Source organism: Onychostoma macrolepis, chromosome 17 (assembly GCF_012432095.1).
Source record: "Onychostoma macrolepis isolate SWU-2019 chromosome 17, ASM1243209v1, whole genome shotgun sequence".
Lineage (NCBI taxonomy): Eukaryota > Metazoa > Chordata > Actinopteri > Cypriniformes > Cyprinidae > Onychostoma > Onychostoma macrolepis.
Window position 1 is genome coordinate 12,806,931 of NC_081171.1, and position 242,673 is coordinate 13,049,603.

A 242,673-nucleotide genomic window follows, 5' to 3' on the forward strand; every position below is an offset into this window, starting at 1 on the left:
CATGCTACAAATCCCTAGAAATCCCTCTTTGTATTCAAACCACTTCTGTTTCCAGTACAATAAAAAAAGAAAATGATTCCACATAAACCAGACGGAATAACAGAACTCTTCTTGTTTTGTAAAGTACAATCCTGAAATTTCATCCAGTAACAAGCTACACTGTCGCCTCCTAGTGACAAAATATAAAAACAGAGCAAATGCGCTATTACACAAGTGTGCACTGAATGCGCTCAGCATAGCACACATATGAACTACACCTGCGGCCAGGACCGTAGCTGGGGTTCGCGGGGCCCCAGTGCAGGTTGTACCAGTGGGCCCTGTTTGAAATTGTTTAATTTGTATGTTTGTTCTATTTATTTATTTGTGCTATTTACACAATGCTTAAGTTTTTAACAACCTGCGCAGCTCTGGTGAATTCCATGCCCAGGAGGATTAAGGCAGTGCTAGATAACAATGGTGCCCCTACAAAATATTGACACTTTGGACACAGTTTTGACATGTTCACTTAAGGTGTACTCATTTTTGTTGCCAGTTATTTGGATAATAATGGCTATATGTTGAGTTATATTTAGAGGACAGTAAATTTATACTTCTATAGAAGCTGCACATTGACTACTCTAAAATATATCTAAGTTTCATTTGTGTAGTATTGTCCCTTGAGAAGATGTACTAAAATTCTTGCTGAAATGTGAGGCGTGTACTCACTTTTGTGAGATACTGTATATATATATACATGACTGATGAGAATTCAGCGCTGCATCACAGAAATAATTTATATTTCAAAATATATTAAAATAGGAAACCAATATTAGAAACTGCAATAATATTTTACAAAATTACAGGGTTTTTTTTTTATCAGATAGATACAGCCTTGATGAGCATAAGAAACTTCTTTAAAAAACATTAAAAATCTTACTGATCCCAAACATTTGAACTGCAGTATATTGCAGTATATTATATAGTCTCAGAAAAAAAAAAGTACAAAACTTGTCACTGGAGAAGTATCTTTTCAAAAGGTACACTTTAGAACCTTAGTACTAATATGTGCACTTTAGCCTACTAATATTACCTTTAAGGTAGCATATGGACCCTTTAGGTACAAAGGTACTACCCCAGTGGCAGCTTTTGTACCTTTATTTCTGAGACTATATATATATATATAAACAATTATTTTATAAAATCGTAATTGACAACCCACGTGTTGGCCCTGTAGTACGGAAACACATAAGTTACAAAACTAGTTGGTTGTGTAAGTGTCCTCCTTCCTCCTATAGGGGGCAGCCAATACAAATTCGCGTGCATCTTGTTTTCGTAAGAAGTCATGGCTGCTGTGGCGTTGGTGCAGGGCGCGAGTAGAGGTCTGGGCTTTGAGTTCTGCAGATATCTACTCTTAAACAAATCTCCAACAGCCGTGATCGCCACATGCAGAAACCCGGACGCCGCACAACATCTGGCAGCCCTGAGCGCGCAGCACGCGGACAGACTGACTGTCCTGAAACTGGACGTCTGCAGGGAAGATGACATTAAGAGGGCAGCAGAAAGTGTCAGCGATGCCTTTGGGAAAGTGGATTTGATCATTAATTCTTCAGCTATGCTTCATCCGTCTGGTAAAGGAGAAACAAGTTTACGAGAAGTGTCCGCTCAGGTGACCAATTTACCTTTTTTACCAATACGGAAATTATACTTTTTAGGGGGCATATTCAAATGTGTTTGACAGGTTACTTTTTTTTTTTTTTTCTAACACTTTGGCGTTCCTGTCCCCCACCCCACCCCCTCTTTCAGGGAGTAATTTCCACTTTGACCACTAATACAGTGGGTCCACTGGTGATGGCCAAGTATTTTGCCCCCCTGCTTCAGAAGGGAACAGGGGCGTTTGGCCAACAGTCCCCAAAGAAAGAGAAACAGCACAGTGGCATCATTGTGAACATGACTGCTAGAGTGGGATCTATAGGAGACAATGGTTGGTATCTAAGCATACGTCAAGAGCAAGTTTTTCTCCATTTATGTAGAAAATGAGGTTTGAACACGGTATGGCTTCAGGGGGAGTCAATAACCATAAGCAACAACTTTATGAAAGAATTACTCCGCTGTGAAGCAACAGATGAGCTCATGTGGAAAACTGAGGAACCGGCTGCCTTCTGTCTGACATGAAATTTGTGCTGCACTCTTTAAGCGTATGTTAAAAAATAGTTTAATTGACTATTTAAATGCGTCTTCATTTACAATAGATGAAACATTAAAAATAAGTTACCACTAGTGGGTCTTGTTGAGTTGATGCAGATCACACCACCTCTAGAGTCCGGGAAATTCACACGAGAGGCAAAATCGCTAGTTGTTTGCCATTGACCACATACTGTGTAAAATACACATTGACTGTCTACAGATTAGAACAAGATATTTTGAAATTCTCTAACATCAAATACAGTAAGTTATTTGACTTCCAAACATCAAAAATATCCCAAAAAGCTGAGGAGCAACCTTGCTTGTGAGAGAAATAAGTGATGTACGCAGCAATGTGATTGGATGATAATTAAAACTATTTTGTTGGACAATTACAGTTTTTCATTTTTGTTTTAACACAACAAAATGACACACAGTTTAAATAGTCATAAAATAAAAAATGTGTTATTCATTACCTATTTAAGAGCATACGAATCAGGCAGCCATCCAGGACCCACAAATATGACAATACCAAAACAAATTGAACGTTTATCTTATCTTATCTTTTTTTTTTTTTTGCATAGTAATGCAAAGAAACTCATACACACATTTTCCGCAATTTTTATCCTGATTCAAGTCAGCTTCCCAAAATATATCAGTTTGAATATGTTACTTTTCTGAGCAAGGCACAAATAATTAACACCTACTAATATACAATTATAGCAATATGCTGTGAGCCCAGGTTTAAAAAAAGTAGCTACAATTCCATAATGTACTTAAAGTGCTCTATTTTCACGCACTAATTTTGTACTTAATATACTAAAAATGATTCTTTAGTGCTTTTTAAGAAACTTAAGATCATCTAAGTGTACTCAATTTTGCTATTTTGGGATACTGAATATGAACTAAAATGCGCTTTTAACATACTATCTCTATTTAAAAAATGTATTTAGTCACCACTTGAGTGTACTAGTGTAGGAAAGATGGGTTCAAGTGTCCTACAAGTTTGAATATCATGTTACTTTTTACTTTTACTTACGTCACTCATTTCTCTCAGAAGCAAGGTCACGCCTCAGCTTTTTGGGATATTTTTGATGTTTGGAAGTCACATAATTTACTATATTTGATGTTAGAGAATTTCAAAATGTCTTTTGCCAAGTTCTATGTAATCTGTAGAAAGTCAATGTGTATTTTACACAGTATGTGGTCAACAGCAAACTGCTATGGAAGTGTACTTTTTTTTTTTTTTTAACCTGGGAGTGGCCACAGATGACGTTAACTAGAATTGTCTATTGCTGCATCTGGTCTGTTTCTGTCTCAACGACCCAAAGCTCACATTTCTGTTGGTTTATTTTTCTTTCTTCAGCTCTTGGAGGCTGGTACAGCTATAGGATGTCTAAAGCTGCCTTAAACATGGCCACCAGAAACCTGTCCATTGAGCTGGGACGAGGGCGCTCTAAAATTGTGTGTGTATCCCTGCATCCTGGAACTGTGAATACAGATTTGTCTCGGGCCTACCATCGCAACGTACCCAAGGACAAGCTGTTCAGCACAGAGTACTCAGTCCAATGCCTTATGAACATTATAGATACTCTAAATATAGACAAAACTGGTAAAGCCTATGCATGGGACAGTACTGAAATACCTTGGTAAACTTTGTGTGTTTGTGTGTACCCCATTTTAAAATAAAGGTGGAAGAGAAAAAATGACAAATCATGCTGGAACAAATTAAGCGAAGTCTTGTACAGAAAATGAATGTTTGCATATTAAGGAAACATTGGATTTCAAAATTACTGTTGTTTTATAAAAAGCCTTTGAAACATACAAATACATTCCAGAAACACTTGAAACTGTCCTTGTTTCTTTTTCATTTTGATTAAGAATGGCACAGTCTGTCTGTTCTGCTGTGCTCAAAACATAGAACTACCACATCAGATAAGAAGAGCTTATCACAAATTTTAGTATGAAAGATGTCATACTTGAATTTGTGTTAATGATATGTAAAATCATTTTAGTACTATTGTTAAAGTGATATGCATGGTAAAATATATATAACATTTTATTGAATCCATGAAAGCCTTAAATTTCATTTTTAACAACTTTTTCAGTAGTTATTTGCTCCTTTGATGGAATCCAATAAAGCTTTTATTTTTTTGTATTTGTTTCATAGATTAAAAACAACATTTTCAGTTGCCATTTGCCCTCATTAAACAGTTCTCTTCTGGCTTCCAAGTAGTTGAGGTCCCTGATGTCACATTCGCTGCAGTTTCCTGAATGATTTGGCCCCTCTCAGTCCTGTAGCTATTTTAACACGTATCTATTCTGAAAAGTACCGCCCACAGTACTTTCCAGAAATGTACATAGTGAATGAAATGACATTTGATGATGCAATTATTCACTCTTTAGTATTTGTCAGATATACTCTTCTGAAGCTAACTAAAACGACTGACCGATGTTAGTTACCGTTGAAGTGATTGGAGACTTACTAGTGATTTGCCTCTGGTTAATGTGGTATTTACTTGTCTCTGCCACTCGGTCTTACTTGTCAGTTACTCTTTTTCCCCATTAGATGGCCAAGCCAGTTGAGAGCAATCACAAAGAAAAAAACTAAATATATTTTCATCTTAATTTAAAAACCTAAATCAAATTCTCAATCATTTATAATTTCTACAAAACAAAACATGATTGAAAATAAAGAATATATATACATGCATTTAGTTTTCTTCATTAACCCTATTTTATTTATTGCAGAATTGTTAGATTTGTTATTATAAGTGGATAAGGTGGGAAGAGTCTTTTTTTTCTGCCATTCAAAAACTGTAGTTTGCATAAGGTGTGTAGGTTTGTCATTTAGAAATGTCTGTACTTGTTTAATTCAGCCCGAAGACACAGAGATTTAAAACTAATTGATTTCAAATGATTTATACAATTAGCCCGCATTTCTTACATAAATGTTATTTTGGTTAATAGCTCACTAATTGGAACCCTCCTTCATCTCTCTCTTCCTAATGTCCTCCTTACCTCCTGATACTTGATACCCGAGAATCACTAAACTGAAACAACCCCGTTGACCTCATTCACCCCACACATTAATGCAGAGAAATCGCTTTCAATTGCTACTCATTAACATAATTCATTTTAAACGATAGATAGATAGAGTTATCGACAACACACGACAAGAGTGGAGCAGGCGAACATTCCGTACACCCTTATACCGCGCTGACAAAAGGGAGATATTTAAAGACATTCTCGATTGACTTGTGAGGAAAGATCGTTCTGTACTCTGATCTATTGTTAGCGACAGGCGATGGTTGTGTGAGTGCGCGCGCTGGGCTGTGAAACCGGTTCGTGGAGCCATTCTTCTGACGTCACGAGCCGGGTGTTTGACGGGGTGGCTGCCGCAGAGCCAGGACTGTAGAGTGGAAACATGACCGACAATGACCTCGACCACAGCGCGTGCTAGTGTTTTACTCTCGTTGTTTAGGATTCGACACTCGTGAACACGCGATTTTATCATCGCTGCTGCCGTTTTCAGATTAAATCCGTGCATTTGGCGTAGGTCATTAGCCACGAACCTTGTCTTATCTCGAGAGCACGACACATCCAGCCCCTGTCTGTGTGTTTTGAGGCTCGCCTCTAAACCTTATTAACGTTACCCGAGCCGTGCACTGTAGGCTTTTGCTGTGCATTGAAATATGGATAAGGCCAAATCAGTGATGGATCAGAAAGTATCGGGTCCTTGCAGCACAAACGGCATGCACAAGCCGCTCCGGCGACAGCTGAGCAATGGGAGCCGTAGCCCGTTCAGTCCGACGGACGATAATCACCTCCATCTTCACCACGACCCTCAAACCAACGGGGCCCCGGCGAAGAGGTGTCGGCTGCGGAGGCGAATGGAATCAGCGAAGAAAAACCGACCGCGTAAGTTTATCAGTTCATCAGATAATATTTGTACGTTTGATATCAACAGTGTCTTATAAGCAGTAATGCCCTAAGATGTCAGTGTTTAACTCATGATTGCGAGAGTAATGGTTTACACTGACCGTTTTGTTAGGATTCAAATTTTTTTGCCAGTAATGGCACAGTAACGTTATATTAGTTGCCCTCATTTTTTGAGACCGTGACCGGCATTGAAAGAATATATATGTGTGATTTCAAGGTATTTACAGATGTCTTATCGACTTCAGACCTCACAAATTTACCTCAGGTAACGTTAACGGCAATAACGGTTTTTGAACCAGAGTCCAAAGGAGTTTATCGATTTTTAAATTTAGTAGGCTTGTTTTGAGTAGAAAGAATTGAACATTTGATTTAATTTACTGCCTTCAAAAGCATGTTGCCAAAATTGAGATAATTACAAATTTCCAGAGAACACGTATAAAGTTCATGTAAAAGGAGTTGACAGATTTTTAGATAAAACACTGTAACGTTATTTGGATCATAATGATCTGCTGTTCATTAATTTAGGTAAATCAGTAACTCTTATGATTGATTCATAAGTGTTTTGTTTCACTAAAAAGAACCGATTCATTAGTCATTTGTCCGGGAATCGGACTACACTGGACGCACAGTATGTTTTTGCTTCAATAAAAAGAACCGACTCATAAGAGTCATTGGTTCGGGAATCGGACTACACCGGTTTCGTTTGTTTTACGCTGTTAGATTCAGTAGCAAACCCTGTCAGATTGGTTTAATACGGCGTTCCGTCCCGTATCAGCAAAGGATGACATTCGAGTTTTTATCACTTCTCAAACGTTCATGAAAATTATTCACCTCTGGTTTAAAAATGCTTCTCATTCCCAATCCTAGTACATAGTTGTATTTATTCCGAGGAGGAGTGTCTCTTGTTTTTGAGGAAAGCGTTGAGACCGTTCTTCTCGCTCTCTGATTGGTCGTTGTGAAGTCAGGAGGTGTGCTGAAACCGCTCCTGATGGAAAGGCTCGACGCGTTTCGACCAATCAGCGCTTGACTTTTGTCTTCGCGTGGCTGTTTTAAAGGGCTAGACAGAAACGCCCCCACCCTCCACTATACAGAATTTCTCCGTTTTTTCTCACTTTTGCAAAGTGACGCTAAGAATTCAGCTTTGAGAGTGTAGTTATAATGCATTACAAGTCAAACTAGACTATTAATTGCGTTTTGCCTGTGGGCTCTCCTGCTTGTTTGGGCGTTTTTGTTTGCACCTGAATATATTAGCACTACCAGCAGGATGAAGTTGAAGTGTTCAAGGAAGCCAGGTAAGACATCATCTCATCCATGTGTGATGTTGTAAAACATCTACTTCCTTGGAATTGCTCTCATAGTAATTTTATTTCCTTGCAACATGCTCTGGTGACACTGTAAATGGATTTGATTTTTTTTTTCTTAGGTATTTACTAAAGTGCAAAAATGTTGTAAAACAAAGTGGCTTCATGTCAGTTTTAGTTTGTATTGCCAAAGGTAAGGGCAGCAGAAAAATGAATGCTTAATATAGCATTCACACAGTTGAGTGAGTCTTTAGTTGTGTCAGACTGCATGCCAGGCCAGCTTGTCAACATTCCTCAGCTCCAGCCATGTTTTGTGTGTGTGGTAACACCTTTGTAGCAGCATTTTTATTGTTCTTTTATCTATGCTCAACCCATGTATGTAGTGTTGAAATGTATTTTTATCTCCACATAAACAATATTTTAGAGTAGTGTATTAACCATAGATTTTTAAAACATATTTCTATCTCTGTAGTGTGAAAGGCTTGTCTGACCTGACAGTTTACATTTATTCATTTAGCAGACACCTTTATCCAAAATGACAAATGAAAAATACAAGCAGCAATTTATTCTAAGGAGGCAATAACACAAGAAGTACTGACAACCCAAAGTTTCAAACATTGTCCAGAATAGCACCAGCTAGAAGGAGGGATGTAAGAATTAGGGGAGCAACAGATCGTAGATGATCCGTGATCCGTACGGACCAGACCCCACGGTTACGCACGCATGTGATTCGCTGGTTAACTGTTAAGTTTAACTATCATAGAGTGAAGAGCACTATTGTGTTATTTTACAATTAATTATTACCTTTCTGCTCCTGAATACTAGTGTTACTGACTTTATTAGTAACTTTATATTGTATTCATCTATACTTGTCATTTGTGTAATTTTTATTGTTTTATTACTGACTTTATTAGTTCAGCTAGTAGTTTTTGCTGAGGTATAGAAGTACTTAAAGTAAGCTTTCAGTAATTAATAAAAATCAAATCTTGTTTGTTTGTTTGTTTTTTGCTGATCCGAAAAATGATCTGATCCATGACTCAAAATCTGTAGTATGATCCGAACCGTGAGTTTTGTGATCTGTTGCACCACTAGTAAAATCATGGAAAAAGAAGTGTGAATTATTTCATCAAAACAGCAAGATGTAGTTAAGTGCAAAGTTTTGGACTGTCACAGGGTTTTGTTCTTTTAAGTTCTTATTAGTGGTTTTGTTCAGATTCACACACCACAAGCACACAAAGTGGATCGGCATTAAATATTTGTGAATATATATATATATAACTATTATTATATTAGATTAGATTATTATATTTAAATTGATGTATATTTTGACTGCTTTTGCAGTACGTTATACTGAGTGATTGTAGGTCTGACATTAATGTTGAATTTGATGATGGAAAAGTTTCTTTTGTTCTAGGTTGATGGGTGTTTCAGATACTCAGTGGTCTTCATTCTTGCTCTTTTGCACCCTCCTTCTCTTTCACATGGACACTCACTTGCCTGCCAGTTTCTCTCTGTCAGCCCCTCTCCTTCTCGTTGGTCACATTCTCTCTCGCCACTTCTTTGCCTTTCCCAGCCCCTCACATGGACACGCTTGCCTGCCAATTTTCTCTCTCTCTCTCTTAGTCTCTCTCCCTCTTCATGCCTCGGCTGACTGGGGGAAGTAAACAGACCTTTCACCCACATGGGCTGTTTGATGTCATTATGTCACACCACTGTCACACCCCCTGTTCACCTGCTGCTTGTGGCTCAGGTCATTCAGGTCAATGAAGAAGCAACATTGTTTCATTCCTGGCTAGGATGTTCTTCTGCATTTTTCACTTCAAATAATATTCTTTTTCACTGTTTTTTAAAACTATGGAAGTAAAGCACATGCATATTCATTTAGATGGGCTTTCGTCTACTTGATTTGCATTCTCTGAAATGAGAGTGACATCCAAAATAACCCTCCCAGCATACGCCAACATCTATATTAGTGGGGGAAAAAAGCGTGAGGGTCATTTGAGATGACGTTGTAGCAGAGAGCGTTCTGGTTGCAGACAAGTCACCTGTGCAGCACCAGCTGACAGTGTTTTTACACCTGGAAGGTCAGATTGATCTGCGTGTACAAGGCTATTCAAGTTCAGATCTGTGTCCCTGACCTGCCCTAATTCTTCCAGTTTTCTCTGGGGTCAGTCCAGTGAATGTCTTACTTAAGAGTCATATCAGTAATGATGTACCAATTATTTGGTAAGACTTTGCCCCTGCTGCTTGTGAGACACTGATCTGTAATTCAGGTCAAATTCGACATTTCTGTGAATTGATATGTATTTAATTTTAGAAACAGACCTGTGCATCTGTGTGAACGTTTGTACTGGTTCTGCTGTCTTGGTGTGTATCTGTCTTGTTTCTCACCTGGTAAGCATCCTAGAACAGCCATTTGCAGCCTTGTGGCTGTTGCCATGGTAACTGCCTGACTCTTCATTAGATGCTGCAGTGTTGCTTGGGGCAAGCAAGTCACTGCCTCTCTTTGGCTGACCTGCTTGCAATGTTTGAATTAGCTTACTTGTTTTTAAAAGTTTGTCGGTGAGTTTTTTTTTTTTTTTTTTTTTTTTTTTTGGATTAGTGGCTTTGAAAGAAGTCTCTTATGCCCACCAAGTAGGGGTGTGCAATATGACGATTTTTGATTGTGGACAATAAAAATGTTTCCACATGAAATGCCTTTAACTGAAAATTGAGTGTTTAATCTTATCATTATACATTACTGACACTCTATCCTCCAATTTGATACTATTAAGTGCATTGACACAATCTGTATTGTTAAAAGCGCTATATAAATAAAAGTGACTTGACTTGACTTGACATCAGTGTTAACTCAGCGGTAGAGTTACACTCACAAAACACTGCACTTCTTCGCAATCACAAAAGTACATTATGTGTGTGTTTTAAAGCCTTGCCGCTTAAGCTTTTCATTCGCGCACTAAATTTGCACTAAAAAAAGCCTGTCTAACAGCGCCTGATTACTCAACTAATTTATCTTTTGAGCTAATACTGTCAAAACACACAAGGTTTACATATTGACTATGACTATGTTTAGACATATCAATTGACCCGCCGGATAGCCACGAACACTGAGAAGTCTGACTGCGCGCACTGTGCAGACCTGCTGATGCGCGTGCTGAGGACTCGCCGGAATGTGGTCCGTGGCCTCCTTGGGGTGAGTCCCACTGCCGCCAGCAAGCCGCTGGTGGGCCCCCCTCCCCCACCCGAAGGTGGAAGCGACGATTTGGCGCGAAGCCACCGTTCTCAACGGTCGCCTCGATCGACAGTCACCTTCTCCGATGATTGTTTCCGTCCCCCTCCGTCCATCGTGGACTTTGTTTCCTTCGGTCAGGAAGGCGTGGAGGACTCTATGTCCATTTCCGCCTCGGAGGAGGACTGGGCTGAATCGGAGCGGGATCGCTCTGACAGTGAAGGACCCCTGTAATTGACCCGCGGACATCCAAGAGGAGCTCATAAGGGTCATGAATAAGGTTAAGGAGTTGGATCTGTCTTGGAATCCTCCACAGGAGCCGGCCAAGAGCAAGGTAGATTCCTGGTACTTCAAGTCCAGCCACCGCCAAGTGGACTCGAGAACGTCGGTGCCGTTCTTTCTCGATGTCCACGATCAGCTCGTCAAGATGTGGTCTGCTCCCCAATCGGCACGCGTCCAGTCAGCGATGCAGGCTATGTTCTCTCACGTGGATGGGGCAGAAGCCCACGGGTATATGCGCATGCCCCCCGTCGAGCCATAACTGCATCGGCCAAAATCCTGGGCTCGGATATCAGCCTGCCCTCCAAGCCATGCAGGATGACAGCCCATCTGGCCAGCAATGCAGAGGCGCTTGTTCCAGCCACCATCCCGTTACAGATCATCGTCAGCGCCCCCGCCCAACCCAGAGGAGGGAGGAAAGACCCGCAGCAGCTGCCGCAGCCCCTAGGTGGAAACCGGACGCGAGCAGGAAGGTGTGGCCAGGTCCACGGAAAAGGTGCCAGGGACAGCAGAGGAGCCCACGACGTGACTCCGGCCAGCCAGCAGCCGTCTTCCTGAGGGTGTTGTGAGGAGGGAGGAGCGAAACGGAGGCCCAGCTCCCAAGTTACGCAGAATGTTGCGCGGTGCTCTCGAGTGCGGCATTCACAATGTTTGTGTTCTTGCATGTTTTTCAATAAAAATGCATACATGCTCACAAAAAGAGCTCGCTCTTCTTCACTCAGTCAATGCGGTGCAGCTCGCCCCGCCTCAGAGCAGTGCAGAGCCGCCACCCACACAGGTTATAGTCTCGCATCACTCACCGGCGCATCCGACGATCAAGCTGCTAAAGCTGCTATGTCAGTTCGTGAACGCGTGGGAAGTTATTCTGGGGATAAATCCGCCCGATTCTACATCTCCGACCCATCAACAAGGCGCTTTGCAAGCGTCCGTACAGGATGATAACACTGAAACAGATCCTGGTGCAAATTTGCCCCCGGGACTGGTTTGCGTCCGTGGATTTAAAGAACGCATACTTTCACATTCAGATAGCACTGCATCACAGACGCTTTCTGAGATTTGCTTTCGAGTGCACCGCGTACCAATACTCTGTTCTCCCATTCAGGCTGGCTTTGGCGCCACGCACTTTCTCGAAGTGCATGGATGCAGCACGTTCCACCCTCAGAGCGAGCGGGATGCACGTTCTCATCGATCTGGATGATTGGCTGATTTTGGCTCAGCCCCAGGACACGCTAAGTGTCCCTAAGGCTATGTGTCAACACGCAGAAGAGCATTCTTGCACCGAGTCAGTCTATAACATATCTGGCAGTGTGCTTCGACTCTGTGGAGATGCGAGCTCATCTCTCTCGGGAGCGCTCGGCGGCCATTTTGTCTTCCCTGCGCCATTTCAGACTATGCAGCTCTGTTCTCTTGAAGGTTTTTCAGAGACTGCTGGGACTCATGGCGTCTGCTTCAGCGGTATGTCATCTGGGCTTACTACACATGCGCCCGCTGCAGTTATGGCTGAAATCTCGAGTCCCTTGGACGGCGTGGACTTCGGGCCGTCTGAGCATAGCGGTCTCCCGCGGCTGCATAGAAGTTCTGAGGCCACGGCGCAATCCAGATCTCTTCAGCTGGGGGTTCCCCTGGGCTTGGTAACGCCGTGTGTTGTGGTCACGACGGATGCATCGACTCGTGGCTGTGGAGCAGTGTGCGAGGGCATGCCGGCTTCGGGGCTGTGGTCAGAACTTCAGAGCCGGTGGCACATAAACCACTCGGAGTTGGAAGCAGTGTTCTTAGCTCTAAAGGATTTTCGGCCGCAGCTGGAACAGCGGCATGTACTGATTCGCACCGACAACATGTTCATGGTCTCGTACATAAATCACCAAGGAGGCGTACGCTCCAGGGCTCTGTACAAGCAAGCAGCGAATCTCCTGCTATGGGCGAACCGTCACTTTCTCTCCATCAGAGCAGCGCACATCCCCGGTCTCCTGAACCATGGGGCGGACATGCTTTTGAGGAAGGGGATTCCTCAAGGAGAGTGGAGGTTGCACCCCGAGTCGGTTTGGATGATTTGGACCCACTACGGGAGAGTGGAGGTGGATCTGTTCGCCACGAGCAAGAATGCGCACTCTCCCTGTCTCACTACCCGCTGGAATGGAACGCTCTGACATCGCACTGGCCAGCAGCCAGGCTGTATGCGTTTCCTCCGATCAAGATATTGCCACTGGTGTTATGCAAGATCAGGGAGGAGGGGGGCTTCGGTGATGCTCATCACCCCGAACTGGCCGAACCAGCCTTGGTTCCCGGACTTGACAGAGCTGCTGGTGGCGCCGCCCTGGCCGATCCCCATCAGAAAGGATCTATCTCAGGTGAATGGCTCGGAGTTGTGGAGCCTTCATGTGTGGCTGCTTCGGGGATCAGAGGAGCTGAGCGCCCTGCATTCTCGTGTGCTCGACGCGTTCTCGGAGGCGCGGGCACCCTCTACGAGGCGCTTGTATGCTCTAAAATGGGGAGTGTTTGTGAAATGGTGCTGTGATGTTCATATTGACCCGGCTACTTGAACCGTGTCGGATGTTCTGCTTTTTCTACAGTACAGACTGGATTGTGGATCTCTACCATCAACACTGAAAGTCTATGTGGCCGCTATTGCCTCGTTCTGTTCCCCACTGGGCGGGCAATCGATCGGTAGGCACGCGCTGGTGGTGAGTTTTCTTAAGTGAGCAAGGAGATTGCATCCCCACGCGTCCGCCTTCAGTCCCGCCCTGGGACCTAGAGGTGGTGTTAAGAGCTCTTTCACAGCCACCATTCGAGTCTTTAGCATCTGTTGATTTGAAGGAGCTATCTCTCAAAACTGCACTTCTTCTTGCCCTCGCTTCGGCTAAGCGTGATTTACACGCATTTTCTGTGGACAGTGACTGTATTCATTTCGGACCCAGTGATTGCAGCGTCACTCTCCGGCTAAGACCAGGCTACGTGCCTAAATCACTATCTACCCCCTTCAGAACGCAAACTGTTTCGTTGCCTGCCCTGTCTTCTGAGTCATCGACCGCACGTGATGTAGACGCTCAGACTTTGGTGTGCCCTGTCAGGGCTTTGAGGATTTACATTGACCGTTCGGCCAGCTTTCTGCAATCTGACCAGCTTTTCGTGTGCTATGGTGGTTTTGTGAAGGGCCGGGCTATGTCAAAACAGAGACTTTCCTACTGGATTGTGGACGCTATCACGCTTATACCAGCCAAGGTTTGGAATGCCCTTTGCATATTAGGGCTCACTCAACAAGGGCTATCGCCTCCTCCTGGGCATGGTGGAGCGGTATGTCTATTCAGGATATATGCTTTGCAGCCGGCTGGTCTTCTCAGAATACCTTCACCAGGTTTTACAAGCTGGACGTTCAGTCCTTAGCCTCCCAGGCACTGTCAGTGAGTGACTGATTCATGTTTTGCTACCTCTATTCAAATCTGTGTTGCTGTCTCGCACAGTAATTACTCTGCACAGCCCTCTATGCTATTGTCGTTGTCTGCCCTGTACTCAGTGCAGGGCAGTTCATGTCTTCCTGTTATTCATGTCTGATTCACTTCGTGCTACCATTATAATGTTATGTTTTATGCTGCTAAACACCGTTATCTCTGTGCACCCCTTACAGTACTGGCGTTGCTTCTGTTCTCAGCACAGCCTACATTGCTACAGACCAGATACGCAAATTTCGTATACCTGGGGTTTAGACGCTTATTTGGCTTATCTCCACCTATCAGCTGCGAGCCCGCCCAACGAGCGTCGCTATTGGTGGGAATTGTGTGTGTGTGTTCTATCTTCGCTGAGTATGTAACTTGAACAGGCTGCTCGTAGCCTCTCTCACGGTGGGATTGAATATCGTTCCCATAACGGAGAAATGTCTTGTGATAGCTCGAGAGGGAACGTCTCCGTTACTATCCGTTACCTCGGTTCTCTGAGAGTGGGAACGAGACATCACGGAGGTCGCCGTGTTCGCTGCTCGACCAGCTAAGCGGCGTTCAGTATCAGATTCTGACGTAATTGTTGCGGGCACCGCGTTTTATACTGCCTCTCGAGCTCGTCAGTATTTGCATGCGATTTGCATACGTCGCGACAATTGGCCAGTCATTTGAACTGGCGTGAGCCAATAGGACTTCAGGAAAGGTTGAAGGGAAGGTGTTCCCATAACGGAGAAATGTCTCCGTGATGTCTCGTTCCCGCTCTCAGGGAACCAAGGTTACAATAGTAACCGGAGACGTTTTCCACGTTCTTCAAAATGGCATGTATGTTCAAGCAGAAGAAAGAAACTCATTCGGGCTTAAAACTAATTTTGAGTAAATGATGGTATAAATATAAAACACTGACAGAATCGACAGACAGATGATAGAATTTTTATTCTTTAATGTTAAAACAACAAAACACAAAGAGAAAAAAAATTACTCTTTACTGGAAAAAAAAATAATACAGTTGCTTTAATATGAATCAGTCTATATAATGTTTTATTTTCATATTTGTTCATTTAATTTCTTGAATGCTCCTGCTAAATATGCCTATTGTGCCTGAAAATAAAGCACTGTTTGTTTTATTTGTATATTATGTGATTTGTAATGTGTATCTTTGGTCTTATTTTTTAACTGCAAATATAAAATACTGACAAAGATTTTTATCTTCGCCCACTTTGGCATAAATATCCACCGTTCTTTTTTATATTTTGTTACCTTGAAAGGCTTTGTCTTTATAATAGGGAAATTAGTTTGGCTGTACTGCTCAGACAAAATAGTAAAACCAACATGACAAAGAATTGTGATAAAATTTTGATATTTCTATAAAAAAATCGTGATATGATATTTTTGCCATATCGCCCACCCCTACCACCAAGGCTAAATTTATTTGTTCAAAAATACAATAAAAACGGTAATATTGTGAAATATTTCTACAATTTAAAATAAGTGTTTTCTATTTGAATATATTTTTAAATGTAATTTATTCCTGTAATGCAAAGCTGAATTTTTTTTTTTAGCATCCATTACTCCAGTCTTGAGTGTCATATGATCTTTCAGAAATCACTCTAATATGCTGCTTATGAAATATTTCTTTTAAATATCAATGTTGTGGAAGCCATGGTGCCTTTTTTTCAGGATTCTTTGCTGAACAGAAAGTACAAAAGAACATCATTCTTTGTGAGAAAAAAATCTTTTGACACACACTACAAAAATATGGTCAAGTTGTTGTTCTTATGTTTTAACTTGCCTTTCATTATTTATTGCGTACTTGAGGGTTCTTTAGAAGATTTGATTTGCCAATTCAGTTTTATCTCCTGTCTTATCTTTGGAACACAACTTGTACAATCATGTTGATCAGACTCCATATCTCTTTCTAGCCTTTCCATGGTTTGGAATGGACATCGGTGGTACTTTAGTAAAGCTTGTTTACTTCGAGCCAAAAGACATCACTGCAGAAGAGGAGCAGGAGGAGGTGGAGAATCTGAAGAGCATACGCAGATACCTCACCTCCAACACGGCCTATGGCAAAACCGGTGTCCGTGATGTACACCTGGAGCTACGCAACCTGACAATCTGCGGTCGCACAGGGAACCTGCACTTCATCCGCTTCCCCACCATTGCCATGCACAGATTCATCCAGATGGGCAGAGATAAGCACTTCTCCAGCCTGCATACCACACTGTGCGCCACTGGTGGCGGGGCGTACAAGTTTGAGAATGATTTTAGAACGGTAAGGAGATGTACCACAGCATGGCTTTCCAACTGGTTTGACGGTAAAATAAAATGGTTAATATACAGCTGTGTGGAGTAGTATTTTGGACCAGTGAGATTTCACAGAGGGGTTACATTACGTCACTATAAAGAAGTAGAAATGTGTGTGTGTGTGTGTGTGTGTATATACTAAATACTATTCAATTTTTATTTATTTAGAATTAAATAGCCTACTGTTTGAATGTTTGTGGTTTTGTAAGACTTTTAATACTATTGAAAGCAGACCCTTGTGCTCACCAAGGCTGCATTTGCTTAATCCAAAATACAGTAAAAACAGTAATAATGTGAAATTATTACATTTAAAAAATAAAGGTTTTCTGTATTTTAGAAAATATTTGTAAAATTCAAAACATTTATTTATTACATTTTATTAATTATTATTTTTTTTTTAATTTAATTTATTAAATGTGATGGCAAAGCTAAATTTTCAAAAGTCATTACTCCAGTCTTCAAAGTCACATGATCCTTCAGAAATCTATAAGATATGCTGATTTAGCGATTAATATTACTTAATGTAACTGAAAACAGTAATATTTTTGTGAAAGCCATGATAAATATATTTTCAAAAGAACAGCATTTATTTGAAATTGAAATCTTTTGTAAAAATGCAGAAGTATATAATGCCGTTTTATTAAGTATTAATTAATTAATTTCATTAAAATCTTACTTACACCAACATCTTCAACTTTAGTATATATTTTATATCTTGTTTATTTTTAAATCAAGACAAATTTATTATTGTGTTTAGGACACAGTGTTACTTTTAAACTGACCTGTAAAAAATAGGTCTTGGTTTGGTAATAAAGTTCAAACTGCTCAATGGAAAGGCTAAGCATCACATTTCTTTCATTAATAAAAGTATTTTCAAGAAACAAATCTGGAAATATGTTTAAGGGAATGAAATGTGTACATTCAGAGCAATGAGTAGTCATGAATCATTCTCTTTTTTTTTTCTTTGTAGATGGCAGACCTAGAGCTGCTGAAGTTGGATGAGCTTGATTGCTTAATCCAGGGGCTGCTGTACATAGACTCTGTCGGTTTTAACGGTCATCCTGAGTGCTATTACTTTGAGAACCCCTCCGACACACAGAACTGCATCAAGAGACCCTGTTGTCTTGACAACCTTTTTCCCATGTTGCTGGTCAACATTGGCTCGGGCGTCAGCATTCTGGCAGTCTATGCAAAAGATGATTACAAAAGAGTGACAGGCACCAGGTCAGCACAGCTGAGCAACATGCACCATATAGAAGAAACCTACAAATAGGAGTGTCTGTAACATGGCCAGACTTTGTCCAGGCCCCTTTTAAACTAGTTGATTAACGTTTACATTGATTTGGCAGATTCTAAAGCAATTTCAAGTGCATTAAACTCTCAATAACTACAGTATGTGATAAAATTAGGGATGTTTTAATGTTGATAATTGCAAAAAAAAAAAAAAAACATAAGCTAAAAATTCAAAGTACTGGTTGTAATTTACAGTTATTCTCCTGAGAAAAAACCTATTTGCTTATTTTGTATTTTCTGAGAAACTTTTGAGATCCATCCATGCCATGGAGCTTTTATCTTAAAATTTCCCTCTCCAGCATGAAATATGAGTTAACATTTGCCATTTGCTAACCACGTGATCTTGATTGTTTCCTCGTCTCTCATGGACACTGAATCAGAAGCCTGTTAGAAGCACAGGAACACACAATCACCTCCTGCTGTGTTCATTTTTCCTTTTGAAACATGAGATTGAGTCATCTTTAGATGATAACAAATGTGATTGACAACAGAGTAGGTTGTGAAGTTCACTGTCAGTTGACAGATGAGCGTTTTAAATGTGCTTGTGCCAGAATGGAACAGCTGTTCTGCTGTGATTGACAGATAGGAGGAGATTTGTCAGCAGTAGTCAAAGCTGATGTGCAAATCTGTCACACTTGCAGGAGGATCAGGAACTATTACTCACATTTTACAAACCTGTGTGTATTTCCCTGTCAATTTGATCCCGTTCAGTTTTGTCAATTCTACCACATTAATTTACACTACATGTCAGAAGTTTGGAATAATTCAGATGATTTAATGTTTTTACGCTCACCAAAGCTGCATTTGTTTGATTAAAATACTGTAAAATCAGTAATAATGTGAAATATTGTTACAATATTGTTTTTTTTTTTTTAACACTTTATTTTTTATTTTAATATATTTTAAAATGTAATTTAGTCCTTTGACAGCACTGAATTTTCAGCAGCCATTAGCTCAGTCTTCAGTGTCACATGACCCATGATGATGATTCTTCTTATCAATATTGAAAACAGATTTTGCTGCTTTGATCTTTTTTTTTTTTTTTTTCAAAAGAACAGCATTTATTTGAAATGGGATTTTTTTGTAACAATGTAAATCTCTTTACTGTAACTTCAGATCTTTACTGTAACTTAATACGTCCTTGCTGAATAAAAATATTATTACTTACCCCAAACTTTTGAAGTGTAGTTCACAGCTTCCAAACAAATATTCAGCACAACTGTTTAAAATATTGATAATAAGAAATGTATCTTGAGCATCAAATCAGCTTATAGAATGATTTCTGAAGGATCATGTTACACTGAAGGAATAAATTGCATTTTAAAATATATAAAAATAGAAAACTATTATTTTTAATTGTAATATTTCACAATATTACTATTTTACTGTATTTTTAATCAAATAAAGCATTGGTGAGAATAAGAGACTTCTTTCAAAAACATAAAATCTTAATTATTCAAAACTTTTGGTAGAGCATATGTAATATAAGATGTGATGTAGACATTGCTTTGTGTTGCAGTGACCCCAACACTTGTTACTTGTCTCCTTTTGTAAGCTGTAAGTTTGCGACCTTGGCCATAGGCACGTAGTTTAAGTTGTGGTCACAAGGTCAAATTGTATGCATGTATGAATGCACATGTTCACTTCAGATGTGGCCTGTAACCATGTTTTGACACTAAATGTTTCTTTCTCGTATTTTTGCCCTCTTTAGTCTTGGTGGAGGGACGTTTTTGGGGCTCTGCTGCCTGTTGACGGGTTGTGAGACATTTGAAGAGGCCCTTGAAATGGCCAGCAAAGGGGACAGCACCAACGTGGACAAACTGGTGAAGGACATCTATGGAGGGGACTACCAGCGCTTTGGCCTACAAGGGTCTGCGGTGGCTTCAAGGTACAAAAGACACTCGGTGTTTGTGTGCGTGGTGTCAGATGACAGAGATCCACAAATGAAATGTGATGCTGCTGAGCTGTACTTATGGGGTCTTGCGTGTAGGCTTGTCTGTTTCATGTGACACGAACGCATTAGATCGGATCGGGTGGGGGGTGGGGTTAATACTTTTATTCAGCACAGATGTATTTACTTGATTTATTTAGGACACTAGACACATTTATAACCTTATAAATGATTGTATGTATTTATACATTTTAATCTATATTTATTCTGCACTGTTATTTGTTCTACACTTCTACATCTACACTGATTTAGATGCATAGTCTATAGTAATTGTACAGTAAATTATAGGAGTGCCATGGGACTGTTGCATTATCCAGCCCTGTGTTGTTATGCAACAAAACAAACTGGTCTTTTTCTGAGTGTCTGATAGGTACATAATAAATATGTGCTTGTGTTTTTTGTTATAGCTTTGGGCACATGATGAGCAAAGAGAAGAGGGAGAGTATTTCTAAAGAGGACTTGGCCCGAGCCACGCTCGTAACCATTACAAACAACATTGGCTCCATCGCACGCATGTGTGCAGTTAATGAGGTGTGTGTGTGTGTGTGTGTGTGTGTTTGTGAGCGCGTGTCTGCGTGCAGTCAGCAGCAGCTGTGAGCGTCTGTCTGGCCACTCTGGGCTTCTCTACAGTGTTGCCTTGTAGCCTGGTGATCAAGCAGCATTGTACAGGGCTTTCAGGGTGTACAGAACATCATCAGAGCAGAAGCTCCCCATAATATGCAGAGAATACCTGATTTTATCACATTAGCTGCTATCTATGACAAGATGATGATGATGGCAAATGCTTTGAATTTTACTAAAAACACCAATTAAAAAAAAGCACCTCCTATAAAAAATCCATAAAATGAATTGCTTATGCTGGTACTCCCCCTGCTGGTGCTTCAGGAAACAACCTAATTTAGAATTATAAACGGACCCACATGAAATATATGCCTGCAGCAAGAATGTAGTACTCAGCACTCAGTTTAACTAATTAAATAGTGTTTAAATCTGTTCCACAGAATTGTGTAGATTATCTTCCAAAATGAGTGCGGAAAATGTGAAAAACATCCACACATTCTATCTGGGCCTGGTCATGCTGAGTGATATTTCTGTTTTGTCCTGTAGAAAATCGAACGGGTTGTTTTTGTGGGGAACTTTCTGCGTATAAACACAGTGTCGACAAAGCTTCTTGCCTATGCTATGGATTTCTGGTCCAAGGGCCAGCTGAGGGCCCTTTTCCTGGAACATGAGGTAATTCTCTCTGTGTGTTAATAATTTATTGTTGCGTTTATTTTCTCAATGAAATTCACTATATTTAAAAAGATTGAGGTCAGTAAAATGTGTTAATGTTTTTCATTAAAAACATCCCACAAAGTCTCTTATGCTCACCCAGGCTGCATTTATTTCACTTTTCTATTTTAATGCATTTTAAAATGTAATTTATTTGTGTGATGGCAAAGTAAAATTTTCAGTAATCATTATTCCAGTTCCCAGTATCATTCTAATATGTCGATTTAGAAATATTTTTTATTATTATTATTGTTGAATAAAAAAATACTGGACCCAAACTTTTGAAGTAGTGTATAACAGTGAAGATTCTCAGAATAATTGATCTTATATAGTGGTAGTTTAATGAAAACATGTATGTTTATGTGTGTGTGTTTCAGGGATACTTTGGAGCTGTCGGTGCTTTTCTAGAACTGCTGAAGTCGTCTGATGATGCATAAAGGAAAGAAACCATCATCTCTGATGATCCAGAAGCTGCTTTAAGACTTCCACACAGAAGCTCCAACAGGAAAACTGGAATACTGGGAACACTGGGAAATTTAAAAGAAGCCATTATAGTAATTAACCTGTAAATAACCCTTAAAATAAGAGTCTAAATGATATTTTTATGAGCAACTTAGTCTCCCTCAGACTGTTGACTGTAACCTTGTTGCTAATTTTTCTGGTTGTTTATGTTGTTGTTATTCATTTTGCAATGTTTGTAAATATCATTGTGTATTAAACAGGGAGAGTTTATTGATGGCCAAAACCTGCTCTGTTAAAGTTTTGCTGTTCTTGTCATGCCCACCAGGTGAGAGCGTATCCACCGTTAACTGCTTTCTGTTTTTAGGCCTGGTTAAATGATGGACCTGTTGCGTTAAACTGCTGTTCAGACCCAAAATGATGTTTGACACACAATTCTAGTTAATTTTTAACCCTCAGGTGCTATGTTAAATATGTGCCGACTGACAGGGATCCTCGTAGTAAAGAAAAGACACTGGTCTGTATTACAGCATAGAGCAACCTTTTTCCAGTTGCCTCTCCTTTCGCTCTTCCTTTTCACTACAGTTAAGAGTTCTTCATGTGTTTATGCATGAAAGTAAACCGGAATAAGTTCACTCTTGGAATTATATCAGAATAGTTTAACTTTTTAAAGCTATATTTACGCTGATTCACATGAAGCCTTTACTTAAAAGGATACACAGAAAGCTCAGGGTGTCACTTTTATTTTTGAAAGGGAATTCTGTGGGACCAAGTGGCAAATTAGACAGGAACTTCAGATAGAAAGCTCCCCTAACGTCCCATATTTTTTACCTCTTTGTCCAGCGTTGCCTCTTTTTCATCCTGCCTTTTCCCATTCTTTTTCCTATTTAAACCAAAGCTACATCTGCCATCTTTTTCTGGATGCACACAGTTATATGCACATACCTCCTCTTTGGTTGCCTTCCTCTTATCTAGAATGGTACTAGAGTACTCGAAGTAGCCGTGTGATGAAAAAAACGAAAGATTAAGTCAGTATGACAGCAGTTACCCTCAACCCCCCAGTATTCAAATATCAAACATGTTTAGACAGTTCTAAGACTCAGCCATTGTGTTTCCATTGTAGTGCCAAAGTGAGACTGGGAGGAGTCAAACCAGACAGCCTGCCAATGCCAGCATTCCTGCTTTGCCAGGCCATGTACCACATTACTTCTCCCAAAAGTTGCCTAGCATTAGAGTATTTCTAAGATCCTATATTTCTAAGTCCAATATCATATGTCATTAAAAATAAAAACACCACTCCCTTACTAGTTAACTCTATTGTTCAATTCTCCTTGCTGTCTTTCTTGCCTTCTATGTGATTGATCTGTTCTTATGGCTCTGTGGCTGTTTTAAGGGTGTATTTTTATTTTTATTTTTATTTATTTTTTATTTCAAATCTGAATTAGATTTTGGGGACCTCACATGTCAACCACAATATTTTTCTTTTTCCAGAAAAAAATAATAATTTTTGTTTGTTTGTTTTTATATAAATTTTCTTTTCTTTTTTTCTTAAAATGAAACAAAAAAAATTGTGTGGTTAAAAATGTTGTATACCTTTATAGTATATAATTATGGCTTTGGTTGGCCTTGTATATTTTGCATTAAATTATTTAACAGCATATTTTGGGTACAAAATCTGATGGTCATTATGTGATTTGATTTTAATTTTGTTATTATTATTTTGTTTTTGTCATTAGTTTTTTTTTATTTATTTTTTTAATGAAAATTATCCGGTTTTAAACCCCTCGTTCTAGATTAGGATGATCTTTTTGTTTGTATACCAAACAATATGAAGCTGAATGCTGTATGGATGATTAACATCGATGAAGATTGTACATTTATGGTATTGACAAATTGTTTTTGCCACACAATGTTAGTAAGATGCAAATACGAGCATGTTTTCAAGTGTTCAAGCCTGTGTAATTGCACTGCACAATTCTATGCTATACTTAAAGCTGTCATTCATTGTGCATTAGACTTGAATCCACAAAATACAGCTACGTGTTTTGCAAACAGTGGTATGGTTTGAAGTAACTTTTGTTGTGAAACCAGTAAGCAGCAAAACCAGCTGCCAGTTACAGCAGTTTTGTTTAGTAAAGAAACAACGCACAGACGTTGAGAAGGTGTATTAGTCTATATCATAGACGGTTGTACTAATACAAATCCTTAGAGATCATTTTAATGTATATGGTTCTCTTCCTCTGAAAGGTGACCTTTCACTCCTCTTGCTATGCAGTAAAGCCAGTTGCGCTGAATGTTGTTTGCTAAAAGCAGCTTGGTTGAGAGAGTTAGAAACTAGCTGCTCGTTTGCCACTTATAAAGAGTGAAAAGGGGCTTTTGACACATCATTGTTCTTTTTCTGTATCTGGGTGTTTTCTTTTAATTCCTACTGACATTTTAAAACAAATTATACTTTGAGTTGCTTGTTTGATATCTTCTTTAATGGATACTTTGTGCTGTTCGATTGTACAAACATGTAAATATTTTTGTCTTTGTTTTTCACCTCTCAGATGACATTAAAGCCACACTGTGTTGAAATTTGTGGCTTTATTAAGAAAATATGAGAGATTTGATGTCTGTTTCACTGGGTTTAATTGGATACTATTATGCATAGATTTAAGAAAGGACATTTTAAAGAATAATAAAGTTTAAAAAAAAAAATTGTGTTGGGTTTTTGTTTTTTCAATTATTGTCACCCATTTTAAAATGCTTACACTTAACAATAAAAAGAAGTACACAGGTTTGTGCAAATCTTAAAACATCGTTTTTTGGTTTTTTTTGTACTATTTTGTCTTAACATGTTGATAATGCAAATGTAGAGTTAGGGCCTACATACTAAACTAAGCTGAACGTGAGAAAGGGAACCAGGACAAAAATATCAGGTACAATTGAGCCATTGGTCCCACTTTATATTAGGTGGCCTTAACTACTATGTACTTACATTTAAATTAATCATTTGGTACAATGCACTTATTGTGTACATACATATTTTTACATTGTACTAATATTTTTTAAAATACATATATGTAATTGTATCTGTAATTAATTTCTGTAATTACATTTATAATTACACTGTTGACCCATCCCTTACACCTTAACCCACCCTTAAACCTACCCATACCACCAAACCTGTCCCTAACCTTACCCATATCCCACCTCAATAGCAGCAGAGGTGTTTTGCAATACAATTTGACCACAATAAGTACATTGTGCTTATTTTTTGATGTAAGTACATAGTAGTTAAGGCCACTTAATATAAAGTGTGACCGAACCATTCATTACCTTCTAAAACCTTACTAGATAAATGCTTTTCTAAAGCAAATGAGTGGCTCACCTTGCCCCCAAGGGTAATATGCATGAGCAACCCGCTGTTCTCCTGTTATCTCCTGACTGGCCTTAATAAAGCTATAGCTTGAACCCTAAGAACTCAAAACAAAAGGTGGGGGCAGGGTCTTAAAAGTACATATTCTTTTTACGTATCAATATGTCTCGGTTTTGAATTTTCAAACACTTAAATAATCACAAAACTTAGTTTACAAGACATTTTGGGCTTGTATTTTCACCGACGATAAACAGTCGCGGACATAGGCTAAATTACCTTCGCCGAGGAGTACTTTTTAGGGTCATCATCGGACAAAGCTAAAACTAGTACTGATTTAGATAGGTTTTACATTTTAAATATGCCTTAAGGAACTTCAGTGTAGATATAAAATTATTTGTAAGTTGACAGCTAACTGTGGGCTACAGAGTTTGACCAAAAGAGAGCTTGGGTTGCTCGAGACGAACCTCAACAGCCTGTGTCCTGAAAACGTCCTATTGAAATTCTATTAAAATAGTCGACCCCCCTTAAAGTCATTGTATAACATGCACACAGGGTGGGGTGAGAGGGAAAACATGGCAAATATCCGACCCAGGACTGCAGTTAACGGTAGTTTAGACCGCTGACTTGAAAGCAAGTAAGAGGTCCCTTGTACTTCCACCCGTTGGCTGCTTGTTTTCCGTCCTGTTGATCTGTCCAAGCGCGCACGCCGCGCAGTGATGCAGAGCCATGTGCGCCAATGTGTACCACCACACTTTGGAGGAGAGCAGCGGTTGTTTTTGTTCCTCGTCTGCTCTAGATTCTGTACACTGGGAAGTATGTTTCAGAGTAAGTTTGATTCTCTTTGACCTCTTCAAACGTTCAGTCATGTGTTTTTTGTTTGTGTGTTGTCCAGAAAACTCCCCAAGGGATTGTACACAACTGTTATGACTCTTCTCATCTGCTAATTCATAATTATTTGTCTAGCTAATGTTTTTAAAGACAGCACATTTTATGCTTGTACCTGCATTGATCCAGAAAGATGATTTTACATTCACTCTTCTGACCTCTCCTGGTTACAACTATTCAATGATTATTCAACTATTCAGCTGGTTGCAAGTATTCAATACTACATGTCTGTTTTTGGCTCTATGTTTATGAAGTGTTTATCACTTACAGGATATGCTATGCATAGTACATTCCTTTGGTTATTGATATATATTAGTATTTCTTGTTATTATCACTGTTGACAACAGTTGTGCTGCTTATTTTTGTGGAAACTGGTACATTTTTCAGAAGTTTTTGGTGAATAGAAAGTTAAAAAGAAACGCATTTATTTGAAATAGAAGTCTATTGTAATATTGTAGTGTCTTTGCATTAATTGCTTAAAAAATACATTAACAAAACATCTTACTGACTGGTAAAAAAATCTCATTTTTCAAGTTTCAGATGTACGGCGGTCTGTTGAGTCTTTAATTTGAAGACTGAAAGTCATCGCATAAATTCTGACTGGTTTAACGGACACAGATTGAGGTGACTCTATACCAATCAAGCCCACCACAAAGTTGTTTTTTCCATGTCTGATCATTTTTGCAGTAAAGTAATTGCTTTTGCCCCATGAAGTAGTTTTTGGCCCTCTCTCTTGGAATTAATGAAGACACACTGTGTTCCTTGCCTCCCTTTGGACCAGACTAGTGTGTGTGTGTGTGTGTGTGTGTGTGTGTGTAGTAACTTGGTCACACTCTGTATCATGGAGTGTTTATGTGGCAGACTCAGACAGGCTCTATTTTCTTTATTTTGCTCTTACTCACTAACCATAGCATTCACACGTTCATGAGGGTGAGCAAATGATGACAAGAATATTAATTTTCTGGCTGAAATATCCCTTTTATCTCAGAGACATAAGTGATACATTTTAGTATTTAATCAAAAGCACCACAATGTCATTTGAGGTAAGTTCACCATAAAAATAAGACTTTTTTTTCACACAGACTGATGTAGATTAGACTTACATTTTGAGAAGAAGGCTAAAGTTAAAAAAAAATGTTGTTTCTCCTGCAGATTTTGCTTGATGGCATTTAGAAGCTCATTATAGATGAAAGCAAGAGAAAAACAGCAAGTAAATTCGTCCCAAGCAGAGCCAGAGAGAGCAAAACCAGCTGGAACTGGACAGAAAAGGAAACAAGAGGCTGAAAGGAGTGAGAGAGTGAGGGAGAGGATGAAGAGAGGAAGCATCTTGTCCAGCAGAAGTCTAGAGATGAGTGAAAAGACTCCACATTCAGCGGCCGCTCCTGATGGTGGATGGGGCTGGATGATCGTGGCCGGATGTTTCCTCACCACTGTTTGTACACGTGCAGTCACTAGGTTAGTTTATGACTCCCCCAGGATTTTTTTTTAACTTACCTTACCAGGAATTAAGGTGATACCCTCATGCCACTTCAGTTTTTGCAAGTTTAATGTGAGCCTAAATTAAACTAAAAGCTGCAGAAATGGCCTTTAAACTCAATCAAGATTCTTATGTTCTCTTTATGTTTTTAATTTCTGAGCCCCTACCCAAGACTGAATTACTCATGTATTCTAATATTAAATCATTAAATAAGTAGAACAACTACCCCTGGAAAAATACCCAGTTTTAGATGCTGTGCTTAAAAGGAATAAAATGATTGTTGCTCTAAGTACCTTTATCATATTGCTTCCTCAAATCTGCACTTTCTCATGCTGGTTGCAGGTGTGTTTCCATCTTTTTTGTGGAATTCCAGTCATACTTTTCCAGAGATTATTCTGCAACTGCGTGGATACACTCTCTGTTGGACTGCACCACAATGTTGTGTGGTAAGACTCATGCCAAAATAAAAAAAAATTCCCCAGTGTTCTCTCTATACAAAAACTCTTTGACTCTAAGGTGGCAGCTCAAACTGTATAAAACTATATTGATTTTAGGAGAACTTTGTTTTCAAAAAAAAAAAAGTCTCTGTTGACAGGTTTACAGTGCATAGTCCACTCTAAACCAGATTTATCTTGCTGCTGGTGAGAAAGAATGTTCACAGAAACACATTTCCATATTTGTGACCCTGGACCACAAAACCGCTGGGGTATATTTGTAGCAATAGCCAAAAATACATTGTATGGGTCAAAATTATCGATTTTTCTTTTATGCTAAAAATCATTAGGATATTAAGTAAAGATCATGTTCCATAAAGATATTTTGTAAATTTCTTACTGTAAATATATAAAAACTTCATTTTTGATTAGTAATATGCATTGCTAAGAACTTCATTTGGACAACTTTAAAGGCGATTTTCTCAGTATTTTGATTTTTTTTTTGCACCCTCAAATTCCAGATTTTCAAATAGTTGTATCTCGGCCAAATATTGTCAGATCATAACAAACCATACATCAATGGAAAGCTTATTTATTCAGCTTTCAGATGATGTATAAATCTCAATTTCCAAAAACTGACACTTAAGGTTTTGTGGTCCAGGGTCACATTTATGTAAGGGCCTTGGTTATATCTTATGGTATCTGTTTTTCACCATTCTTTTACTTAGTTTAAGCAGTTAGATATCATAGTATTTGTCAAATGTTTGAGATTACATACACATTATTTATTAATAAATATATCATAAAGATAAACATACTCTTAAAAGCACTGTAGAGGTTAATATGCAGATGTCACCTTAAGGAGCTATTTCCACCTGATCTAAGACTGGTAATCTAACTCAAGCTTTTCCAGTGCAATTTAATAGATGTCTTGTTACCACATGAAGCACGCTTTTTAGGCTGATTTTTTTTTTAGAATAAATGGTTTTAGAGAGCAGTGTAATATTATAATAATATAATATTCTTTTATTTATTGGTATAAGTTGATATTGTATATTTATAAGTTAATATTCAATATTTGTCATGCTATCCACCACTTTCTTGCCATTCTTTTTCTCATTCTCTTTATAGCTCCATTGGGTAGTTATATAGGGAACCGCCTCTCTTCTCGTATAGCTATCATGATTGGTGGGCTTCTTTCCTCTGCCGGCCTGCTGCTCAGCTCACTGGCCACCAGCGTGGAGTTCCTGTATCTCACATTGGGTGTTCTTACAGGTTTGATTCAGATTTGCATACATACACCAGCATACAAGCTTTTATTTCAACTGCACTGATAATCATAATTTAGGGAAGCTATTGTAGTCACCTTGCCTTGCAATTATTACATCAATTTGTAACAAACTAGGCAGGCATATCCATAGTATACTCACCTTCCCGATTCTCTGCACAGGTGTGGGATTTGCTCTCAGCTACACTCCTGCAATTGCCATGGTGGGTTCTTACTTCAACGAGAGAAAAGCGCTGGCTTATGGGATCGCCATGTCAGGCAGTGGCATCGGAACCTTCATACTAGCACCCACTGTCCAACTCCTCATTGAGTTGTTCTCCTGGAGGGGTGCGCTGCTCATTCTGGGGGGTTTGGTGTCCCACCTGTGTGTCTGTGGAGCACTTATGAGGCCTTTGGAAGGTCAAAGCAGGAGACAGAAAGAGATGGACTTGGAGGGTGGCAAAAAGGTTGACTTCCTAAATGTGAAACTTGCTGATGCAGGGCACAATATGGAAGTGAGTGCACTGGAACAGAGATCGGTGGAGGTAAAACTTACGGATATGGAAATGAGAGGGGAAAATGAACATGCTGAGAATATGAAGAGTGATGGAAAAAAACGGATGGAGTCAAAGCCTTCTGATGCAAAGCAAACACACTCCAATGTGGAAATAAACCTTAGACAGGAAGACTCGGAGGACTCAGAGACTGTGACCAGAAGCACAGATGAATGGGACAAAGAATCAAAGCCAAAGTGCTCAGGTACAGACATCTCAGTCCCAGCTTTAGTACAATCAGGTGACTTGCCTTTGGACTGTTTGCCCACCAACCAGGAGGATACAACTATCCCAGAATCAAACACTAACCACAATACTTTGGTACAGTCAAAAGTGGCAAACACAAACTTACTAAAGGAGTCCAGGGACAATGTATGGTCTATCATAAGGAAAACAGTATTGAGAGAATATTCCTTCCTGTTGATACCAGACTTCTTATTGCTGTTGGTGTCCTTCCTGTTCCTTGCATATGGTTGCAGTGTGCCATTTGTTTATCTCGTGCCATATTCCCTGAGTGCAGGCGTCAGCCTTCAACAAGCAGCATTACTCATGTCCATACTTGGAGTGTCAGGGATTGTCGGTACCATCACTTTTGGATGGATTGCAGATAGAAAGTAAGAGTTTGTTGTGATTTATTTATTTTTCTAATTCTCCCATAAATTACAATATTATAGACATTTAAAGGGATAGTTCACCCAAACATGAAAATTCTGTCATTAATTACTCACCCTCATGTTGTTCCAAACTGTAAGACCTTCAGCACAAATTAAGTTATTTTTGATCAAATCTGAGAAACGTAATAAGGACATCGTTAAAATAGTCCATGTGACATCAGTGGCTCCACTGTAATTTTCCGAGGCAATGAGAATACTTTTTGTGTGCAAAGAAATAAAAAATAATGAAAATATCTTAATTTGTGTTCTGAAGATGAACAAAGGTCTTTCAGGTTTGGAACAACATGAGGGTGAGTAATTAATGACAGAATTTTCTTTTTTTGGGTGAACTATCCCTTTAAGAGCTACATCTACACTAGATGCCTGTTAACTTTATAAAACCTGTGGAGGTAGGCATAAAAAAATGTGATATTGTAATCTGTTTTTAAATTCATATTCATGTCTTCTAATGTAGATGAAGTCTATACATTCAGTACGATTAGGAATCAACCCTATCCGTTTGTTAAGTCTTATGTCACATGTCACCTTTTTCTGGGTCCAAACGCTCGATCAGCAAAAGCAAAAAGCAAACAACAAACAGTACTAATACACACTCACAGTGTGCCCCGTTATCTCCATGCTGAAATCTTACCTGGCCACACAGTAATTCATATGTTCCGAATCATTAAAATATTGGTGTCTGGGACAGCAGGAGACTTTAGTGCACACTGGGAGTTTTTAAAAGCTTGACTAAAAGGTTTGCTATTAATAGTTCTCACAAATGACTACTGAGATAAAATTCTCACTCGAAACAGAGTAGAGATTCCTGCACTACTTATTCAATGATACTGCACCACTGCTATAGTAATTCTTCACAATTCCTGTCTTTCACTCTGTGGTTTGATCTGTGTCTTTGTGCGTTGTGTTCAGGTGTTTGAGGCCATATAGGGTGGTGAGTTACATGCTGGCTGTGGGGTCAGAGGGGCTGAGTTGTCTGTTTCTGCCTCTGCTGAATGGTTTTTTCCTGCTCGTCCCCTTTTCTCTCATCTACGGCTACTTTGATGGAGCTTACGTGGCACTTATTCCTGTGGTGACCTCTGACACCGTCAGCTCCACCCACTTGACCTCAGCTCTGGGAGTTGTTTACTTTCTTCACGCCATCCCCTACCTCATCAGCCCACCTATTGGAGGTCAGCAAATTTTCCACTCTCTATTGAACTGAACGATATGTAAATTAAATGAAACAGACTATTTAACTAAATGAGTGTTTTATGAAATCTCTCTCTTAGGTTGGCTAGTGGATCAGACAGACTCCTACACAGCTACATTCTTCCTCAGTGGAGTCGCTCTGATCTGCAGTGCTGTGATTCTGGCTGCTGTGAGAGTTATCATCCGTTGCACTAGAGGGAGCTCTTACTTAAACTGACTCACAACCAGGAGATTTCTAAAGCAGCAGAAAAATACTGCAATATTGATGTCAAGAAACATGAAAGTGCCCCTCCGGAGTTAAAAAGGGTTTTTATGTGTTCCTGATCTGAAGCTCTCATCAGTCAGATTGATGGCCACAAATACAAGCTCTTTTATAGCATTAATGAACACAGAACTGACCAAAAGAACACACTGCTCTACTGCTCAAATACAGGAATCATGTTCCAATTGGTTAAAAGCATTTGGCGAATTAAAAGTGAATGTACAATTTCTTGAATTTAAAGTGCTAGTGAGTTGCTAGTCAAATGCTCTAAATATTTTAATGTGTTTGCTACAAGGGAAACTTGTTTTGTATTTGATACTTTGTTATTTTAATGTGTCGCTCTCAGCTGATATGTGATTGGCTAGTCAGAGAAATGAACAGACGTGCTTTGCCCAATAGTTACATGCACGCTGCTTCATTCACAGCTCAGTGTTTTTATAATGTACACTACCATTCATAAGTTTGGGGTCTTTAAGATTTTAATGATTTTTTAAAAAGTCTCTTACGCTCATCAAGGCTGCATTTATTTGATCAAAATACAATAAAAAAGCAATATTATTACATTTGAATTTTTATTTTAATATATTGTAAAATGTAATTTATTCTTGTGATGGAATAATTTGCTGAATAATAGTTTTAATTTCCTTCAAAACTCCAAACTTTTGAGAAGACGTATATACGGCTACATACACTACTGTTAACTTCACTGTCCTAAAAACATTCTGATCAAATGCCATCCTTTTTAATGTCATAAATGTACATTTTTTTTATGTTAAATGTTTTCAATTGTACGTTTTTAAATATGGCAAAAATAATTATGGATCATTCTACAAAGCTTTCTTTGTACTTGGAAATTCTGTGCGAGCCATTCAGAGAATGCCTTGGTGAATAGATTTTATGGATGGAAAAAATGGCTAAATGTCAGGGAAACAAGAATAATATGAGATGCTATATGTAAACAGTATCAGATAACCTGTATTTCATATAAAGGTCATGGACAATATTCTCTCTTTGAAAAGAATTATGGGTATTTGACAAGAAGAGAAACAAATGAAAGTACATCAAATACCTTGTGACTCTGAACAATACACATTTATTTGTACGTGACCTTGTTTTGTGCTGGAACACTGTAACAATAGATCATTTTCAGTTTGTCACAATGTATCTTCAGTCTCTCCATTGGCAAGTTCTTTGGAAAATGTGAAAAGAAAACACAATTCTAATGTTTGAAAATCACTCATCTGTGAGAAAAGATTTTTAATTAGCATATTATTGCAAACAGAAAACACAAAGTTTCAAAATCAATATAGCAGGCAGATCTGATCAATTAGAATTAGTGTTTTATAAGAAATGTTTATTCTATTTGAAACAGAAGCACATGTAAGCAACACATCTGTATATCCACATTTCAGGAATGAAGATCTCAAAGCAAAGCAGTTATAAAAGTGTTTTCTATTCATATGTGAACAGTAGTTATAATTAAATGCAATAAGCACATGATCCAGCTCCAAGAAGTTATTTTCTGTTGTTGTTTTTAGACATCAATGGAACTGGTGCTGGAAGTTACATCTATTAATACAACAAAACATAGCGTTGAATTCTAATATAGACTATTGGGAATTTTTTTTCTTCACCACCATTTCTTCATTACGTTTCCTAGAGTGAAATGTAAAGAGAACCATAATGATTTTTTTCAAAGGTTGTTGTATGATGTTGGGACAGTGTTTATAACTTGTCTGTAACATTAGAGTACATTTGAAGTCTCCATTCCTTCAAGAAAATGCTGAATTTGAAACTATTTTTATACTCTTTCGTTTGCGATCTGTCATTTCTGGGATTTCTGCTGCTTTCATGTAATAGAAGACTGAATCTCTGGACTGTCTAGAATAATGTAAATGGCAGGCATAACTATAAAATAAGTGAAGTTGTCCATTAAGAGAGAGATCATCTTTCTTTGACAGGAGCTGCTTAAAAATCTCCTCCGCTTTCTCAGTGTTGTGTGCATAACAGTGCAGTGACGCAAGGGATAACTTTACTTGGAGACGATCAGGATAATGTCTGACAACCTCCTCTAACAGCTCAATGGATTTCCTAGCCAAAGTCTCCCTTTCCTCACTGTCATCTTTCATCAAGAAAACCTTCCATTTGTATAAATTAGCCACGATTCTAAGAACTTTAGTAGAGGTGGGAAAATTTTCTCGAACCCTTTCTCCTTCTTGAAAACCCCTCTTTGTGGAATATTTTCTGTAATACTGAAAAATACCTGGCAGTCCCTCCAAGTTTTTGATTTCAATGGTTCTCTCTAGTAAAATTTGTATTTCTTCATCATTGTTTTTTGCTTGCACCTCAGACTTTTTCAGTATATAAAGGGCATATTTTATAATGAAGAACAAATCATTTGGGCCTATCACTATTGCCTTTTTCAACTGCTCTAGAATTTCAGCATTCAGCTCTGGAGTGAATTCAGATTTTCTGTAACCCTTGCTCATTGCTTTGGCAAGACCTTTGTGCCATTCCTTCCTTTCTGGTTCTGCTTTTAACGCCATCTTAAAATAATCAGTCTCCTGGTGATTCTTGGACTTGTTGTGTCCGACTGTATTTCTGATTGGCTGTTCAGACGGTTGAGGAGATTTGCATATTCACCATATTATAATGAATATTTGTGCTAGTGTTTACAAAGTCAATCTGCCTTTAAAAATTATTTTGTTGGTTCCACCTGTTTTTGCTGTTAGATATCTTCATAAGGCGATTTCAGATTCAGTGTGTATTCAAAATCAATTCGCCATTCAGAAATAGGAGATGAAGTCATTATAAACAATAAAGATTTTTAATTTTTCTTAAGTTCCATTCAACAAGTGATTTTTTACGAGATGGAAAATTACTGCAGAGTTTATGTCCTTAAATAAAGACTTAAGAAATGTCCGCTTGTCATTCTGGAAATTAATTATACAGAGAAAAACTATATATACATATATATATATATATATATATATATATATATATATATATTTATTTATTTATTTATTACATTGTCCTGGGTTAAATGTTCTTACATTGACATTCTTTTAAAATAGAACACAGTGCCATTAAACAGGTAAAGACCTCCACAGAGATAAAAAGAGAGAAATATTAAATACATATTTTTAATACAAGTTCAACAAGTTCTAATTTTCTGTTCAATTTATTCATTATAGTTTGTCCATCAGGTAAAACAGAGAACATCATCCGTAGTGATTTTTGAGGGTTGTTACATTTTAATCGTCAATATGAATTCTTTCCAGAAAATTCCAAATTTCCTCACAGCGAGGATTTCTGCCATTCATCCCAGTTTTTTTAAGAATCTTAATGCTCTTCTGTTTGTCAATCGTATTATCTGGGATTTCTGCCACTTTCATGTGATGGTTGATTGACTCTTCTAACCGTCTGCACATGTATAGATGGCAGGCATAACTATAGTAAATATACTGTTTGCTGTGAGGAGGGAAATCATCCATCTGTAACAGGAATTGCTGGTAAATCTCATCTGCTCTCTCACTGTTGCCTGCGTAATCGTGCATTGACGCAAGGGCTATCTTTTCTCTGAGTGAGTCAGGATAATGTTTGACAACCTCCTCAAACAGCTCAGTGGATTCCCTAGCCAATGTCCTCCTTTCCATGTTGTCTTCCTTCATATTGAAAACCTTCCATTTTTTGCAAATTGCCAGATATTTCAACACTCTGTTTGAGGTGGGGAACTTTTTTCGAGCTCTCTCTGCTTCATCAATAGCTTTATCTACAGAAATGGTTCTAAAATACCTGAAAATAGTACCCAAACACTCCAGGTCTCCAGTTTCAATAGCTTTCTCTAGTAAATCTTGCATCTGTCTTTCATTGTCTTCTCGATGCACCTCAGACCGTTTTTCTAAATAAAGAGCATGAAAAAACAAACTGTTTGGTTCCTGCTCATGTGCAGTTTTCAGCTGCTTTACAATCTCTGCCTTAAGCTGTGGCGGGCAATTATAAATTGTATATGTCTTGCTCATGGCCATGGCAAGACCTTTGTGCCATTCCTTCCTTGCAGGTTCTGCTTTTAAAGCCATCTTTAAGTAATCAATCGCCTGCCGCTTCTTGGACTTGTTGAACTTCACCAGCGTCCAGCCCTTTTCTCCACTGACTTCAGGGTGTAGAGCACATCCAGGTGGAGCAGGATGCATTTGCTGAAGCATCTTCACCTCTTCCAGGTATTTTTTGCTCTCATCCATCTTTCCCATTAGGAAGTAGACCCAAGCCAGGTTAGCCTTGTTAACCTGCAGCCGGACTCCAGCTTCTTCTGTTCCCTGCTCCTGCATCACACTTTCTGCTTTGCACAGGTACATCAGAGCCTCTGTGTTGGAGCCAAGAGCCTGTTGGATGTAGCCCAGGAGGTTATAATAGTGAATCAGCCAAGTGCATCTTTCCTGGCTCACATCATTCAAGTTACTCAGTAATATCAGGAGTTCATTTTTACTGCTTCCCAGTTCCCAGGTGAAGTGACACTCCAGCTTCTGAAGGTGCTGTTCCAGGCTGGAGATACAGAATCATTTAGAAGGGGAAAAAAGATGCTGTGTTTTTGTTTACATAAAAATATAGAATAGCAGGCATTGAACAGATAATCAATATTTTTAATAGACTACAACATTTTTACACAATCCCATATACAGTATAAAAATATGTCATGCATTTTTGCATATTTGAGTGGTAAACAACTTACTCCATAATAATGGTCAGTGGTGGTCCGGTTTGAGAGATTTTTCTTCTAGCAGTGTTGATTTGTTCTTTATGTGAGTACCTGAGAGATCATGCTATATTTATAATGGTCAAGCTCATAAAACCACTTGCTTATCTACCTGAACAAAGTCATTAAACACGTCAGCTCAGGATTCTTCTCTTGGAAATTTCTATTCCGGCTTAGGTTTCGTTACTTCAGTAAAGGGCATTTTGCCTAATCACAGTGATAAAGTTTAAAGCCTGCCTTCTTCCTCAAGCATAAACTCCTAAGGTGCAGATTTTACAGCACAACATGTCCATGATTCACTGTACTTTGTACTCTGGTCCAAAGTGATACTGATAATATTATGTGGGCAAGACCAACTGTCTTGCTGTTCTGGCTGGCTATTCAAATGTTTAAAGTAATTTGCATATTTACCATATTATATTTAAAAAATTGTAATACTTGTAACTAGGGCCTAAAATTAACACCCGCCAAGCGCCAAATGCGAGTAAAAATCGACGTTGGCGAGTACATGTAACAGTGTCAGTCGCTAGTTGGCGGGTACAACTCTTACGAAATAAAACAATGCAATGTAGTGAAAACAACAGCCAGTTTTTAAAGAGATTAGCTGTTTCTGACGTAAGCGAGTAAAATAATATTTTCCAGAGATAAGATAATTGTGGTTAGCTGTTCTGTCATAAGCGACAAGAGCGAATCAAATAATAGGATACAAACGGGCTGATAAGGTCAGAGCAGTGTGATGGCCAGCTTGTCCCTAGACACGGTTCTAATAACTTTTACCTGAGACGATTTTGCTGATTCATTTCGGAAGATTAATTTTTACCTTCTTTATTCTTCATAACCCGAAAATGTGGCGACACATACCTGGGGTTACGCCGCAGAAACAGTGCAGTGAAGTTCGAAAGGCTGCGCGTTCGGCTGTACACACACACACCGAGACACTTCAACGGACGAAAACACACACAATTGTGTAAAAATGCGCGGTTTTGGCGAGTTACCTCATAAACGTAGTCTTAAATGAGTAATAAAGTCTTAAATGACCGAAAAGAGTTTGGAGAAAATCGGATTTGTCAGATCCGCGTCATGTGCATCAGGTTTTAAAGAGACAGCGCTGATTTTAAAGTGAAACCTGCTGAAATCTGTCATTGATGTAAATCAAAGAACAAAAGAAAAAGAGAAATCATTGGACTGCTCTAGTCGCTGATTAACTTTTGTAGCCTGAATAAAGATTAATCTGTATAGTTTATGCATATACAATTTATAGTTTATGTGAAGATTGTTTTAAAATCACTTAAATTAAAAGTTATATATTTCAGAGCCTATTAAATGTAAACAAATATTGGATTTCAATTATACTGTAATGTTGAATAGCTATAATTAATAGGTCAAATTGAGGAAAAATGCATTTGATAGAGACACCAGTAGCAGGACAAATTAAAAACATTGTAAATATGTTTAGTCATTGTAGTAGCAATAACTGCCTGTTTTTGCAAAAAGAGTTTCATGGCCGGTAAATTCTATCACATCACCAGCCATTGGCAGGTGTGGCAAAAGTTAGTTTTAGGCCCTGCTTGTAACAATGCACTATATATATATATATATATATATATATATATATATATGTATATATATATATATATATATATATATATATATATATATATATATATATATATATATATATATATATATATATATGTGTGTGTGTGTGTGTTTGTGTGTATACAGTGGGGCAAAAAAGTATTTAGTCAGCCACCAATTGTGCAAGTTCTCCCACTTAAAAAGATGAGAGAGGCCTGTTATTTTCATCATATGTATACCTCAACTATGAGAGACAAAATGAGAAAAAAAAATCCAGAAAATCACATTGTAGGATTTTTTAAAGAATTAATTGGTAAATTCCTCGGTAAAATAAGTATTTGGTCACCTACAAACAAGCAAGATTTCTGGCTCTCACAGACCTGTAACTTCTTCTTTAAGAGGCTCCTCTGTCCTCCACTCGTTACCTGTATTAATGGCATCTGTTTGAACTCGTTATCAGTATAAAAGAGACCTGTCCACAACCTCAAACAGTCCAACTCCAAACTCCACCATGGCCAAGACCAAAGAGCTGTCAAAGGACACCAGAAACAAAATTGTAGACCTGCACCAGGCTGGGAAGACTGAATCTGCAATAGGTAAGCAGCTTGGTGTGAAGAAATCAACTGTGCGATCTGGGGCTCCACGCAAGATCTCACCCCGTGGGGTCAAAATGATCACAAGAACTGTGAGCAAAAATCCCAGAACCACACGGGGGGACCTAGTGAATGACCTGCAGAGAGCTGGGACCAAAGTAACAAAGGCTACCATCAGTAACACACTGCGCCGCCAGGGACTCAAATCCTGCAGTGCCAGGCGTGTCCCCTGCTTAAGCCAGTACATGTCCGGACCCGTCTGAAGTTTGCTAGAGAGCATTTGGATGATCCAGAAGAGGATTGGGAGAATGTCATATGGTCAGATGAAACCAAAATATAACTTTTTGGTAAAAACTCAACTTGTCGTGTTTGGAGGAGAAAGAATGCTGAGTTGCATCCAAAGAACACCATACCTACTGTGAAGCATGGGGGTGGAAACATCATGCTTTGGGGCTGTTTTTCTGCAAAGGGACCAGGACGACTGATCCGTGTAAACGAAAGAATGAATGGGGCCATGTATCGTGAGATTTTGAGTGAAAACCTCCTTCCATCAGCAAGGGCATTGAAGATGAAAGCGTGGCTGGGTCTTTCAGCATGACAATGATCCCAAACACACCGCCTGGGCAACGAAGGAGTGGCTTCGTAAGAAGCATTTCAAGGTCCTGGAGTGGCCTAGCCAGTCTCCAGATCTCAACCCCATCGAAAATCTTTGAGGAGTTGAAAGTCCGTGTTGCCCAGCGACAGCCCCAAAACATTACTGCTCTAGAGGAGATCTGCATGGAGGAATGGGCCAAAATACCAGCAACAGTGTGTGAAAACCTTGTGAAGACTTACAGAAAACGTTTGACCTCTGTCATTGCCAACAAAGTGTATATAACAAAGTATTGAGATGACATTTTGTTATTGACCAAATACTTATTTTCCACCATAATTTGCAAATAAATTCTTTAAAAATCCTACAATGTGATTTTCTGGATTTTTTTTTCTCATTTTGTCTCTCATAGTTGAGGTATACCTATGATGAAAATTACAGGCCTCTCTCATCTTTTTAAGTGGGAGAACTTGCACAATTGGTGGCTGACTAAATACTTTTTTGCCCCACTGTATATATATATATAAAATACAGTATTTATTCATCTTTGTTAACATTAGTTTACAGTAAAAATACAGCTGTCAATTTTAGTTCATGTTAGCTCAGTTCCATTAAATATTAACATGCAATGTTGATATTAACTAACTTTGATAAGTGAATGCTTTAAAAGTATTTTATTGTTAATGTTAACTAATGTAATTAACTAATGTTTAAAAATGCAACCTTATAAAGTGTTACCAAACATTTATACTCAGCTCCACTCTCAGTATGAGCTACTATTTACAAAGTCAAACTCTTTTAAACATTTGTTTTGTTGTATGCAGCTGGTTTTGCTGCTAGATCTCTCTATTCATCAGATTAATTGTGTTTAAAGTCAATCAAATCTTTTCCATATCAACAGAAACAGGAAATGAAGTCACAAGCAAAAAACAGATTTAATGAGTTCCATACAACAATTGATTTTATTACAGATCATGAGATGGAAAATTTCTGCATTTTCAAAGTGTCATCATCACACCTTCACACTTATTTATTCACTTTGGAAGAATAAGTGAAATAAAGAGAATATTTACTCATTATTAAGAACTCTCTTTAGAAATTGTGAAATCTCCTCACAGCGAGAGTTTATGCCATTCTCCACAGTTTGTTCAAGAATCATTATGCTTTTCTGTTTGTCCTCTGAAATGTTTTGGATTTCTGCTGCTTTCATGAGAAAGTTGATTGATTTGTCTCTGGACTGTCTGCTCTGATGTAGATGGCACGCATAACTATAGTACAGAAACTGTTGTGTATGAGGAGGGAGATCATCTTTCTCTGACAGGAGCTGCTGGTAAATCTCATTGGCTCTCTTAGTGTTGTGTGCATAACGGTGCAGTGTTGCAAGGGCTAACCATCCTCTGACACAGTCTGGGTAATCTATGACAACCTTCTCAAACATCTTTATGCATTTCTGAGACAAGATCTTCCTTTCCTGGCTGTTTTCCTTCATAGCGAACACTTTCCATTTGTATAAATTTGACAGGATTCTAAAAACTTTAGGGGAAGTGGAAAACGTTTCATGAACCCTTTGTCCCTCTTGAATCGCTCTCTCAATGGAAATGTTCTTAAAATATTGAAGAATATAACCCAAACCCTCCAAGTTTCCTGTGTTAATGGATCTCTCTACTAAACTTTGTACCTCCTCATCATTTTTTTCTGCCTGCACCTCAAACTTTTTTAGTGTATAGAGGGATTGAAGGAACAAATCATTTGGGTCCATATCTGCTGCCGTTTTCACTTTCTGTAGTATTTCATCCTCCAGCTCTGGAGTGAATTCTGACATTATATATGCCCTGCTCATGGCTACGGCAAGACCTTTGTGCCATTCCTTCCTTTCTGGTTCTGCTTTTAAAGCCATCTTAAAATAATCAATTGCCTGACGCTTCTTGGACTTGTTAAACTTCAACAGCGTCCAGCCCTTTTCTCCACTGACTTCAGGGTGTAGAGCACATCCAGGTGGAGCAGGATGCATACGCTGAAGCCTCTCCACCTCTTCTACGTATCCTTTGCTCTTATCCATCTCTCCCATAAGGAAGTAGACCCAAGCCAGGTTAGCTTTGTTGACCTGCAGCCGGACTCCAGCTTCTTCTGTTCCCTGCTCCTGCATCACACTTTCTGCTTTGTGCAGGTACTTCAACGCCTCTGTGTTGAAGCCGAGAGCTTGTTGGATGTAGCCCAGCAGGTCGTAATGGTGGATCAGTCTGATGGACGCCTGCTGCTCCCCATCTTGCATTTTCCTCCTCAACCCCTGGAGCTCATTTCGATATTGCCCCAGATCCCAGGTGAAGTGGCACTCCAGCCTCTTGAGGTTGCTTTTCAGTGGGGAACTGGAGTTACAGAGAAATTAGTCTTATGAGGACATTCACTGCTGACACAACATTTGGATCAGAGGACATTGAGAAATTAATTTGAATGTTGTACAATTAAAAGAAAAAAAAAACAATAAATCCTCAATTAAAGAGAAGTAATCTAGTGATGGTAAATAATCTTAAAAATAAAAGAATTAGGTCTAGAAATTACAGCATAAAATGATTTAAATAAAAAAAAATAAAACATAATATTTGATGGTATCATTGATTAAAATTAAAATTTCCACATTATGAGATTTTGTTCATAAATTAATAAAAAAAAAAAAAAAAACACTCACTCCATCACGATGGGCAGCAGTGATCTGGTTTGGTAGATGTGTTTCTCCAGCAGTAGTGATTTGCACTTTGTATGAGCTCTCTTATGTATTTATAAATGGCAACATTATCTCCAAAACAAGGCCATTTAACACATGGGGTCAAGTTTCTGTTTTTCGCAAGGTTTTGTTTTCATGCAATATCCATGGAACATTTCAGGGTAATTACATGCAATATATATGACTAAGGATGAAACTATTTATGACATGCATTGTTATCATTATAGCTATGTTGTATAGTTATTCTGGTGCAGCTTCACACAATCAACAGGGTTCATGGAAGGAGAAGTCAAAAGTATTTAAAAACAAAACCAGCAACACTTGTGTAGTGGAGAAATCAAACTATACAGAGAATGGAATTGAAAAAATTACTATTTATTTTGCCAACGCTTTTCAGCACACAGGCCTTCATCAGGGCTAATAAATAAATATATTTTATTTAAAAAAATACTTTTGTTATCATTATAGGACAGAAGGTTAATGAGATCTACTAAATGTATAAACACGATCGATATTAGCGTATCAGAAAGCTGAAATAACACTACAGTTGTAAAATTGGAAAATTATTTTGCACTATATGATGGACTAATTAGGAGAATTTGAATCAATTTGGTTGAGTTTGAGCCATTGTGGCTTTGCCACATTTAAAGCCTTAACCAGATAATTTTATTTTGTACAGCAGATGTCCTCAGCAAACAGGGCTGCGATTACTTGAAACATCATCTTTCATTGTTTCAAGTTAAGTGACCCAGCACTTACAACAAAGTTACAATACATTCTGAAAACCTACCTGTGATGAACAGGGTAACATTGTAAGTCATTAAAAATAATATTAAATTACAAGTAAATAAAGTCAGGGTGGAGAGAAAAATATACTGAGAGAAAAGGAAATTTGATGCTTAAATGAGACTGAATAACACTGATTGATTTATTTTGTTTATAGATCAGTCTAAAATGACCCATTTGTTGTTATCATTCTGCCAGCTGTCAGTGAACAAATCTGTGATAGTTTTATCATAAAGCTGAAAAAAAATCACTACATTTGTGAAATTGGATTTTGCACTATATGCTGGACTTGAAGGAATTTGATCGAGTTTGGACCGTTGTGGCTCTGAAAATGTCACAATTCAAAGTCTGACCACATTTTATGTTGTACAGAATTTTATTTGGTAACACTTTATAATAACTGCACGCTATTAATCATTAGTTAATCATTAGTAAATAGTCAATTCATCATTTATAAAGCATTGTTCCAACATTAATAGGCATTAGTAAGCAGTTTATAAATACAGCTATAAATGTTTTGTTCTTGAGCATATCTATAATGTTTAATAATTGTATTTTCATACTTTATTAATGATCAGTTTATAATTTCTAAATTATTACGTTATTTACAAACCAGTTATTTAGGAGTCGTCAGTGGTTCATAAGATTATTTAGAAAGTGTAAGTAAATGATTAATAAACTATTTAAATGTACATTTATGAATCTTTTTATTTAGATACATGATAATAGTTGCTCAGTGGGTTAATAAATGCTTTATTAACACATGTTCCTGCTGTAATTCATGATTAAGTCAGGTAGTTATAAAACATTTAGTAGTTGCCAGCCATCTATTTTTGTGAGCTCATCTAAAGTGAGGACTATTCATACCTCGTAAAGCATTTACAAAGGAGATTTAAAGGCTCATTTATCTTCCAAACAGACAAGTTAAACAAAACACAGAGGGATACAGAACACAGAAATATTTTTTCATGATGCAAAAAGGAAACTGTACAACTGTAAAAGAAAAATTTAAGTGTACAGTTGGACAGTTAAATTTATTTATTTTTTTCATCTTGAAATAAATATTTCTGAGTTCTGTATCCCTCTGTGTTGTTTATTTTTTTCTGTTAGGAAGATAAATGAGCCTTTAAATCTCCTTTGTAATAGATGTTCTTGATTTATACAGTAAGCATAAGGCATTTATAGCTGTATTTATAAACTGCTTACTAATGACTATTAATGTTGGAACAATGCTTTATAAAGGATGAACTGACTATTTACTAATGCTTACCTAATGATTCATAGCGTGCAGTTATTATAAAGTGTTACCTTTTATTTTATTTTGTACAGAAACAGGGCTGCAATTACTTGAAACATTTATTGTTCCAAGTGAAGCGACCCAGCACTTACAGATGGCATTGTAAACAATGATACAATTCATTCTGAAATCCTAAGCAGGATAACATCATAGTAAGAAGACTAAAATTAACATTAAACTAATAACATTAAAGTCAGGATGGAGGTATACTGAGAGAAAAGGAAATTTGACAAAAATAAGATGGAATGATTCTGATTATTTGACTTTGTTTACAGATCAGTCTAAAATTACTTATTTTTAGCTATCATGCTTCCAGCTGTAAATGACCAAATATAGCAAACAATTCATATCTAGAATTTTTGGTTTTGACTGATCAACATCTTTTAGGCAGGTTAAGAAATTCAAATTCTGCTCTTGGTATTTTCAACATATTTTCAAACTCTCTTTGCAGGTCTTCCAGCTAGTTCTATCAAATGTCAGCAGCTAATCCAGAATGTAGTTTTTAACAAGCCGAAAAGAGCGCATGCTACACCTCTGTTCATCAATTTGCACTGGCTACCAATAGCTGCTCACATACATTTCAAGACATTGATGTTTGCCTACAAAATGACCATTGGCTCTGTACCCATTTACCTAAATTCACTAGCCTACTTCAAACTTATGTGCCCTCCAGAAACTGGCATTTTGCAAGTGAATGGCGCATTGTAGTGCAATCCCAAGGAGGCACAAAATCATTTTAACGGACTTTCACCTTAACTGTTCTCTGCTGGTGGAATGACCTGCCCAACTCAATCCGAGCAGCTTCAAGAAACGGCTAAAGACACATCTCTTCCATCTACACTTGATCCTCTAATACCAGAACTCTCCATTCTATCGACTTGTTTTCTTTGTGTGTGCGTATAGGGTTATTTATATTTTTATATATATATATATATATATAAAAAAACTTAACACAAAAATCATTCAGTCTATGGCAGAGCTTTAGGTTGTTTCTCAACAATTTTCTGGATCTCATCTGCTGTTCTTCTTTCCTTCATGTGACGAAGAGTTTTGATGAGAGCTGGGTAGGCTCCATGTAAACCTTGTCTCTGGGACCAAGCTCGCAGAAGTGCGAAGGTCTGTTCCTTTACATCATTACGGTGATTAAGCTCATGTTCCTCAATATCAGTTATACTCATGTCACTGCGCTGGGCAACACGTTTCATCATTTTCCAGCCCAGAATATCAACAATTTCTGATAGGTGAGGATTCAGGTCTATATCTACACAGAAAAGGAAGATAGCACTGATATAAGCTTCTTATCCTGCTATTATTTAAGCACTGGTCTAATGTCCGTATTTTCTCCAGACACTTTCTATCAATAGGGCACAAAATAAGGCATGCATTTATTTTATTTTAAATTGTAGTTCATTTACCAACAAAAAACAGTGCAAAGAGGTGCTAATATTACATATGACATTGTTGGTAATTAGTGAATGAACTGAACATGAATTCAACAAATATTTGACGCAAATAAAAAAAAAAACATTTTAAGGGAGGATACCAACATTTGATTTATTTAAAAAATACTAATATATCAAATATTTCTTACAAGCAAACATACCTTTCAGGGGAAGGTCTTCCTGTATGGGAAAAAGCAAGACAATCCTTAAGTCAAAAGTTTTACAATGCAAAAAAAAAATATTAACATGCAGTTCCACTGTAACACCACAAGGGTGCAATGAAAGCTTAGAACAAGAGAAATTACCTCAGGATTCCCTCCGTTCTTTCTGTCCTTAAAACAAAACTTTTGTTTTCTCCATAGATAATACACCACCACACCAGCCACAAGTATGACTGACACCAAAACAGCTGCAATGATCCCTGAAATAAGCAATCATATTAGTCCACTACCATTACCCGTAGTGTGCTTTGTTTATACTGCACAGGCTTTAGACAACTTTTCTTTCAGTTATTGCTTATTCTGTGTTTGTACACAGAAGTGCTACACAGGCATTTTGACATGTACTGAAATCAGTGATAAAGCAGCCCTTGTGGATAAACGTACCAGCAGGCCCTTTGGGATCATGGCACACAGTGTTGGTGGTTTTTGTGCATGGTTGTTTCACTCCATGTTGCTCACACCTGTTGGGTAAACAATAGGTAAGCAGACAGAAGACGGAATAATACACTGAAAGCCAATATATTACATACTGCATTATAATCACAAATCAGTAGTCTATTTCGTATCCATTTATTTATTTATTTGGTAGGTATCCATGTAATATGATGGATAATGAGTTACCATAAAAATACTGAAACAAACTATTTTGAAATAACAGTTAGCAAACCTGTTTTAAGGGAAATGCTTTGGTCACAAATACTCCATGGAAAAAAAATCTAATATTTAGACCAACTCTAGCAGGGTTATAGTTATTTATTGTTATGTAAAGCAAAAGCATTGCTGTTGTTTCTATTTTGTCTTTTTATCAGAGAGAGAGAGAGAGAGACAAAAAAAAAAACAACTAAAGATAATTTATTTCAAGATCATCTGAAAATCCCCCCCCCCAAACTGAGCCTGCCTTCTGCATAGATTTTATTTGGTTTGAATGGGAGCAACATTAGACGTGCATGCACACAGCTTTTTACAGTAATCTTCATTATAACTTCATAAGCACACAGACATCTGTCATTCTTTCCAGAGAGAAAAGGGCCTTTGACTGACTACATACGTGTCACAGGGATAACACGCCTTGCACAGGTCACCCTTGTCACAGTAATGATTCTCCTTGCACGTGCAGACAGTGTTGTGAAATGATGAACATCTCACCATCGTCTCCATGTTTGCTATTGGAAGGAGAGAATGCAAAAATTGACTTTTAAAAATTAGTTTTGCCTATGCTTCCAATTTAAAACAGTTAAGAATAGAAAATGATTATACATAAAATACAGTGCAATCAGTTCGAACGCAGCACAGTGCTCATTCAACAAATCCACAGCTAAACAGACAAGTTTTGAGTCTAGATTTAAATGTGGCTAATGTTTTAGCACATCTGACCTCTTTTGGAAGCTGGTTCCAACTGCGGGCGGCATAATAGTTAAAAGTGGACTCTCCTTGTTTTGTGTAAACCCTTGGTAATTCTAACTGACTCGATCCTAATGATCTGTTAGGTTTATATTCAGTGAGCATATCTGCAATGCATTTAGGTCCTAGGCCATTGAGTGATTTATAAACGAGTAAAAGTACGGTACTTTAAAGTCAATCCTAAATGTAACTGGAAGCCAGTGTAAGGAGCTGAGGACTGGTGTGATATGCTCAGATTTTCTGGTTCTAGTCAGAATCCTGGCAGCAGCGTTCTGGATGAGGAGATCATTACAATAATCCACCCTGCTTGGTGGCATGAACAAGTTTCTCCAAGTCTGGAATGGAAACAAAACATCTAATTCTTCCAATGTTTTTGAGATTATAGTATGCTGATTTAGTTACTGCTTTGACATGACTACTAAAACTAAGGTCTGTCTCCAGAATCACCCAAAGATGACCCCCAGAGTCAAGGTATGCATTCACATTGAGAACTTCATCTTTGTTTCCAAATGCAATGACTTCAGTTTTCTCCTTGTTTAACTGAAGAAAGTTCTGGCACATCCAACGGTTTATTTCATCAATGCATTGGCAGAGAGAGTCAATGGGGCTATAGTCATTTGGAGATAAGCCTAGGTAAATCTGGGTATCATCAGCATAGCTGTGATAGGCAATTTGGTTCTCTCTCATTATTTGACTTAGTGGGAGCATATACATCCAGTGGTGCAAGAATTGAGCCTTGTGGGATTCCGCATGTCATGGACATCCACTTAAACTTATACTCTCCTATACTCACATAATAACCTCTCCCTTCTAAATATGACCTGAACCATTTGAGTACCATCCTAGAAAGTTTTCCAGTCTAGAAAGTTTCCCAGTCTCTCTAGAAGTATGTTATGATCGACAGTGTCAATTTGTAATACAATTAATTGTAGAATAACCAATTAATAGTTTCCCGCATTTTATATTGTTGTTCGACAATGTTTTTTTGCTTTCCCCCGAAATGCAACAAGTTTTCGGATGGAAGAAGCTCGTTTTATCGCTTTCCTACTGACACGGAGACTCTGGGTTCGGACCATAAGGTAAGCTCGTATGATTATTTCATGTAAACACCACATTTACCGGTTTTACGTGGTTAAAGTGAAACTTTAATGATGTATAGTGCTTAAAGCCACATTAAAATGAAATGTTTGCGGCCACATGAAGCTGTTAGAAAGCATATAGATTGAGGATTTCCTAGAAGCAAGGATAAAATAACATTTTGTGTACCCACCCTAACAAAATTATAGCTGAAATGTGGTACTTTATTCACAAAAATAAGTTTAATTTTACCATATCCCAAAACTCGCTAACTCTGCTGTTATTGAAATGCACTAGAATTTAATTGAATAGTACGTGGGGATACATTTTTAATTATAATATTCATATTAATCAAGAATTTATTGACTTTTAATCACCTTATTTCGAAATGTACAGAAATACGTGCTTTCAAATGTCCTTTAGTTATGATTATTTCATTTATTCACTATACTATTTATTACTAATGTCTCATTTCAGTTTTAGTTTGGCTCTAATTCTGTATTTATTCCAGTTTATATGAAAAGGTTCGTGTAGCGTGGATTAAAATTCATATACAGAGTAAATCCTTTTCACTGAACATGTTAAAAATAAGTTTGAGAAAGTTGTCAGGAGCGTGCTGGTGATGACGTTGAAGGTGAGTGATCGTGGTGGTGTAGTTCGTTTATAGCCTAAGTTTAGCTTTTAAGTTCTGGCGCTTTTATTTAGGCTTCAAAATTCATCAAAGTTATATTATATTGTGAAGATTATCTTGAAAACGTGTAAGTTTCATGAACTGTGATTGAACACAGAGCTTATTTTTTTGCGATAATCCAAAAGACTATGGAAAAATCCTATTGGCTTTTTGTCAAGGGAACCAGCGCGATGCTAACAGCCGATACGCCTACAAAGTGACGTCATTGTTCCCCCACTCTATTGCGGTCGAATCTGTCTGATCTCTGCATAACTAGAAGATGTGCCAATCGTCTTTCTGATATTACTGATCTTCTTAGAAAAGGAGGAAGCAAACTCAATGCATTTGCTGTCGGAAAGCATTTCACTGGGAATCTGACTTGGGGGGTTTGTCAGTCTCTCAACAGTAGCAAAAAGAGTGCGAGTGTTGTTTAAGTTACTGTTTATAAGGTTTAAGAAGAAGGTCTGTCTAGCTGTGGCTACTTCCACATTGAAAGCATTAAGGCTGTCTTTATAGATGCTATAGTGAATTTCGAGTTTTGTCTTCCGCCACATCCGCTCAGATTTTCTGCATTGTCTTTTCGTTCTCTGAACTGCTGTTGATTTTCTCCATGGTGATTTTTGTCTGCCATTCTTCTTGCAGACCCTTGTCGGAGCAATATCATCAATAACATTCTTAACTTTTGAGTTAAAGGAATCAAGGAGAAGATCAACACAGTCTGCAGAAATGCTTGGTGTTAAAGATATAGCCTCCATAAATAGTACACTATTGTTTTCGTTAATGCATCGCTTTCAATATATCAAAAAAAAAAGTGATCAGATAGTGCTACATCCTTAATAACAATGGATGAAATGTTTAGACCTCTACTGATGAGTAAATCTAGAGTGTGTCCATGACTGTGTGTGGGTCCATGCACATGCTGGATCAGGTCAAAAGTGTTTAAAACCGTTATAATTTCTTTTGTAGTTTTGATTTCTGCATTATCTATGTGAATATTAAAATCCCCTGCAATAGCAAAACAGTCAAACTCTGAGGAAATCATTGATAACAGTTCTGTGAACTCTTCAACAAAGGCTGGAGAGTATTTTGGAGGCCTGTAAATAATGATAAACAGAATGCATGGAGCACCTTTCAGCACAATACCTAGATATTCAAAAGACAAGTACTGACCAAATGACACTTGTTTGCATTGATAGACATCTTTAAATAGAGCAGCTACACCTCCACCTCTCTTAACAGTCCTGCAGACACTTGTAAAATTAAAGTTAAGAGGGGCTGTTTCATTGAGGACTGTTGCACTGCAGCTGACTTCTAGCCATGTTTCATTTAGAAACATAAAATCCAGGTTGTTAAAATAAATAAATAAATAATTTATTTTTTAGTGAGCGAGTCTATAAGATAGTATAACAAAAACAAAACAAAAAAACATTGATTTGCAGAAAATCACAATTTAACTGACAAAACTAACAAGGTTCAGATGTTAAGACCTACTATTGGAATCGCAGATTTGACAAGGCTGGCAATTGTGATCGTTGGTCGGGTGATCCATATAGGTGCTATCCTCACACCTCTCACAATGGGTTTCATTTTTGTCTGTGCAGTCATTTGTGACCCGGTAACCTATAACACACAAATACACACATATACCCTCCAGAGCATCCTTTGGTTTCTTCTAAATTAAGATAATTATTGTTGTCTGAAATACTTGATCCTTTTTTGTCACTGAGCATTGAAAAATCTACTGGGTGCCCAACGTTTCTCCGTTTACCCAACACACTGATGAAACGTTACATTCGTGTCTCATATCACTCTGCAGGAATATACAATTTTGAAAAACAAAAATCATGTAGAATAATGTGAAAGAAGCTAAAACACTTCTGTACCAAAATATATTAGGCTATCTAAGTGATCCATAGAAATAACTCGGATTGCAATTACATTAAGTTCATCTGGTTCTAAACCAATAGCCTATTATTTATTTATTTAGGCCTATTTGTTAGGTAGCACGTAATAAGAGGGATCTCCAACCAGAAAAATAAAGCCTGAAAGTAAACCTACCCAAACCCTAACGTTACACTTTTTATGTGAAATAAGAAACGAAGTCCACCTCGCTAACAATACATACTGTGTATGTGTGTATATATTAGATCTTACCTGTCTGACAAAAGCAGCAAATTTTTCCTTCATGCTGGTAAGTCCCTTCCTCACAGGCGCCGCGTCTCGTGCCTTCTTTCAGTCCTGCAGTTAACAGCTGAAACACGGAAAACTGAACTTAACAGATAAAATATGAAATTAAAGTTATGCTTTCTTGTTGCAATTCTGTGAAGCATGCTTTCTCAACCGCAAGATAGGTAAACCGACCATAAACCGCGTCAGAATGTTAAGCGACAAAATGAAATCGAAAGTGAAACGTCTATTTACAAGAAATGTTTAGTAGCCTATGTTTATACCATTTTACACTAAATTGTTTTGAATTCTTTTTAAAATAGCAATCAACAAATATAGTACAATTCCATACATTTCTGTATTCCTGTAGTGATTGTTGTCGATGTAGGCGTTTTCGATATTATATACAGTGTACAGTATTATATACAGTATAACAACAAGGTTTTACTTACCACACAGCACAGAAATACGACGAGATTGTAGGCATACATGTCTGAAGAGTAACAGGTACAAAGACAAGGTTTAGTAGTGATAAGTCCCCAAAACCACCTCGTTAGATTTTCAACAACATTTGGAAGGAAACGGAAGTAAGTTAGGTTGTTAGCTACTTTTGAACCGAATCTTATCAACCGGTCAAACCAAAACCGGTCAATTTTGGTCCAAGCTGTTCTTGAGACAGTAACAGTTCACATACTCATTGAACGGAGTATATAATAGTTGGTTTTAATAAGTAGTATTTATTGTATAGACCTCAAGGAGCGCGTGATTGGCTAAATACGGTATTATGTAGATGAATCAAACGAACCGGTTCACTGAAAACAAACTGTTCAAAAAATACAAAAAGGGCGGACTTTCCCTCGGTGCTACTTCTTAAAGGGATAAGTCACCCAAAAATGAAAATTCTGTCATCAAGTAATTCCAAACCTGTATGAATGTCTTTGTTCTCAAAGGAAGATATTCTGAAGAATGTGGGAAACAGAGCAGTTCTGGGGCACCATTGACTTCCATAGTATTTTTTTTTTCTTACTATGGAAGTCAATGGTGCCCCAAAACAGCCTGGTTACAAACTTTATTCAAAATATCTTCCTTTGTGTTCGGCAGAACAAAGAAATTCATACAGGTTTGGAACTACTTGAGGGTGAGTAAATGACGACAGAATTTTCATTTTTAGGTGAACTATCCCTTTAACACAGCTGTGGTAGTCTAGGGAAATTTATAAAAGGAACCCCTGTGATTGAGCTGTATTAAAATTTTAAAATTTCAAGCAGCATCTGACATGAAAATATGCCATCTTTTCTTAGCCTATTGTTTTTACATCGCGAACGCCAGCAGGGATAATGCTCCGAATGATTGTGAATTAAACATCTCCGATGAAGTTCATTGCAATGGATTTTATCGACTTACAAGAAAGGGAAGGAAAAGGATTTAATTGCGAACAGTTATTGATTTGATGTGATACGCAGTCACGGCATTTGAGTCCTCACGTATAGAAGTGTGCAGCCCCAGACTGATAGCAGTCACTGAGTGAATGATCTGCATTATAAAAAGAAAAGAAAAAAACTTTACGATTAATTATTGTTGCCAAGTTATCTAATCGTTGCTTGCTTACAGTGCTTTGTTATATGGAGCAGTTTGTTAGATCGCGATCTAATTTGTTTGTCTAATGAAGTGCCCACAGATGTATAAAAGTACACAAGTCACACCGTAATTTAAACGCGGCAGACTTTAATGGACAGTAAAACAAAGGCAGAATACTGTATAACTCCAGGCTGGCACAGTATTGACGAACGAATGCAAACAAATGCAGAGAACCGTAACTTAATTTGAGCGTTCAAAAACTAAATCAAAGAGCGGTAACTGATCTGATCCACCTTTTTCTTGTCGTAAAAATAGGCGTGGCCATTTGTAAATTCTATGGGTCTAGCTTCCGGTCTCATCCGCCTCCAGCTATTTTTAGCTGTACAAAACAGTTAATTTTGCTGCTTGATATTGAAAATTTGAGTGTCTTACGATATTATTTTAATGTATTATTTTAATTATGAACACACTGGTAGTGTAAACAGTTTTACCGTTTACTGCACGTTGTTATTCTTCTCGTTATTTATCTATAACCAGTGTTTGGGGTAACGCAATACAAGTAACGCGAGTTAAGTAATCAGATTACTTTTTTTCAAGTAACGCATTACTTTTTCAACTTACAATTTCAAAAAAAGTGACGCCAGTTACTTTGTTTTCCCATTTATTGACTGACAAGTCTCCTGTCCCAATGTTGAGAGAAATTGGAAGCACAGAGGCATTGTATGTGAACATGATGCTACTGAAGTTCTAGACTAAATGTGAACGTGCATTACTTCATCTCACTGACAAAAAAAACAGATTCAGTATTCATCAAAATGAATTAAAACAGTGAAATGCAAACTCAGAATATGACCTGCAATAATTAAATATGTTAAATAACACAAACGTATCTAATCTCATTTTATTAACCAATGTCTTTGCTGCTGACCTTTGATGATCCAGTTCAACCTAATAAGCAAAAATGACATTAGATAAACTAACAATTGTGCTTCATTGTTTTTTTTTAGAGTTGAAGAGTTTTGAACCTTCTTCTCCTGCATTCTGTACAGACGTTAATTTACTTTTCCTTCAGTTTATTTCCTTCGGTTTATTCATTACGGTGTGAAAGGGCTTTTACATTTGCTACAAATAAATATAGAACTTTTTATATTAAAAACAAACAATCAAGCCCTGCTCATATTTAAAAAGTAATGGGAAAGTAACGCAAAAGTAACGTAACACATTACTTTCCATAAAAAGTAACTAAGTAACGTAATTAGTTCCTTTCGCGTCGTGCCTAACAACGCCCCTTAGCTGTTATAAATTCACTGTAAACCATGGCTTGTTGGGGCTTATTGTTTTAATTGACATCTGCAGGTTAAACACAAGCAGTTTTAGTGAACATTATCTTGCCTTCAATACTATAATTATACTTAAGTATAATCTGAGGTTGTGTGGCTTTCTCTAAAACAATCCACCTGCCTTTAAACCTGTATGGCAGACGAAATTTTGGGTACCTGGTAGCTACCAACCTTTTTTGGTCGTTCTATGCAGAAACTGCACACGAGTGAGTGCACACTCTCTGTTTGGGTGTTACCACAATGTTGCATCATATTTTTTTTTCTGAAACACACAGGAAGGTGACATTTATTGGGTACGGGGCTTGGCGGGCCAGATGGCCATTTCAGATCAACCCTTTCATACCTGAACAACGAAAATAAGTTTCTTAGTATCCAGGAAGTCTGATTTTGAGACGCTGTGTGCTGATGTTCTTACGTAACACTGCGGTCACACACATTCTTTCATAGACTGACCTAGTTTCTGTGATTTTCTTATTGGTTGAGCTCCTGCTGTGAATTATGGGATGTTTTACTTCTGCTTTATTACTGGCAGATGGCACCAGAGGACAATATACACACACTTCTCACTGATAAATATCACTGAGGCTCATACCCTACATGAACATATGAAAATTACTACATTTAAAGTATGGTGTACACAGTTTTTGGTTCTGTGGTTCCATTAAGAACTTTTTTTTTTTTCATAACGAAAAAAAAAAAAAAAAAAAAAATTAGATTAGATTTTAGATTAAAAAAAAAAGGATTATTTCAGGAACTGTTGACTTTAAGGTATAACACAAATTCTGGAAATGTTGGGACATTTTTTAAATTCGAATAAAATGAAAACAAACCTTTTATAGCTAATCATGTTACAGACCTGATGTCAATTAACTTAATTAGTTGCTAGATGTTCTCCCAGCTGAATCTTTTCAAAATTTCTTTTTGCCCTTTGTTGCCCCAGTGCCAACTTTTTTGAGACCTGTAACAGGCATCAAATTTGAAATAAGCTCATTTAGTGGATAAAAGTGTAAAATTTCTCAGTTTAAACATTTAGGTTCTCTATATTCTATTGTGAATAAAATATTGGCTCATGTGATTTGAAAGTCTTTTAGTTTTCATTTTATTCAAATTTTAAAAAACGTTCCAACATTTCCGGAATTCGGGTTGTACTTACATTTACATTTACATTTATGCATTTAGCAGACGCTTTTATCCAAAGCGACTTACATTGCATTCAAGTTACAGTTTTTTTTTTACATTTTTATCAGCTCTTGCTTTCCCTGGGAATCGAACCCATGATCTTAGCGTTGCTAGCGCCATGCTCTACTATTTGAGCTACAGGAAACCAAATGGTTCTTATATTGCAACAGTAATAAAAAAATAAAATAAAAAAAAACCTTTGGAACCGTAGTGCAAAAGAGAATTATTTTGATTAAAGCACTAGTATCACATCAACACACCTTTCTCTTACACAATACCAATCTAGCACTTCTGTAGGCTATAAAACTGACACATTCATTGATTTCACACCCCTTTACTCATGTGACAACACAGTGACATGGAAACCACAAAACCTTAAGTCTTGACTTTCGAGTCTTTCTGTCACGTTTCTTCTGTCATTGCCAGCTGTAGGAGTGGAGAACTGTCAGGTGAAGCTTTTTCCTACGTGACAAGCATTGCTAGAGAAAACTGAAAAAAATTGAGGTCTAGTATTTACATTAGAAATCTTATCTTAATTTGCAGCTTTATTGGTCCTGTGATTTGTTGTTTAATGACAACCTGTTTCCTATGCAGCCATAATAACTCAATAAATTCCTGTTTTTATGCTTTGTGTGTCTTCATGATCAGTTCTCTAGCTATTGGCTCCTATAGATGTTTTTGTGGCCTTAAAAACCTATAAGCTGGGAACAACTGCACATTCACACGTTATCTTTATCCCTGTGTGTGTTTGCCGTTGGGTATTAGCTCGTGTGTGCGTTTATATCATGACATGTTAATGTGTCACATCAACAAAGACTGAGAAGGTTTCTGAGGTTTTCATAATCTGGGGTCGACTCGAAGCCATTTCAGACCTCTTTATGATCGCCTTTGTGCACATATGAGATGTGTGACAGTAAGCCGGGTTCATGGAGAGGACACACTCTTCGGCGCTGATATGAGAAGTGTTGGTGTCTGTTATCTGAGCCCCATATTAATTTGGCTGTGACGGATGTTAGCCTGGTCTAGCGTGGCCGATCGTCTCTGGGGAAAACACGCCATAATCCTCTAATCCTTTCCCCTTGGGATTCTGTCTAATCAAGCGCTCTTTAAAATGAAAGAGCGCACACACTCTGAATACTAACGCCCATACATTGCAAATTTTTGTCACTCTATATCTGCCGCAGCTCTTCTGTAAGTACAGTGCTGAGCTTTTCCTTCAGAGACTTTGAGACATCAGTTCAGCGTCTGCATTTATACAGGTAACCTACTGGATTTAATCATAGAAACTTGAATGGGTGGTGTTTATTTGTTGATAAGTGTGTGCTGTCCACAAACATAAAACCATAATGTTTGAGCATGACAGACCTTAAAGGATTATTTCTGGTTCAACACAAGTTAAGCTCAATTGACAGCACTTATGGCGTAATGTTGATTTCCACTAAAACTAATTTCAACTTGTCTATCCTTTTCTTTATAAGGCAAAAATCAGAGTTAATTACAGTGAGGTACTCGCAAGTGAAAGTGAATGAGGCCAGTATATAAATGTTGAAATATTAAATGTTTGAATAGTATAGGCAAGAATAAACAACATCAGTGTTGAAAGTTGTGGTAATAAGGAAGTAGCGATATCTTTTCTCTCGTATTGTAACATGCAAATGATTACGGAAAGATTATGGAAAAATAAAAATAAAAAACTGGGGGGGAAAATTCTCACCAAAGAGAAATGTGTTTTCACCAGATCATCAAGTTATGACGTTCCAATTAAAAACTATGGAATATTTAAAAATAATAATAAGTAAATAAATGGATAAATCACTCATAAGATCATTAAGATGCTTTTACAAAAAGGGCTCATCATTAACTTAATGTGAATTTTAAAGCTCAAATAATGCATAAAGTTCTAACAGAATTATTCAAGTGCCATCTCATTTCTGCTTTTGAATCTTTGAACATTGGCCTAATTTACTTACATTAAAAGTGCTTCACTGTAACCTCAATATTTGTTTGGTAATAAACATTACGCCACAAATGCTGTTAATTGGGCTACATTTATTAAATACACTACAGAATTTTCCTTTAGGTCAACAGAAGTAATTAGTTTAATTCTGAAACTAGCCTACATTTTATGATTTTATCTCAGACCACAGCTATATTTACTAAAAAGAAGAAAAAAAAAAATAATAATAATCTATATTATATATATACAGTATATATATACAGTATATATATATATATATATATATATATATATATATATATATATATATATATATATATATATATATATATATATATATATATATATATATATATACACACACACATACAGGTGCTGGTCATATAATTAGTATATCATCAAAAGTTGATTTATTTCACTAATTCCATTCAAAAGTGAAACTTGTATATTATATTCATTCATTACACACAGACTGATATATTTCAAATGTTTATTTCTTTTAATTTTGATGATTAGAGCTTACAGCTCATGAAAGTCAAAAATCAGTATCTCAAAATATTAGAATATTACTTAAGACCAATACAAAGAAAGGATTTTTAGAAATCTTGGCCAACTGAAAAGTATGAACATGAAAAGTATGAGCATGTACAGCACTCGATACTTAGTTGGGGCTCCTTTTGCCTGAATTACTGCAGCAATGCGGCGTGGCATGGAGTCGATCAGTCTGTGGCACTGCTCAGGTATTATGAGAGCCCAGGTTGCTCTGATAGTGGTCTTCAGCTCTTCTGCATTGTTGAGTCTGGTGTCTCTCATCTTCCTCTTGACAATACCCCATAGATTCTCTATGGGGTTCAGGTCAGGCGAGTTTGCTGGCCAATCAAGCACAGTAACACTATGGTCACTGAACCAGCTTTTGGTACCTTTGGCAGTGTGGGCAGGTGCCAAGTCCTGCTGGAAAATGAAATCAGCATCTCCATAAAGCTTGTCAACAGAAGGAAGCATGAAGTGCTCTAAAATTTCCTGGTAGATGGCTGCGTTGACTGTGGACATCAGAAAACACAGTGGACCAACACCAGCAGATGACATGGCAGCCCAAATCATCACTGACTGTGGAAACTTCACACTGGACTTCAAGCAACATGGATTCTGTGCCTCTCCTCTTTTCCTCCAGACTCTGGGACCTTGATTTCCAAATGAAATGTAAAATTTACTGTCATCTGAAAAGAGGACTTTGGACCACTGAGCAACAGTCCAGTTCTTTTTCTCCACAGCCCAGGTAAGATGCTTCTGACGTTGTGTCTGGTTCAGAAGTGGCTTGGTAGCCCTTTTCCTGAAGACGTCTGAGCGTGGTGACTCTTGATGCACTGACTCCAGCTTCAGTTCTCTCCTTGTGAAGCTCTCACAAGTGTTTGAATCGGCTTTGCTTGACTGTATTCTCAAGCTTGCGGTCATTCCTGTTGCTTGTGCACCTTTTCCTACCCAAATTCTTCCTTCCAGTCAACTTTGCATTTAATATGCTTTGATACAGCACTCTGTAAACAGCCACACCTTTCAGTAATGACCTTCTGTGACTTACCCTCTTTGTGGAGGGCGTCAATGTTCGTCTTCTGGATCATTGCCAAGTCAGCAGTATTCCCCATTATTGTGGTTTCAAAGAACAAGAGATACCCAGAATTTATACTGTAGGGATGGTCATTTATTCAAACTCAAATGTAAATATTCTAATATTTTGAGATACTGATTTTTGACTTTCATGAGCTGTAAGCTCTAATCATCAAAATTAAAAGAAATAAACATTTGAAATATATCAGTCTGTGTGTAATGAATGAATATAATATACAAGTTTCACTTTTTGAATGGAATTAGTGAAATAAATAAACTTTTTGATGATATTCTAATTATATGACCAGCACCTGTATATATATATTGCAGCCCCCATACTTCTCTCAGGGCTGTTTATCTCTTTTTAAGAAATGCAGAACCTGCCACCCAGGCCAGTTAATCCTCACTTCCTGTTTCATTCTGGGTCTAATCCAAACATAGCACAGCTGTGCTCTAACAGCAAGTTTTTGCCAGATTAGTTTCATACTGTCCAACAGTGTAGATGAAGGGTTGCCAGGTTGAGCAAATACTTCCCAAACAGAGAAAGAAAACGAGAAAAACGTGGACATGCTAATGCTGCAATTAGATGAAATACTGAATAACTTAATTGAGTCAACGCTAAGGGATTTCCAAACTCTAATCAAATCGCACTGCTGTATAAAGCTGCTCTTAAAATCCCCAAAACTGTGTATAAGAGGGCATAGTGGTTGCCAGATTGTCGTGGCATTGCATCAGCGACAAGTTCTAAGATGTAAACTGGAGGCGCAGCCGTTCTTGGTGACTGAACCTCTTCCTGATGAAAGAAGCTGTGCTTGCCGACAGAGGAGGGCAATCACCTCATTGGTCATTCAGGGCTGGTTTCTATGACTCCCCGTTGGGCAACCAATTACAGTGGAGCGGAACAGTTCCCGTCTCCATCATTAGCTGGTGTGAGTCTAGTTTGATGTTTTTATTAACATCGGAAGAGATATAACAGGATGACATGAACAGACAAAAGGGGGGTAAAACTGACTGAGAGGCAAATCAAAAGCAATGGGGAAGACAGAGCGATGAGAAGGACGGATTATATAGCCATGTCCTCTCCTCTTTGTTATGAGATTAATATTTTCCTCCATGTCTATGCGCTCTAATCTAATGACCGCAGAAAGCTACAGATATGCAGAGACAGCATTACGACGGACAATTATATGGATAGACTACTCCGATTACTGATTCCCACAGTAACTATCAAGATTTTTTATCATCGTAATTATAAGAATTTTCACTACTTACTAAGCACTAAGCCCTAAATAGCTGCCTGAACCAACATCTGCTTCAGACTACTGAAGTGCGGTGCCTAAACCCATCAGATGGATTTGCATCATTTATGTCTAAAAATATCCTCATCAACCTAGAAATCCAATAGAACCCCCCCAATTTCATATATGTATACATGTGCTCTGCATTTAACCCATCCAAGTGCGCACACACACAGTAGTGGACACACATACACCATGAGAAGTTGGGGGTCCGGTGCCTTGCTCAAGGGTCTCACCTCAGTCTTGGTATTGAGGTGGAGAGAGCACTGGACATTCACTCCCCCCACCTACAATCCCTGCCGGACCTGAGACTCAAACCCGCGACCTTCGGGTTACAAGTCTGACTCTCTATCCATTAGGCCACGACTGCCCCATGACATACTTGTAATAGTAATAATATAGTGAAATGCATTCTACATTCCCAACTTAAAGTTTAACAGCACAAATAGGAAGCCAGGAGAGAGCAAGCATCCAGCAATGACCTTGTTTGAAAAGGAAGCTTTGATTTAAGAAAAGACTCAAAAAGATGAAGCCCTCATAAAATGACAAATAAATACTTAAGGAAAAAGAGAGAGGAAAGAAAAGGATCATTGTTTAAAATTCTGCCCAATTCCTCAAAAGCAAAAATATTTCATGTTAACTAACAAATGGGCAATATTAAAAATCTATATTTAATACAGTTCAAATATTTGGGGTCAGTAATTATTATTATTTTTTTTTTAAGAAATTAACACTTTTATTCAACAAGGATGCATTAAATTGATCAAAAGTGACAGCAAAGACTTCTACATTGCTACAAAATCACATTTCAAATAAATGCTGTTCTTTTGAACTTTGTTCATCAAAAAAAATCTAGAAAAAATCAATTTACATAATATTAAGCAACACAACTGTTTTCAACATGATCATAAAAATGTTAGAATGATTTCTGAAGGATCATGTGACATGGAAGACTGGAATAATGCCTGCAGAAAATTCAGCTTTGCCATGACAGCATCAAACTACTATATTAAAATATATTAACATAGAAAATAGTTACTTTAAACAGTAATATTTCACAGTATTTCTGTTTTACTGTATTTTTGATCAAATAAACGCAGCCTTGGTGAGAGTAATGTTCAAAAACATCTTACCAACCCCAAATTATAGTGCACTTTTTTTAATCACTGGGGGAAAAAAAACTAATTTTAAAATCGGCAATTTAGGCATAACATTATAATGTACAATATGAAAAATGTAATCTTCAGCAAATAAAATTAACATCTAAGTATTGTTAGCTTTTTAAGGCTCAACTTGTCAGATAAAGGCTCAGTTAACAGTGTAAAATAAGGGAAGTGAGCATTAACTAAATATAACACTGATAAATTAAAATATATTGGCCAATGTGGTGTCTATACTGTATGCATGTATGTGTTTGTATATGCATGTGTGTATATATACACACACACACACACACACACAGTGGGTACGGAAAGTATTCAGACCCCTTTAAATTTTTCACTCTGTTATATTGCAGCCATTTGCTAAAATCATTTAAGTTCATTTTTTTCCCCCTCAATGTACACACAGCACCCCATATTGACAGAAAAACACAGAATTGACATTTTTGCAGATTTATTAAAAAAGAAAAACTGAAATATCACATGGGCCTAAGTATTCAGACCCTTTGCTGTGACACTCATATATTTAACTCCGGTGCCGTCCATTTCTTCTGATCATTCTTGAGATGGTTCTACACCTTCATTTGAGTCCAGCTGTGTTTGATTATACTGATTGGACTTGATTAGGAAAGCCACACACCTGTCTATATAAGACCTTACAGCTCACAGTGCATGTCAGAGCAAATGAGAATCATGAGGTCAAAGGAACTGCCTGAAGAGCTCAGAGACAGAATTGTGGCAAGGCACAGATCTGGCCAAAGTTACAAAAACATTTCTGCTGCACTTAAGGTTCCTAAGAGCACAGTGGCCTCCATAATCCTTAAATGGAAGACGTTTGGGACGACCAGAACCCTTACTAGAGCTGGTCGTCCGGCCAAACTGAGCTATCGGGGGAGAAGAGCCTTGGTGAGAGAGGTAAAGAACAACCCAAAGATCACTGTGGCTGAGCTCCAGAGATGCAGTCGGGAGATGGGAGAAAGTTGTAGAAAGTCAACCATCACTGCAGCCCTCCACCAGTCGGGGCTTTATGGTAGAGTGGCCCGACGGAAGCCTCTCCTCAGTGCAAGACACATGAAAGCCCGCATGGGTTTGCTAAAAAACACCTGAATAAGATTCTCTGGTCTGATGAGACCAAGATAGAACTTTTTGGCCTTAATTCTAAGGTATGTGTGGAGAAAACCAGGCACTGCTCATCACCGGTCCAATACAGTCCCAACAGTGAAGCATGGTGGTGGCAGCATCATGCTGTGGGGGTGTTTTTCAGCTGCAGGGACAGGACGACTGGTTGCAATCGAGGGAAAGATGAATGCGGCCAAGTACAGGGATATCCTGGACAAAAACCTTCTCCAGAGTGCTCAGGACCTCAGACTGGGCCGAAGGTTTACCTTCCAACAAGACAATGACCCTAAGCACACAGCTAAAATAACGAAGGAGTGGCTTCACAACAACTCCGTGACTGTTCTTGAATGGCCCAGCCAGAGCCCTGACTTAAACCCAATTGAGCATCTCTGGAGAGACCTAAAATGGCTGTCCACCAACGCTTTACCATCCAACCTGACAGAACTGGAGAGGATCTGCAAGGAGGAATGGCAGAGGATCCCCAAATCCAGGTGTGAAAAACTTGTTGCATCATTCCCAAAAAGACTCATGGCTGTATTAGATCAAAAGGGTGCTTCTACTAAATAATGAGCAAAGGGTCTGAATACTTAGGACCATGTGATATTTCAGTTTTCTTTTTAATAAATCTGCAAAATGTCAACAATTCTGTGTTTTTCTGTCAATATGGGGTGCTGTGTGTACATTGAGGAAAAAAAATGAACTTAAATGATTTTAGCAAATGGCTGCAATATAACAGTGTGAAAAATTTAAGGGGGTCTGAATACTTTCCGTACCCACTGTATACACACACACACATACATATATACAGGCGCTGGTCATATAATTAGAATATCATCAAAAAGTTGATTTATTTCACTAATTCCATTCAAAAAGTTAAACTTGTATATTATATTCATTCATTACACACAGACTGATATATTTCAAATGTTTATTTCTTTTAATTTTGATGATTAGAGCTTACAGCTCATGAAAGTCAAAAATCAGTATCTCAAAATATTAGAATATTACTTAAGACCAATACTAAGAAAGGATTTTTAGAAATCTTGGCCAACTGAAAAGTATGAAAATGAAAAGTATGAGCATGTACAGCACTCGATACTTAGTTGGGGCTCCATTTGCCTGAATTACTGCAGCAATGCGGCGTGGCATGGAGTCGATCAGTCTGTGGCACTGCTCAGGTGTTATGAGAGCCCAGGTTGCTCTGATAGTGATCTTCAGCTCTTCTGCATTGTTGAGTCTGGTGTCTCTCATCTTCCTCTTGACAATACCCCATAGATTCTCTATGGGGTTCAGGTCAGGCGAGTTTGCTGGCCAATCAAGCACAGTAACACCATGGTCATTGAACCAGCTTTTGGTACCTTTGGCAGTGTGGGCAGGTGCCAAGTCCTGCTGGAAAATGAAATCAGCATCTCCATAAAGCTTGTCAACAGAAGGAAGCATGAAGTGCTCTAAAATCTCCTGGTAGATGGCTGCGTTGACTGTGGACATCAGAAAACACAGTGGACCAACACCAGCAGATGACATGGCAGCCCAAATCATCACTGACTGTGGAAACTTCACACTGGACTTCAAGCAACATGGATTCTGTGCCTCTCCACTCTTCCTCCAGACTCTGGGACCTTGACTTCCAAATGAAATGTAAAATTTACTGTCATCTCAAAAGAGGACTTTGGACCACTGAGCAACAGTCCAGTTCTTTTTCTCCACAGCCCAGGTAAGATGCTTCTGACGTTGTCTCTGGTTCAGAAGTGGCTTGGTAGCCCTTTTCCTGAAGACGTCTGAGCGTGGTGACTCTTGATGCACTGACTCCAGCTTCAGTTCTCTCCTTGTGAAGCTCTCACAAGTGTTTGAATCGGCTTTGCTTGACTGTATTCTCAAGCTTGCGGTCATTCCTGTTGCTTGTGCACCTTTTCCTACCCAAATTCTTCCTTCCAGTCAACTTTGCATTTAATATGCTTTGATACAGCACTCTGTAAACAGCCACACCTTTCAGTAATGACCTTCTGTGACTTACCCTCTTTGTGGAGGGTGTCAATGTTCGTCTTCTGGATCATTGTCAAGTCAGCAGTCTTCCCCATTATTGTGGTTTCAAAGAACAAGAGATACCCAGAATTTATACTGTAGGGATGGTCATTTATTCAAACTCAAATGTAAATATTCTAATATTTTGAGATACTGTTTTTTGACTTTCATGAGCTGTAAGCTCTAATCATCAAAATTAAAAGAAATAAACATTCGAGAAATATCAGTCTGTGTGTAATGAATGAATATAATATACAAGTTTCACTTTTTGAATGGAATTAGTGAAATAAATAAACTTTTTGATGATATTCTAATTATATGACCAGCACCTGTGTCTGTGTCTGTGTCTGTCTGTGTGTGTGTGTGTGTGTATATATATATATATATATATATATATATATATATATATATATATATATATATATAGTGCAATACAAACAATTACAGCTTGAAGTCTTGATACCGATTTACCTTTGTGAATTGATCTCAGACAACCGTTTAAGAGAGTTCTGACACTTCTGTTTTAATAAAAACACATCATATAGCATTTATTAAACATGGACACTGACTCCAATGACATGCACACCAATTTGTCCTTTAAATGTTGAGTGTTAACATTATTGCAAACACTGGTTCCCTGCGCTTTTATGTATTATATTTTTTATTATCTTAGGATAAAAAAGAAAGAAAAGTAAAGAAAAAAACACCGACAATTACATGGGATGTCGTGTTTTTCTGCATAATTTATCGTTATACACAGTGGGGTGGGGGCGGGTAGGTTGTGAGGCTAGGAAAAGGAACGCTGGCACACCGTAGTCTTTGTACAACAGCCTGAAGGACTACGTACACCAGCACACACCGCGCAGGAAGGGGTCAAAGGTCTTAGCGCCTGCGGACAGCACGAGAAGCATTCACAGTAAGGAGGGGAAGAGCGAGGGAGAGGGGGAGAGGGTGATTGCAGCACTGGCCTGGGTGAAGACAGGGAGAAGGAGAGATGTGTGGACTGCTCTACCTCTCCTCCCCTCCCCTCCCCTCTCCTCGCCTGATTGCCTAGATTTGTAACGTCTTTGACACAAAAAAGGGATTTTATATACACAGAATAGCTACAGGACCCTCCCTCCCACCTCAGGCAACGGTGTTGTTATCCACACACGAAATTCATCGATCAAAATGAAGTAAAATAACATATTGGTCAGGATATTTTCTTCATCCGTGATCGATGGCGTTCGACACGACTGTCCTCGAGCTGTTGGAGGGGTAGGGGAGGAAGGGTCCTTTTCTCTTCAGTTTATTTTCAAGTTTTCTCCTTTTTTTATTTCACTGGTGTTGGTTGGTTTTTCTTGTTTTTGTCCGGCATGTATTTGTTTGTGTGTATGTGTGTGTCTGTGTGTGTGTAGATGCCAAAAAGTGTTCAGACTTTTGTAATCTGTGCGTGCTGTTCCTCATCAAAAGGTTCATTTTCTGGGTCGGAATCAGTGGTGTCTGAATAGCGGTAGTGATCGGGTTCATTATCACTCACATCCGGAGTGACAGAAGTTGAAGTGCTCGCTTCTGAGTTTGAGGGCTCCTCCACAGTCTTGGTGAAGTACAGCTTCACCTGACAGAGGCAAAAGACAGAAGGTAGCATAAATATGAGTGCTTTGCAGAGCACAAAATTAAACCGATTCTTAAATGTACGAGTCAGCATTTTTTTTTTTTTTTTTTTTTAAATCTACTGCTGTGCATTTCTTGTGTAAGGCAATATCTATTTGATCAAATGCAGAAACTTTTTTTTTTTAATTTTGTGAAATTACTGCAATTTAACATAACATATATCATCTATTTTAATATACTTTATATAATTTTCAAATACTTCATTTATTCCTGAAATAGTCCAGTGTCACATGATCCTTCAGAAATCACTCTAATATGCTGATTTATAATCAATGTTGGAAACAGTTGTGCTGCTTAATATTTTACAGACAGACAGATAGATGCATTTGTTTGATCCAATTCAGTAAAATCAAAAATTCTGTAAAATATAAAAATTTTACATTTGTTTTCGGTTTAAACGTATTCAAAAATGTCAATTAATTCCTGAATTTTTTTCTAATATGCTGATCTCATGCCAGATTTTTTTTTTCTTTGCATCCATGCTGAAAACTGTTATGCTGCTTAAAATTTTCTTGAAACCATAACAACAAATTTTCAGGATCTTTAGATGAATAGAAAGTAAACATTTTTATAACAATGTAAATGTCTTAACGGTCACATTCATCAATTTAATGCAGCCTTGCTACTAATATATTATTTTTCTCTAAGGAGTGTTATTGACCCCATACCTTTGACACCATCAAACCATAGTAGTGTGTATATATATATACACACATATACCACAGTCAACCATGAGTCATTTAGAGAAAAATAAGATAGTGTGATAGAGTAATATTTGGCCAGTGGTGTGAGCAACACCCTAAACCAAAGAGGATAAATAAAACATGACTGTAAGTGTACATCAGTTAAAAGAAAAATACTGATGCTGCACGATTTAAATCAAAAACATATTCAATTACATTGACAAACATTGCGATTTGAATTGTGATTTAAACGTTTAAAAACCCACAATGCTGAGGTCTCATACTGCTGCAATATTCAAGCAATCTTGCCTCCTGTCTCCAAATTAAATCATGTTTTGCTGCCAGTACAACGGGTTATTAACTTATTCATAAATATATGGAATATTAGAAGAGTACAATACAATAGTAATACATTTCTGTCATAATGTATTCACTTCCACACAACCCTTAAGCAGTTATAATCTTTGAACCCTTATTTTGGCAGAAAACTAAAGGTACAACTTTGAGTTCAGTGCGCAATTGACAATATTTTATTTAATACGTTCTTCATTCAAAAACTGTCATTTCCTTTTCTGAGACTTGGTTTCACATTATTAAAGGGGTGGTTGATTGCGATTTCACTTTTTTAACGATAGTTAGTGTTAGGGGTGTGCGATATATATTGTCTGCGATAATATCGTAACTGTTGTTTTAACCATATGTAATTTGACATCGAGTATTTTGCAAAAACCAAACAAAACACCTACAGAGTGCACACTTACATTACGTGATGAAGCCTAGGGTCTAGACTAGAGCACGTGCGCATTTAGAGTGTGTTCTTTCACTGCATGATTCAGTCTAATAAAATGCACTAAGAATGATCAAAAAATTCAAGATACGGGGCAAAAAAAAAATAATAATTTTTTATATATATATATAAAAAATTTTTTATTTCTTTCATATAGTTATTACACGAGTGCCGATTTTTCTTCAAAAATAAACATGATTACAAATGTGATATTGATTTTATACAACAGTTCAATAAACAATAAGTTAATTTTAAGAGACTTGCGTTTTAGACACCACATTGCCTGTTTTCGCTCCATTTCGCCAACAAAAAAAAAAAAAAAGATTCCAAACAGCTACAGCACTGTTTTGTGTCTCTGAGCAACATGACGATATGTTTCGTTCCTGAACGAATCAACCGTTTAAATGATTCGGTTCAGTGGCAATGACTCACTTATTAACAGTGACTTGCTGCTGGCGGTTTTAATTTCACATAAGCATCTTTTCATTTTAAAATAATTTCAAATATCAGTATTCAATGTTTTGTTTAAAATATCAAAACATTATGCATTTGTAACTGCAGGTTAAAGCACTCCATGTTCCTCTGAGCTGCATTAAACAGTGTGTCTAAACAGTCTAAATGCCACTTCAGATGCAACTTCTGCAAAGATTAATTTTGCCGATACTGGTTTTATTTGTTTGGTAACAGCCTAAATGTCTTATTATTCTAACTGACTGATTAAATGTAACAATTTGACTCAAAAGATGCACACTTTTAGAAAAAAAATGGCTTTATTAAAAGGTAAAATTGCCTATAAAAGGTAAAAATTAATTTAAACTTATATGAAAAGATTAATTTCTATCACTGATGTGAACTGACCACACAGAATATGAAGAATATCAAAAACTGCAGCCGTCCACGGTAGTCAGAAATCAGCACAATAACACACTCAGCAAAATATCGTCTGATTATCGTTATTGAAAAAAAAAAAAATTAATAAATAACCGAGATATAATTTTTTTTTTCAATATCGCACACCCTTAGTGTGTAATGTTGCTGTTTGAGCATAAACAATATCTGCAAAGTTACGGCGCTGAAAGTTCAATGCAAACAGAGATATCGTCTTTTAAAATTATGGCAGTTTAATGCCAACAAAAACGAGTTACTTTCCGGGTTCGTGATGTAACAAACCCAGATAAACCCCGCCCTCGGGAACATGTAACGAAGGAGGCGAGGTCATGATGCGCTGCTTTAGAGAAGAGGAAGAGAAAACTAGGGGTGCACGTAAAAATCTATTCATATATGAAATGCGATTCTGTCTTCTAACGATTCTAATGGAGTCACAAGTTTCCAAATCAATGTTCTAAAGCAGCGGTTCTTAATACTGTTCTTCGAGTCGCCCTGCTCTGCATCTCTCTCTCTCGAACAATGAAATGTTCCGATTATACACGTATTTTCACACAGCTATGAGAAGCGTTATACATGGACGAGTGCGGTTGCCGTACTGTATTAAAGTTTTAATCATTATAAAACCGTATATTAAAAGCTACCAGAAGCAGTAGCATTCACAAATAACAGCGTATCTTAAAGTATGAGACAACAAACAAACAAACATAACCATTAAGAGCCGTGCTTGCACAGGTTCTGTGCGATCCTCTTCACTAATATCCTCAATCGGGCTAAAATTGATAGGGAATATTGACGACGCCACTGTTTACAACACAACCGGAGCACATGCTGCTGAGAGCTGAGGGGCAGGATGTTTAGAGCACTAGAGACGGTTTAGCCAATCAGAACACACTGGGCCAACTGACCAATTTCAGCCCATTGCATATTTCTGAGGGAGGGGCTTCATAAAAGCAGGAAATGATCAGTGAGTTTATCACAGTAGGGACAGAGCGGTGTAGAATAAAGGTAAATTCTGTGAAATATAATGCGTTTTTAAAAAAAACCTAAAAGGATGAACACGTTAGACTGCACCCCATAAACACAATCAAGCCTAGAAAAAAAACAGTCAGCCACCCCTTTAAATTTGTATAACCTGTAGTCACCAAATATGTTTGAAATTATGCATATGTAAAAAAAAATATAGTGAACCTGGAGTATTTGCATATTTGCTATAAAAAGCCAATCAAGCTACTTTGATCAATCCATTGTTCAGTGTTCAATGGTGTGCCCTCACCTTGAAGTTGGGTGAGAAGTATCGGTTAGCTTTGTCCTTATTAGCCTTATCCAAGTCGTTCTTCGTTAAGGTCAGAATCAAGTAGTCTTTATCTGCATCCGCTACTCCCGCTCGCTCTCCTCCCCTTTCTGCCCCCTTTTCTCTTTCAAGTCCTCCCGCTGTGATCCCTCTCTCTTTCTCTCTCTCCCTCTCTGCCGGAGAGCTCTGGCTCTGAGAGGAGAGGCTGTCCACGTCGTTGACCACCGACCCATTCTCCACTTTCTCCCCAGCTTCCTCGGGACCCGGGATGAAGAACGTGTTTATCCAGAAATGGAACATTTTATCCTGCGAACACACGAGCACACAGCAAAGGTTTACATTTGGGCATCGGATAGCCATAAATAGCAAGTGTTTACAAACACAAATACACATTCCAACAACTGCACTTATAAACACATTTATATAAAGCAGAAACACAAACACACACACACACAGGAGAGAGATGCTCTTTTGGGAGAAGCAAAAATAAAAATGAGGAAACAAACATATTTAGAACACACGCAAAAACACGTAGTAGCTGCACGTAAAAGCAAAGACGTAAAACAATAGGAAAACCACAAACCACCAAAAGGCGACAACTCCCTGCAGCCTTGGTAACGGGGTCAAGATCCTGTGATAGTGTACCAACAAGATTATGGGTCATAGGTCAAAGTTTACACAATAACTTACCTTCTTCATCATCTTGCTCTGTTTGTGGAAGAATTCCACTTTGATGTCGCCACAAACCGGAAGAGGCTGAGGGAACTCAAAGATCATGTGCTTCTCTTCCCTCCGTGTGTGAGCTGGGTTTGATGTGTGGATCTTTACCTTCAACTGATACACGACAAACTGAGGGTCTGTTTGATAGAAGAGAGATGGAGAGAGTGAGAAAGGGAGAGAGACAGGGAGGAAGAGGAGAATGGTGGGAATAAATTTAAAAAGAGAAAGAGAAAACAAAAGCTAAGCAAAAGCATTGTATTGAGCAAAGAGGAAATAAAGAAAGGTTGGAGGGAGGTGTTAATTATCAAGGAGCCCACACTGAGTCAATTAACTCCACCCCCGGCTCTGACATCATCAGTCAAGGCAATGTCAGTGATTAGGAACGGGCTTGATGCAAAGGAAGAGATGCATCCAAAAACAAGCACCCGGCCGCCCAACCCCTGCATGCACCCAGCACAGTCAGCATGTAACACAGGGAGGTTCTTCGTTTAAATAAGTACACTAAGTGTGCGGTATGATAGTACCGTCAACCTATAGATTTTTACTGTATAAACACACACACACTACTGTTCAAAAATTAAAAGAGAGAAAGGAAATAAATTATTTTTTGTTATTTAGCAAATATGCATTACATTGATTAGGTAAAGAGTTTCACACAGTCACAAAAAATCTATTTCAAATAGATATTTCATTTGAACTATTCTTTAAAGAATCACACACAAAAAAAATGCATCTTGGTTTCCACAAAAATATTAAGCAGAACAACTGTTTTCAACATAAACAAGATAAGCATTTTAGAATGATTTCTGAAGGATCATATGAGACTGGAGTAATGGTTGCTGAAAATTGCAGCTATATAATTCAAAATATAATACAATAGAAAAAAGTTATTTGAAAAGTTGTAATTTTTCACAATATTACCGTTTTTACTGCATTGTTGATTAAATAAATGCAGTCTTGGTGAGTGTCTTCTTATAAAAACATTACAAATGTTTTACCACACAAACTTTTAACTAGGTAACTAACCAATAGTATATACATAACATTGTAAAAAATGTAATATAATTAGTAGCAATAACAAGAATGTAATAATAGTATATTTGATCATTTTAACGTAATTCATACCATGATGTGAAATTTAGGTCATACAGTCTACTTGATGCACAGCAAATTTATTAACTTAATTCATTTAGAATTCTATCATTATAATTATTAAACTGCTATTTTTTGTTCTTGATGAAAACAGAACATCTCAAAGGGATTTAGAGCAGATCAAATATTTAAGACTTCTTTCTACTTCATGTTTCTGGGCTCCTGCCTGAAAGAGACTAGAGCATCAAAAGCTGTACTGAACTGTACAGAATGCAGTACAGGGCAGGGCCTTTCTAACATTTGAAGACAATTCCCTTAACAGTAGTAGTAGTAGTAGTAGTAGTAGTAATGTAATGCCATTTTACCCCAGTGCCAGTTGCCTTTCTTGAAGCCCTGGGGATTCACCTCACTCCTGTTTTTAACAGTACTGTCCCCTTAGAGAGAGAGAAGGAAGTTAAACACCACCACCATCAGCCTGGCCAAAAGCTCGGCTGCACCGCACTGGCCCTGGCATGACAGCCATCTCACACACACACACACACACACACACACACACACACACACACACACACACGGACTGGAACTCTGGAGTCTACCTTTGAATCATGGGAGTTCTGAGACTGACTCTGCACTTTTAGTTCCAATTTCGATATACATGAAGAACTTCCCAAAAATGGGAGTGATGTAGGGTGCAGTTCGGTTTGGCGTTCAGCCTGGCTGTAGCGCACAGATCCACAAACGTGAACAAAACATGAACTAGCACACTATGTACGAATGGGGGGAGGGGAGGACATCTGAGGGCGAGATCTGTGATGTCATTATACACGAGACTGTGTTTAGGGCTGCAGGAGCTGATATGTCAGAACAGAGTCCTCAAGAGAAATTTTTAAAGAAAAGAAAACAGGAACAGAGAAACACAGCGTACCCATGAGTGTTAGAGTGTTAGGGACACAGCCGAAAGATGTGGTACATGGTTTAAATGACAAACACAACGGCAGCTCCTTGTAAGTGTGACCACAACCCCACATGACAGCATTATAAAATAATACACTTTCAAAACATCTCAGGCTTTTGTATGTACAACATATATACAAACATGCTTTCTTTACACACAATCATTCCAAAAAGCTGAATTGCGACACATTTTCATGTTTAAGACAAGGTTAAAAAACAGTAAGACTTACTGCAGGTGCCCCCACTGAACATGGGCAGAGTCTGGAAAACCATTTTATGGAAGAGGAGAGCAACGGGTTTATATTCCAGCTTGTTCTTCAGCAGGTAGCTGTAGTAATACACATACCTGCGCTGGCTGGGAATGGTGACCCCCTGAAAAAGAAAAAAGAAAATGGCTTAGCAACTTACACAGAAAAACTTGGCAATGCTAATAATCAAATAAAATGCAGAACCAAACCATCGTACCTTTTTATCTCTGGTCCTGACTTCCCCATAAAAGTCCAGTGCCTCTTGTGCCTCTGAGAACTTCCTGCGATGCAACAGGTAGGCGCATATCATGACCCCCGTGCGGCCTTTGCCTGCCTTGCAGTGGATAGCCGCCACGTGGTTCTCGTCTTCGGACAACCACTGGTCGAGATCCTCGCAGAAGGGCTTTATTAGTTCCAACTGTGGCGGGTTATGGTCCTCGAAGGGATATTGAGCCACTAAAGGCAAAAAGAGTTAAGATTCAGTACTCAGGGGATTTTAGAAATCACCTTTATAGTCTTTCAGAATAGGACTGAGAGTGAGAACGTTATGATCGAGATTACACCGGTACTGATATCATGTTAATACTACACGTATGATAACACGGTAAATAATCTAGTTGACACTCAAACAAAGTAGGTAGCAAAACTGGACTCTAATGCAAGCTTCCACCTGTCATGAAATGGAAAAGACAACGACGCAACACGTAGCTACTTCTGACACACAAAATCATGTCGGAAGAGATGACGAAACCAAGACACTCTACTGACATCGGAAAAGATTTTGCTCTACGATGTGGGAGTTTTTTGGATCTTGAATAAAAACGAGATGCTAGAAAACTTGTTCTGAAGGAAGTGTTAATAAGCAGTCATTTTGTATGCTTTTTGTAGCCTCGCTTCAGTCATACTTTGAGGACAATTCATAGGCAAGAGGAGAGGGGAAAAAAAAAAAAAAAAAGAGAAAATGTTATATTTAATACCATTATTGTGAATTCTTTTGGCCACAATAATCATGTAATAAAAATGTGATACTGTGAATAGTCACCAACTAAAACAGACAATCAAACAAGTTGCTTTTTCTGTTTTTAATAAACAACGGAAAATCCTCTGCAAATCAAATTTCAAAATAAGCAAATTAATTTTTAACAGTTTCATGTTAGGAAAGACTTGACACCAAGTGTTATTGCTTGTCACTGCATGTGATTAGCACAAAAATCTTTACTTAACTTCCCATCAATAATCATCAATACCAAACTCTCATCGAACAACTGAAGCAGACACTCAAATCAATTGTGTATGATCAGTTCTATATAATGTGCGAACTTAAGAAAAGAAAACATGAATGTTAATGTGCCACCCCTCATCACTTTCTAAAATCCTGTATCATAGTCTGAATCTACAAAAAATTCTGTGCTTTACCATACACAAGGCGATTTTTAGTCGATTCTGACCACACAAAATCTGTAGACTGGCTATGACTTTCTGCAACTAGTGCTGACTCCTCCAGACTGCAAATCTGGGCAAAACTTGTGTATTGTATTTCAGCTTTAAAAAGTTTCATGTCAGCTAAAAGAAGAGTGCTTATATCTTTCATTCAGGTGTAATTAAAGAGACACTGCGGTGAAGTGTCATCACTACTTTCCAGACAAAAAAAAACAAAAACCCTAAAAGCTCCAGTTTAAAAATTAAAATGTAATACTGTAAAAAACTAGATGTACTCACCCCTACAATTGAATTTGGATGCATCGTAGTGTCGTTCAGCACATCTGGAAGGTAAAGCACAGCTCTGAGCACCCAATATTCTTAAAATAATCACTTATATTGTGTAAGTATTCAAATATAACAAATACTTACAGATTATAAATTTTATAATGGTTTTTATGTTTTGAATCTAAAAATCTGGGAAGAAAACAACAGCATATGAGAAAGACTGAAATGACAGTATTTTCTTTTGGAGACTGTGATTAATTCTAATTTACGAAAACATTTTATTGTCAAATATGAAGTGGGATGAACTAAAAGAGACAGGACGCTTTTCCAACTGAACTTACCGAACAACATCATCAATGTTATTCCTGTAGACTCCCTCCAACCTTTCAGCAGGGAAGCCCATTGCAATTATATTAGGGTATATGTCTGATATGCTTGTTAAGGAAAATAAGGTGACTGTACAACATTTCACAAGACTTACAAGTTAAAGGAGTAGTTCACCCAAAAGTGACAATAAAAAAGACAAACACAGAGAAACATAAACAAGGAACAATACTGGATATTTGGACAGAGATCCCAAGAATATGTCATTACAGGTCAGGAAAAATTTTTGTAATAAAGCAGTCAGTAGTTTAGATAGCTTGTAACTTATCCAAGACTTCAAAATCAACAAGGAGAAAAAGGCAAAACTTGTGATACAGAAATTCAGCTGTCTGTCAAGTATAAATGTCACACTCTCATCATCATCATTATGCATTGACCTTTTAGCAAAGCGTCAGACCGTAGGCACAGGAGTGTCTGCACTTTCTACCTACGCAAACCAGGTCAAACCGCTTTACAAACCTTACCCTTACACCAACCAGGGCAAAGGTCACCAAGCAGCCACTGTGCTCAAATGCAGCTCACACTTAATCATGCAGCTTTTTGACAAGGCAAGACAATGCCTCATTCTCATCCATTCTTTCGCTTCTCACTTCCCCTGCTCGCTGTGCATCTGCCGGCGTTTCTACTGTACGCTCTCGCTACCATGTTGAGTGCAGACTCTGGGGGAGGTTCACACCTCGACCACAACACAGTGGAGAAAAAGGGAGAGAAACAGGGCTTCTCTGTTCTGTTCATTTCCCGTCGTACACTGTCAGAATAGAAAGCCAGAAGCTTTTTAATTGGATGAGTCACGCTTATTTTTAGCCCAATTCCTTTAAAACGGTTAGCGACTCGTACATCATAACTAGTGTTAAAGAAATCTAAAGCACTAAAATAGCAGGTGTTCAAAACTACCATACCCTCAACAAACCACAACAGACCAGAAAAAAGAAAGGAAAAGGTGTGTGAATTGTATTGTACATGTACAAGGTAAGTTGGTTTGTACACGGAAAGGAAAATGTCACCTCAATGACACCTCAAAACAAGACAAAGACTCAGCGGGACAATTCAAGCCCTTCTGACAACAAATTCAATAATCAAACTTGTTGCAAACAACCTAATTGTCTAATCTGTAACTGCAACAGATTCCCATGTTTAATAGGCCTTGAAAACACTTAAAGGCGAAATCCACAGTACTGACTAGTTTCTTGTGCACATTTTATGTATATAAATATGGAACGTCAATGTAAATAAAATATACAATCAATCCAGGCAAGTTCTTCACATGCTAGTAACATGCACCACAGACAACAGAACAAGGCATCTGCATTGCATCCCTCTCTTTCATCAGCTGCTAAGCAATATCTCAATGTCAGCCGAGCAATGTACACACAGTCACACTGAAGGAGCCAGCGGTTTTAACATGTAAACCATTTCCACCCAGAATGCTAAAACACCCTCCACCCTTCTGAACATAGCTGCATGAAAGTATACTGAAATGACACTTTAACCACACACAGTCTAAAAAAAAAATCTCAGAAATCAAGAAAAGGCGAAAGAAAGTAAAGCTGCGACTTTTGAAAGCACAAATGTAACACGAGCAACAGAGAATACGGTCATTTAAATAAATATTTCTGATGAAGAACTGAGGCATTCAAAATCTGCAGCTCTGACAGCTTGTATGACATTTGACCTTTCCCAGCATGCTCAGTACGCCAGTGGTGTAGCTTTGCAAAACCAGAGGTGAGATTCACTGCATATTGTGGACAACCATGATCATCACAGAGCTTAACAATGACCAGCAAGAGTATCGACTGTTTCGAAAACCCCCAGAAGTTAGGATTTTCTGACCTCACTTACGAATCAGATAGATTACTCTTATGCTTGACATCTCGTCCCGTTTAAACATGCTTGCCTAAGACAACAGTAGGCCATTTACTGTCAAACACCTGACCTGCCACACTTCCTCAAATCTACAAGGCTTAGCAGCAGTAACGTTGAACCGCTTGCTGGTGCAAAAACTGCACAAGAACAATCACATCTGCTTCATTCTCCAAATCGTGAAAGTTAGAAAGACCTCACATCTTACCTACATCCCCCTGCACTAACAGTGTTTGCACACAAGAGCCAAATTGTTAAAACAAAAGGCCAGATGAAAATGAGGAAGAAGTCTACATGCTGAGAGCAAACAAAGATCTATAATTCCTTCAATAGTCACGATGAGTTCATAATAAAAAGGGAATTTCCACCAAACTTCTGTTTTTCGGTGCACGTAAATGCGTATTAACTATGAAGTATTCCTTTTGTTTTATGGAATAATACATCAATATCTAGGCCAAGATGATTAATCAGCTGTCATTTGGACATTTTGAGAGTCCGTTTAGTTATGTCAGATTCTAATTCAACTGACAGCTTTGGCAATTGTTATTAAAGTCCATTAAAACTGAAATGATTTGGAAGTTGACGAGTTTAGCGTTTTTCAATACCTGATATCGGTCAACCACTATTATAAATACAATAAATAAAATGTTTATCTTTTGGACATCAGAGTCATTACTATAATTTATCACTTGCCCACAGCATTTGGACTTGATGACAAAGCAGGTCACATGCTGACCTAGACACATGACTGATTAATTACCTTTTTGATAGGCTAAAGATGCTTGATATTTTCTTGTAATACAGATGAAGTTGGACCTTCTACCGAGTCACAGGGCATCCTGGCCAACTCGACTTCTCTTCACATGCATGTTAGGAAATCAATTGATTCAAAGATTTCTAAGAATAGCCAGGTTAGAACACGCTCCACACTGCATTATCAATTAAGTTCACTGAATAGACCTCATGTCTTTACATGATCAATAGTGCTGTCATTAGCTAGAAGAAGAAATCACGGATTTGTCAATACACACTGATTTGCTCAATCTCTTCAGCAAACTGCTGTCATTGTTGTGCTAAGCTCATACAGAAGCTGTCAAGCACACACTGATGTTCAACAAATTGAAAGGGCATCTCGTACTGTATGTAAAATTGGCAGTCTGGAAAGAGACTGTCTGCCATTACAGCCATGTAGCTGTCAAACCAGATATCTGCATCCTACAAGAGAGGTTAAAAAAGATATTTCATTATTAAGACAGTAAGAGCGTCATGACTAAGCATTTTAAAAAGGTTTTGCCTAACATATACAAAGACATTAAAAGGAAGCCATGTTGAGAAAGCATACCATAATTCTCACAAAGCCCTGTCGTTTACAAGATGTGACACACACACACACATTATATATACCATAAAATAAAATAGAGTAGAAAGTAGCTCAGTCAGTAAACATGAGTAAGGATACAAGTTAAGTCCAAATCGAACCCATCCTCTTGATATCGCCTCTTATTCCGACTGACTATTTCTTTAATTTTTGCAGTCATTGCCATGACAGCAGTTCAAAACACTTCAGTTTTATTCCGGTTTTTTTGTTAGAAAGGGGGTTGTGTTTGCTCGGAATGGCTCTGCGCCTCTCTCACCCTTGAGTGTGTGTGTGTGTATGTGTGTATGTATGTATGTGTGTATGTATGTATGTATGTGTGTATGTGTGTATGTGTGTATGTGTGTATGTGGCCCGGTGGGTCTCGCGCAGCGGGCCGTATTACAGCTTCTCGCAGACGGGCCTCTATCCGCTCCGGCGCAGCAGGCCCGACTCTCCCGGTCCCGATCGCTCAGTCCTCCGAGCTGCTGAAAAGGTCCTCCGATCCCGCGGCCCGGTCAAACCGGAACGCATCCGATATAATAACAACAATAGTAAGGCAGAAGTCTGTGTGTCCGGCGCGCGCGCCGTGATCAGGTCCAAAGAGAGGAGCGAATCCTCTCCATCTCCGCGCGAAGAAGAAAACACACAGGCGATCCTTTCCCGACTAGCATCGCCCGCTAGCCACCGCTGCTAAACCCCCCCTCAAAACCCTCCTAACGAATGATCATCGTCGTCGCTGGATGGCCAAGTTGGTTCCGTGAAAAATGACAACTGACAGTCTCCACCTGAACTGTGTGTTAGAAATACGACGGTAGCCTTTGGAGAAGCGTGACGGTGTGCTGTTTATCGGCGGGACTCATCTCTCCTCAGGGCGCTCCGCAGCTCCGCTCTCAAACTGCCATCATGGCTTCCCACGGAGGAAAAAAGAACGTAAATCCGGCACGTTTACCCAGAGAGAAAAAAAACATATATTGCCGCCACGAACAAAAATAGTGCGCGGACGCGTACCGTTTAGTGTTTAAAAAAGCGATAAGAGCAGTCGTTTTTAAAGATATCAGCCGACGAAAAAAAATAAACCTCTACAACAAGCTGTGTACAAAGGAAATGAGGCGAGTTCCTAAGCGCGATGGTATTAAAGCGACATTCGTGTTGAAGGGCGGAAGGATATGATGAATGTGAGGATGTGCGCAGTGCTTCTCCCTGTCAGAGCGGTCACGTGCGCGCACGGTGTCGGTACATTGTTTCGTTCCGTGCAGAGCACTGGTCTCTCCCCCACATACATCCAATAGAGTGAGTAACCTATATTTTCGTAGATGATTTTACCGCGGAGTCTGTGGGCCTCGCGGGCCCCTGATGGTTCTCTGGGGGTCCACGGAGAAGATATTTAAAACATATCATTTTCTTGCATTCTGGTTGGATTTATAACTATGAACTAATTTCTAACTTTATAACTAATGCAGTGATTCTCATCCATTTTGACTCCATTGTCCACAACAGAGCCCCCTTAGTGAGGATGTGGATTTTTAAAATAAATATGTTTTATTCACATTTATACACAATACAATATGGTGTAAAATACATTCATTATAAAATTCACTATAAAATGTCCATGTACATGAATATTTAGATGTTTTTATTGGTATAGAAATCACACTTAAAACGCGAATGAACAATATGAATCACAATTAAATGTGAATTATTTTAAAAGATCTTAAGGCCTCTTGGAAGTTTGCTGAGGCCCCCCACCCTCCCCGGCCACTGAATTGATGACCTGTTAAGCAATCATTGCTATATGATAATTATTTATATTGTTAAGTAACTTTAAAAAAAAATAATATAAATGTTTATTAAAAATCATTATTTAGAAAATAATCTACTGCATTTATACGTTGTTGTTTTTTTAGTGTATTAAAGTTAGTAGGCCTACTTAAAAAACTACCACATGAAACATCTTAAAAATTTAGGTATAGGCCAACACACATCTAAAAACAAATTTAACATTAAACCTCTGTTGTTTTAGATGTGTGTTGGCCTATTGTAATATTAGACTTCTAGTATGTATGAGTATATTTATAGTTTCCAATTAAACATTTTTTTTCTGATGGCACATGTAAGGCCATATAAAAGCTGGTTAAAGCATTGACACTGTAATAATTGACCTTGCGCCACCTATAGTGCATTACACTACAGTATAGCTTGCTGTTTAATTAATAAAGGCACCTATTCACTTATTCTCCTTTCATATGTATTATGAAAAGAGGCTGAGCAAAATCTGAGCACCTTGAAGGATAAAGGAATTAAAAAGGTAATTTGACGTGTTAAATGAAATTAATATCACAGTTTTGACTGTGTGTATTAGTATTAATGTTATGTATAGTGCATGCCTAAATGCTGACAAAATTCAGTTTTAGCACAGTAACTGAACTATTATCGTTAAAAGGAAATTATTAAAATGATTTTTAATTGAAATAAAGCTTAAATAAATAAAATATAAATATAAATATTAGATGAAAAACTTTAAATAAAAATTTTAATGTTGCCCTGGCACTGAACTGAAATAAGTTTAAGTTGAAACACTTATTAGAAAAAATACTAACGGGAAATAAATAAAAACTTAAATAAAAATAAATTAAACCTAAATAGTATATTTAAAAAAAAAAACTATAAAAATAAAAGCTAATTAAATTAGTAATAGAGATTATAAATGTATACAAATAATACTAAGATAACACTGATATATAGATGTGGCAGTTTCAACATGAAATAAGTGATGCTTGGGGTCTTTAAACCCATTCAGCATTTAGTATGATGCTAAAAACCCTTTGTTCACAATCTTGTTTCTAGAACACATATCTAAACTCCTTAATTGAACACACCCAATTCAACTTGTTAGTACTTCATGACTTAAAATAGTAAAGGAAGACATCCAAAATATGTTGGGGGGTGGGGTGGGGGGGGGGGGTTGGGAAACACTGTATACTGTATTAAAGGCACTAGATTTAGGGAAATGGGTGAGTATGTCCTGTCCTTAACCCAAAGTAGGTCTCCGTGCCTCCAGCAGCTTATTTTATAGATGCTTGTTCCCTGGGAAAATCCATGCCACACATCCTGTACATACTCACTGTAACCTTTTCAGAATTGCACAGCACTGCAACTGCAGTTAGCAGATTTAAATAGGGTTACCTAGAACATATTGGATCTAATGCTCTCATCCGCACTAAGTCTAATTGGGAATCCCCTAAATCCGTTTGGGAATACCTAGGGTCTAGCGGAGCACAGTCACAGCCCTGCTCCCTAAATCCATCCATCCATCATCTTAGGAGTTATTCACCCGTAACAGATTTTGGGACTATGTTCTAGGGCACATTATGCCTGCGTTCGGGCCATGACCTCTTATAAACCGATTATAAACGGCTTTTTGCATCATACGGGAATGAAAAGTTCCACAAAACAGTTTGCTTATGTACTGTAACTGTTAGCTGAAGTTATATTTGCATAATCAGCTGTTTTTCCCATGGTGCTATGTGGTTTCTGTACACTGGTGACCGACCACCAGATGGCAGTAGAGGGTCAATATTTCTGTGGATGGCGTAACTATTCAATTTAACTTTTGCCCTTGTTTCAGAGAACAGAAAGCAAGCCTTACATATAGTCACACACCATTAACATCTAAAAGCAGTCACATGGTCACAATTATGTAATCACAGTAAAAAGATTTAATTAAAAGAGATAAGATATACACATATTCAGATGACATTATATTGCATTCGCTGTTAAACCTTTAATAAAACGGTGTTAATCATTATTGTCTTTAAAATAAATATTTTCCCTAGTATGCTTTCCCCAATATGGTCCCCAGATAACGGCCCCTTTCTTGGGGTTAAAAAAATTGTCATATGTAAACAAAATTATTCTGACTGCATTTGCAGCTGCATGAACACTGCTTTGATTTACACATCAACAAAAAGTTTGGGGTCAGTAAGTTTTTTTTTTTTAAAGAAAATAATACTTATATTAAGCAAGATACATTAATCAACACTGACAGAAAAGATATTTGTATTATTACAGAAAATTTAATCGCAGAATCCTGTAAAAAGTTTCACAGTTTCCACAAAAATTTTCAGCAGCACTGTTTTTTTCAGCAATGATAATAAGAAATGTTTCTTGAGCACCAAATCAGCATATTAAAATGATTTCTAAAGGATCATGTGACACTGATGACTGGAGTAATGGCTGCTTAAATTCAGCTTTGCCATCACAGCAAAAAATTTGATTTTAAAATATATTAAAACAGTTACTTTAAACTGTAAAGTAATTCAAATTAATGCAGCTTTGTTGATCGTTAGAGACTTAAAAAACATTTAAAAATTCTTACCAACCCCAAACTTTTGAACAGTAGAGTAATTGCTTCATTTAGATTACAATTGATATACTTTTTCTTTTAAAGGCCTGCTAAAGCATACAAAATACATTCCAAAATACAATTGAAGATCTCATAATCTCTTTGGGACCGACAATCTGTTAATCAAGGCACATCAGTTTAAATTTCACAGTTGAAAAAGCATGTTCATAATTCAATTTAAAAACAATGCTGTAGTAAAATAATTCCTCACAGGAAATCTTGACCACCTTTGCTACCAGCTTGTTGTAAATATGCGCCTTCATTTTTCGATGCCTTGAATTAGTTTACTGAATCATTCTCAGTGAGGACCACGTTCGCTGTGATCTGAGGTTTTCTATGTTGGAATGTCTTGTATGTGTCATCACTGGTCTTTCTGTAGAGAGGTGTAATACTCTGTGAGGACCTTCCAGGCTTTAGGGGCCATGAAGCCATCGGGAGGGTTCTCTCCACTGCGGGCCAGCTTGCGCATCTTGGTCCCAGAGATGAACTCAAAATCAGCATGTCTGCATTGTTTGAAAACAAGAGGTAAAAGCAGCCTGTCTTTCATGCTTCAGAATCACTAAAGCAACCACTTTTACATACAAATAAGGTTTGCTTAAGTTTCCCGTTTTTGGAAAAAGACATTTACATACATCACTGCTATTGGAATTCTCCTGAATCGGCATATTTTAAATAGTCTAAGAGAGATGCACATTCACCTCTTCCTGTTAATTTCTTGTGAAATACTGGAATTTCTCTGCAATTCAGTCTCACCTGTCTTTGTCATAGAAGTCCATAGCCTTCTTGGGCTTATTGTATGCAGCCACTCTGAAGGGGATAATTTCCACAGAGGTGAGTCCAGGGGCCATGGACAGAACTTTACCTCCATGAGATGGATCATACAGGTCCTGTCCTGTCTCTGGATGGGGCATCCCAGCAGGATCACGACCCACAATGTAGAAATTAGAACCTGCTACCATCCTTGCACGACAGTGCCACTGGACCTGAAAGACACAGGAACAAGGTTCGCCCATTTGTAAGGGTGTCATTTATATGTTATGGGTGAAATGAGAGGAGTTCATAGGAATCTTTGGCTGCATCCGAAATCACTTCCCAACAACATGGCGATGCATTCATACTACACACATATCGATTTTAATGATCGCAAAGTTAATTATTAATTATTCAAAAGAAGTACCTACTCAGAGAGTATGTGATTTTGGAAGCCTTGGACTATGGGTTTTAAGAAAGTATTACTTTTTTACACTACCCTACATTTAGGGTTAAGTTAAAGGTCCCATGACATGCTGCTTTTTGGATGCTTTTATATAGGCCTAAGTGGTCCCTAGTACTGTATCTGAAGTCTCTTTCCCGAAATTCAGCCTTGGTGCAGAATTTCAGCCACTACAAGCCAGTCCCACAATGAGCTTTCCTTAGGACGTGCCATTTCTGTGTCTGTAGCTTTAAATGCTAATGAGGAGGAGAGAGGTGGGGCAAGGTGGAGGGTGGGTGTGTGGCCTTAACCAGCTTGCCCTACCATGCGCTAATGTTGACAGTGGATGTATCGCAATGGCTCGTAGACACACAGTCATTCAAGCTTTTCAGTTTGACCCAGAATCTGATCCGGATGGAGAAGCACCGGATGAAGAAGTTGCAACTCAGCAGCTACAGAAGGACATCTACGAATGGTTAGTTTAAAATATTGTGTCTGGATACGGTACTTTAGTTGGTTTGTTTATGTATGCTGTTACAGTTATTATCATGTAGCTAATGCTAGCCATAGACTCAGATGAAGGAACTAAAAAATTACTTCGGTGTTCATTTGTACATCCAAACACTGAGCAACTGTCATGCTTCGCTCGTTTGCAAGCCATGATGTCTCTCGAGGAAAAAAAAATATTGCGCTCGCCTTGCACGGTAGTAGCTCATTTTCTCATGGGCGGGCAAAGCAGAGAAAGGGGAGGTAACCTTTCCCCGTATGACGACATAAAGGGAAGATTCCAGATTGGGCATCTGAGTTTTCATTTTCTCAAAGACGAAGCAGGATACACAGGGCTCAGTTTACACCTATGGCCATTTCTAGCCACTGGGGGACCATAGGCAGGCTAGGGGAACTCACATTAATGTTAAAAAACCTCATAAAGTGAAATTTTCATGCCATGGGACCTTTAAGTCATTTATGCTCACCTAAACAGTAAAAAAAAAAAAAAAGTTAAAAAGTTAACTTAAAATTTTAAGGCAACCAGCTTCAGCAGATTTTTGAGTTTTCTCAACTTGTCGTTTTAAGTGTATACAACAAAAAAATGGGAATCTCCCACAAAAATAAGTTGAGCAAACTCAAAAATCTGCTGAACTTTTTTTTTTTTTTACAGTGTAGGCAGCATTTATTTTAATCACAGCACAGTAAAAACAGTAACATTGTGGTATATTATTTCAATTTAAAATAACTGTTTTCTATTTAAATATATATTCAAATGTCATTTATTCCTGTGATGGCAAAGATTTTCAGCAGCCATTACTCCAGTCGTCAGTGTCACATTATCCTTCAGAAATCACTCTAATATGCTGATTTGGTGCTCAAGAAACATTTATTATTATTATCAACGTTGAAAACAGTTGTGTTGCCTGTTGTTTTTGTGAAAACTGTGATGCAGTTTTTTCAGATTCTTTGATAAATAGAAGGTTCAAAAGAACAGCATTTATTTGAAATAAAAAACTTTATTTGTACATTATAAATGTCTTTACTGACACTTTTGATCAATAAAATGATTCATTTCTTTCATGTGTATATATATATATATATATATATATATACACACACACACACACACACACACACACATATACAGTATATTGAACAAAATTATAAAACGCAACACTTTTGTTTTTGCCCCCATTTTTCATGAGCTGAACTCAAAGATCTAAGATTTTTTCTATGTACACAAAAGGCCTATTTCTCTCAAATATTGTTCACAAATCTGTGTTAGTGAGCACTTCTCCTTTGCCGAGATACTCCATCCACCTCACAGGTGTGGCATATCAAGATGCTGATTAGACAGCATGATTATTGCACAGGTGTGCCTTAGGCTGGCCACAACAAAAGGCCACTCTAAAATGTGCAGTTTTATCACACAGCACAATGCCACAGATGTCGCAAGTTTTGAGGGAGCGTGCAATTGGCATGCTGACTGCAGGAATGTCCACCAGAGCTGTTGCCCGTGAATTGAATGTTCATTTCTCTACCATAAACCATCTCCAAAGGCATTCAGAGAATTTGGCAGTACATCCAACCGGCCTCACAACCGCAGACCACGTGTAACCACACCAGCCCAGGACCTCCACATCCAGCATCTTCACCTCCAAGATCGTCTGAGACCATCCACCCGGACAGCTGCTACAACAATCGGTTTGCATAACCAAAGAATTTCTGCACAATCTGTCAGAAACCGTCTCAGGGAAGCTCATCTGCATGCTCGTCGTCCTCATCGGGGTCTCGACCTGACTGTAGTTTGTCGTCGTAACTGACTTGAGTGGGTAAATGCTCACATTCGAAGGAGTCTGGCACTTTGGAGAGGTGTTCTCTTCACGGATGAATCCTGATTTTCACTGTACGTGTATGGCGTCGTGTGGGTGAGCAGATTTGTTGATGTCAACGTTGTGGATCAAGTGGCCCATGGTGGCGGTGGGGTTATGGTATGGGCAGGCGTATGTTATGGACAACGAACACAGGTGCATTTTATTGATGGCATTTTGAATGCACAGAGATACCGTGATGAGATCCTGAGGCCCATTGTTGTGCCATTCATCCACGACCTTCACCTCATGTTACAGCATGATAATGCACGGCCCCATGTTGCAAGGATCTGTACACAATTCCTGGAAGCTGAAAATATCCCAGTTCTTGCATGGCCAGCATACTCACCGGACATGTCACTCATTGAGTATTTTTGGGATGCTCTGGATCGGCGTATACAGCAGCGTGTTCCAGTTCCTGCCAATATCCAGCAACTTCGCACAGCCATTGAAGAGGAGTGGACCAATATTCCACAGGCCACAGGCCACAATCAACAATCAACTCTATGCAAAGGAGATGTGTTGCACTGCGTGAGGCAAATGATGGTCACACCAGATACTGACTGGTTTTCGCCAGTCCCCCCCCGGACAACCATCTACATACCTCTGTAGGCCCAGCGTACATCATAGGGGAGGGAAAGATGGCCACAATGGTGGATTGTGGGTCTAGAATGCCATCCTCCAGCACGGCCGCATGCTGTTTCATCCTCCAGTCCAGAGGCACGTCATCATCTTTGGTCCAGCCACCCAAAGGATGCAAAAGTAGGACTGGCCTTCGATACCCGCGTTCCTCCAGTCGTCGACGTGTGTCGGTCATAAGCAGGGCATGGCCATTATGCACCGGGTTCCTGAGTTGAAAAGCAAACACTGCGTCTGGGAAAACAATGGAATGGTCAATTCTAGTGCTTTAATTAGTTCTTGCATAACCATGGTGAAGTTCAGAGTATCATTAGTTTCTCTAGAGGGCGCTAAGAACCTACAAAGCCGGAAATCCAAGACACTCATGTGGTGTACCAAATTAACAATGTCCATTTCTTATTTGACTTTTTCGAATTGACACCAGCCAATGAATACCTGATATGTGGTAAACATGTGACTTATTTTAGCCAAACCCTATAACATTATTTTTCAAACCAAAAAAGTGCCAGCTGTGGCTTTTAATGTGGGTTTTAAATCCCAGTTTTACTGTTTATTACATTTTTAACATTATGCCCTACATGAGTGCTTTGGATTCTTCATATAAAGCTAACACCCCTGATGTAATATCTTGCTGCCATATTTTTGCCTGCCAAGAACCTGTTTTGACAACATGATTTTACAAAATCACATCCTAGATCCAGAATGACAGTGGTTTTCATTGATGCATGGGTACTGAGAAGCTTAATTAAGATTAAAGGATTAGTTCACTTCCAGAATAAAAAATTCCTGATAATTTACTCACCCCCATGTCATCCAAGATGTTCATGTCTTTCTTTCTTCAGTCGCAAAGAAATTTAAGTTTTTTTTTTTGAGGAAAACATTCCAGGATTTTTCTCCATATAGTGGACTTCAATGGCAGCCAATGGGTTGAAGGTCCAAATTGCAGTTTCAATGTAGCTTCAAAGGGCTCTACACAATCCCAGCTGAGGAATAAGGGTCTTATCTAGCGAAACGATTGGTCATTTTCTAAAAAAAATTTTTTTTAAAAAGTTTTTACACTTTAACCACATATGCTCGTCTTGCTCTAGCTATGCCATGCACATGCAAAGTTCTTCGTCTGTGTACTACGGTTCAAATTGGTAGGGTAGGGCAAAAAACACCATCTCATTTTCTCTTCCAACTTCAAAATCATCCAACATTGTTGTTTTACATTTTTTTGTAAAGGCCATTTGACTTTCTTTGCACATTCGCTTTGTAAACACTGGGTCAGTACTTCCACCTACATCATGCGTGACCTTTCCAACGTGATTATGTAATGTGTGAATTTCGATGCAAGATTGTCATGTTTATGTTCCTGTTTTTCCTTATTTGGTAAGTTTCCTGTGTTCCTTCATTAGTTCATTCTGTTCACCTGTGATTGATTTATTATCTCATTTGTATCAGTCCTTTTAAGCTCTGTGTTCTCCGTAGTTTCTTTGTCTTGGATTGATGTTTGAAATGGGAGATGTGCGTTGATGTTTCCCCAGGTTATTCTCCTGTCCTTTGTTTAAACTGGAAGTCTATTTTTGGTTTGGATGGCTAATAGTTTCACTAAATAAGACCCTTATTCCTTGGCTAGAACTGTGTAGACCCCTTTGAAGCTGCATTGAACCAGCAATTTGGACCTTCAACCCATTGGCTCCCCACTATATGGAGAAAAATCCTGGAATGTTTTCCTCAAAAACCTTAATTTCTTTTCAAATGAAAAAGAAAGACATTAACATTTTGGATGACATGGGAGTGAATAAATTATCAGGAATTTTTTAGTCAGGAAATGCACTAATCTTTTAAAGTGTCTCCAGAAGATTACCCTGTACATGCAGTTACTTGTTAACTCATAATCGTCCTCTTTAGCCCATTTGCTTTTACCTGCTTTCATCTGTTTAAATCTCTCCTTTAGCTCTCGGGGAGTGAGACGGTACTGATCCAGCCCATCGTTCCATCTGATTCGCTCCAATACCTCTAGCTCACCTCCTACCAGCCAATCACCGCTTTCCAAAACCATCTGTTCACAGGTAAACAGTTCAAGCATGTCATTTTAGTGCGTTTGTAAGTTATTATACTTTGGTGATTTGTTATACATTAATTATCAATTACTATTTATTAATACCTTTATATAAGGGTGTTTGGGGCAGGTTGTCCCCCATTGGTGTGCACATCGCTCTTCCTTTCGATGCTCATAGAACTCTGGGTTGCTTAAGATGGCGACACGTTTTCCCTGGTACTCCAGAGCCACAGCAACACTGCCTTGTAGACGTTCTTTAACCTCCGTGGCAACAGGAAGGACAATGGGTATTGAGAGGTTGATGGTACCACCTGTATTTAGAAATAGGTTAATTTGCATATATTAGAAATAATTTTAAAGAGATGACTGGAATCACAGAAACTATTTCTTTATAATTATTATTTTTTTAATTATAGGAAAAAACTACCCAAATACCCCTTAACACATTACATCTAAAGTCAATATGGATCATTGGATGCCTGCTCCATTAAATGCCACTAACAATGTATATTAGAACACTTTGAATGTTATTTGTTTGCATGCAATTGCAACTACTATTAAAAAATACAGCCTCCTCCCCTGATCGATGTTCACTGACCAACCCAATTAAACCAAACCATGTGAGTTGCACAGGAAGCCAGATTATTGCATCATTCTGTCTCCTGGAAGCAGCTTCAGCTCTGGCAACTGTTATTTTATGCATGAAACATCTTCTAAATAACAGTGCAGAGCTTAGATCAGCCTTCTGCTGCTGGTATAAGTACCATCGCCAGCATAAAGATGATAAACCTGACTAAGTCTGATTGATAAAAAACGAGTAGCACTAATAAAAGAAGGGAGGTGTCTGGTACGGCAACAAGAGTGTGCTTGTATGTTACCATCAAGTAAGGTGTTGAAGTGAATGACTTGTAGGTATTCTCTCTCCCTCATGAAACCCTTTAGAGGACTAGCCCATCCTTCAGCCAACACCTGCACCCACTGTAAGTCCAGCTACACACACAAAGAGAGAGCTGCTTTTACAAACAGAAGTTAGCTAATATCATATTTGTCCAAATGTCTGTTCTGATTGATTGTTTGTGAGATTATATAACATCATGGAATAATAGATGAGAATAAGTTTAAGGAACAGCATTCAAATTGTTATTGTTGTGGTTTCTGGAATAAATTTGCATTGAGAATTAGGGAACAGCACACTGTTCACGGGCTGATAAAGCAGCTGTTTGTCATCCTGTCAATAATTCACTCATATTTATGAACACATGAACCTGAGCGGTCCCTGGTCTTGAGGACGAATGCTGCTGGTTACCTTGGTGATGCTGATAGAGGGCAGGGTGCTGGCGTCTGTCTGTGCCAGCTTCAGTCTGTTCTCAGGCACAAAGAGTTCATTAATCTCCTCTATAACTCCACTGGGAACGATGCTCTGAGAAAGAGAAATCATCAAAGGGTTGAATGAAAAATAGAAGAAGAACTGTATTTTCCATAATGGCATGTGCAGCTGTTACTCTAAGAAGCTATTTTTATCTGCTCTGACCCTTAAAAATGACTTTCATTGCTGTAATTGCAATGTTGTCAGGTTTGTTGAATTATAGTATATTCCCTGATGTGAATAAATTATCAACATGGCTTCAGAAGACTTGGAATATAACTCCTGGCTGCTAGGCTGCTTTTTCTTTATAGAAAAAGTAATATTGTGAAATAAAATTGTGTATAATTACAGTTTAAAATAACTTATAAGTTATTTTAAACTGTAATTATATATATATATATATATATATATATATATATATATATATATATATATATATATATATATATATATAATTTTATTTTTCTATTTTAATATATTTTTAAAAGGTGAATTTTGAACATCTATTACACCAGTCTTCAGTGACACATGATCGCTTCAGAAATCATTCTAATATGCTAATTTGGTGATCAAAAAACATTTCTTAATATTAATAGTGTTGAACACAGTGCTGCTTAATATTATTGTATTTTTGCTGCATACTTTTTTTTTTTTTTTTATGAATCTTGCTAAATGGAATTTGTCTGATAAGCTTAATCTTAAACTTAATAATCTTTCCTGAATACAAGTATTCATTTCTATATTCATGAAAATATTCTGACCCCAAACCTTTTCTAATGTATTTTTGTGTTCCACAGAAAAAATGACCAAACATGGGTTTTGGAACAACATGAGGATGAGTACATAATGTAACACACAAGTAAACTGGAGTAAAATATCTTGCCCTGTCTACTAAGGTCGTGTCCTTCAGACAGAGGCTTTTGCTTTGGTTTCAACCTTGGACTTTAGACCAAAGATAAAGTTAAGTGCACCAGTTGGGAAATTGCAAATGAAAGGTATTCTCCTGACTAACCTGCTCCTTCAAAAGGTCCACCAGCTGCTGAATGCATTCATTCACTGTGAGCTCTCCGGTCTTCAGAATCAGCACAGGATCCTCTGGACACTCGTACTCAGAATCTATACCGGTGAAGCCTGAGTGAGAAAAGAAGGAAGGCAAATAAATGTTTGGTTTTTAAAAAATGTTTTTTTTTTTTTACATACCTTTGGGAAATGCACAGTTTTTTTATATCACCTTTAATCTGTCCAGCTCTTGCTTTTTTGTAGAGTCCTTTAACGTCTCTGCTCTCGCACACATCCAGAGGAGCGTTCACAAACACCTCAAAAAATGGCAAACCTGCTTTCTCATGGATCCTCCGGGCCTCTGCACGGTCCTGCAGAGGCAAGATGGTCGTTTATACTGCATTTAAACCTAATTTAACCAATTTCACAGTATAAATGATAAAGTAAACCCAGATGTTGGTTAGATAGCTCACTTTGGTAAACGGCGAGATGAAACTTGTAATGCAAACAAGCCCAGCATCTGCAAACAGTTTGGCCACTTCAGCAATACGCCGAATATTCTCCTCTCGATCCTCAGAAGTAAAGCCCAGGTTCTTATTCAGGCCATGACGGATGTTATCACCATCCAAAGAGTAGCAGGGAATGGCGTGAGAGACCAGATACTCCTCTAAAGCAAATCCCACTGTTGTCTTACCAGCCCCTGACAGACCTGCGTACACACACAAAGTAATTCCAATAAAATCTTTTCATTAAAGAATCTTGAAAGAAATGTTTCATGGCTACCACAAAAAATACTAAGCAAGACAACATTCAACATTGATCATTATAAGAAATGTTTCTTGTGCACCAATTTAGCATATTAGAATGATTTCTAAAAGATCATGTGACACCGAAGAAGTATTTTTCATAAAATAAATGCAGCCTTGGTGAGCATAAAGAGGAAAATCTTAGCAACCCCAAACTTTTAAACAGTACTATATAAAACATTTTTAAAAATTGGATATAATTACAAATTGTGATTAATTCATGATCATGACAATCAAGATTTTTTTTCACTTTCTTAGCAAGGAAAGAAAACAAAAAATGTGCTCAAGTTATCAGTAACAAGGAACATGTTTCTGGTTCATGTTCATGAAAAACTGTTTTGAAAACCTAGTGTGCTGAAAAACCTTATAGTCAGCGCCTGGGGTTTCAAGTTCAGCTCAACTTGCTGGACAGGTGTCACAGGTTGGTAAAATTATTTCCCCATTTCAGTCTGCTTAGTCTGACATAGTCATTGCGGTTTTTAAACAGAAGCATGTTTTGGATTTCAATCTTGCATTATGAATTTGTTTTAACCGTGTGTGTGTGTCCATGCATTACCTGTGAGCCAGACTGTACATCCTCTGAAACCTCCTCTGGTTCCCACAATCTGCCCTCTCTTGCTGCGGCTGACATGATGGGCCTGGTAAACCACATTTGTGGACTTTTGCAGATCCTACAAACACACATGCATACCAACGTTTGTAAATTTTAGTAGAGTATTAGAATTTGATATATCTGAGCACAGGAATACACAATGGGCTTTGACACTCCATTTACATTTTCCATTTAAGTTATATTTATACATTTGGTATACACTTTTGTACACTTATTTGTATATATATATATACAAATAAATGAAAATATTTATCAAGAATGCATTAAATTAATCAAAAGTGATGGAACATTTATTTTAGTAAGTTTAGTACGTTTTTTTTTTTCAAATAAATGCTGTTCTTTTCATCTTTCTATTCATCAAAGAATACTGAAAATTTATCAAGGTTTCCACAAAAATATTAAGCAACTGTTTTCAATATTGATAATAATAAGACATGTTTCTTAAATGCCAAATCAGCCTATTAGAATGATTTCTGAAGGGTCATGTGACACTAAAGACTGGGGAAATGGCTGCTGAAAATTCATCTTCCATCACAGTGTAGCATTTGGACCAATCAGACACACATTTAGTCATTATATTTAATGAATAATCCAGGAAACCCTCTCATTCAACAAACAAACTGCGCGGGTCTATGGACCCTTCTCCTGAAAGAGCACCCTAAAGGGCTCCGTTACCAGGGAAACCATCTGGTAAGACTGTTTTATTGCTCAAAAGTATGTGAAATGCGAAGGGCAGTAAGAACAGACCTTTCTGAAACCCATGCATTGCCCATAAAACAGAACTTTCCTCCTTTTCATTTATAGACAAACCTTTCTACGAATAAACATGCATCCCAGGACTTTGTGTGTATGATTTTAACTGTCTTGTATGATGTATGCATTGTATTTTGTTGTATGCATGCTTTATGAGTGAAGTACTAATTAATGTAACCCCACCTATATCGTGTCTCCTACCAAATTAATGCTCATTTGATGACGGATACTTTGGTGTACACCACCTCCTCATAGAATGCCATGTGTGTTTGTAATTTAATCAAAGTATAGACTGCCAGAGCCATTCGAACCATGCTCTCAGACAAAGGGTCATAAACCCCCCCCCCAATATTTCCAGCCTCCGGCTTGGAAAGTCCGCCTTTCTCATTGGTCAAGCCCATCCTGAAAGGTGTGACTCTTCCCTGACTTTAAAGGGCTCACGCACAGGTCCGTCCCTCTCTTCTGCTAAATCTTCTGATTGCTGCCCGTGTGCTTGGACTCACGGAGCGCCTGAGCCGGTGTGGGCGCGCCCGGCAGGCCCCAACATATAGAGCCGTGTGCGATCTCCCTAGCCTGGGGAGATGGCTCTTGACCACAAAGAGTCAGACTAATACCACTGGAGTTCATCTTCACTCGACCCTGGAATTCACCATCATGGAAATGCCCTCTTTCAGACATTTCTCTCTCCCCGCTCCTGGCAGTCTCTGCATCTTCATCTCTGGATTGCGGCCTGCAGTTCCACTGGGGCCCACAAGGCCAGCAGGCCCCATTTTACACCCAGCCATGTGCTTACTTAGGAGAGAGGACTCTCTCAACCCTTCAGAGTCAAGAACAACCTCGGAGTTTCAAGAGATTGCAACTTCGGCCATCGAACAGAACCATCCAGACATTCTTCAGAGGCTTCACGAGACTCTGGTTCCACAGCCAAGTCAAATGCAAGTATCGTTCCTTTCACCACACAGAGGTTTGTTGTAAGCTATCGTATACTGTGCTTTGAATTAGAGACTGATGGTTCTTTCAGATGGTCAACTCAGCCTCATTTCCCCTGTTTCTGTCTGGTTTCATTCATCCAGTCTCACTTACCCTTCCCATGTACCATGTATGTGTGATTTGTGTGTGTGTGTGTATGTATATATGTGTTTGTTTAGTCTAGTTACGTGTTTTTGATTTAGTTAATAAAACTTTGTGCACAATACATATGAGTATTTGTTTCTGATTCCCTGCTTGCAACAAAGTCAATTTAACGATTTTGATCCTGTTACAGGCTCTGAGTAGTACTGTACCTTAAAAAGGGTATTTCTCTTATTCTGGAAATTAAGATTTCTTTGAATTCATAAATAATCAATACTGAGCGTTCACTAGACGACCTGGTCAATTGATTGTACTGTAAATTCTGCTTTATTAAGCTAATTGCATTAACTTATCCAAATATTATAATTAATTAGAAAGAGTTATGATTAATTATTAATATTCCCCCTTAGAGCTAATTTACTACAACAGAAAGAAATTACATTTTAAAATATATTAAAATAGAAAATAGCTATTTTAAATTGTTATAGTATTTCACAATACTGCTGTTTTACTGCATTTTTGATCAAATAAATGCAGCCTTGGTGAACATAAGAGACTTCTTTCAAAAACATCTTACCGGAATGTTTTCAATGGGGGGGAAGACATCAAAGCAATGGACACATTTTACTATCTCTTTATCAGAGTTTCTCTTTTCCTGATTTGGAAAATTCATAGTGTGCTTTTAAGAATTAACTGTCACTCTATGAAATTTACAAACGATTTAGTGTATGAAAGAATAAGTACTTAATATATCAGTGTGTGTTACAGCTATTGGTCAGACTGGGTGTCATTAATACAATGTGGTCAGTGTGCAGCCGTTGTAGCTGTAATGATGTGGCTTATTCACATCTCTCTCTCTCTTTCACACACACACTCATACGCTGTATTCAGCCTCAGTTCCCTGCAGAGCTCTTCACTGAGAACCAAGGTGGAAAAATACTGGGTTTGTGTGGGACGAGCTGCAGGAAAACCAACACTGCTTTATAAACAGACCATTATGTTCATTAACTAGGAATGCATCACCTTTGAACAGGACACATACCCTCACACATGATATTCCTGCTGACTGTTACATGTCGGATAAAAAATGGATAAATCATGCATTTACAACTCAGTTGATGACGTAATTTAGCTATACACTCACACACACAGCCTTTTTTTCATACCCACGTCTCAAATTTACTTGTGGAGTGCTTGAAAAACAAATAGAGTCATTCATTACACACCCTACTGACTTCCAGTGAATCCCACTGACAGACCCACTCTCTTAAATGCGTGCTTTTCCCCTTTAATTTTCTCTGTTAAACCAGGCATGCAGTGCCAGTATAGCCTTTTATGAATTAAAACTGTAGTAGTCAAAGATAACAGCCTGAATATGAATGACTGGCATTAAATCAGCTAAATAAACTCTTAAACAGGGTCTTACAGACTCTGAATCTTTGTATGCCTGTCTTACTGGCTGCAGGTGTCATATTTCTGTGTTTTCTAAGACAACAGATCAGCGTAGATAAGTCTTGTAATGTCTTTGTGGGTTTGTCTTATAAGTTGTTGTTTTTTAACTGACATCTGTCTATCCATAACCAAAAGGACTGTGGAGGGGCTACTTTGTCCTGTTGAGTAATAAGTGACAAAGAAGTCAACCATTTTAGAAGCTTGATTCCTGCTGTTTTTATCACTAAACTCACAGTGCTTCAGGTTAGTGTTATTAATTTAGTCATCATTTGAAAGGATTTTAAAAAAAATTGTAATTATATTTTAAAAATGTTTTGAAGATGTATTGGAAGAAACCCTCCCTGGTGTTTAAATCTTATCTTTGAAAATGACTTTTTATATAAAGGTTAATATAAAGTTAAATATTTAAGTGTTTATAGACTCTATATAAGAGTATACAGCTTACATACATGAAAATACCCAAACAACCAGGTGAAACAGCAGTGTGCCTCAACTGAACTCTGATCTCTGACTTGGATTACCTGACATGAACTTTAAAACAACAGCAAGCATAAAGTCTTTTATATTTTAGAGATGTAACTGTGTTATATTTCTAAATATTACAATAAATTATTCTCATGATATGTGTATAGTTCTTGCTGGTTGCCATATTTCTTGTATGTGTATATATACAAAAATGTCTTTCTTTTTTGTTTGTTTGTTTTTTTCACCTAGCAGTGATTTTGTTGGCTTCAAATCTATTTCATATCTTTCTTAAACTTTTTACTGTGAATTTTGTACTTAAAACTATATTATAATATTTTAGTGATACAGCAGTTGAATGAAAAGTGAACAACCAAACCATACTTGCATACATTAAGACACAAATCAACTATATAATAAAGGCAGATTTAACAAAAATTTGAAAGTTGACAAATATATTTTTCATAAATGTCACAACATCACAAATTGTCACAACTTTTAAATTGTATAAATGTATAGCTAAAATTATGAATTTCATTACTGATGCAGAAATATCAAACCATTATTTTGTTCAATATTACATTTTCATTCATTAATTAAAACATTTATGAAGGAATGCAAAGAACAATTCATGAAAAATGTTTAAAACAAGACCTAGTTTAATGGCAAGTTTCCATTGTGACAATTGTGCAACAAGGACAGCATGTGTTCAATGAACTGTAGCTAACTCAATTAGGTTCAGTAGTGTAGTAGAACTTTAGTAGTGAAAACTATACACAAAATGTAGTCATATTTTTTATTTAGTAGGCCTTCTTCATAATAGTTTATTAGTTTTCGTATTTCAGTGTTATACCCTCTTAATGAACTACTTTTTATGATTTTTTTAAAGCCAGTAGTAGCCTATGTCTAGCCTTACACTGACTTGCAGCAGAGCGCTTGCCTCCCTGAATGATCGCAGAGTTACATAACACATGAAAAAAAAAAAAAAAGTTATCTGACATTTCGAAGAACCCCAACTTCCATGCATCTCAGACAACCAACGCAAAACACACCGAATGCCTGAAGAACGCCAAAGAAAATACAGCAATAAACAATCCACTACAGAGAAGTTTTGCCACCGGCTTTCTGTCTAATCTCACCGGTTTTGGTGTTGCGTTTCCAGGCATCTCGCTCCGGTGAAGTGCGCTCGGGTTTGGACCTTCGCTCGGAGGCGGGGCGGACTAAACTCTCAGGTGAACTTCTTGAAGGTGATTTGTGGAGACGCGGAAAGAGAAGTGTTTTTAAGAGTGTCGTGAGACACGTCGCAGTACAACGGCCCTGCCCTCGTCCCACCTCCCGGGACCCACAATCTGCATACGGCTGAATGGAGAGCAGTGTACCGGTATGAGACTAAGGAACTGTGGAGGAGGGATCATGAGCTACGGGACAGAGAGGGCGGGGAGAAGTATGTGAGGAGAAAAAGAACCCCTTGTTCTGCGTTCATGTGTAAAATTAAAATGATTTTTGGGCAGAGTGCAAATCTATCTATATATCTATCTAAAGAAACTTTCAACTTGGACACAAGTTTGCTCCCGAGGTCCAGTCTATTGTACTTGTATAACAAACTGACAAATCATGCAACATATAAAATCATTTCAAGGTTTCCATACCTTTTGTCCTTTGAGTTTTTTATTTCCAGCTCTTCCTGATTAACGGATAAAAATGAATGTAATTTTTGACATTCACAGAGTAATTCTAGATATTTGAGAACTGAGCATAATTACAAAAAGCATATACACTACAGACATTTTCATGACTTGATTTTATTAATGTATTAATTAATTTATTAATGTTCATATATCCAATGTGTGCTGTGATGTTTAAAGTAAAATGTATATGGTAGCCTACATTTTTTAACCTTCATTCATTTCGTGAGAACAGAATTGCATGGAAATTCAATCTGCTGAATTAAAAAAAAAAAAAAATTATATATATATATATATATATATATATATATATATATATATATAATAAATGTGTGGTCTTCGAATAAAATAAAATTAGATATTATATTATATTATATATTGGGTATATAAAATAATCTTTGGTCTGAATAGAAGATATACATGTGACTAAAACATTAACAGAAATACTGTATAAGCAAGCAACAGAGGCCTCAGTACTCTCAACCAAAACCAGCAATATACAATTCAATCACGTAAACAAAGTACAATTGCTGGTTCATTGCTTAAAAATACAGCAGCAATTTTTTTTATAATAAAAAAAATAAAATTAAAATAAAGACCTTTTCTAAATGACACTAAGTATTTTGCATGTGAAATGTCAAATGTGGTTATTTGATTTGATGGTTGGTCAGAGCTGGAATTTTTGGAATTTTAGCTCTTAATGGTCCATAACATTCAAGTAATACTGTGGGTTTAAATTTGGATACATTTACATAAAATGAATATATAAAATCTTTTTCTTTCATTTACTGTCTTATCAACAGTGAAATGTTGTATAACCTACTTAAAAAAAAACAAACAAAAAACCATTGTTTTCTTTTTGCTGGTTGTTGCTTCTATGAAAATGTCAGTCTGCTGGCCTTTGTGATGTGTTGCACTTTTATGTTCATGATTTGTTAATTGTACACACAGTCTCTTGGTCGCAACCCTCTAGCAGAGCACGGTAGCGTTTCTTCACATCCTCATACATTGGGACAGGGTCGGTGAGTCCAGGCAAGGTCAAAGATTTCTCATTGAGTCGCACACCCATTCTAATCCCCTCCGGGCATTTATACAGCACTACCAGCAGGTTGGCAGCGTACGGCACAATCTTCCCACTTCGAAATATTCTGTTGTGCTGGGTTGCAAAGTTAGTTGAGCTGAGAGGGATGTCATCCTTGAACAGATCCAGCAGGGTGAGGAGGGGTAACAGTGTCTCAGCATGGCCGACCTGCACTGTCACAGCCTCCGACACAATGCCATCCGAGCTGAGAGAAAGAGAGAGAGGACAAACTATAATACAGGATTAAATAGAGAAAAGAGAGAACACCTTGAACCCCTGTATTAGGCTTAAAAAAAATGTACTGTACTTGGATTCAATACAATTCAGCAAAAATCACTCTGAAAAATAAATAGTTCTGAATGCATGTTCTTGAAGTTTGATTCAGTGTTATCTCACATTGCACTTGGCCTTTCATTACAAAGCCCAGAAGACTTGAATTACAAATCACTGTTTGGATTTTTCTAGAGTGCCTAGGTAAGTCTACGTCACTGTGGACTTCTCCCTCCCTACTGTTTGCAACCACTGATTGTGGAGGAGTGATCCTTAACCTTTGAACATGAACAAAGGTAATCTTTGAAAAGAAAAAAATATATACACGTATATTCACATCAATGTCCTTATACTGGGAACAATGAAACAAACTCAAAGGGAATGTGAACGGGGAGTAAAACTGAACATAATGCAGAGGAGAACCAGCAATACACACTACCTGCTGTGCAATCATTCATAAAACACACTGATCATAAATGGGCCTGTGCAGTGTTTTCTGAATGGGTAAGGCAAAGTTATCACCTCATAAACATTTGGCAGAGCCAATTAAAAGCTGATGAATGCTAAATAATCAAAAACTTTCACTGCAAACATGTTGACCAAGTCAACACTAGCAGAGGGAGGTAGATTTGTTAGAGGTGATGCCAGTACAAAGTAGTATTATGAAGAGTTTCAGGAAGTTTTAAATATACGCTAGACAGACATGTTTGACCTATTTTAAAAAACATTAAGCTAAAGTAAATGTAGTTTTACTTTTAGACAACATTCTTTTTGTGTTTATGTCCATTCCTCTGCCCAAAAAAGCTGCATAAACACACTCAGTGCATCACACCTTGATGTACTTTGAGAATTCTGAGTGTTTAAAAATTACTTAACAATTGAGCATCATTTTTAATGTGTCCAACAAAATATAACATATGACTGTTTTAAAGTTTTCTTTTTACAAAACCATCTGTAAATCAAATGTTTCAACAGAGAGATATCTAGGCTAAAAGCTTGCTAAGTTATCACAGATAGGATGTCTCAAAAATGAACAGTTGTAGAATATACTCACTTGATCTAATACTGCAACAACATCATTCTGACTTCAAACAGTGAGTTTTTAAATAACCGATACCCTGGACAATGATAGATGCTAATTTTACATACATGGTAACAACTAAACCACTTGCAACCACTTTGTTTTTCATCTTAAAATGACTGACCATAATCAAAAATACTAGACAGCACCAGTCCAAATTTCATAGCCAAGAATTTAGATATGTCAGGGACGTCCATATCAAATCAGTCTACAGTATTTGACCAACTAATGGATTATAATTGTCTTATTTGCTTCTTGTCTGATGCTATTAGTTACTTTAAGATTTGAAAAGGAAAGGAAGAAGTAAAAAAAAAAAAAAAAAAAAAAAAGTCATATAATTATCAAGAAATTAATGCAAAACCGGTATGGTTGGATTTCTGGAAATGGCTAGAAGAATAGTTGACTAAATTACTTCATTTGAATATCCATCATTTACTTACTGTCATGCTGTTCAAAACCTGTATGGCCATCTTTTCACCGTCAAACACAAACAAAGAAATGTAACCGCAATGTTCAAGCTGCTCTTCAGCTACATTCAGAATTATGGCGAAAGTATCTCAGCAAATAAAATTACATTTATAAAGTAAATGAGTAAATGATTTTTCTTAAAGCTGCAGTCCGTATGTTTTGCCTCTTTGTCGCCATCTCGGTTTGAAAATCTGGAATTGCAAGCTGCTTGCAGAATTATCTCGCTTGCGTGGGTTGTGATTTGGCACGGCTTCAGTGTGGATGAATCTAATGTTTTAAGGTGAATGTGTAGCTGTCAGTCACCGCACCGGTGTGGATGATTATTGTACTTTGCAATCACAGATTCTAGCCTATGTCTTGGAATATATGACCCAAATAAGAATTTTCACCGTATATTGTCATCTGAACAAGTGTGAACAAGTCTGCCACGCTTGTTCTGACCAACTGAGGAAAAAAGCATTACAATAAATCGCGCTACCGATGGTGATTTAATCTAAAGATCAGTTAGCTCATATCACATCAAACGGTGCAAAGTATTAATATTGTTATACTTTATCAAATTATTAATGATAACAACATCAGCATTGTGTGACTATGAGTATAGTGTGTAGATTTCAATTTCTGCACAGTCTGATATCTAATTGTTATACCATTCGAATTAAATTCTTTTAACCCAAAAAGCAAACCATGCTCCCTTCGAACTGGTTTTCTTTAAAATAAAAATTTTGTGTAATCCCAGGCTATCTGTAATCAGAAGCACATTTAAAACTGGAATATAATTTAATTTTATTCACATGTGTTTCATAAACACATAATTCTTTCTGGATTACAATCCGCCATCAAAATGGTACATTTAATTATTTTAGCTGCTGTGAGAAAAGGCTATAAACGATCCGCCTCCTGCAGGATCCTCACATGCGATAGCCTAGTAGCCGGGACAACTTCTTTATGTTTACAGACGTGACGTAATGATGCAGTGCCATGCTTGAAGTTCCCGTGGAAACCTAACCGTACCACTCAAATTTGAAAACATTATTATAAGCTAACCATTGTGAATCGGGCTAAAGTAAGGCGATACTTTTGAACACTGGCTGGTTATGTACTTGCTCAAATATTGATTTCGGATCATTTTTAACCAAAAAAAGTTACGGACTGCAGCTTTAAACAGAAGAGAATGGCGCTAGCAATGACAAAGAACACAGGTTTGACTCCCAATGATTGGCCAAATATTTACATGTAAATATAAGGACACGTATACTTATTTGTGGATACCCTCAACCATCTAGTTTCATGACACACATCTGCCCCACACCCAAGTTTGCTTAACTTTCAGTACATTCAAACACAGAAAAGGATGATTAACAGACCCAAGGGAATGATGAATAGAAGGATTGCTGATTATTACACAAGAGAATTATATCACTCTAGTTCCGGTTCAGATCCTGTGTATCCTGTGTAATGTGGCATGCTGGGGCTCTGTGTGTGAAGTGGGTAGTGGGTATGAGGCTGTATTTGTGGTATGACGCTAGTCAGTAAGAAAAATAGTTGTTATGCATGCTCGACTGCTCTCAAATAGAGATATTACTGGTTAGACAAACTAACCACGTTTTGGCTACGTTCACACATAGCATTTGGGATTGTCAACAATGTTTGCTGCAAGGTTTAACGTTCAGTAGCAAACAGGAGTGGATCAATCAATGAGCAGGTAACCAAAGTCAATGCCCTTCGATAACCTTGAGTAATCCCTGAAATTAGAGTGACAGATAATGATAGCAAATATTTTCGTCTTAGCTTTCTCTGGTTGTATTAGTTGTATTTTTTCTTTCTTCTCATCTCAAACACTTATTCGATCACACAATGTCCAATAACAAATAACCAAAGAATGTGTCTGATGTTATACACTACCATTCAAAAAACTGGGGTTGGAATGATTCCCATTTCAAACAAATGTTATTTTTTTGAACTTTCTATTTATCAAGAAATCTTGAAAAACATGTATAACAATTTCTCACATGCATTCTGAACTAATTGCAAACGTGAAATAGTGGTCTGGCAGGACTCCACATACAATACATTGCAATAGTCCAGACGAGACAACACAAAGGCATTGATAACCTTTTCTTTTCTTGACAGAATAGGCTTTAATCGAGCAATAGACCTAATCTGGAAAAAACAACTCTTTACTACAGCATTTATCTGCTTGTCAAATTTCAGCTCTGGGTCAAACACCACACCTAAGTTCCTTATTTGGTCATGGCAATAATCAGACCATGAACCCAAATATGTGGACATATCTGAACAACCTCTGACAGAGCCAAAAAACATAATCTCAGTTTTGCTCTGGTTCAACTGAAGCAGATTTTGAGACAACCAGCTCTTAACCTCCTCTAAACATGCAAAAAGCAAATTCGAGCCATTTTTCTCTCCCATTGTCATAGGTAAATAGATCTGTGTATCATCCGCATACAAATGGTACGACATGCCGTATTTTTTAAAAATTGAGCCCAGGGGCAACATATACAATGAAAATAAAATAGGGCCAATAACAGAACCCTGGGGAACACCACAAATAACAGGCACTGTCGTTGAAACAAAGTTACCATACTTTACAGAGGATGATCTATGTGACAAAGACTTAAACCACTCTAAAACCGTCTCACGAATTCCAACTAAATGGGATAACCGCTTTATAAGAATAACATGGTCTATTGTGTCAAAAGCTGCACTTAAGTCCAACAAAATCAAAGCTGCCACATTACCTGCATCTCTGATTATGCGAAGGTCATTAACAACCCTTAAAAGTGCAGACTCAGTGCTGTGACCTACTCTAAAACCGGACTGAAATTTGTCTAATATCTCATTCCTACTTAAAAATGACATTAACTGGGAATAAACCACCTTCTCTAAAATCTTTGCTAGGCATGGGAGTTTTGAGATGGGCCGATAATTCTTCAAATCTAGAGGGTCTAAATTAGGTTTTTTAAGAAGAGGCTGAATAACCGCCTGTTTAAGGCCAGCAGGAACAACTCCATTATGAAGACTACTATTGACAATAGACGTGATACTCGGCCCAACAACATCAACCATCTCCTTAAGAAGACGTAAAGGGACCACATCACAACTACCAGATGTAGGCTTCAAACGCACAATAATATCCCTAACTCGCGCCAGAGACACCTGCTCAAAGAGCTCCAAACTCCTTACACACACCGGTAGCATCACAGACTCAGCTGAGAATGTAGGCAGACAAAATCTAATCTTTTCTATTTTTTCCACAAAAAATGTCCGAAACATTTCACATACCTCCAAAGAGGGGGTCAAAGTAGAACATCCAATCGGATTGAGAAGTCTATTAATTATTGAAAAAAGGGCTGCAGGGGCATTGTAATTCTGTGCAATGACCTTCGAGAAATCATTTTGCCTTGCAGTTCTCACAGCAGCCTGGTAATCTGAAAAACACTGCCTCATAAATTGTAGTGAAACCTGCAGCTTATCCTTTCTCCATTTCCGTTCAGCCTTTCTGCATTCCTGCCTCAGAAAACAAGTATTGTTATTAAGCCATGGAGTAGGATTAAGTTTAGGTTTAGGTTTCCTAACCTTATATGGGGCCACTACATCTAAGATATCAGAGCAAACAGAATTGAACAATATCAGCAGCTCGTCTGGGCCCACAGAAGGAGAGGGAGACTCAAACACATTCACAAATGATGAGGAGTTATATACCTCAGAAAATTCTACCGCCGTGGATGACGTAATAAGACGAGAACAAAGCACACCTAACTGTGGCAACACTGGTTTGCATGGCATAGTAACATTAAAAATTACGGGCATGTGATCAGACAGACCACAGTTTAAGACATCAACATTAGAAATAGGAAGACCCAGAGATAAGACCAAGTCCAAGATATGGCCTTGCTCAGGGGTTGGATTTGAAATAAATTGTGTAAAATTAAAAGAGTCCACCAGCTGTAAAAACTCAGAAACCATTGGCTTATTTGGACAACACACATGAATATTGAAGTCCCCAAGAATTAGAACGTAATCACAACTTGGCACAATATGTGATAAAAATTCAGAGAACTGCTGAATGAAATCCTTATTATATTTTGGTGGTCTGTAGACCAACACACATTACAGATTTCCAGTCATACATCATCACTTGAGCCTCAAAGCTCTGATAGTTCATCTCTGACAAAAGACGGCATTTAAATCCCTTCTTAAAAACACATGCAAGCCCGCCACCCCGGCCAGTAGTTCTAGGGGTGCTAAAAAATGTACAGTCATATGGAGAAAGCTCAATCAGGGCGTGTCTCGCCAACATTAAGCCATGTTTCAGAAATAAACAAAAAATCCAAATCATGTTGTGTAAAAAAGTCATTTAAAATAAACGTTTTGTTTAAGAGTGATCTTGCGTTAACCAGAGCCATATTTACTATACTTTCAGACTCCCGCGTAGACGATGACGCTCCAACCGAGACCACAGCCGACTCCATATAACGCAAATTGTTAGTATTTACTCCTCTCTAAACTTTGTGTCGCTGAGTCACAGCCCGCGGAGATGGTATACAAAAGTCCGGACAAACTGAACGCAAGCAGGAGAGTCTCTCATTCGAACAGTCTCCCGAAGACAGCAGGCGACTCTCCGACATCCATGATGCTCTAGCTTTCACAGCGAAACCCGCCCGTCTGCCCCGCTTCCGACGGCGATTGCTCCGAATCCGCCGTGATCGCCGGTGCCCACACTCTAGGCCGAGCCAGGGTTCCACTGGCATAGAAGGCATGAATCGCGGGTAAAAACAACACTTTCCACTACGAGAGAGATCGTCCATCACTACACGAATGTGAAGCAAAGTATTGCAGTCATAAGTCCAGAGAGAGTAATTAGGGTTGATAAAACATACAAATAAAACAAAAGACATTAAAATAGACAGAACGGAACGACGGCCAGCCAACACACACGGCGCCATCTTGGATCCCATTTCAAGCCCATAATGATACAAAAATAAAAGGTTTTAGCTGAAGAAACAACAGCACAATGGCAAATAAATGTAGATAGATTTGCAATAAAATGGAAATTGTATAACATTTTCCTTATATGCATTTTATAAAGATAAGAGAGACTGCTCAGGGATCTTACTTGATCTGGGATACAACTCGGTCAAGACGATAGAAAAGATCATGGAAGAGAATGCAGCTTGACTTGCTGTTGATATCATGCCCGTGGCTCCGCTTCCAGTACTGCTTCAGGTCACCAGCATACTCCATTACCTTAAGAGACACAACACAGACACGCCTTCAAACACTTACAGGTACATCTCACATCTCACCAGTGTGCAATAACATTCAGATGTATTTGTTATCATTAGACTAACACTGTGAATTATAAATCTCCGCTGGCCTGCAAATAAAAGTTTTATCTTAAAAGATACACTACCAAAAAAGTTTAAAGGGATTAGTAAGGTTTATAAAATATTTTTGAGTGTAGTCTCTTATGCTTACTAGGGATGATTTGTTTGCTCAAAAAAATGACCTCTAAAGTAAACAGTAATAATATGAAATATGATTACAATTTAAATGAGCTGTTTTGTATTGTAACATATTGTGAAAATGTATTTTAATCCAGTGATGACAGCAGCCATTACTCCAGTCTTCAGTGTCAAATGATCCTTAAATTATTCTAATATGTGACCCTGGACTACAAAACTAGTCGTAAGTAGCACGGGTATATTCGTAGCAATAGCCAACAATACATTGTATGGGTCAAAATTATCAATTTTTCTTTTATGCCAAAAATTATTAGGATATTAAGTAAAAATCATGTTCCATGAAGATATTTTGTAAATTTCCTACCAGAAATATATCACAAATTAATTTTTGATTAGTAATATGCATTTTGCACCCTCAGATTCAAGATTTTCAAATAGTTGCATCTCAGCCAAATATTGTCCTATCCTGACAAACCATACATCAATGGAAAGCTTATTTCAGATTATGTATAAATCTCAATTTAAAAAAATTGGCCCTTATGACTAGTTTTGTGGTCCAGGGTCACATACGATGATTTGATGCATAAGAAACTTTTCTTATTATTATCATCAATATTGAAAACCATTCTGCTGCATAAGATTTTTGTTGCAAACTGTGAGAAAGTTCAAAAGCATTAATTTGAAATAGGATTTTTAAAAATATACTATACATGTAAAAGTCTTTTGAACAATTCATGCATTCTTGCTAGATAAAAGTATTCATTTCTGTATAAACATTTTTTTTTTTTATTTCAGTGATAATAAGCTTTCCATTGATGTATTTTTTTGTTAGGATAGGACGATATTTAGCCGAGATACAAATATTTGAAAATCTGAGGGTGCAAAATATCAAAATATTGAGAAAATCACCTTTAAAGCTGTCCAAATGAAGTCCTTAGCAATGCATTTTACTAATCAAAAGTTAAGTTTTGATATATTTATGGTAGGAAATTTACAAAATATCTTCATGGAACATGGTCTTTACTTAATATCCTAATAATTTTTGGCATAAAAGAAAAATCAGTCATTTTAACCCATACAATGTATTTTTGGCTATTGCTACAAATATACCCCAGCGACTTAAGACTGGTTTTGTGGTCCAGGGTCACATATATAAAATTACCTGTTTCTTAAATAAAACCTCCCAGGAAGAGGAAACAGGCAAACAGAAAAACTGCTCTGTTCCAGTACCTGTGCATCCACCTCGTCAAACAACTGGCACCAGGGTGAGTTCAGCTCCTGGATAGCAAACTCGTATGCACACAGGAAGAAACCTGCTTCCACTGAATCTGTGAAGCAGAATAAATATTAAGACAATGTGTCATTTGCTAACCCATCAGACAGTAGACCAAATTAGACTGTAAATTGTAGATTTCTATATGTTACTTCTTTGTAAAATCTGGATAATTGATAAAAGCATGTGTTGGTGTACATGGCAATCTGATATTTTAGCACTTTCTTTCTGCTGTTGGGGCCAAAAAACACAACACTGCCATCTAATGGTCATACTAACTGCAGTAGCTACAATACAAAATTCTTTCCCTCTCTCACTCTCTGTTTGTGCTTTGATATACAACTGCTGACTGCAGCAAATCAAGTGAGCAGCCCTGACCTCTAAACTCTCTAAGTAAATCCTGCTTCATCAACTGTGGAATGGTGTTCTTGCTTTTGTGGTTCTCATTCCCAACTGTTCCCATCTTAATTCTGTTCTCCAGAGAAAAAGCTACAGCATATTGTCACTTATCGAATTCTTCTACAGTGTTTCATATGGAAACTCGAGTGCTTCAAATCTATTCCACCAAAATAAACTGAAATGGTATGGATACCGCCCCACCATTTTTGAATTCAAAGTAAAAATAAATAAATAAATGGACAAAGTATTTTAACCTAATTAACATACATATTTCAATGGCTCAAACAGAAATTCAAAATTCTTTAAAAATGTTCAAATAAATGTGCTGAAAATTCAAATTTTGCATGCAGATTTTCATGTAACATATGGGACATTAATGCTGTGGTTGCAATTCATATGTAAAATTTTCAAATTTGGAAGCCCAGCCCTGCCAACCAATTTGAGTTATCGACTTGGAATCTCTTAATTTTCAAAAGTTCCAACCATTTTCATTTTTAGTTTTTTTTAATAGAAATTTTAAATAATCTCAATGATTTCTAATCTAATTTGCATGATGCTTTTACATGCACGCTCACTGCAGATAAATATTTGAAAAGTCAAACAATGTTTGTCAAATTATGTTTCTGTCTTTAGGTTAAACGTTTATTTTGCACATCAGTCTGACATGAAATCGAGAAGGAAGTGTGTGTAATAATACACTGATGTGCAAAACTTTGTAGTTGTGGTTGCAAGAGCACAACATTTAGAGTGAACTGAATTTGCCACATATATTATGAAATTGGCCTTGATTCAAACAGGGGCCCATTTCAGAAAGGAGGTTAAGTGAAAACTCAGAGTATGTTAACCCTGAAATGAAGGAAACTCTGGGTTTTCAGTTTCAAAATGAGAGGTTTGTCAAACCCAAGAAAGCAGGGTAAGTCAAGCCCGTTTCTGAAAGAGAGGTAACTTATACTCAGAGTCAGTTACCAACCTAACCTGGTCAGGGGCAGGTTCTCTTCGGTAAACCCGGAGTTTCTTTCGGTCTCCTCCCCCTTTTTATAGTATTAGCGAAGTTTAAATACCTTATTCATTCATTCACGCTGCAAAATTGCTTTTCTTACTGAGTATTTTTGTCTTATTATCTAAAAATTCTAAAGATATTTAGTCTAGTTTCCTGGGGGATTTTCTTTTTAAGTGCATTTTACGTAAAACAAGTAAAATTGTCCGCCATAGGGTAAGAAAAATAATCTTAATGCAAACTGAAACAAGAATATTTTTCATTTCTTACCCCATTGAGAAACAATTTGCAAAAAAAGAAAAATGCACTTTAAAACACCGGAGATGCAGATCACATTATAAGTCCGCTGTATGCAGATTTTAAGGAAAGTGTGCATCCCTCTCACACTCATTCTGAGAATTTTTTTTGGGCACAAATCCGTCAAAGAGGGGTTTCACAGGACTGTAGGTCAGTGGTGTAAAAATTGGTTTAAATGAAGCTAATCTGGTAAATGACATTCACTTGATAACATCTTTCTGTGACGTCTGGAAGTAACCCAATAATCAGAATTTCCTTCAAGATTTCCAGCGTGGTTGGATGCATTGATGACAAGCATATTTCCACCATTGCACCCTCTGAAAATGAAAATAATTACTGTATGGAATGGAATGCAGAGGAGGAGTAGCTACGAGACGCCGTAACCACATAACCACAAACACAAATTATTCACAATTTTTGAGGTCATCTTTTATTTCCAAGTTTATAGCAAAAGTTACTCTTTTTACTTTTGGATTTTAGAATTCTTCCAATATTTGACCATCTTAAGTTAAGTTAAATTGTGACGTATTGTCATACTCGAAATTGGTGCTCTGCATTTAACCCATCCAAGTGCACACACACACACAGCAGTGAGCAGTGAACAAATGTGCACACACACATACACACACACACACACACACACACACACACACACACACGTAGCCAGAGGTGTCGAAGTGGAAAGAGTGCTGTTCATTCACAATCCCCACCTTCAATTTCTACAAGCCCGACTCCCTAACCATTAGGCCACGACTACCCCCACTATCTTCATCTGTCAGTTATGCTGGTGCAGGTTCTCCCCTCTTTTTGGGAGCCTCTGCCTTCTTGCTGTCGACAAGTCAGTAGTTAATTTTATTACTCTAATTAAGAAATGTAACAGGTTGGAGATTAGAGATCATTTAATTATGTGAAAAGAGTGTTAGACTATGTGGAAAAAGCTGCAGCGCATTGAAATAGACACTGAATGATATTTAATGTCAAATGTTTGTAAAGTCATTTAGCCTACAACCATGAACCTTTCATGCTTAAAGCTTTACCTTGATTGAATTGTTTTTTTATACTTCATTTTTAGCTGCTGTCACGTTCTTGTTTCTTTTTTCTGTCTTTTTCCTTCCTTCCTTTTTTTTTTTTGGCCATGGGATACCATTAAAATGAATATTAGTTCAATAATTTACAGTTTTCACCTCTGATATTATAACAGTTATTAACTTATTGACAGTTATTAAGAATCAAAGTTATGCATTGACTCGGAAGTACGTGAACGTCTTTTTGGCAGGAGCTGTTGCCATGGTGAATCGTAATTTTCGAGCTCCACTGACTCATGACTTTTCATAGCCGTGGTGCAACCTACTCAGAGTTGAATAAACTACCACAATTCAGCGTTGGTTGAACCTCCTTATTGAAACGGGCCCCAGCTCTTCCCATAAAACAAAACAAAACAAACATATCATATTTAAAAATCATTATCAATCTTCTAAACTATGCAGTAACATTTTGGACACTGCTTTATTTCAGCATTTGTGACTTGTGTAATAGGGTCATGATCGTATTATGCCATCACTGACCATCAGTGATGCTGGCGTAAGGGACCTGCAGCCTGTCAGCCATTTTCTCCATTACTCTTTTCATCTCAGGGCCTTCATTGAAGTGTTTCACTTCCTCCAAGGCGCTCTTGTTGTTCTCCACTTCTTTCACAAACCGTTCGCACTGGTCAAAGAAACGCATCAAAGCGTCGTTCACAGCAAGTTCCAACTCAGCTGAAAGAAACATATACATTTAAAACATAAAAAATGATGGCATAAAACATGACGATAATCAACATTTTGACATCCGTATGACTTTAAATGCAGAAATGAAAAGTGCAAGTCTCCATTTTCTCTCCAACGAATCTCGCTGCTGTTGAGAGGAAACAAGTGAGCCATATCTTGTAGGCAGACCCTAGATTACAGACTAAAGCTAAATTAAGCACATGTTCATGATGGAAAACAATGATTTTAACAGTAAGGCATGCAGATGATTCAGTTCTTGCGGTAACTACAGGGCTGGGTCCTCATGCATTACCTTCTATGCTGAGTGCTTTCATTAGTCCCTCTCTGAAAGCGATGGTGCTGTTCACACACCTGTGCTTGGAGCTGGTGATCAGTTTCACGCGTCCGTGACGCACGTTTTCCTCGGTCAGCAAAGAAGGGAACCATTTGATGAGTCTCTGCGCCAGGTGCCTGTGATCCTTACGGCCCTTGTCCACCAGTCGCCCGTCCATATCATCCGTGTACCACATCTTCCACTGCGACTTTATCTCTGACAAACAGTTCAAGTTACCGGTCGCATCACCCACGACGAGATCATAAAATTCGCGCATCTTCTGAATGTTTTTAATGGTCGGGTACCTCGTTCCGTGCCGGATTATAGCTGTCAAATGAATTTCGCTGCATTTCGAAGGCGGCAGCGTCACGAGGGAGTTGTTTGTGGCCAAAATATCGTCCATTAAGTACGTGTTGACCTCTTCATAGCGACCTTTGGTGCCAAAATACCTGGCGATCGTTGGTATGATGATTTTTGTGGATGAATGGATGCTACAAGAGGACATAAACGCCCAGTAACTTATAATGCAATGAAAAAGAACAAAACATATCGTTGTTACCACTTGTTTGGCCATGTTTGTGTTTTGGGTTGGTTGCTCGGCGTCGCTTCTCCTTTTGCGCAACTGAAAAGTGACTCATTTCGATGAGACCTTACTCGCAGGCTGATGATCGCTAATGTTTACACCGACAACACTGGGAATGTTGGCCAAATAGTAGCTTTCCCTGTGGATCTGCTTTCTCTGTCCCTGCATTTGTAGCCACTGGTTATTCTTGACCTGACAAATAGTAAAAAATATCTTGGTAAATTAAATTATGGTAAATACTTGGTCAAATAAATTAAATAAATGGTTATTATACCGGATTTAACAGAATTTTAAGTGTTATTTCTAAGTCTAGACAGGTCATGGAAATCCATATCTATTCTATGCTCTGAATACATTAGGAAATTAAAAATCTACTCAATCTACTAAATTCAATCTACTAAAATTGAATCTTTCAGTGACGTAACATTGGTACCAAAGAGACACTTTCAACCACAGATGTAGAAAGACAAGATAAAACAACGAAAAAAACATAAAATCAAGTAGAAATCCCATAAATTATTTCACAATATTATTAAATGCTAAAATGTGTCTGTACTCTGTATGGGTTTGGGTGTAGTAGGCTTAAATAAGTAATGTATGTTAAGTATGATTAATTACTGTGTCATAAAATAATATCCAGTTAATTCACTTTACATTTATTCAGTAAGAAAACACACGTTTAACACATGAATTAGCCTGTATGTTTAACAAGCACTAGCACACCTGAGTATTTTAGATGTCGCTCTGAAACAGCACACTATACAAATTACTGTGGATAGTATTAGCCAAGGTGTTTTAACCACATGCATCCTCAGTATCCTTCATACCAATGTCATCATGGTCAAGCAGTCCACTTTTACCTAAATTACACATATTATGTTAGCTATTCAATCTGTAGAGCAACCAAACCCCTATATTTAATATGTAGACATATCATTTTATACACAGATAAATCCAGTGTTACATTCTGGTTGGACCTCGAAGAGGAGGCGGGGCGTTGAGTACTACGTCACGGGCAGGGGGACAAGACGGGATCCCCCTCCCATCCCTTTCTTCTTCTTCACTCAGGAGCCGCTTTAAATCCGCCCACTGACGCGCACGTCTCCAGCTGCAATACGCGGCCAAAACCACCAACAACATCACCACACAGTTACACTCTGACGGGAATATTTTACTCGACAGCGGGCTTGTCAGGAGAGGCGTGTTGTTTTGGCCTGGATCGGGATCGCGTCGGATCGGACGAGCTACAAGTCTTCTTTGGAGAAAATAACAGCACGGTGAGTTGGACTCAACGGAGCTGTTGATCTTCACTTCCCAGGGCCTCTTTAAGAACACGTTTCTCGTATTTTGACGTCCACTAGTCCTCTGTGGGTCTCTTCTAACCGCCCACTGTGGACTAGGGGAATTTATTTTCCACTAGGATCGAGTGATCCTTTGCTGTGTAATCTCTCTTTAATCGCTTGCCTAATCATCAGCTCTGTCGTTTCTAAAGGTAAAGAGCCGTTATGACACACCGGGAGAGAATGGCAGCTTTTGCCACGTATTAATGGAAAGCATTTGTCGTAATAGCGCGTGATCACGATGGCCGTAATAAAGTGTAACGCTTTTCTCGCGTCAGTTGACGAAAGCCGTAACAATTTATCTCACTCATAGCGCTCAGTGACAACCTGATGAGTCTAGCGTGAAAAAGTGGGTGATACATTTAGAGGCTGAGTGGCCCACATGTTGCTTTCTGGGGTTGTTAACGTAGCATGTCCTATTTTAAATTGTTGACAAATATGCCACCGAGCGATTAAAGGGATCGTTCACCCCAAAATTAGAATTCTCTGTGAGAAATATGCAAGAATTTGAAGTGGTCACTTAAAATTATTGCTGTTTGTAATACAGTATTCAGCGCATGAATGAAACCGGTTTTCGATCAAGTCAAATTGTAGTTTGGCGTCTCTGTTTCAGTTATCGCTATCCATTATAAAGACGTTTTATACTAAACAATTTTCGTGATATATTGTGAAGTGTAAGTGTGCAATAAAGCGATAAATTAAGACAGCACTCACTATTTGCCAATGGCTCGCGATCTAGCAGCTGTTGCCATGGTTACCTCCTAAAGCAAATGCGATTTCTGTTCGCGAGCGTAGCGTACTCGGACTGTTATCTAATTTTTCTGTTTACCAAAATGTTGTTGGAAAATTGGTAGCTGAAATGTATACAGAGATACTTGTATTTAAAAACAGTATTTTGTTTGTTAGACCGCCCCCCCCCCCCCAAACACACACTCATTAGGTGGTTTTAGTCGTATGACTATGTAATGTGATGTAACGTTAGTCGTATGTAACAACTAAAAAGACAAAGTATTCATTTTGAGGTGAACTATTCCTTTAAACTTCAAGGTCTGTTGAAACAGTGTCAGGAAAAATATTTTGTACCCGACTTCCAGTGAATTTTTTGCACTCTGAATCCAGATACAGTTAAGTCCTTATCACTCTCCCATAACCTTCTCTAGATATTTATTACTGAATGATTAAAATTTGTCCACTGGAGCTGCAAAACTATTGCTGTGTCTTCACAGTTCATACTTAAATTACTGCCAGCAGCGAGGACTTTGACCTTGTACTCTCTGTTTTATCCTCTCTGAGGATATCTGGAAGAGAATAATTGACCCGTCAAAACGCTGTAAAACCACATAGCTTTGATAGGAGAGTTAAAACAGTTGGTCTTAAGCCTCAGACAATTTATTGATCTTTTTGACGGCATGGAGAGAACAAAATCTGGACTCAGATGTTTACTGTGTTGTTGTGTTGGCCACGATTCTGTAGTTTGAGACCCAAGGTTAGAGTTTGTTTCTGTCTAAAGAAGCACAAGAGTGCTAAACCACTTTTTTTTCTTTGGAATGACTTGAAACTGGGCCACATCATGGAAGCCATAGTGAGAAAATGTGTTTCTAATTACTGGAAAGGAGAGCAGGAAAGAGGGAGATAACAACATACTCACATTTCACCTATAGACTTAAGCATGAAGGAATATTTAAATCTTTGATCTCTCTGGTGAGACATGTTACTCTACGTATCTGTGTAATCCTAAATATTCAGGTGATTTTTTTATTTTTTTTTTACTTAGATGTGATGTAAGATTAAAACCGGTGATTCATGTGGTTTTGCAATGAATGTATGAGGATGTTCAGTTTCTTTCACACTCCACCCTTCTCTGTCAAAGTCTCTAGTGGTTTCTCTTTCTTTCTATCTCTCTGTTTTTCTTTTTTTACTCAGACACACATCCTCTTGTCCCTGTTTTTTTCCTATCATACAATTTGTCCTACTTAAAGTGAAATGTCATATATTATGGTCTAATTATAGGAAGAGGTCTGTATTTTTATCATCAATATCCCAGGGAGGTTAATAACAACATTCACAAGCAGTGCCTTAAATTCATAGAACCCAGGATTTTTTTATTTTATTTTTTTTAATGAGCAGACACTATATCATAGAAGACATTAGTAGGTCCCCCTTGTTGTGAAAGACCACAAGAGAAAGTGTTTGTTTGGGGAAAGTTTCGGTACTTTTCAGGTACGTTGTCTTGGTTCTGTCTTCTGGTCATCTGTTTGTTTCACTTTTCCATCTGTTATAGACTCTTCTAAAGCAATGCAAACAAACTGCAACTATATCTTGCAACCGTGTTTGTATGAATGTTAGTCAAGCTTCTGTTAGTGCATTTAGATGGCAGGTGGTGTTTTGATGTGGTTTTAGGTGCAAGACTCTGGAGTATTCCAGCAGTGTTTTCAACCAGTTAATGCACTGATTACACACTTCACTTCATCACATGCATAAAAATACATGATTGCTGTTCTCAGTGCGTATTAAGGAGGTTAAATATCAGAATTTAATCTTATTAACAACATGTGCAGACTAAAGTACCGGCACAGGGTGAATGAGTATAATGAGGTAATAACAACCTTAAAGTATATGTTTTGGGAGACCTGATCAGCCCTCAAATATCTTTTAAAATCTGCCCTTGACTGAATAAATCACCCAAACGCTCTCAATACCCCTCTGTTTGTGGCACAGAAGACTATTTGTTCTTGTATTTTGAATTACAAAGATTACATTTGAATTGCAAAGACGTTTTACTTTTTACACACTAATGACAGCTTGGTTTCGGGGTGTGCCAGTGTTTATGGATGTGTCTGTTTTTTGTGTTCGGTGGTTCAGTATACTTTGGGCAAAGAATGCAAAGTAAATAGTGTAAGCCAAAGCAAATGTTTACAAAAAACTGTCAAGGGTTTACTCTATATTACCGTTACTGGTTGTATGTTTATTCAAATGAATTGTGTATTGCAAGTTAAATTAAGAGAAACCAAATGCAGGAGGAAAAAGTGGAATAGAAAAGAGAATAAGGAAGAGAAATTTGGAAATGTGTGGCAAGCAATGAATTCAAGGAAGTGCTTTGTGGTTGAGTTATTAAATTGTGAATGTTGGGCCTGCGGAGAGGAGTTGGCTTTCTGGGACAAAGTGTCTAAAGTTATGTAGAGGTCAGATAGTTCCAGCTTAGGGGATGGTTATGAGAACATGCATACTAATAAGGTTAATTAATAAAAATGTTTAAAATGCAGAGGTAAAACAGGCAGAGGCAAGGTTATGGGAGTTCATTCTTGGTGTCGCAGGTGTTTAGAGGAGCTGAGTTGAAAGAGGAACTTGTCAAGGTCGTACTAAAGGAGGAGTATATGTTTTGCATAACAACAGTTAAATTGTATTTCATTTCCAGGTTGGGGAAATTAAAGTACTGTATTTTGGTGATAAGAGTATCAGCTGATACTTTTTATTATCCACGTACACAGGGCGGGTGTGGAAACCACAAGACCTTCAACAGACTTGCGCAACAACTTTCATAAAATAAATTTTTTTCTTTAAGATGTGTGTATGCATAGTCCACAGATATTGCTGGTCAGGAGTAATTCATTCTTAAATGGATAGTTGCCCAAAAAATTAATTCATAGTTTATGTATATTATTTATATTTTATTTTTATTCACCCCCATGTCTTTTCAAATCTGTAGGACAGGGATTTCCAAACTTCCAAACTGCCTTTTGACCAAAAATATTTACTTAAAATACCCCTGAGAAGGTAATATTTAAATAATTTAATAACACATATTCGTGGTTCTGTAATGTAAGATGTCACATGACATGCAGTAAACAATCAAAATATGTAATCTTTATTAAGTATTTAATTTAATTGCATTTTTTAAAAATAAAAATTATTTTATATTTTTGTGACTTAATTGATTATTAGCTTTTCATCAACTCCCTGTAGTTCTCTTAAGAAACCCCATTGGTTCCCAAACATCAATTTGGGAAACCCTGCTGTAGGATATTCTTTCTTCTATGTAAATGTCTCAGTGTTTCATTTATTCATTTATTATTTATTTATTTTTCCATACAATAAAAGTCAGTGGAGTTCAGTGTTGTTTTCATTGTATTGACAAAGACAGTTGAAACATTCTTCCCAAATTATTCCTCCACAGAAAGAAAGTGATAGAGGTTTGGAACGACTCAAGGGTGAGTAAATGATGAGGAAATATCCATTTCTGGGTGAACTATCTTTCTCTATCTGTTTATATAAATAGAAAACAAAAATCCCACTGGCATCAGCTGTTTAAGCTGCGTTCCTGTATCTGGTAGAGCAACGCTAAGGCCATGGGTTTGATTCCAAGGGAACACGCATATTGTAAACCTATACTGTAAGTCACATTGGATAAAAGTGTCTGCCTAATGCATAAATGAAAATAAACACAACAAAAATAGCATCAGTGGTGGATTGAGGCTCACAGTGCTATGTAAATGTACACGTCTGTGAGGAGGATGCAGGCTGTAGATGTAGGCCAGGATAGCAAGGAGAGCACCAAAACAGTGTTGATGTCTTAGTCTTGGAAGCGCTGATGAATTAATCTGTGCCGTGACTTGCTTCTGTAGTCTGTAATTTCCTCATGCAGGGCTGGTAGAGCAAAAATGATTTATTTCATCTCTGAATCACAGAGACGGACACTGAAAACATCTCCTAATGGAAAAATCCACACACACTTGCAGAGCACAGTTGGAGATTCTAGTTGGTTTGCATTCCTCCTCTAAAGAAACATTTGCTTTTCCACAACCTGCTAAAAAACTAGCTTGGGAAAATAGTGAAACTGAAGCTCTCAAGGAGAATCCCATTGGGCTTTACTGTTCTCTCTTGCAAAATCAGAAGATAAGTTACAAAGAGGACATAAAATGCTTATGTTATGTTATCTGTTAATTTAGAATTTTTAAATGTTGTCATTTTGATTTTAGTTTTCAGATAACAAGTAAAAATGTAAAAACACATCACATACTTCTTGAAGTAATTTTGGCATTTGACATTAATGGCATGCTACATTTAAGCTTCATTACATTTGTCTGTGTAATAATGCATCTAAATGCCACTTCAGCTGCTTCACTTTATTCTGCAGTGGAAAGATCTGTTTTGTTGATTCTGATTTCATTCAGTTGGTAACAGTCCTATAGTGTCTTATCATACTAACTAATTATTAGTCAAATTTAACTATTTGATATGAAAAATTATGCATACATTTAATAAGGTTAGTAAAAAGATTGTATTTTATATAGGCAAAAATGACCTGGAAATCAATTTAAGTAAATTTTAGTATGCAGTCGTGAACTTTAATCATATAAAATGTAATTTCCCAGCAATAAAATTATGGCCAGTGAAAACCACTAGCCACATTGGCAGGTGAGCAAAAACGTTAATGTCAAGCCCTGGTTATAACTGCAGGTCCACTTCAGCAATTTTATGAAATGGTGGTTAGAACTCAACTTACGCAAACCTTACGCAACTAACAGTTTTTGGGCAAGTTATAAACTTTGAGTCATTATTGACTTAAATTATATCATTTGAACTAACCCAAAGCCAAAACGTATGATGCCACACATGTAAAACTATGTATTCCAATTCTATAATTCTGAAATGACAATGATTTAGAAATAATGTAATGCAAAATGGCTTTTACTGTAATGTGCGTGATGCATTTAACTGCCTGTAAAATTTAAATATTAATCAGAATATCCAGTTGTAAGCAAATCCAACTAGTGTGCTTTATCTGAGTAAAGGTAAATAAGCTATTTATTCCTGCCATGACTTTAAAGAGAACTGCGGCTTTACTGCCAGTACACACAGTGTGATAATTAGAAACTAAGAGAGAGAGTGCTTAGCTGTCCTATATGCGTATTGACCTGCACAAGTGTGTGTGTGTGTGTGTGTGTGTGCGCTGTTGCATGACTAACTGGATTTAGCAAAGACATCAATGTGTGCTGTTTGGCCATACGTCGGTCTTTATGTAATATTGGTCTTCTTTTGTGGTAGCAGGTGTGTTTTTCATGAATTTCATATGTGTAATCTGTTAAACAAAAGTTTAACCAATGACACACATGACTGTTTCCACCTTTCCATCATTTGGACTGTCTGCTAAAGAATGGACAATATTATTGACGTGGACTTCAATGGTCAGATGACTCTTCTATTCACATTGCTAGCTTGCATTGATCTCTTTTTTTTTTTTTTTGCTTGCATGCACATGTGTCTAGGAGTTGTGTCCTTGTATATGTGTGCTCTGTAAATATTTGCCACCTTTTGTGAATAGGAACTGAGCCAGGTGTGTTAAGAGGCTATGTTTGTTTTAAGATGTAAAATGAGAGGTAATCAAAACTCACTGAGAGCAGCTACGTTAATATAACTCTTGCATATACAGCATTACATTTCATTTCATACAATGTTCATGTAGTTTGAGTCATGCAAAAATGTTGTTTTGGGGCAAAAAAATATTCATTTGGCCAATACACTGTAATCTAATCTGCAGCTGTCATATTGTAACTATTTATGGTTTTGCGAATAATTAAATTTTTCTGTCCCAGATTATTTAAAAGGATAGGAATCTTTAAATACTTTTTAATAGCAATACTCAATTCTGACAAAAATCATAATCATGATTATTTTGGTCAATACTGTAAGTAATCACGAATATTTAACACGATTACAAGTTGGCCATGTGACCAAAACTTTGTATGAATGATTTATTTAAAGATAGTGATATATATATATATATATAATATCAAATATATTTTCTGTAAATAAGGTTGCTATGACATCTACATTTTAGAGACCAGCGAAATATCACAATTCTCAATACCACAGCAAAATTCTAGAGTAACCAAAATTAGTCAAAAACAAAAAAAAAAGTTTTCAAAACTATTGAAAATAATTAAACGGTCAGTAATAAAAAAGCAGAGGACAAATACATTAGAAAAAAGATACAAATGAAACAAACTGTGCTTTTGTCATGCAAGTCTAAAGTATTCAATTAACCGCCTTCTACAGAAATTGAATAATCTAATGTAAAATAAAACAGCATAGTCTTTACTGTAAGAATTTGACTTTATTTGTTTCTTATTAAAGCTACAAAAGTCGTTCAGTCAAGAGCAGCGAGTGATTAATTGCACAGCCCTACTTTTAAATATACTACATTTTAAAGGATAATGGTAAGTATATTAGTTAAATCTTTTGTGATGTGCCTTTAAAACGCACTCCATTTTGGGCTTGTCAAACCCAGACTTTTAATACCAATTTATAATAAATGCCATATAATAAATTTTATGTTTTGGAATTGAATGTTATGAGATTTCTCAGAATTCTATGGAATGTTATAGACCTTTTTCTGAACGCGGAAGTCTCCCCCGATTAGAACGGTGCTTTACATTTCTGGTTTCTAGTCACATTTACATATTTTCAGAGGCGATAATATAATGTGAAACCTATAAAAGTCATTTTTAAAAGTCATGTGGCGCCATTGTTTCATCACTTTACAGTGTCGCAATGCCTGTCTTTTTGCAGTAAAGAACCAGTTATTGTTCAATGAGTGGGAAGATGACATGAAGCGACACGAGGTTAAGCTGCATTGAAAACAGATGAGTGCACATACAACTCCCGATCGGGACGAAGTTCACAGGATTTTGTACACAGAATGATAAGAGCATACATTATTTTAACATATATTATTATTTCACAGTCAGTATTTTAACTTAAGTGCTGCAAGCCGTATACAGTGCCTGACAAGACAGATTTTCTAATATGCAAAACAAGTACTTTAAAGGAATTCCTTAGCTTACTGTCGTTACTGAGGCAGCCAACAACAGCACAGCAACCCTCTGCACATTTTTATATGTAGTTATATTGAAAAAGTTTAAATTCAGTCTATCTTTTTTTTACCCCGTTTTAATGGATTTCTATGGAGACCGGAACACGAGAGCACCCAAAAGGAAGTTAGAGTCCATCATGGCGCTGCTCATCGGTTATTCAGGAAAAAGGTCTATAGTATGGTACAAAATATGTCATGAGATTACTTGGCATTCCATGAAGATGTATGGCATTCAGTTCCATCAGTTTTCATGGTTCTTTGATGCAGTAATTATCAAGCAGTAAAATTGGGAGATCAAGGCTATGATCAGATCTTTAATATAGTTTCATTTTTGAGATTACAAGAAGTCAGGTGTTTTGAAGTATCACCATCTGCTGAAATATGACTGACAACCTTGGAAAAATTAGTAAAATGCTAAAACAGTGTTACAATATGTTGAATACAATATATGAATGTAAGGAGTTTTCTGATGAGAATAAGCAAAGGAATGCATCTGATGTCTGATAAAAGAGAGGAAGAAATAAAAACCTTGTGTTTATGAAGGGATTGTTTTTATTTTTTTATATTGTGTTCATCAGTCATGCTGGTTTTTATTGTACTGTCAGCTGTGTATGCTGAAGTCTGTGTTTATCCACATGGGTGTTCTTGCACAACATCTGCTTGTTTTTTTCTGTATCAAATGCTGTCGCTTTTTCATTCATAGCTTTTTTGGACGTCACACTTTCGGGAAGAAATGCTGTGCTTTCACTTTGTGTACAAAAAGTATCAGCAGTAGTGTTAAATGAGGATTTTTTGAAAATTTGATTGAGTAGGCTAAGATAAGATTTGTTTGTTCATGTTATGAGTTTGTCATTAATGTAGATAACTTACTGGAAAAACTGGTACAAACTGTAATGATGCACACATAATTAACATCTGAACACTCATTGTAAATGATTACGTGTATTAAATGAAAATGCATTGTTTTAGGACTATTACATTTAAAATGTCAAGTAGAGAGGCTCTAAAGATATTTACAAGATTAATGTTGGCTAATGTGTATTGCAGAGTGAGTTGACAAAACCGAATGAGCTGTGTCCTGAATTTTAAGAATGTTTATATAACAGAATTGAACTTTCTCATGTGGCCCGTTTTCTAACTTCTGAATGTTCAAAAAATGTCTACCAAGATTCAGAGGCCATGGACTGCAACTTGAGTCTTGACCTCTTGTTGTTTAACAGAATCATGTTGAATGTTAACCAACTTCAACTTTTCCACTTTTAAAATGCAAAAAAGATATGTCAAGGAAGGAAATGTTTCACGGCTGTTGATTTCCATCATAAATACTTGTATTTCTTGTATTTTCTATAAACACAATCATATGTAACAGGATAACTTCTAACAACAAATAAGGAAACAGCATGAGCAGATGAATTTGTCAGATCCTCCTGTGAGCCAAAAATGAAACCGGTTTAGTGATGTCATAGGGTTAAGGCCTGACCAAAAATAGTAGAATAAATCAAAAATAAATATTGTGGGAAACTAAACTGTTTCTTACCCACAGGTCATTTCTCTAAGAGCAACACAGATCTGCTAAAAGGATGACAGCTAATGGTTGGCTGGTCATCTGACATATGGCCTATGGTTATTTGGCATCATTTCCAAGTTTCTATTTACTTGTTGTTGTTTCTTGTGCTTGCTGGTTTTGCTTTGTGTGTGTGTACATGTGTGTGAGTGAATTTCCCCCCTTAAGCTGATTTAACAACCAAAGGTCTTCTAAATATAGTGTTGAGTCAGAGTCTTTTAATCTTTCTCTCTCTCTCTCTCTCTCTGTCAAAGTTTGCTCTTTGTATTCTGATGTATGCTCAATTACACACACATACAAGCTACAGCTTGGCAGGTAGAAGTCATAATCCACATTTCAGAACATTTAGATGTGTGTGGCGTAACAATTACGTAACACGTAATATTGTCTATATGTCTATGTAGGGCTGCAACTAACGATTATTTTAATAATCGATTAATCTGTCGATTATTTTTTCGATTAATCGATGAATCAGATTTTTTTTTTTTAAAAAGCATTCATTTCCAACCCTTTATTCAAAAACAGAACTAAAATCTTTAGAAAGTGCACAAACATGTTGCTCCTTGAACATCCCTGAGCTGTTATAATAATAATAAAATAAAATAAAATGGACTAACACAAAAACATACACATGTATGCTTTACATCTGCCAAATATATAGACTTTTGGGTGGGGGGGGGGGGGGGGTGCAAAAATTAAATAATTTAACAACACTGCGTCGTTAGCGTTGGTATTGTATCAGAAACCTGCACTTAACATTATATGAAAATCAAGCTCAAATGGAGTTAATAATGTTTTTGACCAGAGAATGACGGAGATGGAGTGTTTTGTCTGTCGTTAGAACGGCTGTAACTGTTATGCAGTGCATAAGTGCATTAAGTGCATTATGCTTTCATCAACTTTACAGGTTATATAACTTTGATTGTAGCTATATGGGCGCTTAGTTTTTCTTGTTGTTTAATACACTTGGCCAAAATCTCAAATTAAGCGCTTATGCACATAATGCACAGGATATTTAAAACGATATAGACAGCAAATAACTAATTCTTCTCCACTCTTCAAACACACAAAAACATTATCCTTTACTGACATAGTGTTTGAGTAAAGAAAACGCTGTACTATTCAAACACCAATTATTTATTCACCCTTGCATTGCGAAAAGCAGAGATCTCATCTTCTCCAGGCTGTGCGCGCGTCAATCTGAACGGAGGCGGGTGAAGTTACGAGGTCTCGCTGAGAGCTCGATGATCCAATGGCGTTAAGTTTTACTGACAAGTTATTTTAATGCTTATAATTGGTTTACTATTTTTAAAACTCTCTGATTTAAAATAATAAAACGAATTATAAGCGACTCAAGTTTGGATAATTTTTCACAGCACCTGACTGGGCTAGGGTATGGCAACTGCCATACTCTGCCATACGCAAACGCCGCCCCTGCTCCCACACCTTGGATGACTTGGGTCGCACGGATTTCTCTGCCTCCGCCATGTATCTTTCCTCTACCTCCGCTCGTTTTTTTTTTTTTTTTTTTACTTTTTGTTTTTATTTATGAGGCGCCAAACTCTGCTAGCATCCGTGCGCGAGAGAGACCGAGTGTGTTCACTCGCTCCGCGCTCAACTAAAGTTTTTATTTTTTTTAATAATCAAACGCGTCTCGCGTCGCGACACAACGAATCGATTATGAAATTCGTTGCCAACGCTTTTAGTAATCGATTTTTATCGATTTAATCGATTCGTTGTTGCAGCCCTATGTCTATGTATGTCCTGATTCGACATACATAGTCAAAGCTGGAAGCATTGACTTTTAAATAAAGTTTGTACAGCTCTACAGTGAACCAGACTTTATGGGCCTAACAATATAACATAGCAGTGACCTCCCACTGTTGCTTCAGGAGGTATTTTTCCCATTCATGTTTGTACTTTTATGAAATAATATATTTTATGATTCATCCCTTGAATCATTATGAACTATTGTTCATAATGTTGTTCATATTTTTATAAAAAAAATTGTAAAGTTTATTCGCGTATACACAAGTTTGGCTCAATAAGATTTAAAAAAAGCAAAATAATACTTTAATTCTGCAAAGGAAACCGTAAACAGGGATAGTAAAGACATTTGTAATGTTACAAAAAGTTTCTATTTCTGCTCTTTTGAACTTTCTGTTCCTCAAAGAATCCTAAAGGATTCTAAAGGATCATGTGACACTGGAGTAGTGACTGCTGAAAATTCAGTAGATTTTAAATTATATGAAAATAGGAACATTATTCTAAATTAAGAACAATTTACACTATCAAATAACTGTAGCCTTGGTGAACATAAGCGACTTCTTTCAAAAATATTTAATAATGTTATTTACATTGTTCAAACTTTTGAATAGTGTATATAGTGTAAGAGAAGATTGCATCTTCTTTCCATTTCATTTTAAATTAATGTTGTTATATTCATTATAATTAAAGCTGCAGTCCGTACGTTTTGCCTCTTTGTCGCCATCTCTGTTTGAAAACCTGCAATTGCAGCTGTGTGCGGAATTATCTTCCTTGCGTGGGATGTGCTCCGGCACGGCTCCAGTGCGGATGAATCTAATGTTTTGAGGAGTGTGTGTGGCAGTCAGTCATCGCGCTGGTGTGGATATTTACTGTACTTCGCAATCACAGATTCTTGCCTATGTCTTGTAATATATGACGCAAATAAGAATTTTCACCATATATTGTCATCTGAACAAGTGTGAACAAGTCTGCCACGCTTGTTCTGACCAACTGAGGAAAAAAGCATTACAATAAATCGCGCTACCGATGGTGATTTAATCTAAAGATCGGTTAGCTCATATCACATCAAACCGTGCAAATTATTATTATTGTTATACTTTATTCTCAAATTATTAATGTTAACAACATCAGCATTGTGTGACTATGAGTATAGTGTGTATTAGCGTGTAGATTTCAATTTCTGTACAGTCTAATATCTGTTTGTCATACCATTCGAATTTCATATTAAGAAATTTTTAACCCAAAAAGCAACCTATGCTCCCTTCGAACTGTTTTTCTTTAAAATACAAATCTTGTAATGCCATGCTATCTGTAATCAGAAGCACATTTAAAACTGGAATATAATTTAATTTCATTCACATATGTTTCATAAACATTACAATCCACCATCAAAATGGTACATTTAATTATTTTAGCTGCTGTGAGAAAAGGCTATAAACGATCCGCCTCCTGCAGGATCCTCACATGCGATAGCCTAGTAGCCGGGACAACTTCTTTATGTTTACAGACGTGACGTGATGCGGCAGCATGCTCGAATTTCACATGAAAACCTACCACTCAAATTAGAAAACATTATTATAAATTAACCGTTTTGAATCAGGCTTATCAAGTAAGGTAATAGTTTTGAACACTGGCTGGTTATGTACTTGCTCAAATATTGATTTTGGATAATTTTTAACCAAAAAAAGTTATAGACTGCAGCTTTAAGTTATATTCACATTGACTTGCAGTAGTACTGACTTCTGGAGAAGCAAATGTGCTCTTTTTCTACTGAAATATTTCTGAAGAATGACTGTAGATTAAAATGGTGATTCGGACCAAAGTGTAGCTTGGAATTTCTTCTTTTTTTTTTTTTTTACACAGACAGCTAAACTACAGTTGCTATGGTTGGGAAACACTAACAAACAAAATGAATGTTAATTATATGTTCCTTTGACACACTCAAACAAAGTGCCTGTTGTGCTCACAGTTACTGTCGTTGGGCCACACTGTCGAACAGGATGTATGCTCGTGACACCTCTGTATGACTGTCAGCAAAAATGTGTTGTTTTCTAGGGTATATGATTATTTACTTTTTCTGCTATAACAAATCTCGATCTGTTAGCTAACTTGTATGTTCTTTTCTTTTTCAGGGCCATACATTGGTGCACAAAAATACTCAGATTTTGCCATTACTCAATTTAACAACAGAGGAGGAGGAGGGGTGAAAAATTGGACCTCCCAACTACTCTCGTCCAATGTCCCAGAGACACTATGACTATCGGGGCACCAAACTGCTGAGTGAAAACCCCTGAAACAGCCCTCCTACTTACTCTTATCCAGACATGAAGGAGGTGAGGCTGTGGACAGCCAGTGACGTCTCTGATTGGCTGACCGACGAAGGCTTGCAGGAGTACACAGATGCATTGCGGAACGTGGATGGCCCTGCCCTCTTGAAACTCTCTGAGGAAGACTTTAAGGCCTCGCCTTTGTCCCTGGTCACAGGGGACAGTGGTCGACAGCTTTTGGAACGCATAGAGACTTTGCGCTTCACCAGCCACATGAAGGCGCACAAGAGCAACAACCATGAAAACAGCCACCACGTCAATGGTCACGCTGGCATTGCTCTTGCCAACGGCAGTGTGAGCAATGGCAAGGTCAACAACGGCATTCCAAAGAATGGCTTGCACTCGAAGCCGGTTCGCATCTTGATTCCGTCGCTGCCTGAGCAGGAGCGCACACCGTATCCCACGGAGTGGTTCAAAACAGGTGTGGCCTTCCTTTACGCTCTGTTCTGCTTCCTCACTACAACAGTTGTGATTTCAGTGGTGCACGAACGTGTCCCACCCAAGGAAGATTCTCCGCCCCTGCCGGATAAATTCTTTGATCTGTTTGATCGTGTGGAGTGGGCGTTTTCCATCTGTGAGATCAACGGCATGCTGCTTGTGGGACTGTGGTTTACGCAGTGGCTTCTGCTTAAACACAGGTCAGTTCCTTAATCATTTTTTCGAATGGTTTTAATCTATGAACTCTCCTAGTTTCTGTACATTTAAAGGGATAGTTTACCCATTTTCTCATTTACTCCCCCTCATGTCGTTCCAAACCTGTATGAGTTTCTTTCTCATGTTGAGCATAAAAGATATTTTGAAGAATGCTGGTAATCAAACAGTTGATGGTATTTCTTTCCCTACTATGACCTACTAGTCAGTGGGGACCAACAACTCTTTGTTTCTTTAAAATTCTTCAAAATATCATCTTTTGTGTTCAACATAAGAAAGAAAATTGATGTGTGTGTGTGTGTATATATATATATGTATATGTACACGCACACACGCATCTGGTTTGCTATCCTTGTGGGGACTCTCCATAGACTCTCCAAATGCTTTTTCTACTGTACAGACCATATATTATATTGCCCTACACCAACCTACCCCTTACAGGAAACTTCTCTGCATTTTTAGATTTAAAAAAAAACTTCATTCTGTGTGATTTATTAGCTTGTTTACCCGTGGGGACCTCAATGTAGGTCCCCACTGTGACACGAGTCCCCATGAGTTTGTGTGTATTCAGGTTTAAGTCCCCACCTGAATAGAAAAACAGGTACACACACACATATATACATATATGTATGTATATGTATATATGTATATATATGTGTACACTGATCGCGCTGTGATGCGCCTACAGACTTAACATCAGATCGAGCATCCAAGACTTCAACAATCCTTATATATATATTATATATATATATATAATACTCCTTAAAAACATTACAAGTATTCACATTTCACACTGGTGAATCGTAACCAGGTTGTAAGTACTACTTCAAAATGCCAAAAGAAGAAACAGGAGCAAGAGAAAAAATTATATATATATATATATATATATTAGGCAATTTAATGAAAACTGCTTTTAAACTCAAACAGGCTGTTCATCAGCTGATCAAAAGTTTAAATCTGCTCCATAATATGGCTTTCATGTCATTGTCCTTAAAGCAATCACACTGTCATGACCTCCTGATGGCAAAGGCAAAAAGTCTTTGTCTTTGAACGTGGCGGGATTGTTGATTTGCACAAGCAAGTGCACACGCAACGCGCCATCGCTGCCAAGGTTGGACGCAGTAAGACAGACATTTTACATTTCTTAAAAGATCCTGAGAGTTATGGGACAAAAAAGTCAAGTGGTGAATCTGACGGGCTGTCCGTGAAGACACAGGCCGATCCTCAACCCAAATTAAGGCCCTTACTGATGCTGACTGCAGCCTAATAACCATAAGACGGCATCTGCGAGAGAAGGGCTTAAAGAACAAAAACCGTCTTCAAAAACCACGTCACCTCCCACGCCACAAACTTGCCCGTTTGGAATTTGCAAGGGAGCACCAAACATGGGACATTGAAAGGTGGAAGAAAGTTGTATTCCCTGAAAATGTAAAAAATTTTACCTGGATGGTCCTGATGGCTTCCAACGTTACTGCCATGACAAGGAGATGTTTTCTATGGAGCTTCAGGTTGCGCAGGGGCGTCAAACGGTGGCTGGCTATGTGGACATGTTGCAGCGGGCATCACTCTTGACTGAGGGCCCTCGTCTGTGTGGTAACGACTGGGTCTTTCAACAGGACAACTCTGCAGTTCACAACAACCGCCTGACGAAGGACTTCTTCCAGGACAATAACGTCGCTCTTTTGGACCATCCTGCGTGTAACCCTAATCTCTTTTTGGGTCTACCACTTGACTTTTTTTGTCCCATAACTCTCAGGATCTTTTAAGAAATGTGAAATGACTGTCTTACTGCGTCCAACCTTGGCAATGATGGCGTTTTGCATGCGCACTTGCTTGTGCGGCTCAACAATCCCGCCACGTTCAAAGACAGAAAGACTTTTTGCCTTTGCCATCAGGAGGTCATGACAGTGTGACTGCCTGAAGGACAATGACACGAAAGCCATATTTTGGAGCAGATTTGAACTTTAAGGCTATGGTCTTAAACTTTTGATCAGATGATGAACAGCCTGTTTTGAGTTTAAATGCAGTTTTCATTAAATTGCCTATTCTCTATTTTTTTTCTCTTGCTCCTGTTTCTTCTTTTGGCATTATAAAGCAAAACGTACAACCTGGTTACGATTCACGACATGCGAATACTTGTAATGTTTCCTCCGGTCTTAAGATTTTGTTCAGAAGTGAGTGTGTGTGTGTGTGTGTGTGTGTGTGTATGTATATATGTATATGTTATTTTAAGTCATCTTGAGCTCCTCCTTGACAGTTTGCAAAGGCCCTCTAGCGGGCCCCGGCCCCCAGGTTGAGAACCACTGCATTATCCACCAACTAAAGCACATCCCAGCTTGTTAAATTTATTTCATGACACAATCTCCTAAACAGCTGAATCACAACTTAAATCATCTCCTGTCGTGACTCATAAACAGTCCAGAATGCTTTCTTCAGCGTTGCGATCCATAAACTATGACCTATTGTATGATCTGGCAATTTTTTTGACTGATTTTTCTCCGTTTGCAGGTCCATAATCGGCCGCCGGTTCTTTTTTATTGTGGGAACTCTGTATTTGTACAGATGCGTGACCATGTACGTTACGACATTACCTGTGCCAGGCATGCACTTCAAGTGTTCTCCAAAGGTAACTGTTTAAGGACGAGAATACTTGTAACTTGTCACTGAAACTAGACCTTTATGCAGGTTAATGCTGGTCTAGAATAGGCATACTACTTGAAGTGAATAGTGTTACAGGTGTAAACAGGGTCAAGTGCTCAAACCACATTTGGTGGTAGGTGAAAACACGTGACATCAAAAAATCCTGAACTCTGCCATAGTTTCAGATGTCGTTTATGCTTCTAAATATGAATATGAAACTGATGTTTAAGAGCTACAGCAGAAATTATCTGTGACTAATGACCTATACTTCTGGTCTTCTCTTCACACAAAGCTATAGGTCACACTTGGTGAAGCATATAAGCTGTATGCACCACTTCTGTAAATAGCTTCTTTTTTTTTTGCTGAACATGTGGTTTCTGGTTTCATAGTGTAAGAGAATTTACATTAACCATACTCTAGAAAAGTGAAGGCAGAATATTTATTTTTACTATTGTAATTTATAGTAAATACTATTGTGTTTTTGAACCATACTATAGTAAAGTACTTGAATTAATTGGTTGTGGTAATTCTATAGTAATATAAACAAATTACTTTTCTACAACTATAGGGTATATTATACTACAATACACTACAGTTTACTGTAGTAAAAACTAAAGTGTACTGCAGTATTTATTACAGTTTATCAGTTCACTATAGTTAATACAACAGTATGCTGTAGCATTCATTAACGAAGTGTTGTAAATACTGTAATATATGCAGTATAATAAACTTTACTATAGTATGGTTCAAAAACACTATAGTATTTACTATAAATTACAATATTATTTTTTCATGTGGGTTGAATCAAAGTTTGTGAGAGAGCATAAAGTAATAAAGATAATGCAATGAAGAAATGAAAATAACATGTTAGTTGTTTGTCGATCTTTAAATGATTTTGTGCTTGTAAATGCTTATGTGTGTTTGTGTGTGTCTTCCAGCTCTTCGGTGACTGGGAGGCACAGTCACGGCGGGTAATGAAAATGATGGCTGGTGGTGGTCTGTCAATCACTGGTTCTCACTCTTTGTGTGGAGATTACTTGTACAGTGGACACACAGTGATGCTGACACTAACATACCTCTTTATTAAAGAGTGTGAGTACACATTTATGAACAATCATGTCGAAATATGCTTTTAAAAATTGATTTTTACCCTCTATATCAGGGATCTCCAACCCTGCTCCTGGAGAGCTACCGTCCTGCAGATTTCAGTTCCAACACACCTGTCTGCAATTAACAAGTAGCCTTGAAGATCTTGATTAGCTGGTTCAGGTGTGTTTGATTGGGGTTGGAGCTGAAATCTGTAGGAAGGTAGCTCTCCAGGAGCAGGGTTGGAGACCCCTGCTCTATATGATGTCGTGATTGGCTGATATCGCCTTCTAGTGGACATGATGGGCAATAACACAAATATTAAAACATGTTATACAATGCACAAAAATACTTAAAACCATTGATAACATATGTGAGTTCGGTATGTCTGCCTGCACTTTGAAACTATTATACAATTTAAAAAAATATATATTTTTAATATATATATATATATATTATTATTTTTTTTTTTTACAGATTCTCCACGGAGGTTCTGGTGGTATCACTGGATCTGCTGGTGCCTGAGTGCCATCGGCATCTTCTGCATCCTGTTGGCTCATGATCACTACACCATCGACGTGGTGGTGGCCTACTTCATGACCACACGCCTCTTCTGGTGGTACCATACAATGGCCAATCAGCAGGTACATTTGTAGTTTAAAACTAGGAAATTTACTGGATTTAAGCATCTTGTGCTTACTTAATAATTCATACAAGATATATTTTTAAAAATCATGCTGTAACTGTGTGTCTCAAATATGATAGAGCAGGCATCAGAGGTATATTCATTGCAGTCTAAATTAGATTTTTATTTATGTACTAAATTAAATAAATTATAAATTGACCATTTTTTTAAGATATATTTAAAGTGGTAATCAATATTTATATGCATTTCTTATTTAGGCAGCTTACAGCATGACAAGACAAATCAATGGAATTCAATAGAACTGCAATGAAAGACATTTTTGTTGTAATTAATAAATTTATTATTTGTGTGTGTGTGAGATATATAAATTACATTACACTTGCACAAATGTTCAAAGAATCCGATTCGGTTTTTCAATTTGAAATTCTTTATTTCTATGATTATGTCTATATAAAATTACAATATTTACAATACGATAATAATACATATATTATTATGCACATTATACAAAGAATTATACATAAATCAAGTAGTGACTAGAAAAAGATTATACAATATCACTAACATTTTTTTTGTGTAATTAAAAGAAGTAATTAAAAATAAGATTTAAAAATCAAGAACAGGATAATATATAAAGTATATAAAGTATGTGGTGTTCCTGTGGTTCAGTGGTAGAGCATTGCGTTAGCAGCACGAAAGGTCATGGGTTCAATTCCCAGGGAACACACATACTGATTAAAAAAAATGTATAGCCTGAATGCACTGTAAGGCGCTTTTAAGCGTCTGCTAAATGCATAAATGTAAATATAAAATGAATATTTATCAAGATATGAAGAAATAAATACGTTCATATATATATTAGTATTGATGACCTTTTGATCAAGCCAGTAGTTGGTTTCTGAGGGTGTGCAGCTAAAAAAAAGTTTCGCTACAGTTGATGGGTCTTCACCCAGTAACATCTGCATTTGAACTATTTCTGTGGCATTGCATTTTTTGTCTATTAAGTCTCCTAACTTAATCTCCTCTGCTGTTCTTTAGGCTCTAAAGGAAATTTCCACTGGCAACCTGTTCTCTCGTGTGTGGTGGTTCAGCCCATTCCAATACTTTGAGAGTAACGTCCGTGGCATTGTGCCTCGAAACTACCAGCTGCCATTCTTGTTACAAACAATGACGAGCGCCCGGGTTAAGTACAGTAAGCTGGACTCCCGTGAGTCATGACCCATGGCTCCTGATTGGCTGGAGCTCTGTGAGACTCTAAAAGAGAAACTACTCTTCCCATCAAGCCCTGCAAAACTGGTTGAGCACTGTGACGCATATGCACAGATCATTTTGTAGTATTTGAAGTATTTCAATGTCCCTAGCAGGTATGTATATGTAGAGCAGAGCATCTAACAACTGGATTTGATTTGCTGCTCTTTATAGTAGTTAAAAATGGCCAGGCCTTGGTCTAATAGAGAACTAAGCCTTTTTGCTGTCTTCTCAATGGACTTGGTCTGGCGGAATATGTCATTAAAGTTAATTTACCTGCCAAAACTGTATTGAATAAACTGGAAACCTTATAAAAAAAAAAAAAAAACAGATTTTCTTTTTAAAAAGCATCTTTTTGTAATAATTTTATTAATTCTGGAGTAAGACTTTTTCTAAATATTTCGCAGGTTTATTTTCCAAAAAAGTATCGTCCAAATAGAATATCTTTTTTAGATTTGTACCTTCCTGAAAGCTGGGACCCATACAGCTTCAGTGTTTTCTAGTGCCTTTCTTCCATACGCAGATTCAACATACAAATGTAATATATACACACACACATCAATACATTCACCTTGTAGATGCTTTAAACGTTTATATAATGTGTTAACCCGCAATGTTGTCTGTCTGAATGTCTAAATGTTTCGTTTGGCCTGTGATCATTCAGAGAGGCAGTGTTTTTATAGAAGTTCTGCCTTTCACATTACAACAATCCTTCAAATCAAACCCTGAGCACACACACTTCCTAGTGTTTAAAACTGGATGATTGTGTTCAATTATTCATTACTGAAGATTTACTTTTTCTTTTCAGTATCATCCATTGGTCTAGCAAACAGAATACAGATGAAATATAGGAGGATTGGCGTTTTTCGTTCAGGATATACTGTTCATTTGACAAAACACTGCTCAAATTTTGTCACGACTGAAGGGCTGTTCATGCAGGACATGTTTTTGCTTTCAAAAAAGGTATGCGTAGTGGAAGGAAACGAAACGTTTTTTAACTTGCAAAACGCAGTGATTGTGGTCAGAGATGTCTGTGTGAGGTATGTTTACATAGCCAAACAACTAAAAGTGGTGCAGATGTGTGCCAGAACACATCTCGTGTGACTGGCCTCAACGTGTGTTTCGTTAACTCATTTAATGCACCAAAGTTTTTATCACGAGGTTAGATCAGTCTCTTACTGCAAAATAGTTTTCATAAAGAATCAAAGCTAAGCTTTGGAAACCATCCTAATATTAAGGAAAGTCAGAAAAGATTTATTTATACAGACTGAATGTTTACAATATTACACTAATGATGTAAGTGTGTGTAGATGGGGTAATCTGTACATTAAATAACATGTAATATTGTTGTATACTGTACAACATAACATGTTCATCTGTCAAAGTAAATTACCCTTATATGTGTAGTTTTAAACTATTAAAAGTTTGGTAAAAGAAGGTAGTCGAGGGCTTCTTCTTTAATGTGAAGTGTGTCTGCTCAAAATGTGCTTCTACTAGCCAAAGGGAATCATCACGTCTCTTGCTAAATAGCCGGAAGTTTTGTAAATGTTCTGGAGCAAGAACCAAATAGAAACTGGTGTTATTTGTGACAGGTAGACTGAATGACAGGCCTGTAAAACGACTGAATGAATCTCTGAAGTGTGAATGGACAATCAGTGACTGTACACAGTTTAGAACTGGAAGGATAATCAGAAGCACTTTAAAATGATTCCCAGCCACACGCTTCTCCAACACACTGCACTTCAGTGACCTGACCGCTAATAAACCCGGAGGGCAAAAACACTGTTTTATTATTCCTCCAAGTAACAGCCTGAATGATGATGGGTTAATGCTGTGTCCTTCAAATGAAACTGACAGTGGAATCAGACCTGTGAATGTGCGACACGTACCAATATTCAGCCGAAATGTAACATTTAGTGTGGATATGGATGGCTGCTATATGCCACAGAATTATATTTGTTAGGTTTTTTTTTTTGGAGACCATGGAAAAGTCATAAAAACCAGTGTTGGGTTATAGACGATATTAAGTTCTAAATAATAAATTGTTTATTTAATTGGGAAATCCAGATTGTTAAGCTGTTAATTTAGCTTTGTGTTACACTGCCAACTGATTGACTTGAGAAGTGAACACAGTGTTGGCTTATGACTGTAAATGCATGTTGTTGTTTTTTTGTTGTTGTTTTGTTTCCTTTTCATTGTCAATCATAAATCCAGCATTGTCAAATTACTTTGTCTAATGTAAACCTGTGCTAAACAATCTCTTAATGTGAGGCACGGAGTGGGGCAGATACTGAATAAAAATTTTAATATTCTGTATTGTTGTCTAAATTTCCATTATTTTTTTCCCATTACTGTATTCCAAGAGTCAATTAGATGACTGCTGTTCTTCATCAGCTCTTACTGTCTGACAATGACTTTTTAGATGTAGATGGTTTAGATCTAATCATAGCATCCCTCATCCTGAGAGTATATTGAGTGGATGCTGACTATTCCACAATAGCAAGTATACTTGCTATTGTGGAATAGTCAGCATCCACTCAATATACTGTAAAAAATGATTGCGCCAATTAGTTATCATAACTTAACATTTTGAGTTAAGTTAACTTATCTGGATTGAACTTGTTGAGATAACTCAAATATCAACGTTTTTCTTGGCTGAACTAATCAGACTTAAAAGAATGAGTCAACTGAACTCCGATAAATCAGTTAACATAACTGCTTCAAACATTTGAGCTTTAAATAGCCTAGTACAAATATGTGCAAATGGAAACTAATAAATATTTTATATCAATACATTTTAAAATTGTATTTGCATGTAATCAACTATTTTTTAATTTTATGTATTTTATATATTTTTATGCATGCCATTTATAAAGTAATGTACATGAACTGCAAAAATGTAAATATCAGTGTAATGTTAAAGCTATATTATGATATGTTGTAGGAATTTCTATAATTTTCGGATGACGTCAGAGGATGAACGTCCTTCTGCAGCACCACCACCATTTTCTCACTTTAATGATGCGGTGTTCTCGCCTGAGGTTCTCCTCTAAAACCTGCCTCTTTATGAGTTACAATTGTGTAGATGGGTAATGCTCAATTGGTGATTGCATGCCGCCAATAAAAAATGAATAAGAAGTTTTTGCAGACAGCTGCAACCTGTTTTGTTTTGTTGTTGTTGTTTTAATTAAACTACCGAGGGTCATCTTGATTAATTTAAGGTAGGAATGCCAAGTATCTGTCAATTTATGTAAAATGTTTAACCGAATAGATTTGAATCTCATATTGATCCACAACATTAATATTCAGAATGTTTGTGTAGCCACTCCTAATATATAATTTTAACAACCACCGCCTTAATTCAGTTTCGCGCGCAAAAATCATGTGACCATTGTAAGCCAAATATTGCAAGTTTCATATTTAAAATGTTATAAAATGAAATACTGTATGGGCAAATTAGATAAAATTGATTGTACTATTGATTAGATAAAAAAAAAAGAAGTAAGAAATTAGATTTTTTTTTCTTAATGACGCCAGAAGAGTCTTTCTGTAGCACCGCCATTTTCTCACTTTAACGTTGTGATGTTCTTGCTGGAGTTTCTCCTCAAATACCTGCGTCGGTTATCTTTCAAATTTGTTTTGGCAGACAGTACAAACCAGCTCTTCATCGTGTTAATTGAGCCGTGGACCTTCATCTTAGTCAGTTTAAGGTGAGTAATGCAAAATCTGTTTAATGTCTATCATCTCTGATAATGCCATTGTGAATATCAGAAAAGTATACGCTACGTGAAATAACTTTACTTAAAAGATAGATTTTAATCTCTAATTGAGTCACGACATTTATTATTTGGAGTGCTTCTGTACTCACTTCTAAGATATTGTTTTAATACATTCAATTTTGTCAACTAACGTTAATTGTAGTATAAACCAGGCCAACGCCTTAAACCAGTTTCGCGTTCAAAAATTACTTGAACTTTGTAAGCAAAGTCATGTAATGCTTTTCATATTGAAAACTGAATACTCGGTGGGAAAATAATTCGCTTTAAACAATCCCATCATTAGAAATTTAATTTACTGATTTTTTTTTTCTTTCTACATGACTTAAGACGATGAATGTCTGTTTGCAACCACCGCCATTTTCTCACTTTTACGCTACCATGTGCTTGCTCCAGTCTTGAGTTTTTCCTCAAATGTCAGCGTCGTTTATCTGTTAAATGAGTCTTTTAGGGTTAGCAGAAACCTGTTTTTAAATGTGTTAACTGAGCCTTCGAGCTTCATCCTGGTCAGTTTTGGGTGAGTAGGCCAACTATAGTCCTAACGTTACACATTTGAATGAAAATTATTTGTAAGCCATTTAACGCCTTTCATATTGCAATCGGTACTTTGGGGGAACGATTTTTTTTCCGCTTAAATAAGTTGTATTGATTAGAGACAAATGATTTAACGTTAGATAATGTATTTTTATAGACGATGAACTGAAAATACACCTGCAACCTCTGATATTTTCTCAATTTAACGCTGCAACCTCGCCATGTTTGTTAGTAATTCATGTGTGCTTGTTTTGGCTCTGAGGATTGTTTATCTGTTAAATGTAATAGATTTCTGCAATCTGCCTTGCTTTTATTTTTATTAACATGTGAGTTCTGTAATTCTTGTCTTTTTGTTATTTGCAGAATTACACCTGATCTTCCTGTTTCTGTCCTGACTAAGAGGATCCAGTACACTTGATCGGTAAGGTTTGTTTGTATATAACTGTAGTTTGTTGAGCAGTATTTTTATTAACGTGTGTTCTGTAATTCTTTTGTTATTTGCAGAATTACACCTGATCTTCCTGTTTCTGTCCTGACTAAGAGGATCCAGTAGACTCGATAGGTAAGGTTTGTTTGTATATAACTGTAGTTTGTTGAGCAGTATTTTTACTAACATGTGTGTTCTGTAATTCTTTTGTTATTTGCAGAATTACACCTGATCTTCCTGTTTCTGTCCTGACTAAGAGGATCCAGTAGACTCGATAGGTAAGGTTTGTTTGTATATAACTGTAGTTTGTTGAGCAGTATTTTTACTAACATGTGTGTTCTGTAATTCTTTTGTTATTTGCAGAATTACACCTGATCTTCCTGTTTCTGTCCTGACTAAGAGGATCCAGTAGACTCGATAGGTAAGGTTTGTTTGTATATAACTGTAGTTTGTTGAGAATATTTTCATAGAATCTTACATTATGTAGGATGATTTAATGTAGAATTATCTCAGATAAGGGTCTCAGAATTAAGATACTTTCACTACATATTGTGACGGATCAGTGGCCCTCCCCCTCATTATCATCACCACCCCGTCCCTTATTCGCCGCCCTTCACCAGGCTCCCGACTGGAGTGGGTGGATGAGAGGAGGCGTGGGATCAACGCGGCTGGCGGCGTGTGATGAGGCACAGCTGGACTGAATGAAGCCTCATCACCGCCGCTGTTAAATGCCCAGCGCCTCCTCGAGACCGGTCTCTTCCCCGTGCATGCACGCTGGTGTCCTCGTGGGTCCAGGAAGGGTGCGAGGGACATCGCGCCACCGAAGACGTGAGCTGCCGAACCCGCGGTCCGGACGAAGCCGCACCCGTATTACGGCCGCCGGACCAGGATGTCGGGCCGTACAAGTCCTACCAAAGGCCGTGGACGACGTGTAAGAGCCGCCGCTGTGATGAAGCCGCCGCCCTCGCGCCCCGGACCAGAGTGGGAGCGCGTGCGGCCGCCGGACTCCGCCCCTTCCCTGGACCCTTCCCCTTTTGGAACACTGCCCTCCTGCACAAGCCCCGCAGCACGACGAGGACACCAGACCCCCTGTTTATTTTGGACACTTCTTCCCCTGGACACTTTATTTTGTTAATAAAAGCCTCTCCGAGGCCTGACGCCACACCCACTGTGTCTGTCGTTGGCTCCTCCCGTCAAAATATATTTCTGCTAAAAACTGTTATACACTTTCAATAAAATAACTGACATTGAGTAAATATTTTGATAATACACTTACTGTAGGAAACCGACATTGAAGACCATGTGACGGCAGGAATGGATGTGGGCATTCTCATAATTCCTGATGGAGATGATGCCCTTGACTACTACGTGGTGCTGGAGGAACAGATTGCCCTGAGAGATGCCATAGACCTCCCTCATGCTGCCGCTCTACTAGTCGGGCTGATTTTTGCGCTTAATATTGATTATCCCAAAAAACTACGCTACACATTTGAGGTCATTCAAAAGATTTTCATTGACCTTGGAGGTGATCAGTGTTCTGGTGCATGGACTGAAAAATAGACTACTTCGCAAAACTGTGTAGTGTCCTAACTGAAAGGTATATGATGTGTGCCTTTTTGTTCATGATTTAGCCTGGTGAATTTCTGGTTGTTTTAAAACGATGAATGTTCAATTCTTGACGTGGTACTTTATGCAGTGCTAATATATGTAACTCAATATAAAAATATCTTGTTTGATTTTTAGACACTTGTTTTCTGTTTATACAGTGTTATTGTTAATGTACATTAAGTCAAGTCACCTTTATTTATATAGCGCTTTTAACAATACAGATTGTGTCAAAGCACTTAACAGTATCAAATTGGAGGATAGAGTGTCAGTAATGTATAAGATTAAACACTCAATTTTCAGTTAAAGTCATTTCATTATTGAGTTCAGAGATGTCATTGTGTAGCTCAGTTTAGTTTAAATAGTATCTGTGCAATGAAATCGGCAATAATCGCTAGAAATTAAGTGTCCCCAACTGAGCAAGCCAGAGGCGTTACTTTATGTTTGTACAGTATTGTTCATGCAGTGCATTTGTTTTATGCAGTACAGCACTGTATGCTTTATTCAGTATTGTTCATGCAGAACATTACTCTGTATTTTATGCTGTTTTGTTTATGCAGTACATTACTGTATGTTTAAAGTATCAGTTAATGAACTGGTTTTAGTGGAAAAATAAAATCCAGATGATTTATGCTCAGTTAAGACAAGTTGTCATTTTAGTTAAGACAACTTAACAATTTAAGTTCACAAAACTTAAATGTTTATTGTACTTGTTTTATAAAGTCCTATCAACTTCATTCTTAGTTGAGACAACTTCACAATTTAAGTTCACAAAACTTAAATGATGTTTATTGCACTTGTTTTTGTAAGTCCTGTCAACTTTATTGTCAGTTAAGACAACTTCACAATTTAAGTTCACATAACTTGACATTTTAAGGCAGCACGAACACTTACTTTTTTAAGTTGAAACAACAAAATTTTTTACAGTGTATAGTGTTTTTGAAATATTCATGAAGTAAGTCGTAGTCAGACACATTTGATGATTCTTTATATTTATATTTTTTATCATGTTTGTCACCTTTTTATTTTGCTGGCAGATTTACTAACCACTTGCACCAGCACAAAACTCTTTTGGCAATAAAAACAGGATTTGCTAAAGATACGCAATGAAAAGGCGTGGACAGTTATTTTTGCGATTTTTGTGTACTATTTCAATACTGTTTGAGACTAAATTGGCCCACTTTCTATTATATAAGTTTACTTTAAGTATAACAGTAAACTTTGAGTACACAACTAGTTTACATCAATGTTTTTAGCTTGTACTGCAACTATACTAAAAGTGAACATGTATACTGATAGTTTACATTTACATTTTACATTTAATCGTTTAGCAGACGCTTTTATCCAAAACGACTTACAATATGAGAACAGTAGAAGCAATGAGACCATCGAGAGTGCAGCAGTATACAAGTGCCATGAAAAGTTTCAGTTAGCCCAGCACAGTACACGTAGCTAGGGTTTTTTTTTTTTTTTTTAAATAGATAGAATAGGTAAGTGTTAGTATTAGTTGGTCAGGTGCTGGCGAAAAAGATGCGTCTTTAGATGTTTTTTGAAAATGGATAAAGATTCAGCTGTTCGAATTGTGATTGGGAGGTCATTCCACCAGCTGGGCACAGTCCAGGAAAAGGTCAGAGAGAGGGATTTGGTACCTCTTTGTGATGGCACCACAAGGCGTCGTTCACTTGCATTCTGGAAGCTTCTGGAAGGTGCATAAGTTTGAACTAGTGAGTTTAGATATATTGGTGCAGTGCTAGTTGTCGTCTTGTAGGCAAACATCAGTACCTTGAATTTGATGCGAGCGGCTATTGGTAGCCAGTGTAACCTGATGAAGAGAGGGGTAACGTGAGCTTTCTTTGGTTCATTAAAGACCACTCTGGCTGCTGCATTCTGGATCAGTTGCAGAGGCTTGATAGTGCATGTGGGAAGGCCCGCCAAGAGAGCATTACAATAGTCCAGTCTGGAGAGAACAAGAACTTGGACGAGGAGTTGTGCGGCATGCTCCGACAGGAAGGGTCTAATCTTCCTAATGTTGTATAAGGCGAATCTGCAGAAACGGGCCATTGTAGCAATATGGTCTGTGAAGCTTAACTGATCATCGATCACAACTCCAAGGTTCCTGGCCGTCCTGGAAGGAGTTATGGTTGACGAACCCAGCTGTATAGAGAAGTTGTGGTGAAGTAATGGATTGGCTGAGACCACGAGCAGTTCTGTCTTGGCAAGGTTGAGCTGAAGGTGATGGTCTTTCATCCATTTAGAAATGTCACTCAAACAGGCTGCAATGCAAGCAGCTACCGTCGGATCATCTAGTTTACTAATTAAATACTTGTAGTAGCATTTTTAGTACACTTTGAAGTATAGTCTCAGTAAACTACTAGTTTGGTAGTTTTATACTGCAAGTATACTCGTAAGTTTTCTTTAAGTGAACTTTACATCATACTTTAAGTATAACACTATGTCCCTATTTACAGGTGCATCTCAATAAATTAGAATGTCGTGAAAAAATTTTTAAGTCACAGAAGGTCATTACTGAAAGGTGTGGCTGTTTACAGAGTGCTGTATCAAAGCATATTAAATGCAAAGTTGACTGGAAGGAAGAATTTGGGTAGGAAAAGGTGCACAAGCAACAGGAATGACCGCAAGCTTGAGAATACAGTCAAGCAAAGCTGATTCAAACACTTGGGAGAGCTTCACAAGGAGTGGACTGAAGCTGGAGTCAGTGCATCAAGAGTCACCACGCTCAGACATCTTCAGGAAAAGGGCTACCAAGCCACTTCTGAACCAGAGACAACGTCAGAAGCGTCTTACCTGGGCTGTGGAGAAAAAGAACTGAACTGTTGCTCAGTGGTCCAAAGTCCTCTTTTCAGATGAAAGTAAATTTTGCATTTCATTTGGAAATCAAGGTCCCAGAGTCTGGAGGAAGAGTGGAGAGGCACAGAATCCATGTTGCTTGAAGTCCAGTGTGAAGTTTCCACAGTCAGTGATGATTTGGGCTGCCATGTCATCTGCTGGTGTTGGTCCACTGTGTTTTCTGAAGTCCACAGTCAACGCAGCCATCTACCAGGAGATTTTAGAGCACTTCATGCTTCCTTCTGCTGACAAGCTTTATGGAGATGCTGATTTCATTTTCCAGCAGGACTTGGCACCTGCCCACACTGCCAAAAGCTGGTTCAATGACCATGGTGTTATTGTGCTTGATTGGCCGGCAAACTCACCAGACCTGAACCGCATAGAGAATCTATGGGGTATTGTCAAGAGGAAGATGAGAGACACCAGACCCAACAATGCAGATGAGCTGAAGGCCACTGTCAAAGAAACCTGGGCTTCCATACCACCTCAGCAGTGCCACAAACTGATCACCTCCATGCCATGCTGAATTGAGGCAGTAATTAAAGCAAAAGGAGCCCCTACCAAATATTGAGTACATATACAGTAAATGAACATACTTTCCAGAAGGCCAACAATTCACTAAAAATGTATTTTTTATTGGTTTTATGAAGTATTCTAATTTGTTGAGATAGTGAATTGGTGGGTTTTTGTTAAATGTGAGTCAAAATCATCACAATTAAAAGAACCAAAGACTTAAACTACTTCAGTCTGTGTGCATTGAATTTATTTAATACACGAGTTTCACAATTTGAGTTGAATTACTGAAATAAATGAACTTTTCCACGACATTCTAATTTATTGAGATGCACCTGTAGGTATTAATTTCTATATATTTTGTTACATGAATATCTGAACATACAAAACATCAAAAGAAAGAACAGGGTATCTGCCTTTAAACAAAAACATTTTATTCTAGTTTCATGCATTCTTTTTTTTAAACACTTGAATGTGGGTAAGTTTCATAAATAAATAAAAATAAAGAAATAAACAACATTTTGAACAAAAAGCTGAAAAAAAGACTATGAATTGGATTCAGAATGATAATCAAAACATAGATGGAGTCGATCAACACCCCAGAGCTTGACAGTCATTATTACCTCTTCATTCCCAGATAGCAAATAGTAATTGAAACGATGTTAAATCAACATCCCGCTGTCAACGATAAAATCATTGAATCAACGTCGAACTCTGATGTTGATTCTTCATCATGTTGCACCCTCTATTATCATTGAAACAACGTTTAAATCATACCTAGAGATCAACAGAATTTCAATGGTATTTCGATTACAATGGATATTGAAACAATGTTGAAATCCCAGCATATCAACAAAACTTCAATGGTGTTTTAGTATACCACAGGTTTAATCTGAAGGTCTGTAATTTTAATATAATATTAAAAACATTATTATTAGGCTATAATCCTGCTTTATCGACAGCCAGGATGGGCTAGCAAAATATAGAAAATAGAAACTATACCTTTAGGCTATAACCTAGACTAGCACAAATGACACCCCACGCATTCTTTAAAAATTAAACAATCATTTTTATTGTATTATTTCTTTTTTTTTTTTTTTCTTTTAAAGTGCCAACTCCTGCTGCGTCTGTCTTCCAGCTCCTCCCGCTCAGTCTGGGGCGTAGCGCAGCCACTTCAGATGAGGCTTATTATACTAAAGACTTGCTTACTTGAAAAACGATGTGGATTAATGATCTGAAAAAAAGGACAAAAAGTAAATCACAGTGTCAGTAAACAGCAATTTAATTCAGAATCATCCACTGCCCTGAGTATTTCCCCACAAAGCAGATGATAACATGTTCTTTTAAACTGGGCTAGCAAAGGTTTTTCTAAAGACTGAACAATTTTTATTCATGAATAATGGACTCCGTTCACTATATTTAAGTACAAGATACCTATATCACGTCACATCACGTAATTTTCTGTCACATGTGCTATAATGTCTGAATGGAACATCCGTGACTGGTCGAGTGGCAGCTCCACCTGCCACGCAAAGATTTTACCCCCTCTCTCATCTTGCCATCTCATAGTTAGGTAAATCATTTTATATTTCTGGGTAGAAACGCATTTTTGTCGAGGCTGTGTAAGACGGACTACATTCAAAGCACTTTTAAAAACTGCCCAATATGTTCATGGATGTATTCGAATTAAAGGGAGGCAAAGGATTAGCTTGCAGTGCATAAGGATAGGGCTGTCGCGGTTAAGGAATTTCCCTTGCGGTAATTTTGAGTGGCTCAATAGCGCGGTGTGCGGTATTACCGCGCATATTACGATGTAAGGAGGTCATATTCAGAAACCAATAAAACCGAAACTAAATCGCGTTGAAACAGGAAGTGAAGTAAACAGAAGAGAATGACAAAATAACGGTCCACATAACTAAACTTAAACCTGACAATAAGATCATTAGTATATTGTTAGCCTATATATATATATATATATATAACAGTTAGTTCTGATCCTCGAATCTGACTGACAAGATACTTTTTCTGTTGATATTTCACCTGCGTGTTCTAGACGTCAGTGCAGCTTCATTGTTTTGCCTCAAGGTGGCGTCAAGAGACTGTCTTTGAGTGAGCCTTTAATCCGTTCATTCAACTACACGTTCAAAAGCGCTGATTCATTCAGAGATTTGTAATGAAACACGCTGTTTAAATCATTTTAACTTTGAGCGCCACTTTTAAAGGCTCAGCTGACCAGCAGAGCGTTGATGCTATTTCACTTTCCTTGGACATGACAACCTGTTTTCACAAATGACTCGGCCTGAAGGACAGACGCAGGTAATCGCACGCGATCAGTCAATCTCTCTCTCTCATTCGCTGTCTGTTTAGGCTTAAGTGCAAATCAGCATGATACACATTGTTATCATTAGTAATATTCAGTACACATGCACGAAGTGTAAAACAAGAAGGGCACAACCTTACAAAAAAGAAAACACTGAAATATCGCGGTTGCTGCGGTTGTTGCATTCCTCTGCGGTTATGCTCATCAATAGCGCGGTATTGCAATATTGCGGTTATCGCGACAGCCCTACATAAGGACAATTTATGAGGCCAAGTGACTCTAAAAAAAAAAAATCATGTTTATTATTTTATTAAATCAGAACTAATTGTTAACTCAACAAATTAAATATAAATAACTGGATACTTATAACTAATTAAATAGTAAATGTATTGATTAGAGTTACCATAGACGAACGATTTTTCTGGTTGACTAAATTGCACATTAATTTCTGCTTAAATACTGGGTGCATGGAGGAATATGCATAAATCTCACCGCAAAAACAGGCTAATAAATTAACGAGGCATTTTAATTGTTTCTAAATGAAGTATGTGGGGCTAAGACGCCAGGCCCGGTTGTCAGGCGCTGTATAACAGCGCTTCCCCGCGCTCAGAAAAGGTGCAGAAGATCATCAAAAATCGTGATATCGCATAAGCACTAGTATAAAACGACTGTTATCATTTCTGAAAACAAACACAATGGAGTTACAAAACTGTATCGCACATCGCAGCCCTGCTCGAGGATTATTCATATTTTGGATTTGTAGGCTATTACGAGATGGTCTAATCGGCATTTCCAGTTAACGTTACAACTCGAGACAGTTCTGCATTGAATAAAGTAAAGGTAAACCATGTCTTTTGTGTAATTCTGGCCCGCCGCTGCTGTGGGTAGAGCACTATGCTAGCGTTGGTTCCGCCGGTGTTCTCCGGCGGTCAGAAGAAATAGCGGTGCTGTGTTAATAGATTTCACGACACTAGCAATGGGTACAGACATGTATTTTGAGCTAGCTGTCACAAAAATAGACTGGACCAATGAGGTTTTGCTAACTTTATAACCTAGAAGAGATCAAGTACTTTTGGCAGATTTGTGACACATTAAAACAAAAATCTATTTCAGTGACTGCAGCACTGCGTCGGTTACTACATTAACCATCATGTTAACGATCAACCTAACAGTATTTGATTTGGTACAATTCATATCGAACATTAAGCAAGCTTACCTGTACGCTTGTGCCAAGGTCCAGAAATGAGCTGTGTCCGGTGCAGTACGTTGTTGATCTCCCGGTCAACCAAAAATCGATGGATTTTCAATCATATTTCCCGGTCAACTATATGCCGATGACTCTTCAACAACAGCGTCGTTTCCCGGTCAACTATAAATCAATGACTTTTCAACACATTCAGCGATCGCCCGGTAAACCAAATATCAATGCTTAATCAATCATAAAGATAACTATAGATCAATGTTGTTCCAATATTGTTGCCATCAACATTAATAACATCAGGTTTTCATCGATATGGTAATGGTGATTCAACATTTATTTTGCATTGAAATTTCAACATCAACCATAATGATGATTCAGATGGAAAAACAATGTTTTTCAATGTTGGCTTGCTGTCTGGGTTGGTTGACATTTTATTCCATAACAACGTTACACAGTTTCGATGATGTCAGATGATGGTGTTAGATTACATGTAGAAGTATTTTAGCTGTGTCTGAAATCGGTCACTCGTTCACTCATTCACTAATCCCTATATAGTGTAAGGCAGTTGAGTGCACTATATTAGAAAGGAGTGAACGAAATGAAGTGAACGGATTCGGACGGTTACGTGTCTGCGCGTGAGACTTGACTGTTGCAAAAACATCTTCGATGTACTTTTATATTTCATGTACCTCATTTTAGAAAATAATAGCAATAACACTTAAAATGACTATTGTAATCAGCTTTGTGGTTTCATTGATGGTATATTATTCATTTGTTCTGTAATATGGTCATAATCATTAAATACTATTAAAATATTGTCAACAAAAATAAACTCACATTAGCACACATTAATAATTGTATGTATTTATTGTTTGAAGTATCTTAAAACTCTCCCGAGCAGCGTTTTTGCACTCAAATAAGATGGCCGTAGAGCGCCCTCAGACGACCGTTAATTTGACATCAGAATGAATACACTACCAACGAACATTTTTAAAAATCCACCAAAATCATCATTTTTGCAAATTAAACGGAATCTCTCGTTCAAACTCGCTCGCTCCCGCTCTCTCTAACAGCTCGTCGGTTCTCCGCATTGGATTGTGGGAAATAGTGCTTCAGCGAGTGTACATCGGTTGTACACTCGAAATCAGAATGCATTGTGGGTAAAAAGTAGTGAACGAATGTAGGGAATGAAGCCGTTCGGACAGCACTACAAAATGGCTGACACCCGATATAGTGCACTATATAGTGGATAGGGAGCGGTTTCAGACACAGCTCTTGTTTCGGTTTCTTCTTCACTTGTGTTTTTTGGAAATTCTGTACAGAAGATGTGTACTAGCGCCCCCTACCATATAACAATGAAAATACGGATTGTAGGAGCACAAGTTTAGCTCAAATACTGTATATTTAGACTTTTTCTAAGTATAAGTCAAGTATACATAAATGTCATTTTAAGTATATTTCTGAGAAGTACATAAAAAGTAAACTAAAAGTATACTTTCCTATTTTTAGTTTAAAAGAACACGCAAGAGCTAGAGGATGTGTAAATCTTCCCTATGAGTTCACCCGTGATGGGCAACACTCAAACACAAGTCTCAGACTGAGGAATGCCATTGTTTATATGGGATTGCTTACAGATCAACAAAATGACATAATTTTCCACAATGGTCAAAAGCTGCGTCTGCCCAGTAGCTGATCTGGAATCTGTGGGTGGCAAACACTATGGCTTTCTGCATAAATATTTAGTCATTTAGAACATTAACCAGACAAAGGTGCTGTCAAAGCTTCTGACAGCATTCCAAAGCCAGGTATATACAAAGAATGGTTTTCTTTATATGGGTTGTAAAGGGCAGTCACACTGCTTCTGTTTTAAGATTCAGTTTGATGTGAAGTGAAAGTGAGACCAGAAGTGTGCTGACACAGATAGTCATGATATGTGTGTATAGCAGAATGGTTTCAGTGAGACTTTATTTCCCCATAAGTGCATCACTTGCGAGTTAATAAGCTATAAGTGACTCATCAAGTGCATCTTCAACATCCATTGCAGTTTTTGCATAACCGAAACACTAAAGATGCACAAGAGTAAGATGTAAGTGCGTGGCAGTATGGTCATAAATAATTCAAACATGTGAAGATACTAGTAAAAGGCCACACCTAAAATGCACAGGTACTGAAATCAATGACCAGATTCTCACAGCTAACAAAATCATTTTGATGTGTGATGAGCATTGTAATATTTTAATATGCAAGTTTAATAAAATTTTTATATATCTGGATATAGCTATATGTCTGTACGTCCATCCATCCATCCATCCATCCATCCATCCATCCATCATCTATCTATCTATCTATCATCTATCTATCTGTCTATCTATCTATCTATCTATCTATCTATCTATCTATCTATCTATCTATCTATCTATCCCAGTCAGAAGTTTGGACACACCTTGTCCTTCAGTGGGTTTTCTTTATTTGTATTATTTTCAACACTGTATGTTAATACTGAACACTCTCATCAGCGATGCCATAGAAGAACCATCTCTTTCTTACCTTTTTATAATCTGAAGAACCTTCTTTCGTCACAAAGAACCTTTTGTGAAACAGAAAGGTTCTTCAGATGTTACAGGTTTCATTTAGACAAAGGTTCTTCTATGGCATTGTGAAGCACCTTTATTTCTAAGAGTGAAGACATTAAAATTGTAGCAGAACAAATATGGAATTATGTAGCCTAGTCAACAAAAACTTGTTAAATAAGACTGAATATGTTTTATATTTTCGATTCTTCAAAGTAGCCACCTGTTACTTTGATGACAGTCTTGGCGTTCTCTCACTCAGCCTCCTGAGTCACCTGGAATGGTTTTCCAACAATCTTAAAGGAGTTTCCAGAGGTGTTGAGTAGGCTACTTGTTGGCTGCTTTTCCTTCACATAAGAACTTTTAACCACAAAGATAGAATACAACTTTGTCATGGCCAAAAATGTTTGCACCCTTGGTAAATCAAAGAAGGCTGTGAAAATTAATCTGCATTGTTAATCCTTTTGATCTTTTATTTAAAAAACTAAAATCTAGCCTTTCATTGGATAATAAGATTTTTAAATGGGGGGAAATATCATTATGAAATAAATGTTTTTCTCAAATACACGATGGACACAATTATTGGCACCCCTAGAAATTCTTATGAGTAAAATATCTCTGAAGTATATTCCCATTCATATTCACAATTTTGAGCACTCCAGGGTGATTATGAACATGAAATTATAAAGATAATTGAGCTTCACAAATTAGTGAAGTGGCTTTAAGAAAAGAGCTAGAGCGGTGAAAATTCCCATTTCCACCATCAGGGCAATAATTAGGAATTTCCAATCAACATAAAATGTTACGAAACTGCCTGGAAGAGGACATGTGTCTATAGCGTCCTAATGCACGGTGAAAAGGAGTGGCTAAAGACTCTCCAAGGACCACAGCTGGAGAATTGCAGAAAATAGTTGAGTCTCGAGGTCAGAAAACCTTAAAAAAAAATTGTCAAACAGCCCCTACATCACCACATGTTGTTTGGGAGGGTTTCAAGAAAAATTCTCCTAGCTCATCCAAAAACAAATTCCAGCATATTCAGTTATCAGACACGACTGGAACTTCAAACGGGACTGGCTTCTATGGTCAGATGAAACTAAAAAATGAGCTTTTTAGCAACAAACACTCAAGATAGGTTTGATGAACACAGGGATAAAAAGTACCCCATGTGTACAATGAAATATACTGCTGTATTTTTGATGTTGTGGGCCTATATTTCTGCTGGAGGTCCTGGACATCTTGTTTAGACACATGGCATCATGGATTCTATCAAATACCAACAGATAAAAAATCAAGTGACTGACTGTTAGAAATCTTATAATAGGCCATGCAACCGTACAATAATCCAAACACAAACTTCAAAAACAACACAAATATGGGTCACTGAGCACAAAACCAAGCTTCTTCTGGCCAATCCAGTCCTCTGACCTGAACCCTATAGAAAATGAGTGGGTGAACTGAAGAGGAGAAGCACCAACATGGAGCTGGGAATCTAAAGGGTCTGGAGTGATTCTGGATGAAGGAATGGTCTCTGATCTCTTGTCAGGTGTTCTCTAACCTCATCGGGCGTTATACGAGAAAATTTAGAGCTGTTAAACTGGCAAATGGAGGTTTAAAAAAGCATTGAATAAAAGGGTGCCGTTAATTGTGGCCAATGTGTATTAGAAAAAAAACATTTAATAATGATATTTCCCCCCATTTTAAATTCTTATTATCCAATGAAAGGTTAGACTTTTGTGAATTTTTTAAATAAAAGATCAAAAGGATTAACAATGCAGATAAATCTTCACAGCCTTCTTTGATCATATTTACCAAGGGTGCCGATATTTTTGGCCATGACTGTATTTATATTTAATACACGCAAACGAACAGATATTAGCCTATAAAGTAACCATAGAAAACGTTCGCCTCTCAAACGCTTTGCATTATAACGTAAACATCACAAGTGACCTACTGTCATCCCTGCTGAAAAAAACAATAAAACACTGCCCAAAACACAATAGAAAATGTAATGGATTTAATGGTTATAATGGGAATTGTAATTGGTTTTAATGGAAACTATAATGGTGTCTACTGGTATGTGATGGATTCTATTGGTGGGATGTTAAATCCTATTGAAAGAATGCCCAAAACACACTACAAAAAGGAATGGTTTTACTGGAAAAAGCTAATGGTATTTTAATGGAAACCATTGGAATTTCTGTGATGGTTTCTATTGGGATTCTATTGTTTTTTTTTTAGCAGGGATATTCAACACTAAACTATAGATTTAGCTACACATAATTTCACAACTGTTAACACAAAAACAATGTTTGCGCACGTTCATGTGGACACAAAAAGGCACGCTTTTTTGGGAACGACAAATGTCCAGTCAGGGTGCACACTGGGTGCAAATATCTGCACCTGTCGCTCCCAATGCGTTCACAATGGACTTCCCAGCTGAGATACACTGCTTGTAGTCTCTTCGTAAAATAGGCTATTTCTTAACCAGTTGTGTGTTGAAACGCTACAAGAGTTTAAAGAGGTATTTTGTGGGCGTACAGCTGTGACTCCGGTGAGGTAATTGTTTAAGATATTAAATATTACAGTTGAACAGGCAGTTTATGTCTGTGGTTTGTTTCTGGAGCGGGGTGGTGTTCATCCGGCTCTTAACCATACTGCCATGAGAACACTGTCTCATCTCCTCAGACATTATCGCTTCTCTGAATGACTGAGAGATGTCCGTGGAGGTAGAAGAGGGACGAAAGTCAGACTCAAAACGAAGATGTGCGAGACTGTTTTGGCGTTTGTTTCCTCATGTTTTCCTTATTTTTTCACTCATTTTATATGCGGTTTTAGGCGCGCAGATCTTTCAACACATTGAGAAGAAACCATTCAATGAGCCGGAGAACATCAGTGCGGTGGTGCGAAAAGTGGTGGAGACAGTGCAGAATCACACAGGTTTTACCTTGAGTTTATCATTTATTATAATCTATCGGTTTTGTGTTGTTTCACTGCGTTTAAATTATTCTATTTTTTTAATGTGATACAGTATAGTATGCTAGCTAATGTACACTTGTAATGTAAATATTTATGTATTTTTAAATAAGGTATTTATGTTAGGCTTACGTTTTAATTATCGTCTTCCCCGTTTCATTTTATTAATTAGATGCCTCAACACAGGAAGTGTTATTCAGTAAAATAGGAATTATTTTGACCAAATTCCGCAATGAAACGGAGTATCAGAACTGGAGCTTCTACGGTTCACTTTTCTTCTGCTGTACATTGTTCACTACTGTAGGTGAGTAGACTTATTTTTCTGGCACTTCACAACGTTTGTGAAGATTTCTGTTTTGTTGAGTTTTAACTTGAACCAAGATATTTTAAGTCTGTCTTTGTCTCGAAGTGTTGTTGCATTCAGTGCACAATTGAGTTTGTTATTTGCTTGAGAAGCTCTGACCTTTGATTGTTTCTCTTGCAGTGCACACACAATTGCACCGTTTCCCACAGTAACAAGCTTAACCATGATAAAACAGAAAACAGGTGTCACCATCAGCATGTTAAGGATTACTTTTGACTTTTTTCATTAAATCATGTGGCTATCCATTAAGATCAGTGAGTATAAACTGGATGAGACTCCTATGGAAGGTGTAAGACACTGAAAAGACTTCTGGATTTATTTTGTGTTGCATTATTCATACAGTGGGCAAAAGGTTAAGCTGAGAGATAAATTATGTAGATGAGATGGTTATGGTCCTCTACCATTATGCACTTGCCAAACAAGCATATATTGAAATATATTATGAAGATCCTGCAATACCATTATTATGTTTTTTTTTAACTAACACAGCTGTATGTAAACACAAATATTAATATTAAGTTTTAAATTGTCAATATCAAATTAATTTCAGCAACTGTATGTAGTTGGTGTATTTTTGCGACTTCGGTGCCCAATACAGTTAAGTGAGTGGAATTCACTTCAGTCATAATTACAGTGTATAGCTTTACACGTGCATTTCTGCCATAAAGCAATCTGCCCTTTTTGCTTTTCATATCCACTCACCAATATATATATATATATATATATATATATATATATATTTTTTTTTTTTTTTTACGTAGGCCTACTCCTAGAGCAGACATTTGAAAATAGAATAATTTATGAAGAAAACTTCAAAAACTAAACTTGTAAAAAGTTTATTCAAACTTGTGAGAGTTATCAAAACATATTCAGATGTTTAGATAAGAAAGTGTAGATGAAACAGGAAACAACAGGGAGGCACAGGAAATTCAAGAAAGATCTCAAACTCAGGTCACATGCCCATTGCCTGACTAGGCTGTAGCTTAAAAAATATTGGATGGAAAATACAAGTTTCAGACAAAGATAAACGTGTTTTTCAAGCAATTGCCAGCAAGATACAGACAGTGTGCCAATACAGAGGGGCAGAGTCTGGAATTATGCACCAGCTGATTTACACACTAGCTCAAACCAGCAAAACCATTTCCAGCAAACCGTTAATGGGCCTCTCTTCAGAGAGGCATGGTAATAAAATTATGATTTACCACACAGAATCACATGGAAGCAACACATCTTTTGTCTGCATTCAGTGGCATATCTTTATTCTTTTACATTCACAGTTGTGGAGGATGTGGGGGAAAAAAATCTCTCCACTCTAATTGTAAGTCACAGCTAACCACAGCTCAGATGTTAACTGAATGTAAACTTTCATCTTTCAGGACTTCTTGCAGAAAAGCATTATGCAAAAGTGCCAAACGCAGCAGTCTATTGCTGTGGATGTCCATTATGTTATCTAGGAAGGGCATATCTCAGCAGCTAACTTTAATGAGTATTGTTTTTTGAGGCAACTGAGGCTGATGAGTTCAGATGAGTTAATCTCTCTTTCTCTTACTTTCCGTCTGTATCGTATTCTTTTTTACATCAACCTCTCTGACACTTGCTCTGATAAAAAAATATATATATATAATAACAATAATAAAAAAAGATATTATCACCTACCCAAATAGTGGCAACAATTTGTTGTCTGACAAAGCAATTACAGATGTTGAACAACCTTATGTTTTTGATTGCTTTGAAATTTTGAATAATTTGGCTTTGATGCTTGAACAAAATGGGACAGCAAAACAGGTGAACTTTGGGGAGAAAGTACTTGATAAAATAAAAAATAGCAACCATGTGACCATGAAAATAACCTATTAAAATCTCAAATAAATGTATGGCCTCATACTATGAGGACAGTTTCAGGCCATCTCATTGTATAAAGTAATAAATTATTATTATGCATTATTATTATACATTGCATTACTGATGCACTGATAACGACATCCAGCAGATGGCAGTACTGAGACCCATTGGTCTAATAGGTGAAAAAAAAGTGGAAATTCTGTAAGAAATAGAATTTCTAACTCTCAGTTCTGCTCTGTTTTTCTTGTATAACAGGTTATGGACGTATGTATCCAGTGACTTATGAAGGCAAGGTGGCTTGTATCCTGTATGCGATGGTGGGCATCCCTCTCATGCTGCTAGTCATCTCAGATGTGGGAGATATCTTAGCTGTTCTTCTTTCTAAAGCGTACACTCGCCTCAGCCTGTTCTTCGGAGAATGGAAGATACATCGCTCATGCATTCACAGGCATGAAAAGGCATCGTCTCCAAAACAAGTTCAAGGTGCTGAAACCGACGGCACCTATATGTTCAGCCAGGATGTTATGATGCACGAGACAAGGAACATTCAACAGGTGATAAAAACCCAGTCGTCCCTCAGACGCACTTCCATGCAGATACGTAACAACAAAGAGGTCTTTGACCGCATGATTATTAAGGAGAACTTCAAGCTCAAAACCACTCTGACAAAATCTTGCTCATGCCCAGACCTCGACCGTATGCCACCCACAAAAGCCAGCTCCAAGTTTTTCATTGGCATCGGACAGGAGATGGACCGCTTTAAAGTCCCTCTGCTGGTCATCTTGCTGGTGGTATTTGCATATATGGTGGTCTGCAGTCAAATTCTGAGATGCTGGGAGAAGCAGATGGGCCATTTTGATGCCTTTTATTTTACCTTCATCACCTTGACCACCATTGGCTTTGGTGACATTGTGCCCAAACACCCAAATTACTTCATGGTTACCTTTTTGTTTATTATCACAGGCATGGCCATTATGAGTATGGCCTTCAAACTCGGCCAATTTCAAATTGTTAGCTTTTACAGGCAGTGCATAGAGTCTGTTAGCATGGGCAAGGTAGGAATACACAAAGACCTAGACAGTGACTGAAGGCAGAAAGAAGCAGCTGATTTTTGTGGCTGTGCTAATGGCACATGAAATTATTACAGGAAAGCACAAGCATTCTCAGCGCAAGATGGTAATGTGTTTTAATATCTATAGGGTATCACTGCCGGTTTGATATACAGTGTATTGAAGGGAAATTAACCACAGTCCTGCTGCAGTGTACAAGTATAGGAGAAAGAGCCTCAAAATGAAGCTTACACTCCTGTTAACTATTTCAGCCAAAAGCAAGGAAATGCATGAGACATTGTTTATTTTTGTTTAGATATGTAGCTTGTAAGAAATGCACTAGCAATGCAAGTCACTTATTAAATCCATTTATTCTTGGCATTTGTTCATGTTCATGCAAGAAGTTTGTTCTGTATAACTGAGTATTTATAATATATGTGATAATATAACCAGTATTGTTTTTATTTTTTCATTCAATGCCAAGAGTGTAATATGATTCAACTTTCTGATCAATGGATTACTTTTCTCTTAGTGACATTAATGTTATGTAAGTGTGTATGTAAAATTGATTTATTCACTATACAAAAGCTTGTATGTAAATATATGATTGAACACCTGTAATATCTTGGCTGTGAAACGTAATATTATCTTTGAAACCAAGTGAATAAATGAATCATTCTGTGCCATCTGATGAGTTTGTATGTTTACAAAAATATCTCTATCCACGTCTCTTCTCTTGTTTCTCAACTGGTGCTAGAGAAAGTCAAAGGTTTAATACCTAAGGAACACACTCAACTAACAGGCAACATTCTCGTACTTTTCTCTCAAAGTTATGAACAACTGTAATGTTAATAGAATGTTCGTTCATAGGTAGGCTATGTGATCTTTAATAATGTTCTCAAAACATTAGCACAAAATCATGATTTATACAACCATAATGGAACGTTTTTTTTTTTCAGAAAAATTTGACGTTTTATTTATTTTTAAATGCGCTACCTGTTTGAGAGATCATTCAAAAGTAATATTTCCATAATGTTTGCAAAATGATACAATGGAATGTTCCCTTAATGTTCGCATAACGTGTTGAATAGTATTCTTAGAAAATATGTTTGTTAGCTGGGCACATGGTAATACAAAATATAGCTTGAATATAGCTTTCTTAAAATAGAAACTTAAAATAAAAGCATTTACCTTTACCAAATTCACTTCCTCTCACGCCACAAGATGGCGCTGTTGTAAAACTATATTGAAGAAGAGAAGGCTGCTGATTTCACCCATCTGGTAAAACGCGCTGAAACACTTGGATATCAGACTGATGTCAAGTTGCTGGTGTCGCTGGTGCTGCCGTTAAACTCAACAAGTGATTGCAACTTTCCCTCTGCAAATAACTTCTTAACACTAGTCAAGTCGGCTAAAACAATAGCATCACAATTTTAAAGCACACATACGACTTACATCATAGAAATTATTATTTCATGAAAATAATAGCCTATAAAAACTTATATTTAACTTGATATTAAATGAAGTAGTGGCTAAATATATTTATGCATAAAAATAAAAGCAGTAAATAAGGTGTTCCTGCCTTTCTAATTTTTGTGTGACGGTTCATTCGTCCGTTCCACAGGCAGCACACCACACACACACACACACACACACACACACACACAAACACACACACACCCCCATTTGAGTTCTCAGCGTGACGTCAAACAGCAGTCAAGCAACTAAAACGCTCCGCATCCAGCGTGCCTTTCACCCGGGATCTGACAGCAAAGCTCAATGCAAATGTGCTTATAAGGTAAGAATTAAAACCATACTGGGTGTATTATTCATTGCAAATATTTAGACTTAGCATAAGAAAGAGAAAAATCACAATTGTTGATAGTTTATTATTTTCAGAGAGCTCCAGTGCACGTATTTATAATTCTATAAAAGTGTAAATTTACTTTAATAGCCTATTTGACATATTTCTCTCATATTAGTAATCAGGTTTCTCCCTCAAGTTTTTCTATGTACAGTATTATTAAACACATTTTACAATGTTTTGATGCCACTGATGTTTTTTGACAGTCTTTTTCTTTCTTTTTTATTGTCTGTTGCAGGATCTTTTTCACTCGCTCTTGGATTTTATTAAAATGGGACTATTTGATGCTCTTAGAGATTTTAGTTTATTAACATGGCTAAGAGAAGAAAGACAGTCTCGGAGGCTGATTCTGTTGATCGTTTTCATTGCTTTGCTGTTGGACAATATGCTGTTGACGGTGGTCGGTAAGTGCTACTATTGTTCACACCTGTTACATGTGCAGGCATAGGCTATATGACGCAGCGAGCACATATCCCTCAGCGATCAATGATAAACTGTTCATGCAAACACGCCTTATAAACATATGATGCATTTAATGATAACAGCTTATATTATCACATGGCTAATATGCTTTCATAATATATCTGTAATATTCACAAAACTTACCATTTCATATATTCATATATTTTGCATTATGTTTGTATTACAACAATGTGAATTCAAATAAAACTCAAACCTTCGCAAAGAGTGTACAAATGTTATAATTAGCCTACAGGGCGGGTCTTCTAAAATAAACGAAATTAGCATTGGAAAAAATGTTTTTGCATATAGGTTATAATTATTTATTTATTTATTTATTTATTCAATAATCAATTTTAAATTAAATTAAATTGTTTGATTTCAATTATTTCAAAAACTTAAAAAAATAAATAAATAAATAAAAAACTTGCATTAAAAGTAAAATGATAAATCTGATTTATATGCCTAGGATATAGGCCTTAATAAAATACCTTTAACTATCCTAAACGACTGTTTCCCCGTGTAAACTCGAAATTGTCGGCTTCTCCAATGGCTGCAGTTGATCTGAATTAAAGTATCATGTCCTCAAATGCTGCCAGAGCTCCGTCCGCGCGCGCGCTCTCTCATATGTGACAGTGACGCGCGCGCGCTAAACTGTCTGTGTTTGTTCTCACGTCCGCGAGCCAAGAAACGAGCACGGCAATTAAGCTGGAAATAATACACACGATGAATATGGCCTGTGTGTACATACAGATGGAACCAGGCGGAAAATGAACCTGTCGTTCTTTGGCTCAAGTGTTGAATGAAGAGGCTTTTGAGCGTTATCGCACACGGTGTCCCTGTGGGTTATTTACGCATGATAATGTCAAACCCAATTGTTCACTTGAAAGGTCAAATGTGGTGTTACACAGCTAGATAAATCTTTGAACTTCAGTTTTTCTGGAAAATGATTGGTAAACATTGATTCTAAAACTGATTTGTGATTTCCTGAATATTATCTAGGCTATGTTTTAAGAGTAGAATAAAGCTTGCTCACTGTCAAACCTCAAGTAATGTAGGATATAATTTAAGACCATGTATACACATATTAATGATATCAATCTCTGTCTCATGGTTATTATTATCTCTTCTCTTTCCTCTCTGTAGTGCCTATTATTCCAAGCTACCTGTACACAGTGGACGACGAGGCTGCTCAGTCAGTCCGAAATCACTCCATGTCCCCTCTGTCCCCATCTGGCACCTTTCAGAGCATTGTGTCTCTGTACGATAACACAACACGCGTGACCGGCTTCAGCCCACAGATGAGCACGGCTAGCCCAATGTCCCCGGCCCTTACTTCTGTGACGCCCCCTCAAAATAAGTCAGACTGTCCCAAAGCAGATGACCAGCTTCTGAATGAGAATGTGAAAGTTGGTCTGTTGTTTGCCTCCAAAGCAACAGTACAGTTAATTACTAACCCCTTCATAGGGCCCCTAACCAACAGGTACAGCAACTAGCATTTCTCTCAAAAGGAGCATGAGATTGCATGATATGTTTGTGCGTGCAGTGAGTGTAAATGGAGTGTAAGTAAGGTGAATATTGCAGTGCAATTCTCTTTCTGTTTCCGTCTGAGTGATCAGCAGTAGTGTGATCACTCGTGCATGTGCCTTCACCCCTCTACATGCTGAATATTGGCCAGTCCAGTTTAATTCAGCACCGCTGCATTGAACGGATCTCACTACGCATGGCAAAATCTTGGGATCAGTAATATTTTCTTTAGCAATGCACATCACCGTTAGTAATGCACTAAGCGTAACTCACAAGATGTGAAGCAAAAGAAAACCTAAACAAAAACATCTTGATTTGACTTCTGAGTGATGCCAGCACTGCAAGTTTAATTTTTGTGGTCAAATGAAAAATGTTGGTGCAAGAGGTTCAAGAAGTTCCATATTTATAATTGCAGAATAGGATACCAGATCCCGATGTTTGCTGGTTTCTGCATCATGTTTTTGTCAACCCTAAGTGAGTACATAAAGCATAATTTCTAACCCTTTTTTTAAACATTAATCTAATTTCTAAGTGTCTTTATGAAAAGGGGTGGAGAAGGTGCACTATACAATGTAAGATTTAGCCACAAACTGTTTGTTGTGTGTACTTCTACGATAAATATGTCTGTTTTTTCTTTTTCTCCTGTCTGCGTTTTACTCTGTGTGAAGTGTTTGCGTTTTCATCGAGCTATACGTTGCTGTTTTTGGCCAGATCTCTACAAGGTGTCGGCTCTTCCTGTTCTTCTGTGGCGGGTAACAGATCTTGTGCGACCTTACATTAGAATACAAAAGGATGCTGTCAAAAGCTGCAATGTAATGTTTATTTAGTGCGCAATTTGTAAACCTGAGTGCGCTAAAACACATTTGACTTTGATGTTCTCGGAACTCTGCATGCATAAAGCCACTGTTAATGTTAATGTGGTGTTCAGGTGCTTGTGTAAAATGCACCCTGATCCCATTCAAAGATATATACAACCTTGGATCTAGATTAGAAAACTAGCTCTTGAAACTCCTGATTACTTATTTCATTGTAAAAAAAAAAAAACATTTTATTGAGTTTATTCTTTGGTTTATTGCTAGAATTTAAAAGGCTAATATTGTGAGGAATCACATTTGCCTCAATCTTTTGAAAGAGCTTGAACACGATTAAATGTATACCCCAAAAAGCACATACAAATATTTTTTGTGGTGGATTTATTTATTATGATGGATGCTAAAAAAGCTAAAGAAATCTATTATATTGCACAAAATACTAATAAGCAGACATACTAATATAATACTAACATAACAGACAAGAAAAAAAAACTTTAACCTCTATAACTTCTGTGTGTCGTTATGCAGGTATGGGGATGCTGGCAAGTGTTTACACAGATGATGAGGAAAGAGGAAATGCTATAGGAATTGCCCTGGGAGGACTAGCCATGGGAGTTTTGGGTGTGTACCGTATGATTAATTTTCCTTTTAAGGCAGCGGCTTAAGTGAAAATAGCTATAGATTCTATTTACACTATGTTAAAATATCAGGATTTTGCAAATAGTGGCAATTATCTGCACCTCAGTATTGTAAAACATTATAAAACAGTATGTAGTAATAACTTATTGAGTGTAAATTTTCATTTTAATTCAAATTATTAAATGGATGACACCTTATTGGGACAAAAGCCCTCCTTATACCTACCCGATACTTTATTTTCAACTTTTTGATTATTTCCTTAATTTTTATTAAAAATAAATGCTTTTCTGATGTGATTTGAAATTTGAAAAGGGAGAAAAAAAGTTCACCAAAAGACGGATTCAAACCCAGGTCGATCGCGTTAAAAGGAGTGTGACACACACTTTACCATCTGCGCCACTGGAGCTGACGATTGGCATCTGTCTTTTATTATGTTGACTATGCCAATCACACGTTGGTGGGTGGAGTTAGTGTAAATAGCTTCTGCCAACAAGCCAACACTCCATTCTTTTAATATTCTGCAAAACTTGGTTTGCACTGTTACATTGGAGATCTTGAATCCTAACTCTAATCTTACCCCTTGAAATGCATACCAAGCAAAGAGAGAAACATCACGTTGGGTGGTTATGAATTAAGTGCCTTGGAATTTAAGATTGGGAGGTAACTTTAAGTGGCACGTTTAAAGCCCAAGAGCAGTGGTCAGAAGAAATGGCCTGAGTGGGGCCTGAAACTAGTGCTTCCCATTAATGATGTCATGCTTTAACCACTGTTGCAGGATGTTTAATCCTTGATAGTCCATTATTTTATTCATAATGGCAAGTAAAGTATTAAAAAAAAAATTTGATCCACCGGATAAGAGCTATCTTGTGTGTTCTAAGTGATTACATTTTGCTGTCGTCATTAAAATGCACAAATATTGTACTTGTTAATCAAGTGGAGAGCAGCAGAAAAATGGAGCACAATAATTTCAGTTAAAACCTATGAAACTATATTCATCTGGATAGTTTGAGACTTGAAAGGGGTTTGTTGTTGTAGCACAATTTATTGTTTTACTGTGGTTTGGTAACTTTGGTTATGTGAACACTCTGCAGGGCAATTAGTATTGGATTTGTGGCCTGTGTTCATTCAAAGCATATTGTCAACGTCAGAGTTTTCAAAGTGAAGATACTTTGAGGTGCAGTGCTTGCATTAAGTCTCTGAGTAGTATGCAGTATACTGTATGTGTGTGTGTTTTGTGCAGTTGGCCCTCCGTTTGGCAGTGTCATGTATGAGTTTGTCGGTAAGACGGCTCCTTTCCTTATCCTGGCAGTGCTGGCGGTGCTTGATGGAGGTGAGTTCATCAATATCTGTTTTTTTAAGCTTGCCAACATTTTTCCAATCAAAACAATGGGAATGACAGATTAAGTAGCAAAGCTTCATGTTATTGTGATACAAGTGTGGAATTGAATACTGGTGACAGAAACTCATTATAACTGTATTTCTGATGCTGAACAAGATGGCTTCATATCTGATGTTTTTTTCTTATTGTCATGAGCAGCTTTGCAGCTATTTGTGCTTCAGCCTTCGAAGGTCGAACCAGAGGTGAGTACAGTACCTTCTTTCCTGATCTGATCTGAATACTTTTTCTGGGGGGGGGGTTAGTTGTGATGTATAGCATTAGGTAAATGCTCACCTAAAGGTCAAGCTCTGCATTTGAAAGGCTTTGTGTGAACATTTTGACAAAGAATATGTAAATACTTGGGTTTTATAGCTCCACTGATATTTGGGATTTAAAATGACAATTATTTGGTCTAATATCCTGAGCAAGAGGCTTACTATGACCTAGCAAAAGATTTGCACAGACTATTAATCATGATTTGGGCTCGTTTTTGTAATTGCTTTGCTCATATTTGTAATTTTGTAGTTGTACCTTAATGGGAAATAGAACTTCAAAAAGCTCCACATTACATTGAATCTTTACTTGGTATTCATCTTGTGGGCAAAAACTGGGAGAAGCAGCTTTAGTGTGTTTCGTACTATGATTGGTCTAGTCTTATCAGTAACAGGACTAGAATGATTTTCAAGGGGAGTTTGGGTCTCACACTGGGTACTTTTAAACCTCAATATGTATTTGGGATTGAAAATATGTTTATATGGATTACAGTGTATGTATTTGTAGATTGTAGTGCATGTTTATAGCGATGTGTGTAGAGGGACAGTGCATTTGGAGTAGTGCTGTGGTTTGCGTCACAGTAATAGGAAATGTACAATGGAGTGGCTGATCCAATCAAAGCATGTCTGACTTTGATCAATGGGGTTGATGGGTATCAGTTACTACAGAGACCACAAGTGCCCTTACAGACAGTGTGTGTATTTATGTAGCCCCTCGTGTTTGGGTTATCCGTGAGATTTTGTCATCTTTCTGGAGGAATGAAGCATTTAACCCACTATTTTCCAGCAATAAATAATCTTAAAAAGAAATCTAATGGGAAATGTTGCTGCGCTCTTAAAATGAAAAGTTCTTTATTGGAATTTACGGTCCATTGAATAACCTTTAACATCCATGGAACCTTTTTATTGTACAAAATAAAATAAAAAAGGTTCTTTAGATTATGTTCTTCACACTAAGAAAAAAATTGTCTTTTAAGAACTGTTCACAAAAAAGTTATTTGGTGAACCAAAAATGGTTATTCTATGGCATAACTGCAAGAAAATTCTTTTGGAACCTTTATTTTTTATAAATTGTCAGTTAGTGATAGGCAGCAATAACAATTTGAGGACAAATGTCCTTCTGCACTTTCTGCCAGCTAAGATTTAATATAAACTAATAAAAGCTAACACTTGATCAATTATGTGACATAAAGATTATATTTTCAGCAGATCAGAGTGACACTGGTTAAAAGGTCAGTTACTTTTGTCATTATACCACAGTATACCACACTAATTGTTTGGGGGTCGCGATCTTCAATGAGACCATTCGCAGAATGAATTAACCTGGTTATTAGGGCAGTACCACTGAATGTGAGTGGGATGATATGTCCGCAGAGGAGCAGTACGTGCAGTGAAGGGGAGTAAAGCAGTGCTGATTTAATGAGGGGGGTAATTGTTAGTCGTTGCCTGGTGACTGCTCCAAAAAAAAGAGTGTCAATGCAGGCATTTCTTGCAAAATGCTGTTATGACTAGACTGAAAATGTTAAATGTTAAATGTTAAATTCCTTGTCTGCCATTGGTTGAACGATGGAAATACATCTCCCCGAAACTCACAGCATCAGTTGAGTCAGTGTTGTTGCTAGGATGCTTAAATAAAAACAGAGCAATGTTTCCAATCAACCAACACATGGCTCACTCACAGTTTCTAAGTATTATGCTGTTATAGAAGAAACAGACTATTTTAACATTATAAATAGTATAGGCATCATCTTTTAATCACTTTACCATAATATGCTTTACCATTCTTTTGGCAAAACAGTCATACCTAAAGCTAAAATGAAGAATATTTCTGAAATCCTTTAGTCCCTTCAAGAAATGTAGCCTGGGCATTTGCACTAGCGATGCCACAATTCCCACATCAATATGGAGAGTTAAGACTGGTATATTTTGTCACTCACAAAGTTGTTTGTGATCTTCTTTTCACTGATCGCTTAGAGGTGTCCTAAAGGGAATAGACTGCATACGGGGCATTATATATATTGTCTTGTGTGACTCTCAAGGAGTCCATCTCCATGGGAACCGCTGTGGTGACTAGGGCAAGATTTCTCAAATAGAATTATATGCCCTGAAGTACATCCCTTTAGAAAAACTCGCCTGACCTGATTGAGACCAGGATTGTTAATGGAATGAGACGAAATCCCATATCAAATGTGACCCTGGACCACAAAACCAGTCTTAAGTTGCACGGGTATATTTTTAGCAATAGCCAAAAATACATTGTATGGGTCAAAATTATCCATTTTTATTTTATGCCAGAAATCATTAGGATATTAAGTAAAGATCATGTCCCATGAAGATATTTAGTGAATTTCCTACTGTTAATATATCAAAACTTAATTTTTGATCAGTAATATGCATAGCTAAGAACTTCATTTAGACAACTTTAAAGGTGATTTTCTCAGTATTTAGATTTTTTTGCACCCTCAGATTCCAGATATTCAAATAGTTGTATCTCTGCCAAATGTTGTCCGATCATAACAAACCATACATCAATGGAAAGCTTATTTATTCAGATTTCAGATGATGTATAAATCTCAATTTCGAAAAATTGACACTTATGACTGGTTTTGTGGTCCAGGGTCACAAATAAATAAATAAATGTCTTATTATATCCTGATAAATAAAGTAAACATGTTAAATTTTGCTTTAATTAATAAAAACATTGCAGAAAGTTGTGGTATTCACTTCAGATACAGCAAAAATCTATTGAACATTTCTTTTAAATTTCCCCATAGGAATAAATGGATAACTATGGTATTCAGGATTTGTTTCCTGTGACACAAGACCACGTCCCCAGTATGATACGTTTTTGACTGGCAAGGGCATCGTTGCTGTTGTTTTTAAACTGTAACATTGATGTTTACGGTAAATTGCTTGCAATTAAAAAAAACAACTTGATATTAATGGACTTATGTTTTAATTTTTTCCCAGACCCAAAAAGGAACTTCACTAATTACCCTCATGAAGGATCCATACATCCTCATCGCAGCAGGTCAGACCAGTAAACACAAATTAACTGTTCATTCCTACTGTTTTATCAAAAATAAAATGCAAACCTTATTTTTTTTAAAAAGGTGAATGCTTTTTATAAGAATGGATTCAGAATTGTGAGTTTTTGAATACATGTAAAGAAAGAAACCAATGTTTTAGTCAATTATGTGTGGCATTTAGTGCTGTAAGGGGTGTGACACATTTAAGAGGGTCATCTTTCTGTGAGAGAAGGATAAGAAAGTGTCAAGTGTGTGTATATGTGAGAAAGAGAGAGAGAGTGAAGTGGTCAAGAAACACATCTGTGTTTGTCTCTGCCTCCCCTCCTCTCCAATTACAGTGGCCTGAGTGCAGGGGCAAGATGATGCAGTTTATTATATCTGAGAAAGGAAAAGAATGGCCGTTGAAGGAGGGGGAGAGATGGACAGAAAGACAGAATTCTTCAGAGAATGAATCCACTTACCCTCCTCATTTTCTTTTTCAGGTTCCATTTGTTTTGCTAACATGGCCATTGCTATGCTGGAGCCAGCTCTGCCCATCTGGATGATGGAGACTATGTGTCCCAGGAAATGGCAGCTAGGTTGGAGAATGTGCTTCTTGTTAATGTGCACACTTACACATTTCTTCAAATCCCGTCTTTCCAGAGAAATGGTTACTGTGGGCGAGATAGAAAAAGGGCATAAATTACAATGAGTTTATTATGGACAATTACAATTAACAATTATGGACAAAGTGAAAGAAACAGCAAATAAAGCCTAATGTATGTTTTATTTATTAGTATATTTTGCATGAAGAATAAATTTATATTTTAAAATGTATTTTAAATAAAATTTATTATTATTTAATAGTATTATTTATTTACTGTAAATAATTTATTATTTATTATTTACCTTTTTTGTTATTTAATTAATTTATTATTAGCTTTTCATCAACTCACAACCCCCTGAAGTTCTCTTATTAAGCTCATTCTGAAACTGCTGTAATGTAAAAATGTTATATAATTTAACCCCTTAACTGTCACTCACAGTTTTGAACATAGACATTATAGAGCACTATCCAAACTTACATTTTTATAATTCATGAATGAAAACATTTTGATGTACCATTTCCATGGTAATGCAATGTCTGATTTTAAAATGGGTTTCAAAGGATGAATTTTGAGATTTTAAGTTTTCAACTGATATATAATTTCTTATGATTTCTAATTCGTGATAGAGAAAAAGGCAACTAAGAAGACTTTCTGTGACAAAGGTCAGAACTCCTGTTATGATACAGATTTTTTTTCAGGTGCACTCTTGTCATAAATTAATCTATTACTTTCCCTACATAATTTTTTAACAGAGAAAGTGGTAAAATACCTATTTAGGAGTCTTAGACCTTTCCAACGATATACAGTTTGTCATGATTAGATTAGGATTCAATTGTAAAATAGTGAAGTAAACGTAGGCGTCCCGCAGAGGGGACGGTGACAGTTAAGAGATTAAATTGTAAAATATATTTGTAAAGTACAATTTTAAGTAAACATCATATTAGTATTTGTTTTACTGAACTTAATTTATGCTGATTTTTAAAATGAACTGGATGATTTTCTTTATTGTAATAGTGAGAATGAATTTCTTTTATTATAATGAGAATTACATTTTAAGAGCATTTTAGGAGGAAATTACTTTTTGTCTTTTTAATTTTCTTTAAAAATCTATAAAGTATATATATATATATATATATATATATATATATATATATATATATATATATATTGTTATACTGTATATACTGTATTTTTATTTAATTTTTGGTGAGGGGAGCAAATGACAGATTTATGTCCACAGATTCAAACAATTTGCTAATAATAATAATTTTACAATAGTTTAAAATGAATTTCCACACACTTCCAGAATTGTGTAAAACACTCCACACTGTAAGATACAATTTAAACAGTTAGTTTCTTCTGGGTTTCTCCACAGTTTTCCTGCTGTTTACAAAGCTTTGACAGATAATAAAGAGAAAGAGAGAGAAAGGAAAGCAGAGAAACAGGGAGAGTGAGGGCGGGAAAGGGAGTGTCTTTGGTCTGGCAGGATATTGAGGTGTCATTGGCAGGCAAAGGAAAGCAAGAGAGCTAATGAAAGAGAAGGAGCGGGAGAATGAGAGAAGCAGCTTCATAACAGCATCTGTGAGACGAACAGCAGCTTTGAGATCAAACTGATATTGTGTCGTCTTATCTGAGCTCTCCCCTCTCTCTCTCTCTCCTCTCTCCTTTTAGGGGTTGCATTCGTGCCAGCCAGCATCTCATATCTAATAGGGACCAACATCTTTGCCGTTTTGGCTCACAAAATGGGGAGGTAGGAGAGGGAAATTAATGTGTTTTTTTCCCTACTTCTCTTGCCTTATCTTCCTTCGCTTTGCTATCAGCTTCCTCTGTTTTGAAACAGCTCTAAATGAGTTTCTGTCGCCAGGTTTTGTAATTGTGTTTTTAAAAATCAGTCTCAACAGCATGCTGTTTATTTGTTTGTTTAAATTATACACACTACTTTTAATGAACCATAAGCTCTTATAAGAGGCATATACCGTACATGTTTCCCATTTTTATGTTATGTCTGCAGGGTCCAAAATTAACAGTCACACCTGCCGATGTCGACTGGATTGCGAATATTATTGGCTATAACTATTTTGTACAATATACTTTCATTAAAATTAAGTATCATTTATTATTTATTACATAGAAATCATTCTAATATGCTATCTAATTGCTACTCAAATAACATTTTTATTAAAGCTGAAAAACCATTTTGCTGCTTAATATTTTGGTGGAGACCTGATATTTTTTCCCCAGGATTCTTTGAATAGAAGGTTCAGAAGAACAGCGTTTATGTAAAATAGAAATCTTCTGTCACATTATAAAATGTCTTTACTATCACTTTTGGTACTATCGATTTAATGCATCCTTGCTGAATGAAAGATAAAATTAATTCAAAAATAAAATCTTACTGACCCCAAACTTTTGAATGTTAATTATGTTAATTAATTATGTGTATTATGGTACAGTTTCTAATAGTTACAGGCCAAACTTTGAATGTTAATTTTGGACCCTGGATGAATGTCTGCATTTTTGTGTCACACATGACATTCTCTTAAAAATGCCTGGAGATGTTTCTAAGAAAAGAGAGGCATGTCTGGCAAAGCATTTGAATTGTCAGTGGAAAAACTCAGCAGGGCCTGTAGATTTGCACTGTGACATTTTACGATCTTTATGCGTCTCTATTAGGACTGGTGCTGTTGTTTGAGCTTTGTTACTGAATGTCTTAGTCCCCAGCAACCTCTGGTTCAGAACAGCAGACATTTGTTGGCCTCATCTTAAATTTTTTCTCTCTCTCCCTCTCTGTAGATGGCTGTGCTCGCTTATAGGGATGCTTCTGGTTGGAATCAGCATTCTCTGTGTACGTTTTTTAGACTAAATCCCTGTCAGGGATCAACTTCTCTCAAAGAACACACCACACCTGTGAATATTTCAACACCTTATCTGTCTGTCATTTCAATACTGTTGTGGCTCAGAGAGGCCTAAGATGTTTTGTTGCCCTCTAGCGCAGTTGAGGGCTGGAAAGAAAGTTTATTTTAAAAAAGAGCTCTGACTCTCTTTGCCCTAGACACATCCTGCTTAGCAGGAAGACAGTCTGTTCTCTTATAGATGCTTATCAGATTAGACTGGAAAACAAGTTCAGATGAGAGTCAAGTGCACATTTGGAAAAAACATCAGGGTTAAAAAGGTTATGAAAAGGCACAAATCGGTGGTCTGTTCTACAGAATGTTTGACTGTATTTGGTGTTTTCACTTATAATGTAATAATTAATAAGATATATATGCAGCTTCCTGTATTGAGCGCTTCTAATTGTCCAACAGGTGCCTTTTGCAAAAGACATATACGGACTCATTGTGCCAAACTTTGGAGTTGGATTTGCAATAGGTGAGCTTTGTTGTGCTGATAAAACTATATGAGGAAACCTGTTGCCTTAAAAGGATTAAGTAAATAATAATTTAAAAAAATAAGTTAAGTGAATTGTCAAGTTCACTTAACTTTTTAAAAAATTATTATTTACTTAATCATTTTAAGGCAACGGGTTTCCTAATTTTCAACTTATCACTTTTTACAGTGTAATTTGTAATGAAAATTGTTTTATATTCAGAAAATAGAAGTATTTTTACTAATGGCATCAGACCCACTTTATGAAACAGTCCATATTTTGTGGTCTGCAGGTATGGTGGACTCCTCCATGATGCCTATCATGGGTTACCTAGTAGATCTGAGGCACGTGTCTGTGTACGGTAGTGTGTACGCCATTGCTGATGTTGCCTTCTGCATGGGCTTTGCATTTGGTAAGTTTTCCAATTCTGTTATTAATTCTCATGAATTAATTTGAATTTCTACTTTCGAAAGTGTGAACTGCATTTAACACTCATGTGTGTTGTATAGGTCCATCAGCAGGCGGGGCGATAGCGCGGAGCATTGGCTTCCCCTGGCTCATGACCATCATTGGTGTGGTAGACATCCTGTTTGCTCCTCTCTGTTTCTTCCTGCGAAATCCTCCTGCCAACGAGGAAAAGATGGTCAGACCCCACAACATGTCATCCATCAATTCAACATACGTTACATTCATTCCAGTCTACTCACTCTCAAACACAAATATTAATGCAGTGTTACAGCTCATATGCTTATATTTACAATTCCAAATAATTTTCATTTGAAATCTGTTTTACTCCTAAAGTGTGACAATTTCCATGCAAAACTGGATATTAAATTAGAAGATTTGATTTTATACAATTGTACTTTGCTGCAAGATGGAAGACGCATGTATCCTGACTCGTATCCATACTCCCTTCATTATTATCATTATTATTATTCCAATAATAACCATATGTTCACTCTCCACCTGCCATTCAATCATGCTTTCATTTTGATTTAATCTCTAACTTCAAGTCACTGACATGATAGAATATGACTTCAATAGGAAATTGTTACATAATAGCTACAAATAAAAACTGCGCAGGATGCCCTTAAGCTAAGATCAAAGAGTGATGTTGATCTGAACAGACTCGTGCATTTGCCCTCAAATGTTGCGTGATCAAAGCCAAGCATCACGGGCTTTCTTTCTCAAGAGGAGCACTACACTGTTCCTGAAGAGCACTAACATGCACACGCACACAAGCCAGATCTGCACGTCTTTATCAAAGCCTCATTCAATCACAGTGCAATAAACCCACCATCTCTCACTAGCAATGAGATCAGCTCCGCCCATAACTGATGATGTCACGAATGCTTCCATTGAGTGTGAAATCGAATCGCTAGTGGAGACAGTGAGGTTACGCAATTTAGACCTCTTTATTTGTCCTTTTCTGAAATGAAAGTTTCTGTCAATAGCAGTAGCCAACCAGATTAACACAGAGTACCACCTTCAAATTAAATGAAGAAATCTTTAAAGTGTTTAATAAAAAATAAATAAACTAACCATAAAAACACAGACTGACAAATAAATAGACTAGAATAGATTCCAAAATAAATTACTACATAGATAGCTAACATTATAAACATGAATTGAAATGAGGCATCATTTATTTATTTTATTCAGAATTAATTTATTTGTAAATTTGAAGTGTTTTTATTTTATAAATATAATAATTTCATTTCATTTATTTGATAAATAAATTACATTTTTATTTTAATATTTTATTTATTTATAAGTACATCTATTTATTTGTCAATTTAACAGGTTATTGATTTGAAAGGTATTTAATAAATTGATCATTGTTGTTTGTCACTGCTGGTCTTTCATAACTGCACGTCTACAGAGAATTAGTGGCATCGGAGATAAAAAATTTCCAAAATTTCACATATAAATGAGACAGAAGTGATTTTGTGAGTCCGGAATGATGTTCCAAAAGTTTTCTTCCTTTCCGTCTGTACACTGCCGCTCTTTAATGTCAATCTTTTGCACAATCTTTTGCGCAAGCAAAGCGATAATCAACATCGAATCGTGTGATAAATTGTTTCCTGCATACATAAATGTTGTGCAAATACATAAAAGCTAAGTCTTTGTAAACGCACAGTATATGTGCTTTGATGTGGTTTGTATGTGGCATAAGATCACTCTAGATAAATGTAAGGTGTCCTGTACACCAATAATGGTTTCTTACCTCTTTCTCTTTCTCAGGCCATTCTGATGGACTCTAACTGCTCAATGAAGACCCGTTCTTACTCCACCCAGGGCTCCAGCTACCAAATGGGTGACGATTTTGATCCCGAGAGCCCTGAATAAGCCTCATCAAAGCCCTCGACCATGTATGTCACCCAGAGTATCTATTTTGCTGTATGAAAGAGGAAAGCAACAGACTTTAAAGAAAACCACAATGCTAATTGGTGAGAATGTCCCATATCTGTCCCTCACTGTCCTGTGGTTGTGATGGTCATGTTCTTCTGAAGCAAACCAAAGTTGTTCTCGTTGCTGTTTGTTCTCAGTGTGGGAGAGGTGAAATATCTAACCAACAGCCTTATCGATATGGATAACATTTGTGTGTGATTCAAAATGTGGGAATTCAGTGAGGATAAAAGGAAAACATTAACTACAATTTTCTTCAGCATAACAATATTAATTTTTTCTCATTCGAAAGTCAGACAGGGTAGCTGATCAGATTAATTCAGTATGACTTAATGGACAGATATGTACTGGATATTTATTGTTTGTCTGTTGTGGTAGGAAAGTATGGTCTTCATATATGTATCTATCGGTCCTGTTAAAGTCTTTTCATAGGCGTAAATGTCAGTGTATTCGAGTCAGAACTCACCTTGAAATGGGCCTTAAAATGTTGCTATACGTACCATAATCAGTTCAAACTACATCATATATGATAGAGAACAGCTTAAGAACATTTTAGGTCAATTAAAACTTGAATTTTCACGTTTGGGATCGATTTCTTCAAATCTGGTACATTATATGATTCCATTGCTGTTGTTTTCATTTAGGCTTTTTGATTTTTGACAGCATCAGATAATCAAGCATAAGGTCAATAATTCCTCCTGTCACGTTCTGTTTATGTGACTTGCGTGATGTCCGCTAAAAATGATGTACTGTACTATCAAAGATGAGCCACAGCTAAATTTTGATTGCATATGGTGACAAACTGTTTCAGTTTAGTTAAAGTAAATTATTGCTGTAAAGCATCCAGATACTTTAGGTACTTTAGATTATATTTTGCTTTTAAAGTGTATATAGTATATATATATATATATATTTATATATTTTAGTAAGTCCTTTGAATGTGCTGGAATGCTAATACGTTCATTTGTTAAAGAATGCCTCAGTACTGCTCTTTCCCATTTTTGACTTTTTCTTTTCCTCTGTTTTTTTTTGTTTCTAGCAAATGTGTTCTTTTTAAGAACTGAACTGGCTGTGAAATGAAACATGGCCTTAAATTGAGCTCCTTAAATCTTAAAGCCATATTTGAAATTACTGGGGTTTTATCAAGACTATAAATATTTATTTAGGCAATGAGCTTAATTATCAAGTCAGAGATCTGTGCAGGTCTTTTTATTTATTTATATTATTATTAAATAAAGATGCATTCTATGCCTTAAAATCAGACAACCTGCTGCAAACACCATTTAATGGCAAGTGTAGCTGTAAATGTGTTTTTGAGAAACAGAATTCAAGTCTTATTGTACCATGGACCGTATTCTTCATATGCTAAATGACAGCTTAATCTAACATTAAAAACATGTACAATTCCCATCTTTTGTTTATCAAGTAGGCATTTTCATATTAGCTGAAATAATTGGTTTTGGAGTTAAATGATCTGGCTAGTACAGGTAAAGCAGTTTAGAAATAAGTCTTCAATATAGCTTGATTCTCCTTTATTTTCTTGGCATTGCTGTACTGAGGGAAACATCCATTTTATTGCAGGATACATCCAGGAAAATAAAGTCATAGATGTTTTCCTCTGGAGCTACAATCAGTTTAACGCAACAATTGCGACCAGAACTAGCCTTTGAGAAAAATCTTGTTAGCTCAGCTTTAAGTATCTGCACAACTGGAGGATGTTTGTGTTGGATGTGAGGAACGGTGCCCTGCTCCCAATCTCCTATCATAACAACTGCAGTTGTGGACTGAACAAATGCGCGCTAGTCAGCAGACAAAATTCGCCAGTTTTTAAACGCAAACTGTAATCAGATTGGTAAATGTGCTGCCAGTGTTGGAGTTGCAGCAGTGTCCTTTAACATCTATGTTGTTTTTTAACCCATTTACCCAGTAAGGGTTAAGAGTATTATGACATTTATTTTCAAATTGTTTTATCAGAAATTAGTGTAATATGTGCCAATGTCAGTGTGTGCCTTCAGACTGGTATGTCTTGTTTGTGTTTAAAATATATCAACTAGGAGGTTGAGTTGATGGTTTTATATCCAGTGTTTGGTCTGGTGGTTAGGTTTTACATCAGCTTTAGAGCTCTGAAGGTAATGTGTGTGTGACCGCAATAGAAAATAAATGTTTAAAAAGACATAATGCTTGTTTCCCCCCAATGATCTTTATCATCTTGCAAACACAACAGACTTTACATGATTGATAATTCATTTTAGTACTGGTATGAAAAGAGAACCTGCTAGAATGACAATTCAAGACTGCATTATCCAATCAAATCAAACTTTAATATGTTCTATTGATTTAAAAATGTGCTTTGCTTTACTCAATTGGACTAAGGTTTAAGAGTGTTATTTCCTGTTATTGATTCTGCAGCGTGGCAATCTTGTTAACGGGTTCACCACTAACGAAATGCCACCTGCTCCCAATGTCTTATTAATGGCTAATGTTATGAACATTTCGTTTTTGATAATCCTGATATCAGCTCGCAAGGTTTTCAGAAGTGACGGTCCATCCAGTTTAACCCACTACACGTAAGGAGTCATTCACACATTAAACATTCCACCGTGCTACCTTTCCATTAAACACAGGATTGAGAACGCAACTGGCTTCACGGCTATCAAATGTAGCGAAAATGACCACTGGAGACTTAAAAATGAATTCTGTTGCAGTATTCGTCTTGCTTCTAGAGTCATTGTAATAAGTGATATACCTAGCCTACAGCAGAGCAGTGAGAACGGGAAGGTGCAAAAATTACAGAGGAACTTTTTTTCATTTCTAATAATTTATTTATCTCAAGTGCATAAGCAAATATGATATGTCAGTGCGTAAAGGTCTTGCAGCAAGTTTAAAAGCTGTGCACTTTGTCAGAAGATGCCCTCCACCATAAATAAAACCCACAAAAGAACAAAATCATATTTACATGAAGCAAAAACAACACCAACAACAACAAAAAAAGAAAGGATGAACCCACATGTTGAGCACTCTGTAAGTTCAGGGAGAAAAACAGGGTTGAAAGTCACCTACATTACTAGGCTTTTTACAATAGCGCTTTAAACATGACATAGCTTCCAATAAGAACAACAGCTTTCCCAGAAAAGCTTAACCACAGTTTGCCGAAGAAGATGTGATGTTTCGTACTTGTTTGTTACCTTTGTTTTTTTTTTCTTTTGTGATAGAGATAATTGGAGAAATATTTTGAGAGCATATGATCGTGGCGTTGTATTTGAAAAGCACAGAATTACAGCAGCAGCTACTAGACAAGAAGCCAGAAAAAAACTTGGAAAGCTTGCCATTTAAATGTTATTCCTTCAAGTGAATCAAAAGGGAAAAAAATCCTTTCTGGTTTGAGTGGTAATGAACTTCTTATGCAAATATTGCACAAGCAAAAACTGACTTAATTCTACACCAAGGTATGTTGTCCCTGCAACGAGGGGGGTCCACTAAGATCCTCTATGGTGATACACACTCATTGGGCCGGGGTGAGGGGACCCAACCTTAAAAATGATGTCCCATGTCCATTGAATAGATTACATAGCAGCAGAAATGTTAACAAGGACAGCACGACTGTTAACACAGGTTGGTTGAACAAGGACAGGACTAGGACTTCAATCCCGGAGAGCCACTGCAGAGTTTAGCTCCAACTTTAATCAAACACACCTGAACAAGCTAATCAAGGTCTAAGGGTCACTAGAAAGCTACAGGCAGGTCAGTTTATATCAAGGATGGAGGACATCTACACGGTGGCTCTTTGGGATGAAGTTGGCCACCCTTGGGCTAGGAGTTTTGTCCTCGCCACCTAAAGGCTTTGTCGTTTGTTTTTACTAAAAATCTTTGATTCAGTAATGCATATAGCCAGTTACAGTAGCTATTGTGTAAACCACATGAAGTAACAGCAAAAAAGAATCTTACTCCAAGTCCATTTAGAGTAAATTAAATAAATGAAAACTAACCAGCAATACACAGACAGAGGCCACAACATACTCTCAGCTTTTGAGCCCAGCAGACAGGTTACAGACCGTTCATGAACTTACACAGTAGCTTTGGGAATTAAGGAATACTGTATGCATTGACAAAAGATAGTTTTAATGACGTTTTACACTTTGAGAGGTGATGTGTTGAGAGGTGAACGGAATAATGAATGTAAAGTGAGTCATTTGGGAGATACATTCATTAGTTACAACATGTAAAATGAACTTTCAATGGCAACAAATCATGCCCAAGCACACGAATGTGAGACATACTGAAAATTTGCTTGCATGATGATAAAATTAAACATTCCAAACCAAAAAGGAGCAGGCTGACACAAACATAACCATTCACCAGAACCAACTGATGGTGGATAAAAAGTATCCAAATTGGTTTGAGAATAATCGCCACCATTTTAGAACTCATAAAAGCTCAAAGCAAATTAATTGTGAGATTATGTAATGAGATAAGTGACAATTATTGGAAATATATTATGAAACATACATATGCAATATAAATATCCCTCCCTCAAAAAAAGAAAAAGAAGAAAAGCCACAATGGCTTTGTGACAAATATAAATTAGACAAAGAATGGTCCCCAGTATTATAATAACATCAAGATTATCTGTCCCCTCTCAATTCAACATTAAATATTCTAAAAATAACAAAATTAACAAAAGAATGAAGAAATTTAAAAGAAATTTAAAGAAATTCTTTAAAATGAGTAACAACTGTAAAGTAACATGAGAAAAGGTGCTTTTCATAGAGGAAAACATTGGTTAGGAATGGCATCATTTTCTATGGACTGCTGTTCAGGATATAATCCTACATTTTGTAGTGGATATAGTGTAAGGCAGAGGGGCTTGAAGCTCAAAACACAACGAACAGGGTGCATTTCCAACCATGAATATCACTAACAGCACACATGTACATAATTCAGTCTCTACCAATACAAGTTAAAATAAAAATACATATCCAAGCTCGCACTAACTCTCCATTTTGAAGCTTGTTATGCTTAAAACAATTGACTGCACCTTTCAGGTAAGGCAGGTAAAACTTGGTTTGATCATGGGAACTCATATTCTGTGCATTTTATATAATACTGCTGAAAGTCTACAGATGGTTCTGTCCTCTAAAACAGTAACTAAGGACTAAAGATGGGGGAAAATATTTATTAAAAAAATTTAAATGTAAAAAAAAAAAAAAATAACTGGTAAACTACTGACACTCTCACAAAATTCCTCAACTGACAGTACATTGCAGTGATCTTTAGGAATACTTTTGAAAACCTCACAATCACCTGTGGAACACCCACAGGTCAACCGAGTCAAATATGAGAAAAGGTCTTTGTTCTTGAATCCCAAGCCCCTGATGCCTTTTGTCATCTTTACGGTAATGCCTCCACACAGATCTGCTCCTCTGTAATCTCATCCAGCATCTGAACATCAACAGGACTGCAAATGTCACTGTCGTACACTTGTGTGCCCATCAGCACCTCCTCCAGAGCCTCAGCTTTGGCCTTTGGAAAGCCATGCTGTTCAGATGGTGAGGTGCTTTCTACAGACTCTAGGTCTTCGATGCCAGCACGGTAGTGAATCATAAGCAGAGTCAAAGCTTGGAGTCGTTCACCGGACTTAGCCAGAGCTGCCGAGATGAGGACCTTGCGTCGAGAGTCAATCGTGTCTCGCTCTTCCACACTCAAAGAGTTGTTATGCTCCAGCTCCTGGTCAATCTCCTGCTGCAACTTGTCCAACATAAACTCAAGTTTCTGTGAACGTTCATCTGTCGGGAGGCCACGGTAAAGATCTCGACCAATCTCTTTGACGGCGATGAAGACGCTGTCGTCCAGCCCACCTTCCTTGCGCACCAGTTTGGAGCCACCGCCTCCAGGTGGCTGCTTGGAAGGACTGGCCCCAGCATAGGTCTCTGTGTCACTGCTCTCGTTGTCAGATGTGTTAGGTGTGTGTTTCGGAGAAGGTTCCACCAACCCTGGTCCCATTTCTGCAACCTGTTCTGCAAGTCTGGCTTTGGGCACCTGCCTTAAATTGAGGAGTCGAGAGCTAGTGTTGATAATGTGACGTGTAAGGCCAGTAGTTGCCCGATTGATTGTAGACTTGGCCTCAGGATCTGCCCCACGCCGGTCTGAGGCGGCTACGCAGTAAGGGTGCTCTGTTAGACACTTCTCCTGACACTTCTTGTGGCAGACATAAGAACAGGTCATGCACTGTGAGGCAGCCTTGGTCCACACCTTCTTCTTGCAATATTCGCACCAAGTGGGATTCTGGAATTGAGTGTCTTGAAAATTGTGCCGCATCTCTCCGATTTGCATGCCGCTGTAACTTGGTTCATCCCGGGTTACTATGAGAACCTGCTCCCGTTCCTTTTCCCGGTCTTTTAAGTCTTCTTCCTGTAGACTCCCTTCTCGCTCACGTTCTACCAGTCCACTGGAGAGGTCTGACTCCCCGTCTGCAAGGTAAGTGAAGTTGAGTGTAACATCACCATAGCAGAGTTTTTCATTGAATCCTTTGTGAGTGCTCAAGCTGCGCAAAGCAGTACGGCTGACACTGGCCCTTGGTTCGGGAGCACATAGACGGAAGGTGCTCTGATATTCAGCAGATGACGTAGCTAAGCATTCCAGTGCTATGTGTTCCAAGCGCAAGCTGATGTGCCCCAAGCACAAGAGACTACCAAGCTTGAAGGGGTCCTTGCACCAAAGTGCTACATTAAGGAATTTGTGGTGGCTTTCCACCTCAAGGATCACAGAGGCTTTGTTCCAGCGGGCAGCTCTGCTGCGGTACATGATTTCAGACGATTCCCAGAGACCCTGCTCATCGACACTGTCCCTAGTGTTGGAGGAGCTCTCGGATATCTTGTCTTTGGCTGAATCTTGCTTGTTTGTGGCTGGAATATTCGGGATTTCCTCTGCAGGCTCTGGGTGCTTGCTCACAGGCTTCGGCTCTTGTGACTTAACAGCGATTTTCTCTACCGGTTTGTCACCATTGGCAGGAGTGGGTTGCGTTTTTTCTGGACTTCTTTCCACTGCAGGTTCGTTACCTTCGATCAGGCTTTGGGTTTCTGAGGAGGCAGAAGTGACTTTTATATGAGGCCTGGGAGGGACAGGAGGGCGTGCAGGTGGTGGAGGAGGGGGCACCGTTGGTCTCTGTGGTGGTTCAGAAGATTCAGCAGTCTTGAGAGTTGGCGCCTTTGGTGATTCTTTGGGCTGGGGTTTGAGTGGGGACTGAAGGTTCAGTCTGCGGTTGAGAATTGGCGAGATGGAACCAAGGGGCTTGGCCAAGTTGGCCACAGTTTTTTTGGGACTTTGGTTTACAGAGAGCAGGAAATCCTCCTTAGTGTCAACAGTGACTGGAGCTGCAGTTGATTTGGACTCGACGATTAGCTCCTCAAACTCAGAGTCATTATCTCTGTTTTCAGATATGTCCATGGTGGTTATTGGGGCTGGGTCCTCCTCGTAGCCCCCAGGCTGATGAAGATAGCTGGGCTCCTCCATTGGGCCTAGGGTTTCTTGGAGTGTCCCCAAGCCCACAGTAGGCACCTGGTGCCGGACCGGCCTCTCATATAAGACTATCACTCTCTCTCCAGCTTGTTTCAGCAGCTTCGGCACTTGGACAGAGGACGTCACTTTGACTCCTGTGCAAACAGACAATGAAGAACGTTTGAAGCTTTGCAAATCTATTATAAAATCTTCCAAAATTGGGCATCAAATGAACTATCCACCATGTCAAACATGTCAAACATTCCATTTGAATAGTAAAAGTAATTGTATGTAATCACTAACCTCCAATAGCAATGAGGCGATCTCCTCTCTGTAAGTCTGCCAGGGCAGCTGGGGAGTTTGGGGTGACAGTCTCTATGCTCACATGCACCGTGTCACCATCACTGGCCGGGACATGCCTAAACGTCATTCCCACGCTCCCAGATGGTCCTTTGATCACCTCAGTCTGCAACAGACAAAGAGAAACAATATCAGATTTGCAAATAATATTAATGAAAAGTTGTGCACTTGAAGAAATTTGGGATTCACAATTATAATTAAATTCCAAGAAGCTTTGTAAATTAACATATTTTTTATTGCAGGTGTTGTTCTGGCATACATTACTTTAAGTCATAAGATCAACAAGTGGGACTGGATAGGAAAGGAGAAGTTAGGAGAAGCTTTTGTAACTACTTGAGGAGAACGCTAGCGGTTAAGCCAAAAGACAGTGTTTTTTAAAGCTTATCTTTTGACAGCAACAGCAGTTTATAATTAGGGCGGACAACCTACATTATGATGTGAACAAGACAGCCTTCACTTTCTATAGAAAGCTCTCTCTTCCCATCACATCGAACAATTTTCATGGTGATAAAACAATGCTCTCTAAAACGAAGGAAGGGAGGTCTGCAATTACTGCTAATTTCACTGCAAACGTGACAAGAAGTAGCAGCTGCTGTTTCAGGCTGGCTGCATCACAAAGCCCGGATCCAAAAATCCACCTGCAGGTCCACCTGCACCTCGGGGTGACACCATACAACAGCAGGTACAGAAGGAGCAAGTTAGTGTGCCAAAGTGTGGAAAGATTCCACTAGAACCACCAAGAAGCAAGAATGATGATCTGGACTGTATAATAGATGCACAAAGACCAGTATGATTGTTTTTCATTGATCTTCCCATGATATGCCCTCTGTGTCTCCCATGTTCTCTCTCTCTCCGTTGTTTGTGCTAGGGGTGGGCAAGAAAAGACAGGATGCAGATCTACACTGCCGAGATGGATGACTGTAATTTTGCTGCTGTCATTTGTTATAACCCTTGAGAAGGGCACTGATTGAGTTAAACATGGGATGAAAAAACAGACAATCTACTCAAGCTGGCAAGCGGAAGACTGACTTGCCCAGTTTTGACCAATGACTAACTGTCTATTGAAACATTCAAGAAACCACTGAAAGTTCTTAGAAGGCAACTTACAAAAAGACACCCAAATTCAACAGTATAAAATGGATAGTTTCAACTTCATATATTGTATATTAATATTGGTCTGTCTTGTCTTGTCTGTCTGTCTGTCTGTCTATCTTAATAATAAATCTAACTATTTAACACTGATATCTGATGTTGCTGTTTCCATTTTGCCACTGATTAAAAATAAAAACATGGTCACGCAAACATTATTTTGAAGCATATTTTTTACAGGACGGCAGTTTTGGTAGCCATAGGAGTGAGTACTATTTGCATACATGTCAGCTTAGCTGAGATGCTGAAGATAAAAAATAAAAATAAAATAAATACACAGGAACATAAATCTTAATGACTGAAGGGCTGCTGTTAAACTCTCCACAGAGATGATTAATTCTGAACATTTCCTCCCTCAGGACACAACCTGATCCCACCCTTTACACATGTCAGAGAGGGTTCGTGGGAGAAAAACAAAAGCTTCAGGCTTTTTTGAGGACACTGATGGTCTTTTACCGGCATGTTTGGGATAATTTATTGCAACCTGTTCAAAATAGAGAAAGAAAATGAAAGCTAAGTGTATGTGAGGAATCCAGAAAAAAACTTGTTAGATTTGTTAAGTTAGATTTGGGTTCGAGAAACAAATATAACAAAACAGAAAACAAGACACCATTGTTTGCAAGGGCTGTGATCTAGAGAAGGCTTTTATCTGATATTCACCTTAACAAACACTAAAAATTACTTGCGAACATTCAGATCAAAGTCTTCTGGTACAGGAACATGTTGCACCTCAACATTACATTACATGATGCCTAGACTTGACTAGACTGAATGAGCAATATCTACATAAAAGAAAGTGACCACAGGAGCACTACCATCAGACTTAATTGCAATAAAGTGCAAAACCAAACTGGAATTACAGTAGAAAACAACAGGATTTGCCATAAACCAAAAATAAAAATAACTAGCAGAGGGTGAAAGAAACACCTGCGATTAACATGCTCCTTTGTTTTCCCACTTTTAGAACGACAAAATGACAAGGTTCAAAGACAGAGAGAGAAGAAATGAAAGAGAAAAAGAAAGATTTGTCTGACACAGGAACCAAACGGCGACATTGAGCAGCAATTACAGGCGATTTCTGTAGCTGAGCGGTGGCTAAGGGGTAATTACACAACCATGGAAAGGCACAGCAGGAAGAGCACTCACACACTCATTGTGTGCGTTACTGTGTGTCTGCATGTGTTGAGTGCAGGTAAACGGACTGCTGCTTCTCCGACTGGTACGTGAGGACAGTGTTCATGTGTCAATTTGTCGTCCGTCTCACCTCATCACCACAAGGTTCACAGATACACCCTCACATCAAGTATCAGGGAAATATAAAACAGCTTTTCAACAACAAACAAACATAGGGGCACTGTGGGACATTTCCAGGTCAGTTCCATTGATTACAGCATAAGTGTCAGAATTAAAACAACACTTACATACCAGTACACACATTCAATAGAACCACCATAAAAATGAAACCTCACCCACGTGTCATGCCAATCACATATGACTTACTTCTGTGAAATATATATTGTGAATAATATGCTGGTTCCTGCTTCTCTGTTATTACAATGTGGAATTGAGCTTACAAGCTCTGAAAAAAGCACAAGAAAGTATAAAAGCAGCATGTAAGCACTCTTCAGAAGCCATACATGTAGTTAAGATTTGTAGTTGCCCGACAACATTTTTCTTTTTCAAAGAAATTAACACTTATTTAGCAAGGGAGCATTAAATTAATCAAAAGTGAAAGTAAAGACTTTTACATCGTTTCAAAAAAATCTAATTAATTTAGTTAATTAAAAAAAAAAAAAAATCAAACAAACTTTCTATTCTTAAAGGAATCCTGGAAAAAAATCTATCAAAGTTTCCACAAAAAATATTAAGCAAGCACAACTGTTTTCAATATTGATTAAGCAACAAATCAACCTATCAGAATGATTTCTGAAGGATCATGTGACACTGAAGACTGGAGTAATGGCTGCTGAAAATTCAGCTTTGCAATCACAGGAATAAATAACATTCAAATATATTAAAATAGAGTTATTTAAAATGATAATATTTCACAATATTACTGTTTGTACTGCATTTTTGATCAAATAAATGCATCTCTGGTGAGCATAAGAGATGCATTTTAAAACACAACTCGAAACATGTAAACGAAACAACATATTAGTGACACTCATTTGTTTTCCATGGAAGACAGACTGTAAAATGAAGTTGGAACTAGGGGTCGACCGATATGTGTTTTTCAGGGCCGATGCCGATTATTACAGACCAAGTAGATCGATAACCGATATTTTTAACCGATATATTATGTCTAATGTAAAAATGAAAATTAATGTCAAAATTAAGAATAACAAGGGCTCTGACAAAAACTGCCTTCCCTGGTGTTGATTGCACTTCTTACTCTTGTCATCCTCCATGCATCCATCTACAATAAGGGTAATATAAAGAGAGAGTTAAAAGTGGGGCCACTGCACGCTTCATGATTAAGCCTATGAATACTGTACTACAGCTAAACAGCTTGGGGAAATGTAAGTATTTGGCTTCAATAATTTACATGTAGCATAACCTCTCATAATTATAATATAAAAGTGTAAATAATTTAATTGTCTTCATAGCTCCATTGTAGAAGTTGTGAAGAAGACTGCAACTATTTTAATTAAACTATAACACTAATAGCCTGTTATAGGCACACTTGGTTCAATAGCCTATTGAAATGTCACAATTTATATCGTCATAATCTTGGCCTGTGTGACAGTATCTTAATCTTGGCCTATGTGACAGTAATTTCGATTACTTTTAATTTACAGTACAGTGCAAATGAAGCCATAAAATATTAATTTCAGTTATCTTTTAATCAAATGAGAGTTAAACTCAATTTTTTGGCAAACAAATGGGTTTACCATTAAAATTAAAACATGGAATAAATAGCGTATTGTGTGATTATTCTTTTAAACAAAAGTTGTTGTTGTAGTAGTAGTAGTAGTACTAGATAAACCGAACTTTTATTTTGACGGGTTGCCATGAGGACCTCTTAAGTTTCTGTATAGCCTATGTATGTGATATGACGATCGTTTTACTCAAATGAAACGGTCAAATGCTCATGAAGCAACTCTCAGAGCAGTTCTGGGGATGTTGGTCATGTATTTATGTCCTCATTTAGTGAGACGGCAGATGCTGAAAACACCGCGAGCGTCGCGCACTTCAGTGTGTGTGTGTGTGTGTGTAATCAAAACCGCGTGTCTGTGCCATTCACATATACAGAGACAGCAGAACATACAGAATTCATATTTAAATAAGTCTTTTTGCAGCTTAATATTTACAGATACTAGTCCATAGCGCGAGTCGATTTAAGTGTACTGACCTACTTTTGATTAATTCATCCAAACTTTGACGAACTCTGTGACTCCGCGTTATACAGTAAATTCCCTTTATATGACTGGATTCCGCGATTCCGTCCGCGTTTTCCCATCGCGGAAACCATAAATAGATAATATTGAGGTGTTTTGCAACTTCAGTGTAGTGGATTGTGATTCATTGCAACTTGAGCAACGTCTGCTGCTGCCTTTGAGAGACAACTGATGCGTGATGATCACTGAAACTGTAGCAAGCGCTTTCAGTGAGAGTGCCTTAGTCTTCCACATTGATTGGTCTGACTCGTGACTCCCAACAAATCAGATGCGCGGTGGGCGGAGACTGCTCGAGGCCACAGAGTGGTGAGTTCTGACAGGCTGCATCAGAGCCAAATAGCGCGTTTCAAAATTAAATAATTTTATCGGCACATCGGTTTTAAAAATGACCGATACCGATAATCATAAAAATGCTTAATATCGGCGCCGATAATCGGTCGACCCCTAGTTGGAACAACGTGAGGGTGAGTAAATACTGATATGAAGTAATGTTAAAAGCTTTACGCTGAATCTACAAAAAATCTTAAGACAGTCTTTTAAAGGGAATAATAACAATGTTACATTACAAAAGCATCTCTGATGAGGAGAGAGAGGCAAACAAAACGGCATCAAACTTTTGATTTCATTTACTTTTCTAGCTTTTCTCTGATGCCTCCAAAAAGAATGAGTCTCGCTCTCTCACACAGACACATGCACAACTCAAAACACAGCAATATGCTTGGCCACCCTAATACTGCCTCTAAATGCACACAGACATCAAATCGGTCTGTGCACTCAAAGAGACAGACAGACAGATGAATAACTGCTCAGAGAAAGAAAACATGCCACACAAAATCAGCCGTACACACTCCACACACAACAGATCTAGTACACTTCTAGTCATCAGGTGTCAGCGAGTGCATGCATGTTTGTAGGTGGTAGATGTGTTACGTGCACCGGTGTGATTGTTGACAGATGCCCATTGAAGCTATTGTGCAGAACGGACAGTTGCCTTATGTGTACACCTGTTGCTGGAGGAGCAACTGTGTGTGTTCAGCCAAACCTCCCACTCTCAATTTCTCTCTCTCTCTCTCGCTACCTCCATTTTTCCAGCTATCCATTTCATTCATCCTCCCACTCCCTTCATCCCCCTCCTTTCTCTTCGACTGGCTTATATAAATCTACCCTTTTCAGAACAGACTCTCATCCTTTACTTAAGCAACACGGGCGATAATGATGATGCCCAACAGACAACACAAAATTGATATGTACTTTGCTTTACCCCTTTAGGCACATTCAGGAAAAAAAAAAAGAAAGAAAATGATTTCTTTGTAGTCTGTGGTATATTTTGGCTCTTCAGAAGACTTTTATGCACACCAAGGCTGCATTTATTTGATCAAAATTGCAATTATTATTATAACTAAAAGTAACTTTTTTATTTTAATATATTTTAAAAAGTAATTTGTTCCTGTGATGGCAAAACTGAATTTTCATCAGCTATTACTCCAGTCCTTCAGAAATCTTTCAAATATGCTGGACATTTCTTATTATTATCAATGATGAAAACGTTTTGCTGCTTAATATTTTTGTGGAAACCATGATAATTATTTTCAGAATTCCTTAATGGCTAGAAAATCCAAAGAATAGCATTTATTTGAAGTTGAAATTTTCTGTCACTTTTGATCAATTTAATGTCTCCTTGCAGAATAAAACTACTAAAGGTTGGCCAACTAAAACCCTGGTTGAATCTGATTGTGATTATTTTGATCACACCTATAGCTTCCAGATCAAATGCACAGAAGACCGTGCCAAGTCAAACACTAGTGCCAGGGGTGATCATGTGATAAATCGACAGAATCAACAATGAAGCAGCAGGTTTATTGGGTCCTTTGTTGAGTGAATGAGGTGTTTGGTAAAAAGATCCATCGTCAAACAACTATGGAATAACTCACTGGAAATGTAATGCGGTTTGACGTGTTTCATCGAGTGACACAAACATCGAGGATCGAGGCAGCAACTTCAGATGCACAAAGAATCACAGAGAAAAGCGTAGCACTCCGTCTCCTCAGAGCCTGTTTCTCTTAAAGGTTTTTTTTTTTTTAATCTGTCAGTTTTATCCACAAGCTGAACTACAGAGGTGAGCTAATGAAATTAAGATCGACAAGCACATTCAGACTCACTCCCACCAGCTGGCAAAAAGAGAAAACACAAACCAAAGAGTCATGCTACAACAAAGAAATCCATTTCTGTACATAATATTTCAAATACAGTTTGAATAAAATAAACGAATAAGAATGCTAACTTTTCACTCTATATAATATGTGAAAAAAAAGTGTGAAAACAGAATATTTTAACTAAATTGTTTTGTATTTTACCTTTTACATGGAACACGCAACTGGCCACAATGTTAAACTGAAATTATGATTCCTCTGATTAAAAATCTTTTTAGCCATTTCAGAGCAAATAAACAAAACAACACTAAGAAAAGGCTGAAAAATATTAAGATATCTTTTTTGGCTAAAATATACTGGCCAAACATTCTGTATCTTCCTCACACACAGTGGCTGAGTTCAGTGGTCAGATGCAGTAGTGAGAGCCGTCAGAGCAATGGCCAGTAATCGAATCATCTGGCACATGTCAGAGAGATTAGTGTTAGGGTATAGGGTAGCAGTCCCCGCAAGGCATGCGCACGCACACACACACGCACACACATACGCACAGCATAAGAGAGCTAGAGATTAATAGTTTATTTCAAAGGAAGAAGAAAAAAGTAACAGACGTGAAAGAAAGGAGGCTTAGATCGATGAGCTGAAGTGGACAGACAGAGGACTTTAGAAGGATCTGGTGAAAACAGAAGTGAACGTCAGATTTTAAAATAACAAGGTTTCTCAAATAACAAATTTGATTGTTTTACATTGTACATAATAACTGCACCTAAAAGAAAATTTATTGAATTTTCTTTTTCTTATGCCATGTGTGCAATTTTTTTCAAGCATCAATTTCACAATTTTGTTTAATTTATTCTTAAAAATAGCCAATTTATATTAGATCATTTATGCATCCATCCATCCATCCAGGAAGAACTAATTTTTTTTTTTCTGTGAAGAACATACCACACAGACACACATACAGTACATACAAACATACATATACATATATTAATTATCTGAAAAGTAGTGTTAATATCTTTAACTTTATTCCTTAAAGTAAACTTATATTGTACAAATGTAAAACTGTTGCCTAGATTTTTTTTTTTACCATCAAAAACAAAGATTTTTGCAATGACCTGGCTAGCGGCTGATCAACACGATCACCTAAACTGAAATCAATTATTAATTTTTTGGAAAACAAATGCCTACAAAGTACAAAACTAATACACATTTATCTATCAAGGTTCTTCATGATTTCCCCCCTCAGTGTTACAACAAAACTGCAAGGATTCACATAACCTCAGATAAAGTGGAAAACAAATATTCTCAATTATCCCATTAGTGACAAGATTAAAAATTAAGCAATGGAAATATTATATTGAGAAATTTCAGAGCTTGATGAAAATTCAATTTCAAAATGTCTGACAGCCAAAGCTGGCAGGAAGTGAGGATAATTAAACGGGAAGTGTTGCTGTGGATTAATGTATTTTATATTAAGTTGCCTGGTTTGAGTCACATGAAGCACAATAACTCATGGCGGTGGTGGAATATTGTCAACACTGCCCTTTTCTAACACTCACCTAATTCAATCACTCGCTCTTCTTCATTTCACCCATTCTCCAATCCATGCAAATTAACAAAACGCTGCATGGCACATAGTTACATGACAATGACATGAGGTTATAATTTACAAAATCTACCATATCCAGATCTGTCTCAAAGTTTTAAATTAGACTACCACAAATTTGTTGATTCCAAATCAAACTTATGTGAAAAACAAAATAAGCCTTTATTTCTTGGAAGAAACCCTCTAACATGGGTTCAGCAAGTTGCAGTAATTGCTTCTCATTTGTTCGTGGACGAACCTATTCCAGGAAACACTCTATTTGCACGCATTTGTTCAAAGCTGGGATGAATGCAGTCGCGTCTCATCACGGACGGGCTGAATTTTCATGTTGCCGCTACGTTTTTGTGATAGGAGGAGGCTTTTCAGAGAGCGCCACACAAAAGGGAGGGTTGTTATGGAGACGGGGGACATTCAAAAAACAAGACCCTTCTCATCCCTCTCATTTGCAATTGTTCGCATGCAGCGGCCAGAGCGTTCTTTAACGTCCGTCGAGTCGGTTCCGTTTTTAGCACCTTCATTGTTATTCAGCTGCTCAGGATCTGTGCCCTCATCTACATGGACCCGCCCCCGGTTTAACCCCCACGCGCACGGGACGAAAGGTAGAATGGGAATGACCAAATGAAAGATGGAAGGGAAAATGAAGAGTCTCTCCTATCAACGCTCAAAGGCCAACCAACATGCGTGGGGAACAAGAGTGCGTCCTTATCACTCTGGCATTTTGTTTGTCATTTTCATTCTCTCAGCTTAAACTGAGGCAGTTACTTAAAAGTGGAGTTTCAAATGTCCCTTCCCATGCAATCGGCACCTGTCTGATACTGTCAGAAGATTCATGGCTTTATAACACTCTCACCAGCAGCTCTATATTCAACAGGTGACATTTTGCTTCAAAGAGCGATGGACTCTGAAGGGTAGACTAGCGCCCATGGCTCCAATATGACTGCAAGCAATTACTGCTCCAGTGAAAACTGTGCAGTTGATGAGGCCAGTAAGAAACTTTAAAATGTGTGTCAAACACTGTTCATCCGTTAAAACAGGTTTCAAATGAAGGTCCACAACTTATGTGTCAAACTACTATTCATCAACCCAACAATCAGCACAGATAATACTGTTCCAGTAACAGAAACAGATCTGCAACAATAAAATATATATTTCTAATACAGAATGAAAGACAGAAAAAAAGAACTAAGGAAAGAAAGAGAAAGAAAAGAAATGAGTTCGACTAAGAAACAAAAAAGAGGGAGGAAAATAATTAAGGTAAATAAGTAAAAAAAAAGGAAGGAATGAACGAAAAAAGAAAATACAGAAAGGAAACAGAAAGAAAAAGACTAAGGAAATATAGTAAAAAGCAAATGAAAGAAAGGAAACAAAGGGGGAAATAGGCAAGGAAATTAAAGTAGGAAATAAACTAAGGAAGACAGGAAGGTCATGGAAAATTCAGGAAAGAAGAAAAGAAAAAAGGAAAGGAAAGGAAAGAAGGAAATAAAGAAAGGAAAAGATGACAAATACGGTAAAGGAGTAAGGAAAGGAAATGAAGGAAAGAGGGAAAGAAAGCAAGAAAATAAAGGAAGAAAAGTAAAAGAAAGGAAGGGAGAGGAAAATATATAAAAGATGAAAATAAGGAAAGAAGCGAAAGATAATCAGAAAAGGAAATAGAAAAAGCAATGAAGGAAATGAGCAAAGCAAAGAAAAAAAGATAGCTGTAAGCGTAGATATATAACTCTAGTCTAGAGCCTCACAGTTGTCTCTGCAGCTCTCTCTTTCTCTCTCCAATCCTTTTATTTCCAGGAGAGGTGCCCGGCCAAGCAGAGAGCAGCAATAAACTGCATAAAAATGAGATTTAGCAGCAATATACTTCAGACTGCATCAAATCGTAACAGCACAGACAAAGAGCAGCTGGCCTGTCAGACACCCCAGTACAAACAACAATTAACTAAAAATACAGCAGCAGCTGACTGCGGGCAATACATACTTCAGAACAAAGTTAAAGACACTGGGCCCTGACCCCGTACACTCGGCTGGGGAACAAGAGTCAACTGGCTGAATATCACGCAGCGCTGACTAAAGACGAGGAGGTTTCTCCATACATCGCCTCACAAAATACGGCTCTAATGGATTTATACCACTTTGCAAAATAATGCTGTCATTAAGAAACAAATCTTTGAGGCTGTGAAAAGTGCACCTGTCTGTGTCTCAGATAGAAATCCATTAAATTGATCTCCTTAATATTGATTTATTAGAAATGATCTGGCCTGTTGTAACATTTCCGTTATCTGTTGCAACTTGCGTCATCTTTTGAATACATAAAAACTACACTGTTTGTGTTCACGTGCATCAAGATTCGGCCAACCAGTTCAGCTTTTTCTGTCGTGGAGGGCAGAGCTGGGATTCATTTAGTGAAGGGGCTGGAATAACCAGCAATGACTGTTAGCTCTGTGGCGTTGATAATACACCCATCAGACGCTCCGTCATGCACAAGGACGGCTGTCAAATTAGTTGGATGATCGTCATTGTCACAGAGCAAAATCAATTGGAAATATAAATTAGAAAAACAGCCTGGAAAAGCCTAACGACAGACCCTAAATAATACGACTTTCTTACACACAGAAGAAAAAAAAACAAGTGTCAAGCTTTGAGTGTCTAGAAAAGAGCTATGTAAATATGTAATGAATTATTGTGTATCCTATAAGAAATGTTTTTATTCCAATGATTTAAATTATATATTTAATTCTATATTTATGAAATTTATGTATATAAAATATATATTTATAATACATTAAATAGATATTTAGATATATAAAACAGACACTAACAGAGCATCATAGTGGCCCGAAAGCCAGCCTTCGGGGGGGAAGACTGTGATAAGACAAGGTGCTGCGCATGAAACAGCCATTATGAGAGATGTCTGTATCTGAATAAGCTAAGATGAATAGGACCTGAACTGATATCCTGACAAAGCAGGTATACAGAGGGTTATTTGTCTTTGGTTTAAATAAGATTTAAATCTAGGTGGGCAAATGGAAACACGCAAACATGGCAGCTGGATAACCCACACGCCACAAATTGAAGGCAAAATTGAGTCTGCGCGAGCGTGCGTGCATGTCTGAGGGACATTCAACAGCAAACATCTGAAATGAGAGCATCACAAAGACGTCATGGACATAACGGACGCAACAGAACTTCAAATATAAAACACACTCAAATGAGCAAAATGCATGTCAATCAACTAAAAAAAAAATGAAGGAAAGGAAATGAAAGCCACTGATCTGGCAACATGTTTTAAACAACGTCACGACTCTCTAAACAACGATGACGGAAAAATCCCAGTGACAGAACTAGCTTCCCATAACACACATACACATATACATGCGCACACACAAATAAACACAGCGCACACACACTCTGCAGGGCTCAATGGTGTTGTTTGGATTGTAAGGAACTCACACAGACCATATTTTGAAGAACAAGGACATAGCGTTATTCTCACAGAAATGTCTAACACGTTTCTAATGCTTCTTGCGGCTGGAATAAGAACAACAGAAAATAAATAAAGCTTTTTTTCCTCTATCCATGGGTCACTATGGTCTGCCTGACCGGATGACGTCAGGTTGTTAAAAGAAATGATCAGTCAGGCATCAGAGCAGATGTGCAAATATATGTCAACTCACTTGCTGCTGCTCTATTGGAAAAGAGCTACGTCTGTTGGCCAATAAACAATAAACACTTTTCCAGCAGGTGCAAATACTCAATAAGAATTTCTCACCAATCACTTATGAATTTATTAAGAATCATTTTATAGAGTTTGCACTCTCAATTTCTAGAAAATATTTTACAGCTGATCTCATTTTAAAAATGCTAAATATTAAAAATTAGAATTATTATTAGAATTATTTTGGCTCTTTCTGAGTTCAAACTTTATAAAATAATACTATCTATATGACTATATTTATATCTATCCATCCATCTATCTAAATGAATCTTAATTTTATTATATACACACACACACATACATATATATATATATATATACACACATATGTATGATACAAATTTCTTACCAATCATTTATGAATTTATTAAGAATGATTTTATAGGATTCATACATATTGTGAAAAATATTTTACAGCTGATCTCACTTTACAAATGTAAAATAAAAAATATTTATTTTGAGTCTTTCTGAGTGCAAACTCTATAAAATTATAGTTTTGTGTACATAATATGTGTATATAAATACATGCATGTCTATATTTAAGAAAAATTGTATGTTTATATATTTAATATATTTATATATAATATAAATTATATGAATATAAATATATACATGTAAATATTTTCAAAATATATACTGTATGTGTGTGTCTTTATATATACATAGTAAATATACACAGTACACACATTATATAACAAAAACTTTTATTTTGGATGTGATTAATCGCAATTAATCGTTGCCGAGCATTATTTAAATATTTTAAAAGTTACTTATTTTTAATTATATTTTAAATAACATAATTTATTTAGAACTTGCTGACATTTCAAGGCATTCCAATACCACAGGAACCTTAAACCTGTTAAAAAAGGGTTTCTTAGCATGGACATTTCTTACAGTCTCTAACTTATCTAGATGACCACGTACACTGAAGTTTGCTGGAAATGGGCATCGGCGGGCGAGCGACTGCAGGGCGGTGCAGGTCGATGGTGAGAGCGGCTGGAACGGCAGGAGATAAGAACAAATGAAAAGACCCCAGAGGCTCAGTATCACTTACTTATTACTGATAGCGGTGTTAGCCTCTCTGCACCAGAGGCGTAAGCTAAGAAAACATGCTTTAACACTTCAGCGTTTAGCTTGTGTTAAAAAACAATCCCCCAGCATGCACACAGACAAAATGGGTGTCACAAGTGCTACCATGCACATATTCTTTTGTGCACATACCATGGTTATACCCATGTAAATACTGTGTATACGAACCACTGCACTTATGAGCAGAGATCACAGTGCTGTTTTACATTAGTTTAGGATATGAGGAACGTAATATAGAGAGATGAAAAACACAGAGGAGAAAGAGATATCCAGGGGAGTGAGAGAGAAAGAGAAGGGTGGGAGAACATAAGAGAGAGGGAGAAAGAAAAACAATGACCTTTTCCAGATGATATCTGTACTAATCCTGTGTTTGAGTCCCTGCTGAGGTCTCTGAATCTGGGGGTCTGGGGGAAGCTGATAAACACGAGGTGAAACGCACAGTGGCCAGTGTGCATCTGCATCTCCGTGCACAATTCTGTATTTCATATAAACATGCCTGCATGTGTGCACATTCATATGAGCTTCTACGCAAACACACACTCAAGCATGCAAGCAGTCGCTTAAACACTGCATGTCCTTGCTGATGGGATTGGTCAATGTTACATATGTGAACCCTTAAGTCAATGTAGAGTCATCAAGCATATAAACATGCTGTGTCAGTGTTGGTGCATACCTGTTATAGTGAACAGATCTCTTTCTTTCTTTCTCTCTCTCTCACACACACACACACAAACAGGCTGGCTTATTGTGTTTCTTAATTAAGTAGAGTCTACAGCCACACACAAAGGAATATATTGTAGTTTCTGTACAGCTGTTCATTTCAGATGTATTATTGAACTTCTAAAAATCAGATAATATAAAACAAATAAGAGAATGAATAAGCAAAGAGTAAATAATTAAATTATAATAAGAAAAAGAAGAATTATGTTATTATACTTTACACTCCCCTTCAAGGTGTTTATATAGAAATTAATACTTTTATTCAGCATATACACATTAAATAGATTTAATTACAAAAGACAAAGCATTTATATTAAAAAGTGTTCTAAAATGTGTTTTTAAATGCTGTTCTTTCTATTCATCAAAGAATCCTGAAAAATGTATCAAGGTATCCAAAAATATTAAGCAACACAACTGATTTCATCACTGTTAATAATAAAAAATGTTTTTGAGCACCAAATCAGCATATTAAAATGATTTCTGAAGGATCATGTGACACTGAAGACTATAATGTCTGTTGAAAATTCAGCTTTGCCATCACAGGAATAATTTACTTTTTAAATTTTAAAAACAGAAATCATTTAATATAAACTGTAATAAAATTTCACAATATTACAGTTTTTACTTTTTTGGATCAAATAAATAGAGCAATAGTATCAACAATAACTGGGGCTGGTTAGTATTACCAAAATCTGATACCAAAATCATGGTTTAAGTAATTTTCTTATATCAAAATAAGTAATCGGTATACTCTATATGACAGTATTTATCACAATAATGTTATTTTCGTTACAAATTCAACCAATTTATTCAAACATTTATATTGCCATCTATTTCCATCTTTTTGGATATTAATTTCCAGTAAAGTAAATACTTCACAAATGAACAGTGCGTCATCTTTTTTTGGTAATCATCTTCTTAATTAGCAGCTTGTTCAGACACAAATGAAAAGATAATATTATTCATAACAAATGAATGATGAGACTGGCATCAGTGCACAAACAGATCCACATTATGTAACACCCACATTAAAAACAAAAGACTCAAAGATTAATAGTTAATAGATTACCAACCACAATGAATGAACCTCTATAAAAGAGCCGATATACAAACACCTGTGAGCGTACTGTACATCAGTTGAATTCAACATTAATTAAAGATGTGACGTCGCTTGGAAATGTACACAACCTACTCTTTCTACACCGGATGTGAGGATGCTGCTGGATATAATAGGAGATGAGAGACAAAATAAAATCACTAGAACGGAGCAATTTAAGTTGACATTTTCTGACCTCTGTCATTGGCTGCTTGGTGAAGTCGCAGTTAGCAGGTAGAAAAGGAAAAGGTTTTTGCAAATATGAATGTGTTTAAATCAATAGCAATTAGATGTGTTTGCCCTTCCTCCTAAAGGAAGACAAACAGACATTTATAATAGAGGGAAACAGACTACAGATTTATTATGGACACGAGCCACTTCACAAAGCTGCCCATTTTGGTGGATAAGCAACAATAAAACAAACTGAACTAAAAACTAAAGCACAACCAAGAACAAATGAGCAACACCAACTTCCACCAAAATGAACCTCGCATATTAATGATGACCAACATTTCCTTCCTGAACATTGCCCCCAAACAACAGCCCCAGAAGTGAAAACTGTAACACTTTACAATAAGGTGTCATTTGTTAACATTAATTAATGTATTAACTAGCATGAACAAACAATGAACAATACATTTATTACAAACACAGCTTGTGATTTTAATGCATTTGTAAATGCTGAAATCAACATTAACTAAGATTAATAAATGCTGTATAAGTACTGTTCATTCTTAGTTCATGTTTACTAATGTTGTTAACTAAAGTTAACTAATGAGCCTTATTATAAAGTGTTACCGTGAAAACATATTTTTCACATAGCTGTGCTGCACATCAGTGGGTTTTTTTACATTGGCAAACACTAAAATTAATAGCAAAGAATTATAGTTTAATTAAAGCATTCATCTTTAACTTTTGAACCGTGTCATAGACAACAGTGTGCATGCATGTTTGGTTGTGCATGTGTATTTATTAATGCATATCAAACATGCGTGTTTATGCATGTGCAGTGCAGCAAACCTATAGTTCAGCACCCTCAGGCAGAGAGAAACACATGCAGCAGGACGTGTAACGTGTACCTCTTTGATGGAGCTGCGAGTTTTTTCCCGCCATTCGTCAGAACTGAGCTCTACGGTGCAGTGAACATATGTCTCCCTTTCATATGAACCCAGGATAAACAACCTTTAGAGAGAACACAGAGAAAGAAAAAACAGTCATTTTTATTATTTTTAAAGTACTGGTATATTTCAGTACATTATATACAATAACAATGCGCTCACACAAACAAATAATGCTGTGATCAAAGGAAATGAATAGGGCAAATTTAGCTCTGAAATCTGATCAACAGTCATTGAGTTAAAATGACTGTTTCTAAAGCTACTACTGCCATCTGCTGGCTAACGTATTTTAGAGCTAACAAACATTTTCATTACAAGCACTAAAAAGAAGCATTATGGCTATAAAAATATACATACAGACTACAATTCAAGCGTTTGTGATCAGTAAGATTTTTAAAAATAAATTAATATTTTAATACTTTTAAAAGCAAAAGTAAAGGATTTATTTCTCAAGTAAATACTGTTATACTTAAATTTTTTGTATTCGTCAAAACTGAAAATGTGAATTATAATCAATAACATATTAAATTAATAATATAAAAATTTTTATTATTATTATTATTATTATTTTACAATATAAAGGTTTTCCTGTATTGTTGATCAAACAAATGCACCCTTGGGGAGTATTTAAAAAAACCATACCAATCACAAACATTTGAATGGTAGTGTAAATGCATTACAAAATATAAAAATATAATACTTAAGTACAGATGTAAAGTTTATTAAAGCCTTGTGATATACATAAAAGCTAAGAATGAAAAGCATGACCAGACTGTATTTGCTTTCTGTGCTTTGATTAAAAATTTGACACTTTCTCCAATAATAAATAAATATTAGTGCTGTCAAACGATTAATCGTATCCAAAATAAAAGTTTGTTTACATAATGTGTGTGTGTACTGTGTATACTTATTATGTATATATAAATACACACACATGCATGTATATATTTCAGACAGATATGTGACCCTGGACCACAAAACCAGTCTTAAGTCGCTGGGGTATATTTGTAGCAATAGCCAAAAATACATTGTCTGGGTCAAAATTATCCATTTTTATTTTATGCAAAAAATCATTAGTATATTAAGTAAAGATCATGTTCCATGAAGACATTTTGTAAATTTCTTACCGTAATTATATAAAAACCAAATTTTTGATTAGTAATATGCATTGCTAAGAACTTCAATTGGACAACTTTAAAGGCGATTTTATCAATATTTTGATTTTTTTGCACCCTCAGATTCCAGATTTTCAAATAGTTGCATCTCGGTCAAATATTGTCCGATCCTAACAAACCATACATCAATGGAAAGCTTATTTATTCAGGTTTCAGCTGATGTAGAAATCTCAATTTCGAAAAAATTGACACTTATGACTGGTTTTGTGATCCAGGGTCACATATATTAAACATATTTATAATATAAATTATATGAATATAAATATAGACATGTAAATACTTTCAAAATATATACTGTATGTGTGTGTATTTATATATACATAATAAATATACACAGAACACACACACATATTATGCAAACAAAAACTTTTATTTTGGATGCGATTAATCACGATTAATCGTTTGACAGCACTAATAAATATAAATTTCATCACATTTGTAACTAAGGCAGTGATGCCAATCCTGCTCCTGGAGGGCCTCCTTCCTGCAGAGTTGAACTCCAAGCATAACTAAACAATCCTCAACAAGCAAAACCCAAATGGCCCTTCAGGAGCATGACTGGTCACCCTGTTATAAATGCTGATCAAGTTATAGTCCACTGTTGCCCTCCGGTGGTGGAAAAGCCCAGCACAGTTGAGACATAAACTGCAAACACACACTGGATGGCTATTTAACAGCAAGTTTACAAAACCCTCAAGATCCAGTGTGCAGACTACAAATTATGTGGCGTGTGTGTGTGTGTGTGTGTGTGTGTGTGTGTGTGTACATCAGGGCTGAGTTTGGTTTGTAATTGTTAAAGGCTCTGCATTATTAATAGAAAGCCCATTATAAACACTATTGAAGTCTGTTAATAATCTGACAAAAACAAAGATGTCAGAAGGCACACAATGGTGAGAAGAATACAGCTTTTGTTGCATTGTGTGTGTATTCTCAAACACAACAGCTTGCAAACAGGCCATTTCAAATTTCACTGGCTGTCTAAGAGTTGTGTGTCCCAAAAGAATAAGAAAACTGAAACAGCAGTGTGTACTACCCTGAATAGACACTTATGATTTCAGACTCTTTATATGAATCTTTTTGTACTATAATTTTATATGTGCTACTAATTTGAAGAACTACATATGAGTAAAGAGAATTAAAGAAAGCAAAGGCAGGTGCAAATTCACTTACCTACAAAATAGAGGATAGCAATAAAAAAGGTACTTTAATATGCTTGATTTGGGATGACACTGAAAACTGCACAAGAGACACTTGAAGAGACGCTTAAATATTCAACTGTGCAAGATAATTTCCCTTATTTTTCCAGTTGTATTCCCATTGCCTTCATTTAATATTCACTTAAAGTTATATTTAAATATGTACCAAATCTTAAAATGAATATGAATTTTTCATACTGTACATTACAATGCTGTGATGCCTAAATTCACTTGCAGCATTAAAATAACTGGTGTTATTTTTAATATTATTTAGAAAAAACAGCACAGAAGTTCAATATCGGCCATGACATAAATAACCATCTGCTTACACTGGCCAGCATTTTAATGACAGTGCATTTTTATTATTATTACACCTACTGTTACCTAATCAAGTGTATTTACTAACCTCCCATGTTTAATTTGCCCAAAAAGATTAGAAAAAAAAAAAGATAGAAAGGCAAATGTTGATTGTGTCACGGACAGCAACAGAAATCTGCCCTACCTGCTACATTCAACAAGTGTGACACGTAGACGCCCCTCCACCAACAGTGTCTCTCGGATGGAGATGTCCAGGTCACATGATGACACCAACGGTGGCTGCACTTGGAAAGGAAAAAAGGGCTTGTACCTGTTGATCAAAAACAGATAAAATCATCAGACAACCAATAATCTGGCAGTAATAATCCTTGCTTTATACACATTAAAGGCTAGATTTACTAAACAGAGCAATTTAGCGCAAGACGCATCCAGCTCATTTCCATAATATCAATTCAATCTATAAAGAGTAGTGGTTGACCGATATTTGGCATTTTTCAAATATCATCATCGGCCGATAAGTTTTTCTGTTTTGCCGATGTGTTCGAGACGGGACTTTTATTTTGATGGCGCAGAGAACAGCAGTGCCTGAGCACATTCTCCCGCTTGTTCGCTGTCGTCGTTAACAGTTCTGTCTAATACAAAATTAACATTAACTAAGATTAATAAATGCTGTAGAAGTATTGTTCATTCTTAGTTCATGTTAACTAATTTCGTTAACTAATATTAACTATTGAACCTTATTGTAAGTGTTACCATTAAAATAAATACAGTTATATCGGCCATCGGCCACCCTGCTTTCCAAGATATCGGCTGTCAAAAAAACAATATTGGTCGACCACTAATAAAGAGCACCACAAATTACCAACTATCCATGCCATGTCAAGTGGAAAACAATAAATAATGGTGCACATATTAGTAAATTGACAACTGCAAACCTTGCATGATTCATACTCTCCTCCCTTAAATGTATGAAAGGGAAAATCCTACAATTGCATATGCAATAAGGTCAACCGCAAAAACTGTCCACACCTTTTCATCGAGGGTTTGTGTGGGTACAAGCTGTTAGTAATTCTGGCCCTGAGTTCATTACTGTAAAACAGTAAGTCACGACTTGAAACGTGAGGTCAACAGGAAACATTTGCAAAGTCAACGGTCATTTTGGGTGTGTGTAAGCCATTCATTCTACCCTTACCGGAAAAACAAGCCTTTCAGCTTCATGTCTGTGTGTTTTGTCCTTCCACACAAAGACTTGAGGGTCAGGTTCAGTTAAATACTGCTGTAAGGATTTTTAGGCCCTTTCGAATTATGCAAATCATCAGACAGGTAGGCTTTCAAGGAAAACTAAAGTGAAAACTATCATGTTAAACGTCAGATTCCATCAAGGTGAAATTAAATCTTATGCCTTTGCTCAGAGTCTCACTTTCACTGCTACTACTCATTACCCAGCAATTTCTGCAAATTTTAAGTTCACCTTGGCATCTCATGTATTTTTAAAGCAGCAGAGGCAAAGATCCTGTTGTTGTTATTATTGTTTTGTGAAAACTACTAGTTTTTCTAACATATCCATCAACCCAGCATGATAATCTGAGTATTACTTCAAATAAATAAATGAAATTAAAAATTAAAACAGTTCATATAAAATTCAAACATCCTAATGCTGACATTTTCAGAAGGTTAACCACTTCAGATTAAAACTTTAGGCCCTATTTTGTGCCTTATTCATGGAACCCCTTACATCATCACTGTCAAAATATTCCTAATGAGTGACTTCATGCAATTCAGCTGTGAAGCACCCAGACTCTGTTCCTCTAGTATCATCTGCGAAATCACTTTTATCCCACACCAAAAAAGGTTATGCAATTAAGAGAAACGGATCCGAAAGTCAACAGGCAAAAAAACTCATCTGGAGCTTCCTCCTCTTCATTTACCTCCTCACTTAAAGAGTTTCCCATATATTTATTTAGTTCAAATATTGAACTAAATGCTTTAGTAACGGGAGATTCTTCTTTCTTAAAAGAGTTCTCTTCATTCAGCATTCTGGAGTGTGACTGATCATCCTCTATTTGTGTATAACTGTGTTGTAAATATTACAAGTATTTAAAACTTACAACATTAAGCAAGCGTTTGTTTCAAAATGAAACACTTGTCCATGTGATAAAATGTGTCTATATATGGCAAGCCGTTTTAACTTTTATTCATTCTCAGGATATGACTTCTTGATATCAACAATTAAATTTTCACTAGTTAAAATGTTAATTCTTGATATCAGGAATTAGATTTCCACTAGTAACAATGGCTATTTTTGATATCAGCAATTGCATTTCCACTAGTAACAATGTTAATTCTTGATATCAACAATTACATTTTCACTAGTTAAAATGCTAATTGTTGATATCAAGAATTAAATTGTTGATATCAAGAATTAAATTGTTGATATCTGTAATTGTATTTTCACTAGTTAAATGTCACCATAGGCTGCCATTCAAAATCAATTGTTGATATCAAGAATTAATTTCTTACTAGTAACAATTTAATTCTTGATATCAGAAATACAATTCTTACTAGTAAAAATGTCTATTCTTGATATCAAGAATTGAATTGTTGATATCAACAATTTAATTATTGATATCAAGAATTTAATTTCTGATATCAACAATTTAATTCTTGATATCAAGAATTAAATTGTTGATATCAAAAATTACCCTCCCAATTCTTGATATCAACAATTCAATTCTTGATATCAGAAATTAAATTGTTGATATCAAGAATTTAATTGTTGATATCAAGAATAGACATTTTTACTAGTAAGAATTGTATTTCTGATATCAAGAATTAAATTGTTACTAGTAAGAAATTAATTCTTGATATCAACAATTGTTTTGAATGGCAGCCTATGGTGACATTTAACTAGTGAAAATACAATTACAGATATCAATACTTATTCTTGATATCAACAATTAGCATTTTAACTAGTGAAAATCTAATTGTTGATATCCAGAATTAACATTGTTACTAGTGGAAATGTAATTGCTGATATCAAAAATAACCATTGTTACTAGTGGAAATTGAATTGTTGATATCAAGAAGTCATATCCTGAGAATGAATAAAAGTTAAAACGGCTTGCCATAGTCTATATCATGTGGTCCATAATAACTGGCAGTGAAACCGGACTGAATATGAGGAACTTTATAAACAGGGTGATTCCTCATGCAGAATGCAGCACTGTTTAGCAGCATTCCTCTGAGGTGAGCGATTCAGTGCTATTTCAGGACTCTTTACTGCTAATAATAACCTGAGAGATTAGTGTTCCTAAAACAGGAAGTGCCTTTTTCTTTCTCTCCATACACAAAGCCCTCCCATTTGCCCTTGTGAGGTACAAAATATTATAAAACCCGTCAGTCAATTGCTTCATTGGCCTTTTTCTCCAAACACATTGTTTTTCTGTCTTATCATCATACAAACTGCCATGGAAACAGGCTAAGGAAGGGCCAATTTTCAAAAACAATCATTAGGTTTTATGCATGACCCAGAAAATCTTCACACTATCATTAATAGACAATAGAGGATATAGGCTAAGGGCTTTGTATGAATGTTTATATTCTGAGAACATAAACTGCTAATATCTAAACATTTCAGATCTTTGAAAAACTTTAAGCATGCTGGGTGAAGTTGCCATTTCCCTGAAAAAAAAATGAAACAAAAATCAATCAAGTGAAATGAAACACTCCCGTAAACCACACAAACAGACAAAAGACAATTTCATTAACTCCTCTAATGTAAACACTAACGAGGCTTTCAAAAGCAAAATCCTGAGATTAAGACAGGATTTAGTGGAGTCACATGGACATAATGCTTTGAGAACAAAAAATCCACAATCAAAAACAATGTACACTGTGCAAACAAAGCCTGTGTACAATAGACGCATGTCTCAGCATTCAAAAGATCTTATCAACAGTACCAGTGATATCTTTTATGCCAAAAAATCAGCATGAAAAAAATGTCTGTGTTGCTTAGTTTTGTTCAATTTTGTCTCTTCATCACATTATTACTCATCTGTCCTCTCTATTCTTGCCATTTACACAACAGGAAATACAGGAAACATTACATAAAGAGAGTTCTGACGGCAGCTCGACCCATTCCAGCAGGAGGGGATTTGAAAGACCTACATTTTGAAAATGTTTCCTTAGTCTTGCTCTAAATTAAAGCCTGAGATGTATTAGCGACCGTGGAGTTCCTTTATGAACTACTTAAACCACCTAAAACTATGTAAAATGTGATTCTTTCACCCTAGCTCTGTTAACCTAAAGACCCAGTTTACAGCCATTTTGGATGATCCATTTACAAGTGGACAGCTTTTGGTTGTTGCTTTTGGTAATAAAACTATTAAAACTTGTTTTTGTTAAATGAAGCTGATATAAAATAAAATTAGAAATGTTGCCTTGCAACTAACTAAAATAAAAGCTTATGTTGAAGTACGAAAAAATAATAATAAAACTAAGAACCAAAAAAACTGAAAATATAACAATTAAAGCCCATTCAAAATATTAATAAATACCACAATGTCATATAAATTACACAAAAATAACAATGGCGTAAACAGGGCCAAAAATGTTGTGTGACTCAAATGGGCAGTTCAATGATTTTACTTCCTTCCTGTCCAGACACCGCGTGATGCAAAGCTCCAGGAACAAGATCTGGTATGGTAACACTCTCATTGTGCCCCTTCCTCGCTCTCCATTTCCCAGCTGCTTAATTGCAGGACATGACTTCAGTTTGTTCCAGAGCACACACAGGGCATGGAGCGCAGCCCTATCGCTTACCACCAACACCGTTACAGGAACATAGCCAGCCTGCAGCATTAAAAATACAACACTCACTCACCTCACAGAAACAAGCTTGCAATGCCTAGAGTCTGGAGCTTGCAGTCTACGCCAGTTACTAGCACACACTATATTAACAGCAGTAGTTATCTCACAGGCAATATACAGTTACTGCGCGAATCCATTGTTACATGTACAGTACTATGGCCAAAAAGCAAAATTATAAAGCATGACAGGTTTAAGCATAAAATACTGCAAGACTAGCTGTCTTTCTATTTATGTCAATAGACTGTTCTAGTCGGTGAATGAAGTAGTTTCTGTGTGGTTCCTGGTGTTGTTAGCTGAAGGAAATGCATCATGGGAAAATGAACTAACAACTGTTTATAATGCAATATATTACAATAATGTCATCCTTTATTCTCAAATCTCATTAACACTTCAGCATTTTCAAATTTGAGCGGTCACAGTCAATTATTACATATTTAATAGCCAATGATGTTTTGGCACAATTGATGCCAAACTTGGGGTGGCATGTCTTGACACAGCATATGCAGTGTTATTTTTGTATTTTTAAACTATTATAGTATTTATTGATATTATGAATTATATTTTAATTTTAGTCATTTAGCTTTAATTTATTTTTATTTCAGTTTTTAAGTCATTTTAGTACTTCAGCTTAAACGTTTCAATTTTAGTCAGTTGCCAAGGCAACACTTTACATAATTTTCATGAAATATTCATATTTTATTTTAGCTCTATTCCAAAAAAAAAAAAAAAAGGTCTGTTGACTTTGAACACAGACCACATTTATGATACTTTTTTAACGTATGGTATTTATATCACTATATAATATCATTGCATGGAAGAGAGCAGCCTGAACATTTTAAATATATCGTTTTGTGTTTCACAGGACCTACATTTTTTGGAAGACTATTCCTTCAAGTCATTCTGAGGAAACTTTGTGGCTCTCTTGCTATAGGAAAACTAGTAGGACTGTTATTCATTGTTTTGACAATAGCATCCTGTGAACTTTTCAATATATTATACAGAAGATATTCTTGAAGGGGATGAACTTCACTAAGCTGAAATGAAGAACACTTAACCTGTATGGCAAAACACTTTGCTGTTTAAAGTACTTTCAAGGGCTTCCAGCAGAAGTGTGAGAATACTTGCGGTAAGCAGCTCTAAGGGAAAAAGGCCAGCAAACAACTATCGACTGTGAAGGCCTTATCTCACCTATCACCATCTATCTTACTCTGTACTCTTTAAGTGTTAAGTGTAAGCAGTTAAAAAAACGTTTCCCATTTTAAGTCATTAATCAAATGGTGCAATAATTGCATTAGATTACAGATTTCAGATTTCTGCCATATCTGCAAAATCTTTCAGAAACCACAGGAAATTCCTTGGTTGACAACAAACATACACACACGCACTTGAAACAGGCACAGACAAATACTCACACGCACAACTTAGTTAGATTATATAACTGTTATTTATGATTTATGATTATATGACTGTCTTCAGTCATTTAACATAATTAACATAATGCATAATTAATTATAATGCAACTAATATATTTTTTGACAGACCATGAAAGTAAATGTCAGTAAATTAGGTTTTGTAGTCCACATACATGCTTTAATCACCGTCTAACAGTCATTAGTACAATAAAAACAGTAGATAAGAGTTATACAGTAAGAGATGAGTGTAATAAAAGTTTATATAAGCCACACAAACACACCTGCTGTGTCTGTGACTGGGGATGTGCTGCTGACCGGATTAAAACCCACTCATATCACCAGCACCTGTCTAAATATCTCATATTCACCACAGCCAGGTCACTGAGGACAAACTAAATCAGCTTTGCTTTTATGTGCAGCAGGAAGAAACGTATGACTTTGCCAATCGGGTGAAAGCGCTAGGAGCTTATCGTGTGTGTTCTGCGAACTGACTGCAAAAAAATGTGCCGGTTTTACATGAACGTGTAAGCACTGCAACGTAACTGCAGCTGCACAATGAGCATTTCATTTGATAACAGCTGAAAATTACAGATATAATAGTTATCAGGAGAGGGCATTTAAGAACCATTACAAACTTTTTCGTAAAATGCAATTTACATTAGGGATGAACAATGAGTACTGACTTTTGTCTGTATATCAAATTTTTATTTTATTTTTTTTTACCTTTAGATTACCTTCAAACACCAGCTTAATCTTGAAAAAAGCATTAACAAATGGAAAATGTTTTTTTTACATTTTTTTTTATGCAGCACATTTGTGATACCTAAATTTACTTGCAGTATTCAAAACGATTCATTTCTAGTGAATTTTTTTTTTATTGATTTAGACAAAATAGTACAGGCTATTTATTGATTACGAGTCACAACATTTCATTCACAACATTCACAAATTTTAATATGCAACCCTAATTTACACAAATCTACAAATAAAAGGGAATTTTCAGGCCTTAGTAAAGAGTACAAAACAGCAGCTAAATGCATTCATATCTCTGGAAATGGTGCTTAGGAATGTTTGTATTTTCCCAGGAGTTTGTGTGATGTAATCAAATGAAAGCGATTACAAAACTGATCATTTTCTCTAGCCTCTGATGTTCTATTCATAAAGAGAGCATGAGAAGGTGAAAATAAAGGGATTTCATCCCAGCTGAACTTTGGCCTGACCGTATTTGCTAATGTACACAGAAGCTCCTTCCCTGCAAGTTTACACTTTGAGATATGAAGTTTAATCACCTCAGTGGTCAAATGAAAGGGCTGAAATGATTGAAGAGGTGCATTTTGATGTCACGGTGCCATCTGGCTCGGGACAGGTTACTACTTTTTAAATGCACAGCTGAGGCTAGAGAGAGAGAAAAAGACAGAATGTGTGTATCGTGAGAGGGGGATGTAAAATAACAAGTATTTGTAAGCACGTACAAACGGAAGCACAGCAGATGTTTTCGGAAGAGCACTTACATAAGTGGACTTTAGAGACATGGAGAGAGGGAAAGAAGAGAGAATGAGGTATAAGTTTCCATCACGGTCAAGTCAATCACTGCTGATGATCTGAGACGGCCGCAATGCGCACTGCACAGTCAACAGATGACGAATGTAGAACTGAGTCACTGATAGATCACTCAAGGATGTCCTTTTCAATGTGACGACTAGGGAGTAAAGGCACAGTTAACTAAGCAAAAACCTATATCTACCATTTGTCCTTTTCATGATATTCCTAATAATCAATAAATAGTCTATATATTTAAAATTCTACACTATTTTTTGTCTAAATAAATGAAAACAACAAAAACTAAAGTCAGTCACTTTAAATGCCAGTGAATTTAGTCATCACAACATTATAATATACATTATGAAATGGATATTCATTTTGAGATTTGCTAAAGATTACATATGACAGTGTTAGTGAAATATTACTGGTTTTAAAGTTTAACTTTAATTGCAAGAAGGATTAATTAATTAATTAAAAATCCCTAATATGTGTTTATATTATATATGCATATATAGTGTATGCATCCCTAACATTTGTTAGATTTATATGACAAAATTTTTAATAGTTCTCAACTGGCCTTTCTTGAAAAGTCCTTTATTAATTCTGGCTGATACCAAACAAACAAAAAAAAAAACTCTCAAAATAATATTTGAAAGGCATGGAAATAAGCAAGCACAATTAAATATCCACTATGCGATACATTTAAGCATCTCTAATATTGGCCAGTTACCAATGTGGTATCAATATATTGTGCATCCATATCTGAAATAGATTAATGGTTGTTTCACAGACAAAACAATATAGCTTTTCTCATGAATATCCACTTAATGTGCTAGGTGTCTCAAACTAAATCTAACATTTGATAATAATTTTTGGCATTTTTATAGTATATAGGAGAATATTTAACAATACTTGTGTGGGGGAAAATGTGTCCATCTTACAAAACAAGTCCTTGAAAGTTTGTCCAGACAAACATTGCTGTCTCATGAAATTGGCCAGACCAAAAATGTATTTTTTACTGCCAAGGGAGTGCTTACAATATTGACATTTTTCTGGTTCTTTGTCCTTCAGTAAATACAGTCATACACGTATGCAAACAAAAACGGCATCTCACTTTTAAATCTAGGTTACTAGTTAATCATGACACATCAAATCCTGTTTGCTCTGAATGTGCTCCACAGGAAGAAGCTGTAAGTTGACAGTTTCAAACAAGTGCAGCTGACAGTTTCTCCAGCAAGGGGCATTTAAAAAGCCAAACTCCATCACTGTCACACGGATGGATGGACGGATGGATTGAACGCCGTGTCTTTTTCTACTGAGAAAGTGTTTCTCTAATGCCTCTGAGGAACTGGACCATTAAATCAGCACAGTCAGGAAAATTTGTCCCGATCCTCGCTCAAGGGCATGCAGCTGATAGGAGTCTCTCAGTAACTCTTTTGTACAGATCAACACCCCATCTGGGACTGTACTGACCAATCATACAGAGTCGCTTCATCTTTGAGAACAGAAGGTGTCATTAAACACCTATCAATAACAGCTAGACACGCAAACACACCAGACATGACATCAACTGGTGTAACCGGAGAACTGTACGGGTTAATCCTTAGAGATCACAAAAATGCATTCTTACGCACACACACCATATATCAAACATCTGAGAACATCATTCATAATTTATTTGTGATAACGGAACTACTAATGATGGGAAGGGAGAAACCTTCTCAATTTGTTCCCTAATTACAACATCCTGAGAAAGAACAAGTAACAAATGCACATTTCTGACTTTCAAGTTTTGCCCATCTGTGACATGGAGCCCATCCAGGATGCACCACAGATGACGCCATATTGTCTTGGATTTTATAAACACCCCCACAGGTACAGAGAACAGGACTCCTGAACACTGACTAGCTTAGTCTAAACTAACTAACTAAAAAAAGGTTTATTATATTTTATTTCAAGTATTACACCGCATTTAACAGTAAGCCATTGTGGGTTAATTCTGTTCTATACACACATTGTATCTGACATATCTCCCAATATTGCAGACCTTTCATGACACTGCTACAGATAAAGATGGCAATTTCACTTTAAACAGAGTTAAGACCTTCCTGTCATCCTGCTTTTGAGGACTGTTAAGATCTACATTTGGACAAAGGAGCTGGATAAGCATAATAGGCTGTCCTCTACACTACACAATAACAGAAGATGTTTGCGGAGGAAAGAACATTTCCCTGCATGAAAATGCCCTTTACACTGACTCACCGAATCAGTGCAAACCCAGCGTTTATGTAAAATGTGCAATGGTCCAAAAAGTCAAAAGTATTTTGCGTTTTAGTAATTTAATAAAAAATATGTTTAACATTTTTACTTGTATTGGAAAAAAAAGTCATCAATAATTTCTCAAAAGAGAAAGACATTGAAAAATAAATATTTTAATTCAGAAAGGATACATTAAATGGAAGACAGTATAAATGTTACAGTAAATGTAATAATTTTTATATAAATGCTGTTCTTTTGAACCTTCATTTCACCAGAAGCATCTCTATAATCACCAAGTCAATCTTTTTTTCATCTTAGTGACGCACAAAACGCACTAAAATACAGAAATACAGCAAATCTGATTCGTCATTCCATATTTATTGTCACAGTATATTAAAACCACACTACGTACTTCAAGTCTCTGGCAGTTTTGTCCACATACACAAACACACACATGTCCTGTTCTGAACACCTCCTCCATCTGCGACACTTTCATCCCACACAGAGACGACTGAAACGGATTGTGGCCTGCCTCCTTGTTTTGTCCCTGGGCCATGCTGTCTGCTTTTTAAACAAAGTTCCCACTCACACACTTGTTTAAAAGAGAATATTGTCAGCTCCTTAACGTCACCTCCCACGTGACAAATTAAACAGTAAGTACTTTTCATCTCAGCCCTAAAACAAACACCATTAAACTCTGAGGCGGTAAAACATGACTAGTGCGTGAGTGCGGTATCCATCCACACACATAAAGAGGAAAAATCTCTCATCTCAAACACCAATGAAGTGATTCCGACTTTTGGGAAGATGCCAATACTGAGAAAATGAGTGTGTCATTTAATGTCTCGCATCATTGAGAAGTTCTTTCCCTTTGGGTAATGTAAAGCATTTAGCTTCAGTAAGTTTGCTGCCGGCTGTGCTTGTGTGCCGTGATGACTAGAACTCTTTAGTTCTGCAGCACGCATCCTTATGGTGGATACCAGAGGGCACAGCATCAATGCCAGGATGCTGAATCCAAAGGAAAGAGAGAAACGTTATGAAAAGAAGGCTCTGATGAAGCCTAAACTCTTCGTACTACTATTGAGACACTCTAATCAATAGTTAAGTGCATGTGACGTTTAACAGAGAGCGCAGTGATCTAATTCGCCACTCACAATCCCAGCTGTGTGGGGTCAAAGTTCAAATGCACCATTTGAACTGACGCAGATTAAATTCATCTCACTGTTTGTGCCTTCTACGGACACTACAATTAACTTAATGGATAAAAATCACAGTGTGGTGCTCAATGCTGTGTTTGACTTTGTGATTTGCACATTATGTCCATATTGATTGTACACAGGCACAGTATGTCAACAAAAACAAGCAATGTGACTGATAAGCAAAAAACGACCATTCTGTGCACCAGCTGACTTACAAAGACAATGCTAAACCTAAAGATTCTACAACACCTGAGAAATCCAGTCAAAGCACACACACTCGCTGAGATGTCTTAATGTTTATTGGCAAACAAACGTTTTAGGTGTGCCAAGTAATGCTGAGTAATAGAGAGCCATGTAGGTGGATGAATCCTGCAAGCAATCAATTCACAGCTTGGTTGAACGCCTTAGTCACAGACCTTATTTTTTTCTCGGCTAAAAACAGGAAGTAACAAAACTCTCCGAGTTGTTTTCACTTTTAACGGTCAGGAATATGAGCACAGTAAAGGAAATCGTGATTGAATGGGGAAGATGGCCTCCATTTCCAGTTTCACCCTGAGAAAATGAAGCACACTTGCTGTTCTCGACACATGACTCTACCAATCAGCTCAGCTATTGCAGTGCCACAGTACTTCTGTCTGTTCACTTTTCACAACACCATTCAGACATGAACACACGCTACCGGTTTCACAACCGCAATGTGCAGTCGAAGCAATGCTCAGATAATAGCTTGAGAGATATTTTTTACAGATAATTAAATTTTTCAACTTAATAACGGGTCTAATGATAACTGCCACCATTCGGGAGGCCTCTAAATAAAATTATCCAACAATGGTAAATTATTTAATCTGTTGTTTGTAAGGTCTGTCATTCTGCAGAGAGACTTTGTTGCTCAACAACTACACAAAAAAACTGTAACTGTTTAGATGGTAATAATTAACAAATATTATGGCATAAATAATAGAAACAATAATAACAGGTCTCATAAAAGAAATTGTTAATAACAATTTATTTTATAAGACCTGTTATTATTGTTTCTATTATTTCTATGATTATAACATTTTGTTATTGATTTATTGCAATAACAATGTTATTACAGTAAATCAATAACAAAATGTTATAATAATGTTTTTATTTTACATATAAAATGATATTAGTAGTAGCATTAGTATTACTTTTAGTAGCAGTATTGCTGCTGCTTCTTTCTTAAAAAGTAAATTTTATATCTTCTTTTATATTGACCAGTTTTAATGTGTCAAATATCAGGAAAAATAATTAACAATATTTTGAAATAAGTTAAAATTGGTCTGATATCCTATTTAACAAAAAAGAATCGGTATCAGCATAAAAAAAAAAAAAAACAGATCTAGTTGAACACTGTCCAACATCACAACTGAAAAATAACAATGCAAGGAATGAATTTTGGAATAATCTGCAATGCCCTGACTTTGACGGTTCTGCCAAAGCTGAGGACATTCACTCCAGACCTGAGACCCCAGATGAACTTCAGGCAAGGGACAGACGAGAAGTACTGCAGTAAGACACAGAGAGAGACATTACCTTATTTTGTAGTTTGGTAAAGTGTGCTTCTTCTTGATAACTCTCTTGAGCTGATTGACTATGATGGAGGTGAGCTGGGGCAGAGGACGGCCCTCAAACTGAGACTTCACCTCGAAGTCTATGAGCGGGTCCTCCAGGAAGGAGAAGGACCAGTGCGTGAAAGGCATGCGGGTGAACTGCAGCTTCAAGCGGCCTGCCACTCGGGTCATCTTCACAAACAGATAAGCCGATTTCCCGAATACCAAATCGACGTCGATGGCCAGATGAAAGCCGCCGTTATATTCTAGGTCAACCTCGAAATTGAGCTCCTCTGGCATGTTGTCTTCATTGAGAGCCACCGGCTTCATGAGTCTGGCTGTTTTGAAGACGGGCACCGAGTTGCCCAGAGAGAAATCCCGCAGACTGAGCCCCTCCAGCAGACGCCCGGCGGTCTTGGTCTGGAGGAGCTCCTCAAACTCTACCTTGATCTTCTTGGTGATCCAGTGCCTGACGACTGGCGTGTCTCGGAGCTCGCGGAATAAGAACAGAAATATGGCATTGAGGAAATCGCATGTCTCTGCTTTGGAGGTGTGCTGAGAGTCGCTCAATGAAGGCGGTGGCGAGGACGGCTGCTGTTTGGGGCTGCTGCCAGGGACGGTGGTCTCATGCTGCTTAGGAGAAACGGCCTCAGGTTGTTTAGAGGCAGACGCTGTGATATCTGATTGTTGCTGCGTTGATTCGGCTTGTTGGTTGCTAAAGTAATCCTTCAGTGCGGGTTCAGGAACTGCTTTGACATATTGAACTGTCCTAGCGATAGGCTCTGGGCTCCTCCGGTACAACAGTAAGAACTGCAGAAGGAGCGTGACGATGGCCCCGGAGAAGGCAGAAATTAATATCAGGTATATCATTTTCGGATCCCCCGCTGCGGCGTGCGGGTTAAAGTGTACTCATGTTCCGCTGTCAACGCGATTAAACAAAAGCGAGTTCCACCTGGCCGCTCACAAAGCTGCCATATCATCTGCTCCTTTCCTGGGCTTCGGAAACTGCCGCTGATTGGTGGAACGTAACATCGCGTCAACGCGCTGGAAGTCCTGCGTCATGACGGCATCTGCCGCTGTGATCGCGACAAATAATGCATAAAAATCTAAAGAGCTGAATTTAATTGAAAAGTGATCTCATATATGCTGTCTTTTGGATTATTGACATTTAGTTGCTCTTTTCTTTGGATTCTTGTAAAATTGTATATTTGTATATTTATATCTGTAATGTAGGATGTAAACCCACGTTTATTTTATTTTTTTATTTGGATGTCTTGATATAATTGTATATTTTCTTTGTTGTAGTTCTAATAAAAGAAAATAAAAATAAAAATAATGCATAAAAATTGCCACAAGAAACGTACTGGAAAGTTGTATGCTGAATATTGATTATTCATGTGATTTTTGTTATTATGACAATGAAACAACTTTTTACATTTATTTTTCCATAAAATAGCCTATATGCAAAAATTATGTTTTGAACTGACAAATATCATAAAGAGGGAACTAAATGTAGTTTTATTTATTTTTTTTTTTACTTATTGGAAATTATGATATAATGCAAAGGCCATGAGGGGAAAAAACATATAAATTTATTAAATAGGAAGTTCCGTACAAACAATGTGGCTCCAAACCATTTTTATCTACTACAATTTTTAGAGGTTATTATTACTATTATTATTATTATTAAAATTTACTGCTAATATTATTTACCCAGTTAAAAAGTTGCACATTATTATGGAACATTTCGCATTGTGTTGCTTATGTTAATATGCATAGGCCTATATTTTAAATAAATAAATAAACAAACAAACTGCCCCTTTGAGATTAATGGGCTGACGAGTCCTAATATATGAGACTTAAACTGAAATGACAGTTTTAGTGATGCATTATTACAGCATAACTCTTTTAGCCTGGAGCCCTTTTTTATGTTATTTTCTTTTATTACTGCAAATATCTATTCATTAATATTGTCTTTGAAAATATAAACCCTGTCTGCTGAGAAATTTAATCTTGCCCAGACAGACATATTTCATGCAATGCACATGCTGATGTATTTAGGCCTACATTTGCAAGTAACATTTTGAACAGAAATGGGCAGAGGCACTTATGTGACCTAAACAGCTTTCTCAAAACTTTACCAAGCCTAATCTGCTCAAAAACCCATTTTCTAATACTGAGTCAGGGAACTGTTTCTGAGGACTCTTTAGTTCTCAACCAATAGCAATGCATATGTTTAACCACTGGGTGTGCAGCCATTAACTTGATTGAAACAATTTATCCCCATGTTGGCTGGCAGCAAATAGCCTACCTCTCACAAATCCTGTTTGATCTTTATCAACTCATGTTTCACTGCTGCTGGAGATCTGATTTATTTTAGTCCAGAGACACACATTTATAATAGATTACAATAGTGCTAAACTAAATTCAAACTGTGGTGAACATTACTCCAGCTCCATCTTGTGGACTGTCAAAGGTAGTGCTGAACAAAACGGACACATTTCCTTTAATGCAATAAGCCTTACATAATTAACCTGTATTTACTATCATGTGATGTACTGTGGTTTAACTTGTAAGATGGTTTACGTTAACATGTGACTATATATAAATATATATTTATATACTATATATATATATACTGTATATATATATTTTTTGTGTGCTAATTATTTATATAAATTGTTCAAATTTTTATTTATATAAATATTTGAACAATTTATATAAATAATTAGCACACAATAAATACTGAAAACGGTTGTGTTTGTCACTTTTTTAGATGATCAAAGTTTAAATAATAAAATATAATATCTTTTTTATGATGGATTTTTAAAGTTTGATGATGAAAGTTTGGGTCTGGAGGGTTAAAGCAATAAATATTAATACATTTTTAGGCTTTTTTTAAACAAACATGTCACACAGTGTGATTTGTCATAATCTTATAAGATTGCTGAAATCGTACAGTCTGTAGAAGGCTTTAGGGATTCGTCCAATCGTCCTTTTCAGATGAAGAGGTTTCTAGTTTCTGAATGGGAGTCGTGGGTCAAAATCCCTACATTATATCATAAAAAATAAAACATTTTATATTCCCACTTATTTAATTAATTGTACTGCTACAATACAGCATGGTCACCCACTCCTGGTCAACAGTCAGAATGGCCGAGCGGTCTAAGGCGCCAGACTCAAGGTGTTACACCTTCTCAGGTAACGAGGTTTCTGGTCTCCGAATGGAGGCGTGGGTTCAAATCCCACTTCTGACAACGTTCTTTTACGTTGAAAAAACTGGAAAGAAAAATACCTTATCCACCTTTTTCTTCAACGCGGAAGTAAGCCTATGGGTGAGACTTCCGGTTAATTAGCCGCTATAGGTAAATAACGAGGAGAATAACAACGTACAGTAAACGGTAAAACTGTTTGCACTACAAACCAGTGTGTTCATATTTAAGATAATACATTAAAATAATATGATAAGACACACTAATTTTCAATATAAAGCAGCAAAACGAACTGTTTTGTACAACTAAAAATAGCTGGAGGCGGATGAGACCGGAAGCTAGACCCATAAAATTTACAAATGGCCGCGCCCATTTTTACGTCAAGAAAAAGGTGGATATTCTTGTTTTAAAAATATGACTTAAGCCCAATTTATACTTCTGCGTCGAACCTACGCAGTAGCCTACGCAGAGACGCACAGGCCTGCGTCGTAACCTACGCCGTACCTGACGTGCACCTCTCCAAAAATCTACCAGCGCGTCAATTCTACGCAGAACGCAAGCGCTGTGATTGGTCTGTTAGAACCCCTCCCTCCATATGTACTTGGGTTTTGTGTGCGTTTATGAGCACTGCAATATAGTTTAATGTTACACGTTATTATTTAAAATAAAACAAAGAAAAGAACAAGTGTCTTATTTATTATACTACATAGCATTATACATCAGTAGTTATCCGCGACAAACAATGTTGATCTGCCGTGGTACATGTCCTTGTGGAGATTGAAAGAATGCCATCTTCTCCTGTTCCTTTGTTGTCTCCTTTTTGTAGTTTTAAATAATGATTTTATATTTATTTGCCGCCGCCAAGGCTTCTCCCACGAGCCGCTTCTTCTTCGGCTTTTGCCGTGGTACCGCGGGTTACACCAGCAACATGCCCGTAGACACTGTAGACTAGCGGGCTGCATGTGTACTACACGTCGACGCGGACGACGACGCAGAAGTATAAATGAAAACCGACGCACAGATTACATTTGAAAATCCTTCATAACATTTATGTTAGTAATTGTACTCTGTCAGCATTTATGGATATTGATGGAAAATGCTAATTTTGTTCAGATCAGCCAGAAAAATTGGTACATCTTTTTTATGAATGCTACCATTCAAAAAAGTTTTGGGGAGACTTAGCATTGTATGTCCAAGAGAAAACTGGTTATAGTTGTGATTTGAATTCAAAAGATGTTTTATTTTATTTTTAATCAAAAAGTATATCTGTTAACTTTATGCGGAATCTTATGATTTTATTTGGTAAGTTTCATATCCATAAAAGTAAAATAAATAATTCTAAACCTTGTTTGAAGGTTTTTATGGTTGATGTACATTCATATATGGATTTTCTTCAGTTTATTGATAGTAAAAAATGTAAAGATTCAATTGTATTTGCTAAAGAGCTGAATTTAATTGAAAAGTGATCTCATATATGCTGTCTTTTGGATCATTGACATATAGTTGCTCTTTTCTTTGTATTATTGTAAAATTGTATATTTATATCTGTAATGTAGGTTGTAAACCCACGTTTATTTTTTATTTTATTTATTTTTTATTTGGATGTCTTGATATAATTGTATATTTTTCTTTGTTGTAGTTCTAATAAAAAAAGAAAAAAAGAGAAAAAAAAAGAAAACCGACACACAGCTTACGGCGTTGAGGCTACGGCGTAGGTTCGACGCAGAAGTATAAATTGGGCTTTAAGCAGTATAGTATGTGTTCTCTAACCGAGACCGACGTATATATTGTTTACAAATTATTTCAAAATATATAAAATATTTAAAAACTCCTAAATAGCATTTAAATGAAACACTTTGGATTCCCAAATAAATTGTACCATTATACAATACTTGTTCACCGTTCTGTCAGGATGGCCGAGCGGTCTAAGGCGCCAGACTCAAGGTGTTACACCTTCTCAGGTAACGAGGTTTCTGGTCTCCGAATGGAGGCGTGGGTTCAAATCCCACTTCTGACAAACGGTCTTTTACGTTGAAAAAACTCAATATAAAAATACCTTATATTCTTATTTTTAAAACATGACTTAAGCAGTATAGTATGTGTTCTCTAACCGAGATGTATATATTGTTTACAAATTATCTCAAAATATATAAAATATTTCAAAACTCCTAAATAGCATTTAAATGAAACACTTTGGATTCCCAAATAAATTGCACCAATATACAATATATACTCATCGTACTGTCAGAATGGCCGAGCGGTCTAAGGCGCCAGACTCAAGGTTTCGACCTTCTCGAAGAACGAGATTTCTGGTCTCCGAATGGAGGCGTGGGTTCAAATCCCACTTCTGACAAACACTTTTTATCGATTCGAGAAAAAAAATGCCTTATTTGCTTATTTTTAATGTACGACGTAAGCAAATATAGTATGTTTTCTCAGATTACAAATGTAACAAATATCACGTTTTCTAAAATCTGTTTCTCGCGACAATTTTGAATGGGCCTATATTTTATGTTTACAAATTATTTCAAAATATATTAAATATTTTTAAATATATATATCAAAATCCCTACATTATATCATAAAAAATAAAACATTTTATATTCCCACTTATTTAATTAGTTGTACTGCTACAATACAGCATGGTCACCCACTCCTGGTCAACAGTCAGAATGGCCGAGCGGTCTAAGGCGCCAGACTCAAGGTGTTACACCTTCTCAGGTAACGAGGCTTCTGGTCTCCGAATGGAGGCGTGGGTTCAAATCCCACTTCTAACAACGTTCTTTTACATTGAAAAAACTGGAAATAAAAATAACTTATATTCTTATTTAAAAATATGACTTAAGCCCAATTTATACTTCTGCGTCGAACCTACGCAGTAGCCTACGCAGAGACGCACAGGCCTGCGTCGTAACCTACGCCGTACCTGACGTGCACCTCTCCAAAAAATCTACCAGCGCATCAATTCTACGCAGAACGCAAGCGCTGTGATTGGTCTGCTAGAACCCCTCCCTCCATATGTACTTGGGTTTTGTGTGCGTTTATGAGCACTGCAATATAGTTTAATGTTACACGTTCTTATTTAAAATAAAACAAAGAAAAGAACAAGTGTCTTATTTATTATACTACATAGCATTATACATCAGTAGTTGTCCGCGACAAACAATGTTGATCTGCCGTGGTACATGTCCTTGTGGAGATTGAAAGAATGCCATCTTCTCCTGTTCCTTTGCTGTCTCCTTTTTGTAGTTTTAAATAATGATTTAATGATTTTATATTTATTTGCCGCCGCCAAGGCTTCTCCCACGAGCCGCTTCTTCTTCGGCTTTTGCCGTGGTACCGCGGGTTACACCAGCAACATGCCCGTAGACACTGTAGACTAGCGGGCTGCATGTGTACTACACGTCGACGCGGACGACGACGCAGAAGTATAAATGAAAACCGACGCACAGATTAGACTGTAGACTAGTATGGAAGGCCGTTGGGGCCAAAACGTGTGGGATTAACGCGTTAACACGCAATTTACGTGTTAACGCCTCATTTTGTGCTGGCATTGAACTTTAATTAATTTTAATTTAATGTCTTTTCAGGCATAAGTAGGCTACAACTACATATAATAGTTACAGCACAACTAGTATTCAAGTATTTTTAAATTATAACTGTTCAACCCCTGAAAATCAACAAAAGAGCAATGATATGCAAGCATGTAAATGTAAATGTACATAGGGAGTATGTTGTCTCCTTCCCCTTTTACTTAAAACATCAAAGCATGTGTATTGAGTCTACTTCAGTCTAGGAACTAAACTTGGCTGGAACCACTTCTTTTCTTGTATATAATACAATCACACCTTAGCAATTGAGAGCAGTTCTTTGCTGAAGATGGAGCAGGCAGTGCTGTTGACTTCAAGACCTCACAGTGTTCAAACTTGTAATGAAAACAAATGAGAGATGTATACCATAGATTAGCTTGTGTTAATGAGCCGCTGTTTTAGATATAAATAAAGTCTTTTGTTGCTGTCATGTCCTATATTTTGTCACCCCTTCTCAGATGGGTTATAGTGACTGACACACCACTGGGTAGAATTTGAAATACATTAAAAATATATATCTAATACCTTAAAATTACTTGATAACATTGGATACACTAATTTCATGCAATAAATCAATAATTACTAAACCCCAATGCCCCAGGAAAAGTAATATTTTGGTTATATTTGTTTTTGTTACCAACTAATTGAGATATTTAACAGCTATTAAGTATCTTCACTTAATAATTGAACAAGTCATCCAACCCCTACCTTGATCCACATGTGACAAGGAATGTGCCCTCCATTATATGGTGCATAGACATGGTGAATAATCAAAGGACACACGCAAAGAAATTAATCAAGAGTGGCTTGTATTAGTAATAACTGAAATCAGACAGATGAAATATAATTTGACATATAATAATACAATTTGTGAAAATGTAAAATCATACATTGATGAATCCAAGATGGCGGCGCGATCAGACACAGCGGCTGCTCCAGGTCCCAAAGATGGTGCTTTTTTGTCTTTTAATGTCATCTGTTCGTCTCCAAATAGTGTAAATTTACCGCTAGTTCATAAGGAAACCACTCCTAAACTCATATATGTTCGCCAAAGACTTTTGGATATCGGCAACGCATACAAAGACCAACTCTCGCCGGCGGCTACTGAGAAGCTACGAGGCCTCTGTTTACTGCTGAAGCCGGACCTCGAGACCGCGGCCTCGCCTACTGTCGCTACCCGCACAAGGCGGCGTCGCAAACGGTGTGAGAGAGGACGGAAGCGCGGTAAGCGCGGAGGTATACGAGCTAGGCTGAGGGAAAACCCCACAAGACCGGCTCTTCCAACACTCATGCTCTCAAACGTTCGCTCTCTGGAAAACAAACTGGACTTAATTCAACTCAGTCGGTCTACACAGCATGAGGCAAGGGATTGTTGTGTGTTTGTTTTCACTGAAACATGGCTGAAGGACAACATCCCGGACTCCGCCATTCAGCTGCACGGACTAACTTGCTACCGCGGACAGAGATTCATCACTGTCTGGTAAGACTCGCGGCGGTGGCTTGTGTGTACGTCAACAAAGAATGGTGTAACAATGCTGGGGTAGTGACAAAACACTGTTCATCGCTGGTGGAGTTTATGTTTGTGAAGTGTCGACCGTTCTATCTGCCGCGGAGTTCACAGCCATTGTTATTGTCGCGGTATACATCCCCCGTGCGCAAACGCAAAGGACGCGTCATGAGCTGTACAGCGCCATCAGCGAACAACAAACAAATAACCCCGACGGCTTTTTCATCATAGCCGGTGACTTCAACCACGCAAACTTAAAGACAGTTTTGCCAAAGTTCTACCAACATGTGAACTTTGCAACAAGGAAATAACACACTGGACTTTGTTTACACAACAGTTAAGAGCGCATACAAAGCTGAACCCGCCCCCACCTCGGGTACTCCGACCACATCTCTGTTATGCTAATCCCAGCATACAGACCACTTCTGAAACTGGCCAAACCGGTTCACAAACAGATCAAGGTATGGCCAGACAATGCCACCTCAGCACTGCAGGACTGCTTCCAGGACACAGACTGGAACATGTTTAAAGAGGCGGCCACCTACAACAACCACACAGACCTGCAGGAGTACACTGAAACTGTGACTGCTTACATCCAAAAGTGCACTGATGATGTGACAGTCACCAAGACCATCACCACACGCGCCAACCAGAAGCCATGGATGACAGCTGAGGTTCGTGGGCTGCTAAAGACCAGAGATGAAGCATTCAGATCAGGAGATAAAGCAGCCCTCAAAACGGCAAGAGCCAATCTGTCCCGCAGCATCAAAAATGCAAAACGGTCATATGCTCAAAAAATCAACAATCACTTCACAGACAGCAGTGACACACGGAGCCTGTGGCAAGCTATTCAGACCATCACAGACTACAAGCCCCCGCCACAGGCCTGTGATGACGACACATCCCTCCCAGATACACTCAACCACTTTTACTCACGGTTTGAAATGCAGAATGACACACCTGCACAAAACTGCCCACACCTCCCAATGACCAGGCGCTCTGTTTGTCTCCAGCCGACGAAGGAAGTCCCTATCTAGGATCAACCCACGCAAGGCTGCGGGTCCCGACAACATACCTGGCCGTGTACTGAAAGACTGTGCTGCACAGCTGACAGATGTCCTAACAGATATCTTCAACACCTCGCTGAGCCAGGCAGTCGTCCCCACATGTCTCAAATCCACAACAATCATACCGGTACCAAAGAAATCACCTGTGTCCTGTCTAAATGACTACCGTCCCATAGCACTGACTCAATCATAATGAAGTGCTTTGAGAGGTTAGTCATGCACAACATCAAAACCAGCCTCCCCAACACACTCGATCCGCTCCAGTTTGCATACCGTCCAAACCGCTCACGGACGATGCAATTTCCTCCACCCTCCACCTGGCTCTTACCCACCTAGAAAATAAAGACTCCTACGTTAGAATGCTGTTCATCGACTTCAGCTCAGCATTCAACACAATAATCCCACAACAGCTCATAAATAAACTCAACCTGCTGGGCCTTAACAATTCCCTCTGCAATTGGATCCTGGACTTTCTAACCGGAAGACCTCAGTCAGTCCGTGTCGGCCACAACACCTCGAGCACTACCACACTGAACACAGGTGCCCCACAAGGCTGTGTGCTCAGCCCGCTGCTCTTCACGCTGCTGACCCACGACTGCACTGCCAAGTCCAGCTCCAACCACATCATCAAGTTTGCTGATGACACAACAGTGGTAGGTCTCATCAGCAACAACGATGAAACGCACTACAGAGAGGAAGTGGCACAGCTGGCTGAATGGTGTGGCACTAACAACCTGTCCCTCAATGTGAGTAAGACAAAGGAGGTTGTGATGGACTTCAGGAGAAACTCCGTCGATCACCCCCCACTGACCATCGACAGCTCGACTGTGGAGAGAGTCAGCAGCACTAAATTCCTGGGGGTGCACATCACAGAGGATCTCACCTGGACCACCAACACCATGTCACTCTCCAAGAAGGCACAACAGCGCCTACACTTCCTCCGCCGGCTGAAAAGAGCAAGTCTCCCTCCACCCATCCTCACCACTTTCTACAGGGGCACCATTGAGAGTGTGCTGACCAGCTGCATCACTGTCTGGTACGGAAATTGTACTGCAGCAGACCGCAAGACCCTCCAGCGGACAGTGAACACAGCTGCAAGGATCATCGGTGCCCCTCTCCCCTCCATCCTGGATATTTTCCTCACACGATGCTCCAGCAAAGCCAATAGCATCGTGAAGGACTCAACGCATCCCTCCCACAGTCTCTTCCAGCTCCTACCATCAGGAAGACGGTACCGGAGCATCAGAGCCCGCTCTGCCAGACTGCTCAACAGCTTTTTCCCCAGGCTGTGAGAGCCCTGAACTCAAATCACCCGCCCTCTCTGAACCCCCATACAAACCCCTTCCTCCTGTAACATGTAACGTGCAATTCGAAGTGTGCTACACACAGGTGAGTGGGCCTGTACAAACCACCTGTAGTAGCACACTCTCCTCCTCTATGCGCACTAGTCACTTTTCACACACACTGCTGTGTGTACACAAATCCCACAAAAGAACTCAGTAATATATGTATGTTTACATGCTCATGCACTACAAATCCTCCTGCACTGTTCCCCAGCCAGCTGCTTGAACTCAATGTTTCTCCTTGCACATGTACAGTATTTATCTGAAACATTCGTATAGTTTGTGTAGTTTGTATTTTTTAGTTTGTATAGGTACTTTTTATAAATAGTATATTTATAGTCAAAATCTATCAGTAGGATAGTTGTGTATAGGTTTATATTGTCTTACTCCTTTGTTGTATGCCTGTATTTATGTAGCACCGTGGTCCTGTGAGGCACGACATTTCGTTCCACTGTATGCCCCCGCATGTAGCGGAATGACAATAAAGCTCAACTTGACTTGACTTGACTTGACTTGAAGGTAGTATCAACAAGGAAATTAAATATATTTTAATATTAAAATACAGAACATGAGACTATGTTTCCCCTGGCTCTTCCGTGTGCCCTTCCGTCAATGTCCCTGGCAGGTGATGGTTGCTTTAAGTAAACTCATGGTAGGCCTATGCTCAGTGTAGTACTTGGGTCACAACAACATGAATAATTAAAATAAAATGAAAGGGTGATGTCACGTTGACACTGCCTGTCGTAACAGCTTGTAATCATTTTTATAAATATCAATGTGCTGATGCGCATCTTCGTTTTATTTTAATTATTCATAAGATTGTGAATGAACATTTACCTAATGATTACATTGAGCCTACCTCATCTGGGCATCTACCATTTAGTTATGCGTTAACATGTAATCGCGTGTTAACGCGTAAATACCATATGGAAGGCCGTATTATTACGTGTAAAGACAAATTTAATAATACGGCCTTCCATAATACCACACGTTTTGGCCCCAACTGCCTTCCATAGACTAGCGGGCTGCATGTGCACTACACGTCGACGCTTACGGCGTTGAGGCTACGGCGTAGGTTCGACGCAGAAGTATAAATTGGGCTTTAAGCAGTATAGTATGTGTTCTCTAACCGAGACCGATTCAGGGCCGTACCCACCATTGAGGTCCCCGAGGTCCGGACATCGGTATTTTTCCAATAACAGAAGTTGTAAAATTACCTATTAATTATGCGTTGGTGCTGCAAGGATAAAAAGCCAAGATAACTAATATCTAAGCCTAATATCTTAATTGTTGTTTTAAAGATGTGCGATTTGACATTATCGAGTATTTTGCAAAAACCATTCAAAACACCCCTAGAGTGCGCGCATTACGTGAAGTCTACACTAGTGCGCATTTAGAGTGCGTTCTTTCACTGCATGATTCAGTCTATTAAAAGGCATTTAGAGTGATCACAAATTCAAGACATGGGGGCAGAAAATGTATATTTACACCACTTCATATAGTTAACCAATTTCATACGAAGAGTGCCATTTTTCTCCAAAAATTACTATGATTACAAATGTGATATTGATTACAACAGCTCAATAAACAATAAGTTAATTAAGAGACTTACGTTTTAGACACCATATTGCCTGTTTTTGCTCTATTTCGCCCCCCCAAAAATTCATTCCAAACACAGCCACAGCACTGTTTTGCGTCTCTGAGCAACATGACAGTGTTTTGTTCCTGAATGAATCAACCGTTTAAATGATTCGGTTCAATCGCAATGACTCACTTATTAACAGTGATTTGCTGCCACCTACTGGCGGTTTTTATTTCACATTTCGACTTTCTCGAAAGTTTTAAGTCATTTCAAATATCAATATATCAAAACATTATTTATGCATTTGTAATTGCAGGTTAAATGCATTTATGTCCTGCATTAAACAGTGTGTAAATACATCTAAATGCCACTTCAGATGACTCTTGTGTTGATTTCATTTGCTTGGCCCAAATGTCTTATTCTTATTCTAAACTGATTAAATGTAATAATTTGACTCAAAAGATAATGGACACTTTTAGAAAAAGAGAAAAAAAAAAGCTTTATATAAAGGTAAAAATGCCCATAAAATGTAACAATCAGTTTAAATTTACTGGAAAAGACTAATTTAAAAAAATAATAATATTCATGTTTAATCATTTTATACACCTGATTTTACTGAAGCCTACCAGGATAATTATAACTGAGTTTATTAAATTCATAAACAAACAAACTATCATTCATTGCAACATTTAATCTGATTTTCATGCTTAAGAATCTGTTGATAAATCTTGAAAAATAATTTATGCTACTACTGCCCACTGACTTGGTTTTAAACCTATATTAGCCTATTATCCAATTTATGAGCCTTAAAACATCTTAAAATGCGCACATGTAGGTCAGGAAAATCAAAATTTTCTCGGGGGAGCATGCCCCCAAACCCCCCTACCAATCTCCATTTTGGGACCTCGGGATTTATAAAAACCTGCCTACGGCCCAGGACCGACGTATATATTGTTTACAAATTATTTCAAAATTTAAAATATTTAAAAACTCCTAAATAGCATTTAAATAAAACACTTTGGATTCCCAAATAAACTGTATCAATATACAATATTTGCTCAAGTACTGTCAGAATGGCCGAGCGGTCTAAGGCGCCAGACTCAAGGTTTCGACCTTCTCGAAGAATGAGGTTTCTGGTCTCCGAATGGAGGCGTGGGTTCAAATCCCACTTCTGACAAACGCTTTTCAGATATTCGAAAAAAAAAAGCCTTATTTGCTTATTTTTAAAGTACGACGTAAGCAAATATATAGCCTAAATTTTCTCAGATTATAAATGTGACAAATATCACTTAACAAAAGCTAACCGAGCCGTTTTCTAAAATCTGTTTCACTCGACAATTTTGAATGGGCCTATATTTTATGTTTACTAATTATTTCAAAATATATTAAATATTTAAAATATATATATATAAATCAAAATCCCTACATTATGTCATAAAAAATAAAACATTTTATATTCCCACTTATTTAATTAATTGTACTGCTACAATACAGCATGGTCACCCACTCCTGGTCAACAGTCAGAATGGCCGAGCGGTCTAAGGCGCCAGACTCAAGGTGTTACACCTTCTCAGGTAACGAGGCTTCTGGTCTCCGAATGGAGGCGTGGGTTCAAATCCCACTTCTGACAAGTGTCTTTTACAGTGACGGAACGCGTCGTAAAAACTAGGTTTATTCACTCAGAACGTCGTGTGCTAGAGCAATATTAATTCCACAACAGCTCCAAAGCAGTCACATCTCACTACTGTCACGATTTTCATGTAAAAAAAAAAAAAAAGTGAGTCAGATTAGTCAGTGATTTGCTTTATGTGCAGCTTCAGACGAGTAGGAGTCCAGTCCATCATTTTAGCGGCAGATCACCTGAAATACATATTGAATTTATTCACCTCGTACACATTACTGTAGTTATTTAAAAAACAATTGCAATCGATCAGTGATAGATTGCTTTAGTCTCGCGTCGCAAGACAGTCAGAACGATGTGAAGGAGCGATTGCTTTGTCTGGCGAATGGGCCAGTTTATGTTCCGACGTTTGTTGCTCAGTGCAGCTCGATTTTGGTCTGAAATATTAAATAATGGCTCAGCCTCCACCAAAACCATGGGAAAGGCGAATCCCTGGAACCATGACTGCACCACTAAACTATCGGTTCGTAAAAAGTCGTCTTATTTTGGTCAGAATGTCCAAACGACGAAGTGTAGGGACGCTAGCAAGCCTGTTAGCTGTCGAGTACTTATATAGCCGAAATATATTTACTTGACAAATCGGTATGTGGTTATAAAATTAAGAAGTATGTTCGTAAGTTTGGTGTCAATGCGAACTGAGAAAAACCATACTGTCTAGTGTTGACACTTTTACTTGCTAACGAGTTACGCAAACTTAATGCTTGGCTCGTGCTCGAGTTCGTCAAGTGTTTGTATGCGAGTGTCAAAGTTCACTCCAACATACCCGTGCTGTATTCTGTCTTTTACTGTTAAATATACATTTATTTTATAAAATTCAACGGTGTTATTATTATTATTGATCTTATTATTGATATGGTGTTTCATTTGACTTTTTATTTTTATATTTAGCTCAACTGACTTTGGTTCAGTATCACAAAGTGGACCATCAGTGTCTGGTCCTCCGGTTCTAACACGTGTGACACCACCCATCCCTCCAAGACCCGTTCAACAGGCATACCGCCCTACATACAGCTCATTTCCCTCCTCATACAGCCCTTATGGGAGCTCCATCTATGGGGGCTACAGCCCCTACAGCTACAGTGGTTATGGAGTTGGAGGCGGCCTGGGTTATAACCGTTATAACCACACGGACGACATCCCACCCAGCCCCTTTGTGCAGCAGGCAGAAGAGAGCAGCCGTGGAGCATTTCAGTCCATTGAAAGCATTGTCCATGCCTTCTCGTCGGTCAGCATGATGATGGATGCTACTTTCTCTGCCGTCTATAACAGCTTCCGTGCTGTTCTGGATGTGGCCAATCACTTCTCCCGCTTGCGCGTACATTTCACAAAAGTGCTGTCTGCTTTCGCCCTGGTTAGGACCCTTAGATACCTTTATCGCAGGCTGCAGAGGCTGCTGGGGTTGCGTCAGGATTCAGAGGTGGATGAATTGTGGGCAGACAGCGCCGCTTCCTCCGTGGTGTCTGCTTCAGGAACCAGAGGAGCAGGGATAGATGACCCCAGAGCGAATTCTGTCAAATCATGGCCCATTTTCTTGTTTCTTGCTGTAGTTCTTGGAGGGCCGTATTTGATCTGGAAGCTTTTGCGGTCTGCTGAGGGTCCTGAGGAAAATGGTGAGACATTTTTCTCCCTCCCTGTTCTGTCTGTTCTCATCTTAAACTGCACACACTCTTTTCACCATTTTTGGTCTGACATGAGACTTCGTAAAGAAAACCAAGGATACATTTTCTTTATTGTTCACCATTTATTGTTTATTTGTTTGTGACAGTGGTGAAAGTTTTAGAGACCAGATTTCTTTAATAAATTAAATCTTTTATTCAGCAAGGAAGCATTTATTATGACAGTTAAGACATTTATAATGTTACAAAAGATTTCTGTTTAAATAATTAGGACAAATAAATTAAATTAATTAGTTAAATAAAAATAGCTTTCTATTCATCAGAGAATCCTTTAAAAATGTATCACAGTTTCCACAATAATATTAAGCAGCACAACTGTTTACAACATTGATAATATGATGAAATGTTTCTTGAGTAGCAAATCAGCATATTAGAATGATTTCTGAAGGATCACGTGACACTGAAGACTGCAGTAATGTCTGCTGAAAATTTAGCTTATTTTTAAATATTAAAATAGAAAGCAGTTATTGTAATATTAATAAAACTGTAATAATATTTTGCAATATTACTGTCTTTTTGATCAAATTAATGCAAAATATTATAATCAAAAGTTAAATAATTCTAATAATCATTCTAATAATAATAATCATTCAGAAATGCACATCTTTAGCAGCAGCTTATAGAAAATATTGTATGACCTAAATGTGTTTGTATGTAGTTTTTTTCTATGTGTCTGTATGTTTGTGATGGATGGAAGTTCTGAAGCATGTGTCTGTGTTCTATTTTATAGCCAGTAACTGGGCAAGTGGGGAGGATGACCATGTGGTAGCACGAGCCGAGTACGACTTCACAGCTGCATCTGAAGAAGAGATCTCTCTACAGGCTGGAGACATGCTTAATCTTGCCCCTAAAGGTAAAAGAACAAGAACAATTCAGAACATAAGTGTACTTAAACACTTTAATGTAATATTTTAAATTTCACTGATGTCAAGCATATTGATACATTTACCTTTTTTCCTAGGTATTCTAAACACTAACTTACAGCTTGTACTCAGTGAATTTCACTCTTATTTTCAGAACAACAGCCCAGGGTGCGTGGCTGGCTGTTAGCCAGCGTGGACGGGCAGGCCACTGGCCTTGTACCTGCCAACTACGTCAAAGTGTTGGGCCGGAGGAGAGGCAGAAAGCATGCAGAATTAGAGAGGATGGCACAGGCCCAGCAGGCTGCACAGAACCTTCCTGCACCTCAAACTGCTCTGGCTACAGCTTCTGTTCCCAGGTTGGTGGTCCCTACCACATCAGTTCCAGATGAGCTGCTGGAGTCTGCTTACGGTGAAACACAAGGCCTTCATGCTGCCCTGGAGGTGCAACCTTCCACAAACAACAACAGTGATACTGTAGTGATGACCTCAGAAAAGATGGACTTATGAATAATTTGTATGTGTGGGAAGGTGTGTCTTGGTGGGACAAAAAAAGTGTATCCTTCATTAGAATGTATCACTCTCTTTATGACTTAATGCAACACCTAAAAAGGAGAGAAACAAATGAAAAATGAAGGTGTTGTGTAGGGGAGGTCATTTTCCTTTATAATGTATGAACTGCATAATTCCACAAATTTCAGTAGACTGTTAGGCTCAAAGCCATTACCAATATTTGTTCACATTTTCTTTCTTCAACAAAAATATTGGGTATTTCAACATTATAGTTTGTACGACTGTGTTAATAAGAGCCATTAATTTATTTTGAATAATTATTAGGAAAAATAGATTCAATTTGATATGCTCGCATCAAGCATAAAATGTTACAAATATGTTGTCTTTCAAGCATACACAGTTAATGCATCTGATTAGTTTAAATTGTGAGTTCTCATATCAATCTAAATTTATAATGCAGTGTTTATCACGAATTTCTCCTAATGTAAGAGTTTTAGATTACTGTTCATCTTTCTGCAATGTGAATATTTAATATTTTAAGTTGTGTTGTATCAAGGATTAGTTTGTGCATTTTTCTGTGTTTTCAGGCTTGTTTGTTTTTTCATACCACTAACACAATGTGCAATTATGTAAATACGAGCAATTATTTTCCCAGTAAATGCTTAAAAATGTATCTCCTGTCATTTATAATGTTCCCGTATTTTCAAGATTACAGAAAATTTCAGATTGACATTTAGCTGGGTAAGAAATTGAGGTGCATTTGTAAATAAAAATGTGTTACGCTGCAGCTCTACTAACAGTTACTCTGCTGTCAAAAGTTTGGGGTCAGTAAGATTTTTAAAATATTTTTGAAAAAGGTCTCATGCTCACTAAGGCTGCATTTACAGCCATGGCCAAAAATATCAGCACCCTTGGTAAATATGATCAAAGAAGGCTGTGAAAATGTATCTGCATTGTTAATCCTTTTTATGTTTTATTTTAAAAATTCACAAAAATCTAACCTTTCATTGGATAATAAGAATTTAAAATGAGGGGGAAATATCATTATGAAATAAATGTTTTTGTCTAATACACATTGGCCACAATTAACGGCACCCTTTTATTCAATGCTTTTTTAAACCTCCATTTGCCAGTTTAACAGCTCTAAATTTTCTCCTATAATGCCTGATGAAGTTAGAGAACACCTGACAAGAGATCAGAGACCATTCCTTCATCCAGAATCACTCCAGACCCTTTAGATTCCCAGCTCCATGTTGGTGCTTCTCCTCTTCAGTTCACCCACTCATTTTCTACAGGGTTCAGGTCAGAGGACTGGATTGGCCAGAAGAAGCTTGGTTTTGTGCTCAGTGACCCATATTTGTGATGTTTTTGAGGTTTGTGTTTGGATTATTGTACGGTTGCATGGCCTATTATAAGATTTCTAACAGAGTCAGTCACTTGATTTTTTATCTGTTGGTATTTGATAGAATCCATGATGCCATGTGTCTAAACAAGATGTCCAGGACCTCCAGAAGAAATATAGGCCCACAACATCAAAAATACAGCAGTATATTTCATTGTACACATGGGGTACTTTTTATCCTTGTGTTCATCAAACCTATCTTGAGTGTTTGCTGCTAAAAAGCTCATTTTTTAGTTTAATCTGACCATAGAAGCCAGTCCCGTTTGAAGTTCCAGTCGTGTCTGATAACTGAATATGCTGGAGTTTGTTTTTGGATGAACGAGGAGAATTTTTCTTGAAACCGTCCCAAACAACATGTAGTGATGTAGGTGCTGTTTGACAGGGTTTTTTTAAGGTTTTCTGACCCTGAGACTATTTTCTGCAATTCTCCAGCTGTGGTCCTTGGAGAGTCTTTAGCCACTCAAACTCTCCTTCTCACCGTGCATTAGGACGATATAGACACACGTCCTCTTCCAGGCAGTTTCATGTTCATAATCACCCTGGAGTGCTCAAAATTGTGAATATGAATGGGAATATACTTCAGAGATATTTTACTCATAAGAATTTCTAGGAGTGCCAATAATTGTGTCCAACGTGTATTTGAGAAAAACATTTATTTCATAATGATATTCCCCCCCAATTTAAATTCTTATTACCCAATGAAAGCTTAGATTTTTGTGAATTTTTTTAAATAAAAGATCAAAAGGATTATCAATGCAGATTAATTTTCACAGCCTTCTTTGATCATATTTACCAAGGGTGCCGATATTTTTGGCCATGACTGTATTTAAAATGTAGAACAAAAAAGATAAAGTCAGCAGTCATATCTGATGAAGATAACTCAAAACGTCCCCTTTTTGAGAGTCTTTTTTCTATATTTTTAGAGCTGTGGTGTGCCAACGTTCTCTTTTTTTCTCTAGTTATTTTTGTCTGAGCACCCACTTTGAGCAATTTGCCAGTGATGTGTGTGCTTTTGTTTTGTGTTTTCTGAGTTTTAAAAGTATAGTAAAAAAAAAAAACTGTAATATTGAGAATTATTACCCCAATTTAAAGATACAGATTTCTATTTTAATATATTATAAAATGTAATATATTCCAGTGATGGCACAGCTGAAATTTCAGCAGCCATTACTCCAGTCTTAAATGTAATATGATCCTGTATTTATAATTTTTGGTGGAAACCATGTTACATTTTTCACGGTTCATTGATAAATAGCAAGTTCAAAAGATGTCTTTACTGTCACTTTTTTTTTTTTTTTACATTTGTGTGTTTTGCTGATTAAAATGCTACTAACTTCAAACTTTTAAACGGCAGTATGTACAAGTTTAATCCATGGCTACATCTCTGTCTAAAAATAAGTGTGTAGTCTGTCAGCATATCTACAGTGCTATTTGTCTTTAAGCAATTTAATTAACTTGATTATAGATACTAAATGCATTTGGGTTTGTCTGGGCCCCATATTAAAAACAGAATCCCATCAATCAATGGAATGTTGGGGCTGTCGCCTAGCAACGGGGACGCCGGCGCGCACCTGCTGCACTGCGGCACCGGAAATAGAGGGCAGAACAGCGGCTGAGCAGGGGATGTGGAGATAATCCTCTGCCTCGCGTCGCCTTCAATCGTTTTGGTTAGTTTCCTCTTTCAGGCTCGGGTCGACAAGCTTTGGCATTCCGTCACATCGCAGCAGACAGCGGAGAGAGGAGGGACACTGCAGTGCGAGCATCATCATGATGGCACACGCGCTCCGAGCGTGAGATCTCTGGCATTTTAACAAGAGGAGAGAGACGGACTCGGGTAGTCATGCCCACCAAATCTGCGAATTTCATGTTTAGTATTTGTTTTTATTATTATTTGTATATGCTGTGTGGATGTGAACTGTACTTGTTTCCCCGGATAAAATCAAAGTAAGGCACAGCATCTCTGTTGATGTTACTCAAACCCAGCCCGTTATCAGCACCGCTCAGCTGGAATGAAAGAAGAGCATTGTTACCAGAGGAAACAGCGCATACATCTGGAACAGGGTAAACTGATTGAGTGTGTATTAGCTTAGCATTTCACAGGGTGATTCGACACAAACCGTGGGGAGTGCCACGATCTGTTATTCATTATGCTAGCTAAGCATTTTTACAGCTGCACACAATGAATATTCTTTGCTGCAAACGGTATATTGTCTTAGCACTGTTAGTTTTTGTTATATCTGAGCTCATAACATCACTTTACCAGATCAAATGCGACAGCTGTCATTCTCTCAGTTTGTCCCTTGTTTCTCTGAAATTCAATACAAAGGGACGGCAGAGAGCTAGTCAATGCTAATGGTCAAGGTTATTCTTAAAATATAAACGTTTATTTTTTTTTTTTTTTTTTTTCAATTTTCTTACTTTTTCGCAGAAATGAATCGTCTGTGCTCTGTTAATAATAACTTTCCATATGATAACAACCTCCTGGTGCTGGACATGGTCCTGAGCTCACTATGGGCTTCATCTCAGCCAATCAACTGGGAGAATGTTGCCAAGTTGGTCCCAGGGTTCACACCTAAAGAGGTAAGAAATTTGAGGACCTTTAACTATATAAACTAACTATATAAAACTATATTCTTGGTTTTGAAAAAAGTAATTATTCATATTTTACCACAGAATATGATGAAATAAACAAAGGATGAGAAAGAAAAACAAACCATTTCCATTGTCGTTGTGGAAAAATGTTTTATATAGATATTTACAGATATTAGCCTATAGTGATTTTATATAGACATTTATGTAGTTGTGGGGTCATTTCTATCACAGATAGAAATCTAAAGTTAGTGTACTTGGTTACCAAATAAACAAAGCATCAGTAAATCAGTGAGCATGCTTGAAATGAAATGAGACATGGAATGTGGTTAATGTCCAGTAATGGTGTAATTTAGTAAAAATAAAAAATGCAAAAGTGTGAAAAAAATATATAATTGTGTTTATGTAGAATGCCTGTGAATTTAACCTTAGTAAGAAAAAAATTGTAATTGCTATTTTATTCTACAACTATTTAATAAAAATATTTATTATAATAATCCAAAATATATTTAAAAATATAAATATACTGTAATAAAATATGTAATTTTATTACAATAATATTGTCAATCACATAATGCTGTCAAACACAGTGCATACTTTTGAGAGTTTTACACCCACACTTTTCACACAAAGATCCAGAAGTTTCTCAGCAAATGTTTAAATTGTTCAGCTTCTCCTCATATATTTTTATAGTGTGCACAAAGGTTTGAAGAGTTAAAGACTACAGGAAGTTTCCCTCATGTCGATGACCAGTGTAACCCACTGACCGGAGCAGGGAGCTCTCCATCAGAACCCTTTTCCACCTACATCAAATCCAATTTATTGGACATTACCGTAGATACAGGGGAACCACCGTCCAATCAGGCCACTCTCTCAGTGTCAGGTGAGTCATTGGATGGGGTCTGGATAAAAATGTCCAATCTGTCATATAATGCTGGATTACACTTTAATATACTGAATTATATATTCAGGCCTCGCTGTGATCTCTACTGGTCGAGCAGCCTCTGCAGAGAGTGAGATTGCAGATCCTGCCAAGAAGATTGAGAAAACAGAAGGGAATAAAAGGTGAGGCACATTCACACCAATCAGGCCATCAATGAATCGTCTTCGCTAATAATGACTGTCTATTTTTGGTTTTATTTCCTTTCACATAGCCCCAACATGGTAATCCACGTTTGTGATGAGGCAAAGAACCTGAAACAGGACTTTGTGTGTCCAAGGAACCTTCTGGTAAAAGAGATGCGTTACTTTGAAGAGTATCTTTCTGTGGACCCACAGCGCTGGGACGAGGTGGACATTTCTGTCCACTGTGACGTCCAGATCTTCGACTGGCTCATGAACTACGTCAAGAGTCACAACACTGAACATTCGCATGGAAAACACATGGACAAACCCAAACTGGGTAATTGTCTTTTGGGAACTGTTTCAGATGTTCTGTGTGCGTTTACTGTTGTGTTTTTAATTTCTATAATCAAAGATACCATCAGAGGTGTTGTGTAATGTGTGTTCTCTGACCTGGCTGAATGGTGTTTGTAAGTGGTGGATGGTGTTTCATGTGGTTGTAAACGGTTATGCGTTGGCTGTGAGTTTGATGTTTCGCTGTTTGTGATGTTGTCGGTTATGTTGTGTGGTGTTTGGTTACAGAGCACAGCAATGTCATCTCAATCCTGATCTCCTCCGAGTTCTTGAAGATGGAAACTTTAGTAAGTGTTATGAGGGGTGACAATGTTTTGGGTAATGTAGTAAGTGTGCTCTGAGCTGGGTGACCTTTAGGTAATAGTGCATGATGCATGATGGCTGTTTTATCATTTGTGGTGGTGTTCTTCTGGACAAGTCTGTGCACTGCCCAGACACTTATGAGACACACAATTGTAATTTTGAGGAAAGGCCTGGTGAATTTTGATGGCTTTATGTGCTTGGAGAAAATGATCAATAATCAGAGCGCTATTATTATCCAAAAATTTGTCTGAGTAGTGTGCAGAAAGCATGTTGGTTTATCTCATCAGACGTTATTCATCCAATTGTTAAATGGGCTTCAGGGGCTTGATTTTCATTGTGTTTTGTGGATCTGAAGGTTGAGGAGTGTATCCAGTATTGTCACAAACAAATGAGTGCCATCATAGCAACGCCGTGCAATATGAATTGCATCAACAACAACCTGGCTGGACGCATCGCTGATCTGTTCAGCCACAATGAGGCAGATGACCTCAAGGACAAAAAAGACAAATTCAAAAGGTGAGAACAGCACACACATGAAACAGAAACATAATTATCTAAAGGTGGTGGATATTTATTGGCTATAACAGTCTCTTGTGCTCACCAAGGCTGGATTTATTTGCATTTATTTGATGAAATACAGTTAATAATATTGTGAAATATTACTACAGTTTAAAATAACTTGCAAAGCTGCAGTTTCAGAATAAAAGAAGATGCATCTCTTTACTGTTGCTTTCGATCAATTTAGTTCATTCTTGCTTAATAAAAGCATCCATTTCTTAAAAAAAAAAAAGAATCTTACTGACCGCAAACTTTTGAATGGTAGTGTACAGATAATATAATTTTTAATACAATATGTGACCCTGGACCACAAAACCAGTCTTAAGTCGCTGGGGTATATTTGTAGCAATAGCCAACAATACATTATATGGGTCAAAATTATAGATTTTTCTTTTATGCCAAAAATCATTAGGATATTAGGTAAAGATCATGTTCCATGAAGATAGTTTATAAATTTCCTACTGTAAATATATCAAAACCTAATTTTTGATTAGTAATATGCATAGCTAAGAGCTTAGCGATTTTCTCAATATTTAGATTTTTTTGCACCCTCAGATTCCAGATTTTCAAATAGTTGCATCACAGCCAAATATTGTCCGATCCTAACAAACCATACATCAATGATGTATAAATATCAATTTCTAAAAATTGACCCTTATGACTGGTTTTGTGGTCCAGGGTCACACATAATATTCATATAAGATCATATAAGTATTCCACTATTTTATTTGTGATGATTTGTACTTTCTCTCCAGTAAATTGTTTCAGAAGAAGATCGAGAGATTATTTGATCATGGTTATCAGAATCACGATTCCCCTGGTAACGCATCTACTCTGTACAGGTGAGAGACTTTTGTGTTGTAGTGCAAGCAATAATACTGTATTAGCATGATGTATTATTGTATGGACATGCTCTGGAAGTATTATAAATGATTCTTCTGATGCAACAAAGTGGATTTCAGTGTAATAATTTAATGTTGTGGTCCTTCTTCAGATGTGGACTTTGCCTTAAGCTTTTAACCAAAGAAACCGAGAGAAAAATCCCCTGTGTTCCAAACAAAATCAACATAGATGTCCGAGGAAACATTGTATTCACTCACTCCAGGTTATATAAGACACTGTATTTTAATCATATACACACAAAGTGTTTAAAACACTCTGTCATTGAAGTTTTAGGTTCCAAATGCTTACTGTATATTCCAGCCTTATACACTCATTCACACACACACACACACACACACACACACACACACACGTACACATATACGTTGACATGTTGGTAATTGTGGTGTGTCTGTAGACATAAGACCTGGGAGGTACATGAGTTTGTGAATGGGCTTTATGAAGAGTTGAAGTCTTGGGTACTGGTCTACTGGAGGATCTGGGGCACAATCAACTTCCTTACCTGTTCACGCTGCAAACAGGTAAACAAATGTGTACACTTCAGATTATAATTTAAGACTTTAACAGGATTAAAACATCATAATAATCCATCCAAATAATTCAAAGTCATCTACATGACACCAGGCCATCAATTAATGTCCTGTGAAGTGAAAAGTTACATGTTCATGGGAAACAAATCTATCATAAATGCATTTTATTAAAACTGTCCCTTCTGGCCAAAATTCCAGTCCATAGTCCATAATGTTTCCACAAGTGAAAAATCCACTGTCCATTCCCCGTTGTCTTATCATATCAAAGTCCATCAACATATTTGTTTGGAACTGTTTTCAGTTGTAAATGGTGCTTGATCTATGCAAATTTCTATGCAACATTTTCACTGGAGAAAGCAATATTATGGATAGAGGACTATCCATAATAGCTGGAAGCAACAGTGGGATTAAAAAAAATATATATATCTTAACGATGAATTATTTTGTTACAAACACACAGCCTTTTGCTTCTTATATGTTAATTGATGGACTGGAGTCATGTGGATTATTAAGATGCTTTCTCATTCTGACGGCACCCATTCACTGCAGAGGATCCATTAGTGAGCAAGTGATGTAATTTCTCCAAATCTGTTCTTATGAAGAAACAAACTCATATATGTTAAATGGTATGAGGTTAGTACACTTCCAGCAAATTTTCATTTTTGGGTGAACTATTTCTTTAATTATGGACATCGAGTATGTATAGCTATTGATTGGTTGGCTGCCACCTTGAGTAATTTAAAAATAAAAATGAGAAATAAGTGCGTCTTGTATCTTCTTGGCAGGTATTCCTGTGTACAGATTTGGGCCAGTGTAAGTACCACCCAGAGGCAGTTGTGTATCCTGGCATTGGGGCAGATCATAGATGGCACGCCATTGGTCTTTACCCCTGCTGCAACCAGAAAGTCCTGAGATTCGATCCCTCCTCCATGCCCAAGGTTTGTGTTGTTGCTTTAGAATATGTTCTCTTAAACTCAGATCACCTTTGAACCTGTCTGACTTTTCACCATGAATGCCTGTGTATGTCTGTGTAGGGCTGTAAAATAAGAGACCACATTGTGAGTGCAGCAGATGGTGGTGACTGCGGCGATCACAATGTAAACTCAACCCAGACTAGAATACTGAATGACCTGCTGCTACACAGAGAGGCTGTGTGTGTGCCAGAGAGGTCAGACTATAGTAACTTCCTTTAGGAAAAAAATGATTGCTGCTTTGTTGCATGCCATGTTTGATCCGTTTGATGCTTTGCCTAGTGTTGTGTTCGGGTCTTTTGACAATGTTTTATGTTCTAATCCATTTTGTTTAGCTGTAGCTCTGAGGACTCTTCTGCAGGCAGTGAACGTGTGCCAGGATGTGATGTAATGCTGGAGCCAGGGGTGCTTACAGCTCACAGACCCAAGGAAACCACAGCTGTGAGACTTTTATTTTATTACATTTTTTATTTTTTATTTTATTTTATTATTTTTGTGTGTGATTTATATATGTGAACATTTTCTTTTTTTTATGCAACCATCAACAACATTACTGGTTTGCAATTTAAACAGTTAAAAAGTGTTTGATTAATTTTTTTTTTTAATTACTCCAGTGTCACATGATCCTTCAGAAATCTTTCTAGTACACTGATTTAATGCTGATTTGTATTTTGTTTTTTTTTTGTTTGTTTTTTTGGATTTGGATTTGATGCTGTATTTTTGGTCAAATAAATGCAGCCTTGGTAAGCATAAGAGACTTCTTTCAAACATATTAAAAAATCCTAATTCAAATTGGTAGTGTACAATCACAAATAAACACAAGACAATATGAAAAACAACAACAAAAACGAAGGAAACCTCTATTGTGTACATATAAATCATAAGAAAAATTTCCTTTCCAAGATCTTTCCTGCTTTATTGTATGGAAACCAATTTTTATCTCGGACTGAAAAATATTGTTAAAAAGTGATAATTGTGAGATAACATTTAATAATAATAAGTTGCAATTGTAAGATAAATATGCAATTGCAAGAAATGCATTATGACATTCACATTGTGAGATATTAAGTCACAGCTACAAAAAATACATTTGCTACTGTGAGAAATTTGCATTATTATAATATAAAATGACATTCTAAGATATTAAGTCATAATTACGAGACAATAAAGTAAGATTTTTTTTTATTATTGTCCTCAGTGGTGGAATCAGGATTTCATTTATTTTGAATGATGCATCGGTTTAAATTTTTTAATCTAAATTTGTTTGTACATGCTCAAATTATAAGCACCTTTTTTGTTTTGTTGCAGTTTTCACTGTTAAAAAACTGGAGTCTTCAGCTGGTAAGAAGCAAGTTCCTCAAATGTTAAATGCATCACCTTTCATATATACCTACACTGACAAACACATCTGACATGTTGCTTTGACCTTTTGCAGCGGCAACAGTCTCTGTTGTCTGAAGATGAGGAGTACACTACAGGGTCAGAGGTCACAGAGGATGAGGTTGGGGATGAAGAAGACACATCAAAAAAACAAGGTGGACTAAAATGCACATTAGTAAAAGAAAATTGCCAGATAATCTTTAATTAGCAGTACCTCACTATGGTCAAAAGGTGGCAGTCATGTACAATTTCAACGAGACTTGACTTTAAAGATGGGTTTGTGACTTTATGTGCATAGCTGCAAAGAAGGCAAGAAAATCTGGAAAACCTTTGAAAAGACAAGTGTCCTCCCCCAGTTTCCAGCGTAAGGAGAAATCTGGAGAAAAGGTGAGTGCAACAAATTGATTTTTTTGTTTGTTTTTTTCCCAAGCAAAAGCACTTTTATGTGGGAAAACATATTTTCTTTTGAAAACTCTGGTCTGGTTTAGTTGTTGTTGTATGTCACTTTTCCAGTTTCATTCATTCTATACTTTTGTTTTAAAGGCACCATCTCGAGACTCCACCCCATTCATGTAAGTGATTCCGAAGACTTGCAGTTTTCTGTTGAAGAATAAGTGGCAAATTTCAAGGGATAGTTCACCCAAAAATGAAAAACTCTCATGTTGTTCTTTCTTCTTTGGAAATCAGAAGAAGATATTTTGGTCCATATAGTGAAAGTCATTGGGGTCCAATGTTGTTTTGGACCCCATTTACTTGAATTATACTGACAAAACAGTTGAAGATTTAAAAAAAAAAAAAGAAATTTATGTATGTTTGGAATTAAAAGAGGGTGAGTAAATTTTGAGATGAACTATCACTTTAAAATCCAAGAACTTTTACTGAAGACCAAAGTCCTCTGTTTATATACTGTAGTATTGCTTTGTTTCTTTATTTGTTTTAATGTACTTGTTTGCAGCTTTAATTTACTTAATTCCAAAGACATACTGTTTTCTGTATGAGGGATCTCAGTTTTTTTTTTTTTTTTTAAACACTGTATTGTAATGCTTTCTCATGCCATGTGACTGAGAAGGGATTTCTACGCTTCTGAATGAGACATTTGGCACATTTTTCTCTTTCTTTGTCCTTCTTTCGCTCTTAGCGTCGGCATCCAGAAGAATAAGTGGGATAGCAATCGCTCCATGAGGTACAATCAGGACGCACAGAGGGAGGAGGGTAGGTACCTTTTTCAGATCCTCTGACTGTAACAAAGATTCTTACAATTGCACAGCGGTGGAGCGAGTCTTATAATAAATAGAGTCGTGATTTAAAACCACTCAAACCCTAGAAAATCTCATCAGAGAAAGTTAAATCCAGCCATCAGCATGTAGAAGACTAAATCACTGTTTTTGTTTTATAAACACTTTTGTATTCAAAATAGTGTTAAAACTGTAGCCTCGCCATTATTTAATGATTTGTAATGGTGATTAATCAATGGCATTTTTGCCTGTGTTTCTGACATGGAAGCTTTCAAGTAGATTATGTGTAGATCTGCAGTGATCTTGATGGATGTTTATACGTTCAAACTCATTTTAGATCAGAGGAGAATGGAGGAGATTATAGCAAATCTCACTAAAATGCGCTTTGGTGATCAAGAGCAGACGAAGTTTAAAGACACAAAAGAGGTACAAAACATCTTTACTCTTTTAGATAAACCTGCTAAAGCACCATTAAGACTGTTTTTGAAGTTTTCACATGCGTGTTCTGATTTGTTGTTGTTTTATTACCATCTTTTACAGCAGTATTCCAACATTGTACTCTAGTATTTTGCACCCATGTGTGTTTGTGTGGTTCCAGCCTGCAGGGGGGCTCTACTCGAGGCTGGAGGCCCAATTTAAGGCCTCCTCTCAGTCCAGCGGAAGACACAGCAGCTCAGAGAAAACTCTAAGGTACCACAGTCACCTCCAGCACGGAGGACACTGCACAAACGAGTGGAAGTGTTTCAAATTATGATTCATGATTTTAATCATGAGATTTGGAAGGATTAGGAACATGTTTGTTTTGGCGCATTTACCAAATTGGCTTGTCTGCTCTTGTCAGGCAAATTTAAAGGGATAGTTCACCCATAAATCTTTTTAGTCCATTTAGTGAAAGTTAGTGGGGTCTAGTGCTGTTTTGAACTCCACTGACTTTTATTGTACAGACATAAACGGTTGTAAATTCTTAAAAATATTGTCTTTTGTGTTTCACTTAAAAAAAAAAAAAAAAGTCATTTAGGTTAGGAAATGATGACAGAATTAAAGTTTTTAGGTGAACTATCCTTTTAAAATACAAGAAGTTTTAATGGAAGACCCAAAGCCTACTACTTATATAATATTGCTTTACTTTGTAATTGGCTCGCTTGCAGCTTTAATTTTACCTTTTTACTTACTCCCTTTCTCCTATTCTGTCAGTTCCATTTTTAACCAGCACTTTGGTCTTTTTTTAGAGCGAAGGCACGCTCGGGGCCGTCGAGACCGACTTAGAGAAAATGTGGAGATGAGTTTTTGAAAAGGAAGAGTAAAAGAGCTTGCTGCTGTTTGACGAGGCAGAATAACCCATTGCTCTCTTCGTCCATCCTTTGCTCCACTCCTCACCCCCTCCTTCTCCCAAACTCCATCCAGACACGGCAGGAATAGCATTAGAGTCTTTTCCGTTACAGTCCTGGGAGAAGAATGGATTGCTGGTGTGGTCACTGAAGTCATAACTGTAGCTATAGAACACAAACAATGGACCTAATGAAGCCATCAGTTGCACTGTAAACAATACAAGCTTTTGGCTGCTAATGAATTGTTTGCACCTACTAATCTGTGTTACACTAGTACTGTTTATTTTGCACCTTTTGCGTTATCTCATCTCATGTCTAGCTCAGGATTCATCCCAGCCGCAGTGTGTTATAATGTCCCTGCTTCAATCTAGCCGACTCAGGTGACCAGACAAAGCTCATCTCTGTGGTACTGACCCTGCACTTTAAGCCGTCTTAATGCAATGACTCAAACCTGTATAATACGCAAAGAAGCCACTGGGTAAAGAGCAACGCTGACGACTAATACCTGTGAGGTCCATGATTACGTTGCACTGAAACTATCACAACTGTGCCATTCGGACCAATGTGACATGAGGTAGAATACAGAAGCAGTAGAATAAAAAGCATTTAAAATAAACCCGTGTCGTTTTGTACTGCTACTGTTACAAGTTCTCATGTGATGAGTAATTGCCTGGCCTTTGATTTGGAAAAATTCTATGTAAATACACCATCCTCGTTTACACAATTCCGTCATGTGTTTGAAAAAAGGAAGGTATTAGTGGTTTATCTCATGATCGGTCAGTCATATCATTGAAGAGGATTTCCAGCACAACTGTCACCATGACAACAGGAAAGGGAAGTAGAACGTTCTGCAATGTGTGGGGGGAGGCAGAGAGCTTCGATGAGCTGGTCTGCTTTTTTTGGTGACAGTTGGTGTTTGATTGAGCTCAGGCAGGTTGGGTTACAGTGCTGGGCCACCTGCCAGCCAAGAACACAAATGATCATGTGTTAATTCCCTTTTTGCTGGTGGGAACCAGATCCATCACAAACCCCACCTCTTTCCAAGAGTTGTCTCTCTCTTACTCTGAAAAGTTGACAGTTCTGAGGCAGCAGACCATGTGGTTCTAAATAGCACTCTGACTCAAAACAATTATTATTGGATTTCCTTTACTTGCCATTTTGTTATTAAACTACCAGTTAATTTCCATCTGTGTTTTGAACTCTTTAAAAAAAACAAAACAAGGTTTTATTTACACTACCATTGAAAAGTTTGGGGTCAGTGATTTTTTTTTATTTTTTATTTTTTTCTATTAATGAGTCTTATGCTTAACAAGGCTGCGTTTATTTTATCTCAAATACAGCAGTACGGGAATACTATGAAATGTTACAATAGATATTTAAATATTATATATTAAAAATATTTAAAATGTCATTTATTCCTGGCAAAGCTGAATTTTCATCAGCCATTACTCCAGTCTTCAGTGTTGCATGATCCTTCATGCTGATTTGGTGCTCAAGAAAGATTTTTTTATGGAATTATTTTTGTGGAAACTGATTAGTTTTTTTAGTTTTTTTTAGGATTCTTTGATGAATAGAAAGCTCAGAAGAATAGTAGAATATGAGATTTTCAATGTTTCGTGCAGATTCTTGATCAACTTTTAAGCGTCAAGATGGAAGATGTCAAGCTGTAATAAAAATGATACAGATGACAGGAACCTGAGGTAATCAGATTAGTTATAAGGAACAGAACGGAGCAGAGATTCAGCAGGTGGACGGACAGTAGCTGCCCTCATTCCCTCAGTACTTGGTCAAAGGTCATATCCTCATCATTCAATGCTCTTTTGTCTATTGTTATTTGTAACAAATGCTTTGTTGGCAGTGGTGATGTGCAGTTGTTTAGAATGGCATGAATTTGTTTTCTTTAGAGAATGAAAGTACTATGCTAACCATTTTGGATGAAGGTATTATACAATCCACATCTTCCGGTTGCTAAAATATACCATAAAATATACAACTGTGAAATTCTTTAAAGCTAAATATATCCCATTGTCGTTATGAACTATTTACTGAAATTATAAACATTGTTACACCGGTTAGCCATCAGGCACACGAATAGGGAAAAGCCACAATATCATTTCTAGATCAAGACAATATAATTTATTACCTGTGTTTTGGTTTGTACTATCGTCGCTAGAGGGAGCTGTTTATATCTAAACATGATCCTCTTGAAACAGAAGGCCTCCCTCATTGTCTGTGTGGTTGTCATGAAGTTCACCTCTCAAGAAGGACAGAGCTATTTATAGTGACCACCATTAGGAAGACACTCCTGCAAATAGTCCAAGCTACAACAA

General features: G+C 37.4%; 15 protein-coding genes, 2 long non-coding RNA genes and 6 other non-coding genes across 39 annotated transcripts; 16 read left to right on the plus strand and 7 right to left on the minus strand.

Annotated features, from left to right (window-relative positions):
* The first annotated feature begins 1,273 nt into the window (after nt 1-1,273).
* On the plus strand, nt 1,274-4,123 carry zgc:65997 (uncharacterized protein LOC794398 homolog). The gene is made up of 3 exons (XM_058749390.1): nt 1,274-1,645; nt 1,783-1,960; nt 3,527-4,123. The coding sequence occupies exons 1-3, from the start codon at nt 1,322-1,324 to the stop codon at nt 3,811-3,813; spliced, it is 789 nt and encodes a 262-aa protein (XP_058605373.1). The 5' UTR covers nt 1,274-1,321; the 3' UTR covers nt 3,814-4,123.
* Nucleotides 4,124-5,190: 1,067 nt separating this feature from the next.
* pank1a (pantothenate kinase 1a) lies at nt 5,191-24,318 on the plus strand. 3 transcript variants are annotated; one of them, XM_058749515.1, is made up of 7 exons: nt 5,191-6,081; nt 16,262-16,614; nt 17,617-17,870; nt 19,651-19,827; nt 20,298-20,421; nt 20,998-21,123; nt 21,540-24,316. In XM_058749515.1, exons 1-7 carry the CDS (start codon nt 5,856-5,858, stop codon nt 21,597-21,599), a joined length of 1,320 nt encoding a protein of 439 aa, XP_058605498.1. In that variant the 5' UTR covers nt 5,191-5,855; the 3' UTR covers nt 21,600-24,316. The 3 variants fall into 3 exon arrangements, with proteins under 3 accessions (XP_058605498.1, XP_058605499.1, XP_058605500.1); XM_058749516.1 differs by lacking the exon at nt 5,191-6,081 and adding an exon at nt 6,691-7,394 and having other exon boundaries at nt 21,540-24,317; XM_058749517.1 differs by lacking the exons at nt 5,191-6,081; nt 17,617-17,870 and having other exon boundaries at nt 16,453-16,614; nt 21,540-24,318.
* A 1,210-nt stretch (nt 24,319-25,528) lies between these two features.
* Nucleotides 25,529-32,800, plus strand: slc16a12a (solute carrier family 16 member 12a). Of its 3 annotated transcripts, XM_058750291.1 has the most exons (8): nt 25,529-25,807; nt 26,402-26,491; nt 27,020-27,322; nt 27,687-27,790; nt 28,910-29,053; nt 29,229-30,213; nt 31,183-31,442; nt 31,542-32,799. In XM_058750291.1, exons 3-8 carry the CDS (start codon nt 27,054-27,056, stop codon nt 31,676-31,678), a joined length of 1,899 nt encoding a protein of 632 aa, XP_058606274.1. In that variant the 5' UTR covers nt 25,529-25,807; nt 26,402-26,491; nt 27,020-27,053; the 3' UTR covers nt 31,679-32,799. The 3 variants fall into 3 exon arrangements, with proteins under 3 accessions (XP_058606274.1, XP_058606276.1, XP_058606275.1); XM_058750293.1 differs by having other exon boundaries at nt 25,529-26,910; nt 31,542-32,800; XM_058750292.1 differs by having other exon boundaries at nt 25,529-26,491.
* A 195-nt stretch (nt 32,801-32,995) lies between these two features.
* LOC131523571 (uncharacterized) lies at nt 32,996-34,362 on the minus strand (the record flags this gene model as incomplete). Its single annotated transcript, XM_058750054.1, has 1 exon — nt 32,996-34,362. A coding segment is annotated over one exon (867 nt), but the record flags the coding sequence as incomplete, so codon positions are not given.
* A 224-nt stretch (nt 34,363-34,586) lies between these two features.
* Nucleotides 34,587-37,550, minus strand: LOC131523702 (interferon-induced protein with tetratricopeptide repeats 1-like). Of its 2 annotated transcripts, XM_058750295.1 has the most exons (3): nt 37,338-37,550; nt 36,453-36,530; nt 34,587-36,265 (listed from the first exon to the last, which is right to left on the minus strand). In XM_058750295.1, the coding sequence occupies exons 2-3, from the start codon at nt 36,455-36,457 to the stop codon at nt 34,978-34,980; spliced, it is 1,293 nt and encodes a 430-aa protein (XP_058606278.1). In that variant the 5' UTR covers nt 36,458-36,530; nt 37,338-37,550; the 3' UTR covers nt 34,587-34,977. The 2 variants fall into 2 exon arrangements, with proteins under 2 accessions (XP_058606278.1, XP_058606279.1); XM_058750296.1 differs by lacking the exon at nt 36,453-36,530 and having other exon boundaries at nt 34,587-36,105.
* Nucleotides 37,551-40,235: 2,685 nt separating this feature from the next.
* Nucleotides 40,236-51,822, minus strand: LOC131523604 (tumor necrosis factor receptor superfamily member 6-like). 5 transcript variants are annotated; one of them, XM_058750112.1, is made up of 8 exons: nt 51,474-51,822; nt 51,010-51,106; nt 50,347-50,475; nt 46,756-46,870; nt 46,092-46,168; nt 45,792-45,907; nt 45,648-45,666; nt 41,471-41,605 (listed from the first exon to the last, which is right to left on the minus strand). In XM_058750112.1, the coding sequence occupies exons 1-8, from the start codon at nt 51,510-51,512 to the stop codon at nt 41,595-41,597; spliced, it is 603 nt and encodes a 200-aa protein (XP_058606095.1). In that variant the 5' UTR covers nt 51,513-51,822; the 3' UTR covers nt 41,471-41,594. The 5 variants fall into 5 exon arrangements, with proteins under 5 accessions (XP_058606091.1, XP_058606095.1, XP_058606093.1 ...); XM_058750109.1 differs by lacking the exon at nt 41,471-41,605 and adding an exon at nt 41,943-45,305 and having other exon boundaries at nt 51,474-51,790; XM_058750111.1 differs by lacking the exon at nt 41,471-41,605 and adding an exon at nt 41,943-45,305 and having other exon boundaries at nt 50,347-50,665; nt 51,010-51,126; nt 51,474-51,773.
* Nucleotides 51,823-64,919: 13,097 nt separating this feature from the next.
* Nucleotides 64,920-78,997, minus strand: ptena (phosphatase and tensin homolog A). Of its 2 annotated transcripts, XM_058749318.1 has the most exons (10): nt 78,003-78,995; nt 74,641-74,725; nt 74,444-74,488; nt 74,312-74,355; nt 72,810-73,048; nt 72,575-72,716; nt 71,756-71,824; nt 70,269-70,435; nt 69,561-69,884; nt 64,920-65,873 (listed from the first exon to the last, which is right to left on the minus strand). In XM_058749318.1, exons 1-10 carry the CDS (start codon nt 78,085-78,087, stop codon nt 65,688-65,690), a joined length of 1,386 nt encoding a protein of 461 aa, XP_058605301.1. In that variant the 5' UTR covers nt 78,088-78,995; the 3' UTR covers nt 64,920-65,687. The 2 variants fall into 2 exon arrangements, with proteins under 2 accessions (XP_058605301.1, XP_058605302.1); XM_058749319.1 differs by lacking the exon at nt 71,756-71,824 and having other exon boundaries at nt 78,003-78,997.
* Nucleotides 78,998-81,598: 2,601 nt separating this feature from the next.
* papss2a (3'-phosphoadenosine 5'-phosphosulfate synthase 2a) lies at nt 81,599-97,336 on the minus strand. Its single transcript, XM_058748744.1, has 12 exons — nt 97,199-97,336; nt 92,265-92,379; nt 91,376-91,611; nt 91,135-91,273; nt 90,916-91,034; nt 89,844-89,957; nt 89,416-89,527; nt 88,643-88,848; nt 88,402-88,537; nt 86,459-86,727; nt 83,056-83,285; nt 81,599-82,805 (listed from the first exon to the last, which is right to left on the minus strand). The coding sequence occupies exons 1-12, from the start codon at nt 97,223-97,225 to the stop codon at nt 82,664-82,666; spliced, it is 1,845 nt and encodes a 614-aa protein (XP_058604727.1). The 5' UTR covers nt 97,226-97,336; the 3' UTR covers nt 81,599-82,663.
* LOC131522891 (uncharacterized) lies at nt 83,313-97,334 on the plus strand. Of its 2 annotated transcripts, none has more exons than XR_009266675.1 (3): nt 83,313-83,969; nt 88,433-88,547; nt 97,222-97,334. It is a non-coding gene; the product is annotated as an uncharacterized LOC131522891 (long non-coding RNA). The 2 variants fall into 2 exon arrangements; XR_009266676.1 differs by lacking the exons at nt 83,313-83,969; nt 97,222-97,334 and adding exons at nt 87,487-88,019; nt 90,701-90,892.
* A 727-nt stretch (nt 97,337-98,063) lies between the features above and the next one.
* Nucleotides 98,064-111,891, minus strand: minpp1a (multiple inositol-polyphosphate phosphatase 1a). 2 transcript variants are annotated; one of them, XM_058748746.1, is made up of 6 exons: nt 111,484-111,621; nt 111,158-111,394; nt 110,662-110,853; nt 107,361-107,458; nt 105,782-105,912; nt 98,065-99,030 (listed from the first exon to the last, which is right to left on the minus strand). In XM_058748746.1, exons 2-6 carry the CDS (start codon nt 111,372-111,374, stop codon nt 98,670-98,672), a joined length of 999 nt encoding a protein of 332 aa, XP_058604729.1. In that variant the 5' UTR covers nt 111,375-111,394; nt 111,484-111,621; the 3' UTR covers nt 98,065-98,669. The 2 variants fall into 2 exon arrangements, with proteins under 2 accessions (XP_058604728.1, XP_058604729.1); XM_058748745.1 differs by having other exon boundaries at nt 98,064-99,030; nt 111,158-111,891.
* A 909-nt stretch (nt 111,892-112,800) lies between these two features.
* On the plus strand, nt 112,801-135,217 carry sgms1a (sphingomyelin synthase 1a). The gene is made up of 6 exons (XM_058748747.1): nt 112,801-113,038; nt 126,438-127,270; nt 129,792-129,909; nt 130,862-131,015; nt 131,487-131,653; nt 132,694-135,217. Exons 2-6 carry the CDS (start codon nt 126,630-126,632, stop codon nt 132,871-132,873), a joined length of 1,260 nt encoding a protein of 419 aa, XP_058604730.1. The 5' UTR covers nt 112,801-113,038; nt 126,438-126,629; the 3' UTR covers nt 132,874-135,217.
* A 918-nt stretch (nt 135,218-136,135) lies between these two features.
* LOC131523756 (uncharacterized) lies at nt 136,136-140,726 on the plus strand. Its single transcript, XR_009266843.1, has 6 exons — nt 136,136-136,613; nt 137,577-137,634; nt 137,718-137,775; nt 137,861-137,918; nt 138,004-138,061; nt 138,922-140,726. It is a non-coding gene; the product is annotated as an uncharacterized LOC131523756 (long non-coding RNA).
* Nucleotides 140,727-151,313: 10,587 nt separating this feature from the next.
* kcnk18 (potassium channel, subfamily K, member 18) lies at nt 151,314-155,615 on the plus strand. The gene is made up of 3 exons (XM_058750399.1): nt 151,314-151,633; nt 151,842-151,973; nt 154,131-155,615. Exons 1-3 carry the CDS (start codon nt 151,411-151,413, stop codon nt 154,961-154,963), a joined length of 1,188 nt encoding a protein of 395 aa, XP_058606382.1. The 5' UTR covers nt 151,314-151,410; the 3' UTR covers nt 154,964-155,615.
* A 1,018-nt stretch (nt 155,616-156,633) lies between these two features.
* On the plus strand, nt 156,634-176,478 carry slc18a2 (solute carrier family 18 member 2). 2 transcript variants are annotated; one of them, XM_058748856.1, is made up of 16 exons: nt 156,634-156,722; nt 157,027-157,192; nt 158,394-158,730; nt 159,190-159,248; nt 159,443-159,526; nt 160,115-160,207; nt 161,466-161,555; nt 161,763-161,806; nt 164,846-164,906; nt 165,387-165,482; nt 167,163-167,241; nt 168,285-168,336; nt 168,797-168,860; nt 169,151-169,270; nt 169,368-169,501; nt 171,103-176,478. In XM_058748856.1, exons 2-16 carry the CDS (start codon nt 157,060-157,062, stop codon nt 171,205-171,207), a joined length of 1,551 nt encoding a protein of 516 aa, XP_058604839.1. In that variant the 5' UTR covers nt 156,634-156,722; nt 157,027-157,059; the 3' UTR covers nt 171,208-176,478. The 2 variants fall into 2 exon arrangements, with proteins under 2 accessions (XP_058604839.1, XP_058604840.1); XM_058748857.1 differs by lacking the exons at nt 156,634-156,722; nt 157,027-157,192 and adding an exon at nt 157,905-158,088.
* pdzd8 (PDZ domain containing 8) lies at nt 174,111-211,957 on the minus strand. The gene is made up of 5 exons (XM_058748855.1): nt 210,681-211,957; nt 198,027-198,152; nt 195,115-195,217; nt 179,065-179,227; nt 174,111-178,916 (listed from the first exon to the last, which is right to left on the minus strand). The coding sequence occupies exons 1-5, from the start codon at nt 211,565-211,567 to the stop codon at nt 176,656-176,658; spliced, it is 3,540 nt and encodes a 1,179-aa protein (XP_058604838.1). The 5' UTR covers nt 211,568-211,957; the 3' UTR covers nt 174,111-176,655.
* A 1,886-nt stretch (nt 211,958-213,843) lies between these two features.
* trnal-caa (transfer RNA leucine (anticodon CAA)) lies at nt 213,844-213,954 on the plus strand. Its single transcript has 2 exons — nt 213,844-213,881; nt 213,909-213,954. It is a non-coding gene; the product is annotated as a tRNA-Leu (tRNA).
* Nucleotides 213,955-215,815: 1,861 nt separating this feature from the next.
* On the plus strand, nt 215,816-215,926 carry trnal-caa (transfer RNA leucine (anticodon CAA)). Its single transcript has 2 exons — nt 215,816-215,853; nt 215,881-215,926. It is a non-coding gene; the product is annotated as a tRNA-Leu (tRNA).
* A 226-nt stretch (nt 215,927-216,152) lies between these two features.
* Nucleotides 216,153-216,262, plus strand: trnal-caa (transfer RNA leucine (anticodon CAA)). Its single transcript has 2 exons — nt 216,153-216,190; nt 216,217-216,262. It is a non-coding gene; the product is annotated as a tRNA-Leu (tRNA).
* Nucleotides 216,263-216,575: 313 nt separating this feature from the next.
* trnal-caa (transfer RNA leucine (anticodon CAA)) lies at nt 216,576-216,686 on the plus strand. Its single transcript has 2 exons — nt 216,576-216,613; nt 216,641-216,686. It is a non-coding gene; the product is annotated as a tRNA-Leu (tRNA).
* Nucleotides 216,687-224,065: 7,379 nt separating this feature from the next.
* trnal-caa (transfer RNA leucine (anticodon CAA)) lies at nt 224,066-224,175 on the plus strand. The gene is made up of 2 exons: nt 224,066-224,103; nt 224,130-224,175. It is a non-coding gene; the product is annotated as a tRNA-Leu (tRNA).
* A 342-nt stretch (nt 224,176-224,517) lies between these two features.
* trnal-caa (transfer RNA leucine (anticodon CAA)) lies at nt 224,518-224,628 on the plus strand. The gene is made up of 2 exons: nt 224,518-224,555; nt 224,583-224,628. It is a non-coding gene; the product is annotated as a tRNA-Leu (tRNA).
* Nucleotides 224,629-224,949: 321 nt separating this feature from the next.
* pex13 (peroxisomal biogenesis factor 13) lies at nt 224,950-228,399 on the plus strand. The gene is made up of 4 exons (XM_058748652.1): nt 224,950-225,142; nt 225,568-226,289; nt 227,086-227,208; nt 227,373-228,399. Exons 1-4 carry the CDS (start codon nt 225,072-225,074, stop codon nt 227,723-227,725), a joined length of 1,269 nt encoding a protein of 422 aa, XP_058604635.1. The 5' UTR covers nt 224,950-225,071; the 3' UTR covers nt 227,726-228,399.
* A 2,252-nt stretch (nt 228,400-230,651) lies between these two features.
* sanbr (SANT and BTB domain regulator of CSR) lies at nt 230,652-240,968 on the plus strand. 4 transcript variants are annotated; one of them, XM_058748650.1, is made up of 22 exons: nt 230,653-230,964; nt 231,076-231,191; nt 231,559-231,710; nt 232,413-232,602; nt 232,691-232,784; nt 232,874-233,121; nt 233,364-233,422; nt 233,794-233,954; nt 234,752-234,838; nt 234,991-235,101; nt 235,297-235,420; nt 236,215-236,367; nt 236,464-236,597; nt 236,736-236,841; nt 237,709-237,741; nt 237,836-237,935; nt 238,079-238,167; nt 238,324-238,352; nt 238,919-238,992; nt 239,353-239,441; nt 239,614-239,705; nt 240,245-240,966. In XM_058748650.1, the coding sequence occupies exons 2-22, from the start codon at nt 231,140-231,142 to the stop codon at nt 240,279-240,281; spliced, it is 2,214 nt and encodes a 737-aa protein (XP_058604633.1). In that variant the 5' UTR covers nt 230,653-230,964; nt 231,076-231,139; the 3' UTR covers nt 240,282-240,966. The 4 variants fall into 4 exon arrangements, 2 of the variants coding, with proteins under 2 accessions (XP_058604633.1, XP_058604632.1); XR_009266659.1 differs by having other exon boundaries at nt 230,652-231,191; nt 239,559-239,705; nt 240,245-240,968; XR_009266658.1 differs by having other exon boundaries at nt 230,652-231,191; nt 239,556-239,705; nt 240,245-240,967.
* The last annotated feature ends 1,705 nt before the right edge of the window (nt 240,969-242,673 follow it).

What these genes read in the sequence shown, in the direction of transcription:
- zgc:65997 (XM_058749390.1), top strand. Translation starts at nt 1,322, where the DNA reads ATGGCTGCTGTGGCGTTGGTGCAGGGCGCGAGTAGAGGTCTGGGCTTT. An exon ending in TACGAGAAGTGTCCGCTCAG is followed by an intron (nt 1,646 to 1,782) that starts GTGACCAATTTA and finishes CCCCTCTTTCAG; the next exon opens with GGAGTAATTTCCACTTTGAC. An exon ending in GGGATCTATAGGAGACAATG is followed by an intron (nt 1,961 to 3,526) that starts GTTGGTATCTAA and finishes TTCTTTCTTCAG; the next exon opens with CTCTTGGAGGCTGGTACAGC.
- pank1a (XM_058749515.1), top strand. Translation starts at nt 5,856, where the DNA reads ATGGATAAGGCCAAATCAGTGATGGATCAGAAAGTATCGGGTCCTTGC. An exon ending in AGCGAAGAAAAACCGACCGC is followed by an intron (nt 6,082 to 16,261) that starts GTAAGTTTATCA and finishes ATCTCTTTCTAG; the next exon opens with CCTTTCCATGGTTTGGAATG. An exon ending in TTGAGAATGATTTTAGAACG is followed by an intron (nt 16,615 to 17,616) that starts GTAAGGAGATGT and finishes TTTTCTTTGTAG; the next exon opens with ATGGCAGACCTAGAGCTGCT.
- slc16a12a (XM_058750293.1), top strand. Translation starts at nt 27,054, where the DNA reads ATGAAAGCAAGAGAAAAACAGCAAGTAAATTCGTCCCAAGCAGAGCCA. An exon ending in CTGCACCACAATGTTGTGTG is followed by an intron (nt 27,791 to 28,909) that starts GTAAGACTCATG and finishes TTCTCTTTATAG; the next exon opens with CTCCATTGGGTAGTTATATA. An exon ending in CACATTGGGTGTTCTTACAG is followed by an intron (nt 29,054 to 29,228) that starts GTTTGATTCAGA and finishes TTCTCTGCACAG; the next exon opens with GTGTGGGATTTGCTCTCAGC.
- LOC131523604 (XM_058750108.1), bottom strand. Translation starts at nt 41,511, where the DNA reads ATGCAAGATGGGGAGCAGCAGGCGTCCATCAGACTGATCCACCATTAC.
- ptena (XM_058749318.1), bottom strand. Translation starts at nt 78,087, where the DNA reads ATGGCAATGACTGCAAAAATTAAAGAAATAGTCAGTCGGAATAAGAGG. An exon ending in GTTCAGTGGGGGCACCTGCA is followed by an intron (nt 71,825 to 72,574) that starts GTAAGTCTTACT and finishes TCTCTCTCTAAG; the next exon opens with GGGACAGTACTGTTAAAAAC. An exon ending in ACTTCTCACCCAACTTCAAG is followed by an intron (nt 65,874 to 69,560) that starts GTGAGGGCACAC and finishes TGCCTCTGTCAG; the next exon opens with GTGAAGCTGTACTTCACCAA.
- papss2a (XM_058748744.1), bottom strand. Translation starts at nt 97,225, where the DNA reads ATGCCTGGAAACGCAACACCAAAACCG. An exon ending in AAGAGCTGGACAGATTAAAG is followed by an intron (nt 91,035 to 91,134) that starts GTGATATAAAAA and finishes TTTCTCACTCAG; the next exon opens with GCTTCACCGGTATAGATTCT. An exon ending in ATTTAAACAGATGAAAGCAG is followed by an intron (nt 86,728 to 88,401) that starts GTAAAAGCAAAT and finishes TTGTTTTCCCAG; the next exon opens with ACGCAGTGTTTGCTTTTCAA.
- minpp1a (XM_058748745.1), bottom strand. Translation starts at nt 111,752, where the DNA reads ATGGCCAAACAAGTGGTAACAACGATATGTTTTGTTCTTTTTCATTGC. An exon ending in GAAAGCACTCAGCATAGAAG is followed by an intron (nt 110,854 to 111,157) that starts GTAATGCATGAG and finishes TGTTTCTTTCAG; the next exon opens with CTGAGTTGGAACTTGCTGTG. An exon ending in TTGACGAGGTGGATGCACAG is followed by an intron (nt 105,913 to 107,360) that starts GTACTGGAACAG and finishes GTGTCTCTTAAG; the next exon opens with GTAATGGAGTATGCTGGTGA.
- sgms1a (XM_058748747.1), top strand. Translation starts at nt 126,630, where the DNA reads ATGAAGGAGGTGAGGCTGTGGACAGCCAGTGACGTCTCTGATTGGCTG. An exon ending in TGGCTTCTGCTTAAACACAG is followed by an intron (nt 127,271 to 129,791) that starts GTCAGTTCCTTA and finishes CTCCGTTTGCAG; the next exon opens with GTCCATAATCGGCCGCCGGT. An exon ending in ATACCTCTTTATTAAAGAGT is followed by an intron (nt 131,016 to 131,486) that starts GTGAGTACACAT and finishes TTTTTTTTACAG; the next exon opens with ATTCTCCACGGAGGTTCTGG.
- kcnk18 (XM_058750399.1), top strand. Translation starts at nt 151,411, where the DNA reads ATGTCCGTGGAGGTAGAAGAGGGACGAAAGTCAGACTCAAAACGAAGA. An exon ending in GACAGTGCAGAATCACACAG is followed by an intron (nt 151,634 to 151,841) that starts GTTTTACCTTGA and finishes TTTATTAATTAG; the next exon opens with ATGCCTCAACACAGGAAGTG. An exon ending in TACATTGTTCACTACTGTAG is followed by an intron (nt 151,974 to 154,130) that starts GTGAGTAGACTT and finishes CTTGTATAACAG; the next exon opens with GTTATGGACGTATGTATCCA.
- slc18a2 (XM_058748856.1), top strand. Translation starts at nt 157,060, where the DNA reads ATGGGACTATTTGATGCTCTTAGAGATTTTAGTTTATTAACATGGCTA. An exon ending in TATGCTGTTGACGGTGGTCG is followed by an intron (nt 157,193 to 158,393) that starts GTAAGTGCTACT and finishes TCCTCTCTGTAG; the next exon opens with TGCCTATTATTCCAAGCTAC. An exon ending in TTGGAATCAGCATTCTCTGT is followed by an intron (nt 168,337 to 168,796) that starts GTACGTTTTTTA and finishes ATTGTCCAACAG; the next exon opens with GTGCCTTTTGCAAAAGACAT.
- pdzd8 (XM_058748855.1), bottom strand. Translation starts at nt 211,567, where the DNA reads ATGATATACCTGATATTAATTTCTGCCTTCTCCGGGGCCATCGTCACG. An exon ending in TTACCAAACTACAAAATAAG is followed by an intron (nt 198,153 to 210,680) that starts GTAATGTCTCTC and finishes TTTGATCAACAG; the next exon opens with GTACAAGCCCTTTTTTCCTT. An exon ending in TCGCCTCATTGCTATTGGAG is followed by an intron (nt 178,917 to 179,064) that starts GTTAGTGATTAC and finishes CTGTTTGCACAG; the next exon opens with GAGTCAAAGTGACGTCCTCT.
- pex13 (XM_058748652.1), top strand. Translation starts at nt 225,072, where the DNA reads ATGGCTCAGCCTCCACCAAAACCATGGGAAAGGCGAATCCCTGGAACC. An exon ending in ACTGCACCACTAAACTATCG is followed by an intron (nt 225,143 to 225,567) that starts GTTCGTAAAAAG and finishes TTTTATATTTAG; the next exon opens with CTCAACTGACTTTGGTTCAG. An exon ending in TGAGGGTCCTGAGGAAAATG is followed by an intron (nt 226,290 to 227,085) that starts GTGAGACATTTT and finishes TCTATTTTATAG; the next exon opens with CCAGTAACTGGGCAAGTGGG.
- sanbr (XM_058748649.1), top strand. Translation starts at nt 231,140, where the DNA reads ATGAAAGAAGAGCATTGTTACCAGAGGAAACAGCGCATACATCTGGAA. An exon ending in CATGGACAAACCCAAACTGG is followed by an intron (nt 233,122 to 233,363) that starts GTAATTGTCTTT and finishes GTTTGGTTACAG; the next exon opens with AGCACAGCAATGTCATCTCA. An exon ending in CCTGTTCACGCTGCAAACAG is followed by an intron (nt 235,421 to 236,214) that starts GTAAACAAATGT and finishes TCTTCTTGGCAG; the next exon opens with GTATTCCTGTGTACAGATTT.